Genomic DNA, 240,116 nt, shown 5'->3' with positions numbered 1-240,116 from the left:
ATTAACAGGAACAGTGGAAATAAACTATATCATTCGGATCATCTAAATTGGAAGGAACTACTTCCTCTTACGCCTTAGTCATTTGTGAAATACGGCTGGATAAATGTGTAGCAGCCTCTGGCATGCACACTCACAGCAATGGCTGAGCATAAACGGAGTCATGTGTGGATGTATTTTACCTCCACAAACAGCTAAGACGCGGTTTGCGATACATGTGGCAAGACAGTAAGGTGTTGTGACAGCACCATTAACCTCGTCAAACACCTGAGAGTAAATCATAGAATATGATGAGCTTATGTTGAGGCGAACTGAAGAGGAGTAGAGGGACAGACTCAAGCGCAGACCACAAACTCCTTTCGAACAAGAGTGAATTTATTTACAGTGATCTGCCACAGTGCAATATATATACAAAGGTGTTTGGGGGAAAGGGCCAGGGTTCCAGGGTCCAGGAGTGAAAGGGGCCAGAGTCCAGGGGAGGGGGTTTCCACACACAAACAGCTCCTCTTTTCTCCACCACTCTTCTTGCTCAGTCACAGTTGCACAGGGAACGGGTCCGGTGCCGATCTGCGATGCGTTTGTTGTTCTCTTTTGTGCGTAGTAGGGCCGCTTGAGTGGCCCGCCAAACTCGACAACACCTGTGTAAATTCATTTCTTTTGAATTAATCCCTTCTTCTGAAAAAGAACCTCTCCTGGTTTAAATGGCACTTTGGATTTCCTTACTTTCTGTTCCGCTCCCAACCCCAAATAGATGCTGACAAGCTGACACAGTAACATGGAAGAGGAAAAGAAGTTGGAAGGAAAAAAAAATAAACCTAATGCCTAACAATGAAAAATGTAAAATAAGATCAATAATAATAATAATGATAATAACGGTAAAAGATGAAGCAACAAGTTTTTAGTTTCTTGTTTATTCCAAATGATCATCCAGATGTATGTGACATGTGATGACAAACACCATGTTTGTCATCACATGCTTAAACTCATCATATATTTTTACATATGCTGAACAGGCAGTCAGACATGCTGTCACTGTGGGGTAGATAACTGCATGAACACCATACGGCAGGGGTCTCAAACTCCAGTCCTCGAGGGCCGCCGTCCTGCAACTTTTCCATGTGTCCCTGTTGCACAACCCGTTCTCACTCCCGACGCGTAACACACCTAGTAGGTCATTAGCAAGACTATAGAACTTGACTGCATGCTGAGTTGGAAATTCAGCCATTTGATTCATGTTACAGCAGCTCATGAGTGAATGAACATGGTGCAATAAAAGTATTTTTAGAAGTATATGTTTCCAAATACATGCATTTACTTACTCGATGTTACAATATTTCTGAGAGCTCGTTTTTAAGCCTCCCAGTTATCAGTTTTGTGATCACACTATTGCTTTAACATTATTGAGACTACACAACACATTCATCCCTGACCTCCTCATATCCAGCTGAACAGGATTACTATACTGTGTAGATTTACAAATTCTTTCGTGGAAATCTTTTTAACATATCTCCTGGATCATTACTAACTGTATGTTTGGTTTTACTTGTAGAGTTGTTGTAAGACCAGACAAGGAGCTCGAAAAATTTTATGGTTCCCAAAACAAAACAAGCCAAAAAAAAAAAAACAATGAAAATAATGACATAAACCTTTAAAAACAACTGTGTGGAAACGGTAAGAGTATGCAGATCATCCAGCAGAGGGCACCATTATATCAAAAAAATCGTTCAAATGTGACTTAAAGATTTATTAACCCTCTCAGGCTCAAATTAAGTTTTTGTTGCTAATGTACAAAAGAATACCTCCAGTGGTACTTCTGAGGGGAAAAAAAAAACTCATAAAATATGTATGTGGGGTAATCAGGTTGTTTAGCTTTTACTTGTTGCAAATCTGCAACGCCTGCCTTGACAGGGTTAAATTAAACACATCTATTAAAGTATAGTTACTACTTTTCAAAGGTGGTGGCTGTAAATGCTGCACTTGAAGCACAGTCCTTACCAGTTAGGGCTTTTTAAAGAGCTCGAGGTGAAATATTGAGGACATTTTTTTCCCCCAAAAATGTTACATGTGTCATTTATAGAAAAGAAATAACAGCTTTTGAAAAATTAAAAATCGATCTGAATTCTGAGAAACCTAAAAAAATAAAAATAAAAATCCAGCTGTAAAATGAACAGTGCAACAGATTTCACAGAAGCTGGTGAAACAAACAAACTAAATTCATTGTGGTTGGAATCTGTTTTAATCAAGATTTGCATGGATTCATGCACATTCTCCACTTCCTGGTATCAAACAACAAACATTTTACAGTTGTTACACCCCAGCCCAGGGAAAACTGGCGTGCAACAGAAGAAAAATAAAAATAAGGAGAAATGCCCCCACACTCCCTGCTCTCAAGGAAGACGAACCAACAAAAAACAGCTACCACGGATTTCACAACAGCCTGTCAATTTATCAAGTCCCAAAAGGTAGCAGGCGTCAGGGTGAGCATGGCCAAAACAACAAACAAAAACTCTAGAAATGAAATGCAGCTGGCTTACCTTCACAGAAAACCCCAAACGAAAATTACAGGTGTCTTACCTGCCTCCCTAACCAAAAACAGGAGAAAAGGTTCCCAAAGAAAAATGGCTTCTCACCCCTACAGCTACCAAGTAAGACAAAGTATCGACAACTATTTACAACAAACTATTTACAACACAGGGGGAGATCGCAACAATCCATCCATCCATTCGCTACCGCTTATCCTTTTCAGGGTCGCGGGGGGTGCTGGAGCCAATCCCAGCTGTCATAGGGCGAGAGGCAGGGTACACCCTGGACAGGTCGCCAGTCTGTCGCAGGGCTAACACACAAGGACAGACAACCATTCATACTCACATTCACACCTAGTGGCAATTTGGATTATCCGATTAACCTATCCCCACAAACTGCAAGTCTTTGGACGGTGGGAGGAAACCGGAGTACCCGGAGGGAACCCACGCAGACACAGGGAAAACATGCAAACTCCACACAGAAAGACCCGGCCTGATGGTGGAATTAAACTCAGGACCTTCTTGCTGTGCGGCAACAGTGCTAACCACCGTGCCACCGTGCTGCCCACAACAGCAACAATGACAAACTGAAATATAGGGCTTAAATACATAGAGGGAGCTATCAGGGAACGGACAACAGGAGGGAAACACAGCTGGGGCAAATCAGAACTGACGAGACAAGGAAGCGTAAACTGAACACACTGAGATAAGACAGACCTTCAAAGTAAAGCAGGAAACACATAACAGTCACGCCTAAACAAAACACTGACAACATTGGATTGTAACACAGTGCTCAGGATGACTTCATTTACATGCAACAATTTTGTTTTTTTCTTTTAAAGAAAAAAAAAAGGTTCAAATTCATATTCTGAATGATCACTTTCCCCCCTGTAAACCTCTCTGATATAAAAAGCATTTAGATATGGAAAAAAACAACTGAGTCACTGACTCAAAGCAAATAACTATAAAATATGATACAAAATAAGCAGCCCGAGCATCTTCAGGTCATGGTGTTGCTCACAGTCCCATCACAGAGGGAAGCACAGCAGCACCCGTGGATGGAAGGAGAGTGCATTCAGTCCACTCAGACGGACTATCTCATGTCCGAATCAGGGACTTTCCAGTTCAACTGGAAGCCTTTGTCGTAGACTTCGTAGAGCACCTTCGTCACGTAATGATTCCCTCCTTCCTGATACAGCTCCAGGTACTTCCTGTAAAGCTTCAGGGCCGTGCATGAGTCCTCCATGCTGTCGTGGGTTTCTCCCTGGATGTTGAGGCCTGTGGACATGAAAAAAAAGGTCAGGAATGATTAAAATGAAAGTGTTCAGCTTCAGATTACAGTGTGGATATGAGGAATTGACACGTACGCTTTAGTGCATGAACTCAAAAAAGCCTCTAAATACTTTGTTGTTCAGATTTAATTCCAAGATGAGTTTGATGACAACTAAAACTATACTGACTTAATACTGAATACTTAACTTAATACTGACAGTAATATGAGCGGATTATCCAGTTTACATATTTAAATCCTAATCCCTCTCACTGTAATAATGTGATTTAATTCGATTACAGACTCATATTTGGATTAGATTTTTGTTTTTTTTATTTCTACTAACTTACCAAGAAAATACCAAGCAAGGAATTTTGTGTCGATAACTTGATCTTTGGGAACCTTAAGAAACAGAAAATAAAAAACATTAAAATCAAAGCACATCTATAAAAAAACATCTCTAAACTATATGAACTAATTTGAAATATATAACAGATGAAATAACGTACCACTAAATTAATGACACGAAAGTCATTCTGCAGGCCGTGGCCGACGAAGCGAACTCCTGCATCGATGAGGAAGCGTAGCTTCAGGTAGGTCGACTTCAGCGTGGTCACGTGCTTAGAGGATACTGTGGCATCCAGGTCTCCAGGTTCGATTCCAGAGTATTTTGTCAAATAGTCGACCACCTGGAAGAAAAAAATTGACAAGTTAGCGGGTGGATCCTTGAAACATTATATATTCATTCTTTCAGGTCATCGTGGTCTTTTCTCTCTGCAGCTTCTCACCTGCTCCTGAGTGGAGATGTAGTCATCGATGAAGGGGACCCCCTCGTTGGGCCCCTGACCCCTCACACAGGTGATCCTGGCCACAGACATCTGACTGGGCGTGATGGTCGATTTGGTGCCGTCGCTATGCAGCACTGCTTCCTCCTGCAAACGCACACATTCAGGGGTCAAATTTGTTTTAAATACTTGAGTCAGATTAGCTGAACTACTGGAAATATGTACTAGGAATATTTAAAATTGTTTTTGATCCTATATTATAATTAATGATGGTATCATAGCCAGACTTACCTCACTGAGCTTTACAAACTCAGCGTCCAGCCCCACCAGGTCACCAGCCTGCGGCATCTCACTGACTGTGAGTGGGATGAAAGTGGCGTCTGTCTTGCTCTGCTTCTGAGTCCGATATAAGTCGGATTTGACTTCAGACTGATTGTGCTGACACTCACTGCGGAGGTCGTATTTGGTGTGGTAGTTTCTCTTGGCGTAACACAGGATGGCTGGCACTTTCCAGCTCACATCAAACTGTGCAGCCTCAGTCTGAAAACAAAAGGAGAACATTTTTAAATGACTGCACACATTAAAGTTAGCATGAATAAACAAGCAGGAATCTTATCTAGGATCCTTACCTGCTCAATCGGCTCAATGAGGAAGTCATTGAAGAGGTACCACTGCTGGCGAGAGACTCCCTGAAATAATAAAATCATTTTGAATGTTAAAAATGAAACTTTTTGTAGTCAGCAGATGTCAAATTTTCTTATCTAAGCGTCGCTCACCTCTTTTCTTTGATGGTAGGTCTCACCCACTTTGATGTGTGCGACCATATTACCACCCGCGCCAGCGTCCAGGATGTGCGGCACCGTGACCACCAAGTCATACAGAGAAGCTCCCTCCGCCTGTTCAGCAGCACTTAACTAGTAACAGAAAGTGCAAATAATTGTAAGATAAACTTTTTCATTTCACAAAAGTTGAGAAATTCATGTGTTACAGAAACAAAAACACTAAAACCAACCTATAGTTCAATATCTACAGATTAGTGTAATAATGTTTTAAAAATATTGCTCCTGGAAATATGGATTTAATTTTGAAGTGAAATTTTAACTCAGTAATGAAAAGTTACTCAGTTATTTCTTCAAGTGCAAAGATCAGCTGAAAATCTAAAGTCCTCACCTCCTCGCCCTCAGGCCAGCTGCTGATCTCCAGTCTCTGACTTTTGCTGAGGGACATCTTGAGAGTGGCGGGGATCCACACGTGACGCTGATCCTGATCTGTCTTCTGCATGGATTTGTTGAAGGTGTACTATAAAAACAGAAACATGTCTTTGAGTTCTTTTGGACATGTTTTCTTTCAATTTAGAATAAGAAAAAATATTTCTTAATCGCGACATTTTTGCTCCTTCATACCAACTCGAGTGTTTTTCCCCCCTTCTTCTTCGGTGCTTAACGGCAACTGGCATCCTTTTCGGCGCATTACTGCACTATCACTTTGAGGTCACTCAATACTGTCGCCCTTCCTGTGCCACTGACATTATGTACTCAAGCCAGCCGCCGTAATTTCCGCCACCTTTAGAGTTACCTCCCGTGTATGGCAATGGGAATGATTTATTCTTACAAACTTCTTACAGTATGTTTAAAAAGAACAAAGAAAACAAAATGAATGCATATGAAATATAAAATACTAAAACAAATATAATAAACGAGAGTATATATACTAAACCTGTAGGCATTAATTATTTCATGCGTGTAGTTATTCGTGACTGCGCTACACACTGAAAGCAAACTTCTGACAAGCGTCATAATTCGGTTACAAGAAACGTTAAAGTTTCATAACTGCATACCTGTGTCTAATAACAAATGCATAAATGTTGTTGTTTTTTCATAATCAGTCGCACGGAAGTAGCTGTCAACGTGCGTAATCTGGGCGCTGCAGCTTTATAAGCAACTTTCTGGCAGACAATCACTTTTTGGCACACCACCTGTTGAGGATCATGGCCTCAGATTTGGTGCTGATTCTCATTCCCACCGCTTCACACTCGGCTGCGAACCGTTCCAGTGCGAGCCGGAGGCCATCACTCGACGAAGCCAAAGAACCACATCAACTCCCCATCTCCAGCTGCCTCCCTCTTCCCGCTCCTCCACAACCACCCACACATGCAGGGCCTTGGAGTGGGGGTATGTCACCAGGGTGCAGAGGAGGCTACACCCCCCCCCCCCTGTCCCCTTCTGGCTGCCTCTGCCTCAATTTTATCCCACAACTTAGACATTCACATTAATCTTGGGGGTGGGCACAATCACGGAGTCCGAATTACCATCAGGGTGTATACCTCACCCCTGACGTCGTTGCCCACCTCTCAATTTTAAATACACTTAGTCATTGAGGGCTAGCAGGAGGGACTATGCGCTTACCTGCTGCTCCTTGGCAGGTAGCTCCATGCCCTCCTGGGTTTTAATTGCACCTTAGAACACATATGCATCAACACTACAATGAGCGGGTGGAGGGAGGTTTGGAGTCTTCTCCCACCCCCATTCTCTGCGGCCTGCTGGAGCGGGAGGGCTAGTAGGAGGAGTTGGCCGTCCGACTGCGGTCTGGGGTGTGGGGCCTCCCTGCTGCTGCGGAGTCGGGGTGGTCTGCCTCTCCCCACCGCAGGGAAAAGGGTAACACCACCTGGGTCTGGGTGCAATTCCCCCCTCCAGGGGCAAGGGTACCTAGACCCGGTTTGTAGAGTACGCTTGGGGAGTGTGATTGTGTGTACAGCGTCTCTTTATGTCTGTCTCCACGTTGGTTGAGTGTGGAGTGAGTGCATATGAGAACATGAGGGTGGGAATGGATGTTTGTGTCTGTGTGTGCCTGTATGTCTGTGTCTATATGTCAGGTTGGGTATCAGACGCCACCTCTCTGGGGACACCTCAGGCCCTCCAAGGTTTGGAGGCCTATCTCCACCCACCACCACTTCCCCTGCCGGTGGCGGACTCCCTCAGGTGTCGGTGTGTTGGTGGTTCTTTGTGTCTGGGGGTGGGTGTCCGGGTACACACCGGCTCACTCCTTGGCGGCCGCTTGTCGGGGCCTGGGGCCTGGGGCTCGCTCGGGCCCCTTTGGAGGTGGGGTGCCCCCGGCCTCTCGGCCTGGGGCTCGGTCACTCAGGCACAGCTGGGGGCCGGCGGAGCTCACGGGCGCGTCACTGCAACTCCCCCTGACTTCTGCTCCGCGGCTGCTGGGCGAGCCCTCATCTGGGACTCTCCTCAGCTCTTACTGGAACAGTGGCGCGGCTGCCCCTCTGTTGGTCTTCCATGGTCTCTTGTGTTCTGGGGGCCTCTGGATGTCTGGAGTTTTGATCTCCTCCATACCCGCTTCACACCCTGGAGGACGGGGCTGTGGCCCCCCCACACTCCCTAGCAGATCATTACATGGAGAAACCTTTGGAATGCAAGCATGCTGATCCACACAGGTATGCACACATGGGTATTCACAGACGCGGACTAAAGCTTTCTTGGCTGCTGCCTCAAAGCACACTGTGCGCTGTCTATCTTGCGTGCTGCACAATATCGTTTATTATTTAGTAAATATTGATATCTATGACTAGCTAGTTTATTGTGATGGTGCTTTGTTTTCTCTATTATTATGTTGCTCTTTGTTGTTTGCTGTCTCCTCTGTTTGTTTTTTTTGTTTGTTTTTTTTTTTTTTCTCCATACAGGTGACCCAGGAGTTCTTTTTTTTTTTCTCTCTATTCCCCCCCCTTCTCACCGTCTCTTCTCCCCTTTGGTTTTCTTTCTTTCTCTCCCCCTCTTTCTCTCATTCATTCCCCCTGTCCTATTTATTAAAAAAAAAACAAAAAACTGATGAACTGAAGCTCTGCCATCACGTAATGTCGCATACTGCTGTTTTCTGATGTCATTTAAAAAAAAAAAAAAAAAAAAAAAAAGCAGAGATGAGATTTTGAGACCACCCAAGTGAAAGTCTTCCGCCACTTGGCTACGCCCAGAAATTCTGTCCATAAAAATAATTACGAACAGAATAGGTGACAAACGGGCAGCCCTGCTTAATGATATACAGCAGGAGAATGCATGGAGCACCTGTAATAAATACTGTATCAATAACAAGGTTAATAAAGTGTATTTCTTAACCTTTCAGTTTGTGGGTAATGTCGCAGGTTTGTTGTACGGACCTGTTTACACTGTCTCTATCCGGTTGTTCAGTCTGACGTCACTAGCCGTGTCTGGGTCTAAACTCCGCTGCAGGTCCATATATCAAACGATCACTGTGGCATTACTGAGAGTTGAAAAACTGTCTAAAGTCTTTCATCTTTAATAAAATGATCAGCGTTCTGCTCTACCAGGTGTAACAATTGAGTTTAACATCCAGGCATCCATGAAAACGGAATTTATGACATTTAACGGAGTTAGAAGTTAGCAGGGAGTTAGCTCGCTAGCTTCTATCTAAATACAATATAGCATGTCCTGACTGCGGGGTTTTGGAAACAAATTAAAGCATACAGCTCTGCTATCACTTCCAGCATAAATGAAGACAGAAAACTAAACAGCAGTGACGCTTGTAGGGTTACTGAAGTTGGGCTAGCTGGTATATAATGATGTGCTTACGTGACTGCTAGCGACACAGCTATGTTAGCATAATATAAACAAGCTAACTTTTTTTCCACTCGATAAAAGTTAACGTGAGTGTTCTCGGTGGTCAGAAACAAATGTAATCGCATGGCAGGATGCTGTAAAAGGACCAAACTTCAGCCAGGAGAACAACTGAGATAATCCATCCACAATACGAGGTTAGTCATTCATATACTGTTGCATGGGCTGGGCTGTAGTTACATCCTAAGGTTTTAAAAACTGAGCTTAACCCTTGTATGGTGTTCGGGTCTGTGAGACCCGTGTTCAGTTTTTTTCAAAAGAAAAATTAAACAATTAATCATTTTTTCACGTGTAAATGTGTTGTGTCTTTCCACTCACTCCACTTGATTATAACTGATTTATTTATAACATTTTATATAAAAGAAAAACGAGAAGCACATTAATTCATAAATGTGATCTAACAAAGGTAAAGGGAAAAAATTAACCATGTTTGCTGTTCATATGTCTTGTAATTGGGATGAAGTAAACATCTGTTGAGTAATTTAACATAAAATTGTTTGATAGTGTTAATTTGGAAAGCCAAAACTCTAGCGCAGGGGTGCTCACACTTTTTCTGCATGTGAGCTACTTATAAAATGACCAAGTCAAAATGATCTACCCACTACAAAAATCCAAAACATATACTTATTTATAAATATATTGAGGATTCTTTATATCTACAATGTATATACATGCATAACCGCAATATCCAATATTTCACAACACAATTAACTATGTAAATTTTTTGTCATTACCTGAGTTTACTCTGATGACTTGCACTGAATTGAATCAGCCAGGGATGCATAGTCCGGACAGTAGCTGCTGACGGCCAGGTTTAAGAGAAAAAACCAAGAGCTAAAAATTGGAGTTAACTCGCTGACTAGCTTGTCAGTTTTACTACACTTCGCGCCGCTGTTTGCGCATGCGCAGCGACCTAAGCGTCAGAAAAAATCTGCTGTCATCTGACTGGCTTCCCTGTATCAATCAAGTGACGGGATGGATGATAGGCTGGCATCTATTTTTTTAATGCCATGCGATCTACCAATACTACCTTTGCGATCGACTCGTCGATCGCGATCGACGTATTGAGCACCCCTGCTCTAGCGGGTCCACCAGACCCATGAACACTGGCTGAGTAACAAAAATACGAACACCACACAAGGGTTAAATAAATGATTAGTGGTAATAAAAGCCGAGGGAGGTCAACAGGGATCACTGACTGTTTTAGGAGCTTTTTGAGATCAAATAGAAGAAAATACATAGCATTAAACATGTTAACAACACAAAAGCCATATTAAACGCAGACTATTTTAGACCCGGAAGTAGGATTCGTCGCGTCATCACTGAACAACCGGATAAGTTTTGTAAACCAAAAACAAACAAACAAAGGCGTCTGTTTAGTCTCTTGGCCACACAACAACAACTCACAGTAGAGCAGGAGTGGAGGGGGAGGGGCGCGGTTGGCCGGTTAGGCTGTGACTGGACAGCAGGCGGGAAAGTGATGTGACGGAAGTGAAAGGAGAGCAGAAGTAGATGGCGGGAGAGATGATGTAGAAGTGAAATAAGATAACGGGAAGAGGGATTTCAAGTGATCATAAAATCCAGAATGGCCGTCATTTGGTGAGTGGAACCAGATTCAGCAACAACACCAATAAATAAGCATGTTGGGAGATTAAGAGTGCTATCTGAGCCGGTTCTAGACAGGCATACATGAGGGGGCAGACAGAAATGTAAAGGGGGCACATGAGCTTATGGTGGTGAGCAAACCCTGACTGATGGATTTCTGGAAAAATTAAAACACACAGCTCTGCTATCACTTGTGACATAAATTAAGAGAGAAAACTAAATGGCAGTGATGTTTGTTGGGTTACTGAAGTTGGGCTAGCTGGTATATAATGATGTGCTACTTGGTGGCTAGCTGCACAGCTATGCTTAGCATAATATAAACACAGTGAAGCTGGAAGATGAATGCTAACTGTTTTCCACTTGGTGAAAGTTAACGTGAGGATTCCCGATGGTAAGGGATAAATGTAATCACATGGCAGGATGCTGTAAAAGGACCAAACTTCAGTTAGCAGAACAACAATAGGCTGGGCTGGAGTTACATCGTAAGGTTTTAAAAACGGAGCTTTAAAATGAATGGTGGCAATGAAACCGAGAGAGGCCGACAGAGATCACTGTCTGTTTTTAGGTGCTTGTTCAGATTAAAGTAGGGCTGCTCAATTAATCGAATTTTAATCACGATTACGATCTGGGCTTTCAACGATCATTAAAAATGACTGAGCCGATTATTAGCCCCTCCCTCATTTATCCGCGACACCTTAAAGGCCGGTCCGTGAAAATATTGTCGGGCATAAACCGGTCCGTGGCGCAAAAAAGGTTGGAGACCGCTGATTAAGAGGACCCGAGGGAAGCTCGGAAAGCTAAGCAGAAGTTATTTGGAGAGTGACTGCCGTTGGTTGAAAAGAGAGTTTAAAAAAAAAAACTTCAGTGGTGTTGCACACTATTTTATATTATTTTTTAAAGTCATTGTTAACCCTTTAAAGCCGGTCAGAGCAGCACGCTCCGTTTTGCGTAACTATTTTTAAATCCCTGTAGAACCTGGACCGTGTAAGCTATGGCGCAATAATTTGTTTTGCATATGAAACCGGAGGAGTTGTACTTACATCTTATGCCATCAGCTTGTCCTCGGTCACGGTTTCGTTCCACATATAGCTTTGCAAAAATTGCAGAAAAAGCGCTTGCAGGAACAAAAACATAATATTCCAGAAACACGCTTTGCCGTTCCTATCAGCTGTTCGTAACACTTCCCACAGTGAAATGATGCACATGCTGTTTTCTTTGCAAATTTGCATCATAGGATTGTTTTTTGTTTTTCCTGCAGTATATAAAAATTGGTGTATCTCCAAAATAAAACTATGAAGACACTCAAAATAAATTTCCTGTTGTTGTAAACTATTTTTTGCAACTTTATTGTATTTAAAGTTTTGAGGGATAAACCTCTTAAATTTCTCCAAGTAGAAATATATGTAAACAAAACAAAAGCGATTTTCAATTTTTTTTGTAGTTTATTGCACTTTTTTGCAATTTATGTAATTACTATGGACTTAATGCATACATATTATTAAAATATGGGCTATAACAGTTGTATTGATGTATAGCAACTTGAAATGCTCCCACAAATGGCACTACAGCATGTAAAAAAAATAAAATAATATAAGCTCTGGTGGACTTGGTTCTATAGTAGGTCTTAAAGGGTTAAATAAATATCGTCAAATAATCGTGATCTCAATTTCAGTGAAAATAATCGTGATTATCATTTTTGCCATAATCGAGCAGCCCTAGATTAAAGAAAACAAGATACAAAGGATTAAAACATGTTAAGCACACAACAGCCTTAATAAATGCAGAGTAGCTTATATCAAATATGACATTAACACAATGCCAATATTAACAAAACTAACAAGGTTAGGCCAAGTGTTACGACCCGGCTTGGGGCCATGGAAGGTAACATAAACGAGCCCATCACAAGGGAGGTCAATATAAGAAAAGGGTTTATTACAAACACAGAACTGAAAACTGTTAGTGTAGCTTACAGCGAATCACTAATTAAACAACACAAAAGAACTCTCACACATTCAAATACAAATGAAAACTAGCCACTCAGGCAGAAACACATCTCAAGGCTACTCATGCAGAACTCCCACGCTTAACCTGAGTTAGGCAAGCGGGGTCAAGGACAGAGGCAAGAGGGACAACTTGCCTGCTCAGTCCAAAAACATAGTCTTCCCCTGAGTGAAGGATCCTCAGGCTTTTGTTGCCACAATGAACACAGTTAGTCGCTTCATTGGTCCCTGGAGCACCACAAATCCCCAGGCAGTCAATGGTCTTGAGGACTGGCACATTAAAATCTACATGCAAGTGGGCAGGCACGGGTCCCCAGCCAGCCAATCGTCTGTGAGTCCTGGCACGCTTGGATTTCTTTACAGGATGGCCGGCCACTTCCTCCGAGACCAGGGGCCTTAACACCAAGTTTAAAAAAAAAAAAAAAAAAAAAAGGAAATTCAGCAAAGCTTAAAAAATAAAACTGAAAACTAGAATAAAAAATAAAATCAAATGTCCATCAAGATCTTTACAACCAACAACATAAAATTTATCTTGATTGGCTAGTCTAATTCAAATAAATAACCCCTAAAGCCCTGCCTAATGAGAAACCTGACGCAGGGTCATTTGCATACTAACAGTGATTGGATGTTTAGCTCGGGGGAGGGTGAGTGCAGTGTGAGCCTGCGCACAAACAGAGCACGGAGGGAAAGAGCGAACGAGAGGTGAAACCTATAATCTCATGTGTGCCTTTTCCAGTGGATTTTTCAACTACTGTAGTAAATCCTGTCCATGTTCAGTTTGTGGGTAATCTATTAATTTCTTTCTCAACTTCTAAAAGAAAACAGATTAACCTGATTTTTAGATACTAACAGTCTCTTCTCTGGGGATCAGAATGGGTTTCATAAAGAAAGGGATGATGGATAGTTTATTATGTTTGGAATCAGAAATCAGGAAAGCTCAAACAAATAAGGAAATGATGATAGCTGTCTTCTTTAATACAGGCATACAACGTGTTATGGAAAACATTAAACCCAGAAATCTAGGCGTAAATGGAAAATTGTAGTATTGAATTATAAGACTGATGAAAGAATATAATTGTCTTCCCTGCTATTCTCCTGTTCACACTCCAGTCCAGAAGGTGGGATAAATGCATCTGTAAGCTGATATGTCAAACGCCATCAACCCCCAAAGAAGAAGGGAGGAGGACAGCACTACTGTGGTAGTGGAGCAGTGTGTTTGCAGACATAGCTGCTGCTGAAGAAGCGGACTGAACCTAGAGAAGAGACAGAAGCTAAAGTATTGATCCCGTCAAGTTAGTGTGGATCTGATACCAATATTAACATCTGTGTCACTTCTATTGATGCTTGTATTGATCCGCCCAGTCTCAGTTGAAGCAGCAATGAGTTCAGTACAGTATCTGAGAGAGTTCATCAAGGAGAGACTAACTGCTGTTTATGAAGAAATCTTCTCAGAGGTTCAAAAAACCATCATCCAGTATGAGGAGGAGATCAACCGTCTACGCAGACAGGATATCAACCGGAAACCTGACAGAAACTCACACATCATAGGTATGGACATGTTTTTAACAATGTGCTGTTGAAGCTGAGATTCTTCAGTATGATTAGCTTTACTAGAATATGTTAAACTGGGTATCCTTTGCTCATCCCAATCGGTCGCAGCAGATGGCCCGGCCCCTCCCTGAGCCTGGTTCTGCCGGCGGTTTCTTCCTGTTAAAAGGGAGTTTTTCCTTCCTACTGTCGCCAAAGTGCTCACTCAAAGGGGGTCATATGATTGTTGGGTTTTTCTCTGTATTTGTTATTGTAGAATCCACTGTACAATATAAAGTGCCTTGAGGCGACTGTTGTTGTGATTTGGCGCTATATAAATAAATAAATTGAATTTATCAGTGCTGTAGTTCAATGTTCAGTGATGGACTATGTTGAACTGGTGCAGGTCGATGGTCACTGATAGGTTAGGTTTTAATACATTTTAATTCATTTATTTATTTAAATTTTTTCTCTAACAGATTCCAATGTTGAGTACATCAGGCATTAGTGTTTTAGATCATCTGTAAACACTGAGATTGTGCAGTAAAATATAGTTAGATGTCAGCGGAATACACATTTAACAAGTTGTTAACAGCCTTCTCTGAAGTTGAAGTGAAGTTTCATTTAAAAAAGGATTTTACACACTGTAACAGGGCAGCCCTTAGCGGCTGGAAACACAGTGAGACAGACCAAGGCAAGTGTAGTGGAACAAAGTATTTATTTGCTATATGGCTCTCCTTAAAACAATTAACTTGTCGAGCTTCTTCACAGCACAAAAAAAAAATCCACCCTCTAATGACAACTGGCAGCCTTAAATATGTTCAGCTGTCACAGACTTAACCATTATTCCACTCTCAGGTAAATTCTTAAATCCCAACCTTCCACCACAGTACACAATATATCAATAAGAATAAATAAATACATAAATACATTTTCACATTTACATATTAATAAATATTTCACACTTTAATGTTACCCCAACCCCAATATTATAAAAACCCAGAAACCCAAGCACAAAAAGATTCACCACACTCTCTTTACCAATGGTCTCTCCCGGAACCTTTAAATGGTGTCTGGACCCCAGGGGAAACATTTGCCCAAACACCTTGAAGAAGACACAGGCAAGAAAGGTGAGTAATCATTAACTTACAAACACTTATTTGCACCACTTTTATCCCTAGATTTCACACACACATTTGCATTAGTTTTCCTTATTGGTAAACCTTAATCACAATCTCAATCACCATTCTTCTCTCCTGACAGACAACCACCACATTCCTTGACGAGGAACAGCTGTGCAGGATCTGAAACAAGGCCACCAACTGACCCTAAAATTCCCAATAAATAGTCAACAAATATTTAAACTTCTTGTGTGCAAATCCATGCTTACCACATGTCCGTGGTACGGACATGTGGTACGGAGCGATGAGAACTCAGTGGTGAGAACAGCACTGCGGCTCAGCCCCCAAGGACGTCGACCTAGAGGCAGACCAAAGCGGAGATGGATGGACCGAATCAAGGACGACGTGAAGAAGATCGAAGCCGATCTGACCGACGCCCTTGACCGACCCAAGTGGAGACGACTTTGCAGAAAAGCGGACCCTGCAACCGAGCGGGAAAAACGCTAGGAGGAAGAAGTGTGCAAATCCATGCTTAAAGTGCAATGCTCATAAATTGCTTGATAAGGTGCTTTTAATAAAGTGAAAGGTGTGCTCTAAAGTGCTATACAGACAATACAATATAAATAAATGCAGTAAGGGAGTCCTCTTCCTTACACACACTGTTTTCATGGTGGTCACATTGCATTTTAGTTTGGTGAACTTTGTGTCTTTGCTCACAGTGAGGATCCTTGCTGTGAGTGTGCACAACTATTTCCCTGAGCGTGCGCGTGTGTGTGTGTGGGGCTCGTAATGGGTCATATGATAGGCTGATCACCATTTCTTGGGTTTTGATTCATGCTTTTAAAAATATTAGTTTTTATATCACTGTTATGTTCCCCTGAGGGGTCTAGGTGGTGAGGGGGAAGTAACAAAAAGTGTCTGGGTCAGGAAAAAGAGTTAAGGAGGCAAACGGGTTAAATTAAACAGTTTTATTAAAGTAGCTCAACTAAAAGAGCCGCTATCACCATTTAAGAAAAAAAACAAAACTCAGGCGTTGGTCAATAAAGTAAAACGTAAGCCAAAAAGAAAGAGCAGCTCACTAGCTGCAAACCACAATAACACAGCTCACTAGCGGCAAACACCACAAACTCTCAGCTCACTAGCTGTAACCACTCACATGGCACTCTGGCCCAGAGCTCACCTTTCCCTGGGGTTAAATACCTTTAATTACTGATGAGAGTCAGCTGTGTAAAAGGGAAAGGTGGCACCTCAAGCAGAAGCGATTGAAGGACACTCCCACACAGGCACCTTCAGGAGGAGGCCCTGCTAGGGCCGTAACAATCACTAAATATAAAAAATATATAGTTTTTGTATCACACAATAGTGATTATTGTTCTTGTGTTTCTTTATTCCTCAAGACCTCCCAAAACAACATGACTGTAAGGAAGAGGAGGCTCTGGATGAGCAGCAGGTCTGTAACCAGGAGAGGAACTCCAGTCTGGACCAAGAGGACCCAGAGACTCCGCAGATTAAAGAAGATTTGCTGACTTATCAACATTCAAAAAACACAAGAGAATTCACACAGGTGAGAAGCCGTATTCTTGTAGCACCTGTGAGAAAAGATTTGCTACCTCATCAACATTCAAAACACACATGAGAATTCACACAGGTGAAAAGCTGTATTTTTGTAACACCTGTGGGAAAAGATTTGTTGAGAGGAACAAATTAAAGAAGCACATGAGAATTCATACTGTTTAAAATGTGGGACCGCTGTGAGTCATCGCTGAACACCTGAGGGAAAAGATGGTCCATATTCAATCAGTATTTTTCTATCTAGAGCAGTAAAGAACTCTCAGCGTTGTTTTTTCAGTTTATTACGTTATTCTATTAATTGTTTCAGGGAAACTTACATCTTACATTTCACGAAAGTTAGAGTTCTTTATGAAAGCACAGACACTGCTGCTTCACCCTCCTATCTCCCCTACTCTGAAGATAACCGTATTGTGAAGAAGCAGCATAGCTTGAACTAAGTTGTCACATGCAACGTGGGGTTTTTTCTTTCCTTTTTTTTCTTTTTTTCTTTCCTGCTTCCTCTCTCGGCCACATTGTTTATGCTGCCGTTGACAGGACAACCAACTGCTGGACATCCAGGAGGATGTTAAAATTCAACATATCTCTCCTGACAGCTTGTAACGTTGCAGAAAGGAGACTTTGTGTTTTTGTGTGCTGTTTATCTTAAAGCTGTGTTGATGGGGGAAGCCTGGGGTGTGGTATGGTTTTACTTTATAATATAGACGATGATCTGTTACATTTAGCATTAAACACATGTAAATGTTTCTTTAATCTTCCTCAAATGTGTCGAGGCATCATTCCAGCACGTCACTCACACTTCTTTTTTTTTTTTACCTGCTCTAAACGATTTAGCTACAAATGTGGAAACGCTCTGTTAGTGTTTGCAGTAAGAAGCAGCGAGCCTGTTCAATGCCATCGCCTTCACCTCTCCCCCACCCACTAATTATGTCAGTGAGTTGCTAAGAAGCTGGAGAAAGAGACTGCTTCACTTCACAGAAGCAGATCCTCACAATTTGCGATGACATTTAAGTCTGAGCGTCCTGGTTTTCATAGAACGTGACGAGCAGCCATAATTTGTGCGTTTATTTAAGACGTAATTGTCAAACAAGCTGAGCAGACTCGTGTCAGGCATTTCTGATCTGGAGATGTCACATTTTGAGAACAGAACAATCGGCTTTGTGACTCAAATATGATAAAGGTGCAATGAGAGGCAGGAAATGACGCTCGTTCAGTCCCGCAGATTCTTCAGCGCCGCCTAAAGTGTTGATCGAAACTGGGTTTTCAGTGCCTCAAGAGGAGAGTGCGAATGCTTCTTACACTCAAGTCTTATTGAAGGAATGTGTCCATTTTTCACCCCAGTTTCAGACGCATGTTGTGTGAGAGGAACGTTAGCTCGCCACCGGGGTACAAGCAGGGACTCTTCAGGTGCTTATCCTATATGCAAGAACGGTTAAAACGCAGGCGCTTTTTGTTTTTATTTCTTTTTTCCATTTCAGACTTTGGTTTTATGGTTTTAAGTACTCTGAATAAAACGCCAAAGAATTCAGTTTGTCTGCAGTCAGTTCAAATCCAGCTAATCTGAACCTAGCTTGTGTTTATGTAAAGCAATATTAACCTACATTCCCCATGTCAGCCATACTTCCTGTAACATGACCGTCTGTCCAGTGTCTGGGTGAGATGGGGCAGGGCCTTGTGTGTGTTTTGTTTTTTCTTCTGTGTTCACATCATACCAGTCTTTATTGCTACTGATTGAGCCCTGACTATAAGCTGTTAGGAAATGTCTATATGAAGTTTTTCAGAGGTATATTTTTATGTATATTTCTCTATGGTGATAGTTTTAGGGTTTTACTTGTTTGTTAAAATCACAACCTTTGGTTTAAGGTTCACTAGGAAACTGAAGTTCCTGGTTTATTGGAAACCACAGTATATATTAACCACAACCAAGTACTTTATTGACAGACATGACAGTGAACAGTGAGAAAATATACATAACACTGTTTTGTTATATTTTTGCATGTATCAGAGACCTGATTAAATACTGTATAGGTCACTATCAGCATAAAGATTTCAATGTGTTGGTGACTGCATAAAACACAAGTTAAGAGAATAAAAGGATATGGTTTAGCTAGCAATCATTTTTGCAAGCTATAATTTTATAGTTAGCTAATTTAGTTGGCTAATTTACCAGCCACATAAGCCCTGGGAGTTTTTGTGTTTCAATAACATTAAAATCAAATGAAGGTTCCTCCATTATTCAAATTCCTACTGATGCTAAATAAAGTTGACCCTGATGGATAAATTCCATGGCTGTTCCCTTTCATGAGTGAGTGATATTGGTTTTTGGTGTCTTCTCCCTGTCGTATGATGAGGGTAGAGCTGTACATTTTAGTTAGAACATGGTTTATCATATTTAGGTTGAAACTAACTTGCTAAATTCATGTGAACTTCTAACTCCACTGAACTTGGTGAAGTCCTTATTGTAACACCTCTGAGAACAGCTGCACATTGAAAGACCGTTTTTAACTCTCAGAGGTGCCTCAGTTGCTTTGACTGTGGGGACTGAAGGAGCATCTGGATCTGGAAACTTCAAACAACATCAAACAAACAACTTCAGACAGGACAACAAATCTTTCAGCCAGGTATTGCCCCTTGGTAGCATAAGAAAGAATGCAGCTTTAAGACACTTCTGTGTCAGCTTCACTATTAAAAACCTAAAACACATCCATCTTTAATACGATCTATTATTGTTACCGATATAACGTCTGAAGCAAGAGAATCACTTACATTTTAAATGAAGCAAATGTGAAAATCAACCATAAATTAAATTATATAATAAAACAGTATCTAAAAAGAGCTTCTTGCATTATTTTAATAGTCAAGATCAGCGCCTCTTAAAACTTAGAAAGAAAAATCTAAGACCAAACCACATCAACACAGACAAATTCAGCGTTTATTCTGATCTCAGTGCAGCTCCTACAAGCAAATATAACGTTTTCAATCCAGCTGCTGATTAAACTGAATAAAACTTGTCATAATAAAACTTTTTGCAAAGCACTTGACAGCAGTCAGACACTTTTCTTTTTCCCTGCCATGTTTTCTTTACAGCCCAGGTTTTACTGCTCAGGAAAAACAACTCTAAGGGGAAGCCTTTGTTACTCAGTGAGAAGTCAAGACTAGGGTTATTTTTTAAGCTCATTTAAAATACCTGCTGTACAGGCTATAAAAAAATGTACATTTATGATCACTATATCAACAAACATGCACAGAAATACACAATAAAAACATAACACTCAATAAAACAGCTGAAACAGCTAAAGCTGAAAGCCAGTCCCCAGCCAACATGTATATATGGGCCCCACCTGGTTTTTGCTCGGGCTGGATGGGTACCATGTGGGCATGGGCTCAAACTGGGCTTTTTGTATGGGGCCTACTTGGGTTCTTCACATTAAACCCATATGGGCCATCCCAAGTGAGCACTTTTAGTAGGTCCTAGCTGGGTCAAACATGGGAAACACTTAACTTGGTCCAAAATGGGAAACACATGTAGGACCCACTTGGGTTTTCCACCTGGGATAGACATGGGCAAACACAGTCATTTAAGGATAGGCTGTTGTTGTGTGCCCCAGGTGGGGCAAAGTTAGGTAATCACCCCCCGTGACATCACGCTCCAAAGCCCTATACAGTTTTTGAATTTACACACTATAACGTACACGGCAGTTTTTTTTCTGTGCTTCTGCAACTGTTTCTTAAGTTTTCCTATAAGGTTTTTGTAATTAATTTAAAAAATGTATATTATTTTTTTTGGCTTTAGTGGATTCCTGCTCAGCTAACTCGGCCATTATGCACTACCCAGTAAACAAAATGGCTGAACAGTATCTTAAATGTCTGAACATGAGCTAGTCATACCATGTTACGTAATATTCATGTGCAGTGTAGCAAGGTGATTGTTTAAATTACAGGAGTAGATGCCTGCAGCTGAAACGGTTTTCTGATCTGAACGTGAACCTACTGGTCACGTTTACGGTAATGTTACCAGATATGCATTGTACTATAGGAAAACGGTGGTGGATCAGTGTGTAAAAAGCCCCCAAAAGAAACACACAGATTCTTTAGCTCAAACACTGTCTGATCTCTCTCTTAGATACTGTGCTGTTCCATCTAGTTTATTGGTTACTGAGAAATGTTAGGTCATTAATTAATTAAGAGAGTGCAGCTGTTCAGATCAGATGGTGAAGTAGGAAAATGCAGAACATGTTACTATAGCTGAATGCTGTGTAAAATACTAGTAATAAATCTAACTCCCATTTATGGCTTTAACTACTGTGGGGCTAAATAAAAAAATTACAGACATAATGAAATCTGCTACAATTACAAAGCTTAAGTTTAAAACAATTATTATATATTAAGCATTTTTTTTGCTCTTTTTTTTTAAAATTCTTTTTGCTAATAATGGACTCAATTTTATTATCAACTTCAAAGACCTATTAAACCTTTAAACCATTAAATCCAGGAAATTAGATGCCCGTAAATGTACGACACCCTCTTTATGGCTAGTATCCCCAAATATTTAATAATCCTTTCTAAAAGTACACAAATTTTGTTCTTTTCAATTAAATATTGCATGTTTAATGTATTCTTGAGCAGGTAAAAATTCCACTAAATTAGTTTTTGCATATTTTTAAGTATAATCAAATTTTTATAGTTTGCGAGTACTTTTAATTTGGAGATTTTGCCACTTGATTTGAAGTTTGGATAGTGCTTTATAGTAATTTGTAAATGTTTTGAACTCATCTGGCTTCTTAATAATTTAATAAAAAATTAACAAGCCATGTAATAATTTGAAAACCACTAGGGACCACTTATGAAAAAGTAATTCCTTTTTTACTTAAAGGAATTTAGGATTTATGTCTGTCAAGTCATTTGTTCTGGCATAAGTCACCATTTTGATATATCTTCCTGTGACTTTAAAGTCTGTCAGCTAGTTAGATACATTTTTGCACTGCTAGTGTTTGCTGCTTGAATTAGTCAGTTTATCATATAAACACATGCAGTGCCTTTCAAACTTTTAATTACACTGTTCATTTTGTGCATTAGTAAGAGAATCTTTTATATTGAATTATCCTGGGAAAAAACAAAAATGTTTGTATTTTCTCATGCACTTTCTTTCATTTCCTTATCACGTTTAGATTCTTCAAGATCACAAGCACCATCTTTGACATGTAAGTAACTTTCATATTATTTGTATTACTTATTATTATTATTATTTTTGAAAAGTGATGGTCTTTGGGGTATCCTTTTTTTTTTTTTTACTGGTATTCAGTACATATATTTATTTAGGCACAGGAGGCAATGATCTATTTTAAAATTTAACATTTATTTAAATTTCCATCTTTTATGCTAACAATAATGCCAACAGTGTTCTCTTCACTTGTCCCACAACTCTGACAGTTTTGGTCCTCTGCTCTCCTCACAATTGGCTGATTTCCATCTGAGCTGCTACTGTCAACTGCATTAAACTGATTTTACATTACCTTGTTATTCTAATCTTTATCTGCGTTTTGGACTCCAAACATTCACACCTGCTGTTAGTAACCAGAGCTCACAAGAGTGTAAGGCGTGTAGTTCAATAAAGTGATCAATGTGTTCACTAGCTGATTTCAATAAACCGGTAACTTATCAAATCCATATTTTATAGGAAGTACATTACTGATAAAAGTGGTAATAAACACGGTAACCAATAAAAATTTAAATTTCCTGTTATAAAAAAAATACTGCTGTGAGCTCGGTTTTCTAACACCAGGTGTGAACATCTACAGTCTTTAAGCGCTGGTAAAGATTTAAAAGTAAAAGCATTCAATAACATAACATTAAACACTAAATTAGTTTGATGGTGTTGACTGCAGCAGCTCAATGTTAATCAGCTGATGGTGATGGAAGCAGATGAGCGTTTTTCATCATGGTTGTTAGTGATGTGTTGGTCAAAACGAAACGGCTCTTAGAGCCGACTCTTTGAAGTGAACGACACAAGCGTGTTTTTTTTCTCTCTCTCACCCTCTCTCTCGCACTTTTTTCCCCGCTTCACTCTGCACCCGAGCCTTGTGCTTTGCGATGGGAAGAGGGGGGAGGGGCGGTTGTTACACATGCAGTAGCACAGTAACAGAGCAGGAGGGAGAGCGAGAGAAAGAGAGCCAGGGACAACAACGTCACATTAGAAAGGTATAGTAATCATCCACAACTATTTTCAATTGCAGATGATAAAGAATTCAGAAAGTTTATTCATGCAGGCCCATATGACAGAGAATGTGCATCTTCTTTTTGTTTTCATATTTTAATTTATATTTGTGTTGTGGTTTGCAGTGTTTTGTGTTGTTTCACTTTAAATTTGTTTAAAAGGAAAAAGCTAAAAATTTAAATAGTTAAAAGTTGAAATGTAAATAGTTGTTTTTTTGTATTATATGATTTATTTATTAAATTTTATGTGGAGAGAATAAATAAAAGTATATTTACGGTGCCCGCTAGAGACAAAGCACATACAAACCCCAAAACACGTAAAAACTCCATAGCACGTACAAACTCCAAAGCACGTACAAAACACAACAGAAGTGCTCCAGGATGCTAGGGCACAGTGTTGAGATTTTGTTACCTAGTGGCTACACAAGCCAGGAAGCACCAACGACCGGATTTGGTGTGTGGTAGTAACAGGTAAATGAACAGTTTTTGGAATTTTTTATGAATATATATGAGTGCTTGTGTATAAATACACAAACAATACACATATGATTTCAATTGTGTAAATTAAGTGATCTAGATAGCTCTGTTTTGGAAGTTCAGTTGACGCTAGAAATGGGTTTTGGAGTTTGTACATGCTTTGTCTCTAGGGGCCACCATATATATTTATATATAAACATATATAAATAAAACCACGTTTCTTTTTTTACATTAGTAATTCCTTTTGTTCATAATTTTATATTGTTGTTAATAATTAATTAATTAAAGCAGCAAAACAACCTGAAGAGCCGGTTGGGAGCCGAAAGAGCCGGCTTTCTAAAAAGAGACGAAAATCCCATCACTAGTTGTGCAATATGCTGGTATTGATATGATCAAAAATGAACTGAGTTGTTTCGAGTCTGCTGTGTAAAAGGGAAAGGTGGCACCTCAAGCAGAAGCGATTGAAGGACACTCCCACACAGGCACCTTCAGGAGGAGGCCCTGCTAGGGCCGTAACAATCACTAAATATAAAAAATATATAGTTTTTGTATCACACAATAGTGATTATTGTTCTTGTGTTTCTTTATTCCTCAAGACCTCCCAAAACAACATGACTGTAAGGAAGAGGAGGATCTGGATGAGCAGCAGGTCTGTAACCAGGAGAGGAACTCCAGTCTGGACCAAGAGGACCCAGAGACTCCGCAGATTAAAGAGGAAAAGGACGAACTTGGCAGCAGTCAGAAGGGAGAGCAGCTTGGGCTGAAGCAGGAGGCTGAAGGCATTATTGTCTGGACTGATAAAAAGCAGCTCAGACTGCTGGAGACCATCTGGAAACCTGTGATAAAGTTACACAGAATAGGTATGTAAAACTATGTTGATTTAATAAAAGTGAATATAACTCACAGACAGCTCAGTGGACCAGTGGTTAGCACTGTTGCCTCACAGCAACAAGGTCCTGAGTTTGACTCTACCAAGTAGCCAAGCCTTTCTGTGTGGAGTTTGCATGTTCTCCCCTTGTTCACTATCCAGAGACATACGAACAGCCGGGTTAGGTTAGTTGGTGATTTTAAATTGCTCATAGGTGTGAATATGAGTGTGAATAGTTGTCTGTGTTTCTGTGTTGACCCTCCGACAGACTGATGAACTGTCAGAGAATTGAAGGTCAAAAAGTAATAAGCAACATGAATGAATCTCTTCAGCCTGATTTTCTGTTCTTTATTTAAACACATTTCCACCATTAACCTGTGCAAAACGGTGAAAATTAGTACGTAAAAATTCACCAGAATGAAAGACGTGAAACATCTGGGTTTCAAATTTCCACTCACTGGTCAGACAAAATCTACACAGAGACACAAAGTCAACAACACAAGTTTCATTTTGTTCTGTTATCAGTTTAAGTTAAAGAATTATGTTTCCTCTGCAGCATGGAAATGGTAAATTTGAACAGTTTACAGGTCTGGGTAATATGAATAAATATTTCTATTCTGTTTTGGAAAATATGGAATTCAGAGTTTCTAAAGTTAAATTTGTTAGACAAGAAGAGTGTTTTCATGGCATTTCAAGCACAGCCAAAACGTTTACTACTGTGTAAGAGAGCTCTTCCCCAGCATGCCTTCTTGTAACTGCGGCCAATTCAGACATCCACATTCATTTAACAAAAAACAACATCTATTTATTTTATATATCAAAGACATAAGAAGCTGAACTTTGAAATTTGCTAATAAGAGTGTCAGAACTAAACATTTGCATCAGTGCCCAAATAATTTGTCACGTTTGTAGACTTTAATTTTAGTGGTATATGTGAGCAACAGGCTCACTATGTAGAGACCTGCTAATGGTTCAGACCAGTAAATATTTTCTCAAATGTTTGTTTTACTATCATCTTTTCCCCTTTGTGCATTCAGATGCCCTACAGCAGCATGCTTTTGAGGAAGAGGAGGTTCTTACAGACCAGCAGGTCTGTAACCAGGAGAGGAACTCCAGTCTGAACCAGGAGAAACCAGAGAATCCACAGATTAAAGAGGAAAAGGAGGAACTTGGCAGCAGTCAGAAGGGAGAGCAGCTTGGGCTGAAGCAGGAGGCTGATACCTTCATGGTGACACCCGCTTATGAGGAAAGTGCCTACAGTAAACCAGAACCAAACAGTGAGCAGCTCCTTTCTCACAGCTCTCCTGAAGCAGAGACCCGAGATAATGAAAAAAGTCAGCATGTGGTCTCAGGAACTACTAGAAATACAGAGCTGAATGAGAGACGTCACAGTCAAAGAGTAGACAACCTTCCTGTGTCATCGAGTAAAAGTAGAACGGACACAAAGAACAAGTCTGTACAATGTGAAGTGTGTGGAAAAACTTTACAGGATGAATACAATATGATTACACATCTAAGAGTTCACACAGGTGAAAAGCCGTATTCCTGTAGCACCTGTGGGAAAAGATTTGCTGACTTATCAACATTCAAAAAACACAAGAGAATTCACAAAGGTGAGAAGCCGTATTCTTGTGGCACCTGTGGGAAAACATTTGCTACTTCATTAGAAGTCAAAAAACACACGAAAAGTCACACAGGTGAGAAGCCGTACCCTTGTAGTACCTGTGGGAAAAGATTTGCTACCTTATCAAAGGTCAAAACACACACGAGAATTCACACAGGTGAGAAACCGTATTCTTGTAGCACCTGTGGGAAAAGTTTTGCTGACTTATCAACATTCAAAACACACATGAGAATTCACACAGGTGAGAAGCCATATTCTTGTAGCACCTGTGAGAAAAGATTTGCTTCCTCATCAACATTCAAAAGACACATGAGAATTCACACAGGTGAAAAGCCGTATTCTTGTAGCACCTGTGAGAAAAGATTTGCTACCTCATCAACATTCAAAACACACATGAGAATTCACACAGGTGAATTCTCCTATCTCCCCTTCTCTGAAGATAACCGTATTGTGAAGAAGCAGCATAGCTTGAACTAAGTTGTCACATGCAACGTGGGGTTTTTTCTTTCCTTTTTTTTTTTTTCTTTCCTGCTTCCTCTCTCGGCCACATTGTTTATGCTGCAGTTGACAGGACAACCAACTGCTGGACATCCAGGAGGATGTTAAAATTCAACATATCTCTCCTGACAGCTTGTAACGTTGCAGAAAGGAGACTTTTGTGTTTTTTCAATGTGTTGGTGACTGCATAAAACACAAGTTAAGAGAATAAAAGGATATGGTTTAGCTAGCAATCATTTTTGCAAGCTATAATTTTATAGTTAGCTAATTTAGTTGGCTAATTTACCAGCCACATAAGCCCTGGGAGTTTTTGTGTTTCAATAACATTAAAATCAAATGAAGGTTCCTCCATTATTCAAATTCCTACTGATGCTAAATAAAGTTGACCCTGATGGATAAATTCCATGGCTGTTCCCTTTCATGAGTGAGTGATATTGGTTTTTGGTGTCTTCTCCCTGTCGTATGATGAGGGTAGAGCTGTACATTTTAGTTAGAACATGGTTTATCATATTTAGGTTGAAACTAACTTGCTAAATTCATGTGAACTTCTAACTCCACTGAACTTGGTGAAGTCCTTATTGTAACACCTCTGAGAACAGCTGCACATTGAAAGACCGTTTTTAACTCTCAGAGGTGCCTCAGTTGCTTTGACTGTGGGGACTGAAGGAGCATCTGGATCTGGAAACTTCAAACAACATCAAACAAACAACTTCAGACAGGACAACAAATCTTTCAGCCAGGTATTGCCCCTTGGTAGCATAAGAAAGAATGCAGCTTTAAGACACTTCTGTGTCAGCTTCACTATTAAAAACCTAAAACACATCCATCTTTAATACGATCTATTATTGTTACCGATATAACGTCTGAAGCAAGAGAATCACTTACATTTTAAATGAAGCAAATGTGAAAATCAACCATAAATTAAATTATATAATAAAACAGTATCTAAAAAGAGCTTCTTGCATTATTTTAATAGTCAAGATCAGCGCCTCTTAAAACTTAGAAAGAAAAATCTAAGACCAAACCACATCAACACAGACAAATTCAGCGTTTATTCTGATCTCAGTGCAGCTCCTACAAGCAAATATAACGTTTTCAATCCAGCTGCTGATTAAACTGAATAAAACTTGTCATAATAAAACTTTTTGCAAAGCACTTGACAGCAGTCAGACACTTTTCTTTTTCCCTGCCATGTTTTCTTTACAGCCCAGGTTTTACTGCTCAGGAAAAACAACTCTAAGGGGAAGCCTTTGTTACTCAGTGAGAAGTCAAGACTAGGGTTATTTTTTAAGCTCATTTAAAATACCTGCTGTACAGGCTATAAAAAAATGTACATTTATGATCACTATATCAACAAACATGCACAGAAATACACAATAAAAACATAACACTCAATAAAACAGCTGAAACAGCTAAAGCTGAAAGCCAGTCAGAGTAAACTGATTTCTAACAGAGTCTTAAAATGATCAGACACCTGTTATGTTAATCGGGGAGGTTATCCTAAAGATTAGTGGCAGCCACCAAAAAGACTCTGCCACCATGTTCACGAGATACTAGACATATTTCTTTGGCTGAATGTGATTGTGCTGCTGATTTTTGCTGGATGTTTCACAGATGTGCTGAGCAGGCTCACTTTGACTTAAGCTACCACTGTACTGATTCTTTGGTAAGTGTTGTGTTTCCAGGTGCTGAATTGTACTATATGCTGTTTAGCCAACAGAAAGCTGAATTTCATTTAAAATACACTTAATGACAAAAGATACTTGACTGTTGATTTGGTTTACCATTAATAATCCTGGAAGTTAGACGACCTCTGGAAGGTGGACTAGCTTTAGATGAAAACCATACTCAGGTCTCTCCACTTATGCTTATTTTTAACAGTGGACGTCTTTCAGGATCTTTCTCCACCAACCAACATGGAATCTACTGCCTTCATCAGATGCTGCTCTCCGCATAGTTTCATTTGCCTTTCATGATAAAAGTGACCACTCCATGAGAACCATGAAATACTCTTCAGCGTGTGACACAAATTTCCCTCTTGAATTCACAATGTGTAGTTTCATAAGCATTATATGTCTAAATGATGCAACACAGATACTCATTTTTTCTTGAGCCACAAGCATGTCTGCAAGAAAAATGTCATCTTACCTTTCTCTCGTTGAGCAGGCATTTCAACTCTACTAAGTTAGGAAAATAAGTGAAAAAGACCAAACAATTGATCCAGGGCAGGCAAAGGCTCTTCCATGCTCACGAACAAGAGAGTGTAAGGTGAAGATAAGGGTTATTTGAAATCAGCAAAGCTTCCAGAAGAGCTTGTGGAAGATAGACTGAGAGAGAAAGAAAGGAGAATAATTTCTGATCATTCTTTTTCATGTACACAGGCCTCAACATCCAGGGAGAAACCCATGACAGCACGGAGGACTCATGCACGGCCCTGAAGCTTTACAGGAAGTTCCTGGAACTGTTTCAGGAAGGAGAGAATCATTACGGGACGAAGGTCTGACACAGTCTGACTTACACTTCAGCTGCCATCTTGTTTTTAAAAATGGCTGCCCTCCAGGAAAAGTAACATACCTGTATTTAGTCAAAGGAGCTTGCAAAGAAAAGCGTCTGGACTTCTTTAAGTTGCTTGAAGACGTTTCACCTCTCATCCGAGAAGCTTCTTCAGTTCTAAGGTCAAATGGTGGAGAGTCCCAGATATAAACCTAGTGGGACTAACCCCCCACAGAGGGACAAAAGGACCCCCTGATGATCCTCTAAATGCCTGAGCCAAGGTGTGAAACTGGGTGTGGGTCCCAATCAGCCAGAGTTTCGGGTGAGTTCATTGTGAAACCTGGCCCCACCTTATCATGCGAATTCCTGAGATCAGATGGCCCAGGATGTGAGTGGGTGTTGGATATTCACAGACGTGGACTACAGCTTTCTTGGCTGCTGCCTCAAAGCACATTGTGCGCTTTCTATCTTGCGTGCTGCACATTATCGTTTATTATTTAGTAAGTACTGATATCTACTGCTAGCTAGTTTATTGTGATGGTGCTTTTTTTTTTTTTATTATGTTGCTCTTTGTTGTTTGCTTTCTCTTCTGTTTTTTTTCTCCATACAGGTGACCCAGGTGTTTTTTTTTTTGTTTGTTTGGGGTTTTTTTTCTTTCTTCCCCCCGTCTCTTCTCCCCTTTGGTTTTCTTTCTCTCCCTCTCTTTCTTTCATTCTTTCTCCCTGTCCTATCCCCCAGTCATGTCTGTCCCTTTTGTAGCAACTGAAAATAAAATAAATTCATAATTATAATAAAGGTCAATCAAATGGACCAATATGGCAAGGCCATGATGATCCACTTGGTAAAATAAATCTGCTTGGCATCTTTCTTAAGGCCAATTAAGACAACAATTCTGATGGCTATAGATCCAAACGGGACAAAAAATAAATAAATAAATAAAAAAGGATGTGAGTGGGCGTTAACGCATCTGGGAAGGGATCTCAAAACTGGATTATAGATGGCAGAGAGTTGGTGTCGTAAACCCCCGCCTCTGTTCAAAGATGGTCGCTCACAGTGGACATAGATGGCTTTTTTTTTTTCTTTTTTTTTTTTTTAAATGACATCAGAAACAGCAGTATGCGACATTACGTGATGGCAGAGCTTCAGTTCATCCTTTGTCATTTTTTTTTTTTTTTTAATAAATAGGACAGGGGGAATGAATGAGAGAAAGAGGGGGAGAGAAAGAAAGAAAACCAAAGGGGAGAAGAGACGGTGAGAAGGGGGGGGAAGAGAGAGAGAAAAAAAAAAAAACTCCTGGGTCACCTGTATGGAGAAAAAAAACAAAAACAAACAAACAAACAAAAACAAACAGAGGAGACAGCAAACAACAAAGAGCAACATAATAATAGAGAAAACAAAGCACCATCACAATAAACTAGCTAGTCATAGATATCAATATTTACTAAATAATAAACGATATTGTGCAGCACGCAAGATAGACAGCGCACAGTGTGCTTGGAGGCAGCAGCCAAGAAAGCTTTAGTCCGCGTCTGTGAATACCCATGTGTGCATACCTGTGTGGATCAGCATGCTTGCATTCCAAAGGTTTCTCCATGTAATGATCTGCTAGGGAGTGTGGGGGGGCCACAGCCCCGTCCTCCAGGGTGTGAAGCAGGTATGGAGGAGATCAAAACTCCAGACATCCAGAGGCCCCCAGAACACAAGAGACCATGGAAGACCAACAGAGGGGCAGCCGCGCCACTGTTCCAGTAAGAGCTGAGGAGAGTCCCAGATGAGGGCTCGCCCAGCAGCCGCGGAGCAGAAGTCAGGGGGAGTTGCAGTGACGCGCCCGTGAGCTCCGCCGGCCCCCAGCTGTGCCTGAGTGACCGAGCCCCAGGCCGAGAGGCCGGGGGCACCCCACCTCCAAAGGGGCCCGAGCGAGCCCCAGGCCCCGACAAGCGGCCGCCAAGGAGTGAGCCGGTGTGTACCCGGACGCCCACCCCCAGACACAAAGAACCACCAACACACCGACACCTGAGGGAGTCCGCCACCGGCAGGGGAAGTGGTGGTGGGTGGAGATAGGCCTCCAAACCTTGGAGGGCCTGAGGTGTCCCCAGAGAGGTGGCGTCTGATACCCAACCTGACATATAGACACAGACATACAGGCACACACAGACACAAACATCCATTCCCACCCTCATGCTCTCATATGCACTCACTCCACACTCAACCAACGTGGAGACAGACATAAAGAGACGCTGTACACACAATCACACTCCCCAAGCGTACTCTACAAACCGGGTCTAGGTACCCTTGCCCCTGGAGGGGGGAATTGCACCCAGACCCATAGATGGCTTCTTTCACTCCTCTTTCAAACCATCTGTCCTCTCTGTCCAAACTGTGAACATTGGCATCCTCGAAAGAGTGTCCTTTATCCTTAAGATGCAGATGGACTGCTGAGTCTTGTCCTGTGGAGGTGGCTCTTCTATGTTGTGCCATGCGCTTGTGAAGTGGCTGTTTGGTCTCTCCAATGAAGAGGTCTCGGCATTCCTCGTTGCACTGTACAGCATACACCACATTGTACACTCATATGTTTTGGCGTTTTGTCTTTCGGGTGAACCAGTTTTTGTCTGAGCGTGTTGCTGGGTCTGAAATGCACCAGGATGTCATGCTTGGAGAAAACTCTCCTGAGTTTTTCTGATACACCGGCTACAACGTCTTTGTGATGGACCGAGCAGTGAAGGAAACTTAGGCACAGGTTAAAGTCCAAAAAATGATTTTTTATTTAACCCAAAAAACATAATTGGTTAACTCGTGCAAAAAGAATCAAAATCTTGGGCCCATAAAAGAGGTCAAACTAACAAAACTCTACTCAAAGTTAACAACACAACTCAAACAAACTGACCTAACTTAATGAGACAAAGGGGAAACTTAAATAGTGGCTGATCAGCCCACAAAAACAGGAAAAGGGGTAAAACACACAAAACCTAACTAAACCAAACATAATGAACTCCAATTCCCCCCCATGGTCCTGAGTTATGGCGTGAACCAATTTGTAGCCTTCCTTTAAAGCTCGCTCTGCCCCTTTTCCACCTCTTGGCTCCTTAATCAAGGGACTGGAACAGCTGCAACTAAGGTAACTCAGAAAACAAAAGATTAATCATACATAACAGTGTAAACTAAAATGTGTGCACTTATTTTAGAATGCAGCGTTATGTGGATATATTAATTAACTAAACCAAAACCAGTTATTTATTGTCCTGTAAATAAATTCCTATATTTAAAGAAAGAAATGTGAATGCAATGTTACTTATAAGCCTCTACACTAACATGGTGGGTATTACCACTGTGTGGCTGTAAGTGCAGCCATCACAGTCTTCAAGTAACTTAAAGAAGTCCAGACGCTTTTCTTTGCAAGCTCCTTTGACTATGATGACCTGGATGACTGAGAACCTTCACAGACATACCTGTATTTAGTTTGCACAACCAAAAAGCAAAAACTCAGAAGACCTTTAAGACCTTTAAATAATGCATATTTAGGACCTCTGAAATTCAACATCCTCTAGTGTCTCAAAAAATGTTTTCCTTGCTGCTTTAACACAGCCTCACCTGTGATCTGATAAATGTTAAGATTCAGTTCAACCTTTGTCCCATTTATCCACATTATATTTCATAGATATGCACAATAAAACAAATTGTTTTTATTAAACAGACAAATTTTATACATAGTACATATAATTTGCAAATTGACAGAAATCCATGAGAATTAATTGTCAAAGTTGCCATTAAAGTCAAGCATCAATCTTTGCTCATATTTTTGTTATTGTACTTTTATGTTTAGCTGTGACTAACTGAACACATTTGTGTCCTGCTTTGAATGAAAGGGTCCATTTCTCATTTTAATCATCTTTTCAGTCAGGTCCCAATTAGGCATTCTTTAATTGTTAATAGGTAAATATGAGGGTTGGGATCAAAATGTTGTGCTCCCTCTCTGTCTCTCCGTTTCTGCTCTTCAGAAATAATACTGATCTTTTATGGAACAGCAAAACTGAGATGAACTTTTCTTTTTTAATATCCTCACACAGATCGACCCATAATTGAAATTGGAGCGATTTTCGTCTACTTCGTTTTTTTTTCTTCTCTCAGTCAAAACATAACCACGATATTCAAATATCAAAATGCAGCTGTTAGTGTGACCTTGTCGGTGTCAGACTCCAGTAAGACACAGCCTCACACAGCCTGCAGAAAATAACGAGCAATTCGCGCAGTTACTTTGCTACACTGCTCTCGTGCTCTGGGGGGCTTGTAGATGTCTGGGGCCTTGATCTCCTCCATTCCTGCTTCATGTCCTGGGGGCAGGGCTCCCCACACCTACTATTAGACAGTTACACGGAGAACCCTTGTGAATATATGGATCTACACGCACACAGGTGTGTGTTGTCGGACTTGTGTGCTGCTCAGTAACATTCAATATTTATTATTTACTGTTACTTGTGGTTATGTTGGTTGTTGCTGTGGATGCGGATGTGCTCATGTGTAAGCCGCTGCTTTGCGCTGCATTTGGCTGGGAATTGTTGAAATTAAATGTTTACATCTTTGTATATGAATCACATGAATTAGCGCACTGTGCATCACCCAAAGAAATTTCTACTTACTAAATCTGGACCTGGATATCAGCTTCACACCAGCCATTCGTAGTGTTATAAGTCTACTTCACGATCTTCTGAAGAGTCCTGAGTGTTTGGTGACTTCTGACTGACTTTTAAGTTTAAACAATACTCTGGCACGGAAAAGGTTACGGCTTTCTTTGGACTTTTATACCCCTGAAAAAATGCTTCCTCTCTCTCACAGAATCTGTTGATTTCGGAGCCTTGAACTGGTTCAAAGGCCTTGACTGTCTTACTCGCCACATATTGACAAAAATATTCGTACTGATTTATTTTAGTATTATTATCGATATTACAATATTTCTGAGACTGTAATAGCTCGTTTTTAAGCCTCCCAGTTATCAGTATTGTGATCACACTATTGCTTTAATATTATTGAGACTACACAACACATTCATCCCTGACCTCCACATATCCAGCTGAACAGGATTACTATACTCTGTGTAGATTTACACATTCTTTCGTGGAACATTGAAATAACTGTGTTGTGTAGTTTTTTAACATATCTACTGGATCATTACTAACTGTATGTTTAGTTTTACTTGTAGAGTTGTTGGTAAGACCAGACAAGGAGTTCAAACAATTTCATTTTATGGTTCCCAAAACAAAACAAGCCAAAAAACAATGAAAATAATGACATAAACCTTTAAAAACAACTGTAAGAGTGAACGGTAAGAGTGTGCATATCATCCAGCAGAGGGCACCATTATATCAAAAAATCGTTCAAATGTGACTTAAAGCTTTATTAAATGAAGCACATCTATTAAAGTATAGTTACTACTTTTGGTGGTGGCTGTAAATGCTGCACTTGAAGCACAGTCCTTACCAGTTAGAGCATTTTAAAGATGTCGAGGTGAAATATTGAGGACAATTTTTTCAAACTTGCTAAATGTGTCATTTATAGAAGAGAAATAACAGCTTTTGAAAAATTGAACGTTGATCTGAATTCTGAGAAAGCTGCAAAAAGTTAGCTGGAAAATGAACAGTGCAACAGATTTCACAGAATCTGGTGAAAAAAAACAAACTAAATTCATTGTGGTTGGAATCTGTTTTAATCAAGATTTTCATGGATTCGTGCACATTCTCCACTTCCTGGTATCAAACAACAAACATTTTACAGTGCTCAGGATGACTTCATTTACATGCAACAATTTTGACTTTTTCCTTTTTTAAAAACAAAAACAAAATGCTTCAAATTCATATTTTGAATGATCACTTTCCCCCCTGTAAACCTCTCTGAAATAAAAAGCTTATATTTAGATATGATAAAAACAACTGAGTCACTGACTCAAAGCAAATAACTATAAAATATGATACAAAATAAGCAGCCCGAGCATCTTCAGGTCATGGTGTTGCTCACAGTCCCATCACAGAGGGAAGCACAGCAGCACCCGTGGATGGAAGGAGAGTGCATTCAGTCCACTCAGACGGACTATCTCATGTCCGAATCCGGGACTTTCCAGTTCAGCTGGAAGCCTTTGTCGTAGACTTCGTAGAGCACCTTCATCACGTAATGATTCCCTCCTTCCTGATACAGCTCCAGGTACTTCCTGTAAAGCTTCAGGGCTGTGCATGAGTCCTCCGTGCTGTCGTGGGTTTCTCCCTGGATGTTGAGGCCTGTGGACATGAAAAAAAGGTCAGGAATGATTAAAATGAAAGTGTTCAGCTTCAGATTACAGTGTGGATATGAGGAATTGACACGTACGCTTTAGTGCATGAACTCAAAAAAGCCTCTAAATACTTTGTTGTTCAGATTTAATTCCAAGATGAGTTTGATGACAACTAAAACATCATGAACTATACTGACTTCGGTAATATGAGCGGATTATCCAGTTTACATATTTGGATCCTAATCCCTCTCACTGTAATAATGTGATTTAATTCGATTAAAGACTCATATTTGGATTATTTGGATTTGATTTAGTTTTTTTTGTTTCTACTAACTTACCAAGAAAATACCAAGCAAGGAATTTCAGAGAAATCATCCTCTTGTAGGGCAATCGGAAGAGGTGCACGGTGTCGATAACTTGATCTTTGGGAACCTTAAGAAACAGAAAATAAAAAACATTAAAATCAAAGCACATCTATAAAAAAAATCACATCTTTAAACTATATGAACTAATTTGAAATTTAAAACAGATGAAATAACGTACCACTAAATTAATGACACGAAAGTCATTCTGCAGGCCGTGGCCGACGAAGCGAACTCCTGCATCGATGAGGAAGCGTAGCTTCAGGTAGGTCGACTTCAGCGTGGTCACGTGCTTAGAGGATACTGTGGCATCCAGGTCTCCAGGTTCGATTCCAGAGTATTTTGTCAAATAGTCGACCACCTGGAAGAACAAATTGACAAGTTAGCGGGTGGATCCTTGAAACATTATATATTCATTCTTTTAGGTCATCGTGGTCTTTTCTCTCTGCAGCTTCTCACCTGCTCCTGAGTGGAGATGTAGTCATCGATGAAGGGGACCCCCTCGTTGGGCCCCTGACCCCTCACACAGGTGATCCTGGCCACAGACATCTGACTGGGCGTGATGGTCGATTTGGTGCCGTGACTATGCAGCACTGCTTCCTCCTGCAAACGCACACATTCAGGGGTCAAATTTGTTTTAAATACTTGAGTCAGATTAGCTGAACTACTGGAAATATGTACTAGGAATATTTAAAATTGTTTTTGATCCTATATTATAATTAATGATGGTATCATAGCCAGACTTACCTCACTGAGTTTTACAAACTCAGCGTTCAGCCCCACCAGGTCACCAGCCTGCAGCATCTCACTGACTGTGAGTGGGATGAAAGTGGCGTCTGTCTTGCTCTGCTTCTGAGTCCGATATAAGTCGGATTTGACTTCAGACTGATTGTGCTGAAACTCACTGCGGAGGTCGTATTTGGTGTGGTAGTTTCTCTTGGCGTAACACAGGATGGCTGGCACTTTCCAGCTCACATCAAACTGTGCAGCCTCAGTCTGAAAACAAAAGGAGAACATTTTTAAATGACTGCACACATTAAAGTTAGCATGAATAAACAAGCAGGAATCTTATCTAGGATCCTTACCTGCTCAATCGGCTCAATGAGGAAGTCATTGAAGAGGTACCACTGCTGGCGAGAGACTCCCTGAAATAATAAAATCATTTTGAATGTTAAAAATGAAACTTTTTGTAGTCAGCAGATGTCAAATTTTCTTATCTAAGCGTCGCTCACCTCTTTTCTTTGATGGTAGGTCTCACCCACTTTGATGTGTGCGACCAGATTACCACCCGCGCCAGCGTCCAGGATGTGCGGCACCGTGACCACCAAGTCATACAGAGAAGCTCCCTCCGCCTGTTCAGCAGCACTTAACTAGTAACAGAAAGTGCAAATAATTGTAAGATAAACTTTTTTATTTCACAACAGTTGAGAAATTCATGTGTTACAGAAACAAAAACACTAAAACCAACCTATAGTTCAATATCTACAGATTAGTGTAATAATGTTTTAAAAATATTGCTCCTGGAAATATGGTTTTAATCTTGAAGTGAAATTTTAACTTGGTGATGAAAAGTTACTCAATTATTTCTTCAAGTGCAAAGATCAGCTGAAAATCTAAAGTCCTCACCTCCTCGCCCTCAGGCCAGCTGCTGATCTCCAGTCTCTGACTTTTGCTGAGGGACATCTTGAGAGTGGCGGGGATCCACACGTGACGCTGATCCTGATCTGTCTTCTGCATGGATTTGTTGAAGGCGTACTATAAAAACAGAAACATGGGCAATCATGTAAATAATGAACAGATAAATCATTACTTTCTTTTAACTGTATTTAAACACAGTGAATCAGTGGCTTACCTCGGCCTGAACCTTCCAGAATTCGGCCTCTTTGCTGCTGTTCACCTCACAGTTTATCACCAAAACATCTGGGAGACGTCGAATGTTGCGTGTCTGCACCTACAGTGTAACACAAAGAAATGATTACCCTGCACAACAGGTAACAACCAACCATAAATGAATTGTCATTATGAGTGAATGAAAGCTGTAACTCACTGTGGGCTGATACTTGTCACAGTTTCCACACCATGTGTGAGATCTCTGCTGCAGGCAGATGCTTTTCTTCAGGATCTCAGCAAAGTCGTGCTCCTTTATTCTTTCTCCTGAAGTGTCAAAGTACAATGAATATCAGTGTATACATCAAATCAAGCAGATATTTCCCTCTGCTCATTCAAAAACTAAATTCATTCAAACCATTATGTAATCATTAATAGTTCAAGTTTCAAAGACAGAGTAATTCACAGTCACAGATATCCATGCTCTCAGTGCTCTCAGACTCACCTTGAGAGTCAGGGTAATGCATGTTGAACAGCAACACGAGGGAGGAGTAGACTGTTTCTATGCCACAGAGACACGGGCTGCGGTTCTCAACTTCAGAACAAAACAGCTCTCTAATGACAGAGTCGCCAGGGGAGCCCAGAGAACTGCAACACAAACACAAATCACAGTTTCAGAAACCAGAAGGAAAACTCTGCATTTATAAACAAACATAATGATAAGACTGGGACAGTGTCCAGTAAGAATGCAGGTCAACAACGATGTGTTTTACCTGCTCCTGGTCGTCCTGTAGGCCCGTGGATCCTCCTGCTCCTGTGTCTCCTGGAAGAGCTGGTAGAGGATGAAGTGATTCCATCTCTGGATTAAGCGACCTAGCTTGACTGTTCCTGTCGTCTCCTCATAGTTTTTAACAAGTTTTTTCTAGTTTGATGTCTTTAGTGTGATGATGTTATTCTGATGTGAATAACTTTTTTATTTATGCTCTTTTATAAATTAATATTTTATGCGTATATACATGCCTTGTTAGTTTCTTACTTCATGATATACAAGAAAACATTGACAACTGTGATTAATAAAGAATTGTCTAGCAGACCAACCACTTATTAGATCAGAACTTTTAAACTTACTGACAACTGGGCTGAATTAACCACCCTGCTCGCATTTCTGTTGTTTTTAACAGAGGCAGCCCAGTTACTGTTTTTAAACTGTTCTTGTTTTTTTTCAATCCCTCCTTTACGTTCAGGCTGCCCAGACATCCACTGCATGTCTTCCTGTTGCAGGTGTTTGGAGCCTGACAGGAAGGGCATGGTTTGGTTTTTGGCTTTGTCATTTCTGCAAATGAAAATGGAACATGTAGGGATTATTTCAGGTCTGTTTTGGTGAAATGATTACAAAAATAATTTATGACCAAAGAAATAACTTATATTACGAGGCAGTATTACACCATATTTAGAAAAAAAAATCAATTACGAGATTAAAGTCGTTAATATTGAGTTAATTACGTGAATAGGGTTAAAAAAAACTGAATTGATTACAGAAAAGATACATTACTAAAATCGAGCAGCACTAACATTAGCTGGGTGGCCAAGCAAGTGTCTTACACATGAGAATACATCACCAAAAAAAATTAAATAAACTTTTGCAGAAGTAGTTCTCTTGGTACACAGACTGCTCTGTGAAAACATTTCAAGTTTAATATCAGTTTAACATGCAAATTACCCACAGTTTATTACAACTTACTTAGCTAGGATCTGCCTCGTGTCGAGTCGAAAGATTCGCAGCAGGACCGTGAGTTGAAAGATACATTTACTACGACTCCCAAGATGCATTGCAGTAAAAACCATCCAATCGCCTTGCTTAAGATCTGTTGACATGTCACTAAAGGCGCGCTGTAGATAAATATTGCAATTTGTAAAAAATAAAATAAAAAAATAAAAATTGCAATTTGTAATTACATAATTAAACACTGGGCCAGTTTATTTTCGTATTATCGCTGGTTATTATTTTAGAGTAAATAAAGGAATAACGGGTAGCACCAAGCTGTTGTTATCTTCATTTCCATAGCAACGGCGTTTGAGGATTATGGGTAGTGTGCAGTTACGGGATTAGTGCGCCGTCTGCATAAATTGGTCTGATTGGTTGGAGCCGAGCGCATCCAAAACTAACAGTGGTGGAGTGGTGGATGAATCTATAAATGTGTTTTACGTGTGAAATGAAAATAATAAACCTAACAAAGGATTATATACGTTAAATCTGCGCACTTTCAGCTCGTGAATCACTTTGGAAAACACTGTGTGATGGCCACAACATGAAGCGATTTTATTGTTGAATTATCAGTGATACTTTCATGTGTTTTTGTTGAGAAATGTTAACGATGTCATTAAAAGAAAGCATTCAATTGGGGGGGGGGGAAACCCTAAGCATTTATTAAACCTCATGTTTTCCTTTAAACGTTTTATTTTGCTTTATATTTTAGTGATACTCTGGTAGAGAGGCTCTTATACTGTTAATTCAGCATATACTAAAAAAAAATAAAAGCCTTTAAAAGCCTATTTCTGGACAATTATTATTTTATAATTATATAATTATATAATCAACTATTTTGCAATACTTCCAATCAACACACATCAAAAGAAAAGCTTGTGATGGCATCACATGAGATAACTTAAAGCTCAAAGGCTGTTCCATTGACATGTAACCAATCACTTCAAAGCACAAAACCTCTAATGTCATAGTCTTTTTGTGTGTGTGTGTGTGTGTGTGTGTGTGTGTGTGTGTGTGTCCTGTCTGGCACTGTAGCAATCAGAATTATTGTCTGAAGGCCAAGAAAAATGCCCAACAGATTTACTTTCCCAAGTGGGCCTTTTGCTATACTGGTCCACTTGATTGTCATAGTTTATTTGATCTTTATTACTTATTTTTATTCTAAGTTATTGTAATCAGGCCAGACTCGTGGACGGGAAAGAAAAACAAAAAGAAAAGTTCAGAAGAAAGTTAACAGAAGGAGAGGGAAAGAAAAAGGAGAAAAGAGATAGAGAGAAAAGACAATGAAAATCTGCTTCATCACCTTTGTCTTTGTGTCCTTTTTTTTCTCTTTTTCTTTTCCTGGATCACCTGTTGAGAAAGAAAAAAGAAAAGAAGCAGAAGAAGACTAGAGCAATAGAATAAACAACATCACGATGATCTATGGGAATATAACAGTAAATACTAAATGTTAAACATTACTGTGCAGCACGTAAGATCGACAGCGCACAGTGTGCTTTAAGGTAGGAGCCAAAAAGGGTGTAGTTTGTGTGTATGAGCACCCGTGTGTACACCTGTGAGCATGAGCGCGCTTGTATTTAAAAGGTTCCATGTAATGATCTGTTAGAGGGTGTGGGGGGGCCACAGCCCCGTCCACCAGGGCATGAAGCAGGTATGGAGGAGATCAAAACTCCAGACATCCAGAGGCCCTCAGAACACAAGAGACCAAGGAAGACTAAAAGAGGGGCTGCAGCACCACTATTCCAGAAAGAGCTGAGGAGAGTCCCAGATGAGGGGTCACTCAACAGCCGCGGAGCATAAGCTGTTGAGTGTTCATATAGATTTTAAATAACATACCAGTTGATACTGACATATTTTTGTTACATTTGCAGTGTTGTGGTGTTATATTCTCATGATTCTGTTCATTTTATGAGTATATCCTTCTGCCTTGCTTCACATATTTAATGCTGCTTGGCTAGTTTTAGTCGTGCTAGCATCAGTACAGGTAGAAACAGAGAAACATCAGAGAATCTGCCATGCATCGCCCCATCTAAATACAAATGGAAAGTACGAAAATAAAAATATAGATAACTTTATTAAAGCAATCAATGTTCCCAGTGTTCCCATGGTGAAAACACATTTTTTCATATTATGTTCAAGTCAGTTGTTATCCAATTTTAAAACTATAACATATAATAAAGTCTATTTTTAGTTTATTTTGTTAATAAATAGTTTTTTTTAGGATTTTCAGAAACACTAACGTTATACATAGCAAAATATCTGTAGCCGTATGACAGCCATGTCTAGTAGAAGTCCAAGATATTTCTACAACTCTAGCGTTAGGTTCTTCCAGTCAAACTTTTTCCCCTCACTGTAGATTTCTTGCAGTGTTTGTGTTTGTACAAAAGTGTTGCGTTTTTCAGCCCCCGCCCGCCCCCAAAATAATAATTAATAACAATAAAACCTTGCATACTTTGAGGATAAAAGTTATTTTATAAATGTAGAATGCAGAACTTTAATGAATAATAGTGAAGTTTGTTGAACTGAGTAAAAAGAAACCAACTGATAATTCAGAAGTCTTTTTGACAATCAAAAACAATAATTTTAAATTATAATATAATTAAAAAAATAATTAACACAAAGACGAAACTTAGCTTTAGCAAAGTTGCCATTTTTTTATTTAAAAAAAGTGAATTACTCTTGTTTAGAGGCTCTAGATGAACTTGGTCCTACACCCAGGCCATTTTACCCTTCTATATAGCTTCCGGAAAGTTTTCTCTGTCTTTGAGTTCTTTTGGACATGTTTTCTTTCAATTTAGAATAAGAAAAAATATTTCTTAATCGCGACATTTTTGCTCCTTCATACCAACTCGAGTGTTTTTCCCCCCTTCTTCTTCGGTGCTTAACGGCAACTGGCATCCTTTTCGGCGCATTACTGCACTATCACTTTGAGGTCACTCAATACTGTCGTACGGTGGCCCCTAGAGACAAAGCATGTATAAACTCCAAAACACTTACAAATTCCAAATAGCACGCACAAACTCCTCAACACATACAAAATCCAAAACACATGCAAACTCCAAAACACATGCAAAATCCAAGACACGTACAAGCTCCAAAACACATACAAAATCCAAAACACGTACAAAATACAAAACACGTGCAAAATCCAAAACACGTGCAAAATCCAAAACACGTGCAAACTTCAAAACACGTACAAAATTCAAAACACGTACAAAATTCAAAACACGTACAAAATCCAAAACACATGCAAAATCCAAAACACGTACAAAATCCAATCCAATCCGTGAGCTGAGGGCGGGCCCACATTACACCGGTTTTAGAATCGCTGCACTGGCTCCCCGTGTGTTTCAGGATCGATTTTAAAGTTCTTTTATTGGTTTTTAAATGTCTTAATGGTCTTGGGCCTTCTTATCTCTCAGATCTGCTTTTACCATACGAACCCTCGCGGACCCTGAGGTCCTCTGGTACTGGCCTTTTGATTGTCCCTAAAGTCAGGACACATACTCCCGGAGAGGCAGCGTTTCAGTGGTATGGTCCTCGTCTGTGGAACAGCCTGCCGGAGGAGCTCAGGGCCGCAGAGAACGTACATGTTTTTAAGAACAGGCTCAAGACCCACCTTTTTAATTTAGCTTTTACTTAGCGTTTATTTATTTTATGCTTATTTATTCTATCCTGTTATTCTATTATTAATTTAGGATTTACCTAATATTTGTTTGATTTTATTCTTATTCGTTTTTTAATCTTCTTATTCTATTTATATTTATATTGTATCCTGTTCTTATTTATTTTATCATTTTACCCTATATATATTGTATTGCGTCATATCTCCAGTGTTTCCTTGGAGGGCGCTCTCTGCACCGGGGCTGTTATTGACCGTGGCTGCTGGGTCTCTGGGGTCCTCTCAGCCTGGCTGGGGGGCTCCTTTGCCTCCCTCCTGCTGTGTGCCCAGCCTGGAGGCTGCGGTCTGTGACCGGCTCCCGGTGCAGACGGCTCCCTGTTATAGTGTTTCCTCACTTGGCTCATGCGAGCCCAGCCCAATTTTTACTCTTTAAGTGTGCGCGTGTGTGTATGTGTGTGTGGGTGGGGGGATATATGTGTATTGAGAGTGTGGGGAGTGAGTTGGAGGGTGGGGTGGGCTGCTTTTAACTATGTAAAGCACTTTGTGCTACATTTTCTCTGTATGAAAAGTGCTTTATAAATAAAGATTGATTGATTGATTGATTGAAAACACGTGCAAAATCCAAAACACGTACAAAATTCAAAACACGTGCAAACTCCAAAACACATGCAAAATCCAAAACACGTACAAAATTCAAAACACATGTAAACTCCAAAACACATACAAAATCCAAAACACGTGCAAAATCCAAAACACGTACAAAATTCAAAACACATACAAAATCCAAAACACGTGCAAAATCCAAAACACGTACAAAATTCAAAACACGTGCAAACTCCAAAACACATACAAAATCCAAAACACACGCAAACTCCAAAACACGTGCAAACTCCAAAACACATACAAAATCCAAAACACATGCAAAATCCAAAACACGGAAGAAAGGACTGGAACTCAATGTTCCTTTTTGGACTAAAGGCAAAAGAGCTGTGAAGACATTTATACTGAAAACACAAATACTTTTTGTCGAGGGCTATTCATCTTTGTTGATAATAGCGTGGTGTAATAGACAACAGCACTTTAATAGCTGTAGTTGAGGCTTGAGTGAAAAAAGGTCTCATACAGACTTCCACAACAGCTGGCTTCTACTTTATTTTACTTTCTCCTTTTAATTCAGAAGTCATTTTCACACACCACTGCACCCTGATCTTTTCTAGACATTCCCAACAAATGCGGGCCTGTGAAAATGCAAATACTGGGACGTTAATGGGCCTTTTTTAAACAACTTTTATGTGTAAACTCCATATAACAGCATGAGAATATGTCAGGTAGCTGTTCGCTTTATCCAGGTAAAACCCTAAACCAATCAGAGTATTTCCAGTAGTCAGATCACACCTAAGGTAAACAATTTCCTTGTATCTGCTACATATTAAGGGCAACTTTGGACAATATTGCAACTTAATTCTTCCGTCACTTTCTGGAGTATCTGTGCAAAAGCAGCTAAAGACATATAGCAGGTGCATTTTCTTACAGGGGTACGGTGAAGCTGGTTACACTTACATTCAATCATTTGAGCCACGTATTTACTTTTAGGTTGGTGGCTTCGATGGAAACAACTATCTGCGCACCGCTGAGGCTTACAACCCGCATACCAACACGTGGAACCTCGTGTTCTCTATGCTGACCCCCCGCAGCAACTTTGGCATTGAGGTAATTGATGATCGCCTCTTTGTCGTCGGGGGTTTCAACGGCTTCACCACCACTTCGGACGTCGAGTACTACACCGCTTTAACCAATGAGTGGTATGAGGCGTGCGACATGGATATTTTCCGCACAGACTTGAGCTGCTGTGTGATGTCCGGACTTTCCAACCTGACTGAGTACACCTTTCCTCGTGACTTCCTGCCACTTGAAAATGTTCTGAAATTAGCAATGGAGTCAGCAGAGTCCACGTAAAATCTTTAAAGTGCAGTACTGCCATGTGTCAACATCTGAGTCTCGAACATGAAGGACTGAAATAAATCTTTAGAGCATTAAACTGCTGGTGAACTGGACATTTTATGTATGTATCTCAAAAACTTTCAGTAGGAGAGCCTGCACTGTAGATACTGGGTTTTATTAAGAGAATGCAATTGCAACAATAACAAATTGAAAAGATTTTTTCATTCCCTGTAATGTATGGCTGCTGAGCAGCCATACCAGACATGCACACAGGGTGACCAGATCACAATAAGCCGCATGTCGGACTTTTCAACTCTTGCTAGGTAAACACCATAAGAATAAAGGGAAGTTTTCACTCTCCCTTGTTATTTCAGCTGCGGTTCTGTCTGGTAACAGTCTATAGGTTTGAGTAAGGATGTATCCAATATTTTACAGTTGTACTAGCCAATACCCAATAAAGCAATTCTTACTTTTATACCAAACTAGTCAGTCTCAGCTTAGTCAATTTACTCTTTCACAGTAGAGCCTATTTTCTGAATAGTCTTCTGTCTAAACTCAAGATTAAAAAAAAAAAAAATCTTAAAATTAACTAAAAGCGAGGCTGTCTCTGCACTGCACAAACCAAACACAAAATGTCGGCATGTTAGCCAATATTATCGTGCACCCTTAATTATAACACTGGGCTAACCTGGCCAAATTACAAACAAAAATCAATCACAACCAACATGGACTGTAGTAGCCGTGGAAGGAGAGAGGAAGTCCTTTCCTATAGTCCATCTGACCATATTGGCTTTACTGGCCAATAAAAGCAGTCCACTCAGCCATGCTCTTCTTGTAAGATGATGTGAGATCTCTCTCATGGATTTTGTCCAAGAGAACCTCCGTCTGTATGACGGAAAGCAGAGTGGCTACACACTTTGGGTATGTAAGGTGAAGGGTGTAATAGTAGGCCATAAGGTATAAAGCACCCTCGGTAACCAAGTCTTTTGGAAATGTGGTTATTGGCACATCTCCTACCGCTAGGATGCAGTTGGATGGACTCACAATCAGGACTGGGCAGGAGAGAGGACGTTTCATCAGATAGGTATTAGGGTCTTCTTGGTCCTTTAACACATAACACAGACATACTTTTGTAAGGATGATGCACTTTTGTTTCAAACACATAACTAAAGCTAAATTACAACAAAAGTTGAGGTTCTGAGAAAACACATCTGAAATTGCTACTTTTAATTATTCTCGATGGAATTACTGTTCACATCTGTCTAGCCTTCCTGAAAAACAGAAAACCAAGGCTACATTTAATTAGGTATCATTGAGGTGATAAAAATGTGCTACCACGTAATGCATCCATGTTTGTATTTACTGGTCACAGAGATCTAACCTGTGAGAACCCTCATTCCAAAAATGTGTTTTAGGTGCCTTTTGAAGGCTTAGAACATATAATATGTGAATATAAAATACTTTGGCACTCATCAGAAGCATTTTTTAATACTGTTGTCCCAAAAAGAACAAAAACAAAAAACAACTACTACATTTTACACAACTCACCTCAAGGACATGCACCAGAGCCTCACTCGCATCCCGTGCCCTCTTTGGAGGAGCAGAGGTAGATGGGAACAGTGATGGCAGCACATGTAGGATCTCAAGAGCCTGTTCAGCTATACAGAAAAAAGAATCATCATCTCATTACCACACTTAAACAAAATCCTCAAGCATGTCCAGCAAAATCGCTGGACATGCTCGTAGGCAAGAAGTGAAGCAGCACATGGCGGGGAGAAATGAGGGGTGAGAACAGACACAATTTTGCACCGGAGGTTTTCGGGAAGCTTTTATTTTGGTATTTCCGTTGATTCGTACAATAAATTTGCATATTAGCCTAAACATTTAGGTTTAACATTTAACATTTAGATTTAAATATAATATTTAGATTTAATATTTAACATTTAGATTTAATATTTAACATTTGATGAAAAGTTACAAATATTTTACTAAATGTTGTAAAAAATTACTCGAAAAAACATGTTTTTGTAAGGTTTTGAGCTAAATGTGGAAAAATGTTGCCGTTAATTTCAGCATGTTTCAGTTTACAAACGGCGCCCCATAATTATCAGACTATTTTTGCCGATTACTGCTCACAATTTCTTTGTATTTTGACTTCAAACAACATTTTTTTTTGCGATTAAGTGTCAACAGAGATACAGAAAAGTGGTTACACCTAAAAAGCAAGGTCACTGAAGGCAGCGGTGTGGTTGTACAATGGTGCTGTAACCTTGTCCTGTCACCAGGGGGCGACGTCAAAATATCTGCTGTTGTCTTGTTGGCCCTTGGCTTACGGTGCATTCCAGATTGAGTCGGAAGTCGGAATTCCTGAGCTCCCAGTAGTAATTTTCATCTGGAACTCCCCCTCAACTAGTATTTCCTTCTTGGAAAGTCAGAGCAGGCAGCCTCAACAATCCAAGATGGTGACAGAGAACATAAACATAATCTGCTCTGTCACTCACCTGTATTTGTGACTCATGATATAAGCCACATGCTAAGCACTTACCACATTCTATCAATGAACGTGCTGCAGCTAAAATAAATCCCATCTTACTTTGCTTTTCTGACTTTCCTGCTGGAATGCACAAACTCGGGAATGACGTCACTGCCAAAAAGGACCACAGACATCAGAACATTGACACAGCTGCCAGGTTGGAAAAGTGAAGCAACAAAACAAAAAAACTGTACTCCATTTACAGGCCACCAGGGGGCGACCCCTGCGTCTGTAAAAGACTTCTGGCCCTATAGAGGTCTCTGGGACCTCTGTGAACAGTTCCCTGATGTGTTCAAGGGTTCAGTTTCTCATTTCAGAACACAGCTGAAATGATCAAGACTCACTGAAGGGGTGTGAAATGTGTCTAAATCTAGGGAACAGAGGCCTGATCGACGATATGTTCTGCAGACTCGTGTCTTTGTTCATAAACAGAAAAATGAAGGTAAAACACAAAGGCTTCCTTCAGTTTGACCTCTCAAAGGTCAAGGTCAGTCCAGTCTAACATGTTTTACTTTAACATGAAACGCTGCTATGACCGAGTCTCAAACAACAGAAAATCCAGAGTCTGCTCATCAGCTAACGACTCTGTTTTATGCTGTCGGTGGGTTAAATATCATGAAACGCCTCATTCAGTCAGCTGCATGTTCTTTAGAACCAAACTGGCTGCTCGAACTGATGAATGATACCACACTGAGCTCTCTGCAAGGGAACGAATGAGCTCGATTCCCTAAAATATCAGCCAGCGAGTCCAAACACACTGATTTTTACTAACGGATAAAATGATGTTAACTTTTCTATCAACTTCTTTTGCTCGTTATCACCTTATTAACTGTTCGGGGGTGAGAATGAAGCCTTGTACAAACTCTGGGTAAAGTAGTGTTTAGAAACGAGAACACTGAACGGGAAGTTAAAACACGTCATAGACACCTCAGCTTCACTACTGGAACTTCAACATTATGCACTACACACTGTACAGTAATGCCACTGTTTTGCACATGTCTCAACTCTGTATATTTTTATATATTTTATTTTATTTTTACTCTATTTAATTTGTAAAAATGTGTATACACACACACACACACACACACACACAGAAAAACATTTAGTATACACATCCAGAAATGCATATACTATTATATATTGTACATATATTTATTAGTTTCAGATTAGCCATCCTTGTATTTTGCTTTGTTTACGTTATTGTATTTGCACAACTCTGTTGCTTGTGAAGCTCGCACACAAGAATTTCACTCACATGTACTGTACCAATGTACCTGCACATGTGATGTGACAATAAAAGTGATTTGATTTGATTTGATAAAAGAAAAAGGCGCAGCGGTGTTCCTTCTCCGAGTGGGGGGGCTTCTTCCGTCTCCAGGCGTCTTCAGGAGTTTTTAAGTTTCCTTGGTGTAGAGGCTAAGCCTACGCTTGAAGCCACTGAGGTGGTCGTTAACGGGGGTGACGCGATGTCACTGGTATGCATGAATGTTCACAGTCCAATAAATCCAGCAGTATGTATCTTGTCATTTTTGGTCTTTATTCCGTATCGACATAGCATAACAGCGCAACGGTCACAAACTGTTTGCCTTCTCAATGACACACCTGACGCCGATTACGTGCGTCTACCTTAAATACCTTTACATTACATAATCAAAACAGAAAAAGGTAACCTCTAGTGACCACATAAGGTATTAACCCAAGAATGGCTCCTACACCCCGGCCCCTAATTGAAATGGCTATCAGACATGGCAATTCTAATCACAAAGAAAATAAGGAGCCACTAATACAGTCTACTTTAGACCTATACATTCACATAAATAAACATAAGTAACACACTTTTAGATTACAGTCTCATGTAACAAGCAAAGTTTGGTTACAGGTCTTTCCAGAATATTAGTCTTTGTTTTTAAACGTGCAGATCGCACGAGTCCTTTTTTGTCACAAATGGCTTCCAGAACTCTTCCAAGTGGCCAGGAACCACGCGGTGCAGAAGAATCCATTATAATGACTATATCTCCAGGTTTTAGATTCTTCTTCTTTTGGTTCCATTTTTGTCTCTCCTGTAACAAAGGCAGGTATTCGCGTATCCATCGTTTCCAAAAAAGGTCTGAGATGTACTGAGCCTGTTTCCATCTTCTCTTCAGATACATATCCTGAGGGTCAAATAGTCCGGGTGGTAAAGATGGTTTTCCTTTCATCAGGAGGATGTGATTTGGTGTAAGTGGCTCTAGGTCTTTTGGATCATCAGAAAGCTTTGTGATGGGTCTGTCATTTAAAATTGCTTCAATTTCACATAGAACCGTATTTAAGCCATCGTCGTCCAACTGTTGTTGCTGAAGAACGGATCTCAGAATCTTTCTGATCATACGAATTATCCGTTCCCAAATTCCACCATGATGTGATGCTCCAGGCGGATTAAAACTCCATCTTATTCCAATGTGTCGCAAAGCATCCGCTATTTGGGTATGTTTCAGCGATTCAAGAGCCTCCCTTAACTCTCTGTCTGCTCCGACAAAGTTGGTTCCATTGTCCGATTGGATGTGAGCGACTTGACCTCTTCGACTCACAAAACGACGCAAAGCATTAATGCAGGCATCTGTGTTTAGAGAGCTAGCCACTTCCAAGTGCACTGCTCGGCTGGCTAAACAGGTGAAAATGACTCCATAGCGTTTAGCTGTACCTCGTCCTCTTTTCACTTCAATAGGTCCGAAGTAATCAACCCCGACATTGGTGAATGGTGGGTTATCTGGCAAGATTCTTTCCTTGAGTAAATCTGCCATCTTTTGCTCCAAGGCTTTTCCATGATATTTCCTGCAAAAATTACATTCTGCGATAACCTTCCTTACAGCTGAGTTGGCCTTTGTGATCCAGTATCTTCTCCTTAGTGTGGATAAGGTGTGGTTACGACCGCTATGACCAAGCTGTTGATGAATGTGCTTTAGGATGAGACTTGCTACATGTTGATCCTTTGCAAGAACAAAGGGATGCTTTATTTCTTCTGGTAAGGAGCCCTTTGTCAGTCGTCCCCCAACTCTTAAGAGGCCTTTATCGTCAAGATAAGGATCTAATCTATAAATTGAACTGTGCCTGCTCACAGAACCTTTCCCACTTGACAACGTAGCAACCTCCTCTCCAAATCGTTGTTGCTGGCAAAATCTAATAATGGCAAGCTCAGCTTCCAGAAGATCCTTTGAAGATAGTCTGTACAGTTGCGTTTTCTTTACTTTCTCCTTTGTAGTACCTTTACAAATTGGGTTATCTGAGTAAGGTTGCGGTCTTTTTTTCTTATTTCTCATTGAACGAAGGATTTCCTTCAGTCTAAGGAACCAAGCAACAGCAACCTTGAGCCTTCTCCAGTCTGAGAAGTACACCATCAATTGACATGTAGCATCTAGCAAGTCTTTTACCTGAGTAACATTTACTGTGGCCTCACCTTTGACTTCAGGGTCCTCTGGTTCTAAGGAGCATTCCATTAAATTGGTTGGCCAATCACTTTCCGGCTTCTGCAGAAAGCTTGGTCCTTCGATCCAGCGGCTGCTATGAACAACGTTCCCAGCCTTGAGCCCTCTTGTAGCATCATCTGCTGGGTTTTTCTTCGAGCTTACATATCTCCATTGTGATTGTTTAGTTGCAGTTGTAATGAATGAGACTCTGTTTGCCACAAAGGTAAGGAATCGTTTATCCTCATTCATTATATATTTTAATACAGATGTACTATCTGTCCAAAAATATAGATTGCTCGAGTTTCATTCTCAACTGAGCCCTTAACATGAGATCCACTCGGACGGCAACTACAGCAGCTGTTAGTTCCAGACGTGGAATAGTGACAGGTTTTAGAGGTGTTACTCTTGCCTTGCCCATCAAGAACGCGACGTGGATGGATTTCCTATTATCTTGCATGCGCAGATATGACACGGTTCCATATCCAGATTCACCAGCATCTGAAAAATGGTGTAGCTGTGCATGTGAGAGAGGTCCAAACTCTCTTGGTTGTATACACCTTTTAACCTTGAAATGGGAAAGCATTTGCAAATCACTGAGCCAACCTTTCCACTTTTGCAACATGGTTTGGGGTATTGGTTCATCCCATCCCAGTTTCCTTTTGCAAAGCTCCTGCTGCATTCCTTTGGCAGGCAGCAGGACTGGTGCAAGAAATCCCAATGGATCGTAAATGGAACTTGATATTGATAACATTCCACGCCTAGTACAGGATTTTTGAGGGATATCCATTTTGAAGTTGAATGTATCAGTTTCCACGCACCACTGCAAGCCCAGAGCTCTTTCTACCGGAAGTTTGTCTCTGTCAAGATTTAATTCTTTCAAGTCTTTAGCCCTTTGCTCCTCAGAGATACTTTGCAACAGGGTGCGATTGTTACTGACCCACTTGGTCAGTGTAAATCCTCCCCTTTGACTGTGCTGAAAGATCTTTGACCAAATCGACAGCATCTGAGGTGGAGGCCACACTCTTTAAACAGTCGTCCACATAGAAGTTCTCTTTCAGCGTTTCACATACCTTGTCTAGGAATTCAGTCTTATTGTCCTCAGCTGTTTTTCTCAAAGCGAAACTGGCGCAGCTAGGGGAAGATACTGCACCGAACAGATGAACAGTCATGCGAAACTCAATTATGTCCTTGCTCAGATCTCCATCTGGCCACCATAAAAAACGCAGAAAGTCTCTGTCTTCTTTGGCAACTTTAACTTGATAAAACATTGCCTTTATGTCACCCATAAATGCGACTGGATCCTGTCGAAATCTAAGCAAAACCCCAAGCAATGTGCTTGTGAGATTAGGACCTTGTAAGAGCTGCTTGTTTAATGATGTCCCCTGGAATGATGCCCCACAGTCAAATACAATTCTTATGGATCGTTTTCTGGGATGGTAAACTGCGTGATGAGGAATGTACCACTTCTTTCCATTTTCGCAAGACAGCTGCTGTGAAGGTATTTGCTTTGCATATCCATTACTTATCATCTCGTCCATAAAGTTTGGGACGTTGTTTGCTGGCCTGGAGCCGCAGATTCCCAACGCCTACTGTAACTGCATGATCCAGGTAAGAAGCTGAAGATTCACAATGTGTACATTTAATTTTTAATATGAGACAATTTGTCAAATGTTCCATGGGTCTTTTATGTTTGCATCTTAGGTGTTATACTTCCTGGAGCCAGTTCGCTGCCTTGTTCAGAATCATTTGTGCCACAAGGAGTTTTGTTTGGCTTGTGAACTCGGCTTCCTCTTCCACATGTTGGATTTGTCACAAGGAGATCCATGTCAGGTAAGTTTCTTTCTTTCTTTGTTTTCAATCTGTTGGGGATTGCAAGGCTCTTACTTTGAAATCTCATTTTGTTGTGACTGCCCAAAGTAACCTCTAATGTCTTCTTCCTTAATGTGACCCTGACCAAATGCTACAGCAGCTGGACCCACAACAACAACCTGAAAATGTCAACAGTGCTGCAGGAAAACGATCTCATGCAGCGGAGACGGAGAGCGTTAAATCCAAGGCCCGTTTCACTACACGGGGGAGATTTCCAGACAGCTTCAGCTGACAGAGCTGTGACGAGACGCCCATTAAGCCCGGAGGAAAAGTGAGGCCGAGCAAGACAATGCTGACCTTAACAACTCTGCATTAAAACTGTGCAGGACAGTGACGGACCAACACGGATGATCGGGCAGCAAAAAGGGCGTGCCAGAGACAGGAGGAGTAACTGAGGTCAGGAGGCACCTCGGAATGAACAAAAGCACCAGGAGAAAATAAGCTGAAGGCACAGGTGTCGGGGCTTGGCCAGGAGCTGACCTCTGAGAAGAGCCGAACAGCAGAGCTGTAGAAGGCCGTGGAGCAAAGCAAGGGAAACATCAATGGACTTCAATCTGACTTGTACGGAAAAGACTCTGAGGTTTCTGCCCTCAGTAAGAGCTCAAGGCATCAGAGCAGGAACTGAGCATGGCTCAGAAGGAGCTGGCTGATAATCGAACCCATCAGGCTTGGAGTCCCAGACACAGGACTTGAAATCAGGCCGGAGCTTGCTGGAGCAGGAGGTCGCAAAAACCTGACGAAAAAGCTCCAACAGCAGGAGCAAGCCCTGAAGGAGCTACAGAAGCAAAAGGGTCAAGTTAAGGAGGAGCGGAACAAGGAGAAGATGCAGGACACTGGAGAAAAGCACTGCCTCAATTGGGGCCAGAACCAGTATGGACAGAACTTTGAGCAGCAGCACCAACGGATGCAAACGGACTGAAAAGGAGGAGGGCAGGACCCCAGGGCACGCTTCAGGCCGTGGTTTACCCAGAACACCAGAACAGGAAAGTGATGAACACAAACACCCACACAAACACACACATCCACATGCACTGACTCAGAATGAAGTGAAACACACATATGCACTCGTTGATTGAGTGAGAAATGACACACACACACGTGCACAAATCGAAATGCTGATTCAATTCACTGAGAAATGACACACACATTCACAAGCTTGTGCAATGAAGAGTGATACACACACACACGCTGATGCAATGAACTGGACTTTGGTTTTGCACAACACTGGTCACTATATTCTTCATTTCCGGTTAATACTTGTACAGCTGCTGTTATTGTGTATATATTTATTTATATTTAGATTTCTTCATACATTCTTATATAGTTCTATATTGTGTATTTTGTTGTACAGTTATTTTATTTTCAACTTTAATTTATATATTTATCTTTATCTTATTCTTCCCAGTTAAATTTACCCTTCATTCTAATTTGTGTTGTACAGTTATTTCATTTTTAACCTTAATTTATATTTTATTCCTTCCTAGTTAAATTTACCCTTTTTAATTTTTCATATTTATTTCCTATCTTATTCATAGCCTTTTCCTTTTTTGTTCTCTTTAGGTCACGAGCAGTTGTCCAAGCATTTCACTACATATCGTACTGTGTATGACTGTGTACGTGACAAATAAAATTTGAATTTGAATTTGAATTTGAAGAATGCTTTCCTAACAAAAGCTGCACACAAACATCCAAATACGGAGTCGGTTACAACAACAAGAACCCATTGATTGTTTATTGGTTAAATGCATTTCATGCCACCCAGAGGGCATTTGTGTAGATTTAGGGGACAAGGTCTAAAGCAGTTGGGTTGTGAAAACAATGTCTGTGCGTGATGTCTGTTTATGGCTTAAGGCCTCCACTGAATTGTTTACTGTGCTTCACACAGCCTGATAAGGAGCAGTGGTACAGAGTGAAAATGATGAATTAACGGGGTGAGTTTTATTTTGGAGAGAATATGAAAAGGTTGTGTTGATTTGACTCAGTTGTTTACGTTTCTGCCAAAGCAAAGCATTTGTGTGCAACCAGTGTCCACTATTGAATTAAGTCAATCCAACATGTTTTTGTCAGTGCAAAAAGGAGTTACGGTACCTGTATGCTTACACAATATTGTCCCGGGAGGGAGAAAAACTTTCTGGTGAAGTTTTGGTTGATCTTTGGGTTTTGCTTGACACTAGGTTGATTCTATCAGTGAGGTTTGGATTGTTCTCTTTCTCTAAGAGAGAGAAGGATGGTTTTATGCTTGGACATGTTTGCAATGGGCCCCAGTATTTGTTACTATATGAGTATTTTATTGTTTACGTTTGTTTTTGCTTTTGTTACAGTGCACTGAGATAAGAACATCAGAGAGGTGTGATCCACCGGTGGTGATATTTTGGTATTTTGTGAGTTCCTGATTTAACAAATCAGCTCTTTAATCCAGGCCTGAGAGATTGAACTTTAAAGCGCTTACTGAAAACAGTCGCAAAGTATTTTTCTCCATGATTATAATGGGCTTGGGAGAAATTCACTTATATGGGACACTGATCGAATGAGAAGTCCTGAGCTTAAAAGGATTGCAGCGAGTCAATCCAGTCCAAAGAAGGAAAAAACAAACAAGGAACTGTTTCCTTTAAAATGATGACGTCATCTTGCTGGTGATGGAGCCTCGAATAGGTTGCGCGTGAGACTCCATTATCAGCAATATCTGGTATGAATGTGTGTGGATGTATGCATGTGACTGGACTGTGACGGACTGACGACTAAAAGTTTTAACTGACTTGGTACTGAGACAAAAACGGTACTGACTTTAGGATTAGTAGATGTCCACAGACAATTCACCCAGCCTGTAAAAGAAGGGTGGATGTTTTGTCTTGCTTTGTTTTGTTTTTGCAAGGACAGAGGGTTGACAGAGACTAAGGGGGCTAAGGCTGTAGCTTCACAGGAGTGTGAACTGCAGACTTAACCCTTTGGTTGCTAAAGTGAAGAAAAGGTTTGATTCCACTCATGACTGAGCATTCATAGATGGGAGTTTCAGCATTGGCAAGTCCAGTGTTTCCATCCTGCAGGTCTGTAGAAAATATGAACAATCAATTATTACCAACTTCCTGTAAACACTGCAGTTTGATGATATTTTATTAAAATAAGACAGATGATTTTTCACTGTAATTCAGAACAACATTTTAAAGTAGTTCATTTAAATTCACTCTCTTTATATTTTTCATTTGAACAAAATCACCCTGCTTCTTCCTGACATCGACACAAGCCATCTGCTGAAGAACAGCTCAGCTCAGAGTTAAAAGTTTAAAAATTGACCTTTTAGTTGTTTGAGATAAGAAATTGATCTGCTTTCAGGCTTTTGAAATACATGCGTAATATTCAGTTTTCAGTCTGTTAACATTTAAGCTGTGCTGTTCCTCTTGAACTTAGTAAAAAGGCACAAATAACGTTGTTGTCTTTTGCCAGTTATTGCCCACAGTTAGATTGCTGCAGTTTAGCTTTCACAGAAACGTGACTTACTGGCCAAGACCAGGACCTTTTATTCTTTACTGAAAGCCACAAGTTACCTGGAAAACTCGAAGTGGTGGGTATGTCCTCATTCAAACAAAGTATACTGTAATTCTGTTACTGCTGCATCAAATTCAACAGTATTATCCCACTGACTTGTGTGTAGTAAGGTATTTGAAAATCCACAGATAAAGAAATTAGATGATATTTTGTAGAATTTGCTGATGAAAAATTGAACTTGTTTTGACATAAAAAAAAAATTCAAAAGCTTCCTTATAGTCATGATGTTAGCCTGAATTATATAAAACACTGCATCAAATAGAACAACAAAGTAATTACAGATGTTTATCCCAAGAAAGCAAAATTAAACTGAACCAGCCTTTTAAACATTCTGATGTGTTCGGGAGTATAGATTGCTGAATTAACGAGGTGCACCTAAAGCCACCATGAATATCGAACCCATATTGTAGCGTACAAAACGCTGAAGGCGCACAAACTTTTTTTTTTAAGTGTGGATGTTGTGACCGCGGTTCAGTATCGAAGCATCCAGCTGTGGACATTCACTCACAGACAGCCTCTGCTTCTGCTTTCAGCACTCTTTCTGATGTAGTGCAAAACCTGCAAACATTTTTATAAATCAGAAATAATAAGAATTTACTTACAGAGGAAGATGGAGCAGAAGAAAATGTGACAGAGTTTCATCTCGAGGTTCTGACGGCTTAATGTTTAATGCTGCTTCTCTTACTTCTCTGTTTGGAAACAAGGAACTTCTAACTTCTCTTATCCTCGCAGTCCCTCCTTCAAATTCACACTCCTGCGCTTTGATGGGTTTTTTTCTACTGCAGAGTCAAAGATTAAGTGTCCATTTATTTATGGGTTTCTTTTAAATCGTCCTTCAGAAGTTGCAGAAGTTGATTCTTTTGGTTTCTGGAAGTCTGTCCTGCGTCTCACAAAGCAGACTTTTCAGACTTGATCAAATTCACTTTAATTTAGCTGTCTGGCTGTACTCCAGTTTCGTGTGAAACCAAAAACACTGCATCATCTAAAAGCAACTCGACTACTAAAAAAGTTTTGACACTGACAGAGAGGAAGCTTTGAGCCATCAAAATAGAAAATTTCAAACAAAAATGTATTCACTCACCTTATTACTCAATTGTACTGAGATTGGGTGATCGTGAAGATCATCTAAGTACAGTTAACTCACTTTCATCTTCAGTAAACAAGTTTGAAGTCATTTGAGTTTCGTGACACAGCACTTTATTTACTTGAAGGAACCATCAGATGGTAGGTACATTATGATCATAAAGCTGGACATGGTCAGCAAAAATAATCAGGTAGGTTCTCAGTTGGCCATATTGAATGTGAGTATTATAAGAATGTGCGTCTGACAGAAAATAAGAAAAAGCAGAACAGGTAAAAAAAATGTGGTGTTTCATCTTCTTATATGTGAGGGAATGAATTACAGAATACTTTGCGGCCATGACCTGTTGTAAAGTTTGAGTTTCAGGGTAGAAGCAGAAGTTGTATTTAAGATATAGAAAGTGAACGTGCATTAAGGAGAAGTGGGCTATGTAGCCTTATTTATAAATGGCTCGTACAACCCAGTTGATTTTAAAGTGTGCTGAGGAAACACATTGTAACTGATGTTGCTGGATGTTCACTGTCTGGATTCCTCCATCAGAGGTCAGAGATACAGAGGTCATACATACAAATAAGATAAGATAAGATAAGATAACCTTTATTAGTCCCACACGTGGGAAATTTGTTTTGTCACAGCAGGAAGTGGACAGTGCAAAAGTTATGAGGCAAAAATTAGAATACAATAAGAATAAATACAGTACACAACTGTACAGAATAGAATAAAATACTATATACAGTAGAATAAAATAAAATAAATATACAATAAGATAAAAATAGAATACAAATACAAATACTATATACAACTGAGTAAAAATACAACGATGACAGAAAGGATTATTGCACTTAGTATTATTGCATATGTATGGATGTGTGTGCTTGATCAGTTAAAGTCTTTATTATGGAGTCTGACAGCAGTGGGGAGGAAAGACCTGCGAAATCTCTCCGTCCCACACCGTGAAATGATGGCAGCTCATTAAAGGCTCTGTTAGAATGTTTCAGTGAAATCAAAGCCTGGATGGCGTTAATTTTAAACTTCAGTGACAGCAAAACTAATTCCACTTATCTGGGTCATGGGGGCAGTAGCCTAAGCAAGGAAGCCCAGACCTCCCCAGTTACCTCCAATACGGGGGAACACCAAGGCGTTCAGGCTGACAGATATAATCTCTCCAGCATGTCCTGGGTCTGCCCTGGGACCTCCTCCTGGTGGGATATGCCCAGAACACCTCACCCAGGAGGTTGTATATGTCTGAAATAAAGTTATAATATTAATAATAATAATAATAATAATCCTTGTCAGATGTCTGAATCACCTTAACTGGCTCCTTTTGATGTGGAGCAGTAGCGGCTCTACTCTGAGCCCCTCCCGATAGCCAAGCTCCTCACCCTATCTCTAAGGGGGAGGCCAGCCACTTTTCTGAGAAAGCTAATTTCTGCTGCTTGTATCTGCCATCTCTTTTTTTCAAACACTACCCAGAGCTCGTGACCATAGGTGAGGGTAGGGATGTAGATCAAGAACTTTGTATTTACACTCAGGTTTCTCTTCACCATGATGGACCAGTATGGCTGGCATCACTGCAGCCACAACACCAATCTGTCAGTGGATGTCCTGCTATCCTCTGTCTTCACTTGTGAACCAGACCTCAAGAACTCCTCCACTTGGGCCAATAACTTGTTTCTGACCCGGGGTGGACACTCCACCTACTTCTGACTGAGGTGTCCTAAGACTTGGAGGTGCTGATTCTCATTCACGCTGCTTCACACTCAGCCCCTCTCTTCACTAGAGTCCAGAACATACAGCTGCAGATCTGCTGATACAATTGTAAAATCACTGACCTTCTGGCCGAGGGTGGACACCCTTATGATCAAACATGGTCTTTGTTATTGATAAACTGTGGTTTGCACAGAAATTCAGTAACAGAACACACTGTTCCTCTCAATTGTGCCCCTCCAGGTTACATTGTTATTGCCTACATGAGCACTGAAGTCTCCCAAAACGATGGGAGTCACCAGGTGGAGCACCCCACCCTGGGACTCCAAGAAGCCCAGCCATTACCTGACCAGAGGTTTCAGGGAACCCTCTTGTCTACAGGGAGAAACACCAACGTATTGGTAGCAAGCCAAGGGGATACTGGGATATAGTCCAACCTCTTTCCAGGAGACTGGACTTATCCAAGGTTTTGAAACTCATCTACCTTCACTATCTCTGCTGTGATTAGATGGAAATTGTGTTGTTTAAACTAATTTTAATTTCCATTTATTATAAGAGAATTTGAAGCAACATGTGTTGGCTTACCGTCTGCTGCTAAATTGTTTTGCTACATTGTGCAACATCAGCTACAAGCGATAATCAAACACTTTTATAGAGATTGACAGACCACGTGACTTTCGCGCACTGCATGCCGGTAACTCGTGGCAAAACGATCCAAGCGCCGCATCAAATGCACGCATTTGCAGCACCGCAAGAAGTTCATTGTCGGTTCCAATACACTTTTGTGACTTTGTTGTGTGGACAACAGAAGCTTGTGTTATTACACGTGTGATGCCAGATGTAGACTTGTGGGCTAAAATGCTGCCTGTCGCTCAGGATTTCTTCTACAAAGTTGTGATGCCTGAGCTCTTGGCCAATCACTACACTGGTCCAGAACCCAGTGTTTCACAAGGGCCACATTCCATGGATGTTACCGTGACAAAAAAAAAAAACGAAAGAAAAAAGCTTGCATAGAAAACTAACCAGACAGTATTTCAATTACACCCGTTCAGAGACAACTCTCTTATATTGAAGGACTTTATTGTGATTTCATGTTTAGTGTCACTTTAAGGTGGACCCATCTTCCTGTACTCTGCACTCTATGGTTTGTGTTACCTGGTGTTCTGTCACTCACAGTGAATTATAAGATGTTTACATTGCTATAAATGTCTGTCACAACAGTCATACTTTGTTGTAAATATTTGCCGATTTGCACCACTGCACTTTACAGCTGTGCTGTAAATTATCTCTTTATGTCCAGAATGGGCCAACGCAATCTCTTTCTTTTCAGTTTGTACTAATATACAGTGTCAGAACCAATACAAATAAAGTAAGTGTTGCACAAGTCTTTCATCAGGACTGTCTTTATTTATAACTGACAACAGTGTTACATGTTACTATTGAAGCTGTCACGGACCCAGTTCCAGGGATTCGGGGTCTGTGAGCAGTGTGGACTATTATTATTATCGTGGTTATTGTGATTATTGTTATTATGGTTGTGTCCGCTGTCCTGCTTTCCGTGTTGGTGTACTGTCAGGTGTTTATGTGTGTGTGTGTGTGTGTGTGTGTGTGTGTGAGGGTGCGGTCGTGGCAGGCACTTTTAGGCCTGGTGGGTGTGGCCCTGCCAGCTGACCGGTCCCACCCAGGAATCCACACACCTGGCGCCGATCAAGCCTCGTCAGAGGAGCTTCAAAACAGTGTGGCTGAGAGCTCCTCGACGCTGGATCGTTGAGTGACTTCCCGAGGAATTGTGGCGACCAGGAGGCAGCACACGGAGAGTACACAGGGAACGGAGACAGAGCACGGAGCACGGGCTAAAGGAGAAGACACGGAACGGGAGTTGGGATCGCACGGGGGATTTATTGTTGTTTGGATTGTCACCACTGTAAATAAACACTGTTGCACTGTAGAGTCCTGCATTTTGGATCCTCCTTTCCCCACATCCCCACGGTCTGCCAGCGAGACCGTGACAGAACGATCCAGCCATTATGGGCCCAGCGGACTCAAGGACCGTCTCACAGGAGGAATTGCTCGCCCAGCTCTGGAAATACTGTCGGAGCATTATCCAGGCGGCAGATCCACATCAGAGACACTTACAGGTCGTATTTTTTGATTCCTTCTTATCATCAATCACCTCATCTGTGAGCTTTTTGGACATTAAGAGACTAATTTCGATTATAACCACGCTGAGGGAAAGTTCCTGTTTTGAGCTGTTTGGTTTGGGCTGTCCGGGCGAGGAGGATGTGGCAAACTCCCTGGGAGCCCTTGCTGCCTATTTCTTTTTTCATAGGCTGATAGCCTCCCCGCCGTCGCTTGCAGCTTGCTTGTTGGACCCTCCATTGCGGGGGAAACGTTTCACTCGCCCTCTGCACCTCACCCCATCTCCACTCACCTCTGCGGCACCTGCTGAGTCGGCGGACCAAGGACCGGCGGCTCAAAATCACACAGCTGCTCTCCTGTCCGGCCAGCTGGTGGACCCTCAGCCTGATACGCCGGCCCCGGCATCGTTAAAGAAGCGACGCTTGCGCCGCCGGCGTGCCTCACCGCAGCCAGACTCTAAAGCTTTCCTACAGCCAGCTGTGTTGGAGGCTGGTATGCCTGCTGGAACTACTCTGCCACCACATCCACCGCCTGCTGCTGCCATGTCACCATCGTCACCGCCAGGTGACCGGTTCAGTGTGCAGGGGGATCCCGCGCCGCGACCGGAGGAGCACAGCGAGCCGGAGGAGCTCAGCATGCCCGAGCGGGAGCTCAGCGAGCGGGAGGAGCCCGCGTCGCCAGCTGTGGAGCTCAGCGTGCCCGAGCGGGAGCTCGGCGAGCCGGAGGAGCTCAGCGTGCCCGAGCGGGAGCTCGGCGAGCCGGAGGAGCTCAGCGAGCTAACGCCGGAGGAGCACTGTGAGCCGGAGCAGCCCAGCGAGCCACCCACTGAGAAGCCCGCACTGCTGCTGACGGACCTCAACGAGCCGGAGGAACCGGCGTTGCCAGCAGAGGAGCTCAGCGAGCCTGGTGAGCCCGCGCTGCCACCGGAGGAGCTTGGAGGTCCGGAGGGATCCGCTGAGCCAGAGCTGGCGGTCTGCGTGCCGGAGGGGCCGCCACGTCCTGAAGCCCGGCCGCCACGTCCTGAAGCCCGGCCGCCACGTCCTGCAGCCCGGCCGGTACATTGGGTATCGTGCGTTGTGCGGAGGCGGAAGCAGCAACGCCGCCGCCACCGGACCCGTGGCAGGCCGCTGGAGCAGTCACACTGCCGCCACCGGACCCGTGGCAGGCCGCCGGAGCAGTCACACTGCCGCCACCGGACCCGTGGCCGCCCGCCGGAGCTGCAACGCCGTTGCCACCGGATCCGTGGCAGGCCGCCTGAAGCGTTCTGCTTCCATCACGGGGTTGGAGGTAGGCCGCCAGAACTGTTTTCCCACCATGGCAGTGATTGGACTGTTGAACTGGGGTTTTCCGGCCCTCCGTCCTGTTTTCCCCCCGCCGCCCGCCCTGGGTTGGTTTTCCTGTTTTTTGTTTGTTTTGTTTTGGGGTCGCCAGGAGTCGACCCTTAGAGGGGGGGTACTGTCACGGACCCAGTTCCAGGGATTCGGGGTCCGTGAGCAGTGTGGACTATTATTATTATCGTGGTTATTGTGATTATTGTTATTATGGTTGTGTCCGCTGTCCTGCTTTCCGTGTTGGTGTACTGTCAGGTGTTTATGTGCATGTGTGTGTGTGTGTGTGTGTGTGTGAGGGTGCGGTCGTGGCAGGCACTTTTAGGCCTGGTGGGTGTGGCCCTGCCAGCTGACCGGTCCCACCCAGGAATCCACACACCTGGCGCCGATCAAGCCTCGTCAGAGGAGCTTCAAAACAGTGTGGCTGAGAGCTCCTCGACGCTGGATCGTTGAGTGACTTCCCGAGTGGCGACCAGGAGGCAGCACACAGAGAGTACACAGGGAACGGAGACAGAGCACGGAGCACGGGCTAAAGGAGAAGACACGGAACGGGAGTTGGGATCGCACGGGGGATTTATTGTTGTTTGGATTGTCACCACTGTAAATAAACACTGTTGCACTGTAGAGTCCTGCATTTTGGGTCCTCCTTTCCCCACATCCCCACGGTCTGCCAGCGAGACCGTGACAGAAGCTTACAGGACAAAGGCAAAATAGTATACCGTTAGTATAACAAAACAATAACAACCACAACAAACAATTGATACAACAAATTGGAAAACAGTTATTCATCACTTGCATGCTTCACAACAACACTTGGGCACATATTTGTGAGCGCACATGACACAGCGATTATCTTATCCAGCAAAGTCATGTTCTCACCTTCACATGGCACCACAAAACCTAAACGGATGGTGTCATTTAGGATAGTGTACTTGGACCGTAGACAGCCTATAACGCGTTCAACATGGATCCTGACATGTGCCAGTTTTCGTGTGTCCTCCACATCTTTTGCTTGTAGCTGACTACGACCCCGTGTAAATGCTGGGATTTTTAAAGTGGCACCCATTAAGGCAACACTTTCCTTGATATCAAAACCCCGGTCAGCGAGCACTGTGTCCCCAGGTGACAGCTTCTGTAGAAAGCCAGATGTTTCAGCTATTCGTTTATCGCTGGTACGCCCTCCCCATCCTTTAGAAATGAAAGAGATGGTCCCTTGTGGTGTGATGCCAATGAGATATTTCATTGTGTGTCTACTTTTGTATGTGGAATACGTCTCCGCCATGGCGCATAAATTTTGTGCTCTCTCTATGAACAGTTCAAAACAGTCAATAACTGTCACCCGGTCACCAAACATCTCAACATACTGGTGTGGCATACTGGCCTGTATGCAATGTCTTCCCGGCCAGTGCACCAGTGGACTGAGGTGAGCGTATAGCACATTTACAGTAATGTTAAATACAGTGGATGTGGTTGTCCGGCTAATATCAAAGAGGTGTGCAATATGTGCAATTGGAAGGTTGAGTCTTAAACGCATGAGAGTCAACAAGAGCATCTGAAACTGGGAAATTTTCCTGTCAGTGTCTGGCAAGCTCGGGCTGATTTGTTGTAGCACCCCCATTAGTAAAGCAAAAGAAGGCAGCCCTGTGTAGAATTTAACTTTAGAGTTGTTATCTTTCAAGAATTCCATGTCTAATTTCCTTTTGGACAGTTCTTTTTGTAATATTAGGTTTTCTTCCTGCAGGTGTGCTATTTCTTGTAACCTTAGAGAACACATTTTACAGTCCTGCAGATCTTCATCCTCGTGCTGTGGAGTTATCTGCTGTGGTTGGATCTCAGCTGTAGTTTCCGTAGTGACAGGTGCTGAAAAACACACATGCATACAGACAAAGACAAGATCATTTTATGATCAAAGGAGCATAGCGCGATGATTTCTGTTCAGCGCCAAATAAGACGTATTAACTACTACAAAACACTTACCTTTGTGGAAATGCTTGGAGCAGACTAACATGTGAGGTGGAGTGTTTTCGAACGTTATATTAGGTCTTCGGATAGCGGCAATCCAGGCCATCCGTCGCCTCTTCTTGACTTCGGAGACATGGCTTGGAATATTTCTGCTCCACGCCGGAATCCGATAAAAACCAATCGCTTTACCCGTCGGCTTCACGCGGCTGTTGCTCGCCCGGCTTGTGCAGTTAATAATACAACAGCTTCTTGCCATTTTTGGTTTCTTTTTATCGCTGTGTAACTGATTTCAATTGAAAGCCTGTGTGCGCTAGTAGCTCTTGCCACGAGTTACCACAATCCTTTGCGGTTTTCCCCTTGAATGACGTCACATTTTCAATCTCTATTCTATGCCACTTCTGCATGAGAACTTATCTGACTCAACAGCACAACCTTGTGGGGTAAATTGTGCAGTGCACACCTTAAACTTTGCAGGTCAGGCCAGCGCAGGCAGGGTTAAACCGACAGTTTTCATTGTCAGTTTTTACATTTATGTTAGGCTACTTTTAATTAACTGCTTTAGCCCACTTACAATGAAAATTTAAAAAAATCTTGTTCATGACCTGTGTAGTATGTAGAACTTAAAATTTTAAATAACCTGGCACCTAGTTATCTGATTGACCTTCTTAATTTATATATCCCCACAAGGGCACTCAGATCCTCTAATCAGGGGCTCCTAATGCAACCAATGTCTCGACTAAAGACGAAAGGGGATCGTGCCTTTGCTTTTGCTGCACCAAAACTTTGGAACAGCTTGCCAGTTGATGTCCGTGCGTCGGAAACTATTCAATCTTTCAAGTCAAGGTTAAAAACCCATTTGTTTAAGCTCGCCTTTCAAACTACTTAGTATAATTTCCTCCCGGTTCGTGCTTGTAATAATATTACCATCCTATAACTGTATTTCTTTGTTGTTGACTGTTCTCTTTTGTTGTAAATCTGCAAATATGGCTCGTCTGTGAAGCACTTTGTTGTACCTGTGACTCTTAAATGTGCTATAGAAATAAAATTGAAATTGAAATTGAAATTGAAACTCCAATTTCGAAAACACAACTTTCTTTTCTTTCTTTTTTTTTTTTATAAAGCTCTGACTTGTATTATGAGTATGAGTCTGTGGTCTGGGAGAGAGTCCTGTAACTCTGTCTGCAAAATACAGTATATAATGACCAATGCTGGGCAGTTAATTATATAGTTATTTCTTCAAAAAAGTTACTGAGTTTGGCAAACAACAAAGTTTTTTTGCAGCTATTTTTTTTTAAATGCAGCCAAGGCATTTTTAAATAAACATTTCAAACTATTTACAGAACAATCAGCTGTTCTGCATCAAATCTGATGCCACACAAATTATTTGTGCCACTCCAAAAATAATTTCTGTCCACTATGAGATAAAGAAGAACAACAGCCTGATACCTGCAGGCCTGACAACAGGAGATGTGTCACTCCTGTCACTCCTGTAACATTCAGCAGTCGCCTCATTGTTCTGACACACACAATAAAACTATTGACTACACTACACACTAACTACACAAGATTTGCGCTAAACGTCTCAAATCTCTCACATCTCAAAGCACCGCCGTCACTCCTAAAACTTCCCCCCGTTTCTTAACAACTAGATGCCATGTTGCCATATCATTTTTCGATTGGTCGACATGGTACTTTTTTGGACGAATAGGAAAGGGACAGGGGGGTGGGGTTTGTTTTTGCTCACAGGTGGAGAGTGCTTTCAAGCCTTTTTTTTTTTTTTTTTAAATGCCGTTTTTACCGTTTCTTCCTGCAGTAAATATAAACAACGACAGTATTCAGGAAGAAAACCAAACATTGCATTTTTTTTTTATCATAACTCTGGTTTTACGTGGCCGATCAACAGAATTTAAAAACTGGTATAAAGTCCACACTTTTTCCGTCAATTTTTCCGTCTGTCCTGCTCACATCTCCAATGGTTGTACACGTTGTCATTAACGTGGCTTCACTCCACATCAGCCACACCGCTTTGCTCGCTAAAACACCGGTGTCGGCGCATAAGGACGCTGTCATAGCCTGTCAACGACCTTGATTGGCTGCATATATAGGCATCATTGGCTGGACTATGGGATAAGGTGGCATCGTTCTAATCCCATATGGGAGCAGCCAGTCACTCACTGACTAACACTGCAAAACAGAATTGTTAAAGTTTTAATTTTAATTTAAATTCAGGTTAGATTTTTTTTGTGCACAACGCAGAATTTATGTGCGCAGAGACCGTGCCAGCAGTGCGCAATTGCGCACGTGCGCAGCTTAGAGGGAACATTGCTTGCATGCCATACAAATGTGATAAACACACACACACACACGCACACACACGCACACACACGCACACACACACACGCACACACACACACACACACACACACACACACACTTGCGTTGTATTGTAGTTCCAACAGCTACATTGGAGAATAAATTGCCTTTCAATGCAGACACTGAAGAAATGTGTATCCAGACTTGGAGTATTTTTATTGAGAAAACACATGTTATGTACTTCTTTTGATCGTTCATTTCCTTGAAACACATCAAAATATTCTTACATTTTATTTATTTAAATAGTATAATCCTTCCAGTGAAATATTATTTTACAGCAACACTGTAAAAAATACATTAACATTGTTCAATAAAACATAAATCCATCCATCCATCCATCCATCAATTCGCTTCCGCTTATCCTTGTCAGGGTCGCGGGGGGCGCTGGAGCCTATCCCTGCTGTCATAGGGCGAGAGGAGGGGTACACCCTGGACAGGTCGCCAGTCACACAGGGGCAGACAACCATTCGCACTCACTTTCCCTCGCACATTCACACCTAGTGGCAATTTGGATTATCCAATTAACCTATCCCCACATATTAAAACATAAATATAAAACCAATTTTAAATAAGAAAACGTATGTGCAAATGCAATATCTCAGAAAAATAATAATGTAATATTATTAAGATTATATAGTAATACGTATTTAGTTACTCTTAGTATGAGTGAATGATATGTGAGCCTTATTTAGACTGATTGGGACCTGATGAATGGAAAATCAAAGAATTACCTGATTATTTTTTTTGTACCTGATTTTTGTTTCTGAGAATAATGAGATCCACATAAGAGGACATTTGTTTTAAATTTCGATAGAACAGCGGCAGTATAATGTCCTCGTAAGTGGATCTCTGGCCCTTGTAGAGCAAAATTGGGTATTTTGGTGTCGACAACCCAAAATGTATTTTCCACATATGTGGATGTCAGGTCCTTGGAGGTTAGAGAATGTATATGAAAGATGGATGTAGCCACCATGACAGCTTGTCAACCACCTGCTTGTAGCAGGTCACAGTTTATTTCTGCTGTGATTTTATACACAGGTAAAAGTTGTTTAGGACCAGGATGGCTTTGGTGAGAGTAAACTGGAATAATAACATAATATAATAACAATTTCTTTGCTTTTGTTTTGTTTTGCAGCTTCCTTAATTTGTTTCTTTTTAGTATCAGTTTTTTCAGGTCTGGTAAAAAACAAACAAACTACTATTTGATTAAAATAAATGCTTTTAAAATGATTAACCATGCACACCGTTAGCCAAAGTTATGGAGCATGAGTTGAGACAGAATGGTCTTGAGGTAAACCTCTATCCAGACTGTTAGCCACAGTAAAAAATACAATTAGGGATCTCTAATAATGCTGCATGATTACAGACACAGGCTTGGTTATAGGATTACTATCTGGAAATCCAACAGCTAAATGCAATGTACTACTCACAGGTCAGTTTGCAGAGCTTTATGCAACTGTTTCATTAAATCTGTCCTACAGAGTTTCTATGGAAATATTAATGGGAATAACAGGATTAGTTTTCTGTTAAGTTAAACTAAACTATCAACTACCATAAAGAAACATTTTTAACCTGAGATTAACTGATTGAAAGCACATTAATATTTGCAATAAACAGAAAAGAACATTCAGTTTTGTCTGAATTATAATCACTTGTTGATCTTTGTGAGAGGTAAAGTGCCATCAACAGCATTAATACTGTTTCTTAACTGCAGAGTACAGAGGAGGTGAAGCATCTGTGGTGAGGTTGGAAGGGCTGGTATGTACCAGAGGTGTGGAATAGACGACTTCATCCGTTTTACTACAGGATGTGTTGTTGGTGGCAGGAATGTTGGAAAAATCCACTTCAGCATAATTAACTTTATTCATGTTGTCTTCAGCCTGAAAGAAAAGTGAGATCAACCTTCAGACCCTTAAAAACGTGTTTGTAATTAAATAAAGGTTTATGGAGCTACAGCCTGAGACATCATTCTTTCTTGTACACATAAGTTGTACCCACATTTTGAGTGTGAAATCTTTAAAAACATAACCCTCAGCCATGTTTTCTGAATTGCTCTTTAAGTTATATCTAAACAAAAAGTAAACAAATGTCTCGTGAATAAAACGAAAGTGTTTGTACCTAATAAACTGGACCCAAATCCTGTGCATTGAATTTGGCCATTTCTAGTCATTGCTATTAGCTGGCAGAAAGAAATGCAACAGTATATCCACAGGGCATAATAATAGTATAATATCCATCCATGACTACTGATGAATTACTTCATTACTCAGACTGGTTTGTCCTGGATTTGGACATCAGAGTTTAAAATAAGAAACGAGTTGTATCTACTTTGTTCTGAGAACAGGTGGTGAGGTTGTAGAGGTCGATGTTTTCAGCTCCATCTGGTTGGGGGCCTTTTGCAGTGGTGTAAATTGAAGACACTTCCACCTTCCTCTGTGGGGCCCCCTCTCTTATTTCTTGCTTGGCCTGGAGAAGGAGAATAAACCAGATGGTGGATACAAATAAAGCGATAATGAAACTCAGGTGTCTCACAGTTCCTAAAACTCACCCGTGTAATGTTGGCATACTCTGTTTCCACAGGAGGTCCTGAAAATGCAGTTCATAAAACAAACATCATTTAACATAATTGATAGTCTGACCTGTTTAAAGCCAGGCTGGAAAACTACTGACTTTGTAAGATATCTCAGCTTTTTCGTTAAGACACAATAGAATTTAAACAAAATGTACATGAGTCAGTTTTTTTATTCTGTCAGCAGCAGAGATCAGTGGGTGTTAAGTTCATACCTGATGACTAGGTCTGCAGCATAAGTTTAGATTAACTGTAATGTCGGGTTAATCTCCAGGAAATTAATGTGTGATGTGCGCTGTAAAGATGAAACACTGCTGTGTGTTTATTGTAGGCTCACCTTTGGGTTTAATGGCCTTCCTGTTCTTGTAGAAAATCAGCAAAGTTGCTGATAAGACGATGATCACAAGAACCAGAGTCAGAATCATGTAAAGCATCTTATCTGCACCTCAGCAGAACAGAGTTTTAGTGTTACTCTCTTAATCAATAAAGGTTAACTGATGCAACTAAAGACACACAAACTGTTACACTGATACTTGTATAAATTCATGGAAAGAAATCTGAGAAACTGCTGAGTGATGGACCAACAACATCTTTGTCTGCCACTAAGAACTCATGTAGTGAAACTCTAATGAAGTCAGGCATGTTCTCACTCAGCTTTTAATGCCCGGTGGTTTAAACTTCTTGAGTTCTTCATTCAGATGTTGTGCCATACTGCACTACTTTTATTTGATAACTTTGATAACTATTTTGATAACGTCACTCAGAATCAACAGGTTCTTGCCCTTTTCTACAACTGCATGTTCTCGGAAAGAGCTGCGGTTTATCTTCTCTACATCTATTCTCTAAAAACAGGAAGTGATTTAGTAGCTGAATAAGTTCATCACAAAGTTATTAGGTGAAAAGTCACATAGACATGTAGATTGCTCAGTAAACAGAAAAAAGCACATTTCATGAAGCTGATCAAATTATATAAAAAAAATCAAAACTCTTGACACAAAGACAAGTAACACCCAGAAAGCACAAAATTACAAGATTACAGCGATAAAGCAGAACAAAAAGTGACAGGCTCTCATGTTAAGGTTCTGATGGTTTAATGCTGTTGTCTTCCTTCTTCACTTGTAAACCAGGAACCTTTCACTTCTCTTAATGATGAGACCCATTCGTCAGCTCTGCATTTCTACTTATTTATTTATATTATATCTCATGTTTTCTATACCCTGAAAAGATCTCACGTTGTTATCCTCATCCAAAATCACACATGTACCTGAGTGCTGAAAACTAGAAATTGACTGTATATGTACAGTACAGAGTACTGTACTCTGTACTGTACAGGGGGTTGGGAAGCGCATCTGTAACCGGAAGGTCGCCGGTTCGATCCCCGGGCTCTCTGTCCTGGTTGTTGTGTCCCTGGGCAAGACACTTTACCCTACCGCCTCCTGGTGATGGCCAGAGGGGCCGATGGCGCGATATGGCAGCCTCGCTTCTGTCAGTCTGCCCCAGGACAGCTGTGGCTACAACCGTAGCTTGTGATAATGTGAGAGAATGTGAGAGTGAATGAATAGTGGAATTGTAAAGCGCTTTGGGTGCCTTGAAAAGCGCTATATAAATCCAATCCATTATTATTATTATTATTACTGTTTTAACTATAATGATAATTATATCCATAGGAAACAAATGTCATCAGTGATATTTCAGAAAAATACAAACCCTTCATTTGTGTGCATTTTGTACTATTCAAAAATATCTCTGTTTCTGTATATTGAGGCCAATGCACAATGTTACGTCCCTTGGCTTTTTGCGTGAGCAGGCCATGATGTAATTATGCAACATGAAGCAACACTGATGTCGACACACCTGCTGCTTGGTCTGTGGCTTTTCGCCAGAGTCGGGGGACCACGGCATCATTTCTTGTAGCCATTTCCCTCAATGTCGGGTTTCAAAAATGGTGGTTTTGATTTTTGTGAACAAGGTGCTATCATAACTCATCGAGTGATGCCAAGTTCGGATCTCTTGGAAACCCGGCCGAGCAGGTACTGTTTTAATGCCTGGTACCCGAACCGTAACAAGTCTGTGCAGGTACTAATGGAAAAGGGTCTGAATAACCGAGATCATATCTACATCAGTATATTACATATTAAACATAAAATGTATAATGTACCTGAACTTGCAGGCGATCTCTGGGGCTGTTTTGAGGTTTCGGGGGACACTGATGAAACTCCAGCACTTTCTGAACTGAAGACTGAAGTCTCTGTTGTTGGTATTGCTTTTGTTGTTTTTGTTGTTTTTGTTGTTGATGTTGTTGTTGTTGCTGTTTCTGTTTTTGTTGTTGAGCCTGATGACAGAAATGTTAAAGTTGAAGTATACAAACAACATGAACAATGAAACAATGAGATTAAATCTTAAAAATTATGCTTAAAGCAGATTCAGTGTTTGCATGTAAGGTTTAGTTTGTGGTCATCAGTGGAACTTATAAAAACTAAATCTTAAGTTTATGTAAAGCAATGACATAAAAAAATATTTTTGCTGGAACTCACCTTCTGTGACAAGAATGTAAAACTCATGGCTCAGATCACCAAGCCAGGTTTTACTCAAACACATGTATGGTCCTGTGTCCGACTTTTTCAGCTGACCGATGCTCACATACAGAATATCAGATGACAGAACACCTTTTTCTACATACTGAATGCTGTATCTGTCATTTTTAGCTGCGTTCTCTGTTGTTTCAATTAGGATATTTCTTTTTTCACATTTTCCCTTACAGAAGAACTTCTTGGTTCCAGAGTAAGAAAATTTGCATTCAACTCTGATGTTTTCTCCTTCCATTCTTCTATAGGTGGGAATTCCTGTATTGACTTGACCAGCGTTTCCATCATGCAGTGCTGTAGAAATGATGAACAGTCAATAGTTAATATGTACCCTGTAATATGTTATGAATAATACATTTTTGTACATTTAATTTAATTGAATTTATTCACTTTTATTCACTTCATGTGAACGGTCATAAATGTTTAGTTGAATTCACTAAATTCTTACTTTACTTGCAAAGTAAAGTAATTTTACAAACAGCAAATGTCATGTTTTTTCCTAATATCTCCACAAATCATCAGCTGAAGAAGACTCAGAGTTGAAGTTTTGTGTAAAAGCTAGAATATCATCTTGAGTTTTACTTGCTTCAGAATCCATCTTCGTCCGCTTTTCTGACCTCCGCACGTAAAATGAAGATGTGTTGCTGAACATTCAGAGACTTCGGGATATCAACACTCACGCAGTGTTGTTCCTTTTATGTTTCATATTTAACAAGTATGAAAAAAATAACATTGCTGTTGCATCATCTTCGAACAAAGAATGGTTAAACATAATTTACCACCAAACTGATCCACCTTCGTGTTCCCTTGCCAAATGCTCCTCAATCAAAGATTTCCTCACAAACAGACCTCAGTCAGTCAGACTGCCTCCAACTCTTCGCCCAACTGTCACTCAGCATCAAGTCTCCGCAGGGCTGTATTCTCAACCCCCTAATTTACTCCATGTACACACATATTTGTGCATCAATCCAACCAATGAACATCATCTTCAAGTATGCTGATGACACCACCGTGAATAGGCTCCTCTCTAATGGAGATTAGACAGCATACAGGGTGGAGGTAGAGAATGATTCCTGCTGAGGCTCAGAAAATAACCTGAAGCTGAACATCCTTAAATCAAAAGAACTCATAATGGACTTCAGGAGGCACAGACAGATCCCCAACCCTTTGATTATAAATGTTGAACAGGGGGAAATCTGTCTCCCCCTTTCTGGAAACCCACATTTCCACTGATCTCACCTGGACCCACAACACCAGCGTTCAAGTGAAGAAGGCCCAACAGTGGCTGCACTTTCTTTGTGTCCACACCCACACACACTAACACACGCACACGCACACACACACACACGCACAGACTAGAATAACAAACAAACGTTAAGACCAGTTTCCCTTTTTCCTTCCTTTGTGTTGCAAAGCGGTGAGGTTGAAACAACAGTGTGTACTTGTCAACTATAAATACATCCTTAAAATAAAATAAATAAAAAACAAGTGTATGCAGATATTTGGCTGTATATTCAACAACAATACAAGAAAATCAGGATAATTTCTTAAAAAAACTGAAATTATTGAAAAACAAAATAAACTGAAGTCGTGTTTAAATAAAAATGGGGAAGTTAAGTTGTACTTTCAGAGGCACTTACACCTCTGAACATGTTTAACCACAAACACTCTGACAAAGAAACACTGTTAAACTTTACAATTGTTCATCAAAGGTGCAAAACAGCTCCAACAGTCCAAATGTTAAGCCCAGCTTTTTTAGTTTTCCCAGTGTGTTGCAAAACAGTGATACTGTAAACTGTCGGTTCCCCATAAAAAATCTCAACTATAACACTACTCCTTAAAAACAAGTATATACGTGGAAATTTTATTAAATATTGAAGTGCAATGCAAAAAAATCTGGAGAATCTTTGGAAAAAAAAAAAAAAGATAACCTTAGGTAATAAAAAATGGAGCCATGCTTAAAAAAGGTTCCTGCATTGTTTATATTTGGGGAAGTTACCTCATATTTTTAACAAACGTCATGTTCCAATAAACATATTTAACCACATAAAGCAATGATATGCAAGAAGGAGTAATAATACAAAAATTTACTCACTGAGAAAGATGAAACAGACCGCAGTGCCACATACTGTCTTCATATTGCTTGTCTTATAAACCAGGAACTTCTCACTTCTCTTAATGATGGACTCCCTCCCCCACACACATCATACAGCTCTACACTTCTCCCCTTTGCTTTAACTTCTTGAACTGCAGAGTGAAGGATTCTGTGTTGGTTTAGCTTTTGTGTCTCATCACTTTTAAAGCTGCATTAGGCTGGATTTACATCCTTGGAGTCTAAACAAAGCCGCAAGCCAGATGGCTAGCAAGCTCAACACAAGAACGTGACACACTGCTGTAGAAATAATGATGGATGGATATGAATAAACAAAAATAATCAAAAGAGAAAGTCACAAAGATTATGAATTCAACCTTTTTGCTCACTAAAGATAGTCATTTACAACGAATATTTAATAAAGAATACGTAAGAAAGAATTTATAGACGCAAAGGACAAAAATAATGAATTGAAATAGAAAGAAAGCCAGCAAAAATAAAGATTAAGTAAAGACTAGAAAATTGGAATACAATTGAGTATTTAGATATATTCATATTTAAAATAGTTTTATTTTTTTTCAGTTGCGGTGTCGGTGGTCTTCAACTGTCTGAGAGCAAGGATTAAAATAAAACAGAATTCAAAATGAAATGCAGAAGAACATGAGATGACAGGTGACTCAACCTTTAGCTGAGTCATCAGCTTCCTGTTTTAAAGAAGGACACCTCTCAATACATTCCTGAAGTTCACAAAAACAAAAAGTAAATAAATGCATAAAATTGTTTGTAACCAGTGGGGGGATTAAAATAAGCATAGTCATTAGGGAAAGAGGATATTTTAAAATGTGTACTGGTAAACTTACACTCATCTTTCAGCAACGGTGAAACCAACATCTGTTGAACTGACTGGTCGTTAGGGAATTATTTCATATCTGATCAGCTCTAGAAGAATACCTGCTCCAGGGCAGGTTAGGTTTAATACCAGTTACCATGGTGATATACCCTGGTAAACTTTAAGAAGTGAAACTTTGTAGTACAGGAAATCCTCTTTTGCACTAGAGGCCTTTAGTAGGAGGCAAAAGTTCAGGAACATAGTGTAACATTCATTAAAGTACTGTGTACTGTGCAAGGTTAAAAGAAGTAGCCACCAGAGGGACACAAAGGTCAACATCGATACTCTGTTATTAAAAATATTTATAACTCACCGCAGGTTTATAACAAAAATATTTTGATGACAATGACTGCATATTTTAGATTTAGATAATTTTTTACATAGTGAACATAATCAATCAGATAAACTGGCTTTTGAATTCAGCCCACTGTACAATATGTTTCCTATGAAATAAGAACAGTGAAATAAGAATACAGAACCAAACTGAAAGAAGACAGTATAGGTCGTTTTTCAAATAAAACTACTGTTAGTACAAAACAACATAAACAAACAGCTTTTACTGAGAACAAGCTTCGTTCCAAAAAACTAAACATCCAGTCGGATAAAATTTACTGCATACAAAGTGTAAATAAAACATAAATATTCTGTTCCATCATCACATCATGTGAAGTCTTTTGTTTCACACTGCATTCACCGTGGCTTCCAAGTTAAACTTTGAATCATTTGTGAAAAAACCCTTCTCAAACACTTTGTTACGCCCCTCTGCAACCTCTATTCTCTTTGCAGTGACAGTGCAAGACTCTTCAGGTGTTGCGCTTTTTTCAGTTTGTATTTTATTTCAGTTTTGGTTTTATAGAGTACAGAGGAGGTGAAGCATCTTTAACATGGTTCCTGGGGCTAGCATGTATCTGAGGTGTGGAGTAGACAACATCACCTGATTTTCCACAGAGGGTGCTGTTAGTTACAGAAATGTGGGAAAAATCCACTTCAGTGTAATCAACTTCATCTGTGTCATTTTCAGCCTGAAAAATAAGTGAGGTTAAACTTTAAATGTACTTAAAAAATAAACCCATCCAGCAGATAAAACAGGAGTGAAAAAAAACTTTTTTGCTTTACTAAACTTGTTTTACTGAAACTAAACAAATCACTACAACCTTCAACCTCAGCTACTGCATTAAATTATCACCTCACAGAAGCTGAAAATTATAACGTTTAGGAACAAAGGATTTGTCCTGGACTTAAAAAAAAACTAGCCACGCCTAATAACCCTGAACCAGAGCGTGTTCACTGAATTTGGACATTTTTTATTTTTTACTATTAGCTGGCAGAAAGAAAATATCCTATCGATGATTACTAATGACACTACTCAAACAGGTCTGTTCTGGTTTCTGACCAGTCAGACCGCAGTTCTACTTACTTTACTTTGAGAATAGGTGATGAGGCTGTAAAGTTCGAGGTTTTCAACTCCAGCTCGCTGGCAGGTTTTGGGAAAGGCATCAGCTGAAGACACTTCCGCAGGAGGTGAACCACCGTCTCTTATCTCTTCACACAATCGGTTATTCTGGAAAAAAGAGAACATACTGGCCAACTGATAAAAATCAGAAGGTAATGAAGACTGCGTGTCTCATAATTTCTAAAACTAACCTGTGTGATATTGGCGTATTCTGTTTCTACAGGAGGTCCTGAAAAATGCAGGTGAGAACACAAACTTAAACACCTTCCAGGAACTACAACCAACTACAAAAAAGGAACTAAACTTGGGAACAATATAAAGAATGAAAACTGAATATCTTTCAACTTAATCTTAAAGATGTATTCAGTGCCACAGCCAAGTCACACTTGACTTAATTCATGCCTATTGTAATCTGTTACATCTTGCATCTTTTTTTCCAGCTGTGCAGATGTTGTGCTTCTGAAATGTTCAGCTTTACCGGGACATCTGTCAGCTTTCATATATCCTAACATCTTAATAAGTCAACCCAGTGAGTATCAGTCTAGTACTTCTAGCTTCTAGTGTAGAAGCATCTGAGAGTCACAGACATGGATAGGTCTACTGAAGTTAAAACCTCTGTCACTACATCATTTTTCATTTTTCTTTTAATGAATTTGAATTTTCCTAAGTCAATGGTTTAGCAATGTATGAAAACTGGTCAATGTGACTCTGTGCTGAACACCTTTCAGTCAAACAATCAAATGTTGTCACAGCAGTTTTTTCCAGATCAGAAATCAGTTTAACAACAATTTTATTTTTCTATAAGCATTTAACCATCCTAAAACTCGACACCAACATTGTACTTTGTGACCTGAATCCAATTTGTAAACTGACTACGCCTGAATTTTCACTTGTTCCATTGGTTGATTTTTTTCACTTAATACAATAAAAAATAAAATAAAATTGTAAGAAATAAGTGAAAAAAAATCTGCAATTGGAACAAGTGAAAATTCTCCAGATCCAAGATGCACTGTCTAAAAACGAGTTCATATATCTCACTGAAATGTTACTGTGTAGCTGATTGTGTCTTATTTTAACTGCGATGAGATATTTTTGACTTGAAATTAGACAAATATACTTGGTAAGTTTTTGAATTTTTGCAGTGCAGCATAAGAACTTAATTAAGGTTAACCCTGAGGTTAATCTGCAGAGTTGCTCTGAAGTGGTAAAAAACAGAGGTTTCTCACTGTGCTACAGACTCACCTTTAGGTTTAATGGCCTTCATCTTCTTGTAGAAAATCAGCAAAGCGGCTGATAAGAGGGTGATCATAATGACCAGAATCAGAATCACATAAAGCGGCTTATCTGCACCTCAAGAGAACACATTTCTTTTTACTGTCACACTCGTAATATTTGGCGATGAATTATGCAACCAAAACACAGATACTCTGAGTTACATTTCATTTGTATGAAATTACTTTTGGTCCTCCTAATTTATTTTCAGATGAAGTTTCAGTTTCGACTGTTGCACTTGAATCCTCCATCACATGCAGTGCCAACTACTCAAATGAGGCTGTCCTGTGTGTGACTATCAAGTCTAACTTTTTACGTTAAGCTTGCATGCACATCATGAGAAATGTAACGTAATGTCAGGTCGACGTAGCCCACAGCTAATGTGATTGGCCAGTTCTGTGCAGTCTTTTCCCCACTGCATTTTTGTCTACTTTTTTGATGGCATAATAGTCATAGGATCACATATAGAACACTGAGATATGACCACACAGTAACAGGTAACGACACAGAAGTGGAAGTCTATAACATCTGTCATCTAGATCTCATGTCATGGTGCTTTAAGGAAGTCAAACGTGGTCTCACTCAGCTGTTCATGTGCAGTTCCTGAGTTCTTCATTTAACTCTTGCACTGTTTATGCACTGCATTTGTTTGAAAACTTTACTCATTTTGTACATTGTGCTTAAAATTTCAAAATCAAATAGCTGACAATGCATCATTAGTTAATGAATTAAAGTTTACACGTTAAGTTTACACTTTAGTAATATGACCGAGCGATGTTTCTACTGCTCTTGAATGTGGTTGAGGTTTTTGATAAATACACAGACGAACCCATACCTGGACCTGCAGGTGTCTCAGAAGGGTTCAGGATTTCAGTGGAGGAGGATGTAGATGTAGCGCTTTCTAAACTGAAGTTAAAACTTTGTGTTGTTGTTGCTGCTGTTGTTGCTGTTGTTGAGGTTGATAGGAGAAAGGTTGATGATGAAAAAGCCTTTGGAGTAGAGCCTGGTGTTGAAATTTTTACAGCTGTGAACAAAGAAACAATCAGTACAAAAACAATCCTGCAGTTTGTATGTCTGCATGCGAGTAATGTAGGTTAACAGGTGTTTTATGGCAACGCTAAGCTTATATTCAAAAAATGACTGAATGGAGATCAATTGAAAGAAATGTTGTTGCCAATGAGATGTGAATATGTTCACATCTTCAGAAATATGAATATAATTTTTGTAGAGACTTACCTTCAGTGACAATTATCTCAAAATAATCTGGGTTCAAAGTGCTGTCCAAAGTACACTTGTACCTTCCTGAGTCAGACTGTTTCAGCTGTGTGATGCTCACATACATAATATCATAACTAAATTTTTTTTTGAAATATTGAATGCTGTATCTGTCGCTCTGAAATGTGTCAGCAGTTGTATTAATCAGAATGTTTCCCTTTTCACATTCTTCCTTACAGAAGAGCCTCCTGCTTCCACTGATAAGGAACCTGCATTCAAGTGTGACGTCTTCTCCTTCCATTTTTCTGTGTCTGGGTGTTTCTGCATTGACAAGACCATCCTGCTGTGCTGCTGAAAAGATTAGCATTCAATAGTTACCATCATCCTATAAAGACAGATCATTATGTGCTTTAATTGTACAGTTAAATTCTTCATATTGTTATTTAAATATTTAAAAAATTTAAAAAAAAAACTTCCTGATTCTGACATCTACACAAACATCTGCTGACTGAGAGTTACTTGAGTGTCATTTGCTTCTAATGATGTATTCATCTCCATATTTTTTACAGTGTATTGAATAATAATTGTTTCTATCGTGGAAAATGTTTTGGGATTGTTGCTTAACATTAAAATTTTCATTTTTTGAACATGCATGCTGTGGTTTTTCTTGTGAGCCTAAAAAAACCTGACTGATGCCTCATTAGTTCAAAAAAGAGGAACCAGGTGCATGTGGGGTTTCGAAAATGCTCATAGAATTTAGTTGTGTCTAAATATACATTTCCTGCTAGATTGCTTGGATACATTTGTATTTGGCAAAACAGTGAGACTGTCTATACATGAAAAGACACCTGCAAGTTTTAGTATGGGCAACGTTCACAAAAAATACAACAAATAGCCATTTCTGCATATGAGATTAGGATGAACCTAACAAGAACTAAGGAGCAAAATGCAGCTTAAAGAATATTGTTTACGTGATTTTTTTTTTTTATTCTAAGGAGTTTGGAAAGAAAACCGTCTGGACTTCTTTAAGTTGCTTGAAGACGTTTCACCTCTCATCCGAGAATCTTCTTCAGTTCTAAGGTCAAATGGTGGGGAGTCCCAGATTTAAACCCAGTGGGAGTTTCCCCCCAAAGAGGGACAAAGGACCCCCTGATGATCCTCTACCTAATCACATGAGCCAAGGTGTGAAAACGAGTGTGGGTCACAATCAGCCAGGGTTTCAGGTGAGCTCATTGTGAAACCTGGCCCCACCCTATCATGTGATTTCCTGAGGTCAGATGGCCCAGGATGTGAGTGGGCGTTAAGGCGTCTGGGAAGCGATATCAAAACCAGATTAACTCCCACTGGGTTCAAATCTGGGACTGTCCACCATTTGACCTTAGAACTGAAGAAGCTTCTCGGATGAGAGGTGAAACGTCTTCAAGCAACTTAAAGAAGTCCAGACGCTTTTCTTTCCAAGCTCCTTAGACTACGATGACCTGGATGACTGAGAACCTTCACAGACATTTTTTTTATTGTTTTAAAACTTCTATTTTCAGTGACCTGCATGTTCAAGTTACATGTTTCCAGCTATAAACACCACAAAACAAACATGTAAGAGAAGAAAATTAAGAAAGACTGAAACAGTTTGTGGTTCAACAGAAATCAATGATTCAACATGAAAAACCAATAAACAAACAAACCTGGTGATTGATTTTTAATAAACAGAAAATAAAGATGCAAACAACAAAGAAAGAAAGAGAACACGGAAATTAAAATTTAGAATTCACTCATTAAGTATGATGAAGCAGACCAGAGTGTGACAGCCTTTCATCTTGAGGCTCTGATGGTTTAATGCTGTTTCTCTTCCTTCTTAACTCACAAAACAGGAACTTCACTCAATAATGAGGACACACACACACAAACACACACACACACTCCCCTTCTTCTAAATGTGTCATAGGCTAATTTTCATTTCCATCAACGTGTCTTTTAGACCCCATTCCTACAAAACTGCTCAAAGAAGTCCTGCCATTAATTAATTCTTCGATCTTAAATATGATCAACCTATCTCTAATGATCGGCTATGTACCACAGACCTTCAAGCTGGCTGTAGTTAAACCTTTACTCAAAAAGCATCTCTAGACCCAGCAGTCTTAGCTAATTATAGGCCAATCTCCAACCTTCCTTTCATATCAAAAATCCTTGAAAGAGTAGTTGTCAAACAGCTAACAGATCATCTGCAGAGGAATGGTTTATTTGAAGAGTTTCAGTCAGGTTTCAGAGCTCATCACAGCACAGAAACAGCTTTAGTGAAGGTTACAAATGATCTTCTTATGGCCTCTGACAGTGGACTCATCTGTGCTTGTCCTGCTAGACCTTAGTGCAGCATTCGATACTGTTGACCATAATATCCTATTAGAGCGATTAGAACATGCTGTAGGTATTACAGGTACTGCACTCCAGTGGTTTGTATCATATCTATCTAATAGACTCCAGTTTGTGCATGTAAATGGAGAGTCCTCTTCACACACTGAGGTTAATTATGGAGTTCCACAGGGTTCAGTGCTAGGACCAATTCTGTTTACATTATACATGCTTCCCTTAGGCAGCATCATTAGAATACATAGCATACATTTTCACTGCTATGCAGATGACACCCAGCTCTATCTGTCCATGAAGCCAGATAACACACACCAATTAGTTAAACTGCAGGAATGTCTTAAAGACATAAAGACCTGGATGGCCGCTAACTTTCTGCTTCTTAATTCAGATACAACTGAGGTTATTGTACTCGGCTCTGAAAAGCCTAGAAATATGGTATCTAACCAGATTCTTACTCTGGATGGCATTACCTTGGCCTCCAGTAACGCTGTGAGGAACCTTGGAGTCATTTTTGACCAGGACATGTCCTTCAATGCACATATTAAACAAATATGTAAGACTGCGTTCTTCCATTTGCGCAACATCTCTAAAATTAGAAATATCCTGTCTCAGAGTGACGCTGAAAAACTAGTTCATGCATTTATTACTTCCAGGCTGGACTACTGTAATTCATTATTATCAGGATGTCCAAAAAACTCACTGAAAAGCCTTCAGCTAATCCAAAATGCTGCAGCAAGAGTACTGACAGGGACTAGAAAGAGAGAGCATATTTCTCCTGTTTTGGCTTCCCTTCATTGGCTTCCTGTTAAATCCAGAATTGAATTCAAAATCCTGCTCCTCACATACAAGGTCTTAAATAATCAGGCCCCATCTTATCTGACCTTGTGGTACCATATCACCCTATTAGAGCACTTCGCTCTCGCTCTGCAGGCCTACTTGTTGTTCCTAGAGTATTTAAAAGTAGAATGGGAGGGAGAGCCTTCAGTTTTCAGGCCCCTCTTCTGTGGAACCAGCTTCCAGTTTGGATTCAGGAGACAGACACCATCTCTACTTTCAAGATTAGGTGTCACAATACGGCTGTGTGCAGGCAAGAGTAGGACCCAAACGCAAACTCACAGAGTCAAAAGGTAAACTCAAAAAACACAGCTTTATTGCTGGCGTGAAGTGGGACACAAAAAACAATACAAAATAAACTAAACTGGGAAAACTAAAGCACACGGCGCCACAAGGAAAAATCACACAGCTATGAGGGAGGACGCAACACTGATAAAGAGAAACATGGGGCTTAAATACACTGAGGGATAACGAGGGGGAATGAGCCACAGGAGGAGAGCACAGCTGAGAGTAATTAAGCAGGACGAGGCAAGGGAAGCAAAACTAGAAACATTAACATAGAACAGACTGTGAAAGTAAAACAGGAAACACACTGACGGAACTCAAGACATGTGAACTTAACAGACTGGGGGAGACAGAACATAGGTGTTAGGGAGTTAATAGGGACAATAGGGATCTGAAACATGGAACAGAAAGGCACAGTAGATCAACATGAACATAACAACGCCACAGGGGAAGAGTAAAACTGAACACGATGAACACAGAAACACCAGACCTCTTCACAATAAAACAGGAAACATAATGAGACGTAGACATGACAACCCGAACTTCACAATGTAAGACACAGACATGAAACGCATGAAGAGCAGGGGAGATTTACCATAGTTGGAAACACGAGGGGGAAATAATAAGAACTAGAAACACCTAGGCATGATAACAAATGAACTTAGGAACCTGAAGGGCTTACATAAACTAAAACATCAAAATGAACTAAAACTCAAAACACTGGGTCATAAGACCCAGGATCGTGACATTAGGCTTAAATCTTTCCTTTTTGCTAAAGCATATAGTTAGGGCTAGACCAGGTGACCCTGAATCCTCCCTTAGTTATGCTGCAATAGACGTAGGCTGCTGGGGGATTCCCATGATGCATTGAGTTTTTCCTTTCCAGTCACCTTTCTCGCTCACTATGTATTAACAGACCTCTCTGCATTGAATCATATCTGTTATTAACCTCTGTCTCTCTTCCACAGCATGTCTTTTATCCTGTCTTCCTTCTCTCACCCCAACCGGTCGCAGCAGATGGCCCCGCCCCTCCCTGAGCCTGGTTCTGCCGGAGGTTTCTTCCTGTTAAAAGGGAGTTTTTCCTTCCCACTGTTGCCAAAGTGCTTGCTCATAGGGGGTCATATGATTGTTGGGTTTTTCTCTGTATCTATGAAGCGCCTTGAGGCGACTTATGTTGTGATTTGGCGCTATATAAATAAAATTGAATTGAATTGAATTGAATTTCATTTTCTGCCTAAAAAGCATCTCATCTGTGTTGCTGTGTTTATGAAATTATGTTTATGCCAAAGTTTAAAGCAGACACTCTTGTGTACGCACTGGCTTCTCGCTGCATGTGGCTAATGAGTTTGATGCAGACAGGCTGTTGAATTGGCGTACAAGATATATAATTGTTTTTTTCTCATACAAAACTTTTGCCATAAAGCAGTAAAACAGATGTGATTGCAAACTGACACACAGTGGTTGGAGCACTTGCACGGCATGATGTATATAAGATTCACAAATGCATGAAAAATTCAATCCTTTCTTTTTTCTGAGTAATAAAGATGTTTCTCACAGAGAAAATAATGAATCCTGCAATCGAGGTTCTTCAGATTTTGTCAGCTGGAAATTTCTGTTTCACTGTATCTTTAAAGTGTTCTGGTGATTGAAGCTTAACAAAGTGTTAATGACACCAGTTTGAGATGACTTTTGCTTTGTTGAATGGTGCTTTATTCTCCTGGAAGTCACATTACAAGTTGGTAAACTGACGCACATCATCAGGAAAAAGTACTCAGAAAGGATGTGGCAATAAAACCTTGACTGCTTTGTTATCAAGGTACTTAAACAGTGACCACAGAAGACTCCTACCATGAGAGCATCAGCAGCAGAAGCATGGTGGCTTCAAACTTTGAGTTTGTTGTAGGCAGTGATTACAAAACAAGTAAAAGGGCATTCACACAGGAAGTGACTCACATTGTGCATCACTTTGCCGCTAACATTCAGCCCCTAGTGGAAATTACAGCTTCTGGTTGCCTAATCTATACTGTCATAGGTCAATCATCAATATTTTAATTTCTACTCTCATTGGTGGTTGCTTTAGTTGAAGTTTAACTCATGACCCACTCATTTTGCATCACCAGGAGGTATTTTGCTTGAAGTTACTGAATGTTATTGACGTTCTTTAAAAAGTCAAACGTTTTTTTCTCTAAAAATGATACCTTTACTATCATATTTGCGGTTGCAAAAATAATTGATTTTAACCTTAAACAACATATTTTGTTTTTTTCACTAAATATATAAACTTTGATTTACTGCTGCTGTGTAAATTGCTCAGTGAATCTCATTGTCTGAGGCTCAGTTATCAAGAATTGCCAAAGCTACAGGTGAACATGAAAAACTCCCTACATCGAGCATATTAAAAGGTCCAAAGGGGAACACTGACTTTAAAAAACTTAGCCAACATCTTTTAAACTGATAATGAGAAAAATCCTTCAAATATACTAGTAGGTTAAGTGTTTGTTTAGCTTTGTCTGACCAGAGGGGTACACTATGAACACAGACAGGCTTTCTTTGAATTACCTGGCTCGATGAAAACTAAAACCTCATTTGGAGATAACGGGTATCACATTATCAACTTCCTCTGTAAAAGCCAAGATTTCTGCTTCAGACTTTTTTTTTTTTGAAAATATTTTTATTGAAAAAAAGAAAACAACAGTACTTGCAGTTACCGAAATACAATCAACCTTTCTTCATTTTCCTAAGTAAACAAACATACATATATATATATGAAAAAAAAAAACACAACCCCCCCCATCCCCAGTCCCACACAAATCAACACAACCATCAAACATAGAGGAATATAACAGTAACAAAAGTAGATGTAAACAGGCAATACCTCTAGACTAGCAAAATAAGAGATAAAGGGTTAACACTTGTGAAAAAATTTGGCTGTGCAACCTTTCAACGTATATTTAATTTTTTCAAGTTTTAAAAAAAACATGACATCTTTAAGCCACCGGGAAACAGTAGGATACTTAACAGACTTCCAATGCAACAATATTAGACGTCTCGCTAATAGGGATGTGAAGGCTATAATATCCTTTTGTGTGGAATCAAGTGTAAGTGAGCGAACAGGAATCCCAAATACAGCAATCAGAGGACAAGGATGAAGAGTTACCCCAAGAACAGTTGACATAATAGCAAAATACCCTGTCCAAAACCTTGTAGCTCAGGACACAAAAAAAAACATGTGGCTAAGGTGACAAGGAGAACCGTGGCATTTATCACATTTATTTTCCACTTCTGGATACAATTCAGAAAGTCTAGACTTAGAGAAATGCACCCTGTGTATGACCTTAAATTGAATAAGTCCAAGACGAGCACAGGAGGTGGAAGATCGTACCCTCGCTATAGCCTGTTCCCAAGACTCCTCATGTATTCGAATTCCCAGTTCTCCTTCCCATGTACACTTAAGCTTAACATTAGTGGTTCAGACTTTTTGTGCACGCACATAAAAATAAGCATTTTCTGTGTCATATGAAATGATCTGAATGCTTTTCTGAAACTGTCTACTTTGAGTGCGTGAGACTGCAGTAGGTTTGGTCTTGGTCGCTGCTGGTGGGATCGAGGCTCTGGTAGATTGAATCGTCACATCTGGAGACTGGACAAAAATTTTCATAGAGGGCAATCTGGGGAAAAAAGAAAGCAAAAAAAAATATTTAATTAATATTCAAATGAAAAAAAAGAAAATATAAATAGAAAATAACACAGGTGGCTGTAGTTCAGGAGACAGAGCAGGTCTAACAATTGGAGGATTGGTGGTTCAATCCCTGGCTGCTCCAGTCTGCATGACACATATCCCTTGCCAAAGCTGATGGTTTGAGTGCTCCGGTAGAGTAGAAAAGCACTAAAAACTATAAAAAAATTATAACAGCTGTAAGGCCCCTTTTAAGAGATACTAAGGAATCGTGTGTCTGCGGTTGCACAAAAAAGATTAACGTTAATGGGCCAATGCTACCACCTACTGTCTCAAATGTCACCCTACATTGGCTAGGAATTGCAAAGGACTGTGGGTAATCTTCAGAGTAACAGGGGATTCACGCAGAGGTATGTGCTTGTGTGTCATGGACATAAATATGAATGCAATTAGAAGTTCATCTGGCTGTGTTAAATAATAGCTTTTGTGGATTTTTAATGCTTTTGTTCATTCCAGTCTCTCCATCACCATGGGTGAGACCAAAGAGCTGTCAAAGGATGTCAGGAATAACACGGCAGACCTGAACACAGCTGGAATGGCTACAAGACCATCAGCAAGAAGCTTGGTGAGAAGTTCACCACTGTTGGTGCAATTGGTGCACCGTTGGAAATGGAAGCAATATAAAATGACCATCAATCATTCTCAGTGCAACCATCCTCATGGGGTAAGGATAATAACTAGAAAGATAGTGTATCAGCCCAAAACTTCACAGGAGTTTGTTAATAAACTGAAGGCTATTGGGATCAACTGGGAGTGGGGCAAAATTCATCCTGATAAGTGTTTTTAATTTATGTGATTTTATGTAATTTGTAGGGTTTTTTTTTTTCTAGATTTTTGGTTGATCTTCAATAAACTGAAACTGCCATAAAATGACTTTAGAGACTGTTCATTTCTTTGGAAGTGAACAAACCTACAAATTTAACAGGGGATCAAATAATTTGCACTGTGGCTAGATAATTCTGATGTGATGCCATCTTTTCCCACAGAGATCACTCCATGCATTTAGAGACATAACCATCCATTCTTGACATAATGTAATTACAGGGGATTGTGAGTAATGGATGATTCATGTAGTGAGCTTACCCTCTGTCCTCGAGAGATAAAATTCTTTTTTGTTATCCTTTGTCATGTAGATGCTGAGGGGTGTTCCTCCAAACTTGACCTGCCTCTTATCATTCATTCATATGCCTCTGACAGATTGTTAATGTTCAAACTACACAAAGACATCTGATACATTCTTGGTATAAATCACCAATTAGGAAAGTGAATTTGAATGTTAATTGTGGAAAACCATTTGTTCCATTAGGTGAGAGAACATCTGTATTTACTAAATAAAAAGCAAAAGCCTGACTTTTTCTGACCTACAAATTCACACTGTGCTTTGTTTTGTTACAGAGTAATAGTAAAGCAAATACAGACGAGTCACCTCAGTCTGGTTGTGGTCTGAGTTTCTCCTTCTGTCCAAATCTAGAAAAAAGATATTGATATTTTACATCATTAGATTAAATTAAGTGTGAGTGAAGTTGGTGTCTATCCTGTTGGATAAAAGGTCTGAAGATAAATAATTTGAATAACTGTTAAAGGTGCAGATAGTGGTAGAAGTTTACTCACCAACAGAGGTCTTGGTCCTCCTTTTGTAGATCAACATCAGAACAGAGAACAGCATTAGTACTACCATGACCACAATTATAACAACCAAAAGCAGGGGGAAATCTGGGTGAGAGCCTGGATGAGAGAGGAAAAAAAGAAAGAAAGAAATAATCTAAACTGTGAACCAGTCTTTGTTTATATGACATGCATAATAATAATAGCATTAATACTTTAAATGTGAAATGTCTTCTTCCCAATGAACAATTACATACATTTCAGTAGTCGTGGTAAAAACTATTACTCAAATCCATAAATTGCCTACTGCCAAATCCACGAAGTGACAGCTAAGTCGATCCCCAGCTACATATTCAGGCTGCATCATTCATCTTCTGTTATATTGGTTTGCCGGCTTATAATAAGATAGTAATTCATTGAAATTTCAGTTAAGCAACAAAAAAGGACTTTAATGTGGTATATTTCTTATTTTCATTGTAATATCAGGAAACTGACCCTCTTAAATTTAAATACTCTTTGTGTATTTATAGTAAACACTATTTGCATATTGCTATAAGGTGTTAGGAGTTTATGCAATGGTCCTGTTAGCAGTATTCTCAGTTTATATTGATTTTCTGGGTGTACTTTAAGTTGCATAGTCTTGATTTTTCAATACATACTGTATTATGAGAAAAGAAAGCAAGGTCTCATCTACATCAGTATGAATACTTGGCCAATAGGCTACACTCATAACAGGCAGGGCTCCAACGATTCGTTGACATAATCAATGACGTTGACTATAAAAATTCATTGATGTTAAATTTTATTGTTGATGCGTCATATTTTAAAACCACCTAAATGTGTTTTTGTAACTGTAATACATTACAGGAAGCTACGGGGCAGTATCACCTCTCGTCTGCCAACACTGTACTCAATACTAATGAAGAAGAACGTAGCACGACCAGGAGGGCAGAAGAAATTGGAAAAAGACATTTAAAAAAATAAATGTTAAAGTGTTTCATAGAAAACAAAGTTAAATGCAGACTGTACAAAGTGGAGCTTTCCTTCCACGACGGCACTACTACAGTGCACGGCAGCACCTGTGACATCTACTCTGAATAGATCAGTTTTAGAGTGCGTTGCATTGATACCTTGTTTATGTTAATGTCTGTGCAGTAATGGTTTTCTTAATGTTTCTACAGTAAATTGTATGTTAATATTTGAGATGAGATGAGATGAGATAGCCTTTATTTGTCAGTTGCAGGTCTTTTGCCCACAACAGTAATGTTTATGTTAATGTTTGTACAGTAATGTTTATCTTAGCTTACCTGTTGGAAACATCTAATAGATGATACTTGCTGAGCAAACACAATTTCAGTTTTGTTAGCTAATGAGAGAAACGTGATAGTAAACCATTAAACAGGAGTAGCCACACTACCAGTCAACAGTTTGGACACACCTTATTTAGTGTTTTTTCACGTAACCATTTACATTGTAGATTCTCACTGAAGGCATTAAAACTATGAATGAACACATAGGGAATTATGTAGTAAATAAAAAGTGTCAAATAACTCAAGACATGTTTAATATTTTAGATTCTTCAAAATAGCCACCCTGTGCATTGATTACTGCTTTGCACACTTCTGACATTCTCTCCATGAGCTTCATTGAGTCTTGAAGGAGTTCCCAGAGATGCTGAGCACTTGTTGGTCCTTTTGCCTTCACTCTGCGGTCCATCTCATCCCAAACCATCTTGATTGGGTTTAGGTCAGGTGACTGGAGACCGGGCCATCTGGCGCAGCACTCCATCACTCTCCTCCTTTAAATAGTCCTTACACAGTCTGGAAGTGTGTTTGGGGTCATTGTCCTGCTGGAACTCTGTGTGGCATTTATCTGGGCTCTAAACTGAGATGCTGTTAACTTGTGATTTCTGAGGCTGGTGACTCAGATGACTATCATCCTTTCCTGGGGCGGTCCTCACGTGAGTCAGTTTTGTCATAGTGCTTGATGGTTTTTGAGACTGCACTTGTGGACACTTTTAAAGTTTTAGCAATTTTCCAGGCTGACTAACCTTCAGTACTGATGGACTGTCGTTTCTCTTTACTTGGCTGATTGGTTCTTGCCATAATATGAATTCTAACAGTTGTCAAATAGGGCTTCAGCTCTGTACCAACTTGACTTCTGCACAACACAACTGATGGGTTCAAACACATTAAGAAGGGAAGTAATTCCACCAAGGAACACCTGTGAAGTGAAACCCATTTCAGGTGACGACATCATGAAGCTCATTGAGAGAAGACCAAGAGAGAAACTATAATAATGGATCCTTTATTGATCCCCATGGGGAAATTACTTGTTTTTCTCTGCATTTGACCCATTCACTCAGTGAAGCAGTGGGCAGCCCACTAAGCAGGCGCCCGGGGAGCAGTGTGTAGGGACGGTACCTTGCTCAGGGGTACCTCAGGGTAGCCGTTAAGTGGATTCGAACCGCCGACCTTCCGATCATGGGGCGACCACTTTACCTACTGAGCTATCCCTGCCCCCTAATATACAACCAAATTTGTGATTAGTAATGGTCTTTTTCAAATTCTGTTTTGTTCCGTCTTACTAGGATTAAGCACATGCATATGAATGAATTTGTCCTGAAAAGAGACTCATGCACCTCTCAAATGGCTGAAGTCATTATAGAGAGCGTCTTTAGAGTGATTATTAGCTGCTGGGGACGTCATCTCAAAAGAGTCAAAAGATTAAAAATATAGACTTTATTTCTAATAATTCAGGATGAAAAGACAAAATATTTTATGTTAAAATCATGTGGTTATAATACCGTAAAATTCAAAAATATAATATTTCTATAATTGTTAGTGATTGCAAACCTCTCGACTAAACAGACCTCCAGCTGCACAAATTTACCTTCACAGATGACACCAGCATCCTCATGGTGGCTGCAGTTGTGGGATCCAAACCCTGAGTGATGGCACTCAGAGAGCTGTGTTTCGCTACCTGAACATGTGACATTGTCCAACCAGATGTGTCTTTTGCCCTGTTCAAATTCTGCATTTGTTGGTATGGAGAGGAGCCTGCCACAGCCCAATTGTCTACACACCACCTGCGCTTCCCCTAGGCTCCAGGCATCATCACACACTGCCCCCCACTGTCCACCATGGAAGATCTCCACTCTGCCAGAGCAGGAGTCATTACCTCCATTAACCAGGCGGACCTCCCCCTCAACTGCTGTGCTGTTATCCACTGCTGTTGTAACATTGATATGGACCTGATAGGGTGACGAGACCTTTGGTGTTGGAGCAGGTGTGGTGAAAGGAACTGCAGGATCTGTTATGTTCACCTCTGTTTACAATAAATAAAAAGATATTACTGCGTTAGTGTTGAAATCATTTTTGTTATAAACAGCAGAATTTAAGGACAAGGTAGAAAATTTTTTTTACAGTGCAATCTTATTTAAAGCAGAACAATACCTGCACAGTATGCAAGCTGGCATGTGGCTGGCTTCACAAGTTTGTAAACATAGTAGTTTCCATAGCAGTGTTTGACATGGATGATGTGTGACTCAAATTTGCAGCAGTTGCCTTCCCAAGAACTGCACACAGTGCGAGTTAGAATTTCACCCGACTGTGTGGGATGAGGTTGTGTTATCCACAGTGGAGCATGAGTTCCACACCTGTTGGGGTCTAGACACCTCTCTGGAATATGAGCACCAGATTCCCCCAGAAACAGGCGATACCAGCCTTGCCAGTCAATGTTTTTATCACAGTGTAGGACCTGAATATCTGTGTTATTCGTTGAACGCCAGTCATCATTCAGTACAGTGTAGTTATGACAGGGGTCAACACACTGGGAATTACTGCAGTCCATCCCTGAAAGACAAAAAAGACAAAGGCTTTTTACTGCAAGCCAAATTCACCCATATTCATACAGCACTTTATTCTGTGCTTCAAGCACTTTTCTAGCATACGCACGGGGGGCTGCACGGCATAAACATGTTAACGAGCTAATCGCGCCAACGCATTGATGGCGTGCAGCCCTCTCACAGGGCGATTCCCGTTAACTCCCTAACGAAGATTTGCTGCCTTAATGCAGTTATAGCGTTAACGTCATTTTAACGAGATTAACGCTGACAGCACTCATTTATATTAAATATCCTCCTATGCTTCTTAGTTTGTTTTTTTTCATTAGTTATCTTTAGATTTAATTCCTTTTAAGTTTTATTATTTATCGTATCTTCTATGTAAAATATCTTCTGGGTTCTGTTCTTGTATTTGTTTGACACTAGTCTCCTTAGTGTTTTCTTTTTATTGGATCCCTGTCTCTGTGTTATGGGTTTTTTTCAATGTATTTGTTTAGTTTGGTAGTCTTCTATCTCTTGTGCTCCATATTTACTTTTTCTTCCTTAGTCCCCTGTTCCCTGATAATTCCACTTGTGTTCCCACCTGCTTATTCTTTTCCCTCATTAGGCATTAATATACACTATATTCCCAAAAGTATTCACTCACCCATCCAAATCATTGAATTCAGGTGTTCCATTGCCACAGACATATAAAATTAAGCACCCAGGCAAACAGACTGCTGCTATAAACATTTGTGAAAGTAAGGGTCACTCTCAGGAGCTCAGTGAATTCCAGCATGGTATCGTGAAAGGATGCCACCTGTGCCACAAATCCAATCATGAAATTTCTTTACTACTAAATTTTCCACAGTCAGCTGTTAGTGTTAGTATAACAAACGGGAAGCTATCAGGAGCGACAGCAACTCAGGCACAAAGTGAAAGGCCAGGTAAAATCACAGAGTGGGATCAGCAGATGCTGAGGTGCATAGTGCCCGGAGCTTGCCAACTTTCTGTTCAGTCATTGGCTACAGACCGCCAAACTTCATGTGGCCTTCAGATTAGCTCAAGAACAGTGTGTACAGAGCTTCATGGAATGGGTTTTCCATGATCACCAAGCACAATGCACAGCGTCAGAGGACTCTAGAGCATTAACGTGATCTCCGGAGTGACAAATCACACTTTGTCATTTGGTAATCCAATGAGTCTTAAGAGACACACACGAGCATTCTCCTTCAAGGGATAACAAATCTGCATTCGCTTGTGATGTTTTCACTTACCTGTATGGATGGAACTTTCTGCGTTGGCGAGGCCAATGGTTCCATGCAGGCCTGTGAAAATGATAAATATTATACACTCACTATATTCCTGTAAAATACAGCACTATGTTTTATGTTCGTTAAATTCAAAAGAGATGAACTTGCTGATTCTTCCTGACATGTACACAAACCATCTGCTGAGGAAGATTTAATTAAGATCCGGCAAGAGAGAAAATGGATTTCATTTATTGGTCTGGGATGACATCTTAATTTCCTTTTAGTGCGTTTCTTTGTCAAATGACATTTTTTAAACTGTTGGCTAGCACTTCAAGTTCTAAGTTTAACACTTGAGCGATGTTATTCCTCTTGGTGTTGATAAATATGCATGCAAAAAAGATTGTTGCTTTGTAAACATTTTCTAAACGGAAGAAAAAGGAGGAGGAACCAACTTTCTGGGTAGTTTTGAAAATTATGGTATCATTTAACTGCTTATAAATATCTGAGCCGAGGTCTCTTTTAAGACTCTTTTCTCTGGTTTGTTATGAAGAAACGGTGCAGTTTAAGTGGTTGTACAAGTTAAACTGCACTTTTTGAAATAGTATGGAAGAAAAACATCTTCATATATTATAAAGATTATTTCTAGGGAGCAAAGTGGGAGGAAACTAACAAAAATAAGCTGCAAACCGTGGTTGTGCTAAATGATGCTTGTGTAAATTCCACACAGGTTTATATTAAGGAGTTAACGTGTTTTCAGTAAACTGCAGTGTAAGTGTATTTTTGAATCTGAACAACATGCTTAACCACAGGAGATAGATGGAAACTGTTCAACAATGAGCAAAATTTACCAATGAACTCCAAATAAAAAAAGAAAACAACTAACACAGAGAAAATCTGAGAAATAGGAAGATTTACTCACTGACGAAGATGAAGCAGCTCAAAGTGTGACCGACTTTCATATTTAATGCTCCCTCTTTACCGTCTTCACTTGCAAACCAGAAACTATCTTCTCTCAGCAATGTAGTTCTGCCTTCAAATGCGTCACTCTCTGTTCTGCACCCCCCCAATGCAAGAGCTGACCACAGGCTTGGAGGTCCTAGTAGTCAGGGACTGTTTAGGGTTTGGAACAGATTTTGTGTAATATTAACAATATGTAATTTATGACCTTGCAAGAATTGCACAAAATCCCAGTCTCATTACATACTCCGATGCAGGAGACAGAACCAACAGTATGGGTCCATTTTCAGAAGTGTCAAGGAGTTAAATTCCATAAAGAAATACACATTAAATAATCACAAACTATCACAGAGTTGAAAGACGATTTGCTTGATATTTTTTAACCCTTGTGTGGTGTTCGTATTTTTGTTACTCAGCCAGTGTTCATGGGTCTGGTGGACCCGCTAGAGTTTTGGCTTTCCAAATTAACACTATCAAACAATTTTATGTTAAATTACTCAACAGATGTTTACTTCATCCCAATTACAAGACATATGAACAGCAAACATGGTTAATTTTTTCCCTTTACCTTTGTTAGATCACATTTATGAATTAATGTGCTTCTCGTTTTTCTTTTATATAAAATGTTATAAATAAATCAGTTATAATCAAGTGGAGTGAGTGGAAAGACACAACACATTTACACGTGAAAAAATAATTAATTGTTTAATTTTTCTTTTGAAAAAAACTGAACACGGGTCTCACAGACCCGAACACCATACAAGGGTTAAGTCACAAATAGATGAAAAGTCAATCATTATTTCTTTTTCTTTAGCATCAAACAGGGTACAGACTGTGAGAGGAAATCATCAATACAGTGAATTCCTCCAGTACACACTGTAATCTGGTACACACATTGAAAAAGTGAAGCGTTAATAGACACAGACAAGAGACAGAATAAAATATAACGGAGAGAAAGAAAAATCTGCAACAGATAATCAGTAATGATGGGATTTCAGCAGCCAAACCCAACTTGCATAAAATGATTTGTTTGAAGGAAATAGACCGCATACTACTAAGGCTGGCCCCCAAATGGCCACCTCTTAACCACTCACCTCTTAGCCAAGTGGATTCACCTGCTGTGTGGATTGGTGAATGCAGCCAGCTGTGCAAAGCAACAGAAAATTTATTGGTTTTGCAAAAATTAATAGCATGCATAAAAGAAAAAAGCAGAAGCTTTAACATGTATTTACTGTATGATGACATACAGTAAATACACCCAGTAACAGTAAGTGAGCCTGGACGGAAACAGAAGTTGTGTGTTTAAAGTGTTTAAGATATGCTAATTATGTATAAAAAGGAAGTGAACCATGCATTTGTGGTGTGAGAAGTTTCGAGGGAAATCTTGTTTCCCTTTTCTCTGACAAAATAAGTTATAGAAACACTGGGAAATGTCTTTTAGCCAGTTTGCTGGTGTTTAAACAGCTATTCATTATCTTTGTATTGTACAATGTTTAGTTTTTACTCTACTAAATTAACTTTTACTGTTCAGGTTTTATTCAGATTGCGTTGAGTTGACAAATGCACAATAGACTGAACTTAAACAGTAACAACAAAGAGATAAAAACACTAAATGCTCTATCATCAGTTGTACAGAGGAACCAAAGGTGAAGATAACTGAAAACTGCCTTTACAACAATCCTAACACCCCCCCCCCCGACAAGTTACAGACACAAAAAAAGGAAAAAAACATGCTGACTTATAAAAAGGAAAAAGGAAAATTTTGTCCATGTACATGAACAAAAGGGATACTTTTTCTGCTTATTTCATGTTACGAGACAGGCAAAAGAAAAAAAGAAAAAAGAAAGAAAAGAAATTCTTTGATTATTGTTATTCCTGGGTTTGTTTATCTTGTCTTTAGCTTTTCCTGATCCCACGTTTCACATCTAGTCACCCTTGTTCCCTCTGTTACCGAGTCTGTTATGTTGTTGTGTGAAGCTCTGAGTGTCTGTGCGTATGTGTCGTATTTCCTGTTTTACTTTGACAGTGTTGTGTGCTATGTCAGTGTGTCTACTTTTGCTTCCCTTTGTCTCTCCAAAAGTTGAATCTGTTCATCTGGACGTAGCGTTTTGTGGGAGAAATGTTTCGTCACTCATCCAAGTGACTTCTTCAGTCTCAGCTGACTGCAGGTTTCAATCTTATTTAGTTACGACGTCGGGAGCAGTTAGGAGAACAAAATGATACAGAGACTGTTCAGGTTGCATTCCCAAAATCAACTCAAAGATTTATTCTTTTGTGCAGGGTTTTTGTAGGCGGAAGGGTTCGTGTGTCAACAAGTTTCAAGTTACAACCATATAAGGAAGTTCCCCCTAGCTCTGAAAGGGGCCTTCTATAATCTCAACATACCTTTGACAGGTCCGTTAAACACTAGACAGTTAGAATCCTTTAGTGATATAAGTTTGCACATGGTAGAATACTGCATGTAGTTATTTGCATTAGGAAATGTTTAACCATGTATACCTAGAGGCATATAATCAATTGTGTGTGATCTTTAGCAGGATGCAAGCTTGGTGTGCACTCCAGGAATGCACCTTGTCCTATTGTTCCACGGCAGGATCAACGCAGCTATGCCTGTTCCAGTTTAAGTGCCTTCTTTACATATAGATGAACTGTTGGATTTTCCAGACCAGCAGGCCAAGGGAAGTCGCCCATGGGGTCACACTCTGAACACACCCACACATACACACGCTCAATGGAGCACAAAATAAAGACCAGGGGCAGTGCTCAGCGCGAGTCTGAGAGACTGCCCTTGCTAGCAAGTTCTGTGTTTCTCTTCTCTGAGTCTTTACTGAAGAAGTGTTTTATAATATTTTCCCTAACATTGTCTAATATCATCAAAAAAGGTACCCAGTACATGCTCCCATAATACTAAAATATCTAACAGACATAGCTTACATATTACTGTAATATTCTTGTCTGCTTGTTTCAGAAAAGTGAAGAGACGGGTATATGTCCATTTCAAAAAACAGCCACTCGCTTCAGCCGAGTCCGACATCTTCCGCTTTAGAATACGACTATGTAGCAAACTGGCGCAAAATGACGTGCACCTGCACTGCAACGATGTTAAAGCGGCAGAGTTTACTTCTACGTTTAGAAGATAAATTGTTGAAATTAAATAATGATATTCAGCAAGTTTAATTATTTTACAATGTAACGCAAGTACATTGTAAGTAACTGTAATTAAAATACCTAAAAATGAACAGTAATTAGTTACTCTAATTTTTCAGTGGAAAAGTAATTTAATTACAGTAACGCGTTACTTAGTAACACATTGCACCCAACACTGGTCGGGGGACTCTATCCTTGGGGTGGACCAATTTTTGGCGCAGTGTGTTTTGGGGTTTAAAAGCCACAGAGACCCGGTGTTTAGAAAAAATGTCTCAACTGTTCCGATACTCCTGACACATATGGGATCACTGCAGGTTTTCGCTTGGGCAGCGGTTGTCCTTCTCTCCTGGATCGGCTGGAGCTTTCTTTAGGTGTCTTTCCAGCTTTGACAAAAGTCCAGGTGGGATAACCACATTTACTTAGGGCCTTCTTGATGTGCTGTTCTTCTGCATCCCTGGCCGCTGTGTCATTGGGGATGGTGTTTGCTCTGTGTTGTAGCTTTGAGCATGCAGCGTACTCAACCTCTGGGCGACCACTATGGTTGCAATGCAAGTCCACAAATCACCTGGGATGAGGCAACCGATCCTGGTGGTGCAGGTTTGCAGTTAATCACAATCTAATTTATAAACACAGACAGATTGCCATCATATCGTAATCACCTGGGATCAGTTTGCATGAAGAGCACAGCCCTATTGCTGCATCAAAAAGTGACACAAAACTGTGAGTTACCGTGAGGTTTGTGACAGGTAGTTTACTAAAAATATATAGTTGATATATAGTTACAATGACCATATCTCCGCTGTAGACTGCTCCACTATCTTCCTCTCCCTCAGGAACAGAAATCAGCTGAGGAGGAGTTCACAGGATAACAAAAAGCCTGTTTGATTTGTTTTCTTTCGACTCAACCTTTATGGATACAACTGGGGGAAAAAAACAATAATTTAACAGAAAGTATAAGACAAATAATGCCATGATTGTAACTCTAATGTAATGACTGAATTGGGTTGGTAACATGTTACATTAAATGTTACAAAACAGATGTTTTCAGCAGCACTGAATTATTATTATTAATAGTAATTAATAATAATAATTCAGTGTCCAACCTGTATGGCTAATTGGACCATGTACATTGATTTTGGCTTTTTTACATTTTCGAATATTAATGCAATTAATACAATATTTCTTATTTTACTTAGACAGATGTCTGCCCGGGATCCTAAAGTGGGAGCTCACAAAGAGCTAGTGTGTCCTCCTAATTGGCTGGATATGCCTGACATACACGAACACGAACAGTGCACAGGGCAGCCTGGCACTGATCCCTGCTTCAAGCCCTCAGTGGGAGTTATTCGTAGCCTTTGGCATGAACGCATGGTTGGGCTGGAGGATCACCCCTTTCCTGTCCGGCAACCACCTGCAGCAACGCCTGTGGACCTACGGAGCATGGAGTTCACTAATCTTTTTGGTAGATATTATACCCAGCAAGAAGGCAATTTCAGGGACAGACATTTCAGGTCAGTGTCCTCAAGCTGTTTGAAAGATGGCACTGAGGACAAGGTCCAGGTACCAAGGGGTAGCCAGGGCACAGGTATGTGAATTGTAAGTTGCTGGGCACCCCATCTATGTCAACCATCTTTCATGCCCGTCTCCTAGAGGCATAGAGAGGGATGTCATACGTTTATGAGACATTCGGGCTGCCGTACTCACACAGGGCAAAGACAGCCATAACATAGAAACCAGAAGACAACACACAAACACACTCACTGGGTTTCCCATGTCTCAACGGGTAAGACACGAAGCATCGCCACACCACTGCTCTTATTGTTTATCTTATGGTGTGAATGAAATGCTTGATGTTACATGTTATGAACTGGGAAGCCTGAGACTGAAACTTGCGAGAACAAGCTGGGTTCCTCTAGCAGGCCTCTAGCAGGCCAGAGAAGCTTTTGCTTGCTGAGCTAACGCGCTAGCCACAGCCAGGTCCTGCTGGCTATGTAAACCCGCAAAACCGTGGGCAATACGCCAGGGGATACGACCGGCTGTAGGACCCTAGGCGTGCAACAGTGCTACTGTGCAACCCTCAAGACCGTGAGACAAGGTGCCAGCAACTAGTCTCACTGTAGCTTATAAGCTTTTAACAATCTAATAATTTTTTTTTATAACAGAGACAGGCTCCCAACCACAAAGGTAAACAGACACACCCTGCCTCCTAAACCACACAGTGTGCCACACAAAGTACATGCATGCAACCAAGTGGAGATCAAACAATCACCAATTTGATCTCTCTCTAGAGAGCTAGTCTCGATATGATAACGAACACATTTTCTTTCACTCTACACTGAGCTCACCATCTTGGTAACAGCTCAGCCTCTTTGCTCTTCCTGGTGTGTAAACAGAATCCAGCTTCACAATAAAATGTGCCAGCGTCATCATTTCTGCTGCCAATGGTTTTTATGTTTAAAACTGAGGCTGCGTCTGCTTAATGTTGTCAGACTGTTTATTCATACGCTGCTCCTAAATACATTTGTATTGCAGGTCTGTGTTTCATAGCAAATGTGGGTGAAACACTTGCATTTACATAGTTTAACACATCGGTGCACCACAGAGCCGCGCATCACACAATGCATTGAAGAAAATACATTTTGTCAAGAATTTTTTTAAATGAAGTTATTTAATTGATGAGTCGTTGCAGCCATAGTTGAAAGTTATGTCCAATTTTTTGGGTGGTCTTTGGCATTCTTCAGTACATTCTGTGCAGTTTACCCAGAGCAAATCATATAAGATGCATGTTAGAGAATGTAACACCACAAATGTGTGAAGAAAAAGTAAAAGATTAAGTATCAATTTATTTCTAATGTTCTGTTTTCAGCACTCCATTCAGCATCTGCTGAAACTGTCACTAGAGATCAACTAATCCCGCCTATTATTTATTTATTGCCTGTAAGGACTGCAGTTCCATCATAAACATACAGCTTAAATTGTGCCCCAATCTGCATATTTACATTTTGCGAACTGAAATCGGCTGTTTTGCTTTGTAAAAACAGCTTACATAAAATGTGCAGGAGATGACATTGCTGCTTGTATGCAAATTCAATTCAATTCATCTCAATTTTAAGTAATAGCCCAAGAAAAAAAAATGGTGAACAAAATACAGAAATTCTCAAAGATTATGTAAAAAACGGGCTTTAATATAAACTTCACTGGAAATGTTATTTATAATTTTACTGTTTTTCTTATTATTTGATAATCATTAGTCATTGAATCATCAGTCAATCATCATTGTGTGAACTACTTTATTACCTTTGATCATTGATTATTGTTCGTGTATTTTTTTTCCTTTGCACTAAAACAGAACTTTTCTTCATGTGCAAAGTTGTGTGAAGTTAGTACCAACTACTTTTAAGTAGTTATCAACTACAGGCTAACTTTCTATAAACTCCTCAGCTAAATACAAAGGTGGACTATCCAATGGACTATGATCAGGTTGCTACAAATCAGTTATGCCTGTTGATCCACTATGAAATCCATTATTTCAGCAGTTGCTTGTTTCCCTGACTAATAAAAATCACAATGGCATGATTAATGGAAGAAAGTTTGTGTTACCAGTTGGTCTGAACAAACTACAACTATCATAGCAATAAGCCTGTAATAACATTACTACTGATGGTTTCCAACAGTAGAATACAGAGGAGGTGAGGCGTCTTTGGTGTGGTTGGCTGTGCTGAAATGTACATGAGGCGTGGAGTACAAAACATCTGCATGGCCACAGGGGGCGCTGTTGGTGGCAGCAAGCTTACTCAAGTTCTCTTCACTCTGGAAGATACAAATCAGTCTTTAGAAACTATTTTCTAAACAAATTAAATTGTACAGATGCACAAAGATTCAAATTTATATAGTACAAATTCACATTTCTTTTTTTCACAGTTTACATCATTTAAAAAAAGGGGGTTACACCCAGCTGTGCCTTGTTAGTAAAAAAAAAAAAAAAGGGAAAAAAAAAGAAAAAGGAAAAGAAGAAAAGAAAAAGAAAATAGGTAGAAATCACAGAAATAGATACTATAATGATGCAAAAACAAATTGCAGCAACACAAAGTGCTTCTTATGAAATCATCCTGAATCCTTGACTGTAAGAGGACCATGATCTTTATATGGATGATTCCACAGTTCCCACTACCTGATAAAATCCAAAAATACTCTGGCATGAAACCTGAAAAATCAAGTACTTACTTTGTTCTGAGGACAGATGACAAGGCTGTAGTCATCTGTGCTTTCAACTCTGTTTCCTTGGGGGCATTTGGCAGTGGTGTAAATTGAAAATACTCCTTCAGGAGGTAAATTGCTCAATCTGTCCTCCTCTCTGATCTCTTCATACAACTGACTGGCCTGGAGGACAAAAAAAAAGTTAATTGAAATCAAATGAAGCTAAAATCAAGTTCAGGTGTCTTGTAATTCCTAAAACTCACCGTTGTAATGTCAGGGGGCTCTGTTTCCACAGGAGGCCCTGAAGAACATGCAAACAGTAAACATCTGTCTTTAATATGCTGCTCCAACGCTGTTTAAAAAAACCTAAGGGAACACTTTAAAAACACATCAGATGTCAATTAATCTCATTTGGCAAATGTCAGTCAGGCTCCACGGTGCCAGGTAATGAACAGAGGGCCCACTAAAGTACATTGGCAACTCAGGCCACCCTCATGAAGTCTTTTTCTGATTATTTAGTCAGAGACCTTCACACTAGTACACCTTTTGGAGGTCATTTTGCACAAAGTAGCAAATACCAGCCCTGCTGATGTTGCTGAGTTGGACTATCTATGCAACCTGTGTAAGGTCCAGGTATCACCTCATTCTACCAGTAGTGACATTAGTCAAAAATACAGAAGACAAAAGATGGGGAAGGTAAAATTGTCAGTGGTCTCCAGTTGTAAAACGATTCCTGTTTGGGGGGGTTGCCTCATTGTTGTCATCAATTCATTAACACCAAAGGAGTTCAAAGATTATTATCCTGATTAAAATTTTTCACTCATTATTCTAATAAGAAACTGCAAAGATTACTGACTTCACAACTGTCAGGAGTTCAATAACTTGCTGTGACTAGTCACGGTTCTGAATCCTAAATGAACATCTGGTCGTGTGGTTAAAAATAGAGAGGCATAGATGGGTGTTAGAGTTGCATTCACTGCCACAGCAAAATCACAAGCCATGAAGCTGCCACATCTGGCTGCACCTCAGATGTTGTGTTTATGACTTTAACTTTAAACACTCATCAAATATCCAGTTTTTCGATCCCCTTTTACTGTAATAGTGATGATAAAACTTTGTGGTTTCTTTGGTCATTCAAAGCTATATATATATTTTTACTTTGACTCAATCTTAGATCTCTAAATGTTTGTTCAACAACATAGTGTATAACAGTATCATCATTAGGAGTCTAAGAATATAAGGTGTTAAACAGAAACTTTATGGTAAATATGGCAGAGCGATGATACTGTTATGCAACTTGCGACCCTTTTTTTAAAGTGAGAAAGTTGCCATAAGTCGCCCTCATAAGCCTCAAGCTTCGATTAGGGAGCTGGGGGAGGAATCAGGGTTCATGATGCAGAAGCACTTTTAAGAATTACCAGCTACATATATTAATACATTTTTGCAAGGCAGCTTGTTTAAGGTTGGCGATAGACATCAATACCGTGTTTTCTGAAGTGATGAAGACACTGTCTTATGTTCATGTTTACTTTAGGCTCACCTTTAGGTTTACTGGCCCTCCTCTTCTTGCAGAAAATCAGCAAAGCCACTGGTAAGACAGTGATCAGAATAAGAGCCACCACAGGCAGCGTACCTGCAGTAACTTACCACAAGATATTTGTTTTAGTCAAACAGTGTAAATATATGGCCTAAAGGCTTTACTCACTTTTCAGAAAAAACTGCATACACCCAGTGTCATATGGACTGGCATACTTACCACAAATATTGAAACATTCACCAGACAAACTGCTTATCAAGCATGACTGAAACTTTTACAGCTGCTCAGAGCAGTTTAGTGTAATATTTGCCTGATTTTACATGTTTTATTTACACTTATTGAACTTTTTACTTAAAAGAACAGATGCGTGTATACTATTCCAACCATTTACTCGTTTAAAGGACGTGCAGGTGGCTCAGTTATAAACACACTTGAAATTTAACAGGCCCGGAGGACATCCTAGTCCACACACACACACATATATATATATATATATATATATATATATAATATACCTAAATTTGGAAGAGGTGTCTGTGTCTGTTTGGAGGTTGAAGAGGAGGCTGGTGAAGGTGTGGTGCCTCCTGAAATGGAATTTAAACTCTGTGATGTTGGGGTCTTTGGTGATGTTGTCACCGTTGCTGTTGTCATGGGGGCTGATGAGAGAAATGTTGAAACTGGCGAAGGTTGCACAGTAGACTTTGGTTTTGAGGTCACTGAAGCTGTGAAGATGAAACATCCACAATCACAACAATACTACTCAAAGAAGTTTGTATGTGTTCATGCGAGAAACAGTTTGGGGTTGTTCTGTGTTTTACAGAAGAATTTATAAAACCAATTTTGTCAAAATATTATGAGTCACTTGAAAGAAAATAATTCTTCATGTCTTCACAAACATGACATTTAGTCAACTCACCGTCTGTGACAACAATCTCAAATTCTTCATTTGAATCAAATGGCAAAATTCTGTCCAAAGAGCATCTGTACATTCCAGAGTCAGATCTTCTCAGCTGTGTGATGCTCACATTCAGAACTGTCTTATGTAATGGATAAAATCCTTCTTTATATTTAATGCTGTATCTGCCATTCTGCGCTGAGTCATCAGTTGTGTCAATGAGAATGTTTCCTTCTTCACATTTTCCCGTACAGAAGAGTCTCCTTCTTCCAGTTAAAGAAAATGTGCATTTAACTGTGATGCTTCCACCCTCCATTTCTGTATAGATGGGAGTTTCTGCATTAACAAAACCAGAGTATCCTGCATCCTGCAGTCCTGCTGAAAATACAATAAATCACTAGTTACTTTCTTCTCGTAAAATTTTGCAGCCTAAGAAGATATATTAAAATGAAAGAAGACAAATCTTCACTTTAACACAACTTTTCAAGTTAAGTCAGCGTTTTCAGTATGTTTAACTTATGTTTTAGTTATTTGAATTTGCAAACCATGGACTTCCTGGTTTTTGTTGGCATCTACACAAACCTTTTGCTGAGGAAGACTCAGAGTCACAAATTTAATGATAAACAATTCTAATTAATCGAAACAGTGGGAACCGGTTCTTGTTGAGAGCCTCATTTACCTGGCAGGAAACATGGCGCCTAAGCGGCTCAAACGCTCAAAAGTTTGGTTACACTTTACGAGAACAGATGACAACAGGGCAACTTGCAAAGTAGATATTTCATTTAAGGGAGGAAGCACTACGAATATGCAAATTTACAAACTTGCAACAAATATAGACAAATGACTGTGAATTTCATTTATTTATGACGACATCTTAATCTGCTTTTTGGATGTTTACAGGTTAAAATTGTCTTTTTTGTTGCTTAACATCCAAAGCTTTCAGGTTGTCAACACTTGTTCTCTAATGTTTTGCTTCACAAAAGATGAGAATGGTACAGCAAACAAGGAACCAACTCTGAGTACCTTTTGAAAATGATGGTAACATTTAACTGCTTTACCTATCATTTCAAGGGTTTCTTGTCTTTGCTAAAGCAGTTTTTAGTTCTTCACAGGTTTAGTTGTACTTCCAGTGAACTGCATGTTTGACTGACTCTTTCCAACTCTGCGTTTAACCACAGAAACCAATAACATGTAAGAGGCAGAAGAAAATGAAAAAATGCTGAAACAGCTTATCGCTACAACTGCTCAACAAGAAGCTTAAACTTACTGATCAACTAGAAATAAAAAGGAAACAAAGACAAATAATACGGAGACTAACAAAATTAAAGAAATATTAATAAATTGACCCACCAAGAAAGATGAAACAGACCAAAGCACGGAAGACTTTCATACTGAGGTTCTGAGGCATACTGATATTCAGGTGGCTTCTCTTCTGTTTTCACTTTCAAACGAGGACGTTTTCACTTCTCTTTTATGATGTGGTCCCTTCTTCAAACAAACCTCACACACACACATGCATACACACACACGCACACACACATACACTTTTGGTAAAGTTGTTAGTGAACAGCTGCTTATTTACAGAGTCATAGACCCAATGGAATTACAACTGTGTGAACTCCAAGTAACTGGCTCTGGTAGGTTGAGTGTTGATGTTTAAAGAACAATTCATATGACAGTAGACTTCAAACCAAGTAGTTCTATGTGCATTTTTACTTGCCTTTCCTATTTGAAAATTGTCAGTTAAACTCTCAACATCACAAAAGTACCAGATGAATAATGAAGGCGTCATGGCCTTGAACACAGTTTAAGGTACAACTACATAACAATAAGGCAGAGGTCGGGAGAGTTGAAACAGAAATTTTCCATCATCGTATATTTATTTTGAATCATTCCATCAAGACCCTACCATAACACAGAGAAAACCCCTACAACCAGACGACGCACCTATGAGGAACCACTTGGCAATAGTGGGAAGGGAAAATTTCCGTTTTACCAGGTAGAAACCTCCACAAACAGAACCAGGCTCAAGCAAGGGCAGCCATCAGCCATGGCCCATTGGGAGTGAGGGGAGGAAGACAGGACAAGAGACACAATGTGGAAAAGAGCCAAAAATTAATAATAACAAATGAATAAATACAGAGTGGTGCATAAAAACAAAGAGTGAAAAAAAGATCAATGAAGAAGAAGAAAGATGCAGTTGTCATAGTTTAAAATGGAGCTGGTTTCTGTCTACACATAAATGACGAGGAGCAAAGAGGAGAGAGAAGCCATTACCAAAGAGTTGAGGTCAGCTGTCTGTGCGTGTGCATGTGTGTGTGTACACAAGGTAGCCCAGGAGATAGAGCTCCGGGCTCCAATCTGCATGCCTAAGTATCCTCGAGCAACATACTTAAACCCAAGGTGCATTCATTAGAGTGTGCAAATTTTAGATAGAAAGCATTTATTTGTAGGAAAAGGTGCATGTATGAATGGCTGAATGAGGCTTCTTACACAGAGCGCTTGAATGCTCAAGTAAAGAAGGAAAGTCCATCCATCCGCTTCCGCTTATCCTTTTCAGGGTCGCAGGAGCCTATCCCAGCTGTCATAGGGCGAGAGGCGGGGTACACCCTGGACAGGTCGCCAGTCTGTCGCAGGGTTAACACACAGGGACAGACAACCATTCGCACTCACTTTCATTCGCACATTCAGACCTAGTGGCAATTTGGATTATCCAATTAACCTATCCCCACAAGTTGCATGTCTTTGGACGGTGGGAGGAAGCCGGAGTACCCGGAGTGAACCCACGCAAACACGGGGAGAACATGCAAACTCCACACAGAAAGACCCCGGCCTGATGTTGGAATTGAACTCAGGACCTTCTTGCTGTGCGGCAACAGTGCTAACCACCGTGCCACCGTGCTGCCCAAAAACCAGTCCATTTACACACATAGACAGTCAAATCTGAACATGAATATGAAAAATACCATCTGCTTTGTGGAAGCAGCCATGTTCAAACCTGTAGAAAAGAAGAAAGTTGACAAATGTTTGTACACCACAATTTTTACTTAGTAATTCTGAAAACGTCATACTAACAAACATAGCTTACAAAAAAAAATTCCAATAGCCCAAATACAATACAGATTACTATCTAAGACCAGATAGATCTAAACAAAGGAGTGAGTACGGATGGGAATCGAAAACCGGTTCTTGTTGAGAACCGGTTCCCACTGTTTCAATTAATTGGAATTGTTTATCATATTTGCAAACGACTCCCTTATCGATTCCAGTCACCTCGACGTCACCACGTTGCAGAGCCTCATTTACCTGGCTGGAAACACGGCGCATAAGCGGCTCAAACGCTCAAAAGTTTGGTTACACTTTACGAGAACAGATGACAACCGGGCAACTTGCAAAGTAGATATTTCATTTAAGGGAGGAAACACTACGAATATGCAAAAGCATTTGCTCACAAAACACACGATGACCTTAAATGAATGTCGTGTTTTTAATTCCGCTCCTGACTCGTGAATCTCAACCCAGCAGCAGCAGTAACGTTTGCACGTCTTCTCCCGTTAATGCGGCAGGTAAATAATCAACTAACATTTCATATTACGTTAGCGCGATCTGTCTTATTAGAAAACCTGTCATTACTGTGCATTTAGGTGACCATGATGAGACAGACAGAGTCTGGCTGGCTCAGATGCTGGCAGTTCTCGCTGCAGTCTACCGTTATTCTCTCCTTTTAGTCCAGGATAGAAGAATGTCACCGAGCAGTGACTAAGTTTGTGTTCAAAGGCTTGCACCCATTTGCCACAGCCGATGCCCCGATTTTCAATAAGTGTTTAATTGTAGGCAGGGACATTACTGGATATTCTTGTGTAATTGCTACAGAATAATTTATGTTAAACTTTGTTATTGCTACAGAAGAATATTTATTTTATTAATATTTTACATTTCCAATTTTTTTTTCTGGGGACCCTGTGACACCCCATTGAAGAGCCGCAGGCTGTGGATCTCTTAAGATCTCACTGTTGGGTTTGTAAGGCCATGTTACTTCTAAATTTCTATCTTGTTCAAAGAGAAGATATAAAACAAAGTTCTAAGCTAATCGACCTTAGTGATCTCCTTTTTTAAAAAGAATCGATAAGAGAATTGATAAAGAATCGAATTGTTAAACAGAATCGAAAATGGAATCGGAATTGTGAAAATCTTATCAATTCCCATCTCTAGGAGTGAGGCAGGATCAAGAGTCTTGATTCAAGACAGTAGTGTATCCCAAATGTGTTCAGAGCAATTATGCTTTGGTTTTAGCTAATTGCTGTTTAACACTAGGGTGGCTCAGCTAAGTTTTACATGGATCAAAGCTACAGTTTATATTTTGTGTGCTGTTAACACCTTTGTTGTGCTTACCTAACATTTACACAACATGATGATGATTTTTTCTTTTGCACACAGGACAATATTGTTTCCTAGAAAATCTTTGTCATTCAGTGTACAAGGAATTATTTTTTGTTGCAGTTAAACAACAACATGAAAATATAAATACTATTGTGGCAGCACAGGGGTTTTAAAAAAAGAGTGATTCAGTACTTTGCCCTTTAAACTCACTGTTGTCACGATAGCTAGGGCAGCCAAAGGTTGCCAACAACACCACCTTTGGGATTCCATCCAAGGAAAGCAGTAGAAACACCATTTAGGTACACAGGTTTGTTCCACTAAAATGAGGCAGAAGACATGAGTTCACAATTCAAAATGTAAATTTATTTCACAAGGAAAAACATTATTTTAACACTCTACACATTCGATCATACCTCATGTCAATGCCACTGTTTACATGCAGCCGACCAAACAGGGAGCGACAACAGATGCCAGGAAATTCGACCATGAATAAGCATAGACAGGGAGGTGATAGAGCATCCTTATATATACAATACCCCTGCTGGCAATGACATATTAATTAAGACTAAGCTTAAACCATCCTGCTACACAATGTTAAAATATATTAGCAATGAAAAACTCTAAGTGTAATGGTATCCTCCTGAAAACCATCCTATTCATTTATGTCCTCCATAATGGACATTCGTTTTTTTGGTCTATATCTTTTGACTTATTTGAGCTACCCTGCGTAGTCCTGGTGTACTAAATAGAGCAAATCCTGGGCTTTCCATTTATATCTCATGTGTTTGGGTTGGCTCTTTTACCTCTAGAGAGGAAGGAAATAACAAAAAATGTTCTATGGGAAGGTTCCTTTTTCCTCTAAGAATATGGAAATATAAGATAAGATAAGATAAGATAAGATAAGATAAGATAAGATAAAACTTTATTAATCCCTCGGGTGGGTTCCTCTGGGAAATTCGGTTTCCAAAAGCACAGCACTGACAGAAGTTACAGTTACAGAATATTATATATATATATATATATATATACACACACACACACACACACACACACACACACACACACACACACACACACACACACACACATATATAAATACAGAGACATATATAAATAAAATATACGAAGGGGATAATTTGAATAAATAAGAATAAAAATAAAAATACAAGTGAATTGCACATTTCAAGTATTGAGGTCTATTGCACTGTTGACTATTAACAAAAGTATTGCACAAAAGTATTGCACAGTGAGGTGAAGAGGCACTACAGCTTAGTTGTTCCCCCTCCTTTGTCCTCCTGTTTCCCCTCCCTCTCCCCTTCAGAGAGGAGTTAAACAGTCTGATGGCGTGTGGAACAAAGGAGTTTTTAAGTCTGTTAGTTCTTGTCTTGGGGAGAAGCAACCTGTCACTGAACAGACTCTTCTGGTTGTTAATGGCCGTGTGCAGAGGATGCCCAGCATTGTTCATAATGTCCATCAGTTTCTTTAATGTCCTTTTCTCTGCCACTGTCACCAGAGTGTCCAGCTTCATGCCGACCACAGAGCCAGCCCTCCTGATCAGTTTCTCCAGCCTGGATGAGTCCTTCTTTGCTGTGCTGCTCCCCCAGCACACCACAGCATAGAAAAGTACTCCAGCAACCACCGACTGGTAAAACATCCTCAGGAGCTTCCTGCAGATGTTAAAAGACCTCAGCCTCCTGAGGAAGTACAGTCGGCTTTGGGCTTTTTTATACAGGTGCTCTGTGTTGCATGACCAGTCCAGTTTATTGTCCACCCACAGCTCGAGGTACTTGTACTTGTTGACCACCTCCACCTCCTCCCCCTCTATCTGAACCGGCAGTGGACCTTCTCTGGACCTCCCGAAGTCCACAACCAGTTCCTTAGTCTTTGAGGTGTTGAGTTGCAGGTGGTTTGTGTGACTCCATGCGACAAAGTTCCTCACCAGACTTCTGTACTCCTCTTCCTGATCATCCCAGATACACCCCACTTCTGAATGTGGCATAATTCAGAGTTGTAGCAGAAGTCAGAGGTGTACAGGGTGAAGAGAAGAGGGGACAGCACAGTTCCCTGGTATCCAGTATGAGCAGTAGAGCAGTCTGATGACCTGGAGTGAAAGGCTAGTGCACCTAATGCTACAGAACCTCTTTCCAGAGGCCAGCAGCCAGAAGAATACATGGTGGGGCTATGAGGAGTAACTGATGATGTTTCTTGCTCAAGACAAGGGTCGTGTCCAGATCCATGGGCTGCATCCTCCTGAGACCGATTACGTCACAGCGACGTGCCGAAGGCTGTCCAAATTCGTAGACTCCTCCGAATGCTGCCTATGCGTCCTCCTTTTCCCTGAATTTGAAGGATGAGTCGGGTGTGTCCTCCGTGGCCTACCATATCCCAGAATTCATAGCGTGGCCCAGCCAAACACCAGTTTCCAACAATGGCGGCTGCTACTAAGTTTTAAAATTACTCTTACTAAGCTTTCTGGGTCACAAAATAAACTTTTAACATATTTTCAGGCGAGAATTTGTTTTTTCTCAGTGTTTTATTTGCTCCTAAGTAAATCGGTTTGGCAGAGATTAATAGATTTGAATGTTCCCTTATTATTGTGGCATAATTACTTCTATCCACAATAAATAAATTAAACAAATAAGTCAAGCTGTCCTACCTTTATAGTTTTCACGCAGCTGAATAAACCTCAAACAGAAAACTGATTAAACAGAAGTGTGAGATGGTAGAGAATTTATTCAGTGTCCTGTTATATTTTAGGGAGAAATGAGCAGACGGCTGAGTTTATTAAACTCCACTGGTAATGCACATCTGAAGCCTAGACCATCCAAATTCACAGCCACTCACTTTCGGCCTACCCGGCCTTCGAAGGACTGCCCTATGTGGACTGAACAGGGTTTAGTCTCGACAACCTGTGAGAGATGCTTACGGAAGAAGACAATAAAAAAAAATCACATCACACATACCTTGTGTCAATCAATCAGATAGTAAGAAAGAAGAAAATAAAACATTTAAAGTACACAAACCTGAGCTGCCATCCAGGAGGGGCAAAACGGGCCTTTATGGCCTTACTATCATCTTCTCTATCTGCTTTCTTACTTATTTGTTCAATTTATTTAATTTTGAACATTACTTTCTCCATGTGTGGAGCTAAGCCAGAGCTGCAGCATGCAGATACCATGTGGACTAGCAAAAGAGGAGTCGGGTGGAGACCTAAACTGCAAACAACTGTACCGTCCATGGTTCACCACCAGATGGTGCAAAAAAGCAAGATCTGGACATACAGTTCACCAATGCATTAAATGCAAAAGATCGTTACATTGTCCTTCTGTTTGTACCCACTGTCTGTTTTTAACGACAGATTTAGATTTTTTACTTTAATACAGCCTCTGAGTGACCCCTATTTCCTTTTCCTCCGCCAATTTGTTACATTTGTCACAGTTGTTTTAATTTTAACAACACAGCTTTCCCACAGCATACCTGCACCGTCTCATTGAAAGACAAAAGGCAAGCAAGAAATATCCTTAGCCCACTTATTTTGAAATAGAAAAAATGTATTTACTGTATGTTCTACTACATTTTTGTATGCTTATACAGAATGCTGTGTGTTGGGTCTGTGTTTCCACAAGCCCCGCTAGTTTAGAGACTTATTCATCATGAAGAACACAAGACATAACAGCACATATTCAACCGGTTTTTCACTCGCTAACGAGGGAAGTTTTGGTCAAGAACCAGCTCTTGAAGCTCAAATCCTTCAAAGAGCAGCTTCCCCTTCAGCTATTTATTGACAAACTGTTACAGTACACATCACAGCACAAGCACCTCCCCTCATAAGACCCCTCTTGGTTACAAAGACAAGGCACTATGTGTGTGTGTGTGTGTGTGTGTGTGTGTGTGTGTGTGTGTGTGTGTGTGTGTGTGTGTGTGTGTAAAAGCAGGAAGCTTACAACACAAACGAATGTATCTGGCTGGAGAGGTGGTCAGGATCAAAGGAATGGCTTTGATCCTACTGCTTGAACCAAGACTGTACAAATTTAAGAAACACAATGACACATTCAACAATTAGACTTAACTGTTTTATCCTAGTGATTTATTCAATACATGAGGGGTTTTTTTTTTGGGGGGGGGGGGGGGAGTGGGGGGGTTGTTATTTTATATTTTCCAGTTTTTTCTTTAACAGGTCCATGTACTGACTAGCCATTAATAACTGAGATATAAAATTATACATTTGACACCCCTGCTCTAGGTTAGATTAGTTTGTAGACACATAATATCTCTTCAGAAACAAGGTTGTCAGTGGAGGATGAAAACTTTAAGGTCTTTAGCCCATTTTTTTTTCTATCGCTCAGGTGCTATAAGGTATCTTTGACATTTTAATGTGAATTGTGAACTCATCCTTCTTTCCTTGGCAGCTCTACAACAGATTATGAACTGTCAGTCTTGTTTTGTAATTGAAAAGCTTATCAGCCAGCTCATGAGGTGCTGTGTGCCTATAGGTTGGCTGTTTTGTATGTCATACAACTGTAGTCCATAGTTCAATGTCACTTGTTCAAGAGAACATGTCTGCTCTTTATGGTAAACACCACTGCTGTGTGATGGAATACTGAGTATTGTAAAGCTGGGTTTTTCTAAGCCAGTTTCGTCTTTGTCAGATGGTGTGTACTCTACAGTTTGGACATTGAATGAGGTGTCCTTCCCTTTTAGGAGCTAAACCACCTAACAATGTACGTGTAATGATCTCATCGTCTTTCCACTTGTACAACCCTCAGTCAAATAAACAGTAAAACGGAACTAATCTGGATTAACGCTTGTGTTTACAGATGACTTTGAGAGTTAGACAGAGGTGGAAATGCCAGAGAGAACTGGATTAACTCCTTGGCTGCAATTCTGACAGTGATGGTGAACAAGAGGGCATTGAAAATGATGATGACTGTGCACCTGTTTAACGGGCAAAGTAAGCAAAGTCCTCTTGGGGAGTATTTAAAAGACGAAATACAAACATCTCAAAGAATCGCAAAGAAAATGGTATGGTTTATAAAGGCCAGACTTACACTGTCAATATTAATACTCTGATTTGTGACGCGCCATCTGAAATGTTTTAAAGGTCATACTGTCACAGTCCTGGGTCATTTTGACCCAGCATTTTCAGTTCTTTTATTCCTTTGTATTATAGTTTGTATTCTGATCCTTTTGTCATGCCTTGTTTATTAGTATTCTATGTTTCAGTTATTCTTTGTGAGGGATTAGTTCTTAAGTTGTGTCTCTCGTTTAGTGTAAGTTCAGTTCAGTGTCAAGTCTGTGTCTGTTTCTTGTTTCCCGTTTTATCGTGAAAGGTTGTGCCTCATCTCAGTGTGTCTCGTTAGCCCAAACCCTCCCAGCTGTGTCTCCCTCCTGTTTTCCATTCCCTGATTACTCCCCTGTGTATATAAGCCCTGTGTTTTCCTGTGTTCCCTGTTGCGTCGTACCAGAACACACACTAGCTGTGCTAGTTGCGAGTGTTGCGAGTGTTGCGTCTCCTGCGTCTCCTGCTCCAGTTTAGTATTTCTTTTCCAGTGTTTCAGTCCTCGGTTCCTCTGTTCAGTTTGTTTGGCTTTTGGTGAGTTTAGTTAGTACGAGGTTTTTCCCAGCAATAAAGCTGTGCTTTAAGTTTCACTTCCGTGTCTGAGTTCTGCATTTTGGGTCCACCACTCCTGCTTGCTCGCCTGCCACACAGCCAACCATGACACATACTCCATATAAGAGTTGTGAAAGATAATCAATCAGAGGTGATCGTGTTGATGGAAGAATAGTTTTAAGGGAACAGGGATGCACTTCTCAAACAGATGAAGGTTTTTCATAGTGGAGTACAGTAACCAAGACACTGGTGTCAGCCCCTGGAATTCTTTGTGTTAGCTCATTTGTCTTAGATTATATGCACATAATAACCACAGGCTCTGTGGTCGGCATTAAGCTGGACACTCTGGTAACAGTGGCAGAGAAAAGGACATTAAAGAAACTGCTGGACATTATGGACAATGCTGGGCATCCTCTGCACACAATCATAAACAATCAGACGAGCCTATTAAGCGACAGGTCGCTTCTCCCAAAGTCAAAAACCAACAGACTTAAAAATTCCTTTGTCCCACACGCCATCAGACTGTTTAACTCCTCACTGGAGGGGACAGGGAGGGGAAAACGGGTCAAGGGAGGGCGTGAACAACTGAGCTGTAGTGCTTATTTACACTCAATATTTGTTTCTTATATTCAATTGTGCAATAATCACTGTGCAATATACTCACTCAAATGTTCAATCCTATTTATCCATATTATATGTTCTGTATTTATATATGTGTATATATGGTATATTTATGCTTACTCTCATTCCCCTTATTGTATCTGTAACATGCAACTTCTGTCGGTGCTGTGCTACTGGAAACTGAATTTCCCAGAGGAACCCACCCGAGGGATTAATAAAGTTTCATCTTGGGAATAGTTAGGCACCTGTTTATTTACTTAACTCGTGACCCAAAAGTCGTTGTTGTTTATCTATGAGGCAAAAAAAATTAATTTCTCATTAAGTAATTGCAGGAAGAGGGAAGATGCCAAATGAATTTGCTCAACAAATGAGGGTTTTACACGATATAAGTGGAAAGCCACTGAACTATGTCGTTTTTTGCTATACACAGGTCCTGTGGTATTGAAAACTGTTGTCCCCTAAAAGATGCAAACATTTCTTGTCCTTGACTGTATCCATGTCGATAATGCTAGAGTCAGATGAGTGGATTTGAAATGCTTATCGTCAAACTTTTTGTTATGTGCTGTGGTGACCTGGCAAGACCTTTCCTATAAACAGTGTACATGGAGTAATTCATCTCCATGAGGATGCCAGCCACTTGAACTGTTCCTTAAATGGCATTTCCTGTTTCCTATTTGAAAACTACCTGCAACAAATCAATAAACATGTGAGGAGTGTGAGAAACCCCTGGAACAAGTAACCAGGTGTTTGATACCCAAATACACCTGAAAGTGCTTGATTCTGTTAAAGAAAGGGACAGTTGTTTTCCTTTGAGCAAAACAGCTTTTGTTTTGCTCAACAGAAAAATGCAGACGGGCCTTTTGCTTGTAAAATTCTGTGCAAGCGTCACACTTCACCATTATTTCACCAACCATGTGGTTCTGGACATTTGAATAGAGTGTGCATAGGAAATGGTCATGTCAGGATGAAAAACTACTGTCAGGATGCACTACTGCTAGACAGGGATCTGTTCCATAGGGTGGCCTGCCTCCCACAAGAAGCTGGTGGTTTTGTCCTCCAGGGATCATCAACTGATCGTCTTTTCCATCTGTCTGTTTTCTGTATCTTTCATTGTGACTCCTGCATGTCCTTTCTCACTACATCCATAAACCTCCCAGGGCCTCTGTGTCTTTCCTCTTGCCACAATATCCTACCCCCAGTCTAACCCTCATCGCTCTTCTCTGCATGTCCAGACTCTCTCAACCTCTCCCCTTTTACTCGATCCATTAGCTAAACCTGTACTGCCTCTCTAATGTAGTTATTAGCCACTCAAGTCGCTTATTTATGTCTGTCACCTCCACCTCCGCATTGTCTCTTTTAACATGACAAACTGTGATTGTTGATTAGGGTTTGTGTCATTTTCTCTGCAATTGAACTATTTGCTTTGTATACGTCTGCTACATTGGTACTCAAAATGGGCTCCCTGTGCTATTGTAATGTATTCGGTTCTAAATTGGATGCTAACAGGTTTGTAACTGACAATGTAAAAATGGAAGGCATCGAAGGCGTTTGGAAAGGGAGGGGGGATGAGTGTGTATCAGTGTATGTGTATGTGGGTGTGTAGAGTGATCTTCGCCCTGCCAGGCTAAGTAAACAGTCTTCCAGCCTACCCAGGTGACATGCGTGCGTGCGTGTGTGTGTTTATCCCGTGTTCAGCTGAGAGAAAGCGTCACCACGCCCAGTTAAGCAAAGGTTCACAGTCTTCAGTGGACCCAGGAGGCCTTGAAGGAGGGACAAAGAGATCTGACAACAGTCCTGTTTTCATAGGAGAATTTTTGTTGTTCCAGTCAGCTTCGACCTTGGCAGGCCTTTAGCTGACGCCAGTGGGATAGCTGCATTAGTGATCATGGTAGTTGTTTTGGTTAGTGCGAACAAACTGCATCCAGTTTTACAGTTTTGTCTAATGTCCGTCACTGGTCACCAGGTGTCAATTCCCGTTCTTCTTCTCCAAGATCTTATCCATAATGCCATAATGGCACCGGTTCTGATATAAACAGTAGTAACCAGACCGAAAAGCAGCGCACATTTCGGTGCTTTATTTCGGTTCTTTTTTTTTTCCTGAGATGTCATACACTTCAGATTCTAGCTAATCATTTTACGTTTCCAAGGATAGTAGGCGGGCCCAGGTGCGTATGTTCTTTTAGAGCAGAGCTACAGATTAAAAATGCCCAAGTCCAAGCGGTCAAAAGTCTGGCTGTACTTCACAGCTGCATGTACTGCATGTACTTCACAGATGCAAACTCAGCAGCCTGCAACAAGTGCTTTAATGTGATACTGTGCAAAGGAGGTAACACCTCGAATCTGATAAAACACCTGGCGACGCATAGCGTCGCGATCGTGGCTCAAGAGTTGGGAGTTTGCCTTGTAATCGGAAGGTTGCCGGTTCGAGCCCCGGCTTGGACAGTCTCGGTCGTTGTGTCCTTGGGCAAGACACTTCACCCGTTGCCTACTGGTGGTGGTCAGAGGGCCCGGTGGCGCCAGTGTCCAGCAGCCTCGCCTCTGTCAGTGCGCCCCAGGGTGGCTGTGGCTACAATGTAGCTTGCCATCACCAGTGTGTGAATGTGTGTGTGAATGGGTGGATGACTGGATATGTAAAGCGCTTTGGGGTCTTTAGGGACTAGTAAAGCGCTATATAAATACAGGCCATTTACCATTTACCATAGCGGGTATAATTTAAAGGCAAGAAATGCACCAAACCTACTACAGGTGTGGTGCTTGTTATCGGTACCGGAGTTAGCAACATCCCCCAAGAACCCGAAGAGGAGAGTCCTGGCCCCTAGCCCTGCCAGTGTAGCACAATCGATGACGGATGATGATGGCAGCAGCAGCTTTTCTTCTCTGCGTGAGTAGCTTAATGTTGTTCGTGTGTAATTTACATTGAGTAGGCTAACCACGTTATTACATTAATGCATGCTACAGTTAAACTATTTACTAGTTAACACCCTTGTTTTCTTAACTAATATTTACTTAGTTGCATCCGGGTATGTCAATGTGTAATTCAATATTTAGTTTCTTTTTATTATAATAACAAATTCCTAACTTGCAGTTGGCGGATGATGTGAACACTCCCAAAAAGGTACTCATAAACGCTGCGTGTCCCAGATACTGGCTGTGCAGCTTTGCTGGATCGTTCTAACAAGGTAACGCTTAACTTCTTTGTTCGTATCACAGCATAAATAGAATAAATAATTTTCTACTATAATTTGTGTATAATAGTAGATGTTGTGTATAAATGCAATAATTATAGTGCGTGAATTTAAAAATATAGTTGAAACTGCATTTTGTGTGTCATAAAACTGAACATTGAATCATATTCCTTAATAATATTTACATTTAAAACTATTAATCTAATTTTACTTAAAAATTCTCAAAACTGTTACTGTTGTAAATTAGCTATGTGATTATTAGCATATGAGGTTTATTTGTAAAGTTTGTGTCAGGATTTAGTGTTCATCAGAAACAGCAGCTACATTATTTATATGTCGCTTCCCTTTGGTAATATCTGTAGAAAACAGTAAAAAAAAAAATCATATTAATGGTCTGATAAAACAATTATTTTAGATTATAAGATTAGTTCAACTACAGGCATGGGTTAAACACATGAAAGTGACTATGGATGCCCTAACTTCGGCTTCCAGTGAGAAATATGTAGAGCTGACTTCTTTCGTATACACATTACTGCTAAAATAAAAAACTTTGCGTCTTGGAGTGATGTTGAAAAACAAGTTGATACATCTGTTAAAAGCATGAAATTGTTTTTGGAAAACCTACCCGAAGTGCTTTCAAGTTCATCCAAAATACCACAATGAGAGTACTAACAGCAACCTATACATTTTTGCCAGTGTAAGTTTTCAGTCAGCTAAGCCACAGAAATCTAAGGAGCTTGGAAAGAAAAACGACTCGACTTGTTTGAGTTTCTTGAGTTTCTTCTCGACTCAAACAAATCCAGTCGCTTTTCTTTCCAAGCGCCTTAGATTATTCCTTTTCCTTCACGTTTTTATAGTTTTTGTTTTTTATGGTTCATATTTTAGTATGGTTACATGTAATCTTTCAATTATTACTTTTTAAAAAAATATTTGTGACGTCTGATAAAGCAAATATTTTCATTTTTGCATTGTGTGTTTGTCTTGCATGCACATAATATTTCTTAGCCAAGCAGTAGAAATACACAGGTTCCCTGTTTTATCTGCTCAGCTCTTCACTAACATCATGCTCTCTGGACTCAGCAGGATGTTCTGTGAGTACAACAGACTGATTATTTAAATATAGAGTTTTTCATAAAGTCAGAGGGAAAGATTAAGTGTCACTCTTCTTAAGCTTTTTATCTTTAAGAGGTACTTGAGATGAGGTGCTTTCTAATCTTCCTTTATAAAAGACTTCAAACTTTTCAAATCTAATTAAATGGGTTATTAATTATTTACAAGTTACTTGTAACAACTTTTAGGTTGGATTTTAAATCATTCAAACTCAAAAATAATATTTTTTCTTTTCTGATTTTCAGTTCTGGGAGTAACATGTTTACTCATGAGTTCAGGTAAATACACGTTTCAGTCACTTTTATCCTAATGTGCCAGTTTTTAACTTTATATTGCCACCTTGATCCGATCTAATAGATTTGCTGAACTTGTGCTTTCACTCTGATTACATGGGACCTTTTATTTACATCCTGTCTGTTAATTCTAAACCATGTAAGAAACCCTGAGTGTAAACACAAGCATCAAGCTGTTACGTGAAATTGCGCAGGAAGCTGCCTGTGTTAACTGTGACTATCACCAATAAACGTGGGCGTGTTTCCTGAATCAACAGCAGGCCTTACCTCCTTTGTCGCTGGATTCTGGATTCTGATACCAAGTACTAATACTGATAACGATTTGCAGCTGATGGATCCTGTCCTGATTTAAGACGTGAATCTGTCATCAGATTCACGTCTTTAATGTTTTTTAATTACAACCAAATGATGTGATTGGGTGTCAACTTGTATTCTGTGAAATGTGCCATACAAATAACTGACAGTAAATGACAGTTAACACAAGATGGTTATTATGCTCATGTCATACGCTGTGTGGCAGGCAGGATGTAGGACCCAAATGCAGGACTCGCAGACACGAAAGGATGAACTGAAAACGGCAGATGTATTGCAGTGTTGCAAAAACATACTAGAAACCAAAAGCGCTTTTCTACTGTAAAGCACTTTGGGTTTTCAGTTACTATATATAACATTTATTTACTATTGTGTAAGTAAATAGGTGGATTGTTTATTTGGATATTTATTTGCTTAAAAAAGGCAGGAACAACTAAACTATTAAATTGTGACTATAAAATTAGCAATACAGCACTTATAAATACAGCAAAGACTCATTATTTTAAATTTCAGGCTATACCAGAGCTGAGACCACCGTGTCCCCACAAAGAAAGCCCCCCTGTGACAGCCAGATCTGCCGCTTGAGCCACGGTAAGAAAAGCATACTCTGTATATGAAAGATGTACAGACCTCCTGGGTTAGAAAAGTGGAGCTAATATGGAAGTGCCTTAAGCCAGCAAAAGAAGTCCATGTTGCTTGAGTCTAAGCAGAGATGCTCAGACGTTGGGTCCAAATTTGTGCTCGTAAGTTCAAACACACACACAGCCAGGGAAGTTGAGTGCAGAGTTTTACAAACACAAATCTTTTTACACACACACAAATTCTCATCTATAGATACACAAACATAAAAATTTTCACATATTTTGGTTCACAAGGTTACAAAACCCAGTTCACAAGTACACATTTGATTTACAAGTACAAAATATTACTGACCAAAATTTGAGCCCATACCAGCAGAGTTCACACAACTGTAGACACTGCATTAATCCCTGTGTCAACTACTTCTCCCCTTTTCCCTCACTTGGAAACAAGACCCAGAGTTACTTAAACTCCTCCTACTAGGGGTCACCTGTCCCATTGAACCAATCAGCCAAAAAGCCAACGCCCATAATAATGGAAAATTTATGCTTTCATTAAGCGTTTAAACTGGTCTGTTAAAAAAAAAATTAACCTCACACATATAATTGTTTTAAAAAATTGTTATTTAAATAAACAGTAATAGAGACCAAAACAGTTTTACTTCTGCTGCCATGTAAAGGTGGACCTTTTATTATGGCAGTGACTCACTGCGGGAGACTCCGGTGGATGTTCAGGGAACTGCAGGTTTTAGGATTTTAGCACTGGCTTCAACTTTTAAGGTTAAACTTTCTTTTTTTGTTTTGTTTTGTTTTGTTTTGTTTTGTTTTGTTCATCACCTCTGTCCAAATAACAAAAAATAATAAATTTAATCTACTAATAAATACGGATTCGATATCAAAGACAGATGTTAGTCTGTGCCATTGAGCTCCACTGTTAGCACTGAACTCTTAAAATCACATTTGTAAGTGTTATGTCACTTCTTTTTTGTCAGAGAAATTCAAAAAATTGCTGAAAATTAAACAATTTATGTCTCTTCTTTTAGTCCAGAGTGTAACATGCGAAGGATTTCAGGCAAACCTGCAGTGTGGTGAGGGTTATTTTTTGTTGGTTTGTCTTTTTATTTTTGAATTAATTTGTTTGAAATGCAAACATGGTTATAGTTTAATGTCTCCCTCAGGTGAAGGGCAGGTTTTAGTCATCCACGGAGCTAATTATGGACGCCGTGACAAAACCACATGCTCTGCTGGACGTCCGGCCTCTCAGCTCCAAGTTGTCCAGTGCTCAAGTCAGACGAGCACCAGTGTTGTAGCTAAAAGGTACAGATTGACTGTCTTTGTTTAGTTTTACTTTTTCTTCTTTTACCAGGCTACACAATGTGCAGTGTGTTAAACCCTTTGCTGACTCACTTTCTATCTGCATTCAAAGCTGTAATGGGAAAAACAGCTGTACTATCTCAGCGAGCAACTCTGTGTTTGGAGACCCCTGTGTGGGCACCTACAAGTACCTGGAGGTGGATTATACTTGTCAGTGTAAGTACCTCAAACAGTAGTGCACATACAACTCCAAAAAAATGCTAGCAAACAATATATTCACAAGAACCATCAACTTTAATTTCATCCAGCGGAGTCAAACCTCTGTACCTTAAACAGTAACGTACACATGCTAGCGACCAAAGGACCATTCTTTTTGATTTCACTTAGTGCATAAATACACATTTCGATTTAATTTTTGGATTTCAAGATTGTGCTCCAGAATCAAACTCAACTTTATTCCACTTTTAAAAGCTAGAAGGTGAACAATCAAAAATTTAAAAATGTGAGGTGGAAAACACAAAATCAAATCCAAACCAAGAAGGAAAACGTTGCAAAACTCACAAATTAAATCTGTGATCATGAAATAATATTTAGTGTGAGAATAAAGAAATTATTTTACTGCTACAATGTAGCTTTCATCATTAATATTGCATTAAAATGTTTATTAAAGCTACTGGCATCATATTAACCTTTTTATTACAGGTGCAGCTATAATCATTGTATACACACATTTTATGTTGCGCTCATTAAAAGAGTTGATGTTCGGTTTATTTAAGGTCTTAAGCTTCGGTGGGCGCGATGTCCCAGCCGATCTATTATGTAAGTGACTTGGACCAATGGAAGGTTAAAACAGCATTCACGCTTACAGACATATATGATTTAAACATAGGCCAGGCCGAAGGCCAGGAATTCATTTAGCTTCTAACTGCATTTGAGCTTGCCTAGTAACAAGTGACAGAAGAAGAGTCAAGAAAGTGTAAATCCCCCGGGGAGTATTCGGAGAATGAGTTTAATTACCATGTATGGAAGAATGATTAGAAAGAGAAATGTCTCTGTCTATTTTAGCTATTTTTCTCCACATTAATTTTTAAAGTTTGTGATTTAATGAATGTGATTTACGCTTTTCTCTCAGTCCAGACTGTAACATGTGAAGAATCTGAGGCAAACCTTCAGTGTGGTGAGGTTTTCTTTTTTGTAACTTATTGAAAACATTTCATTGAAATGCAAACTTGTTTATAGTTTAACGCTGTGATCTCGTCCTCAGGGAAAGGGCAGATTTTAGTCATTCACAGAGCTGATTATGGACGCCATGACCAAACCACGTGCTCTAACTTACAACCTCACTGTAGGCTCAGAGATGTCCAGTGCTCAAGTCCAGAGAGCATTGAAGTAATAGCTGCAAGGTACAGATGGTTACTGTCTTTTTTCAACTTTTAATTTTCTCCCAGATATGCAGTATGTCAAACTTCTGCTGACTCACTTTTTATCTCCATTCAAAGCTGTAATGGGAAAAACAGCTGTAATATCTCAGCGAGCAACTCTGTGTTTGGAAACCCTTGTTTTGGCACCTCCAAGTACCTGGAGGTGGATTATACTTGTCAGTGTAAGTACCTTATTACAGAGGAAAACAAGTATAAAAAATCATACTACGTTTTTATTTTATTCAAAGACAGATTGCAGGATGCAGAAACGATGAAACAGGAGGAAAAGGATGCAAAAGAGTTCAACTTACGAATTAAATCATGAACTAATAATCAGTCTGCACATGAATTATTACACTTTCTAATGTGTTTTGTGTTTTTCTCTCAGTCCAGAGTGTAACATGTGAAGGATCTCAGGCAAACCTTCAGTGTGGTGAGGTTTTCTTTTTTGTAACTTTGTTGAATTTCATTTATTGAAATGTAAACATGGTTATTGTTTAATGCTATGATCTCTTCCTCAGAAAAAGGACAGGTTTTAGTTATCCACGGAGCTGATTATGGACGCCATGACAAAACCACATGCTCTGCTGGACGTCCGGCCTCTCAGCTCCAAGATGTCCAGTGCTCAAGTCAGACGAGCACCAGTGTTGTAGCTAAAAGGTACAGATTGACTGTCTTTGTTTAGTTTTACGTTTTTTCTTTTACCAGGCTACACAACGTGCAGTGTGTAAAACCCTTTGCTGACTCACTTTCTATCTGCATTCAAAGTTGTAATGGGAAAAACAGCTGTACTATCTCGTCGAGCAACTCTGTATTTGGAGACCCCTGTGTTGGCACCTACAAGTACCTGGAGGTGGTTTATACTTGTCAGTGTAAGTACCTTAAACCAGGGCTGTCCAGCTCCAAACCTCAAGGGCTGGTGTCCTGCAGGTTTTGGACATCACCCAGGGTCAACACACCCAGTGTAAGTGCCTTAAACAGTAATGCACATACAACTCCAAAATAATTCTGCTAGTGTCCAAATCAGTCTCAGGGACCATCCTCGTTGATTTCACTGAGTGGGGTCAAACCTCTGTGTCTGAGGCTTTATAATGGACATTCACATCACGATAACCAATAGGACAGATTCTTTCTTATACTTTTTTACTTTTGTACAAAGAGATTTTGGAGAATTTGCAGCTAATATATTTTGTTCTAAATATCAGTGTATTGTGTTGACAAGCTGAAGTTGAACTTTGGGCTAAGTTACCCTTTGTATACCAAGGCAGTGCTGCAAAATCAAACGAAACTTTATTTGAACTTTAAAAGTTTAAAGATGAACAAACAAGAAACAAAAAATGTGGAAATGCAAAAAAAAAAAAAGGCAATAAAAATATGGCATTGGACAGAAAAATAGATTTTAAACATGGATTCAAAGACTCAAATACAGATTACAGGACATGAAACAATTTAAAAAAAGATGAACTTCAATAGCTGATTTGAAGATTCACAAAAAAGTCGGGTTTTTTTTTTCCTTTAGTGGATAGAGACGGTGTTGATAGACGTGAAAGCAGGATGAGAAAGGAGAAGAGATGCAAACCTGGGCCTACTGCTCTCCAGCCATACGGAATACGGTTGCCTGCTCACCCACTGAGCTAAACCGGCACAAGGTTTTTTTTTTAATTAGTTGTTTTAATTTGCAAACAGAGGGTTAAGTGGGAATTAGACACCCCTGAGCAACAAGACATGGGTGCATGTAATTAACACAGCTGAGGACAACCAAACAGTAGCATATCAAAACCCAAATAAAGACATAACTAAAAAAGGCAATGAGCAACCAGTACTAAATCAAGGAGACATTGAAACATGAAAATAAATACTGAAAATGGACTTGAATGGAGAAATTAATGGAGAACAGAGTAAGGGAAGGTTATAAGAGTGTGGACAAAAAGCAGAGAGGAAGGCAGCAAAACTTGAACTTCAAGATATTAAAGAAAAGTTTACTTTAAAGTAGAGATGGACCGATCCGATATTACGTATCGGTATCGATATTACGTATCGGTATCTGATATTACGTATCTGATATTACGTATCGGTATCTGATATTACGTATCTGATATTACGTATCGGTATCTGATATTACGTATCGGTATCGGTCCGATGCTGACGTAAATTACTGGATATCGGAGAGAAATAAAAATGTAATCCGATCCATTAAATATCAAAAAAGCACCTCACAAAACTTGCGACACGGCATAACTCGGCTCATAACGTCGGAGCACGTTGGAGCAGCGTGCTCACCTGATAGAGCGGCTGTGTGTATTTGGAGCCTCGCTACCAAACCAGCATTTCATCTCCGAGGAAGTGATCCCAGAGAGAAGTAAAGCAAGTGTGTAAGTTCATCTCTGAATGTTTGTAAAGCATTCCCGCGTTAAGCTTAACAACCGATATAAGGAGCGAGTGCCTCTTCTCTCTCCCTCCCTCTCCTGTTGCTACTTCAAACGTGAAACTGATCAATGATCAACTGATCGCCTTTTCTGTCGCGAGTCAAACCTCTGTGACTGAGGCTTAATAATGGACATTTAGCCACTGAATCATGACATTTTACAGAACATCCTCTTTTTATTCTCGTTCTCTTTAAAAAACAAACAAACATCAATATAATGTGGAGCATTCGCAGCTAGGACTTAATCCGAAACATCTGTTTATTGTGTTGGCTTAAATACACCTTTGTTTTTAAGGAGGTTCTCCAAAATAAACTAGTTTTCTCTTTATTTTTGTAGGGTCTTTAAGGGTATGAAATGCCTTGACGTGACTGCTGATTTGGCAATATTTAAATAAAACTGAAATTAATTTTAAAAAGGTAAAAAATGAACCAAAAGGAAACAGGGGAACATGTGAGATGCAAAACATAAAATGACAGTAAAAATTCAAATGGACAGAGGAAAACAAAAATAATAAAATCATACTACGTTTCATATATATTATTCAAAGACAGATTGGAGGATGCAGAAAAGATGAAACAGAAGGAAAAGGTTGCAAAAGAGTTCAAGTTACGAATTAAATCATGAACTAATAATCAGTCTGCACATGAATTATGACACTTTCTAATGTGTTTTTCTCTCAGTCCCGAGTGCAACATGTGAAGGATCTGAGGCAAACCTTCAGTGTGGTGAGGTTTTCTTTTTTGTAACTTTGTTGAATTTCATTTATTGAAATGTAAACATGGTTATTGTTTAATGCTATGATCTCTTCCTCAGAAAAAGGACAGGTTTTAGTCATCCACGGAGCTAATTATGGACGCCGTGACAAAACCACATGCTCTGCTGGACGTCCGGCCTCTCAGCTCCAAGTTGTCCAGTGCTCAAGTCAGACGAGCACCAGTGTTGTAGCTGAAAGGTACAGATTGACTGTCTTTGTTTAGTTTTACTTTTTCTTCTTTTACCAGGCTACACAACGTGCAGTGTGTTAAACCCTTTGCTGACTCACTTTCTATCTGCATTCAAAGCTGTAATGGGAAAAACAGCTGTACTATCTCAGCGAGCAACTCTGTATTTGGAGACCCCTGTGTTGGCACCTACAAGTACCTGGAGGTGGATTATACTTGTCAGTGTAAGTACCTTAAACCAGGGGTGTCTAGCTCCAAACCTCAAGGGCTGGTGTCCTGCAGGTTTTGGACATCACCCAGGGTCAACACACCCAGTGTAAGTGCCTTAAACAGTAATGCACATACAACTCCAAAATAATTCTGCTAGCGTCCAAATCAGTCTCAGGGACCATCCTCGTTGATTTCACTGAGTAGGGTCAAACCTCTGTGTCTGAGGCTTTATAATGGACATTCACATCACGATAACCAATAGGACAGATTCTTTCTTATACTTTTTTACATTTTTACAAAGAGATTTTGGAGAATTCGCAGCTAGTACTTCTTGTTCAAAATGTCAGTGTATTGTGTTGAGAAGCTAAAGTTGAACTTCGGGCTAAGTTACCCTTTGTATACCAAGGTTTTGCTGCAAAATCAAACTAAACTTTATTTGAACTTTAAAAGTTTAAAGAAGAACAAAGAAAAAACAAAAAAATGTGGAAATGCAAAAGAAATGGCAATAAAATATGGCATTGGACAGAAAAATGGGTTAAGGTGGAATTAGACACCCCTGAGCAACAAGACATGGGTGCATGTAATTAACACAGCTGAGGACAACCAAACAGTAGCATATCAAAACCCAAATAAAGACATAACTAAAAAAGGCAATGAGCAACCAGTACTAAATCAAGGAGACATTGAAACATGAAAATAAATACTGAAAATGGACTTGAATGGAGAAATTAATGGAGAACAGAGTAAGGGAAGGTTATAAGAGTGTGGACAAAAAGCAGAGAGGAAGGCAGCAAAACTTGAACTTCAAGATATTAAAGAAAAGTTTACTTTAAAGTAGAGATGGACCGATCCGATATTACGTATCGGTATCCGATATTACGTATCGGTATCGGTCCGATGCTGACGTAAATTACTGGATATCGGAGAGAAATAAAAAATGTAATCCGATCCATTAAATATCAAAAAAGCACCTCACAAAACTTGCGACACGGCGTAACTCGGCTCATAACCGGAGCACGTCGGAGCAGTGTGCTCACGTGATAGAGCGGCTGTGTGTATTTGGAGCCTCGCTACCAAACCAGCATTTCATCTCCGAGGAAGTGATCCCAGAGAGAAGTAAAGCAAGTGTGTAAGTTCATCTCTGAATGTTTGTAAAGCATTCCCACGTTAAGCTTAACAACCGATATAAGGAGCGAGTGCCTCTTCTCTCTCCCTCCCTCTCCTGTTGCTACTTCAATCGTGAAACTGATCAATGATCAGCTGATCGCCTTTTCTGTCGCTAGTCAAACCTCTGTGACTGAGGCTTAATAATGGACATTTAGCCACTGAATCATGACATTTTACAGAACATCCTCTTTTTATTCTCGTTTTCTTTAAAAAACGAACAAACATCAATATAATGTGGAGCATTCGCAGCTAGGACTTAATCCGAAACATCTGTTTATTGTGTTGGCCTGCTGCCTGGGAGTGTGCTGTTGGAGAAATGGAGCCAGCCATACTAAGGAGAGCTTAAGTTTGACCAGTTCTTACCCTCCCCGACTAAATCGGTTTCAGTTATGTACTGAAACATAAGAATGGACATTAGGGGGTCTTTCAAAGAAAAAACTCAGGCTCCACCATCAGCCAGTAGGCCACAGCCAGGCTCCACCATCAGCCAGCAGGCCACAGCCAGCAGACCCAGCCAGGCTCCACCATCAGTCGGGAGTCGTAATTGATAACAAAATTTCATGGAAACCCCACGTCAGACACATAAAAACCAAAATTTCTAGAAGCCTCGCAGTTTTGAACAAAGTGAAACAATTCCTTGATAAAGATGCACTTCGTACTCTGTACTGTACCCTGGTTCTTCCATATCTTACATATTGTGTGGAAGTGTGGGGAAATACATATAAAAATACAACTAATCCATTAGTCACAGTACAGAAACGAGCACTGCGTATTATTCACAAGGCTGGTTATCTAGATCATACTCACAAATTCTTTCTTCAGGCAAAGTTACTTAAATTCCAGGATCTGGTTAATTACAATACATCCATAATTTTGTATAAAGCTTTTACTAAACTTTTACCGGCAAATTTACAAACTAGATTTGAAATTCGAGAAAAGGTTTATAATGTGAGAGGCTTTGGAGAATTCAAATTACCCAGAACTCGAACAACCCGTAAAGGCTTTTGTGTGTCTGTATGTGGTGTGAAAATCTGGAACAGTCTGAGTTTACAATTGAAACAATGCAAAAATATTCATAGATTTAAATTTCTCTACAAACAGTTGGTCTGGTCACAGTATACTCAATGATGGGTTTTAGTGTGCTCTGTAATGTCTGTCCTCTTACCATTGCTGGTATGGATTCCAAAATAAAAAATAAAAATAAAGTGTGCGTATGTATGTACATATATGTACTTGTGTGTGTAGATATATATGTATGTGTGTTTGTTACTTGTAGTTATTACTGCCTGTTACCTGTGGTAATGCAATTTATAATTTATATATTCTGTATTCAGTTATGAAGGCTCTAATTGTTGGTTGCGAGCTGCCGCTTAGATGCTTGTATGTGCCCGGGGCTGTTGATGGGTCTGTATGCAATGATGGGCGTAGCTGCGGGAAGTTTATTGTTTTTTTTGTTGATGAGTGAGTATAGGGGTGGGATTTAATAAGTTTTCTTCGTCCCACTCCTTTTTCAGGCAATTTTTGTTTTTTGTTTTGTGTATTTTATGTTCAATATAGGTATTTGTTGTGACTGAAAATGAATAAATAAATGAAATGAAAATGAAATGAAATACACCTTTGTTTTTAAGGAGGTTCTCCAAAATAAACTAGTTTTCTCTTTATTTTTGTAGGGTCTTTAAGGGTATGAAATGTCTTGAAGTGACTGCTGATTTGGCAATATTTAAATAAAACTGAAATTAATTTTAAAAAGGTAAAAAATGAACAAAAAGGAAACAGGGGAACATGTGAGATGCAAAACATAAGATGACAGTAAAAATTAAAATGGACAGAGGAAAACAAAAATAATAAAATCATACTACGTTTCATATATATTATTCAAAGACAGATTGCAGGATGCAGAAAAGATGAAACAGAAGGAAAAGGTTGCAAAAGAGTTCAAGTTGCGAATTAAATCATGAACTAATAATCAGTCTGCACATGAATTATGACACTTTCTAATGTGTTTTTCTCTCAGTCCCGAGTGCAACATGTGAAGGATGTGACAGACTGCCGGCCTTCTTTATGACATTTGACAATTGGAAGGACCGGGTCGCACTGCTGAAACAAGGACACAAACTGAAAGGCACGGACGTTTTCATTAATGAGCATCTGACACGAAAAAACGCAGACATCGTGAGGGAGGCAAGGCAAATGGAGAAGAACGGTAAAATACAACATACATGGGTAACAAACTGTAAGATTTTCATTAAGCTAAACGGGACACCAGAAGAGGCAAAAGTACTGATAGTGAGGAACATGGAGGATCTGGACAAGTATAACTCACACCAATGTATCAATTACACCAGGAAATGACATGGACACGTTGAAATTAGTTCTTCAACAGAAAGTAATTGATCTAGATTGTGAATATAAGGAGTATAATATAATAGATCCAGAAATAGATTCTGAAAGTAACTTTCTCTCTTCTTTTGTTAAAAATTGTAATTATTTAACTCAGGAACAATATGAAAAAGAAATTAACCTAGACGGGAAGCTCTCATTAATTCACTTTAACAGCACAAGTATGTACTCTAATTTTGATTTCATTAAGGACTATTTGCAACAATTTTCTCGCCCCTTTAGTGTTATAGCCATCACTGAAACTTGGTTCAATGTCGATAAAGGAATAGATTTTTGTTTGAATGGATATGATTTAAAATACATGAATAGATTAAATAAGGCGGGCGGCGGGGTTGCTATATATGTTCATAACTCTATAAAATATAATGTTGTAACAACTATGTCTATGGCTATTGATGGAATTTTGGAATGTTTGACTATTGAGATTATGAATGAAAAAAAGAGAAATGTTATAATAAGTTGTATATATCGGACACCCAGTTCAAGTATTGACACTTTTAATGAATGGATAGAAAAAACGTTTGCTTCGGTGAACCAAAAATTACTATTTATCTGTGGTGATTTTAACATTGATTTGCTAAATCCAACAAGGTTAAAAGCCATTGATGACTTTACTGACACAATGTACAGCTTATCACTATATCCAACAATAACAAAGCCAAGCAGAATAACATCACATAGCGCCACTATTATTGACAACATTTTTACTAATGTCATGGATTTCCAAACTAATAGTGGCCTGCTTGTCTGTGATATAACTGACCACTTACCAGTTTTTACTTTGTGTGACTGTGATTTAAAAAAAATAGATACCAAGATCATGATAGCAAAGCGAACAATAAATGAAGAAGCAATTCATGCCTTCAATTTCGATTTAGCACAACAAGATTGGAGTTCGGTGTATGAAGAGTCAGATGTGGACAAGGCTTATGATAATTTTCTAGATATTTTTACTATGTGGTACAATAAACATTGTCCTGTAAACGAACACATGACAAAGAAAAAAAAGATAAAAAGTCCTTGGCTCACAAAAGGAATTATTAATGCTTGCAAAAAGAAAAACAATCTGTATAAACAGTTTATCAAAGTAAAAACAAAAGAAGTGGAACAAAGATATAAAGCATATAGAAATAAATTGACTGATATTATAAGAACGAGCAAACAACTTTATTATAGAAGAAGATTATATGAAAATAAAAACAATATAAAAGGAACTTGGGATGTGTTAAACAACTTAATTAAACAAGGATCTTCTGGAACATCATATCCTGAATATTTTACTGATGCAAATGGTGAAAATCACAACATGAGTAATATTGTCGATGGGTTCAATAAATTCTTCATAAATGTTGGCCCTGAACTAGCAGCGGACATCCCGTGTCATAAAAATGAAAATATCAGTAATATAAAATCAAATCCCTTTTCACTGTTCCTCTCAGCTACAAATGAGCAAGAAGTAATAAATATCACATTAAAATGTAAAAGTAAGTCTTCAATGGATTATCATGACATAAATATGTCTGTAGTTAAACAGGTTATTCTGAATATTGCTTGTCCCTTAACATATATCTGTAATTTATCATTTCAGTCCAGTTGTTTTCCAAAATAAATGAAAATTGCGAAAGTAATACCACTATATAAAAGTAATGACAAACACAGTTTTACCAATTATAGGCCTATTTCTCTACTGCCTCAATTCTCAAAAATTCTAGAAAAACTTTTTAATTCAAGATTAGAAAAATTCCTTGAAAAACATCAAATAATAAATGTTGGTCAGTATGGTTTCAGAACACAAAGAACCACTTCAATGGCGATAATTGAGGCAGTAGAAGAAATTACTGATACACTGGATAAAAATAAATATGCAGTTGGTATTTTTGTTGATCTCAAAAAGGCCTTCGACACAATCAATCACTCAATTTTACTGGATAAATTGGAAAGACATGGTATTCGAGGGAAAGCTGGTAACTGGTTAAAAAGTTATCTAACGGTTCGGGAACAATATGTTAGCATAGGGCATTACCATTCAGAGAAACTTGGTATTACATGTGGTGTTCCCCAAGGGTCAGTGTTGGGACCAAAACTTTTCAATGTATACATAAATGATATTTTTGATGTTTCTCAAGTACTTAAACTCATACTGTTCGCAGATGACACCAACATATTTTTCAGTAGCGATGATTATACTGATCTTGTAATGACTGTAAACAGGGAGCTAAAATTAATAAAAAAATGGATGGACATAAATAAATTATCATTAAATATAAATAAAACTAAAGAAATGTTTTTTGGTAATTTAAAATATAATATAGAATTACCAATTATCATTGAAGGTGTACCAATTGATAATGTGAGTGAAAACACATTTTTGGGAGTCGTAATTGATAACAAAACCTCTGTGACTGAGGCTTAATAATGGACATTTAGCCACTGAATCATGACATTTTACAGAACATCCTCTTTTTATTCTCGTTTTCTTTAAAAAACGAACAAACATCAATATAATGTGGAGCATTCGCAGCTAGGACTTAATCCGAAACATCTGTTTATTGTGTTGGCCTAAATACATCTTTGTTTTTAAGGAGGTTCTCCAAAATAAACTAGTTTTCTCTTTATTTTTGTAGGGTCTTTAAGGGTATGAAATGCCTTGAAGTGACTGCTGATTTGGCAATATTTAAATAAAACTGAAATTAATTTTAAAAAGGTAAAAAATGAACAAAAAGGAAACAGGGGAACATGTGAGATGCAAAACATAAGATGACAGTAAAAATTAAAATGGACAGAGGAAAACAAAAATAATAAAATCATACTACGTTTCATATATATTATTCAAAGACAGATTGCAGGATGCAGAAAAGATGAAACAGAAGGAAAAGGTTGCAAAAGAGTTCAAGTTGCGAATTAAATCATGAACTAATAATCAGTCTGCACATGAATTATGACACTTTCTAATGTGTTTTGTGTTTTTCTCTCAGTCCAGAGTGTAACATGTGAAGGATCTGAGGCAAACCTTCAGTGTGGTGAGGTTTTCTTTTTTGTAACTTTGTTGAATTTCATTTATTGAAATGTAAACATGGTTATTGTTTAATGCTATGATCTCTTCCTCAGAAAAAGGACAGGTTTTAGTCATCCACGGAGCTAATTATGGACGCCGTGACAAAACCACATGCTCTGCTGGACGTCCGGCCTCTCAGCTCCAAGTTGTCCAGTGCTCAAGTCAGACGAGCACCAGTGTTGTAGCTAAAAGGTACAGATTGACTGTCTTTGTTTAGTTTTACTTTTTCTTCTTTTACCAGGCTACACAATGTGCAGTGTGTTAAACCCTTTGCTGACTCACTTTCTATCTGCATTCAAAGCTGTAATGGGAAAAACAGCTGTACTATCTCAGCGAGCAACTCTGTATTTGGAGACCCCTGTTTTGGCACCTACAAGTACCTGGAGGTGGATTATACTTGTCAGTGTAAGTACCTTAAACCAGGGGTGTCTAGCTCCAAACCTCAAGGGCCGGTGTCCTGCAGGTTTTGGACATCACCCAGGGTCAACACACCCAGTGTAAGTGCCTTAAACAGTAATGCACATACAACTCCAAAATAATTCTGCTAGCGTCCAAATCAGTCTCAGGGACCATCCTCGTTGATTTCACTGAGTGGGGTCAAACCTCTGTGTCTGAGGCTTTATAATGGACATTCACATCACGATAACCAATAGGACAGATTCTTTCTTATACTATTTTACTTTTTTACAAAGAGATTTTGGAGAATTCGCAGCTAGTACTTCTTGTTCAAAATGTCAGTGTATTGTGTTGAGAAGCTGAAGTTGAACTTCGGGCTAAGTTACCCTTTGTATACCAAGATTTTGCTGCAAAATCAAACTAAAATTTATTTGAACTGTAAAAGTTTAAAGAAGAACAAAGAAAAAACAAAAAAATGTGGAAATGCAAAAGAAATGGCAATAAAATATGGCATTGGACAGAAAAATGGGTTAAGTGGGAATTAGACACCCCTGAGCAACAAGACATGGGTGCATGTAATTAACACAGCTGAGGACAACCAAACAGTAGCATATCAAAACCCAAATAAAGACATAACTAAAAAAGGCAATGAGCAACCAGTACTAAATCAAGGAGACATTGAAACATGAAAATAAATACTGAAAATGGACTTGAATGGAGAAATTAATGGAGAACAGAGTAAGGGAAGGTTATAAGAGTGTGGACAAAAAGCAGAGAGGAAGGCAGCAAAACTTGAACTTCAAGATATTAAAGAAAAGTTTACTTTAAAGTAGAGATGGACCGATCCGATATTACGTATCGGTATCCGATATTACGTATCGGTATCGGTCCGATGCTGACGTAAATTACTGGATATCGGAGAGAAATAAAAAATGTAATCCGATCCATTAAATATCAAAAAAGCACCTCACAAAACTTGCAACACGGCGTAACTCGGCTCATAACCGTAGCACGTCGGAGCAGTGTGCTCACGTGATAGAGCGGCTGTGTGTATTTGGAGCCTCGCTACCAAACCAGCATTTCATCTCCGAGGAAGTGATCCCAGAGAGAAGTAAAGCAAGTGTGTAAGTTCATCTCTGAATGTTTGTAAAGCATTCCCACGTTAAGCTTAACAACCGATATAAGGAGCGAGTGCCTCTTCTCTCTCCCTCCCTCTCCTGTTGCTACTTCAATCGTGAAACTGATCAATGATCAGCTGATCGCCTTTTCTGTCGCTAGTCAAACCTCTGTGACTGAGGCTTAATAATGGACATTTAGCCACTGAATCATGACATTTTACAGAACATCCTCTTTTTATTCTCGTTTTCTTTAAAAAACGAACAAACATCAATATAATGTGGAGCATTCGCAGCTAGGACTTAATCCGAAACATCTGTTTATTGTGTTGGCCTAAATACACCTTTGTTTTTAAGGAGGTTCTCCAAAATAAACTAGTTTTCTCTTTATTTTTGTAGGGTCTTTAAGGGTATGAAATGCCTTGAAGTGACTGCTGATTTGGCAATATTTAAATAAAACTGAAATTAATTTTAAAAAGGTAAAAAATGAACAAAAAGGAAACAGGGGAACATGTGAGATGCAAAACATAAGATGACAGTAAAAATTAAAATGGACAGAGGAAAACAAAAATAATAAAATCATACTACGTTTCATATATATTATTCAAAGACAGATTGCAGGATGCAGAAAAGATGAAACAGAAGGAAAAGGTTGCAAAAGAGTTCAAGTTGCGAATTAAATCATGAACTAATAATCAGTCTGCACATGAATTATGACACTTTCTAATGTGTTTTGTGTTTTTCTCTCAGTCCAGAGTGCAACATGTGAAGGATCTCAGGCAAACCTTCAGTGTGGTGAGGTTTTCTTTTTTGTAACTTTGTTGAATTTCATTTATTGAAATGTAAACATGGTTATTGTTTAATGCTATGATCTCTTCCTCAGAAAAAGGACAGGTTTTAGTCATCCACGGAGCTAATTATGGACGCCGTGACAAAACCACATGCTCTGCTGGACGTCCGGCCTCTCAGCTCCAAGTTGTCCAGTGCTCAAGTCAGACGAGCACCAGTGTTGTAGCTGAAAGGTACAGATTGACTGTCTTTGTTTAGTTTTACTTTTTCTTCTTTTACCAGGCTACACAATGTGCAGTGTGTTAAACCCTTTGCTGACTCACTTTCTATCTGCATTCAAAGCTGTAATGGGAAAAACAGCTGTACTATCTCAGCGAGCAACTCTGTATTTGGAGACCCCTGTGGTGGCACCTACAAGTACCTGGAGGTGGATTATACTTGTCAGTGTAAGTACCTTAAACCAGGGGTGTCTAGCTCCAAACCTCAAGGGCCGGTGTCCTGCAGGTTTTGGACATCACCCAGGGTCAACACACCCAGTGTAAGTGCCTTAAACAGTAATGCACATACAACTCCAAAACAATTCTGCTAGCGTCCAAAGCAGTCTCAGGGACCATCCTCGTTGATTTCACTGAGTGGGGTCAAACCTCTGTGTCTGAGGCTTTATAATGGACATTCACATCACGATAACCAATAGGACAGATTCTTTCTTATACTTTTTTACTTTTTTACAAAGAGATTTTGGAGAATTCGCAGCTAGTACTTCTTGTTCAAAATGTCAGTGTATTGTGTTGAGAAGCTAAAGTTGAACTTCGGGCTAAGTTACCCTTTGTATACCAAGATTTTGCTGCAAAATCAAACTAAACTTTATTTGAACTTTAAAAGTTTAAAGAAGAACAAAGAAAAAACAAAAAAATGTGGAAATGCAAAAGAAATGGCAATAAAATATGGCATTGGACAGAAAAATGGGTTAAGTGGGAAATAGACACCCCTGAGCAACAAGACATGGGTGCATGTAATTAACACAGCTGAGGACAACCAAACAGTAGCATATCAAAACCCAAATAAAGACATAACTAAAAAAGGCAATGAGCAACCAGTACTAAATCAAGGAGACATTGAAACATGAAAATAAATACTGAAAATGGACTTGAATGGAGAAATTAATGGAGAACAGAGTAAGGGAAGGTTATAAGAGTGTGGACAAAAAGCAGAGAGGAAGGCAGCAAAACTTGAACTTCAAGATATTAAAGAAAAGTTTACTTTAAAGTAGAGATGGACCGATCCGATATTACGTATCGGTATCGATATTACGTATCGGTATCGGTCCGATGCTGACGTAAATTACTGGATATCGGAGAGAAATAAAAAATGTAATCCGATCCATTAAATATCAAAAAAGCACCTCACAAAACTTGCGACACGGCGTAACTCGGCTCATAACCGGAGCACGTCGGAGCAGTGTGCTCACGTGATAGAGCGGCTGTGTGTATTTGGAGCCTCGCTACCAAACCAGCATTTCATCTCCGAGGAAGTGATCCCAGAGAGAAGTAAAGCAAGTGTGTAAGTTCATCTCTGAATGTTTGTAAAGCATTCCCACGTTAAGCTTAACAACCGATATAAGGAGCGAGTGCCTCTTCTCTCTCCCTCCCTCTCCTGTTGCTACTTCAATCGTGAAACTGATCAATGATCAGCTGATCGCCTTTTCTGTCGCTAGTCAAACCTCTGTGACTGAGGCTTAATAATGGACATTTAGCCACTGAATCATGACATTTTACAGAACATCCTCTTTTTATTCTCGTTTTCTTTAAAAAACGAACAAACATCAATATAATGTGGAGCATTCGCAGCTAGGACTTAATCCGAAACATCTGTTTATTGTGTTGGCCTGCTGCCTGGGAGTGTGCTGTTGGAGAAATGGAGCCAGCCATACTAAGGAGAGCTTAAGTTTGACCAGTTCTTACCCTCCCCGACTAAATCGGTTTCAGTTATGTACTGAAACATAAGAATGGACATTAGGGGGTCTTTCAAAGAAAAAACTCAGGCTCCACCATCAGCCAGTAGGCCACAGCCAGGCTCCACCATCAGCCAGCAGGCCACAGCCAGCAGACCCAGCCAGGCTCCACCATCAGTCGGGAGTCGTAATTGATAACAAAATTTCATGGAAACCCCACGTCAGACACATAAAAACCAAAATTTCTAGAAGCCTCGCAGTTTTGAACAAAGTGAAACAATTCCTTGATAAAGATGCACTTCGTACTCTGTACTGTACCCTGGTTCTTCCATATCTTACATATTGTGTGGAAGTGTGGGGAAATACATATAAAAATACAACTAATCCATTAGTCACAGTACAGAAACGAGCACTGCGTATTATTCACAAGGCTGGTTATCTAGATCATACTCACAAATTCTTTCTTCAGGCAAAGTTACTTAAATTCCAGGATCTGGTTAATTACAATACATCCATAATTTTGTATAAAGCTTTTACTAAACTTTTACCGGCAAATTTACAAACTAGATTTGAAATTCGAGAAAAGGTTTATAATGTGAGAGGCTTTGGAGAATTCAAATTACCCAGAACTCGAACAACCCGTAAAGGCTTTTGTGTGTCTGTATGTGGTGTGAAAATCTGGAACAGTCTGAGTTTACAATTGAAACAATGCAAAAATATTCATAGATTTAAATTTCTCTACAAACAGTTGGTCTGGTCACAGTATACTCAATGATGGGTTTTAGTGTGCTCTGTAATGTCTGTCCTCTTACCATTGCTGGTATGGATTCCAAAATAAAAAATAAAAATAAAGTGTGCGTATGTATGTACATATATGTACTTGTGTGTGTAGATATATATGTATGTGTGTTTGTTACTTGTAGTTATTACTGCCTGTTACCTGTGGTAATGCAATTTATAATTTATATATTCTGTATTCAGTTATGAAGGCTCTAATTGTTGGTTGCGAGCTGCCGCTTAGATGCTTGTATGTGCCCGGGGCTGTTGATGGGTCTGTATGCAATGATGGGCGTAGCTGCGGGAAGTTTATTGTTTTTTTTGTTGATGAGTGAGTATAGGGGTGGGATTTAATAAGTTTTCTTCGTCCCACTCCTTTTTCAGGCAATTTTTGTTTTTTGTTTTGTGTATTTTATGTTCAATATAGGTATTTGTTGTCACTGAAAATGAATAAATAAATGAAATGAAAATGAAATGAAATACACCTTTGTTTTTAAGGAGGTTCTCCAAAATAAACTAGTTTTCTCTTTATTTTTGTAGGGTCTTTAAGGGTATGAAATGTCTTGAAGTGACTGCTGATTTGGCAATATTTAAATAAAACTGAAATTAATTTTAAAAGGGTAAAAAATGAACAAAAAGGAAACAGGGGAACATGTGAGATGCAAAACATAAGATGACAGTAAAAATTAAAATGGACAGAGGAAAACAAAAATAATAAAATCATACTACGTTTCATATATATTATTCAAAGACAGATTGCAGGATGCAGAAAAGATGAAACAGAAGGAAAAGGTTGCAAAAGAGTTCAAGTTGCGAATTAAATCATGAACTAATAATCAGTCTGCACATGAATTATGACACTTTCTAATGTGTTTTTCTCTCAGTCCCGAGTGCAACATGTGAAGGATGTGACAGACTGCCGGCCTTCTTTATGACATTTGACAATTGGAAGGACCGGGTCGCACTGCTGAAACAAGGACACAAACTGAAAGGCACGGACGTTTTCATTAATGAGCATCTGACACGAAAAAACGCATACATCGTGAGGGAGGCAAGGCAACTGAAGAAGAACGGTAAAATACAACATACATGGGTAACAAACTGTAAGATTTTCATTAAGCTAAACGGGACACCAGAAGAGGCAAAAGTACTGATAGTGAGGAACATGGAGGATCTGGACAAGTATAACTCACACCAATGTATCAATTACACCAGGAAATGACATGGACACGTTGAAATTAGTTCTTCAACAGAAAGTAATTGATCTAGATTGTGAATATAAGGAGTATAATATAATAGATCCAGAAATAGATTCTGAAAGTAACTTTCTCTCTTCTTTTGTTAAAAATTGTAATTATTTCACTCAGGAACAATATGAAAAAGAAATTAACCTAGACGGGAAGCTCTCATTAATTCACTTTAACAGCACAAGTATGTACTCTAATTTTGATTTCATTAAGGACTATTTGCAACAATTTTCTCGCCCCTTTAGTGTTATAGCCATCACTGAAACTTGGTTCAATGTCGATAAAGGAATAGATTTTTGTTTGAATGGATATGATTTAAAATACATGAATAGATTAAATAAGGCGGGCGGCAGGGTTGCTATATATGTTCATAACTCTATAAAATATAATGTTGTAACAACTATGTCTATGGCTATTGATGGAATTTTGGAATGTTTGACTATTGAGATTATGAATGAAAAAAAGAGAAATGTTATAATAAGTTGTATATATCGGACACCCAGTTCAAGTATTGACACTTTTAATGAATGGATAGAAAAAACGTTTGCTTCGGTGAACCAAAAATTACTATTTATCTGTGGTGATTTTAACATTGATTTGCTAAATCCAACAAGGTTAAAAGCCATTGATGACTTTACTGACACAATGTACAGCTTATCACTATATCCAACAATAACAAAGCCAAGCAGAATAACATCACATAGCGCCACTATTATTGACAACATTTTTACTAATGTCATGGATTTCCAAACTAATAGTGGCCTGCTTGTCTGTGATATAACTGACCACTTACCAGTTTTTACTTTGTGTGACTGTGATTTAAAAAAAATAGATACCAAGATCATGATAGCAAAGCGAACAATAAATGAAGAAGCAATTCATGCCTTCAATTTCGATTTAGCACAACAAGATTGGAGTTCGGTGTATGAAGAGTCAGATGTGGACAAGGCTTATGATAATTTTCTAGATATTTTTACTATGTGGTACAATAAACATTGTCCTGTAAACGAACACATGACAAAGAAAAAAAAGATAAAAAGTCCTTGGCTCACAAAAGGAATTATTAATGCTTGCAAAAAGAAAAACAATCTGTATAAACAGTTTATCAAAGTAAAAACAAAAGAAGTGGAACAAAGATATAAAGCATATAGAAATAAATTGACTGATATTATAAGAACGAGCAAACAACTTTATTATAGAAGAAGATTATATGAAAATAAAAACAATATAAAAGGAACTTGGGATGTGTTAAACAACTTAATTAAACAAGGATCTTCTGGAACATCATATCCTGAATATTTTACTGATGCAAATGGTGAAAATCACAACATGAGTAATATTGTCGATGGGTTCAATAAATTCTTCATAAATGTTGGCCCTGAACTAGCAGCGGACATCCCGTGTCATAAAAATGAAAATATCAGTAATATAAAATCAAATCCCTTTTCACTGTTCCTCTCAGCTACAAATGAGCAAGAAGTAATAAATATCACATTAAAATGTAAAAGTAAGTCTTCAATGGATTATCATGACATAAATATGTCTGTAGTTAAACAGGTTATTCTGAATATTGCTTGTCCCTTAACATATATCTGTAATTTATCATTTCAGTCCAGTTGTTTTCCAAAATAAATGAAAATTGCGAAAGTAATACCACTATATAAAAGTAATGACAAACACAGTTTTACCAATTATAGGCCTATTTCTCTACTGCCTCAATTCTCAAAAATTCTAGAAAAACTTTTTAATTCAAGATTAGAAAAATTCCTTGAAAAACATCAAATAATAAATGTTGGTCAGTATGGTTTCAGAACACAAAGAACCACTTCAATGGCGATAATTGAGGCAGTAGAAGAAATTACTGATACACTGGATAAAAATAAATATGCAGTTGGTATTTTTGTTGATCTCAAAAAGGCCTTCGACACAATCAATCACTCAATTTTACTGGATAAATTGGAAAGACATGGTATTCGAGGGAAAGCTGGTAACTGGTTAAAAAGTTATCTAACGGTTCGGGAACAATATGTTAGCATAGGGCATTACCATTCAGAGAAACTTGGTATTACATGTGGTGTTCCCCAAGGGTCAGTGTTGGGACCAAAACTTTTCAATGTATACATAAATGATATTTTTGATGTTTCTCAAGTACTTAAACTCATACTGTTCGCAGATGACACCAACATATTTTTCAGTAGCGATGATTATACTGATCTTGTAATGACTGTAAACAGGGAGCTAAAATTAATAAAAAAATGGATGGACATAAATAAATTATCATTAAATATAAATAAAACTAAAGCAATGTTTTTTGGTAATTTAAAATATAATATAGAATTACCAATTATCATTGAAGGTGTACCAATTGATAATGTGAGTGAAAACACATTTTTGGGAGTCGTAATTGATAACAAAACCTCTGTGACTGAGGCTTAATAATGGACATTTAGCCACTGAATCATGACATTTTACAGAACATCCTCTTTTTATTCTCGTTTTCTTTAAAAAACGAACAAACATCAATATAATGTGGAGCATTCGCAGCTAGGACTTAATCCGAAACATCTGTTTATTGTGTTGGCCTAAATACACCTTTGTTTTTAAGGAGGTTCTCCAAAATAAACTAGTTTTCTCTTTATTTTTGTAGGGTCTTTAAGGGTATAAAATGCCTTGAAGTGACTGCTGATTTGGCAATATTTAAATAAAACTGAAATTAATTTTAAAAAGGTAAAAAATGAACAAAAAGGAAACAGGGGAACATGTGAGATGCAAAACATAAGATGACAGTAAAAATTAAAATGGACAGAGGAAAACAAAAATAATAAAATCATACTACGTTTCATATATATTATTCAAAGACAGATTGCAGGATGCAGAAAAGATGAAACAGAAGGAAAAGGTTGCAAAAGAGTTCAAGTTACGAATTAAATCATGAACTAATAATCAGTCTGCACATGAATTATGACACTTTCTAATGTGTTTTGTGTTTTTCTCTCAGTCCCGAGTGCAACATGTGAAGGATCTGAGGCAAACCTTCAGTGTGGTGAGGTTTTCTTTTTTGTAACTTTGTTGAATTTCATTTATTGAAATGTAAACATGGTTATTGTTTAATGCTATGATCTCTTCCTCAGAAAAAGGACAGGTTTTAGTCATCCACGGAGCTAATTATGGACGCCGTGACAAAACCACATGCTCTGCTGGACGTCCGGCCTCTCAGCTCCAAGTTGTCCAGTGCTCAAGTCAGACGAGCACCAGTGTTGTAGCTAAAAGGTACAGATTGACTGTCTTTGTTTAGTTTTACTTTTTCTTCTTTTACCAGGCTACACAATGTGCAGTGTGTTAAACCCTTTGCTGACTCACTTTCTATCTGCATTCAAAGCTGTAATGGGAAAAACAGCTGTACTATCTCAGCGAGCAACTCTGTATTTGGAGACCCCTGTTTTGGCACCTACAAGTACCTGGAGGTGGATTATACTTGTCAGTGTAAGTACCTTAAACCAGGGGTGTCTAGCTCCAAACCTCAAGGGCCGGTGTCCTGCAGGTTTTGGACATCACCCAGGGTCAACACACCCAGTGTAAGTGCCTTAAACAGTAATGCACATACAACTCCAAAATAATTCTGCTAGCGTCCAAATCAGTCTCAGGGACCATCCTCGTTGATTTCACTGAGTGGGGTCAAACCTCTGTGTCTGAGGCTTTATAATGGACATTCACATCACGATAACCAATAGGACAGATTCTTTCTTATACTATTTTACTTTTTTACAAAGAGATTTTGGAGAATTCGCAGCTAGTACTTCTTGTTCAAAATGTCAGTGTATTGTGTTGAGAAGCTGAAGTTGAACTTCGGGCTAAGTTACCCTTTGTATACCAAGATTTTGCTGCAAAATCAAACTAAAATTTATTTGAACTGTAAAAGTTTAAAGAAGAACAAAGAAAAAACAAAAAAATGTGGAAATGCAAAAGAAATGGCAATAAAATATGGCATTGGACAGAAAAATGGGTTAAGTGGGAATTAGACACCCCTGAGCAACAAGACATGGGTGCATGTAATTAACACAGCTGAGGACAACCAAACAGTAGCATATCAAAACCCAAATAAAGACATAACTAAAAAAGGCAATGAGCAACCAGTACTAAATCAAGGAGACATTGAAACATGAAAATAAATACTGAAAATGGACTTGAATGGAGAAATTAATGGAGAACAGAGTAAGGGAAGGTTATAAGAGTGTGGACAAAAAGCAGAGAGGAAGGCAGCAAAACTTGAACTTCAAGATATTAAAGAAAAGTTTACTTTAAAGTAGAGATGGACCGATCCGATATTACGTATCGGTATCCGATATTACGTATCGGTATCGGTCCGATGCTGACGTAAATTACTGGATATCGGAGAGAAATAAAAAATGTAATCCGATCCATTAAATATCAAAAAAGCACCTCACAAAACTTGCAACACGGCGTAACTCGGCTCATAACCGTAGCACGTCGGAGCAGTGTGCTCACGTGATAGAGCGGCTGTGTGTATTTGGAGCCTCGCTACCAAACCAGCATTTCATCTCCGAGGAAGTGATCCCAGAGAGAAGTAAAGCAAGTGTGTAAGTTCATCTCTGAATGTTTGTAAAGCATTCCCACGTTAAGCTTAACAACCGATATAAGGAGCGAGTGCCTCTTCTCTCTCCCTCCCTCTCCTGTTGCTACTTCAATCGTGAAACTGATCAATGATCAGCTGATCGCCTTTTCTGTCGCTAGTCAAACCTCTGTGACTGAGGCTTAATAATGGACATTTAGCCACTGAATCATGACATTTTACAGAACATCCTCTTTTTATTCTCGTTTTCTTTAAAAAACGAACAAACATCAATATAATGTGGAGCATTCGCAGCTAGGACTTAATCCGAAACATCTGTTTATTGTGTTGGCCTAAATACACCTTTGTTTTTAAGGAGGTTCTCCAAAATAAACTAGTTTTCTCTTTATTTTTGTAGGGTCTTTAAGGGTATGAAATGCCTTGAAGTGACTGCTGATTTGGCAATATTTAAATAAAACTGAAATTAATTTTAAAAAGGTAAAAAATGAACAAAAAGGAAACAGGGGAACATGTGAGATGCAAAACATAAGATGACAGTAAAAATTAAAATGGACAGAGGAAAACAAAAATAATAAAATCATAATACGTTTCATATATATTATTCAAAGACAGATTGCAGGATGCAGAAAAGATGAAACAGAAGGAAAAGGTTGCAAAAGAGTTCAAGTTGCGAATTAAATCATGAACTAATAATCAGTCTGCACATGAATTATGACACTTTCTAATGTGTTTTGTGTTTTTCTCTCAGTCCAGAGTGCAACATGTGAAGGATCTCAGGCAAACCTTCAGTGTGGTGAGGTTTTCTTTTTTGTAACTTTGTTAAATTTCATTTATTGAAATGTAAACATGGTTATTGTTTAATGCTATGATCTCTTCCTCAGAAAAAGGACAGGTTTTAGTCATCCACGGAGCTAATTATGGACGCCGTGACAAAACCACATGCTCTGCTGGACGTCCGGCCTCTCAGCTCCAAGTTGTCCAGTGCTCAAGTCAGACGAGCACCAGTGTTGTAGCTAAAAGGTACAGATTGACTGTCTTTGTTTAGTTTTACGTTTTTTCTTTTACCAGGCTACACAACGTGCAGTGTGTTAAACCCTTTGCTGACTCACTTTCTATCTGCATTCAAAGCTGTAATGGGAAAAACAGCTGTACTATCTCAGCGAGCAACTCTGTATTTGGAGACCCCTGTTTTGGCACCTACAAGTACCTGGAGGTGGATTATACTTGTCAGTGTAAGTACCTTAAACCAGGGGTGTCTAGCTCCAAACCTCAAGGGCCGGTGTCCTGCAGGTTTTGGACATCACCCAGGGTCAACACACCCAGTGTAAGTGCCTTAAACAGTAATGCACATACAACTCCAAAATAATTCTGCTAGCGTCCAAATCAGTCTCAGGGACCATCCTCGTTGATTTCACTGAGTGGGGTCAAACCTCTGTGTCTGAGGCTTTATAATGGACATTCACATCACGATAACCAATAGGACAGATTCTTTCTTATACTATTTTACTTTTTTACAAAGAGATTTTGGAGAATTCGCAGCTAGTACTTCTTGTTCAAAATGTCAGTGTATTGTGTTGAGAAGCTGAAGTTGAACTTCGGGCTTAGTTACCCTTTGTATACCAAGGTTTTGCTGCAAAATCAAACTAAACTTTATTTGAACTTTAAAAGTGTAAAGATGAACATACAAGAAACAAAAAGTGTGGAAATGCAAAATAAAAAAATGGCAGTGTGTCACGTGATAGAGCGGCTGTGTGTATTTGTAGCCTCACTAACCAGCATTTTATCTCCGAGGAAGTGATCCCAGAAAGAAGTAAAGCAAGTGTGTAAGTTCATCTCTGAATGTTTGTAAAGCATTCCTGCGTTAAGCTTAACAACCGATATAAGGAGCGAGTGCCTCTTCTCTCTCCCTCCCTCTCCTGTTGCTACTTCAATCATGAAACTGCTTAATGATCAGCTCATCGGCTTTTCTGTCGCGAGTCTGTCTCTCTTGTTTTTTTTTGGCCCACTTCGCGCCAGAAAGAGGAAACCAGCGGCTGAACAACCGCAGCACGTTTAAGATTGATAAGCTGTTGTTAGAATTTATTTAATATTACTTTCTAGACCAGGATCTTTTTCTACGTAGCTGACAGCTGGTAACTGTGCAGGGGCAGATCTAGCAAAGTTTAGCCAGGGGGGCCGATAGGGCATTAACAGGGAAAAGGGGGCACAAAGACATACTTTTATTTCTTATTCTCATTTAAAATATCTAGCTTTTAATAAATAATTATCTGAATCTTACACCCAAAGTTTTAATCTTATGTAAAATATATAAAGTCCATTACTGTATATAGTAACTGTTAAGTCTAATATACCCTAGTAAGCTATAGTACTTTTTCCTTTGGGAAGATACCATCTGTGCAGTCTGCAATTCTGTAGAAGAAAGATGTTGAATCTATTTAATTATTCTTGAAAAATAATTTATTTCTGTGCATTTTTTTTTCACACTGCATCAAATTAAAGTTGATTATGTCGATTAAGCATCATGAGGTGGAGCGTGAGGGGTGGTTCTCTACTTTTTTTGCTGGGAGTTTGCAACCCTATTAGTTAGGTTGCTTAATATTTCTGCTAAGTACTCTTTAAAATACCAGAATAGGAAGGATTGAGTAGGTTTAAGTTTATTAGATTGATCAGTATTGCTGAACTATGAAATATTTTGGGTGCAGTGGGTGCAGTATTTTACATACAGGTATAACAGAATAGCTTTAGTGTTGTTGTTTATTTAAACTTGAGTATGAACTTATACAAAATGCAGCAATATATAAAAAAAAACGGTTTTATTGATTAAAAAACACTATATCGGATTCATATCGGTATCGGCAGATATCCAAATTTATGGTATCGGTATCGGACTTAAAAAAGTGGTATTGTGCCATCTCTACTTTAAAGTAGAGCAGGAGATATACAAAATACAACTGACAATGAGGCACAAACACTTGGATGAGACAGAAGGAACATTCAGGAGACATTCAGGGGGCTAGAAGAACTAAACATAAGTAAAATAAATGAGTTAAAGTTTAAGCTAAGGCTTCAAAATTAAAAAAAAAAAAAAAATACTCATCCATTGCATGTCAATCAAAACAAGAAGCAAAATGTAAAAAAAAGATATAAAGAACTGAAGCTTAATGAAAAAGAAAAAAATTCAAAAGCAACTTTAAATCTTTTGTTTCTTTTCTAGGAAAAGATTATATCATCAACACATCGTGTAACATCTGAATGTCACATCCCCTCTGTTGATGTCACTTCAACCAGCATGTCAAGCCTCGATGACATCACTGCTGGAATGTGTTAACAAATATGATTTTATTGGAAATAAACACAAATAAACACATATCCTGAGCATCAAACAGTCTCACCTGTTTGTTTGTTTTTCATTTTATTTTCACATTTTGTTTGATTTATTGATGAAGATAAGAAAATGCAGTAAAGTCACACATGTAGGTGCCAGTCACATTCAAAAACACTTGTACATCTAGACGGTATACACAATCAAAATACTGTCAGAATGACAAAGAAAAACAGAGAAACAGAGAAAGAACAGAGAAAAACTCAAAGGATATCACATGGATAACATACAGCTCCATTAGATTCCCTGTTTTTACTCCCATCAAATTTCTTACAGAATCGCTTGGATAGTGAAGGTACTGTTGTGTCTGTCTTGATGCCACAGTTCAGTCCACAGTTTCAATATCAGACTGCTTTTAAAGTACTCCGGTATTGTTTTGTTAGTTAAGCCACTTAGCACTGATCTATGTATTAGTCAAGCATAAAAATGCTCCTAATAGCACAGTCTGACAGACGTAAATAGTAATTTTGTACCAACGAGGTGATTCCTAAAGACCTATTAGCTGAAATATGCCAAGTGTCTTAAAAAAAACTATGCAAAATCACATGTTTCAACAAAAAAGAGGAGGCAGGGTGGAAGGGTGGCTGTCGAGAAGCCATTCCTAAGGAAGGGAAACTACTTGAAAAGGCTTGAAAAGACAGTTTACACAAAAAACAACAAAAAATGTTGTATGTATGGAGGAGGTCAGGAGAGAGGTACAACAGTGAGTGCTTACAGCCATCTGTAAAACACAGGAGAGGTAGAGATGAAGCCTACTTAAAGAGAAAGCCTGCTTATAAGGCTGTGCTGAAGAAAGCTTCATGTGTATGGAGGGTGAAGAACCTTTCTCTTTTTAGTATAGGCTTTAAGTTATCATTACTTTCACCACGACAGGTTAATTTTCTTTAATTATATTATTGTATGATTAGCATGAAGCATTTACAAGAATAAAGTATAATTAGTAAACTGTGTATTTTATCTCTTTTTGGCAAATGAATTATACTCACAATAAGAATGAAGGGTGGTAGAGAGAGAGTCTACCACTGACCTTTCTTATGTTCTTATGTTGAGGAGCAGGTATGCTGTATAAATCTGTGCTAAAATACAACTGTGTTGCAGTGTTGTATGGACTCAGGACAGTGCAGGGATTTTGATGGGTTGTTTCATATGCACATACTGGAGTTTATTCTATAGTATGGTGTTAGATGAGGCTACAGATCCAACAGATCCAATGTATGATAATTTGCTATTTAGTTTGTGTGACAGTAGAGTCCAGTAGGTTTGGTCCTGGTTCCTGCTGGCTGGATCAACGCTCTAGTTGGTCGAGACTTTACGTGTGGAGACTGTATTTTTCAGTAAGAGCAATCTGGGGAAAAAACAAACAAGCAAAAAAACAACAAAATTCAGAATTCTGAACTTTTTATGAACCAGTGAAATGTGTTCATTTCTTCACAGTGCAGCATAAAGAGCCTACAAATGACAGTGAAATTAAACAAATATAAATGAATCACCTCAGTTTGGCTTTGGGTTGAGTTTCTTCTATACCTAGAGAAACCTATAGAAAAGAGACAAAGACGTGTTATGTTATAGCTTTGCTCATTTTTGTGGTGTTAGGTCGGATCTTATCCTGTTGGAAAAGAAGTGGGGCAGGTTAGCAGTCAAACGATTCCACGAGAATACTTAATTAAAAAAAGAAATACTACTTTTGTCTGACCTCTTGTTCAGAAGGGGCCACAACAACAGGAAGCTGCACATGTTTAATTTGTCAGTTTTTACACTAGATGCCATTCCCGACACAATCCCAAGAATGATTTGTGACTCCGGCTGGAGTTGAAGTAGTAACCTTTCCCTTGCTGAACAATGGTGTAAACCACTACACTGTGGAGCCACATAAAATCCTTTTGATTAATAATTCTTTAAAAAAGCATATAAGGCTGGATCAGAACTCACCACGATAGCCCGTTGCCGTCTTTTTGTAGATGAGCAAAAGAACAAGAAGTAACAGAAGAACTGCCACTACCACAGATACAATAACCAAAAGCGGAGAGAAACCTGTATGAGAGACTGAAAAAAATGGGACAATTAAATAACGTCACTTATAAAAGTTATTGGTTAAAATTACATAGAAAAAACATCAATATAAATTTTGAAAATGGCAGAAAGATTTTGAATATGAGATGTTTTCTTATAAAGAGAAACTACATATTAAAATGTAGCATTTTAATTAATTACTGTTTTTAAGAAATCTACTCTGCAGACTAAACTCGCTTAGTGAGAAGAGAGCCATAACCTTAAATTCAGTAGTCTCATTAAAACTGATGTTGGGGATGGGGAGCTGATACGATTCAATGAAAAGTGAGCTGAAAATAACCTGAAAGGAGTAAATCGCAGCTGAGATGTAAATTTCATCTCAAGATTAATTTATATAAATAACAACAGTAAAAGAAGCAGGAACAAAAGGGCTGTGAAAGAAAAAACATTTAATGCAATAAAACTTGTAGATAAACCTTTAACCTCCTAGGACCTGGCGTCCACATATGCGAACATCACTTTTTGGGTTATTTAGACCAAAATACTAAATTTTGCTCTGCAAGGGCCATTTACATATCCACGAACAAGGACATTATACTGCTAGTATTCTATCAACATTTCAAACGAATATCCTCAGATATGGCTCTTACTTTTCTTAAAAACAAAAATAAGGTAAAAAAAATAATAAAAATCTGCTAATTCTTTATTTTTGCATTCATCGGGCCCCGATATGCCTAAATATCAAAGAGAAATTAAAAATGCATGCCGTGGAAGAGTTCAGGTCTTAGGAGGTTAATGTAGATCAAACATAATATTTCCATATTGGTAAAATAAACTCTCCAGCTGCTCAAATTTACCTTCACAGATGACACCAGCATCTTCTTTGTGGCTGCAGTCGTGAGATCCATACCCTGAGTGGTGGCACTCAGGCAAGTTGGCTTCTCTTCCCGTGCATGCTACATCATCCATCCAGATGGGCCCTGTGCCAGCACCAAATTGTGTATTAGTTGGCATGGAGAGGACCCTACCACAGCCCAGCTGCCTACATACCACCTGAGCATCTTCCAGGCCCCAAGAATCATCACACACTGTCCCCCACTGCCCACTGTGGAAGATCTCCACCCTGCCAGAGCAGGAGTCGTAACCCCTATTTACCAGGCGGACCTCCCCCTCAACTCCTGTGCTGTTGTCCACTGCTGTTGAACCAGTGACATTAACCAGAAAAGCTGGAGAGGTCTGTGTTCTTGAAGCAGGTGTGGAATAAGGAAATCCAGGGTCTGTTTGCAATTAAAAAAGAAATACAAGTAAATAATAATTGTAGAGCTGTGAAACAGTTTGAGAACAACATTTTAAAAATTAATTTGTTAGCGTGTATTCATACTTAAAATGTATCAATTCAGAGACAAATTTGACATTACACATTTGAGTTTTAACAGTTTTATGTGGTGTTTCAAAGTAAAGACATTTGCTGTACTGCTCAAATAAAAAGTCTCAAATAAAAAGTCTGTAGATGAAACGAATGAAAGATTATCTTGATTTCATTAAATGTTCTGCAGGATTTTCTTAATTGAAGAGACAATAATGGAAACATCAGTATAATATCAACTTAAATTAATAGGTGGACGTCCTGCCAAAGAAGTATTTTTTTTGTTTTTCAATAATAAATGATGCATCTACATTTCATGACTTTAACTAAAATGCAGTGATTGGGTTGTTTCAATGAAATATTTCAGGAGAACCAACAGAATCATGGAAGTTTCAACAGAGTTTTATGAATATTCCTTCTCCCTTAAAAATAGCTTCATGTTTCATGGTGAATTGTCTGCCACAAGAGGACATGATTATATGAAAACCCTTATTTTTTGCATTCAAATGAAATCAAGGTAATTTTTCTGACCACATTTGAGATGGATGTAGTCAGCTTCTGAGGAGGAGTATGCTAAAGTATATAACATGATATGTTCTCTTACATCTAGGTGGCGCTCTAACGATTGACAAATATTGATGTTTAATGACAAAATATTTAATATAACAAAACCTGTGGGTAGCACAGTTTGAAGTAAATAAAACATAATATTTCTATTATTGTATAATAAACTTTACAGCATAGACACAGAGTAAAAAAATGTAACCTCAGTGATGCCACCTTCTCAAATTTACCTTGACAGATGACACCGGCGTCTTCATTGTGGCCACAGTTGTGAGATCCTAACCCTGAGTGGCGACACCCGAATAGGTTGGATTCCCAGCCTGTGCATCCAACCTCATCCATCCAGATGGGCCCTGTGCCTTGTCCAAATTGCGCATTAGTTGGTGCAGAGAGGACCCTACCACAGCCCAGCTGCCTACATACCACCTGAGCATCCCTCAGGCCCCAAGAATCATCACACACTGTCCCCCACTGGCCACTGTGGAGGATCTCCACCCTGCCAGAGCAGGAGCCGTAATTGCCATTAACCAAGCGAACATTCCTTTGAGTTTCTGTGATAAAAGGGATTACATACAAAAAATAAAGAAATGCAAGAATACAATGATAATTTTAGAATGAGCCCCTATGAACTGCAGATTAACATTGCAAATTACCCAATTTAAACTCCACATTCCTTCAACTTTAAATGTTTAACAAAATTGAAGCATTCAATGTCAAAGAGCCTGTAGGTAAAATATTTTAGTATAAAGTGAATATAAATGTGTAATAGTTGGTCACTGAAAATCTCTCAGTTAAAATTTTATCAGGGACAAACAGTCAAACACGTACAAACTTGAGTCCATCCGCCTTCTCAAATTTACCTTCACAGATGACACCAGCGTCTTCATTGTGGCCGCAGTTGTGAGATCCAAACCTTGACTGGCGACACTCGAGTAGGTTGGATTCCCTCCCTGTGCATGACACCTCATCCATCCAGATGGGCCCTGTGCCTTGTCCAAATCGTGCTTTAGTTGGTGCTGAGATGACCCTACCACAGCCCAGCTGCCTACATACAACCTGAGCATCCTCCTGGCCCCAAGAATCATCACACACTGTCCCCCACTGGCCACTGTGGAAGATCTCCACCCTGCCAGAGCAGGAGCCATAAATCCTATTTACCAGGCGGACCTCCCCCTCAACTCCTGTGCTGTTGTCCACTGCTGTTGAACCAGTGACATTAACCCGAAAATCTGGAGAGGTCTGTGTTCTTGACGCAGGTGTGGAATAAGGAAATCCAGGGTCTGTTTGCAATTAAAAAAGAAATACACATAAATAATAATAACAGTGCAGCTGTGCTGAACCAATTTCGTTAAAAACAGTTTGAAAACTAGATTGGTTTTTAATTAATTTGTTAGCGTGTACTCATATTTAAAATGTATCAATTCAGAGACAAATTTGACATTACACTTTTGGGTTTTAACAGTTTCATGTGGTATTGCAAAGTAAAGACATTAGCTGTACTTTCACAGAGAAACCCTCCCAGCAAAAAAGCAAATATAAAGTCTGTAGATGAAACGAATGAAAGATTATCTTGATCTTTTTAAACGTTCTGCAGGAATTTGTTAATTGAAGAGACAATAATGGAAACATCAGTATAATATCAACTTAAATTAATAGGTGGACGTCCTGCTGGGCCGAGGTTATTGCCAAAGAAGTATTTTTTTTTGTTTTTCAATAATAAATGATGCATCTAAATTTCATGACTTTAACTAAAATGCAGTGATTGGGTTGTTTCAATGAAATATTTCAGGAGAACCAACAGAATCATGCAAGTTTACAAACAAGTTTTATGAATATTCAAGTTTTCCTTCTCCCTTAAAAATAGCTTCATGTTTCATGGTGAATTGTCTGTCACCAGAGGACATGATTATATGAAAACCCTTATTTTTTGCATTCAGAGGAAATCAAGGTAATTTTTCTGACCACATTTGAGATGGATGTAGTCAGCTTCTGAGGAGGAGTATGCTAAAGTATATAACATGATATGTTCTCTTACATCTAGGTGGCGCTCTAACGATTGACAAATATTGATGTTTAATGACAAAATATTTAATATAACAAAACCTGTGGGTAGCACAGTTTGAAGTAAACAAAACATAGTATTTCTATTATTGTATAATAAACTTTACAGCATAGACACAGAGTAAAAAAATGTAACCTCAGTGATGCCACCTTCTCAAATTTACCTTGACAGATGACACCAGCGTCTTCACTGTGGCTGCAGTCATGAGATCCTAACCCTGAGTGTCGACACTCAAACAGGTTGGATTCCCTGCCTGTGCATCCAACCTCATCCATCCAGATGGGCCCTGTGCCTTGCCCAAATCGTGCTTTAGTTGGTGCAGAGAGGACCCTACCACAGCCCAGCTGCCTACATACAACCTGAGCATCCTCCTGGCCCCAAGAATCATCACACACTGTCCCCCACTGGCCTCTGTGGAGGATCTCCACCCTGCCAGAGCAGGAGCCATGTCCTCCATTAACCAAGCGAACATTTACCTGAATTTCTGTGTTAAAAAGAAATACATACAAAAAATAAAGAAATGCAAGGACTCAATAACTATTTTGGGATGATTCACTGTAAACTGCAGATCAACATTGCAATTCACCCAGTTTAACCAACACTTTCCTTCATTTTTAAATGTTTAACAGAATGGAAGTATTTAATGTCAAAGAGCCTGTAGGTAACAAAATTTAGTGTCAACAAAACACTATTTTTTTTACAGTAATTGTTTGTGGCTTAAAACCTCTCAGTTAAAATTTTATCGGGGACCAAAGGTCCAACAGGTGGACACCTAAGTGAATCCTACTTCTCAAATTTACCTTGACAGATGACACCGGCGTCTTCATTGTGGCCACAGTTGTGAGATCCTAACCCTGAGTGTCGACACTCAAACAGGTTGGATTCCCAGCCTGTGCAATGCACATCATCCATCCAGATGGGCCCTGTGCCTGCACCAAATCGTGCATTAGTTGATGCAGAGAGGACCCTACCACAGCCCAGCTGCCTACATACCACCTGAGCATCTTCCTGGCCCCAAGAATCATCACACACTGTCCCCCACTGGCCTCTGTGGAGGATCTCCACCCTGCCAGAGCAGGAGCCATGAATGCTATTTACCAGGCGGACCTCCCCCTCAACTCCTGTGCTGTTGTCCACTGCTGTTGAACCAGTGACATTAACCCGAAAAGCTGGAGAGGTCTGTGTTCTTGATGCAGGTGTGGAATAAGGAAATCCAGGGTCTGTTTGCAATTAAAAAATACAAATAAGTAATAATAGTGCAGCTGTGCTGAAGGAATGTTGTTAAAAACAGTTTAAGAACAATATTTTTTAAAATTTATTTGTTAGTGTGTATTAAAATTTAAAATGAATCAATTTGAAGAAAACATTAAGATTACACATTTGAGTTTCAACAGTTTTGTGTGCTATGGTAAAACACAAGGACATTTGTTGTACTTTCACAGAGAAACCCCCACAACAATAACTCAAATAAAAAGTCTGTAGATAAAACGATTTAAAGATTATCTTAATCTTTTTAAATATTCAGCGGGAATTTGTTAATGAAAGAGGCAGTGATGGAACCACCAGTATAATATCAACTTAAATTAATAATGGCGTACATCCTCTTGGGTCTACGTTATTGTACAAATTTTTTTTTTCTTTTTCAATAATCAACGAGGCCTCTGAATTTCATGACTATAACTAAAATGCAGTGATTGGGTTGTTTCAATGAAATATTTCAGGAGAACCAACAGAATCATGGATGCTTCAACCAAGTTTTATGAATATTCAAGTTTTCCTTCTCTCTTAACAATAACTTCATGTTTTGTGGTGAATTGTCTGCCACTAGAGGACATCATTATATGAACACCCATAATTTTTGCATTCAGAAAAAAGCTTAAGATCATTTTTCTGACCACATTTGAGATGGATGTAGTCAGCTTCTGAGGAGTATGCTAAAGTATATAACATGATATGTTCTCTTACATCTAGGTGGCGCTCTAACGATTGACAAATATTGATGTTTAATGACAAAATATTTAATATAACAAAACCTGTGGGTAGCACAGTTTGAAGTAAACAAAACATAGTATTTCAATTATTGTATAATAAACTTTACAGCATAGACACAGAGTAAAAAAATGTAACCTCAGTGATGCCACCTTCTCAAATTTACCTTGACAGATGACACCGGCGTCTTCATTGTGGCCACAGTTGTGAGATCCTAACCCTGAGTGGCGACACCCGAATAGGTTGGATTCCCAGCCTGTGCATCCAACCTCATCCATCCAGATGGGCCCTGTGCCTTGTCCAAATTGTGCATTAGTTGGTGCAGAGAGGACCCTACCACAGCCCAGCTGCCTACATACCACCTGAGCATCCCTCAGGCCCCAAGAATCATCACACACTGTCCCCCACTGGCCTCTGTGGAAGATCTCCACCCTGCCAGAGCAGGAGCCATGAATGCTATTTACCAGGCGGACCTCCCCCTCAACTCCTGTGCTGTTGTCCACTGCTGTTGAACCGGTGACATTAACCTGAAAAGCTGGAGAGGTCTGTGTTCTTGACGCAGGTGTGGAATAAGGAAATCCAGGGTCTGTTTGCAATTAAAAAATACAAATAAGTAATAATAGTGCAGCTGTGCTGAAGGAATGTTGTTAAAAACAGTTTAAGGACAATATTTTTTAAAATTAATTTGTTAGTGTGTATTAAAATTTAAAATGAATCAATTTGAAGAAAACATTAAGATTACACATTTGAGTTTCAACAGTTTTGTGTGCTATGGTAAAACACAAGGACATTTGTTGTACTTTCACAGAGAAACCCCCACAACAATAACTCAAATAAAAAGTCTGTAGATGAAACGATTTAAAGATTATCTTAATCTTTTTAAATATTCAGCGGGAATTTGTTAATGAAAGAGGCAGTGATGGAACCACCAGTATAATATCAACTTAAATTAATAATGGCGTACATCCTCTTGGGTCTACGTTATTGTACAAAAAAGATTTTTTTTCTTTTTCAATAATCAATGAGGCCTCTGAATTTCATGACTATAACTAAAATGCAGTGATTGGGTTGTTTCAATGAAATATTTCAGGAGAACCAACAGAATCATGGACGCTTCAACCAAGTTTTATGAATATTCAAGTTTTCCTTCTCTCTTATCAATAACTTCATGTTTTGTGGTGAATTGTCTGCCACTAGAGGACATCATTATATAAACACCCATAATTTTTGCATTCAGAAAAAAGCTTAAGATCATTTTTCTGACCACATTTGAGATGGATGTAGTCAGCTTCTGAGGAGGAGTATGCTAAAGTATATAACATGATATGTTCTCTTACAGCTAGGTGGCGCTCTAACGATTGACAAATATTGATGTTTAATGAGAAAAAAAATTAATATAACAAAACCTGTGGGTAGCAGACTTTAATGTAAACAAAACATAATATTTCTATTATTGTATAATAAACCTGGCAGCATAGACACAGAGTAAAAAAATGTAACCTCAGTGATGCCACCTTCTCAAATTTACCTTGACAGATGACACCGGCGTCTTCATTGTGGCCACAGTTGTGAGATCCTAACCCTGAGTGTCGACACTCAAACAGGTTGGATTCCCAGCCTGTGCATCCAACCTCATCCATCCAGATGGGCCCTGTGCCTGCACCAAATCGTGCATTAGTTGATGCAGAGAGGACCCTACCACAGCCCAGCTGCCTACATACCACCTGAGCATCCTCCTGGCCCCAAGAATCATCACACACTGTCCCCCACTGGCCTCTGTGGAGGATCTCCACCCTGCCAGAGCAGGAGCCATAATTGCCATTAACCAAGCGAACATTCCCTTGAGTTTCTGTGATAAAAGGGATTACATACAAAAAATAAAGAAATGCAAGGACTCAATAATTATTTTGGGATGATTCACTGTAAACTGCAGATCAACATTGCAATTCACCCAGTTTAACTAACACTTTCCTTCATTTTTAAATGTTTAACAGAATGGAAGTATTTAATGTCAAAGAGCCTGTAGGTAACAAAATTTAGTGTCAACAAAACACTTTTTTTTTACAGTAATTGTTTGTGGCTTAAAACCTCTCAGTTAAAATTTTATCGGGGACCAAAGGTCCAACAGGTGGACACCTAAGTGAATCCTACTTCTCAAATTTACCTTCACAGATGACACCGGCGTCTTCATTGTGGCCACAGTTGTGAGATCCTAACCCTGAGTGTCGACACTCAAATAGGTTGGATTCCCAGCCTGTGCAATGCACATCATCCATCCATATGCGCCCTGTGCCTGCACCAAATCGTGCATTAGTTGATGCAGAGATGACCCTACCACAGCCCAGCTGCCTACATACCACCTGAGCATCCTCCTGGCCCCAAGAATCATCACACACTGTCCCCCACTGGCCTCTGTGGAGGATCTCCACCCTGCCAGAGCAGGAGCCATGAATGCTATTTACCAGGCGGACCTCCCCCTCAACTCCTGTGCTGTTGTCCACTGCTGTTGAACCGGTGACATTAACCCGAAAAGCTGGAGAGGTCTGTGTTCTTGACGCAGGTGTGGAATAAGGAAATCCAGGGTCTGTTTGCAATTAAAAAATACAAATAAGTAATAATAGTGCAGCTGTGCTGAAGGAATGTTGTTAAAAACAGTTTAAGGACAATATTTTTTAAAATTAATTTGTTAGTGTGTATTAAAATTTAAAATGAATCAATTTGAAGACAACATTGAGATTACACATTTGAGTTTCAACAGTTTTGTGTGCTATGGTAAAACACAAGGATTTGTGTTTGTTGTACTTTCACAGAGAAACCCCCACAACAATAACTCAAATAAAAAGTCTTTAGATGAAACGATTTAAAGATTATCTTAATCTTTTTAAATATTCAGCGGGAATTTGTTAATGAAAGAGGCAGTGATGGAACCACCAGTATAATATCAACTTAAATTAATAATGGCGTACATCCTCTTGGGTCTACGTCATTGTACAAAAAAATTTTTTTTTTCTTTTTCAATAATCAACGAGGCCTCTGAATTTCATGACTATAACTAAAATGCAGTGATTGGGTTGTTTCAATGAAATATTTCAGGAGAACCAACAGAATCATGGATGCTTCAACCAAGTTTTATGAATATTCAAGTTTTCCTTCTCTCTTAACAATAACTTCATGTTTTGTGGTGAATTGTCTGCCACTAGAGGACATCATTATATGAACACCCATAATTTTTGCATTCAGAAAAAAGCTTAAGATCATTTTTCTGACCACATTTGAGATGGATGTAGTCAGCTTCTGAGGAGTATGCTAAAGTATATAACATGATATGTTCTCTTACATCTAGGTGGCGCTCTAACGATTGACAAATATTGATGTTTAATGACAAAATATTTAATATAACAAAACCTGTGGGTAGCACAGTTTGAAGTAAATAAAACATAATATTTCTATTATTGTATAATAAACTTTACAGCATAGATACAGAGTAAAAAAACTGTAACCTCCGTGATGCCACCTTCTCAAATTTACCTTGACAGATGACACCAGCGTCTTCACTGTGGCTGCAGTCATGAGATCCTAACCCTGACTGTCGACACTCAAACAGGTTGGATTCCCAGCCTGTGCAATGCACATCATCCATCCAGATGGGCCCTGTGCCTTGTCCAAATCGTGCTTTAGTTGGTGCTGAGAGGACCCTACCACAGCCCAGCTGCCTACATACCACCTGAGCATCCTCCTGGCCCCAAGAATCATCACACACTGTCCCCCACTGGCCTCTGTGGAAGATCTCCACCCTGCCAGAGCAGGAGCCATAAATGCCATTTACCAGGCGGACCTCCCCCTCAACTGCTGTGCTGTTGTCCACTGCTGTTGAACCAGTGACATTAACAAAATTTAGTGTCAACAAAACACTTTTTTTTTTTTTACAGTAATTGTTTTTGGCTTAAAACCTCTCAGTTAAAATTTTATCGGGGACAAAAGGTCCAACAGGTGGACACCTAAGTGAATCCTACTTCTCAAATTTACCTTCACAGATGACACCGGCGTCTTCTTTGTGGCTGCAGTCATGAGATCCAAACCCTGAGTGATGACACTCGAATAGGTTGATTTCCCCTCCTGTGCATCCAACCTCATCCATCCAGATAGGCCCTGTGCCTTGTCCAAATCGTGTATTAGTTGGTGCAGAGAGGACCCTACCACAACCCAGCTGCCTACATATCACCTGAGCATCCTCCAGGCCCCAAGAATCATCACACACTGTCCCCCATTGCCCACTGTGGAAGATCTCCACCCTGCCAGAGCAGGAGCCGTTTCCTCCATTAACCAAGCGAACATTTTCTTGAATTTCTGTGTTAAAAAGAAATACATACAAAATATAAAATCTGGGACTCAATAATAATTTTTGTGATAAGGCACTGTATACTGTAAAACAACACTGCAAACTACCCAGTTTAAACTATACTTTCCTTCCACTTGAATGTTTAACAAAATGGTAGTATTCAATGTCAAAGAGCCTGTAGGTAAAATATTGTAGTGTAAAGTAAAAATAATTGTATAATAGTTGGTCACTGAAAACCAGTGACCAGTTGAAATTATATCAGGGACATACAGTCAAACAGGTGGAACCTCAGGCTTGCCACCTTCTCAAATTTACCTTGACAGATGACACCAGTATCTTCACTGTGGCGGCAGTTGTGAGATCCAAACCCTGAGTGGCGACACTCAGAAAGCTTGGATTCCCTCCCTGTGCATGACACCTCATCCATCCAGATGGTTCCTGTGCCTTGTCCAATTTGTGCATTAGTTGGTATGGACAGGACCCTACCACAGCCCAGCTGCCTACATACCACCCGAGCATCCTCCAGGCCCCAGGAATCATCACACACTGTCCCCCACTGCCCACTGTGGAAGATCTCGACCCTGCCAGAGCAGGAGCCGTAACCCCTATTTACCAAGCGGACCTCCCCCTCAACTCCTGTGCTGTTGTCCACTGCTGTTGAACCAGTGACATTAACCGGAACAGATGGAGAGGTCTGTGGTCTTGAAGTAGTTGTGGATAAACCAAAGCCCAGATCTGTTGAGTTCACTTCTGTTTGACATTAAAAAAGAAATACAAATAAATAATAGTAGTGCAGCAATGATGCTTGAACCATATTTTTTATAAACAGTTTATTTTATTTTGACCAGTATTACGCAGTAATAGACACTCTGGTCCATAGGGTTTATGTCATGCTTTGCCTCTTGCAAGCATGATATTGGTTGTATGAATTATCAAATTACGCACCGAATATCACCAAAATAGCAATTGCAGCAATTGCCTTTCCAAGGACTGCACATTTTGCAAAATACTGGAGCATAGGATCCACACCTGTTTGAGTTTATACATCTCACTTTTATTCTTTGCTTTAAGCACATTTCTGACTATCACGCACTTTCACATTATGATGGTGCATTGGTGGCAATTTGGAGTACAAGAGTGTGTGAAGCCTGGGACAGATTTAACAACATAGATTCCAAGGTTTTCTGGCAAAAAATAAATAAATAAATTAAAAATCGTAAGATGAACAATTTAAATTTTCCAAGGTGTTGAACTGACCGCAGATCATTTTATAAAATCTCAAGTAGAAATCTGTAAAAGTAAAGTACCAGAAAATTGCTAAAATTCAGCCAAATATCATAATAATAATAATAATAATAATAATAATAATGAACACAAACAAGAGGAAGTGAATTTTACCCATTCCCCCAAAAGCAGAAGATGCATAAAAGATATCAATAAAGAAAGGAATGGGCACTCAGGGAATGCTTGTATATTGGGCCCTGAGTTCTGTGCTACAGCCCAATATCCACCTGTGGTGTTTCGTCCATCCATTTCTGTATGGTTGGGAGTTTCTGGATTGGCAAGACAAGTGATTCCATCCTGAAGATCTGTTAAAAAGATAAGCAATCAGTAGTTACTGTCCTGTTAAATACACATTAAAATATAATATTTATACTTTAATTGAATATTTACTTTATTTTATTGTGATAAAGTTTTAAAATTAGTTGTTAAACTTGCTATATTTTCACTTAATTATTTGAATTTGCAAAAATCAAAACTTTGTGATCCTTCCCTACACAAACCATCTACTGATAATGATTATGTTAAAAGGTTGTGAAGAAGAAATTAGGATTTGAGTTTGTTTGTGATGACATCTTCTTCAGCTTTTTCTACACTTGTTAAATTAGGCTTTTGAACTTGTTTAAACATTTGAAATTGGGTATTTATTTATTTATTTTTGTTGTGTTGCAGCTGGATAGTGTAGTGGTAAGACTACATGCCTTTGGAATGGGAGTCGTGGGCTACTGTATCCTGTAAGCGTCCCTAGGCTAGACCCCCGCATGCTAACCAAGAATGAGCGAGAGACAGAGTAACCAGGACACACTGATGAGAAGTGGGCTACTAGAAGAAGATGGTATAAGTGCGCAAGAGATGAAAATTGGGCGCTGTTGGAATGCTACTGCGCAAGTAACCCCAGCAGAAGGGGTTACATGAATAGGACAAGGGACCTATGGAATCTTCGATACCCAGCATCCAGATTGATGATGAAACAACTAGTAGCTCAGTGTTCTAAAATTCGGAAGAAGGTACTGCTCTCATGGCTAGAGATTGATGAGGTACAACACAATGCTACGGCAAGCGGCACCAGGACGACAGGTCAGGGAGGAGATATCATCATCACCCCCACCCGAGTTTGGGTACCAAGCCCCAAGTGCGATGGAAGACGACGCATTGTGAGAGGAACTGACCTGAAAGATGGCATCATGGCAAAACTTGAAACCTGGACCCTCCGTAGCCTATTACCAAGGCTACGTGAAGTACCCCCTGAGGATCTACTAGATGATGTGAATGCAGCGCTGCCACAATTACCAAGACTAACCAGTTGACCAAAGCAGCAGTGATCAGTGAGTGATCAGCCACAAGGAGCAGTACCCTCCATGGAGAAGGAGACTAGACTGCAGAAAGGTAGAATGAAGAAGGTGCCTAACAAGTACAGCATGCTGTGAAACTGCCGAGCAAAGAGGTATACCAGAAAAACAGAAGGCAGGAGAATAAACCAGTTGTTCTCCACAGAACCATCCAAGGTGTAGTCGTAGTGGCACGGGAATATAAGAACAACACCACCAAGGCTAGAGACATAGCAATACTGGAGGTGCATATGTGATAAGCGCACAACACATAACTGCAAAGCTCATGAGCACTGCCATTACTGGACCCGAGCATGGTCCAGTAACCATCACATTGGCAGACATCCAAGAAAGTGTCTCCAGAATGAAGAATTGGACATCACCAGGCCCCGACATGATTCACAATTACTGGCTGAAGAATCTGCTTGCACTCCATGAGCGTCTCGCAGTACAAATGAACCAGCTGCTAGTTAATAAGAGACACCAAGAATGGCTAACTGAAGGCCTGACAGTCTTGATCCCCAAGGGTCCGCCAGAACCTGCCTCAGTACCAGATGGAAGCTCCTGTCAGGCATCACAGCGGCTAAGATGAACAGGCACATTCCTCAAAAAGACACATAAAGGAATTGGGAAGAATACCAGAGGAGCAAAGCACCAGCTACTGGTAGACAGAGCACCACCAGGATACACAGCAACGAAATTGGAATGCAATTCGGATTGGAGAAGTGTAGTTGTAAGGTAGTCAGAACTGAGGGGATTGTACTACTAGATGGTAACATTGGCAACATGTATCTAGGAATCCCCACAGGAAAATAGGAACCACAAAGAGGCCGCAGGTAAGCTGCAACCACCAAATACCTGCGGAGGGTCAGGCAAGTCCTGAGAAGTCAGCTGTAATAGAAAGAACAAGATTCGGGCAATCAATACCTATATCCTGCCCGTGACCACATACCCTGCTAGGATAACAATCTGGCCAAAGGAGGAGATAGAAGCCACTGACATCAAGATAAGAAAGGTTCTAGATCATGGATGGAGGGTTTCTGTCACAGTCTGGCAAGGGCAGACTGTATGAATTGAGAAAAGGACCCAAAACGCAGACTCCAAGGAACAGGGAACAGAACTTGAAATGTTAACAAAAGGCGAGCCGTTTAATATGGCTGGTAGAAAAGGTACAAACAAAGGGCAAGGCAAACTGAAGCAAAATTAACACAAACCTAAACTGGGGAATCTAAACAAACAATAAGAAAAACCTAGACAAGAAACTTGGAAGCATGGCATGGCATAGGAAACATGGCGTGGACAACAGACAACCTGACAATCACACACTGAAAACAGAGGACTTAAATACACAGCAGGTGATTAGGGGAAGTGGGAACACATGGAGGAACAGCTGACTGACATGAGCCTAATGACAGGACAAGGGAAGTGAAACTAAATACAATGAACAAAGAACACACGACTCCTTCAAAATAAAACAGGAAACATGAGACAGACATGATAATACAAACTTGATAACATAAGACACGCAGCATGAAACACGAAGGTTGAGGGGAAACTTAAATACAGGGGAAGAAAACACAAGGAGTCTAATAACCAAATGAACTTAGATAACCTAATGAACAAAATAAACTCAAACTTAAAACGCTGGGTCAAAAGACCCAGGATCATGACAGTTTCACCCCAAGACGGAAGGAAGGAGGCCAAGGACTGGTGAGTGTCAGAACCGCTGTTCAGGATAAGACAACAAATATCCACGAGAACATCAGGAAGATGGCCATAACCAACCTTGTGCTTAATGAATACCTCAGCAGTGTTGGGAAGGTTACTTTTAAAATGTATTCCACTACAGATTACAGAATACATGCCCCAAAATGTATTTTGTAACGTATTCCGTTACGTTACTCAATGAGAGTAACGTATTCTGAATACTTTGGATTAGTTCATATATTATCATGCTTTTTACAATTACACAAATGTATTATTGCAGGGTGATTTATTACTATTACTTAAGGTTATTCGCCATATCAATACTAACTAATGTCACGGTACTTTTGGGTCTCATCTTCACACTGGCGCACCCTGCCGTGACAACAAAATTTTTAAATCTTAATATAAAATGAGTAACAGTAGGGTGGACATTGGGTAAGGCTCCACTTTTTTGCAGCGATCTCGCATAGAAAACTATATAAAACAGGTTTGAGGCTCCGAACCGTAAAGCCGTAAAACCATAAAGGGACCTCTGGCTAATACGTCGAGTTCCGTGTCTGGTTCCGTGTCCAGCTCGTAGCTAGATTCTTTAGGGCTATGCCTGTAACGCTCTGCCTATTGCTTCATATTAAATCATTTTTGGAATAACTTTTTTAAATATTTCTTCACGTCATTATGCGGGCCGCAAGTAGGGGTGACATGGGCTGTCAGATTGAGACACAGGCCTTAGAGCCTCTTAATGCGTGTTTGGTTTGGGTTTCCAACGATGTGGAATTACCAAAAATAGAATGGGCATAGCCTAATATATGAAACAGGAAAAGACCGCCGTGTAATCCATTTATTACAACAAAGTAACTGTATTCTGAATACCACCCTTCTAAATGGTAACTGTAACAGAAGACAGTTACTCATATTTTGTATTTTAAATACGTAACGGCAGTACATGTATTCCGTTACTCCTCATACTGTAGAGAAGAGGCACAAGGAGAAGAACCATCATGAAAGGACAGACCCCTGCATGGTATGTAGCACCAGCAGATAGAAGAAGTCAAAGCAGCTTAAACTGATTAATATACCCCACTGCTACTTAACTAACCAGATTAATAAGCCAGAGCTTTAATTAACTTGATGCTATACTCGAATTAAAAGTTTTTTGAGCAGTGGAAATTGTTCTGAGTTTTTCTTTTTATACTGGAGGAAAAACACCAGCGATCTGAAAAATAATTTCTGGGGATGAAACAGGGATGAAAGAACACACCATAAGTAGCACATAGCAGTTGTGCTAAAAGAAATGATATGAACTTACTCCTGGCAGGTTTATATTTATTTATATTAAGTTATCTTTTACTTTTAATGTACTTGGAAGTGGTGTATGTCGTGGTTCACTGCTGACCTATTTTCAACGCCGAATAAATAAAATGAAGAAAGGCTGAATACATGAACTGCTGAAGCAGTTAGTGTTTAAAAATTAACAAAGTTTAAGGATTAATTCATGAGAAAAGAAAAGACAAGTAACACTGAATATTAGAGATGAGAATTTACTCACTTAGGAGGATGAAGCAGATCAAAATGTGATAGACTTTCATCTTGAGTCACTGATGGGTTAATGTTGCTTCTTTTCTTTTTTACTTGCAAACCAGGAACTTCTTACTTCTCTTGTTCTTATGTCCCCCTCCTCCTGACTCCTCCCCTCTGCTTAAGGGTTTACCAACAGTGAAAACACTTCCTGTCCATTTTCTGTCCAAAACAGCAGTGATTAAAAGATATACCAAGCTGTGGACAGGCACACAGAGAGAAGTTTTGCACCAATGTCGAATTCAAAGATTCAAAACTGAGGACATAAAGGGATGCACAGGATCAGGAAGAGCTCTCAGGCCGACTCATTAGTTATCAAATACCTAAAGTGTGCCAAGAAAACAAGCTGCGGCCACCTACTGACTTCAAATTATGAGTCTTAGAGACTGCTTCTGAACCAATGACCAAGTCAGTAAATCTGCTTTCAATATCTTGTCTCTGTGTTTGGTGTGCAACTATTAAACACTTTTCACTTCCGCTTTTTACTTTCATCTATGGAATAGATGTGAACTTTGACTACTGCTGTGTGTATTGCATGGTAAATTTAGCTGATCTGATTTTTTTATTGAATCAAAGTTGATAAGTGTGAACAGCAACAATAAAACTAATGAAATGAGATGAAAGATACTAAACATATTTTTATTCTCTCTCTTCTTCCTCTGTAATTCATTTTGCATAATATTATGTGTAAAGAAGCAGGTAGATATGTGCCTTGCTGTGGGAGAGGATGGGCTGAATGTGCATATTTAGCCCACTAGATCAAGGTACTTGCAAACTGTATTGTGCAATTTACTTAAATTTGTTTGTTTGTTTTTTGGAGGGGAGGGGATCCCACTGATGATGCTGAAGTCTGAAAAACTGACAAAAACACACGTATCAAATATGACACACTAGCGTCAGGGGTGTTCGGCTCCAGGCCTCAAGGGCCAGTCTCCTGCAGGTTTTAGATGTGTCTTTGATCCAAAACAGCTGATTTGAGTGGCTAAATTACATCCTCAATATGTCTTGAAGTTCTCCAGAAGCCTGTTAATGAACTAATCATTTGATTCAGGTGTGTTGACCCGTGGTGTGATCTAAAACCTGCAGGACACCGGCCCTTGAGGACTGGAGTTAGACACCCCTGCACTAGGTATTAAGGCTTTACACTTTTATGCACCAGTGAAAAAATTACTGGATTTCAAGCTGACCACAGCAGCCAGGCTCAGAGGAGCGCTGATTTACACAGAAACAGAGACACAATAGCATCATTAATGAATTTCTTATAACTTTTTTGTTTTTTTTGTCAGTATAAACAAGTACAGTATTTGTATCTGGCTCTTTGACTACTCAGTACTTGACTTTGAAATGTGTAGTGTGCTCTTTTATTATGATTTTTATTTATTTTTTTGTTATAACTGAAAAAATTTTGATGAAAGCATTGTGTGGGAAAAAAGTAAAAAGAACAAATGGAAATCTGAAAGGCACTAAAGCCTGCAAGGAACTTTAAGAGACAAAAAAGCCAGATGATAATTCGTATAATGATAATGTGATGATAGTTATTATTACAAGTGTTTCAGGGGAAGAAGAAACATTGGTATGGGCAGAAATCTGTGCCATCAGAAACTGAATTTGAATAAGTTAAATTTGAATTTGAATTGCTCAGACTGAATCTGAATTGTAACTTGAATAAATGCTTTTGAAAACCGAATTTGAATTAGTCTAATTTGAAATTGAATTTATGGTTTGAAAATGATCATCACTAAATTGAAATGGAATTTTATATTTTGAAAATGAATTGATTTGCTTTGAAACTGCATTTTATCCTTTAAAAATTCAGCTCTTGAATAATTTCAGTTTCACTTCTCACCATTCAATTTCAGTTCCAAAATTCAGTTTTTTGGAACTTACATCCGGTTCCGGTTCAAGCGCAGATTAATAGAACTACGTTTTACTAGCGGACCGAAAGTGTTACCGACGGGAATCTACAGCGTCTTTAGCTGAATTAAGACTTCAGTGTCACGGTCCGCTGTGACGGACCGAGTGGAGAATGCGTGTAATGGACCCAGGTGCGTACACAAGTGAACAGACGGGAGTGAGCTTTAACAGAAGGCGAGCCTTTAATATGGCTGAAAACAAGGTGTGCAAATACAGCAGGGATGGCGTGGCTAAACAAAAACCTAAACTGGAAACAAACTATGGTGAGGCTATGGCTTGGAAGACAACAGACCAGGCATGGAAACACGGAGGGTGGGAACACAGACGACGCGACACAGACTGTAAGAAACACAGAGACTAAATACACATGAGGGATGATCAGGGGAAGTGGCCACACATGGGAACGCAGCTGACACACATGAACTTAACGACAGGACAGGAGGAGTGAGCTGAATACACAGACAGTGAATGCAGGCCTTCAAAGTAAAACAGGAAACATGAGACATGAACCGGGGAGACGTAGTACAGGGGGAGGTGACATAACTGACAGCATGAACTTGACAGTACAAGACACACAGACATAAACACACGAAGGGCAAGGGAGACGTAATGCAAGGGTAACATAATTACAAAAAGGACTGGACTACCTTAAAGAACCTAAGCAAACAATAAACATCAAAATAGGTTAAGCATAACACACTGGGTCACACGACCCAGGACCATGACATTCAGAAGTCATTCGTCATGTCGAATGACCAGCGGATAAACTCTCAGGTTGGTAATAAATGTATTACATGTATAAGAACAAGCGTCATGTTAACAAATGATAGCCGTAAGGTAACTTTTATGCTTATTGTAGCTGCTAGCTAAAAACGCTAATTTAGCGTAATTTAGCGTAGTTTGCCCTGAATTCAGCTTTGACAAACAAATATGATCGACTGTTTCTAGTAGAATTCCAAAGTTGTCATCTTGTCCCCTCTCAGAGTACCCCCTCTGTATGCTTGCAGAGACCCCTACAGTAGGGAAACATGCAAAACGGTGTCCAAACCTTTTGTATTTTAGCTTTATTTATGTCTTACACAGCATCCCAACTCTTTAGCTAACTTAATAACTTTAGCTAACTTAATAACTTTAGCTAAAGTGAATAGTTAGTCTAATTCATTAGTGCAGCTACTGGATCACCTGTTTGAAGTGATATAATATGATATACAACTATCACTGTGTTTAACTACCATAATAATTCTACTTAATTAGATTTTTTTTTTTTTAAACATACTGCTCCATTAATATGTTTGATAGGCTGAAGTTGTCGGGTCACCTCTTAAATCGACCATCTTTTACAGGTGTTTTGTGCCAGAAATGGAGTGTCCACTGAAGACTGAAGATACTGAATCTCTACGCCTTGCCATCCATCCCTCTTGTGCCTTCATCTAGACAAGAGACAAACTTAACCACTCTCATATGCTCTGTACCTACATCACCTTCCCTGACAGTCGTAGCTTGGCTCATCTGAGGGTGAAATTATAAGAATGTGTTATTTTGCAAAGTGCTCTCTAGGGTTCCTAAATAAAATATGGCATTGAGGTCTTTTGAATTAATCCCTTCTTCTGAAATATAAGAACCTCTCCTGGTTTTAATGGCACTTTGGATTTCCTTACTTTCTGTTCCACTCCCAACCCCAAATAGATGCTGACAAGCTGCCACAGTAACATGGAAGAGGGAAAGAAGTTGGAAAGGACTACTACAAATAAACCTAATGCCTAACAATGAAAAGTGTAAAATAAGAACAATAATAAAGATAAGATGAAGTAACAAGTTTTTAGTTTTTTGTTTATTCCAAATGATCATCCAGATGTCTGTGACATGTGATGACAAACACCATAATGGAAGGCCTTAGTCATCACATGCTTAAACTCATATACTTTTGCATATGCTGAACAGGCAGTCAGACATGCTGTAACTGTGGGGTAGAAAACAGCATAAACACCATACGGCAGGGGTCTAAAACTCCAGTCCTCGAGGGCATGGAAAAGTTGCATGACACTGGCCCTTGAGGACTGGAGTTTGAGACCCCTGTCATATGGAATATGACAGGTGTGGTTGAACTGCATGAAGACTCTGAAGCTTCTCTTCTCTTCTGGCAGGACAGGAATGTGGCCTTGTCCTGTGAGCCACTGTAAGGATGTACTTAGAGTAGAACTGGACTGTCACCGGCCTCAGGCTCTTCACCCTTTTCAAAGACAAAGCAGTCATTTAGCTAAAATATTAGATATTGTTTTCCTGTAAATGCACAAAGTAAATTTAGAAATGTAATTATTGTTAAGAGTGAACAAGCACTGATAGTGTAATCTACAGCTGTGGCCAAACGTTTAGAGAATGAGAAGTGTTGTTTGCTTATTTACAAAGTTTGCTGTTTCAGTGATAGTTGTATATCATATTATATCACTTCAAACAGAGATGATCCAGTAATGCTGCACTAATGAATTAGACTAACTATTCACTTTAGCTAAAGTTATTAAGTTAGCTAAAGAGTTGGGATGCTGTGTAAGACATAAATAAAGCTAAAATACAAAGGTTTGGGCACCGTTTTGCATGTTTCCCTACTGTAGGGGTCTCTGCAAGCATACAGAGGGGGTACTCTGAGAGGGTACAAGATGACAACTAAATTAGCGTTTTTAGCTAACAGCTACAATAAGCATAACAGTTACTGTACGGCTATCATTTGTTAACATGACGCTTGTTCTTATACATGTAATACATTTATTACCAACCTGAGAGTTTATCCGCTGGTCATTCGACATGACGAATGACTTCTGAAGTCTTAATTCAGCTAAAGACGCTGTAGATTCCCGTCGGTAACACTTTCGGTCCGCTAGTAAAACGTAGTTCTATTAATCTGCGCTTGAACCGGAACCGGATGTAAGTTCCAAAAAACTGAATTTTGGAACTGAAATTGAATGGTGAGAAGTGAAACTGAAATTATTCAAGAGCTGAATTTTTAAAGGATAAAATGCAGTTTCAAAGCAAATCAATTCATTTTCAAAATATAAAATTCAATTTCAATTTAGTGATGATCATTTTCAAACCATAAATTCAATTTCAAATTAGACTAATTCAAATTCAGTTTTCAAAAGCATTTATTCAAGTTACAATTCAGATTCAGTCTGAGCAATTCAAATTCAAATTTAACTTATTCAAATTCAGTTTCTGATGGCACAGATTTCTGCCCATACATTGGCTACTCTGTTGGACAAGAGAAAATGAACAACCTGAATAGGGAAACTCGAAATCAATGCTATGATCGGATGATGTGGCTCAGCTTGGAGAAAAGAATCACAACTCAAATTAATTTGTAATGTGAACTCCCATAGATTTACTTTGTGTACAAAGTTTTTAACAACTGAATTCAACAAAATGTCAGCAGATGTTTTCACAGGTACCTGAGCTAAATTCCATTTCCTACACTAACAGTACAATATGTATTGTCTTTATAAAGATTGAACTCAGTGAATTGGCATCATCCGCTTACATGCAAATTCATCTCTGCTACACTTGATGTAACAAAACAGTGACCCTGAGCAGCACAGCCACTGTGCACCAGTCCAATACAATCCTCTTTTACTGTGAATTCACCACAGTACTGTAAGCTGCCCTCTTTACCCTGCACAAAATTAACATTTTCATGCAACTAAATATGTAACTAAATATGCAATTTATCAAGTCTCACTGAGCAGCACTTATTTAAATATAACCTCTCTTCTTCCACTCCTGCCTTTCTTGCATCTTTATCTCTGACTAAAGTTATCTGGTAATCAATTATCTCCCCTGTGAAATACAGTAGCTATACCTTAGCTAGCAATACACTGTGCAACAAATGCACACAAACAGTTTATGTGTTTGCTGATGTTTGTTGAGCTATGTTGTATTTGAAAATATCCAACAGTTAAAAAATATTACTTCCTTTATGCTCACTATTCTTCTGTAGCTGCATACAGAACTACAGCTGCTACAAGTTATGGAGATCTGCACTCGTTGCAGTGTTGTGCCAAACCTTCCCACTTTAACCCCCTGAGTATAAAAGCTATTAATGATACCATTGAACCTAAAGTAACAAGTCTGTTTGAAAATGTAAGGAGTAGAAAGTACAGAGTTTTCTTAACAATGTAAAGAGTTTAATGTTGTTAGAAAAATAAATACTTCACAAAAGATACCTGTTACTGTGGGAACTGATGAAGTATCTGTACTTTGTTACTTTTCACATGTATTGCTTTTTTATCATCGTGTCATATTTTCCCATGGGATCCAGCAGTAGTCAAAGTCATTCTAATAGCAAGTATTGCAACTTGGCCGCTGCAGGTGCATGAAAAAGAAAAACAGTTTAGACTTTTGAGAAGGTCTGAGTTTGTTCTTACGTTGGATTCCTCTTTTTAAATGGCTGAATTATTATTCATTGAGGTATTGGGTCAGGTATAATTTCTACATGCTAAAAAATATGTACTTTCAGGAAACGGGGATCAGTTTCTAGAATCAGGTACTTCACATGTGTCAGGTGAAGGCTCAGATCCTTCTGAACCATCTGTGGAGGCAACATAAGGCACTGTCAAGGCTCGGCTGTGTGGCAGGCAGGAGGAGGACCCAAACGCAAAACTCACAGACACGGGGATGAACTCAAAATCACAGCTTTAATGCTGGAATGGCAGAACATAGGAAATACAAAACTAAACTGGGAAAAGTAAACTAACATACGCAGAGAGACACAGGGAGATCCACACAACATGAGGGACGACGTCACACTGAACAGAGGGAGACGCAGACAGAAATACACAGAGGGTTAACGAGGGAAGTGGGAACACACGGGGAACACAGGTGACACTGATAATCATAACGAGACAGGGCGGGGTGAACTGAACACTGACGGGAGAGGTGAAACAGGAAGTACAGGAGGAGAGAGAGCACGAGTAGAACACCAACGTAACAGGCAGGGGAGACATGGAATAAACACGAAAGGGGACGAGGGCTCATAAATACATAGAGGGCACACAGGGGGAAGAGAGAGCACGGGGAGAACTTAGACATAATGGGCAGACACAATAACACCATGGACAGACAGAGGGAACACAGAGAAGTGGGAGCAGGCAGGCAAAGAACAGAAACCTAACAAATGGCAAAATCACAACAGAATACACACTCGGAATGAACAAAAGCATAAGGAAACACAAAACACTGAGTCCTCAGACTCAGGACCATGACAGTACCCCCCCCTCAAGGGCTGGCTCCAGACAGCCCAAACACAGAAAAACAAAACCAAACAGAAAACAACCCAGGGCGGGCGGCGGGGGCCCAGGACGGAGGGCCCGGAACAGAAAACAAAAGAGCACAGCAAACACCGGAGCCCAAGAAAATAACCCAAACACAGAGCAGTTCAGGGGGCCGACCGTGCGCAAGGCAACGGCGGCGACGCGGAAACAGTTCAGGAGGCCGGCCGTGCGCAAGGCAACGGCGGCGACGCGGAAACAGTTCAGGAGGCCGGCCGTGCGCAAGGCAACGGCGGCGACGCGGAAACAGTTCAGGAGGCCGGCCGTGCGCAAGGCAACGGCGGCGGTGAAGGAGACGACGGAGCAGTTCAGGAGGCCGACCGCGCGGGAGGCGGCGGCGACGATGACAGCGCTGGTCCGGGGGCCGACCGTGCGGAAGGCGACGGCGGCCACTCAGGCGAAGGCGGTCCGGGGGCCGGCCGTGCGGAAGGCGACGGCGGCCACTCAGGCGATGACGGCGCAGTTCAGGGGGCCGGCCGCGCGGAAGGCAGCGGCGGCCCTCCAGTCCCAGGCGTGCCGGCCATGGCCCGGTGGGCGCAGGGCCAGACGAGGCAGCTGATGAGGATGCTGGACCAGACGAGGCAGCTGATGAGGAGGCTGCGGCAGACGAGGGCTCTGAAGAGGAGGCTGCGGCAGACGAAGGCTCTGAAGAGGAGGCTGCGGCAGACGAAGGCTCTGAAGAGGAGGCTGCGGCAGACGAAGGCTCTGAAGAGGAGGCTGCGGCAGACGAAGGCTCTGAAGAGGAGGCTGCGGCAGACGAAGGCTCTGAAGAGGAGGCTGCGGCAGACGAAGACTCGGAGGCCGGGCCAGGCGAGGTTGCAGAGGCTGAGGCCGGGCCAGGCGAGGTTGCAGAGGCTGAGGCCGGGCCAGGCGAGGTTGCAGAGGCTGAGGCCGGGCCAGGCGATGACGAGGCGGTCGCAGATGGCGGCTGGACAGGCTCCTCGGGCCCTCCAGCTGATGCGGCGTGAGGCTGAACGGGCCCCTCGGACCCTCCAGCGGAGACAGGAGGCTGAACGGGCCCCTCGGACCCTCCAGCGGAGACAGGAGGCTGAACGGGCCCCTCGGACCCTCCAGCGGAGACAGGAGGCTGAACGGGCCCCTCGGACCCTCCAGCGGAGACAGGAGGCTGAACGGGCCTCTCGGACCCTCCAGCGGAGACAGGAGGCTGAACGGGCCTCTCGGACCCTCCAGCGGAGACAGGAGGCTGAACGGGCCCCTCGGACCCTCCAGCGGAGACAGGAGGCTGAACGGGCCCCTCGGACCCTCCAGCGGAGACAGGAGGCTGAACGGGCCTCTCGGACCCTCCAGCGGAGACAGGAGGCTGAACGGGCCTCTCGGACCCTCCAGCGGAGACAGGGAGGTGCTGGCCGGGCTCACTGGAACCCCCAGCGGACGAGGTAGATGGCGGCGTGGGAGCCGCGGAGTCCTGGATGAGCTCATCCGAGCTTCCAGCAGGAGCTGAAGTAGAGCCAGAGAGGATTGGGACCCCGGGCTCAATGTTAAGCTGGCTAGAAAACCGCACTGCTACGGGGAACTGGGCCAAAGGTTCAGGTGCGAGCTGAGCTGCTGGACACACGGGGACCTGAGCTGCTGGACACACGGGGACCTGAGCTGCTGGACACACGGGGACCTGAGCTGCTAACGGTGGAGAAGTAAATGACTGCACCGGGGACTGAACTGATGTCTGTAGTAACGGTGGTGGTGAGGGTGGAGTAGGTGGTGGAGTTAATGACTTCACAGGGGAATGAACTAGAGGTAGTGACGGTTGTGGTGCTGGTGGTTGAGTGGGTGACTGTGCTAAAGGAGGCTGCACTGGGGACACCGGAGACTGCACTGGGGACACCGGAGACTGCACTGGGGACACTGGAGACTGCACTGGGGACACTGGAGACTGCACTGGGGACACTGGAGACTGCACTGATGGTTGTAGTGGAGGTGTAACGGGTGAAGGAGTGGCTGAAGTGGCTGTGGGTCGGACGGCTAGTGGCTCAGCTACAGGGTATGGCAACGGCAGGGCTATGGGTTGAATGACTGGCTGAGTAGCAGCCTGAGTGGCTGGGTGTAGTGACGGTTGTGGTGGAAGAGAAACAGGTGGCAGTGTGGATGATGGAGCTAAGGGCGACTGAGTGGCAGACCGAACTGATGACTGAAGCGATGGTAGAGGTGAAAATGGAGCTTGTGGTGGAGTTAATGGCTGAGCTAACGGGGACACAGGAGACTGAACTGAGGGTGGCTGCGAGGGAGCTAACGGAGCTGTGAAGGACTGCGAGGGAGCTAACGGAGCTGTGAAGGACTGCGAGGGAGCTAACGGAGCTGTGAAGGGCTGCGAGGGAGCTAACGGAGCTGTGAAGGGCTGCGAGGGAGCTAACGGAGCTGTGAAGGGCTGCGAGGGAGCTAACGGAGCTGTGAAGGGCTGCGAGGGAGCTAACGGAGCTGTGAAGGGCTGCGAGGGAGCTGGCTGAGCTGGGACGGGCTGCGAGGGAGCTGGCTGAGCTGGGACGGGCTGCGAGGGAGCTGGCTGAGCTGGGACGGGCTGCGAGGGAGCTGGCTGAGCTGGGACGGGCTGCGAGGGAGCTAACTGAGCTGGGACGGGCTGCGAGGGAGCCGACTGAGCTTCTGGTAGCACAACAGGTGAATTAGAAGGCTGAATGTCCGGCTGTGGGGTGGCGCGTCGGCGGCGTGAATGCCGTTTCTTTTTCCCCGCAGATGGCTCCAAAGGGCCGGGAAAAACCACATCCGGCCGGTGAAACTGACGCGGCTGCTCCAGGGTGGCTGTTGTCTGTTGCTGCTGGGCCAAGTCTGATATTTCCCGAGTTCGCGCCGCCTCCCGGGCGTTATTCAAATTGGCCAATAAGTCCAAACATCCTCTAACCTGGCGGAGATGAGAATTTCCTTTGAGGATTGCTTCGATAGCATTTATCCCCACAATCTTTGCCCTTGTATTGGAAGTGTGGGTTATCCACTCGACTAGGCGTTGGACACGTATCAGATCGCTCTCCCCGGGTAAGTCTGCTGGGTCCATGTTGTGGTGACGTCGTACTGTCAAGGCTCGGCTGTGTGGCAGGCAGGAGGAGGACCCAAACGCAAAACTCACAGACACGGGGATGAACTCAAAATCACAGCTTTAATGCTGGAATGGCAGAACATAGGAAATACAAAACTAAACTGGGAAAAGTAAACTAACATACGCAGAGAGACACAGGGAGATCCACACAACATGAGGGACGACGTCACACTGAACAGAGGGAGACGCAGACAGAAATACACAGAGGGTTAACGAGGGAAGTGGGAACACACGGGGAACACAGGTGACACTGATAATCATAACGAGACAGGGCGGGGTGAACTGAACACTGACGGGAGAGGTGAAACAGGAAGTACAGGAGGAGAGAGAGCACGAGTAGAACACCAACGTAACAGGCAGGGGAGACATGGAATAAACACGAAAGGGGACGAGGGCTCATAAATACATAGAGGGCACACAGGGGGAAGAGAGAGCACGGGGAGAACTTAGACATAATGGGCAGACACAATAACACCATGGACAGACAGAGGGAACACAGAGAAGTGGGAGCAGGCAGGCAAAGAACAGAAACCTAACAAATGGCAAAATCACAACAGAATACACACTCGGAATGAACAAAAGCATAAGGAAACACAAAACACTGAGTCCTCAGACTCAGGACCATGACAGGCACTAAAAGATCTTTCACAGGTTTTAGTCAGGCAACCTGAATGATATTTTCAGTTATAGGAACATTAGAGTCCAGTAGGTTGTACATACTGAACGTGTCTTGAACAACACCAGACTCTCCCAGACAGTTCAGTTTCCACCAATCATCACTTAGTCTTCCTCTTTAAAGTCAGTGTGGTAATGCAGTGTTGACAAATGTGGCTCAGACAAGACGTGGCCTGATGCTTGACTGCATGTCTGAATTCCATTAACCAGTTCCTTTTTCACCAGAAAAACAACACTAAAGTTCATAGAAAATTCTCTGATTTAGAAGAACTACAGACCTCACTATTTATAGTTAAAGTTGACTAAGCAACTGTTACGACCAGAGATGGGGAGTAACGCGTTACTTGTAACGTGTTACTGTAATTCGATTACTTTTTTCAAGTAACAAGTAAAGTAAGGGGTTACTATTGCAAAAACGGTAATTAGATTACCGTTACTTTCCCGTAGGAACGCTGCGTTACTGCGTTACTAAAACCGTGATTTTTTTGCGAGAATGTCTTATGACAGTGATGTAAGCGAGTGCGACATTCGTGACAACAGCTGTGTGCAGATCAACAGTGGATAATATATCAAGTATGGAGAGAGTATGAGCATGCATACTCTCAGCGTTTAAAGCGTGGAAGTACTGACCTTACTTTCAGTTTGATTCCATAAAAAGTGACAAAAACATTAGCGTCCGTTGTGCGTGGGAAGAAAACTTCTTTTTACAGTAAAAAAAAAAACCCCTAAACTTCCAAGCAAGCACCGAGTGCGCTACGACGTAATGGGAAACTCACAGAGAAACTCACGGATTCTTCCACTGACACCTGCACCAGGGTAAACCACCGCCTACCCTACCCCTGCTTTACAGGTGAAAATAGAGCAAAAGGACTGCTAGTCTTTGACTTTATTTTCTGCTGTGTTTTACTTGCATCTATTTGAAAGAGTGAGTGTAAACACAAATATATATATATATATATATATATATATATTTAATACATATATATTTTTTTTTTTATATGCTGGAATGTGCAGAAAATAGGTTTAAATATTAAACAAATTTCTTCCAGTCAGTGAATGTTGCATATAATTAGATTTTGCTTGATGCATAAAGTTAAAAGATTAAAACTAATAAAACAAGTTTTAAAAAGAGACTTTTCCATTTGATTACATTTTGTATGATGGATTATGCAGAAAAAGTAGAATTGGGCTGACAGATCTATCGCTTTATCACCTATTCAGGTTGTAAATCGTGTTTTTAAAAAGTAATTAATTAACTCGGTAACTAAGTAATTAATTTGGAGTGGAGGGCCCACTCCTGAAGAAATTCTATGACTCTGTTGTGGCTTCTGCTATCTTTTATGGCGTGGTCTGCTGGGGCGGCAGCATCTCTGCTGGGGACAGGAAGAGACTGAACAGGGTGATCCGAAGGGCCAGCTCTGTTCTAGGATGCCCTCTGGACCCAGTGGAGGTGGTGAGTGACAGGAGAACGGCGGCTAAGCTGTCATCCCTGATGGACAACATCTCCCACCCCATGCAGCAGACTGTGACAGCACTGAGCAGCTCCTTCAGTGGGAGACTGCGGCACCCACGGTGTGGGACGGAGAGATTTCGCAGGTCTTTCCTCCCCACTGCTGTCAGACTCCATAATAAAGACTTTAACTGATCAAGCACACACATCCATACATATGCAATAATACTAAGTGCAATAATCCTTTCTGTCATCGTTGTATTTTTACTCAGTTGTATATAGTATTTGTATTTGTATTCTATTTTTATCTTATTGTATATTTATTTTATTTTATTCTACTGTATATAGTATTTTATTTTATTTTATTCTATTCTGTACAGTTGTGTACTGTATTTATTCTTATTGTATTCTAATTTTTGCCTCATAACTTTTGCACTGTCCACTTCCTGCTGTGACAAAACAAATTTCCCACGTGTGGGACTAATAAAGGTTAAAGGTTATCTTATCTTAATTGCTTTTGAAAATAAGTAATCAGTAAAGTAACGGGATTACTTTTTTTTTTTTGACACTGTAATTTTTATTGATAGTTTTGTCACAGTCTAAACATAGACATGTATTGCATTACAGGAGAAATAACCATGCAAGCACACAGTCAAAACAAACAGAACTAAAGCGAACAAAAGGTGTGGGTGCCAATTCTAATCAACTGCCATATGCATGCCTGCCTTTACTCCGCAGCATACATACTCCAGCTTATATACTTTTATACGGGCATGCATCATTAAACATACAGAGTTATAGACCTTAAATGTTTTGTTCTTTCTTTAATTTTCCTTGGTGCCATAAAATGTCCACTTCTCCCACTTAGCAACGAAAATATCTTCCTTTAATCTGAGAATGTAAGTCATTTTTTCCATTGCATAGATTTCTTCAACAATATTTAACCAGTCTTTTGAAGAAGGCGGATCCAGTTTGTACCAGTTTCTTGTTATAGCTTTCTTTGCAGCTATCAATAGGATTTTTGTCAAATACAAGTCATTGTACATAACATACTCTCTAATATTCCCAAGATATACAGTTTTAAAATTGTGTGGTAATTGATAGCCCAAGATATTGCCTATTACAAGAGTCACGTTCTTCCAAAAATTATGCAGTTTCAGGCAATCCCAAAACACGTGCGTATGGTGTGCTTCCATGTTACCACATCTTCTCCAGCATGGCAAACTGTCTTGAGTCTGTTTACTTTCGATTTTTGGTGTAATAAAGAATCGAGTAAGATGTTTCCATCCAAATTCTCTCCAGCATCTTGAGTTAGTCGTTGTGTTCTGGGTTTCACACATATCTAACCATTCCTCATTTGAGATATCAGTTTTTATTTCCTGCTCCCATTTCTTTTTTATGTGTTCAGTTGATGTTGCTGTGTTCTCCCTTAGATTTTTATATAGTACAGAAATTTCCTTGAATTGGAGGCCCCTGTATGATTTAATTACGCAATTCAGGATGCCATAAGACGTACGCGAACTTCGTACTTCCTTTGAAAAGTAGTCTCTGAGTTGCAGGTACCGGTAAAAATCAGTTTTCTCTAGACTATACCGATCTTTTAAATCTTGGAAACTCATCAAATGGCCATCTTTCATTACTGTACAAATCGCTGTTATTCCTTTTTGTTCCCACTTCCTGAATCCTGAGTCGTGAGCACTTGGTATAACATCAGCAACATAGGCAGCCCAGTTTAACATCTTAACCTCCCTTTCCAACTTACTTTGTTTAACTAGGCCAAACCATATCTCTAGAGTGTGTTATAGGATCAAGGAAATGCTGTAAGGTTTTCTTAAGTTGCTCATTTCCAAGAAATGTCTGGACTGGGACATCCTGTACTTTTATTTCAATATCTTTCCATTTAGCATTAAAGTTCTGATCACACCACTTTATTGCTGGTCTGGTTTGGGCCGCATGGTAGTAACGGGATTACTTTTTTGGGGAAGTAATCAGTAATTAGTTACTGATTACTTTTTTCAAGTAACTTGACCAACACTGGTTACGACCCCCTCTGCTAGGCGACAGGAGGGGAGAAACATACACAAGCCCTCTCACGAAATCTGAAGGGGTTTTATTACAAACATTAAACTAAAAACTGACGGGGCTGTTCAACAGACCACCGGGGAAACAATTACACAATGAAAAGAACAGGCAAGAGTAAAAGCTAAGGGTTAACTAAGGCAAGCCAGCATCACAAAACTAATGAAACTAAGTTCAGCTGTATACCAGGTTTAAACAAAGAGCAACACAGCAATCAGATTTAACAAACAAGCTTCACATGCAAAGCAGACAAGGAGGCCACTGCATGTTCACTTCAGCGCAGCCGTTCCCTATAGTGTGAAGGATCTTCAGCCTTTTATACTCCCAGGTGCAGACAATCAGCCAGTCAATTGGTCATGGAGTGGTCATGGGATCTCCAGGCAGCCAATCGTCCACGAGGTCTGGCACACTGTGATCTGCATAAAAGAAGGCTGGCACAGGACTCCCAGCAGCTAGTCATTCACGAGTCCTGGCATACTTAGATTTGCATAAACAAAAGGGTAGTCTCACTCTCTCCAAAGCCCAGGGCCGTAACAGCAACAAATAAATCCATCCAATACCTCAGTCTACAATGATCAAAAACTGATCCAGTTTTAGATCATTTGACAATGATCCAAAACACACAACAAGGCAACAAAAACTGGTGTGTGCAAAATGTGTGGCCAACTACAAGACATGTCAGTAGTCTCTGTGATTGCTAAAGGTCTTGACACCAAGTACTAAAGCACGTTTTGAAAAGGGATCAAATACTTATTTCATTCATGAAAATGCAATTTATAACTTTTTTGAAATACGTTTTTTTGTTATTGTTTGGTCTCTCACTCTTCAAATAAACCTACCATTGAAATTATACTGATCATTTCTTCGTTAGTGAGCAAACTTACAAAATCAACACAGGTTCAAATAACGACGTCGCATCGTCTGTGTAACTCAATATTAATCTGTGTACTTTGATCACCTCCACGTCTCTCTGCCCTGCTTTCTCCGTGCCTTTCCCGTGTGTCCTCCGGTGTCCTTATGTTTTCAGTTTTGTTTATTAGTTCTCCCAGTTTAGGTTTATGTTTAGTTCAGCCCTTGCTTTTGTTATGTTTTGTGCACTGTAAATGAACTCATTCACATCACCGCCGCTGTCTGCTACTTGGATCCTCCTTCCCATCTCCACATGACTGCTGCCCCAGCCGTGACAGTAACATTTTTGCAAATAGGCTTTATATTCTCAGCTAAGAAAATATTAAAAATGGTCACTAGCTAGTAGGAGTGCCAATATGAAGAATTACATATGACATGAAATTATTAATTAAATGTGTCATTAATTAATTAAACTTGGAAATTATCAAATATATAAATAATTTATTGTGTTTTAAATGAAATGAACTGAAAGAAGAAACCAGCGGATGTTGCGCTAAACAACAGCAACACGTTTAAGCTTGATCAGCTGTTGTTAGAATTTATTTAATATTAATTTCTAGTATCAGCTGATGCTTGCTGGAGCCAAAGCTGTAAAAGCTGCTGGTCATGATATCGATTTGGATATGTTTTGAGAGGGAAACATGAAGATGAAACCAGGAGATGTCCTTACTGAATCATCAGAGCTGAGCAGGTGATGGAGAAACAGGTTTACCTTTTAGGTGACATGAATGAGTTGAAGGGAAGTTATGAACTGTTTCTGAGAGACAAATAACAGCAATATCATTTTCTAAGCAGCTGACAGCTGGTAACTGTGCAGGGGCGGGTCTAGCAAAGTTTTGACAGGGGGCCAGGTAGGGCATTAACAGGGAAAGGGGGGCACAAAGAAATACTTTTCTTTCTTATTGTCATTTAAAATGTCTCGCTTTTAATAAATAATTATCTGAATCTCACAACCAAAGTTTTTATCTGACATAAAATGTATAGAAATCATACATATAACAACAAGACAGTGTACATCACTGTCACAACAACGTTTGTTTTCATTAGAAGGTTTTATGGCTTTTCCTATAATACCTGGCGGGCCGGCCTCTAGTCAAAATGGCCGGGCTGATTTTTTTGCCCCATTCCAGACACGCAGTGAATTAATCTGAGAAAGTGCATTAAAAAATAAATGGCCAGCTACCAGATTCAACTTGTAATTGGCTAAAAATAACTTAACCTACTGGCGAGAGGGACGTTGCAAGCTGGTAGTTTTTTCAAGCGATGCTGAAATTTCCACATTCCAACACTTCAAATGCCTCAGAGAGCTGTCTGTTCAGCGCAGCATCAGCACCACGGAAATACACGGATACATCCGTAGACTCGAGACAGAATTCACAATGCATTTTTGGGACTTTCAGACGTATGGACCAATTTTTTATTTTCTGATCAAACCAGAAAGCTTTAATGAGCAGCTGGATTTGTCTCGCATTAACTGGATAACATTGAAATGCAGCTGATTGAACTGAAAAGCTCGACTCTGTGGGGGTTTAAGTTTTTAGAACTGCGAACGCAGCTGGAATCCACAGCTGTGCGTGTTCATGGAGCTTGCATTTTCACCTGCTGGACATCACTACTTGAGAAGTTTAACTGTCTTCAGAACATTGCAGAGGCCTTATTGACAGTATTGGATATTCAAGTATTGGAGGAGCTGTCAGCTGAATATGGTGACCTGCTACTACATACGGAAATCCGATGGCTCAGCAGGGGACGGATTTTGCTTCGTTTTTTGTCACTTTTGGGTGAAATCAAGGAGTTCATGCAATCCAAAGGGGAAGACACATCTCTGCTGGAGGACACTGAGTGGACACTTGACCTTGCGTTTTTAACAGACATTACTGGGAAACTGAACCATTTGAACTGTGAGCTGCAAGGCAAAAGTAAGACTGTTGCTGACATGATAAGTGCTTTAAATGGATTTAAAGCCCAGATGAACATTTTCTCTGTGCATTTACAGAGAAAAAAGGTGCTGCACTTTCCCTCTGTGCAGATGGTGCTGAAAGACAATGCTTCTGCATCTGAGACTTTTGACAAAGTTGCAGAAAAGTACACTCAAGTCATAAACCGACTTGGTCAAGAGTTTGAGAACAGGTTTTGTGACCTTGATCAGCTTGAGCCATGTGTCTCATTTGTTTCCAATCCTTTCATGAATGTGGACACAACATGCATTGTGACATGCTGAGCAACTAAGTTCAATGTTCAGCTTGGATGCTGGACAGGTGGAAATCGAAATTGTAACATTGCAAAATGACGTCCACCTCAAAGCCTATCTGGGTGCACCAAACTTTTGGTGCCTTGTTGACACAGAAAAGTACAGTGGTGTGTGTACAGCAGCTATGAAGGTTGCCAGCCTGTTTGGTTCAACCTATCTTTGTGAATCAGCCTTTTCTGACATGAACTTCATCAAGAACAAACACAGAACACGCCTCTCCGATGCACATCTGCAAGACTCACTCAGAGTTGCAGTGTCAAGTTATACCCCAGATTACAACACACTGGTGAACAGCATGCAATGCCAGGTTTCCCACTAACAGACAAAGAAAGCCATATTAGATGTTCTCAGTGGCAACATTACAGTGTCATGTCAAAGTTGAATTTAATTATTGAAAAACAAATGTGTTTGTTAAGTGTAACATGTGACAATTTGCTTTAAAATGCTGCCAATTTGGTGAAAAGTTCTGTAAAATTTGAAAGTTGATTTTTTGTATGTTACATACATACAAAAATAATGTATGTAACAGTGCATGATTTGTTAAAATTTGTTAGTGGTAAGTGAAAATGTTGTAGAAGTGATCACTTCAAAATGTAAATACTTGCAGAGATATATAGAAATAAAGCGTTGCATATTGATATTTATGTTTCCTACCTTGTTTCCTACTTGCATTCTTTATAATTATGGTGAAAAATAATTAACATAATTAGTGTCCGTACATAGATGAATATCATTAATTATTAATGATAACACATAATTAAGTTAAACTGAGGAAATTTGTTATTTGAGAAGTGTGTGTCAAACTGGTAGCCCTTCACATTAATCGGTACCCAAGAAGTAGCTCTCACTTTCAAAAAGGTTGGTGACCCCTGCTATAGGACATCATTCATTGTCTCATTAAAAGCATGCCCTGACATACAGTTATGCGTACGAGCCGATGGGGGCCATAAAAACAATTTGTAATGCTGCAATGAATGGACTATGTGTCAAAAACCTGCCAATTTTTTTTGTTTTGCTTTTAATTTCTGAGTTTCATTTCCTTGAAATGGTGTGGCAACATTTTATTCCTAACACATTTCCCAATCCACGACAGTATAGATATTCAGCATTTTTCTTCCTGTTGAGCTCTGGTGTGTGTATGTTCCAGTAACGAACTACATTTCAGGAAATGAAAGAATTATGACTGGAGAAGAAAATGCTACTTTGGCAGGTTGTGGTTTGCAGCTCAGCTGCAGGACAGAGTGGAGCAGTGGGTTCCGGGTTTGGTGTCAGGGGAGGCTGACCCTGATCTGATGACTTAACTGTGTATGGCATGTAGCAGAGGCAGGCAGCTGAAAAGCTGCTGCAACTGTCAATAAAATATCAATAAAAAAAACAAACACTCAACATGCAGTGCTGTACTTTATTGTATACCAGGAACCTCAGCCCCATCAATAGCTATAACCAGTCAGTGCTCTGAGTCACAAACTAACATCTGGTGCTGTGGTTACAAATGGGGAAGCATAACCTGATCCTTACAGTTCATTGCAATGCAATGCAGTCCCACTTGACTTAATTCTTGAAATTTTATAGTCCAACTTCCACATCTGGGTGTATATTGTCTATTGCTAAATTTTACTAGAAAAACTTAAGCTAAGGGGGTTTAAAGTTGGGGATAATCTCTACGAAACAAAATTCAATGTAATGTCCTTTGAAGTGAATTAAAACACAAAAACATGGTGCATATTGACTTTCAGCTTACCTTTGGATTTCTCTGACCTCCTCTTCTTGCAGAGCCACCAGTAAGATGAATAAGATGGTGATCCTATCAACTGGAATCAGAACCAAATGAGGAGGCATCCCAGCTGGTGCTTAACAGAACAAATTTAAGTCCTCTATCCTAAAAGTTAACTCATATAACAGTAAAGTTGCACACAAATAATGCAATGTGCATGTGATGACTGAAAAATAAAAAATGCAATTAAATACAAAATGGTAATCACAAGTTAAAATCATTTAAATCATGTTAAAGTACTAGAATATAATCAGGGGTGCACATAAGTGGTCTGCAGGTGCGCATCTGCTGTCAAAATAAAAGACGCGCACCAGATAAGAAGTTGCAACGCGCGTTTGCGTACATAAGATTTTCTGGAGGAGGACAGACATTTGTTTAGAACTCTTAAAGATGTCGAAGAAGCAAGCTCCTTTAAGCAATTACTTTGGTGTTCCTCCACCATAAAATAAGTGGCTATTCCCGGAAAAGTGGTTGCTGTAGGTGAGCTGGCTTCAAACAAATGATGAACGCACAGAGATGTGGTGCAGTGCCGTGAAAATCCCACTCTAGTGGACAAAAACAGTGCCTTTTGTATGTACGCTTATGTAACACTTATTTCCATTTCTACTGTCTAGAAAACTTGTTCTAACGCTAAGGACAATAAAATGATTGATGATGTTAAATGATGATCATCAATAAATGATGATAAAATGATTCTCTGAAGACAACCTTTATTTTGCTAAAAAGCAATAAAACAACATCCAGGTAATGTTGAAAATGTTTCTCTCTCTCCGATGTTGTCATAACTTTCATTTCATCTTTTTTTGTAATGTCACTCCCCTTTGGAGCAGGCGGGTGGGGCTGTGAGCCTTGGGTCTCCCTGACACACCCACACAAACCACTAACTGACTCTATTGGACTCCACATATCACTGCCTTTGTAAATACAGATGCTGCTCTATGGACAATCCTACTCTCAGGAATCCTACTCATGATGGTTACTCTATTTAACACTGTAATCTGTAAAGCTGCTACATGGGTAATTTAAACCACTTCAAAGTCACTTTAAATGTCAATTTTTAAATTGTAAATTTTACTGTTATTAACCCTTTTTACCTCAAAGTGTATATATATTTATTCTTACTTATTTGTTGTTGTTCTTTTGCACTGAATCGAACTGGAGCCTCATTGTCTCGTCTCTCTATACACTGTACTGTATATAGCAGAGATGACAATAAAGTTTACTTTGACTTTGACTTCACACACGTGGAGCATCAGGCAGCTATTTAAGGAGCAGCATTGCAGACGTCCAGTGTTGGAGTATTTTCTCAGCCAAAAGTCGTAACGAGTCAGTCGTTCTTTGTGTGTAAATTCTGCAACAAAGTATTTATAGGATTCAATGCCAACTTGCTTCACAGTCAATCCAGCCGTCCACAGCCTAAAGACCTCTTCCATGCTCGCCATCTTCCCTTACCGTACTTCCTTCCTTGTCATTGACCCACACCACCCCAGCCTCAGCCACTAGCTCCACCCCGTCCGAGTCCTCAGTAAATGTGTGACAAGTAAGCTGTCCAATTTTATTCTTTATAGGTCTTCCTCTCATCGTTGCCCATTTATTATAACCTCTTCTCACTCTCCCTGCCCATAGAATGATCCAGTGTCTCTGTCAGCAGGCTCCCGCATCCCCGTACTGAATTTGTATTATTTCTCACTGTAAAAAAATATATTTTACTACTACCAAGTAGTGAAATTTTGATCATTTGTACTCACATAAGCTGAACACTAAGACCTTTTACCGTTTTTTAGCTACGATGTAGAGGCGGGGGGGGGGGGGGGGGGGCAGCAATCTCTTCCTCAATCTTCCCTAGGTCACAAAACAATGTACTGAGTTTTGCTTCTTCCACAATAAATGCAGCGTATTTACAAAAGTATTCACTCATCCATCCAGATGATTGAATTCAGGTGTATAAAATCAAGCATCTAGGCTTTCACACTGTTTCTACAATCCTTTGTAAAAGAATATGAGAGAAATTTGCTCAACACTAAATATTCCAGTCAACTGTATAAAGTTATAAAGTAACACATTACTGTAATCACATTACATTTTTCAGTTACACAGTAATGTAATACATTACTATTGTAAAAACAGTTTTAATTACTTTACAGTTATAACTATTTTATTACTTTCATTTAAATATAATTTTCCATTATCAGACCAGGCAGATAGAAAGGAAAAAAACATCAAACAATTTGTTTTGTTTTCTTCTTGCACACTTATGAAGCAATCAGCTGATTTAAGTCCATGTGCTGAGAGATGGGAAATGGTGAAGCAGTTTACAATTTTCCAGGAGCAGAAATATGAACACACTATTTCTGTCTTTCGTTCTTTCATTTTTTTTATTGCACAAAAGGACAAGAACACGATGATGAAATGGAAACTGTGTGCAGGACAGAAACAACTGAATTATACTACTAACATACCTTTGACTTTGCAAACATCTGCACTGACAGTTTGCTAACACAAAAGCCAGTGAAACCATTATCTTGGCCTCCTGTAACACTGTGAGGAATCATTGACAAGTAGGGAGTCATTTTTGACCAGGCGATGTCCTTCAGTGTGCATATTAAACAAATATGTTGGACTGTTGTTCTTGCATTTGTGCATTATAGCGATAATGCTAAAAAACAAGTTAATGCATTTATTATTTCTAGGCTGGATTATTTTCTATCACAGTAGATTTGTTTTCTTTGTGGACATGCTATAGTCAGCTGACCTGTGACCTGCTCTGTTCTGAGGTTTTACTGCTCTTTGTGGATTTAAGCCAATTAAAGTAATATAAAAAAGGGGGACACGGCTGGGACCCCAAAACACATAGATCTCGGCCAGAGGGGCAGAATAAATCCCCTGATCTATGCAACGGACCGAAGGGTAGTCGACCCCTGACGTTGAAGAAAGAAGAACAGCAGAGAATCACCCGACTGGAAGACACTGGTAGCTGCAGAAATAAAATAAAGGTCAAAAGCTCCTCGGACAGAGGTTCTAGTCTGAGTACATTTGAAGGCTTAAGGTAGCACCATGATGAGGGTGGGGGGAAACTAAAGCTGGGGGAGAACTGGCGAGTGATGGGAGTGTTATCTGTAACTACTGCCGTTGTTGTAACCATGTTGTAACCATTATTTTTCTGGCATTTGAATTGCCCAAACACAGCGGTCATCCCACATATGGTCGTCCCGTTAAAGGGGGACAGATGGCCTCAGGGGCAAGAAGAAATGGACCTTGCAACGCTGGATTGTAAGATGTAAGTGATCTCTTTATAAAGAGATCAAAGGGGGAATTGTGAGATTATTATAATATCTTATGCCACCTTATGCTTCTAATCAAATAATAGTTGAATCATTATACGTCTATAGGCCACATTATGCCTTGGATTAAAGATTGTGAAATCATTACACTGTTTTATTATTCATTATACTGCTGAGTTATAAGAAATGCTGTTTGTGTAGAATCATGGCCTTCCTTTTCTGATTAGAAAGAACAAAACATATCAAACAGGAAACCAAGGTTGTAACTTAGGCTCACTGAGAGAGAGAAAGAATGTGGATGTTTAGGTTTTATGACTTTGGAGGGGGGCTGAAGCTATAAGAATGTGAGAGACGGTTAGACACTTCCAGATTTTGCCAGACACCCTCCTGTAAAAATCTCCCTTCCTGACGTAATGCTCAAAGTGTTGTATGGAATAAAGAGATTGTTGATTGAGCATGAAACACAGAGCTTTGTTCTTCCTTCAGCCCAGAGATCAAAGAATTGGGATATTTAACAACACAAATAAAAACATATCCTGAGAATCAAACAGTTTCACCTGCTTTTTTTTTTTATTTCATTTTTATATTTTGTGTAATTTATTGTAGATAAAGATAAGAAAATGCAGTAAAGTCACATACGTATGTGCCAGTCACATTCAAAAACACATGTGCATCTAGACGGTATACACAATCAAAACACTGTCAGCATGACAAAAAAAAAAACAGACTCAAAGGACATTACATGGATAACATACAACTCTTGTTATATTCACTGTTTTTATTAAGCAAAGTAGTCAGATATTTGTGTTAGTTAAGCCACTTAGAACTCATCTATAAATTATTTAAGCATAAAAATGCTACTAAGTTAAGGGATGAACTGCTGTTGTGTCTCTACATAACGATTAACCTAGTGAAGAATCAATTTTAATATCATCTCTAGGCACTTTGTTACTAGCAGACAGTCACAAAACACATTTGTTCTCATTTATGTCTGTGAAGGTTCTCAGTAATCCAGGTCATTGTAGTCTAAGGAGCTTGGAAAGAAAAGTGTCTGAGAACAAAGAAAAGCATTTGTTCTCATTTAGTTTCAGACATGGACAAAATTGTTGGTACCCTTCAGTCAATGAAAGAAAAACTCACAATGGTAACAGAAATAACTTTAATCTGACAAAAGTAATAATAAATAAAAATTCTATAAATCTTACCCAGTGAAAGTCAGACAGTGCTTTTCAACCATGCTTCAACTGAATTATTTAAAAAATAAAATGCATGAAACAGGCCTGGACAAAAATGATGGTACCCACAACTTGTTGAGCATGGTACACACCATGTCACCAAACAACACAGTGACTACCTGGAGTCCTATATATAGGCCTACTGACTGATTACAAGATTGTAGACACCTGTGATGCTGATTAGTGGACACACCTTGGATTAACAAGTCTCTTTGGTCACATTATTTTCCTTCTTTTCTAGGGGTACCATCATTTTTGTCCAGGCCTGTTTCATGCATTTATTTTTTAAATAATTCAGTTGAAGCATGGTTGAAAAGCAATGTCTGACTTTCACTGAATTTTTATTTATTATTACTTTTGTCAGATTAAAGTTATTTCTGTGATCCTAAAAACCTATTAGCTGTAACATGCCACTTTTCTTAAAAAACTATGAAAAATTACATGTTTCAACAAAAAAAGGGGAGGCAGGGTGGAAGGATGGCTGTCGAGAAGCCATTCCTAAGGAAGGGAAACTACTTGGGAAGGCTTAGGTAGTTTACAGGTCAGGAAAGAGGTACAATAGTGAGTGCCTACAGCTATCTGTAAAACACAGTAGAGGTGGAGATTAAGCCTACTTAAAGAGAAAGCCTGGTTAAGAGGCTGTGCTGAAGAAATCTTCATGTGTATTGAGGGTGAAAAATCTTTTTTTAGGCTATAAGATATCATTGCTTTCAGCATGTCAGACTAATTTTCTTTAATGATATTATTGTATGATTAGCATTAAGCATTTACAAGAATAAAGTATAATCAGTAAGCTCTGTATTTTGTCTTTTTTTGGCAAATGAATTATACTCTCAATAAGAATGAAGGGTGATAGAGAGAGTCTACCACTGACCTTTCTTATGTTGTGTGTTGAGGAGCAGGTATGCCATATACAGTATAAATCTGTGCTAAAATCCAAAAAGCCTACACAGAACTGTGCTGCAGTGGACTCAGGACGGTGGAGGGATTTTAATGGGTTGTTTCGTATGCACATACTAGCGTTTATTCTAAAAGAAAGAAGAAGAAAAAACAACTGAACAATTTATTATTATTTTTCCAAAAATATGCTCTGCAGACTAAACTCAATTAATGAGAAGAGAGCCGTAACCTTAAATTCAGTAGTCCCGGTGTCATTAAAAACTGATGATGTGGATGGGGAACTAATACGATTCAATGAAAAGTGAGCAAGTGAGCAGGAAGTAACCTGAAATGAGCAAATCTCAGCTGAGATGTAAACTTCATCTCAAGATTAATTTATGTAAACAGCAACAGTAAAAGCAGCAGGTACAGAAGGGCTGTGAAAGAAAAACTATTTAATGCAATAACACTTGTAGGTAAAACTGTAACATAGTATTTCCATGTTGGTAAGATAAATTCTCCAGCTGCTAAAATTTACCTATACATATGACACCGGCGTCTTCTTTGTGGCTGCAGTCGTGAGATCCAAACCCTGGGTGGCGACACTCAAACAGGTTGGATTCCCAGCCTGTGCATGACACCTCATCCATCCAGATGGGCCCTGTGCCTGCACCAAATCGTGCAAAAGTTGATGCTGAGAGGACCCTACCACAGCCCAGCTGCCTACATACCACCTGAGCATCCCTCAGGCCCCAAGAATCATCACACACTGTCCCCCACTGGCCTCTGTGGAAGATCTCCACCCTGCCAGAGCAGGAGCCATGAATGCTATTTACCAGGCGAACCGCCCCCTTTACTCCTGTGTTGTTATCCACTGCTGTTGAACCAGTGACATCTATGGAGAGGTCTGTGGTAGTGTACTGCTCCTCGGCTCGGGAACTCTCTTCCTCCAGCCATAAGAAATGTAGACTGTCTTCCCGTATTCAAGTCACAGCTCAAAACAAATCTGTTCAAACTGGCTTATTCACTTTAGTGTTGATTTTATCTGTTGTCAAGTTCTGTTTTGCAATTTTAACTTATTTTATGTATTTTATCACTATTGCTCCTTTTATTAATTTTGTTCTTTTGTAAGGTGACCTTGGGTTTTTGAAAGGCGCCCTCAAATAAAATGTAAAATGTAGTAGTTAAATTAATAATAGTGGACAGCCTGCTGGGCCTAGGTTATTGCCCAAAGAAGCATTTTTTTGTTTTTCATTAATAACTGATGGCTCCAAATTTCATGACTGTAACTAAAATGCAGTGATTGGGTTGTTTCACTGAAATATTTCATGAGGGCCATCAAAACTCATGGATGATTCAACCAAGTTTTATGAATAGTCAAGTTTTCCTTCTCCCTTAACAATAACTTTGTATTTCGTGGTGAACTGTCTGCCACCAGAGGACATCATTATATAACCACACGGATAGTTTTTGCATTCGGGGGAAATCAACGTCATTTTTCTGACCACATTTGAGATGGATGTAGTCAGCTTCTGAGGAGGAGTGTGGCAAAGTATATAACATGGCCTTACATCTAGGTGGCGCTCTAACGATTGATAAATTTTGATGTTTAATGACAAAATATTTGATATAACAAAACCTGTGGCTAGCAGACTTTAATGTCAATCAAACATACAAGATTTCTATTATTGTATAATAAACCTTGAACCACGGACACAGATTAAAAAAATGTAACCTCAGTGATGCCACCTTCTGGAATTTACCTTCACATATGACACCGGCGTCTTCACTGTGGCCGCAGTTGTGAGATCCAAACCCTGAGTGGTAACACTCAAACAGGTTGGATTCCCAGCCTGTGCATGACACATCATCCATCCAGATGGGCCCTGTGCCTGCACCAAATCGTGCATTAGTTGATGCTGAGAGGACCCTACCACAGCCCAGCTGCCTACATATCACCTGAGCATCCCTCAGGCCCCAAGAATCATCACACACTGTCCCCCACTGGCCTCTGTGGAAGATCTCCACCCTGCCAGAGCAGGAGCCATGAATGCTATTTACCAGGCGAACCGCCCCCTTTACTCCTGTGTTGTTATCCACTGCTGTTGAACCAGTGACATCTACCGGGGTGGATGGAGAGGTCTGTGGTAGTGAAGCAGGTGTGGAATAAGGAGATCCAGATTCTGTTTATAATTGAAGAAGAAATACAAATCAATTATAATAGTGCGCTGATGCTGAAGGAATTTTGTCAAAAACAGTTTGAGAACAAGATTTAAAAATTAACCCGTTAGCGTGTACTCATATTTAAAATGTATCAATTCAGAGACAAATTTGAGATTACACATTTGAATTTTAACAGTTGAGTTTTAACAGTTTTATGTTCTATTGTGAATTAAAGACATTTGTCGTACTGCCACAGAGAAACTCTCCAAACACAAACTCAAAAAGTCTTTAGATGAAACGAATGAAAGATTATCTTGATCTTATTAAATATTCACTTTAGTGTTGATTTTATCTGTTGTCAAGTTCTGTTTTGCAATTTTAACTTATTTTATGTATTTTAATCACTATTGCTCCTTTTATTAATTGGCATAGTCCATTAACCATCACATTGGTAGACATCCAAGAAAGGTTCTGCAGCATAAAGAACTGGACATCACTAGGCCCCAACATGATTCACACCTACTGGCTGAAGAATCTGACTGCACTTCATGAGTGTCTGGAATGGCTAACTGAAGACTAGACAGTCTTGATCCCAAGGATCTGCCAGAACCTGCCTCAGAACCACATGGAAGCTCTGTTCAGGCATCATAGCGGCTAAGATGAACAGGTACATTGCTCAAAAAGACCTTGTGTTTCTGCTTCCTACCTGAGGCAGCAGAAACACAAGAACGAAGAGGCACAAGGAGAAGAACCATCATGAACACCAGCAGATAGAAGAAGTCAAAGCAGCTTAAACTGATTAATATACCCCGCTGCTGCTTAACTAACCAGATTAATAAGCCAGAGGTTTAATTAACTTGATGCTATACTCTAATTAAAAGTTTTTTAAGCAGTGTAGATTATTCTGAGTTTATCTTTTTAAACTGGAGGAAAAACAACAGCGATCTGAAAAATAATTTCTAAAACAGGGATGAAATGAACACACCATAACTAGCACATAGCAGTTGTGAAACTCATTTCTGACAGGTTTATATTAATTTATATTATGTTGTCTTGTACTTTTAATGTACTGTATGCTCATTGGAAGTGGTGTATGCTGTGGTTCACTGTTGACCTATTTTCAACTTTGAACAAATAAAATGAAAAAAGACTTAAGCAGTTAGTGGTTAAAAATGAACAAAGCTTAAGGATTAATTCCTAAGAAAAGAAAGACAAGTAACACTGAATATTAGAGATGAGAATTTACTCACTTAGGAGGATGAAGCAGATCAAAATGTGATAGCCTTTCATCTTGAGCCACTGATGGGTTAATGTTGCTTCTTTTCTTTTTTACTTGTAAACCAGGAACTTCTCACTTCTCGTTCTTATGTCCCCTCCTCCTGACTCCTCCCTCTCCTTAGGGTTTTACCAACTGCACAGTCAAAGAATAACTATGTAGAATTCATGGTTTTCTGTTCAAGTTAGTTATCAAAATTTAAATATTCTTTGGTTTTCTTCATTTAGTCTCTACTGAAAACAGGCTGTTTGGGTTTTTATTACATTACAAAATATTAATTTATCACCTGGCAGTACTGTAGTTTCAACTTATCAAACAGTGAAAACACTTCTTGTACATTTTCTGGCCAAAACAGCAGTGATTAATAGATATAACAAGCTGTAGACAGGTACAAAAAGAAATATGAAAATGAAAATGATATGAAAAGTGGCAGGTTAGCCTTCTTAGACTGTGAGATTTCCATCAGTAATAGAGGATATCTAAAAGCTGATGTGTACCGTAAACCTACGCATACAGATCAGTATTTAAGGTTTGACTCTCATCAACCACTGAAGCATAAACTGAGTGTCATCAGGACGCTACAACATAGAGCGAACACCATCCCCACAGACACAGCAGCCAGGGAAGCAGAAGAAAATCACATTGAGAAGGCCCTGAGTAAATGTGGTTATCCCAGCTGGGCTTTTGTCAAAGCTGGGAAGGCCCCAAAAGAAAGCTCCAGCCGATCCAGGAGAGAAGGACAACCGATGCCCAAGCGAAAACCTGTAGTGATCCCATATGTGTCAGGAGTATTGGAAAAGTTGAGACACACTTTTTTTTTTCTCGAAACGCTGTGTCTCTGTGGCTTTTAAACCCCAAAACACGCTGCGCCAAAAATTGGTCCACCCCAATGATCGGGTCCCCCAACACAGACAGAGTAACATAGTGTACACTGTTACGTGCCAGGAGGGTTGCCAGGATTTATACATCGGGGAAACCAAACAACCTCTGGCAAAGTGGATGGCACAACACAGAAGAGCTACCTCGTCAGGCCAGGACTCTGCAGTCTATTTACACCTAAAGGCCAGTGGACACTCTTTCAATGATAGACAGGGAGGAACGCTGGTTTGAGCGCGGAGTCAAGGAGGCCATGGAGGTCAGAGAAAGACCATCTCTGAATCGAGGAGGGGGCCTAAGGGTACATCTGTCACCATCTTACAGTGCTGTGATTGCAGCCATTCCCCAACTCTCTGTGAATGGTACTCATGGCGTTTGATCAATGAGCCTTGAACAGTGTTTGTTGATCATTGGTGATGAGAATTTGCATATTAATGATCAAGAAACTGACCTCCCAGTCCATTGTTCCTTCAGTAGTGCTAGTTTTAGTCATTATGGAAATTAACTGTTTATAAGATTGGGGAAACCTGCAGTCAGCTGAGACTGATGAAGTCACTTGGATAAATGACGAAATGTTTTTCCCACTGAAAACGCTACATCCAGATGAACAGAATCAACAGAATCATGAGTACCAACAGGGAGTTGGGGAATGGCTGCAATCACAGCATTGTAAGATGGTGCAAGACTTATTGCAGTTTACTTTTGTTTGTTTAATTGTTTACTAAATGTTTGAGGTGTGAAATAAACTGCAATGGAGTTTGAAAACAAACATAGGTGTGTGTGGTTGGAGGATGTGTTTGTGCCGGGGGGTTAGGTGGTGTTGGGCGCAAAGATTTTCTTGTAAAACAAACGGGGGCCTAGCAAAAAAAAAGTTTGGGAACCACTGCTGTAAATGTCGAATTGAAAGATGGTAAGCTGAGGCCAGAAAGGGATGTACAGGGTCAGGAAGAGCTCTCAGGCCGCAGCATTAAAACCTTGACTTATTAGTTATCAAATACCTAAAGTGTGCCAAGAAAACAAGCTGCAGCCACCTACTGACTTCAAATTATGAGTCTTAGAGACTGCTTACGAACTACTGATCTTTTATGAACACTTCAGAACAGAGGTTTAGCTGGGATTTGGTATTTGGGATATCTAAGTTTGTAACAGTGAATTAGTGAAACATGGAAAAAATGACTCAAGTCAATAAATCTGCTTTGAATCTCTTGTCTCCGTGTTTGGCATGTCCTCCCTCTCTTCCCGGTCTGTCATAACTCCATGTCTGTTTCCCTGCAGTCTCAGAGTCAAGCCCTGATGTCTTAATCTGAGTCTCAGTCTGTTACTTCCTGTTTTATTTTGATAGTCTTTCTTCCTGTGATCACTGTTTTCAGTTATGCTTCCTCTGTTTCTTTAGTGAGTAGTTAGTTAGGGTGACCAACTGTCCTCTTTTTTTACCCTTGTTGACTTGTAAAAGCCTGTATGACATTTTTTTTTTATTTCACCATTCATTAACCACACAGAGAAGGCATCGTTTAAATATGTTCAAGTTTTCTTTAAGCAAACTGTTTTATTAAAGTTCTTCATGACTGGGCCAAGTGTCCTCTTTTTTGCAAATCAAAATATGGTCACCCTAAGTTAGTTCCAACTGTGTTTCCACCTGTTGTCCTTCGTCTTATTATCCTGTGTGTATTCATATCATAATAAAACAGAAAATAACATAATGGGAAGGTTGAATATGAGACAAAGTCTAGAAAAAGAGACCCTAAGAGAAGTAGAAAACTATAATTAATAAAAACCTAAAGACTAAACTTAGCGCATCAAATCATCGCCTGTAACTGGGAAATAAATAGAAAGGAAATACATCAAGGTTAACACTAAACAGTACATAAACTAAGAATCAAATGGAATACAATTAAAGATAAAGAAAAACACAAAATGCTGGGTCAAAGACCCAGGACCATGACACATGTTATGTTAAAAATTTTAAATACTACATAATTTTTTAATGAATACAAGCTACTATAATCCCTATCGCAAGCAACTCTCACTTAAGTATTTTGAGTGAACAGCCCTATACTGGTCTAACCCATTCAGAGTGCTTAAGGACCTCGGTCAGAATGCTCTTCATAGACTATAGCTCTGCTTTCAATACAATCTTTCCTGACATCTGTAGGATGGCTGTCTTAGACTTCTACCCCTGGCACTTTTGCCCGGATAAAAGATTTAATTTCAAAATCTCCACAGACTTTGAAAATTGGTAACACCACTTATCTTCACACTCATGATCTTCTTCACTCTCATCTGCTTTCCATCTGGACAGACTGACTGCACCCCCACCAACTCAATCATAACATCTGCCAACGATACAACTTTTGTGGGTTTCAGACTTGACAAGATGAGAACCTAGAAGGCTGAGGTGCAAGAGTGGAGTGTAAGGAACAACTTGTTCCTCAACACAAAGAAAATCATGGAGGTCATCACAGACTTCAAGAGAAACAAAATTGCCGCCAATCATATTGAACTGCACATGATTATTTGAAGCTAGCAGGTTGTTAATGCTATCCATCAAGTCTAAAAACAGCATGTTAAGACGTGGAGATCCTGAAGGCTACTCCAAAAATGATCAAATTATCAGAAAATTCTCATTATCAGTTCTCTTCCAAACCCCAGCTGTCTATTGTAAGTTTTGATTTTGAAGTTTTTATTTACTAAAATAAAAATAAAAGCGTTCTAATATCTCACTTGTTGTGATCACATTGTAGAATGATCACACTGCATTCTCGGGAAGTCCAGACTCCCGTGTGAACTTACGAAGACCGGACTAGCGACAACGCTAGTATGGACTCGCGTACTTGAGTATTTAGAAACGGCCTATCAGTCTGCAGTCTATGATCTATCCTCAGCTAAAGCCAGCTAACAATGTTAGCTTGGTGGCGAGTAGCCTACATTAATAGTAATAAAAATCACACATCAATAGGTACATCGAAGATAGTGAAGTTTCGCCCACCCCATTCTTCTTATGAAGTGGTGTTGGAATTTCCAAGTAAGAAATGCATTCCTGCGCATGCACTACTGGCTCTGTTGTGCTGGCTCTGGGTCTATTGTGTAAATGACACCACCAACATTAACAGGACATTTATATTAGAGCCTCATATTGCGTGTTCTGTTTGGGTTTCCAGCAATCAGAATCAGAGAAACTGTATTAATCCCATTTGAAAAAAAACAAGGCCACAGGTCAGACTCAAACCCAGCCCAGCCACTCTCAGCCAGCGCAATATGCTGGGAGAGACATACCCTGTATTTGGCTCCATCCATCTTCCCATCAACTCTGACCAGCTTCCCTGTCCCTGCTGAAGAGAAGCACCCCCAGAGCTTGATGCTGCCACCACCATATTTGACAGTGGGGATGGTGTGTTCAGAGTGATGTGCAGTGTTATTTTTTCGCCACACATGGCGTTTTGCTTTGTGGCCAAAAAGTTCCATTTTGGTCTCATCTGACCAGAGCAGCTTCTTCCACATGTTTGCTGTGTCCCCCACATGGCTTGTGGCAAACTGCAAACTGGACTTCTTATGGTTTTCTGTTAACAATGGCTTTCTTCTTGCCACTCTTCCATAAAGGTCAACTTTGTTCAGTGCATGACTAATAGTTGTCCTATGTCACCATGGGCCTCTTGGCTGCATTTCTCATCAGCGCTCTCCTTGTTCAGCCTGTGAGTTTAGGTGGACGGCCTTGTCTTGGTAGGTTTACAGTTGTGCCATACTCCTTCCATTTCTGAATGATGGCTTGAACAGTGCTCCGTGGGATGTTCAAGGCTTGCGAAATCTTTTTGTAGCCTAAGCCTGCTTTTAATTTCTCAATAACTTTATCCCTGACCTGTCTGGTGTGTTCTTTGGACTTCATGGTGTTGTTGCTCCCAATTTTCTCTTAGACAACCTCTGAGGCCGTCACAGAGCAGCTGTATTTGTACTGACAGTAGATTACACACAGGTGCACTCTATTTAGTCATTAGCACTCATCAGGCAATGTCTATGGGCAACTGACTGCACTCAGACCAAAGGGGGCTGAATAATTACGCACACCCCACTTTTCAGTTATTTATTTGTAAAAAATGTTTGGAATCATGTATGATTTTCGTTCCACTTCTCACGTGTACACCGTACCTGGCAGTCATGAAAAAGATCATCTTCTCTGTCCCCGAGGTAGCTAATGAGGCAGCAGATAACGACATCCCTTTTGAAAAAAGTCAAATAACATACGTTATTCAATGTGTCCAGAAGAGGTCTCATCTTGGAACCAGCAGCTCCTCTTTTGGCACGCATTAGCTACAAAAGACCTGGTGTGTATTCATCTTTTCTTTTTCTTTTTTCTTTTTTTTTGCCGCTTGTCCCGTTTGGTTCTTGAACCATCAGAATTATTGTCTGAAGGCAAAGAGAGAAGCCCAACGGAATTACTTTACCAAGTGGACCATCCCTGCCTTGCCGCATTGGTCCATTTGATTGACCTTTGTTGTTATTATTTATTTATTTAATTTTATTTTCAGTTGTTACAGACAGGACCGACATGACCGGGGGAGGGAGGGCAACAAAGACAGCGGGGAAGAGGAATAGTGATGAAGGGCAAAGAAAGGGGAAAAGAAAAGTGGGGGGGGCAAAAAAAATACATATTTTCATATATATCACTTGGATCACCTGTTGAGAGAGGAAAAAAAGAGATAACAAGCAAACAAAAACAGCAATATAATAAACACAACACCATCGCGATACTCTATGTGTATATAGCAGTAAATATTAAATATTGAGCATGTAACATTTACAGCGCACAGTGTTCTTTGAGGTAGGAGTCAAAAAGGGTGTAGTTTGTGCTTGTGAGCACCCGTGTGTACACCTGTGAGCATGGACGCGCTTGTATTTAAAAGGTTCCTTCATGTAAAGATCTGCTAGAGAGTGTGGGGAGCCATAGCCCCGTCCTCCAGGGCATGAAGCAGGTATGGGGGAGATCCAGGCTCCAGACATCCAGAGGCCCCCAGAGCACAAGAGACCAAGGAAGACCAACTGTGCCACTATCCCGGAAAGAGCTGAGGAGAGCCCCAGATGAGGGGTCACTCAGGAGCCAAATAGCAGAAGCCAGAGGGGGTTGCAATGACGTGCCCGTGAGCTCCGCCGGCAGCCAGCTGTGCCAGAGTGACCGAGCCCCAGGCCGAGAGGCCGGGGGCACCTGTTGGGATTTAAATATATATTCTTAGTGCTTATTGTCTGATTATATTGTTTTATGTATGCCAGATCCAGACGAGAACTATGTTAAGGGTGACAGGTTGCCCTGGCAACAGACTTTAGAAAGAGGGAGTGCAAAGCTGCACCGGAAATTTGACACAAAGAAAAGAGGAACTTGTACCATAAAAGGAGTTGTTTGTATTGAAACTGGGTGTGACGTGCTGCAAAAAATATAGCGAGACCAGCTGCTGATGCCCCAGACTTGAGCTGGCGTTTCTGTGCTAGGTCTCCATTTTCCGGAAAATGTAAAATTAAAGATAATTTTTTGAGTTAAAACACTTTGAGCTGTGTCTTTCTTGGCCGTTAAAGAATACAAAGAACTGGATTTAATACACACCACCCCCCGAAGGGGCCCGAGCAAGCCCCAGGCTCCAGGCCCTGACAAGCAGCCACCAAGGAGTGAGCCGGTGTGTACCTGGACGCCCATCCCCAGACACAAAGAACCAACACACCGATGTCTGGGGGTGTCTGCCACTGGCAGGGGGAGTGGTGGGGGGAGATAGTCCTCCATAACTTGGAGGGCCTGAGATGTCCCTAGAGAGGTGGCGTCTGATACCCGACCTGACATATAGACACAGACAAACAGGCACACACAGATATAAACATCCATTCCCACCCTCATGCTCTCATATGCAATTACTCAGCACTCACCCAACGTGGAGACAGACATAAAGAGACACTGTACACACGATCACACTCCCCAAGCGTACTCTATACCCCAGTTCTAGGTACCCTTGCCCCTGGAGGGGGAAACTGCACCCAGACCCAGGTAGTGTTACCCTCTTCCCTGGGGTGGAGAGAAGCAGACTGCCCCAACTCTGCAGCAGCAGGGAGGCCCCACACTCCAGACCCCGATCGGACGGCGGAGAAAGAGCAGACTCTGCAGCGGAGCTCCTTGCAGGTAAACAGTGTGGTTTATTTACAAAGTGGTGAAAACAGTGAACAGCTGATCCAGGTACAATGAAAGGTGAGTAGGTGGTTTTCTCCTCTTCTTTTCATCCGTGCCCCAGTAGAGAATAAACACCCCGTGTTCTCCAATAACCCTTGTCCCAGGTGGTGATTAGCCCTCGAAATTCCTCTCCTCTCTCCTCGCGGTCCCTGGTGACAAACAAACAGAGCACAACGATGACGAGGCAGTTCCTGAAGGAGAGGCTTAATTCACACATCAGCAGCTACACTACCGAGCTTTGCTAATACTCCAGCGCTGACTGAAGGTCGATTGCTCTGTTAAATAGTCCAACTAAGATGGCGGATGATTAGCAGCAGGTGCGAAGGCTTCAGCACGGGGACGCTCCCAGGAGCGTGCACTCCCAACGGACGTAAACAAACACAGAGAGATGGGAGAGGAAGCGAGAACACAACATCACGGGCAGGCCAATCAGTGAGGACCGTCGGACCTTGACAGCTTCAGCCACTGAGAGGATCTGCTGATTGGTTGGGTAAGCAGTGTACGAAAAAAAAATTGCTTTTGCAAGGTCTTGCATTATTGCTGATTTAACACTGGCATCCATGAAAGGTCTTCCAGTGTCGTGATATGAGTTGTTTGCCTCAGCGAGGATTAGTTATATGTTTCGGGAATACTTCGGTACTTGAAATGGCAGTGGCCATGCAGCAGGGCAACATGAATCAGGGAGAATGTACAGCCATGTTTTCTCAAAGTGTTCAGAATTATCTCTTTAATGACGGGACCAGATGCAGATGCTGTAAAGAAATGAAGTACTCTACTCTACTAGTTTGTCAATGCATGAAATGGAGACATTGAAAATGCTCTCCATTTTCAGGAGGAGTAGCCCCACTTTCTTAGTAATAATTTTGTTTAAGTCCTCATCCTCCTCAAGGACTAAGCCACATTCGTTTTCATCGTCAACAATATCACATTCTTCGTCCGGGTTCTTTTGGTATTGATGAAGAACATTAGTCTTGAAATCTTCCATGGAATGTGGGTTGTCTTTTGTTGGAATGTTGTATATTTGTTAACCTTATAATCACAATCCTCAAAAACACATGGCACAGTTTCAAACTTTTTTAGATGGCTACCAAGATGTTCAAAAAACGGCCTTTCATTGTCAAAAGAGCATGAATTACAGACAATGCATGTGAACGAAAGGCTGGGATGACTGTGAATGATGTCTTGACAAATGCAAGTGCAAGGGCAATCTGCATGAAGGCAGGGTATGGAGTGGACTCGACCAAAATGCCCATGTATTATCCTGATGTATTATCCTGATGTGTTTCAGCAGGTCTAATCTTTTTGTGGTTGTGAAGTTGCACAACTTGCATTTCCAGTTCATTTTCCCATGAGGAAAAAAAACTGAGGACTTTGGTTAAGATTGACCACATTTTTAAGGTCAATGTGATTTATTTCATTTGGAAACATGCATACCTGTAAAGGATACGCCGGGGATGGGGACATGGGTGGGTGTGTCAGCCCTAGAACTGGTAACAGAGTCATCTATCAGTGAGTCTCTGCTTGTAAAGGACACACGTGAGGACCTGAAAAAGAGGGCAAATAGTGAGTGTCCACATACACAGATTCTTACTGCAACAAAAATAAGAAAAGACATTACACAAAAGAAATTATCAGACATGTACCTGGGAAAACAAATATATAAGGGTTAATGTCTAGTTTAGAGGTTGTTATCTTCATGTTAACCTCATGAACAACCTCATAAACAAGAGTTATGCTTTACAGGGCTCAGACTCGCGGTGCCACAGACACAAGAGCTGTGACACCGGGTCCAAGGTTCTGATCATGCAGGTTTAGTTTTAAACCCTGCTGTGGAATCGAGCCTCCACTCCCCCTGTGAGAACTAACAAGTTACAAGTTATTTATCTAACCTCAAAATTTCTCTGTTCTCTCTTTAATGAAGGTAGAAATTAAACATAAGGTGAATATTCTTATGCAGTTTTTCTTTGCTCCTCTTATCTGAGCAGTCTGTCTGTCTGTTATACTTAACAAGGGTCTGTTATGCAGAAATAACAGATTGTGTACTTACCTCACTAAAATAAAGGCATTGCAATTGCACAGATTGTCAGGGTCCTGGGACTGAGCGACCCAGGGTCCCTGAGCAGTTATGTATTATATTATTATTATTATTATGTATATTTGGTGTTGCTGTCTTTCTCCCTGTTTGCGTGTGTGTGTGTGTATGTGTTTCGGCGGGCGCCTTCAGGCCTGGTGGGTGTGGCCCTGCTGACGGTCTGGCCACACCCGAAGCCACACACCTGCTGCCGATCAGGCCTCGTCGGGGGAGCTATTTAGGAGAGTCTTGGAGCTCCCACCGACGCGGGATCATTCTGTCAGGATCTGGCTGGCAGACCGTGGGGATGTGTGGGGAAGGAGGACCCAGGCACGGTACTCTGTGTATAAACAGTGCGTTTATTTACAGTGATGGAAACAATAACAGTAAATCCCCGTGCTCTCCTGTGACTCCCGTGTCGTGTCTTCCCAAAAAGTCCGTGCTCCGTGTTCTCTACTGCCGTGTGTCCACACACACCCCGTGCCTGCTGCCCTCCGATGTTCCACGCTCCTCCTGAGGGGAAAATGACAGAGGCAGCCGTCAAGACACTTAATTCCAGTAGGCATACACTCAGACTTTAACTAAGCAGAAGACTAACGTGGAGTCTCATGGAATGATCCCGCGTCGGTGGGAGCTCCAAGACTCTCCTAAATAGCTCCCCCGACGAGGCCTGATCGGCAGCAGGTGTGTGGCTTCGGGTGTGGCCAGACCGTCAGCAGGGCCACACCCACCAGGCCTGAAGGCGCCCGCCGAAACACATACACACACACACACGCAAACAGGGAGAAAGACAGCAACACCAAATATACATAATAATAATAATAATATAATACATAACTGCTCAGGGACCCTGGGTCGCTCAGTCCCAGGACCCTGACACAGATTAATATTCATGGTTCATTGAATTAGCTTCATAGATCATATTCATAGATGTAATATGCTTCATAGAACATGCCGTATTTCCCCAAATTATATCCCAGGCATATAATATGCAAAATTAATTTGGACCCCAGGTGTTTAAAAGAACCAGGTGGCTATATGTGGCCTGCCGAATAATTGGGGAAGTTTGATTATGAAAGCAATTATTAAGCACTGACGTTCTAACACTATCCAACATAATATAAAATCAATTCAAAAATCTTTTTACTTGATCCCACAATTCCAAAAAAAAAAACTTAGGTGCAGCAGCAGTGGGTGTTTTCACACATACTAGTGGGATACAGTAGTACTCTGTTTTATTTTTTAACATCTGCCATTTCAATATTTTAGAAAAAGTTAGCATTGACTAGTTTTTAAACTTAAAACAAGCAGCCCCAAAGAACCATTTCTTGATGGGGTGCCTGCTGCGCGAGGACTACCTGCTGCCTGTAAGCGTTTTTGCATGGGCAAGCTGCCCACGGCAGCACCCCCTGCTTGTTGACAGTAAGAGCGATACGTGCTTTCACGCAACAAAGTCGTCATAAGTCTCCAATAACACCAGAAAAAGTCGCCAGATTTGTCGCTAGTCGCTTTTTGGGGAAAAAAGTCGCTAACGGGGTCTGAAAACTTGCTAAATATAGCGACGAAGTTGCTAAGACGGCAACACTGGTTCCCTGGATTAATCTGATGGGAGTTGCACGTTTCACAAGGTACTGAGTTAAGTTATTTTTTGCTCTTTGAGTGAAGAACTTCCAGTTTGGAGATCTTATTGGATTTTACGTTTCTCGAGCATCAATACAGGCCTGCAACGTAGGGTGTATTTCTGCCGGCTTAAGGTTTAGTTTTGGACAGTAATTCTTTCGGTAACTAATGGTTTACACTGTATGTGGAAATTCCTGGTATTGCTGGTAAATTGCTGTGTGTTTTGTTTGGGTTTGCCTGAATGTTTGAAACCGGCCATTTTATTATTTTAGTGTTTTAATTTTTTGGGTAAATTAAAGAAGGGTTACCATGGTCTACTTTACATTGTGTATGGCATGATTTACTGCACTGTTAGACACTGATGTTCATTTTAGCGTAAAGTGCTACTTTTAAGAGGTAAGCTTCATTGATTCCAAATGATAGAAATTAATTTAAGAATATAGTACGAAAGTACACTGTGAAAAGAACCCAGAGTCAACTTATTTAAGAGTATTGTGTAAATAAGGGCTACATGAAGTTAAATTTTTCACTGTAGAAAGACATTTTCTTCCCACGCAGAGCGTACAGCGGACGCTCATGTTTTTGTCACTCTTTACGGACTGAAAATTAAAGTCATGTGATTACGTACTCGCTTTAAACGCTGCATGGTCATACGCTCTCCCGCACTCCATATTATCAACACACGTCTGTTGCTGCCACGGGTATTGCAGGTGCTCACGTCATTGTCATGAGACACTCTCACAAACAAAATCAGGATGGTTTAATAAAGGAATAATGCAGCGTGCTTACGGGAAAGTAACAGTAATCTTATTACTTTTTTGCAATAGTAATCCCTTACATCACTCGTTGCTTGAAAAAAGTAATCAGATTACAGTAATGCGTTACTTGTAACGCTTTACTGCCCACCTCTGGTCATCAGGCTACTCAATACCCACAATACACTCTAAGTAGTCACATGCTGAACCTTGGTCCTTGTGCAATATATACCTTAAATGTAGATTAGATCATGGTCTCTGTGGCATTTAAATCAATCCTACATTTAAAGAGACTAAAGAGTTGTCATACAGGATTATCTGGGAAAACAAACTACCAGTGAGATGTTGTAAAAAGCTGATGACACAGTTGTCAGTAACAGAAGTTGAGTTTTGAAGTGATCGAAGTATAGAGAACATATATGCGTAAAAGGGAACTGTTTGGTTTTACAAGTATCTAGAGACATTTTGTTTGCCATTTCTCATAAGAAATTTGTCACATTTGAGCCCACTGATCACACTATAGAGGACACATACTGATACGGGTACTATCAGTATGTGTGCCTTGAGGCGACTTTTGTTGTGATTTGGCGCCATATAAATAAAAGTGAATTGAATTGAATTATTTCTGGCAATAATAATGATTAACATGAGGGGGGATCCCACTGGTGATGCAGAAGACTGAAAAACACACAAAAACACACGTATCAAATATAATACACTAGGCCGGGGGTGTCCAGCCCCAGGCCTCAAGGGCCGGCGTTCTGTAGGTTTTACATGTGTATTTGATCCAACACAGCTGATTTAAATGGTTAAATGACCTCCTCAACATGTCTTGAACTTCTCCAGAGGCCTGGTAATGAACTAATCATTTGATTCGGATGTGTTGACCCAGGGTGAGATCTAAAACCTGCAGGACACTGTCCCTTGAGGCCTGGAGTTGGACACCCCTGCACTAGGCATTAAGGCATTAAACTCTCCTCTTCTTTTACGCACCAGTGAAAAAAGTATTTTATATGAGATGAAATCGTCACTACTGGATTTCAAGCTGACCACAGCAGCCAGGTTCAGAGAAGCGCTGATTTACACAGAAACAGACAAACAATATCATCATTAATGCATTTCTTGTTCCTTTTTTTGTTTTTGCTTTCAGTTTAAACAACTACAGACAAGTATCTGGCTCTTTGACTACTCAGTACTTTACTTTGAAATGTGTGGTGTGCTCTTTTATTATGATTTTATTTATTTATTTGTTATAACTGAAAACAATGTTGATGAAAGCATTGTGAGGGGGAATATTTAAAAAAACAAATGGAAATCTTAAAGGCACTAAAGCCTGCAAGGAACTTAAAGGGACAAAAAAAAACCAGAAGATAATTCTTGTAATGATAATGTGATGATAGTTATTATTACAAGTGTTTCAGGAGAGGAAACATTGCCCACTCTGTTGGACAAGAGGAAATGAATAACCTGAATAGACAAACACCAAATGCTAACAAAGTGGAGTTGTGAAAGAATCAAAACTCAAAATAATTTAAGGTGTCGCGGATAAATACAACAAAATAAAACTAGTACCGGTACCGAAAAAAAGAAAATTTATTCATAACACAAGTGAAACGACCCAGGAAAACCGAGTAAACGATAAAAACGATAACAAAATAACGATAAAAACCCTGAAAACTATACATTTCACACCTGAGCCTCAACTCTCGCGGCCCTGTACCAAACGACTCATGGACCGGTACCGGTCCGAGGCCCGGGGGTTGGGGACCGCTGCTATAGGACATCATTCATTGTCTCATTAAAAGCATGCCCTGACATACAGTTATGCGTACGAGCCGATTTCTTGGTTTCATTTCCATGAAAAGGTGTGGCAACATTTTATTCCTAACACATTACCCAATTCACAACAGTATAGATATTCAGCATTTTTTTTTTCCCGTTGAGATCGGGTGTGTGTATGTTCCAGTAAAGAACTACATTTCAGGAAATGAAAGAATTATGACTGGAGAAGAAAATGCTACTTTGGCAGGTTGTGGTTTGCAGCTCAGCTGCAGGACAGAGGTGGAGCAGTGGGTTCCGGGTTTGGTGTCAGGGGAGGCTGACCCTGATCTGATGACTTAACTGTGTACGGCATGTAGCAGAGGCAGGCAGCTGAAAAGCTGCTGCAACTGTCAATAAAAATCAATTTAAAAAAAACAAACATTATAAAAAATACAATTAAATACAAAATGATAATCATAAGTTACAATCATTTAAATCACATATTTACTAGATTAAATCATGTTAAAGTCCTAGAATATAATGTATGTTTTTCTGATAGGTCCCTGATAATTCAGTACTTCTATTACTTACTATACTTTGACCTATTATGGATTTTACTTAAAAAGACATATTCATATATGTAGTTCTAGACCTTTCTTTCCCCTTATTCTTCTCTAAAAAATAAAAATCCTTCTTCAACAGATGTGCCATTCATGCCATTCATTCTGTGTTGTTGTTGTTGGTGGTAGCGATGTTGGTGTTGTTTATATTGTTGCTGGCGTTGCTGTTGTTGCTGGTGGTGTTGTCATGGTCATTTTTGTTGTGGAGGCCGATGAGAAAAATGTAAAAGCTGGCAAAGGTCGCACGGTGGATTTCAGTTTTGAACTCACTGAAGCTGCGAAGAATGACAGTCAGAGTCATAACACTACTACCAATAGTCATAACAATACTGTTCAAATCTGCATGTGACAAACAATTTGAGGTTTTGTGGTGTTTTGCTAAGAATGAAAGTTGTTTTGTTTTTTTTGTCTAAACCTAACAGGTAGTCTACTTAAAAGATTGTCAGTGAGAAGCAAAGATTTCTTCACAGATTTATAGACATGAATACAATTCTTAACCTTTTAGAGTTTTGCTCAACCAATTGGTAGAGTACATTTTCAGGCCCTATACAGTATGTAACTGAGGCTTTCACTGAAATTGTTTTAATGACTTACTGTCCAGTGTAATCATTTACCGTCATTCCTTACTGTGAAGCACTTTGGGGTACCCCCTGGTTTTAAACGTGCTGTATAAATTGTATTGTATCTACAACCATTTATTTGGTTACAAAAATCTACCACAAATTCCAATTCAGAATTCTTTCAGTGCCATGTCTTCCTTTTATAACGTCTCTTTCTGCTATCAGGACCTAACATGGCAGTGATTGTGGATATCGCAGTCTGTCATTCACCAGTACAACATAGCCCGCCTCTGCAAACCAGCCCAACTAGCACATATTGCATAATAAACTCTGAACATCATGACATTATTATCTTTTAATTTGTTTTCAAAGACATTTCTCAGTTTGAAAGAAACCTTAATATAAAGCATGTGTGGTCAAGTTGAAAAGAATCTAAATTAATTCAGAACAATACATTAAATTTCCAGAGCATCAAATGTCATTTGCTGAGCTTTTGTTACCTTTGACAATCTCTCATCTTCCCACCTGTGTGTCTTTTTTCTGATATATTTTGCCTTTAAGAGTAAAGTTATTACTTTTTTTGGACCTTTAGCTAGCACAAAGATGGTCTATGGTCCAAACCACACAGAAAGAAATTGTGTGTGGTGTTTGTTAACCTACTGGAAACATTGCATTTGAAATCACCTGGCATATCAAAGAAAAGTTAGTGAGCACCCTCTTGTGGTGCCATGCACACAAATAAATCATGATGACATTTGTTTCTTACTAAGTTTCTTCTGCCGGGAAGCATCTGGGTGCCTGCAGCTCAGGATGTAGAGCAATAATCAAATATCTAATAATTGGGAGTTTGGTGGTTCAATTCCCAGCTTCTTCAGTCATGCTGACTACATGCTGAAGTATCTTTGGGCAAGGTACTGAGCCTTAAGTTGCTCCTGATGCAGTCAGTGGAGTGTGAATGTTACATAGAGCACTAAGATGCAGACAAATGTGTTTTTAGTTACTTTTAGAATAAAACAAATTTTATTTCCTTTGTTGTTGACTTGTTTTAGTTACATATTTTTTATTTGGTCCTTCCTATATGTCCATAGATAAATTATAAGTTTATAATACAAGTTTATAAGTTCATTTCCTTTCCTTTGATTTTTTTGAACATCATAGTCTCAAATAATAATTATATTACTATACTTTACATTAGCTGGTTCATTCGTGAGTAGTTATCACAACAACTTAACCATTTTAACTCATATGTTTCCTTTTAGCTTTATTCCTTAGTATATCTTTCCTATCCATCTCATTCATCATGTCATTAGAGTTGTTTTAAAGCATGCATGAGCTGGCACACACAGACAATATGTAATTTAGATTTGATATCTCTGTGAGTGTAGCGTAGGTTTCGTTCCGGTCCCTGGATTGATGCTGTGGTACGTCAAATCTTCATTTGTGAACACGGCAGAGCACTTCGCTTAGAGAGCACCTAAGCAAAGAATACATATTTAAGAAGAAATGGCAGAATACATGAAACGCAGATCAGTAATGATAAGGTGAAGCAAAAGATGATGACATGGATCAGTCATTACACAACTGGATTCATTTCATTCCACTGGCTCATCAACAATTGCAAAAACAGTCCAATTACTGCTCTGATCAAAAGATAGCATTTATGAAAAAAAAATAGTTATGATTAGCTGTACCTAATAAACTGGATCCAGAGTGTGTGTACATTACCAGCAAATCTGAGTATCATAATTACCTGGGAGACAGAGATCCATCAGAAAAGCATAGCAACTAACAGAAAAGGGAAGGTTAAGTTGGTATCACTCTACTGTGTTTATATAGAAAGGTTTGAATAGCTTGATTCTTTTTATATATATATTAGTATCAACATATATGCTTAGTCCTGAACCGTCCAACATATTATTGACATAAAATCTGAACAATCTTTGAAATCCTTAATCCCATAAATTAAAAATAGTTTTTTTTAATATAAATTTGAATCCAAATTTATTGTAAAATACAAATTTAAAAGACTTTTCCCTCTCCAATACACTTTTCTCCTCAACAGGCAGCTCCACAATTCTTTCATAGGGGCAGCCATATGGGGGCCACCAAATAAAGAATTTCCAGTTGTATTATGCTGTTGTCAAATACAGGTTACTTGAAAAATATGGCAAAAATGAGTGAAAGAAAAGAATTATATAATAATAATGGATTGCATTTATATAGCGCTTTTCGGGACCCCTCAAAGCGCTTTACAATACCACTATTCATTCACTCTCACATTCATACACTGGTGGAGGCAGCTACAGTTGTAGCCACAGCTGCCCTGAGGCAGACTGACAGAGGCGAGGCTGCCATATCACGCCATCGGCCCCTCTGGCCATCACCAGCAGGCGGTAGGTGAAGTGTCTTGCCCAAGGACACAATGACCGAGACTGTCTGAGCCGGGGCTCAAACCGGCAACCTTCCAATTACAAGACGAACTGCCAACTCTTGAGCAACGATCGCTGTCAACTTAATTTCCTGCTATTAAAGTCGATATCACTGAAAATGGGTAAATATGAAAATCAAATAAGATTTTGAAATCTATAATAATTTGCTTTAAATAACGATTTAATGTTTCAACTCATTGTAGGGTGTTTTTGTCTCTCCTGTGCTCAAGTTTATTTAACTTATTACCATCACAGGACAGTTTTGGCAGGAAGGCCTGCAAATTTTGAGGTGGTGGCCGGTGCCACCTTGGTGCACCCTGTTTACAGTTAAAGAAGAAACGTTCATATCTTTATTTCACAACTTTCATCTTTGTGTCTGAGAACTGAAAAATGACTATTCCTATTTTTACCTGATTCACTATAAAGAACTGAACTGAAAGATCACGCCACTTACACCGTTTTAAGTTCTAAGTGGCGATGCTTTAGTCATCTGAGCTTTCAACTCCATCTGGCTGGGGGCGTGTGGCAGTGGTGTAAACTGTAGACATTTCCACAGGAGGTGGAAATGTCTCCTCTCTGATCTCTTCATACAGCTGGTTGTCCTGAAGGAGGAGAAGAAACCACCTGACTGATACAAACTTAGCAATAATGAAAGTCATGTCTCATACTTCCTAAAACTTACATCTATGATGCTGGAGTACACATTTTCTACTGGAGGTCCTGAAAACATAAAGTTCAGAAAATAAACATCTTGCATGAGGAAACCTTGCAATACGTAGAACCTGAGGAAGCAAACTCTGTAAAATATGAGGAACTAAATCTGAAGAACTAAAATAAGTTCAGGTCAGTGACATAAATATCTAAATGACTAGTAACTATTAACTAAATAGTAACTACAAGTAATTACTGCTGTAACCAGTCACTGTTCTTAGTTATAAATGAACATCTGGTGCTTTGGTTACATACAGGGAAGAGAGAGTGTGTGTGTGTGTGTGCGTGCGTGCGTGCGTGCGTGCGTGCGTGCGTGCGTGCGTGCGTGCGTGCGTGTGTGCGTGTGTGTGTGTGTGTGTGTGCATGCGTGCGTGCGTGTGTGTGCGTGCTATGGAAGACAAGTTTGACTTCTGTGTACACAATTTAAAAGAAAATTATAGCTTCATAGATGAATAGTATTTTTTAAAAAGTGTTCTTTAAAGTCTTACACTAAACACTTGGTACATACAAATCTGTCCCACTGAAAGTTATTTTTGCAAATAGTCTCCATAAAGTATATTTCTAGATCTTACTGCAAAAACTAGGTTGGGGATAGTCTCCAAAACAGGATAATGCATCAATAAAGTCCTTTAAAAATATTACAAAATGCTTTAAAATTCATTTTTTGTACGCTCACTTATGGGTTTAGTGGCTCTCCTCTTGCAGAAAATCAGCAAAGCTGCTGATAAGAAGGCGATCAGGACAATCACAAACAGACCCGTGTATAGCAGCAGATCTACAGGAGTTGAACAGAACAGACTTAGTTTATTTAGTTTAAATACAGCATGTGGCCGTGGGCCAGTTCATTTAGCCACAGTGTTATGTGAATTCATGTGCTTGCATGTTCACAGTAAGCAGGTATTTTCCTTATCCATTCAGCACCAACACATACAACAGCTCATTAGGTAGAGAGAAGTGTTCACTTAATATTACTTAAAGCATAGTTGCTCCTACATGTCCACCTTAAGATGAAAACTATAAAGAGAAGGTTTTTTTGGTTTTAGGCATGATTATCTACTGCTGTGCTTCCTCATTTTAATTAAAGTATTCATTAATACCTACAGTTCAAATGAGGCTTTTTGTGTGCTATAACTGCTGTACTCACAATTGTAAAAATAGAAAGATTAGAAGATTAGAAGTACTGCACTTTTTCTACTTGTATGTTATTTCAATTTAATGTATTCTTACTTCTAACACAATTATTCCTTTGTGGGTATGTGACACATTCTAATAAACTCATGCATAATTTAAATAGACCCATCTACATACATGCAAATATAAATGTACCTGAACTTGCAGGTTGGGTGGGAAAGTGTTGGAAAGCTTCAGTGGAGGATGATGTAGCAGTGGAGATTGAACTCTCTGGTGTCATCTTCATTGTTGGTGTGGAGGCTGATGTGACAAATGTTTATGTTGAAAAAGGTTTCAGAATTAAATTTAGCATTGAAACACTTGAAGCTATCAATAATGAATAATGCAGCTAGTTAACTGACAGGTTCACTGGAGGTTCATTAATATTCTTTTAGTGAAACACGTACAAGAAAGTAATAGTTTGGGCTTCACAGCAGAACTGATAAAACTGCATTTTTACAGTTGATATAATATACAAAGGTTATTTGAATAAGGTGTCAGTAAGTATTTGGACAGGTATGAACAAACATTTTCATGACATTCAGCAGAAACTCACCTTCTTTGACAGAGATCTGAAATTCATAGTTTGAATCAAAAAAATCTACACCCATTCTCCCCAAAGAGCACCTGTACACTCCCGAGTCAGACACTTCCAGCTTTGTGATGCTCGCATACATAATTGTCTTAGTTCCTAGAAAGCTTCCTTCTTTATATTTAATGCTGTATCTGCCTCGTTGAGCTGTGTCCTCTGTTGTTTCAATGAGAATTTTTCCTTGTTCACATTTTTCCTTACAGAAGAGCCTCAAGCTTCCAGACAAAGAAAATGAACAGCCAACTGTGATGTTTCCTCCCTCCCTTTCTGCATGGATGTGAATTTCAGCAGTAGCAAGATCAGCGTTTCCATCCTGAAGTGCTTCTGAAAATGCAAACAATCAGTAATTACGACATGCCCAAAATAATTTAAAACACCTTTATAAATTAAATTGAAGACCAAAAATTATTTAAGCAGATTGAACATTTTCAGTTTCAGTTAAATTCACTACATTTTTATTGATTTTGAATTTGCAAACACAGCTCCATGATTCTTCCTGACATCAACACAAACCATCGGCTGATGAAAACTCAGAACCTTATTTTAAAAAAGCTTGAAAGCTGGACTTTTTGTGTTTCTGATTAAATCTTCTTTTGCTTTCTTTGAATGTGAAATGGAGGTTGTGGATTTGTTGTTTAACATCTGAAGATTGCCGTTAACACGTTCATGTTGTGCTTTTTAAAACTGTCACGGTTCTGGGTCCGTTGGACCTAGTGTTTTGAGTTTATTATGTTTTGGTTTATTTTTGCATTATGGATTGTTTTCTGCTGTTCTGGTGCTTTGTTTATTATTATCATTATAGACCTGTTTCTGTTATTCTTGGTGAGGGATCAGTTCTTAGGTTTTGGGTTCTCATGTGTGTTGCAGTTTCTGTTCAGTGTCTAGTCTGTCTCTCAGTGTCATGTCTGCATCTGGTTTAGTAATTCTTGTTTCCTGTCTTATTGTGAAAGTCTTTGTCTTATGTTAGTGTGTGCAGCTTAGCTCCCCCGTCGCGTTAGCCCTGATCTCCCCCAGCTGTGTCTCCCTTCTGTTGCCCATTCCCTCATTACTACCCTGTGTATTTAAGCCCTGTGTTTTCCCATGCTCGGTGTCGTGTCCTACCGTCAGATCCTGCCTGTGTTTTCTAGTTCGTGTTTTCATGGTTGGTTTCTGTTTTGTTGGTGCCAGCAATAAAGCTGTGGTTTTCAGTTATCTTTCCATCTCAGAGTCCTGCACTTGGATCCACATCTCCACCTCCCCGCACACAGAGCGCTGACAAAAACAATGGAAACGACTCTCTAAGATTATTTTTTTTAATATCCTGTGTATTTGCTAAAGCAGTAAGTCTGACGCAACACCAGTCTGCACTTCTAACTCTTTATACCAGAAAAGGCAACGAAAAATTGATCTTTTAAAAAAAGAAAAACATTTGGGTAATTCAACAAAGATGAAACTATGATTAGAAGGCCAATGTCTAACGAGAGATCTATTGTGAAACTAAAAATATATCTATAAAAAAATATTTTTGTGCTAAGAACTTATTTTCTCCATACATTTATATTTTTAAGCAGTTAAATTGTGTTGTTGGTGAGCTATGTGTGGAAGTGACCTTTTCCCAACTCTTAACCACGTGTTTAACCACAGAAACCAATAACTTGTAAGCGAGAGGTGACAATAATGAGCAAAACAGAATAAACCATTTAAACTGTTCAGCAAGTTGCAAAATGAATTCGTTAATACCACATAGAAATAAAATAATAATAAAAGTGATAAAACAAGTTAAATAAGAAAATTTACTCACGAATGAAGATGAAACAGACCAAACTGTGACACAGTTTCATATCGAGGCTGTGATGAGTAACTGCTTCCTCTCTTCCTTCTTTACTTAGAAAAAAGGAACATTCGACTTCCTGTTTTGCAAGAATGATTTAGTCCAATTTTATGAAAAGGTTTCATTAACTACAGACAAAAATTTAATCCTTTGTTTTGAATGTAAAACAAACCAGAACTAGTGTAAGTAAAAGTGCATTTCAGTGCATGCTTCAGCTGTTGCAATGTTTGTTCATTGCCCCTCATTGGTTTTGTTTCAGTCCTGATTTTAGCTGATATTTGTGCAAAATTGTGAGGTTAACCACAAACAGTGATATTGTCTTTTGTAACAAAACCATGATAATTTACTACTCACACAGGGTTTTTACCGCTCAGAAATTTGACACCGGAAGAAACCTTAAGTTGAATCTAAAGGTTAACTATGTTGGCACATTAGAAAAAGTATGTGTAGGTTTGGTGGCAGAGAAAGTCAACGAGGTTACACACAGATGAACAAGGAAGGAGAGGTGGCAGTTTAAACTGTCACATGAGAGATGACCTACAATACTGAGACACAGAGACTAGAAGGATTTCAGAGTCTGCCAAGTTGTCCAGGTGAAGTTTAAGATGAGCATGTGCAGTTTCTAATGTCTCTAAACTAGGAACCATCTTAACAACTTCCCCAAACACTATTCAGCTGAATTACAGTCAAAATCTTGTCTTGTGTGTTCTTTTGCAAGAACATGAGATTGTACGCTGTGCTTAACACTCGCAGGTAAGTACTCATGACTGCATGTGCCTTTGTTCTGCAAGGAGATCTTACCTGTCATGAGCAAACCAGTCTTCCATACTTGCCTGTTTTTTTTTTTTTTAGCATGCTTTTCTTTTTGTACTTTCACTTTGTGTTGGACCATGTCCCGTGTTCCTGCACACTGCACAAAAACATATATTAGTGTCACACATTGTGAATACCCACAGTGGCATTGAAGTCAAGCACTTGTGGTTGCAACATGCCTTAGGTTGTCCCAAGGTTGTGCAGGTGGATCTTACCTGTGATGGTTTCACCAGCTTCCATATTTGCCTCTGAAAATGTAATAAGTGATTTATTCAGCTCTTTTGGTCTCAACTGTGCCAAACATGTTGCGTAGCAGGTTATGTTCCAGATTAGAAATCCACAGATATTAAATCGTCACGAACTGACTGATTGGATCATTGGAAAAAGCATCTCCATTCCTGGAAGATCCCTCAGGCCTCTGTGTGTGTACAGCAGGAGGGTGTAAAGTTTTCCGGTGGGAAAATATGGTTAGGAGTAAGGTGGACATCATAGACATTAATGTCTAATCAGGGAAATGTGCTGGACAATAGATGCTAGTAGACAATTGTGTCTATTTTCTACCACTTTCCCATGATTATCAGTAAGAAATATATAGCCTTCGAGGAAACTTTATTTTTTCCTGTTGGTTCCAAATATTTTGTTTGTTCTCTAAGCACAAATACATGACACTAAAACAGAGTACTTGTTTGTACTTGCTAAACTTACATCCAGTTTGCATGTAGACTAATTTTTAATTTTGTTATTTATTCTTTACTTACTCTCAAACTATTAAACACCACCGAGGATTCAGATGAGAGAATAAAGTAGTGCTACATTTATATCTAGTCTACATCTAGTAGATCTTCAGAGAGTACTTCAAGTAATCTTGGTAACCATGCAGTAGCTCGGTTTCAAGCTTCACCGTGATCCCATCTTGCAGGTCAGTTCCTCTCACACTCAAAGCTCCTTCTTCCATCACTCTTGGGGCTTGTTACCCGATTTTGGGTGGGGGTGGTTATATTGTTAATGGACTGATTCATATATAGCACTTTTTTACTCTCCTGGAGCGCTCAAAGCTCTTTATGCAACATGCCACATTCACCCATTCACACTCAGTCACACATGCACTTTTTTAAGTGCTCACTAACTGTTCTTCTAAAAAATGTAGCTTGATCTCTGATCCTTTAAAGAAAGTTCAATTCACCTTCATTATTAGCTTCAAGGGTCTCTAGACCCAAATACAATATTGTATTTTATATTTGATTTCAGTTAAATTTTAATGGTGTTTTAAAACTTTGAAGTCCTTAAACTTACTACTATGCAGTTTATTATGTTGCCAGAGTCGCTGAAGACCAGTGTTGGGCAAGTTACTTTGAAAAAGTAATTAATTATAGTTACTAGTTACTTCTTCAAAAAAGTAACTGAGTTAGTAACTGAGTTACAATATTCTAAAAGTAATTAATTACTTGAAAAGTAACTATTGCGTTACTTTAAAAAAATGTTTAAAATGTTTAAGCCTCTGGGGTCCAGGGGCCATTTTTAACTACTTTTGATTTTCCCTCCACATTTCACCTTTAAAAACAGTTTATTTGCCTTGTTTGGTATCATCCTTTTCAGCGCAACCTTGTGTGTCTGAATAAAGAGTTGTGTTTTCATTTTGACATACTGTATTAACACAACTGATCTAAAATCAGACAAAAAAAACATAAAATCAGAGTAGAAAAAGTTATATTTTTTATCGTAACAACCACAAACATGTTTATTGAATCATATTTCATAACTTTAAATGCAAATACAAATTGTCAATTTTAAAATCATATGCACAAGTTTTGCAAACAACAAAGTTATTCATTTACCTTTTACCCTTTTTTTAAATAACCATTTCAAACTATTTACAGAACAATCAGCTGTTCTGCATTCAATAAGACACACAAATTATTTGTGCCACTCCAAAAACACAATTTCTGTCCACTATAAAGGAGAATATCAAAGCCTGATACGTGCAGGTCTGACAGCAGCAGGTTTCTACCTGGAGACAGCAGTCGCCCCATTGTTCTGACACACAACACAAAACTATCCACAACACTACACACTAACTACACAAGACAACACATTAAGTACACTCAAAAAACAGATTCAGGTCCTCCTTTCAAAGAACACATGCAAATTATGTTAGTTGTTCACAAATGCAATTAAAAAATACCAAATTAATTTGATTTTCTTTGTGTAAACCTAAAATTATTCAAAACCAGCAGAGGCTGATTCTGAACACAAAATGAATGAGTTTGTTGGGGCACTGGGGGTAGGAGGAGTACATTTTTGCACTTAAGTATTTGTAAACTCAAAGAAATAAATTCAAGCCCCTCTTTAAGCTTAAACATTATTTTTAATCTCATTCAACGCAAATGTAGCACTCCAGCGTTACTGCAATTATTATTCGTGTGGTGAACCTAAATTATTTTCTCTCAAAGCAGTCTTTGTCACAAGAACACAAAGTTACTGAGTTACACAATGGTCCGCCTTCTTTGAAAATTTTGCGCTCTTTCAGGATCACCTAAATGAATGCAGCTGCTCTTGGCCTCTCTGTACTTTTTGGATAAAACTACATATATTTTTCATATATCCAATTGTGTATTTCTTTATCAGCTAAATCTATGGCAATGCTATTTATCATAGAAGTAACAGTTGTTTTTTGAACTTTTGGTGGTGCTACCATTCTCTTCTCTGCTTGAATACTATTTTTTTTGACAATATAGCCAGGTCTTTTCAAAAGTGCCTTGTTTTAGAGGAGAAATTGTGTAGCTGCCAACTTTTAAGTCGGAGCGTGTGCTAGCTTATTAGCAGCTAGCCATTGTGCTCAATGAAAGATGATGTCCTATAGCTAACTTCTTTCTTACTGTTTTCTTTTTATAATCTAAAAATATGGTATTCTGTGTTTATTATTATATGCCATTTTCTAGTAGAAAGTATCGTTTTGAGGTGTCTTTAAAAGCACTACATAGTTTACTGAGGGTGCTACCAAAAGCGAACCATGTGGCCGGAAGAGTAACTGCAGGCAGCACAATGCGCACTCCCATGACGTTCAAACCTATTTATTATTATAAAAGATTTCGGCTACGTCCACACTTACACAGGTATTTTTGAAAACGGAGATTTTCCGTTTTCGTTTTAAAAAATAATCCCGTCCACAGGTAAACGCAAAAATGAAGGAAAACGCTGCTAGGAACATGCCAAAGCAACAGGTGGCGATATATTCCTAAACTCAGCTAAAAACAGTTTAGGTCTTGACAAACTTCACTGATGGTTCAAATGTTTAGCAACTTTCAGTGTGTTGATTCAGCAGTCTGTATTTAAACTTCTAGTTTATTATATTTATGTATGTTTTATTTCCAGGTGCAGAGTTCCTGCAGATCACTACAAAACCCCTGCAGGCGAAGTTCTTGGCTCAGCTGGACAATTTAACAGACAAGCTGATGCAAATTTTTCAGGGGAGCAAAGGAGCAAAGGGCCAAAAGATCAAGGATATCATGGCGATCAGTAGTTTGGTTGGTACTAATGATAAACCCATCAATTAAATGCAATCAATCAATTCCATTTTTTTCACCCTTTTTTTCCACCCTTGCATTAGTATGATGACATCGACATAAAGAGGGAGCATACTCTTAAAAGCCTGGTGATCTACTTTAATGAAGATCCAGACCTACTGTTCAAGGAGTATCTGGTACGCTTATCACACTTTCTTTTCTAGATTCAATTTGAGTTAGGTTCATCGCACACAAAATCCTCATATATTCAAAAGAGACAATATAATTGTGAAATATGTATTATTCTTAATAGTCATTGTTGAAACTTGCACTGGAGAGCACTTTTTAAGGGGACAGTTTCAGCAAAAATTCAATTGTTCATTCTTTTGGTGCTGCCATGTAGGTATCTACTGCCTCTATAAACACAGTAAATGTGGACAAAACATTCATCCATTTTCTGTCAGTGTTTCAATTCAGTTTATTTATATAGCGGTATATCACAACAACAGTCATCTCAAGGCACTTCAGAAAGTAAACACTCCAATGGAGTTCAGTTTATTATGCCAATTAGTAAAAAGTCTTCATTATAAGGAACACAGCAGATTGCATCAAGACACTAACTAGTGTCACTGCCATTACAGCAATCTCCTGGTTTCAGGAATAATGTGCATAAAACAAGCTGTTTCAAAAGGTTCCCAATTGTGATGAAATAAGGGAAATTGACCCAGCCCACACACACACACACACACACACACTGATAGACACTGGAGGAGCTGCTGCTCTATATCAAGCCCCTCCCAAAGGGAGGTACATAATACCTGAACCCAAACTATTGATAGGAAACAGATTGACAGGTTTTATTTATGTTTGGAGTGTTTATAGAGGCGGTAGAGACCTATGTTTCAGCACAAAAGGATACAAAAGCTGAGTTTTGCATAATATGTCCCCTACCAAGTCACAGAGCCCTTAAACCTGAAACAACCTGTTTTTCAGACCTCCTCCACTGAGGATGAACGGTTGAGGTCCACTGCAGCAACTGTCATGGGCATTTACACCATCAGAAGAGAAGGGATTCAGGAGCCAGAGGATGTTGGAGTTGTCATTGAAGGTACTACAGTTATGAACAACCTCGGTAGTGTCATCATGGCATTCATCGTTAGGGTTGCCAACCGTCCCTTAAAATACGGAATCGTCCCGTATTTCGAAACAAAAGTACACGTCCCGTATTGAGCTAATAAGGGACGCACTTTGTCCCGTAATACAGTGAGAATCAAAAGTAGTCTATAACTTTTAATGGAATTAACGCTTTGTTTGAAAACATAATTCCCAGCCCCTCTCCTGCTTTGTGACCAATGAGCTGACAGCACACTTACGAGTATGACAATTCAGATTACCACTCATCTCATTGGTCGAGGAAAGGTCGCTTACGGAGAAAATACCGGAAGACAACAAATGACCACAACAAGAAGCATGGCCAACAGGGAAACAAACGCAGACACTGCGGTGCAAGTCTCGGACGACAGTAAACCTAAAGCTGGGCAGACACTGTGCGATTTTTTTCAGTCACGTTATTCAGCTCCTGCTCAAACTGCACGATTGACTCGCAGGGGTTAGAAGTTGGTAGGTCACGATGCAGGTCTCACACTATACCGCCCGATGCTCTGATGCGACCTGAGTGCTCACACTGTGCCTCCATAAAATGAAGGTTATAACAGAAAATCTGTCGCGCTCTCTCTCTCCGTCTTACACTCACACAGACACACACACCACCACCATCAACTTTGCTAAATTGCTAATGAAAAACATTGATCGGGCAGCTGTGACTGAGCAGCAATGTAAATCCAACTATTTTCACGGTTGTTGTGGTCGTGATAATTTTGTGATGCCACATCGAAAAGGCTCGGATGAGCTTTCCAAAGTTCTACAAGTTGTGCCTCCATCGCTTGTGTCCAGATCACACGCTGCACAGCCGTGCTGCTCCATCTTTTACACCAACGTTTATGTGTTTGCGCGCGAGCAGTGTGAGCGGCTGTGGTGAGACCCTCACGAGCGATTGATGATCGGGAGCTGGTCGTGAGGTGTTAATCACGTCTCTTTACCCCACGTATACTACACGATGCACGATGAAGGCCAAAATCGGTCCGATCACTCAAAAATCGGCTCAAAATGGGCCTAAAACTGCACAGTGTAAGCCCAGCATTAGAGCAGCAATGTTTGTTCCCCTCAGAGAAAGGGAAGAATGGGAAAAGGAAAACACCTGGCTGGAAAAAGTTAATATGGGCATGTGCAGTGAATATCAGCGCTATGTGGCCAGAAGTGTGATAATATAACTTATTTTGTGTAATAAACAACTGCAAGAATAGATGATTACAACAAATAGATGACTAATACATAAAAGTAATACATAGATGAATAATGATGATGAGTTAAGATGCGTAATCATGGGAGCAAGTGGGTTTACAAACAGGAGCAGCTGATTAGCATTAGAAAAGCTGAAATAATACCTCAACTGAAGCCAATTGTACTAAATGCACTAAATGTGCACTGTTACAAGAATATTTTTCTTTCTATTGTTTTCTATTATTTTAAGTTAAGCAGGACAGAGTTCTTTTAAAGAAAGATTTACTTATATTCTCAAAAGTTAAGCATGACAGGCTTCTGTTTAAGAAAGAGACCTGTTTTACTGTGTTAATGTTGTCATTTTGAGCTACAAAAAAATGGCTAAATGATCATTTGTTTCACATGTGTTCATATCACAAAGAATACACATCTACTTAAATCAAATTCAAGTCAAATGGTTAAAAAAATAATTTCACACACAAAAAAAGAGCTAGAAAATTCACCACACTGGGAAGGGTGAAGACAATTGGGTCGCCCGGCCCTGGCCACGAGGTGTCCCTTATTTATTTTTCAGGGAGTTGGCAACCCTATTCATCGTCCTCTTTGGACTGATTTCTGCACTTGATCTGAGCTATCCAAATGACTACAAGTACACTTTTGAGTTCTGTCAGAAGATTTTGATGAATCTGGATGGACAAAGGCTCAGTACAAAGATGCAGCAAATGAAAATGAAGATGTTTGCTTAGGCAAACAAGACCCAGCACAAAAGTTGATTCTGGCCTTTTTATATCTTTTGTTCAAACTGTGACCTTTTTTTCTTTCTTTTTTTTGGCCAAATGGAAGTTGTCTATTTTTGTCTGCTGTTCGGTTGTGAGTGATGTGACCTTTAATCTGTACTACTATAGATGGATGAAAGGACTGGGGATTTAGCTCAGAAAAAGTTTCATGGTTGTAACCACCATTTTCTTTTTGATTGATTTTGGGATTTGCAAAGGTAATAGAAAAATGTTGACAAGTTTTGTGTCTTCCAGTGTTTTAAAGTTGGTCTTCCCGTTCTTATAAGCTTGTAAATGTTTACATGTAAACATTGGAGAAGTAAAGTTGAAAGATTTTTTTTTTTATTAAAATACCTCCCCCTTGGTAACAGAAAAATGTTCGTCATGAAAACACACAAACACACACACACACACACACACACACACACACACACACACATATATATATATATATATATATATATATATATATATATATATATATATATATATATATATATATTAGGGGTGCAACGATATTCGTATCGATATTGAACCGTTCGATACAGTGCTTTCGGTTCGGTACGCATATGTATCGAACAATACAATTTTTTTCAATTTTTTTTTTTTTTTTTTTTTTTTGTGTCCCGTTTGGATCTATAGCCATCAGAATTGTTGTCTTGAGGCCTAGAAAGATGCCAAGAGGATTTATTTTAAGTGGATCATCATATTGGTCCATTTGATTGACCTTTATTATAATTATGAATTTATTTTATTTTCAGTTGCAAACGGGACAGACATGACTGTGGGATAGGACAGGGGGAAAGAATGAAAGAAAGAGGGGGAGAGAAAGAAAGAAAACCAAAGGGGAGAAAAAAAAAGAACAATACAAAATTTGTAATTTATTTTATCAACTTTCCTTCTGACGATGCTGTCTGTGTTGAGTGCTCAGTGAATCTGCATTTGACTACTCCGCCTAGGCTCGAGAGTGCAGCCTAGGCGGAGTAGTCGAACGCAGATTCACTGAGCACTCAACACAGACAGGATGGTCAGAAGGAAGAGCGCAGGGCAAGCTAGCGAGACAGAAGTGGACCTCCCCACCCTCATTCAGATCTGGCGTTTGGAATTATTTTGGTTTTCATGTGACATATGACCCTGAAGGTAAGCGAGTCATGGACTAAAGTAAAACAGTATGTTGGATGTGCCATGCAATGCTCAATTACATGGGTGGGAGCTAGTGTGTTAGCGCAGTTAGCTCGTTAACGTGTTGGCCGTCTAGCCCCTCTGTATAGGGTAGCTCGTTAACGGAGATTTGCCGTGTTGTGCCGTTAAGGTTATTTCAACGAGATTAACCTGAAAGCACTAGTGGGAACACAACAAATATGACTGCACATTTACACCGACATCATCCTAGTGCAAAGACAAAAACAAGCATGCATGCTACAAACTTTAGCCGAGTCATTTAGACAGCTGTTAGCACAGGATTCTCCTTATGGAGACCTGATATGTTTAATATGCTGCTGAGAATATAGCCCAGAAGAAACGGATAGTATAGCTTTTATTTTGGAAAGACCATTTCTCTGTAATAAACTCTCTTTTCCAAAGATGAGTGATTCCTCAATCAGATACAGGGCTCGCAATATCGCTAGCCCGACGTCCCGGGGCTATCTCTGCCCTGCCTGTCGGGCTATTGTAGGAAGGAAAAATATATGTCAATGCTTTTGCATTCTTTCAGAAATGTAGCTGGGTAATTATGTCATTGGGTGAGCCACTGTCAATATGTGACATATTGAAATCGTGTTTGAATTTGTGCTTGTTTTTTTGCTTTCACTTTGCAATCGCGCGAACTGTGTATAGAGAGCGACAGCACTGATCTGTGAGTGATGATAATTTGTGCACCAATTCCTCTGACATCGTCTTATTAATTGTTAGAGGTTGATCGCGCAGAGAATCGCTGAGCTTATGTGAGTGCGGCAGGATATATATTTCACTACGATGACCTGGATGATTGAGAACCTTCACAGACAGATATATATTTTAGTTCTGCTGAGCCAAATAAGACAGGTCAGGGTGAAGAAGTGACAGCCAAAGAAAAGCTTACCACAAAACGGAGAAGTTATGACAAATCAGACTATAAGGCAAAAAGAAAGTGCAGCTTTATGGTTTCATGGACAAAAGAATTTCTGTGGCTGCAATATGACGAGCTAAAAAACAACACGCACAAGGGTTAGGGTTAAATTTAAAAACTGTACTTTTGTGTTAAAATATATATTTATAATTTTAATAAATGACAAATTAAAAAGGCATGAACATTTTTTTTTGTATCGAAAAAATATCGAACCGTGACACCAAAGTATCGAACCGAACCGAACCGTGAATTTTGTGTATCGTTGCACCCCTAATATATATATATATATATATATATATATATATATATATATGTATATATGTGTGTATTTATGTATTGTTGGGTTGTTTCAAATCTTCAGTGACTGCCATACTATGGTGTGAATTGCAATGTTTAGTAGGTTATCATTGTGAATTTGCAAGTGTCACTATAAATATATACAATGATTCTGAAGTGAAATCTGATTTTACAGATTCCAGTTTGTTTTCAGTATTGCCTAGTAGTACAGAGGTGTGTGCTATTCAGATTTGACATTCATTACAAATGTACGTCAGCACTTTTTTGTGAGCACTTTGATTTTTGTTAAGGTTGATTTGACCATGTGACATGTATGTTTATTTACAAAATATTCTGTTTCTGCTTTTAATTCAAGTGAATAAACCTGAGTTGTAAAAACAAATTCATTTTGTCATTATTTTAATAATTAAATTAGTTTTCTGGTAATGAAAATTATGATTTAGTTGAACTCAAAATAATGATTTCAATGCAATGAAAATCTAGCTCAAGTGAATGACATTGTATTGAGTTGGACCAACCAAAACCTTTCACATCATTTTAATGTACTTTTTTTTCATTTTAGCAGTATTTACGAAATTGTGTTCTACTGACTCAATTTAATTGAATTGTCATGATGTATGTAGATTAGGTTGGACCAAAATAGATGTATTACGTGGAAAACCTGCCATCAGTCCAATTGAGTTCATCCAATGACTTATTTTTTTGAGTGTACACACTCCAAACACGCTAGACGTCACAAATCTCTCACATCTCAAAACTCCCTCTCTCTCTCTTTTTCTGCTCTCTCTCTCTCTCTCTCTCACTCCTAAAACTTCCCGGGTTTTTTTTGTTGTTTTTTTTTGGGGGGGGGGTTACTCATGAGCAGAGAGTGCTTGCTAGCGCTGTCCTTAGACAGTAAACATGACTAAACTATTCAGGAAAAAAATGCTGCCTATATATTGTTTATCATGACTCTGGTTTTACGTAGCCTATCAACACAATTTAAAAACTGGTATATATCACCTTGTTGCTTTGTCTTTAAGTGGTCATGTGATTGGCTTACCACCACTACTTTATTCTTCCTCAGTCAAACAGCAGCACTCATGCGATTGTTTTGACCCCTTAGCTCCAGGTGTCGTGCTAGAAAGTGATCGTGATTACTAGGGGTGCAACAATACTCGTATCGATATTGAACCATTCGATACAGTGCTTTCGGTTCGGTACGCATATGTATTGAGCAATACACAATTTTTAATTTATTTTATCAATTTTTCTTCTGTCTGTGTTGAGCGCTCACTGGATCTGCGTTCGACTACTCCGCCTAGGCTGCACTGTCGAGTGCAGATCCACTGAGCGGAGCACAAGCTAGCAAGACAGAAGTTAAGCTTCTTTTTAAAAAAAAAAAAAAAGAAGAAGAAGAAGTTAAGCTCGTTGCAACATGGCAACTGCCTCAACGATACCCGAAATTGAACCTCCCCCACCCTCATTCAGATCTGGGGTTTGGAACCATCTTGGTTTTCATGTGAAACATGACCCTGATGGTAAGCGCGTCATGGACAAAAGTAAAACAGTATGTCGGATGTGCCACACAATGCTCAATTGGTGGGAACTAGTGCGTTAGCGCAGTTAGCTCGTTAACGTGTTGACGCCCCACGCACGGAGTGATCCGAGGTAACTTGTTAACGGAGATTTTCCGCGTCATTTTAACAAGATTAACGCTGACAGCACTAGTGGGAACACAACGAATATGACTGCACATGTACGCCGACATCATCCTAGTGCAAAGACAAGTGGAAGCAGACAAAAACAACAAGCAAGCATGCTACAAACTTTACCCGAGTCATTTAGACAGCCGTTAGCACGTGATTCTCCTTATGGGGACCTGATATGTTTAATATGCTGCTGGGAATATATCCCAGAAGAAGCGTATAGTATAGCTTTTATTTTGGAAAGAGCCATTTCTCTGTAATAAACTCTCGTTCCCAAAGATGAGTGATTTCTTGATCAGAAAGATTTATTTATTTATTTTTATTATTTTGTTGTTTCAGCAACATTTAATTTAAAAACTGTACTTTTGAATTAAAATATATATTTATAATTTTAATAGATGACAAAATTAAAAGGCATGAACATTTTTTTGTATCGAAAAAATATTGAACTGTGACACCAAAGTATCGAACCATCACTGCTGAAGACAAACAAATTGCTGTTCATCAATACTTTGAAACATAAGAGTTCAGTTTGAAAGCATACAACACAATATTTGTGAGTACTGTTGCATCACCACCAGGTGGTGCTTTTAGGTTAACTGAGGATTTTGTACATTACAAGAAAAAAACAAAAGAAACTCACTGGCACATTCAAATCTTTATATTTTTTTTTCATTAAAGGAAAGAAAAAGGATGAGTTTGAAGTCACAATCCATAGTATGAGTTTTTGTTTCTCTGGTTGCAAAATCAACCTTTATGGTATAAAATCCATATTCAGATGTGGACAGTATCATTTGTGTTGTTATGTGTGAGTGAAGAGTAGATTTGATCCAGGTCCCTGCTGGCTGGATCAAGGCTCTGATAGATCGGATCGTCTGGCGTCGGGACTGGAGAACAATTCTCATAAAGTGTAACCTAGGGGAAAATATACAGATTTGATAAAACTGTGACACATTCAAACAGAAACTGATGACATGCCTTAGCTTTAAGTAATTGAGGAAAATAGCAGAATTCACCACCATCCTCCCAGACATTTTCACCAGCACAATGCATCCGGACCTCACCACCATCATCTGCATGTTGGTAAAATACTTAGCTAACTAGACATAGAGAGTTAGACTCCATCCCCAATTTTTTCCATGTCACTCTGCACCACTGCTCCTCGAAACCAAGCCCACTGCCTTACTTCCTGTAGAAACCAAACAGCGAGCCCATAAATGCACGGCACAACAAAGACAAGCCACCTCGACAGGACAAGACTCAGCTGTACATCTGCATCTAAAGACAAACGGTCAGATTTTCAAGGATGCAAGTGTTCACATTTTGGTCCAAGAAGACAAATGGTTTGAAAGAGCAGTGAAAGAGACCATTTATGTCCATCATCACTGATCACAGATGAACCATTATTAAACAGAGGGGGTGGCTTACGACATCAATTGTCAGTCTTGAGATCCCTTCCCAGGCACCTCAACCTCTACTCACATCTCGCATCACCTCAATAAATCCCATGATAAGCTGAGGCAATATCACACAGTGGTTTCACCCCAAACCTCTGGTGGTAATGACCCATGCTTTTTTTCACACAGGCAAAAAACACCCTACATGGCGACATCCGATCTGCTGCAAAGATCATTGGCTTATCACTACCCACAAAGGATGACATTACCACATCCCACTCCCTCAGTAGAGCCAGGAACATCATAAAGAATCCCTTACACCCTGGCCATAATCAGTCCTAGCTGCTGGCATCAGGCAGGCACAACAGGACTGCTAAAAAATCCGCATCCAGACTCAGAGATACTTTATTCTCAGTTCCAAAATCATAAACTCTTGTATGCAGTAACAGTCACTGAGTCACAGAGACAATACAATCAATCTTGATTTAAAAAGAAATGTGATTTGTGATTCCTTTCATCGATAACATATTGCCACTGTTGTGGTTTACAAAGAAGACCCGGATTTGTCTGTAACAAGTAGTGAAACCTGAAATATGTGTGATGCACACTGGAAACTGAGATCTTCACATTCAAAGCACAAGTTTCACCTTACAGCTACTCCCAGCATGTTTCAAAAGGCACATCAGCAAACAAACAAAAAGAAAAATGAAATTGTACTAAAAGATTCATAATTGTCAACACAGCACAAAGCTATTTGATACACCATTAATTAAAAGAAAATCTGATTATTGCAACTTTAATTAAAGGTGAAGTAGGGATTTGATACAAAATCAGAAATAAAGCTCTTCTAAAAACAAAAGAAGAAGAAGAAGAAATGAAGATGGCTCGCCTCAGTCTGGTTGTGGTCGGGGTTTCTCCGTCTGTTCTGACCTATAGAAAAAACATCAGTTAAATATAACTTCACAGTCATGAGGACAGTAGAAAGAGCATCACTTCCTTTGAGGTGACAGTGCTGACCACTGCACTACTGGGCCACCTGACTATTTGAATGAGTTACAGTATCTCACAAAAGTGAGTACAGCCCATACATTTTTGTAAATATTTTGTTATATCTTTTCATGGGACAACACTGAAGATATGACACTTTGATACAATGTAAAGTAGTCAGTGTACAGCTTGTATAACAGTGTCAATTTGATGTTACCTCAAAATAACTCAACATATGGCCATTATTGCTTAAAACCCTGGCAACAAAAGTGAGTACAGCCCTAAGGGAAAATGTCCAAATTGTGCCCAAATAGCCCTTTTCCTTCCCTAATGTCATGTGACTCATTAGCGTTACAAGGTCTCAGGTTTAAATGGGGAACAGGTGTGTTGAATTTGGTATTATTGCTCTCACACATTCTGATATCATCATGGCAAAGTATTCTCTAAGGATCTGAAAAAGAGAATTGCTACTCTACATAAAGATGGCCTAGGCCAGCGGTCCCTGACCTTTTTTGATAAATACAACAAAATAAAATGATACGACCAAGACAATAACTGTGGTGCTTTGTAAATATATATAAAAACATAAATTCACTGTGCAATTGTGTAACTTTATTAGCAGCGTCCTCCTGAAATGCGCCAACAACATAGTTATAGTTATAGTTTATTTATTTATATAGCACATTTAATTACAACAGGAGCGTTGACCAAAGTGCTGTACAAGAATACAACATACCTAAAATAAAATAACTTAGAGTATTGATGGCAAAACACCTAATATGAATTAACAAATAACTCTCATGCTGTATTAAAGGCCAGTAAATAAAAATGTGTTTTAAGATAAGATTTAAAAAGATTGACAGTACAAACCTCGCCATGGTCGAATATGGTCTGATGAGACCAAGATAAACCTATTTGGTTCAGATGGTGTATAGGATGTGTGGTGGTAACCAGGTGAGGAGTATAAAGCCAGATGTGTCTTGCCTCCAGTCAAGCATGGTGGCGGGATGTCATTGCTGCATGAGTGCTGCTGACACTGGGGAGCTACAGTTATCTGAGGGAACCATGAATGCCAGTATTTACTCTGACATACTGAAGCAGAGCATGATCCCCTCCCTTCAGAAACTGGGCCACAGGACAGTATTCCAACATGATAACGACCCCAAACACGCCTTCAAAAAGACCAGTGCTTTGCTAAATAAACCGAGGGTAAAGGTACTTGACTGGCCAAGCATGTCTCCAGACTATTGAGCACCTGTGGGACATCCTCAAATGGAAGGTGGTGGAGCGCAAGGTCTCTAACATCCACCTGCCCCATGATGTCATCATAGAGGAGTGGAAGAGCTCTAGTGAACTCTATACCCAACAGAGTTAAGACAGTGTTGGCAAATAGTGGTGGCCACACAAAATATTGAAACTTTGGGAACAGTTTGGACATTTTCCCTTGGGGCTGTACTCACTTTTGTTGCCAGCAGTTTAGAAATTAATGGCTGTATGTTGAGGTATTTTAAGGTGACATCAAATTTACACTGTTACACAAGCTCTACACTGACTACTTAACATTGTATCAAAGTGTCATGTCTTCAATGTTGTCCCATGAAAAGGTATAATAAAATATTTACAAAAATGTATGGGGTGTACTCACTTTTGTGAGATACTGTATTCTTAATCACACAGATAAGGTTGGAAGGTAACTTACGATCAGAGATGTCTGTCTTCTTTTTACAAACGAGAAACAGAAATACGGGCAACACCAAAACCCACAACGCCTCCTTTTTAAACTCAGGCAAATCTAATGGAAGACAATGAGAAAGCGAGACAGAACTTTAAAAGGCCAGAATAACATTATAGGAAGGAAAGAGACCCTTGAAGCTCAGACTACCATGTAGAATAATGAAGGTGAATTAAACTTTCTTTAAAGGATCAGAGAAATCAAGCTACATTTTTTTAGACAAAACTCACCTGTGACGACAATATGAAAATTACAGCACGACTCCAGATTCCCCGATTTGTTCAAAGTGCAGTTGTACATGCCTGAGTCTGAGTTTTTCAGCTGTGTGATGCTCAGATAAAGAAAATCTTCGTTGTGAATGCTGTATCTCTCCCTCTGAGCCGAGTCGTTAGTTGTTTGAAAGAGAATAATTGTGTCACCATTTTTCTTGCAGAACAGTTTCTTTTGTCCAGGAGAAGAACATTTGCACATGATTGTGATGGACCCTCCTTCTTTTGCCATATGATTGGGAAAACCAGTGTTTCCATCCTGCAGCGCTGTTGAAAAACCATTAGTTAAGATTTTCCTACAGGTTAAAGCAGCGCAAAGCTAATTCCTTCTTCATATTTACAGGTTTACAATTTGATTTGATTATTCAGATTCAGAAATTTATACAACATTATCTTCTGCTAATAAATGTATAAGACTTGTAAAAAGAAAAAATACCAGCAGCCTATAGAAAAAATATTGATGTGACCAAAGTTTATTGGTCTTCATCTGTGGATTGCATTTTGTGTAAGAAAAGGTCATGGATGTGGAAGAGTGCATCTACAAATGTTTTTATCAACAAGTTGTTTAGTGGTGAAATGCTGTTCTAAAAACTCTGTGAAGGTTTTCAGTCATCTAGGTCATCGTAGTCTAAGGAGCTTGGAAAGAAAAGCGTCTGGACTTATTTAGGTTGCTTGCAGACGTTTCATCTCTCATCCGAGAAGCTTTTTCAGTTCTAGGATTAAATGGTGGAGGGTCTCAGATTTAAAGGGAGTGTCCCCCCAACAGGGATAATGGGCCCCCTTATGATCCTCTAATTAGTCACACAAGCCAAGGTGTGAAAAGAGGTGTAGGTCACAATCAGCCAAGGTTTCGGGTGAACTCATTGTGAAACCTAGCCGTACCCTATCATGTGAGTGGGCGTTAGGTGTCTGGGAAGGGATCTCAAAACTGGATTATAGATGGCAGACAGTTGGTGTTGTAAACCACCGCCTGTGTTCAAAGACGGTCGTTCACAGTGGAACTAGATAGCCCCAGTGGGCATAGATGGAGTCACCACTCCCACCACCTTCTGGAACACAAACTTGGAGTAATCAAGACCCTACAACACTATCCAGGAAATGTTCCCTCTGAGCCTGATGGGAAAAAGAAGGAACGCACACATGTGAAAGAGGCTCTTAAAACATGTGGTTATCCTAATTGGGCCTTCATCAAGTCAACAAAGAGACTGAAAAAAAGATCAGACAACTGGGGAGGGGAGGATCAGAAAGAGAAACGCAATATTATTATCCTGTATGTAGCAGGTTTATCAGAAAACCTCAGGAGAGTCTACAAACACTACATCCCAGTGTACCTCAGACCCAGCAACAGACTCAGACAAAAACTGGTTCATCCCAAGAACAGAAATCCTAAACACAAACTTAACAACGTAGTATTTGCTGTACAGTGTAGCCAGTATTGGGGAGTAACGGAATACATATGAGTAACTGTATTCCGTTACAGTTACCGTTCAAAAAGGTGGTATTCAGAATACAGATACTTTGTAGAAATAAAAGGATTACACAGTGGTCTTCTCCTGTTTCATATGTTAGGCTATGCTCTCTCTATTTCTGGTAATTCCACAGCAGTGGGAACCCCCCCCCCCCCCCAAAAAAAACAAAACAAAACATGCATTAAGAGGCTCTAATGCCTGTGTCTCAATCTCGCGGCCCATGTCACCCCTAGTTGCGGCCCGCATTATGAAGTGAAGAAATATTTTAAAAAATTATTATTCAAAAACTTATTTAACATGAAGGCAATAGGCAGAGTGTTTGTACAGGCATCACCCTAAAGAATGTAGCTTCATGGGCAGCGTAGCCCATGCTGCACGGAGAATGGAGGGAAGGAGAAGGTCACTCCTTTGAGGACACCTATGTTCACATTTTGGACAGAGAAGACAGATGGTTTGAAAGATGTCATCTATGAACGACCATCTTTGAACAGAGGCGGTGGTTTACAACACCAACTGTCTTCCATCTATAATCCAGTTTAGAGATCCTTTCCAAGACGCCTTAATGCCCACTCACATCCTGGGCGTTTGACCTCAGGAAATCACATGATAGGGTATGGTTAGTTCTCACAGCGAATTCACCCGAAACCTTGGTTGATTGTGATCTACACCCGTTTTCACACCTTGGCTTGTGTGATTAGGTAGAGGATCATTAGGTGGTCTATTTTCCCTCTTGGGGGGACTCCCCACCATTTGACCTTAGAACTGAAGAAGCTTCTCGGATGAGAGGTGAAACATCTTAAAGCAACTTAAAGAAGTCCAGACGCTTTTTTTTCCAAGCTGTGCTAATAAAATAAAATAGCATGTTTTAGACCAGTGGTCCCCAACCCCCAGGCCAAGGACCGGTACCGGTCTGTGAGTCGTTTGGCACCAGCTGGGGTGTGAAATTTATGGCTTTTGGGGGTTTTAACTCGGTTTCTCTGGCTCTTTTCCTGTATTGTAGTTGTGTGTCTGATTTTGAAAGAAATATACATGTTACCATTGCGACCAGAAAGCATTAAGGGGCACAGAGAGGAGGATTTTACTCTCAATGTTGTCAATATTTTAAAGGCAGGTCAGTGAAAATATTGTCTGACATTAAAACGGTCTGTGGGCAAAAAAGGTTTGGGGACCGCTGTTTTAGAACATAAGGAAGCCTCTAAATTTAGTGAACTTGTCATTTGCAATGGGGTTTTCCTAGCTGCAGTCTAATAAAAGCAAAATCCACCCACTCTTGTTTTGGTTGAGTGAGCTTCCTGCTTTATCTGTTTTAGTATCTCAGCTAGAGCTAGGCAAAAGCAACATGAGTAAAACCTAAAAATGTGTTAAATCTTTTAAAAAAAAATATATTTTTACAACTTGGACAGTCTCTGTCGTTGTGTCCTTGGGCAAGACACAGTTGCCTACTGGTGGTGGTCAGAGGGCCCGGTGGCGCCAGTGTTCGGCAGCCTCGCCTCTGTCAATGCGCCCCAGGGTGGCTGTGGCTACAATGTAGCTTCCATCACCAGTGTGTGAATGTGTGCGTGAATGGGTGGATGACTGGATGTGTAAAGCGCTTTGGGGTCCTTAGGGACTAGGAAAGTGCTATACAAATACAGGCCATTTACCATTTACCATAGTTAGAAATATACTGTAGTATAATATATAATAAGCTCAAGTTATTTGTGTCCAGTTATTTCCAAATCAATACCCATTATCGATTATCCTAGTGCTACACAATGTTTGTGTAGTCAAAGTAAACAGCTGTCATGTGAATATATCAGATTTTTACAGCACTACAAACTCCTTAAAGTACATTTAAAAAGACCAAAGGAAACAAAATGAATATATATACAAAATATATTATATCATTTTCTTAAAGTAAATGGTGCCCAGAAAGTGAGCTCCCTTGGTTTGCTCTCACAGTGCTTCGTGTGTGTCTGTTCTTATCCTGAGTATAAATTGCTATCGAACTGTGCTTTAAAAAGTGCTAGACACTTATTATATAAGTTATTATTATTATTGCTGTTACTGTTATTATTATTAATATTGTTATTATTATATTATTATTATATTATTGTTATTATAATTGTTGCCTAAATTAAAATTGATAATTGATAATGTGCACAAACTTACTGGTCAACTCTAAATATGTTAGTATGTAAATAAAGAATAACATATTACAAAGATGTACTCACAGATGAAGACGAGGAAGATCAAAGTCTGGTATACAGTCATGTTGAGAATCTGGTTTCATCTGACGTCTCGTTTTTCGCTTGCGAACCAGGAACTTCTTACTTCGATTAGTAATGAAACTGTATTTTTCTTTGAAAGACAGCTTTTGTTTGATTTCTCAGCAAACCAGACTTCACATAATAATGAGCTACAACATGCTGAGAGAGCGAAAGATCATTCACCAAAATAACTGTGTAGAATTCATATGATAAGAAAAAGTCCAGTTTTCCCTTAAGAAATGTCTTCATGTATTTCAGGAGCTGATGCATTGGTCAAATCTTAATCACCTCTGCAGAAAACAGAAGGATCAACTTGTAGATTCATGAGAAGGCTACTTTAATGATTCGAGTCATTGTTATAGAAATAACTCCACAGGAAAAACATCATAGTGGTGTCATTTAATGTTTGAGACAATTTTAACTTTTCTAAGAACCATTTTCTTAAACTCCCTTAAATACTGCCACTTCCTTTTTTCAAACCTCTTTATGCAATTGTTCTTATATCTTATAAAGCGCAGATTAATTTTAAATACCTTCAAACTTAGGGGAAGTGAAAAAAGTTACTAGTAAGGCAAGAGTAAATAAACATGTTGTTGGTGAGTCATATTCTAAAAGCAAACAAACCAAAAGTCACTTCTGAAGTTCTTTATTGTTAGTAAAAGGAAAGTTAATCACAAAATCACCACTGAAAATGATCAATAATAACATTAGCCTAAACCACATATAACAAGTTAAACATTCTAAGTCAAAACAATTGCATTATAATGAACTTTAATGAGTTTCTTAGATCAGTGATTCCCAAAACGTAGGCCATGTCTCACAGGAGTATCATGAATGTAATGCTCATGAAAGCGAAAGGTCCTTTAAGGAAGTGTTTGCTCACAGGGGGTCGTTTGACGGTTGGGGTTTTCTCTGTACCACCTTAAAATATAAAGAGTTTCCGGGTGACTGCTGTTGTGATTTGGGGCTTTATAAATGAATTTCAATTGAATTTATTAACAATAAATATACACTAATAATCACGTGATTATGTCCACATTGCTAGGCTGGGCCCCATTTTACCTTAACTGTAATAATTTCAGTCCATATTGACGTGATAGCATCACACATTGCTGCAGATTTGTTGGCTTAACATCAACAATGCGACTCTGATTCCAAAACAAAAGTTGCTTTACTTCCTAATTAAGCTTCAAATTCAAAGTTGCATTTTCCTTGCACCGCTCCATCAAAGCTTGCTTTGTAAAAACACATGCTACCAATGATGCCTGAAGCAGTAACTGCTTCGGCCCTCTGTTTGAATCGCATGACTGGTCCAAATTAATGGAACTGCTAAGCAACGCAAAATGCTTCGTAACAGCTCATCAGTGCTGGAGAAAGAAAAACTGCAGAAAAGATGTTGTTTCTCAATTACAGTCTTTGAATTCCCATACCATAACTACACCCTGTCCTAGTTATACAAGCACAGCTTACCATCGCATCCCCTGTTTCTCCAAGCACATCGTCTTCCAGCTACTAAGTTACATAAGTTTACAGAATCAATTGGCTAGTCAAACTATCTTTACAAAATTGTATTTACATCATTCACACAATCCTTAGTTACACTCAGCACATGATTACTGAGATGTTGTTTTGGTGTCTCCTGTTTCGCCACTGTCACTTAAACAAAGCTTTGAATGAATGAACCAACTTTCAAAACAACTTATGAAGTGGTTCAATACTGATTGATTGCTTTATTTGCACATCACTACTAGCAAATAAGACAGAAGCAAAACAACCTCACAACTTCTCATCTAGTTTTGTCATGCATCATGGGGCTGAAGAATGACAACAGTTTTGGGTAGGAACAGACTGACAGGGGCTCAGAAAACAGAACAGCAGGAGAGGCAGACAATATACAGTGGCTTACAAAAGTATTCGGCCCCCTTGAACTTTTCCACATTTTGCCACATTACAGCCACAAACATGAATCATTTTTATTGGAATTCCACGTGAAAGACCAACACAAAGTGGTGCATACGTGAGAAATGGAACGAAAATCAGACATGATTCCAAACATTTTTTACAAATAAATAACTGCAAAGTGGGGTGTGCGTAATTATTCAGCCCCCTTTGTTCTGAGTGCAGTCAGTTGCCCATAGACATTGCCTGATGAGTGCTAATGACTACATAGAGTGCACCTGTGTGTAATCTACTGTCAGTACAAATACAGCTGCTCTGTGATGGCCTCAGAGGTTGTCTAAGAGAAAATTGGGAGCAACAACACCATGAAGTCCAAAGAACACACCAGACAGGTCAGGGATAAAGTTATTGAGAAATTTAAAGCAGGCTTAGGCTACAAAAAGATTTCCCAAGCCCTGAACATCCCACGGAGCACTGTTCAAGCCATCATTCAGAAATGGAAGGAGTATGGCACAACTGTAAACCTACCAAGACAAGGCCGTCCACCTAAACTCACAGGCCGAACAAGGAGAGCGCTGATCAGAAATGCAGCCAAGAGGCCCATGGTGACATAGGACAACTATTAGTCGTGCACTGAACAAAGTTGGCCTTTATGGAAGAGTGGCAAGAAGAAAGCCATTGTTAACAGAAAACCATAAGAAGTCCAGTTTGCAGTTTGCCACAAGCCATGTGGGGACACAGCAAACATGTGGAAGAAGCTGCTCTGGTCAGATGAGACCAAAATGGAACTTTTTGGCCAAAATGCAAAACGCTATGTGTGGCGGAAAACTAACACTGCACATCACTCTGAACACACCATCCCCACTGTCAAATATGGTGGTGGCAGCATCAAGCTCTGGGGGTGCTTCTCTTCAGCAGGGACAGGGAAGCTGGTCAGAGTTGATGGGAAGATGGATGGAGCCAAATACAGGGCAGTCTTGGAAGAAAACCTCTTGGAGTCTGCAAAAGACTTGAGGCTGGGGCGGAGGTTCACCTTCCAGCAGGACAGTGAACCTCACGTGTACACCACTTTGTGTTGGTCTTTCATGTGGAATTCCAATAAAAATTATTCATGTTTGTGGCTGTAATGTGGCAAAATGTGGAAAAGTTCAAGGGGGCCGAATACTTTTGCAAGCCACTGTATGTACAGGAGCAGATTAGGGCAGAGTGTACACACCCGAGAGCACAGCTGAACAGCATCAGACTCACTAGACAGGGGAAGCAAAACTGAACCTAACACAGGAACCAGAAATAAACAGACATGGAGACATGACTTACTGGGGGCACAAAAGGACGGAACACAGAGAGATGATAAAGAGATAAACACAGGGACCAGGAGATAGAGTGACCAGACAGACACAGGGGTATGACTGGGGAGACAGAAGGAATAACAAAACACAGAGACAAGACTGATTTCCACAGGGTCGCTGATGACAAGACAAGAGACGAGATTGGGACAGATAGGGAACTAACATAATTAAACAAGAACCAAGAACTAGAAATATCTCTAGAAGTAGAAGAAGTATCTCATAATATTTGCAAAGAAATAAATCATAAGAACAGAACAGGCTCAGTGATCCATCACCGTTGGCTTGTGTGTCAACATTAAACAACTCATTAAAAGTCAGGGTCCATCTGCAGATAGGATCGTGTGTGTTATTGTGCCTCCATGAGTGTGGAAAAGGTCCAGTCCTTGTCCTTCAGGTTGCACCAAGAGTAAGGTAAGTTCAGCCTTCACATTTGGAGGTTGGAGAAGTGTCATCATAAAGAACCATCTGAGGGGGGAAATAAATAAATAATTTAGCAGAAGCTGTCAACAGACAGCAGATTTTCACTTCAAGTTGTTTTGTTCATATTTTTTTTATCTATCTACTGTATATCTATATATAGTTTTATATTGTATATATATATATTGATTCCTTTTTCTGTGAAAGCTTTCAAAGTTTATGTAGGTTGTGTGGGTATTGTTGAGAGTCCATATCATAGCTGGTATGCTCTTTGCAGGGCCGATATTTAAACTGCCACAGATTTAAGTAGAAATATTTGATTTACAAAACCAGTGGTTCTTCATCATTGTCATTTTTATGTTTTTTTTTTAAATTTAGTTTGCCTTTCTATTTGAAATTCAATTTAGTTGTAATTTCCAGGTTGAGTCAGTTCAAGTGTGAATAAAAATTTGTTTTAGTTATACGTAACTGTGATTGCCAGTGACAACACTGTATACAGATATTCTAAAACATTATATTATGAAACAACTTCAGAAGAGCATTCAGCTTTTTAACAGGTTAATTCTTTTATTCAACAGAAAATCACTGACTGTGTCTGTCTGTGCATTGTACTGGGGGTTCACTGAGCTTTGCTCTTTTTTGTACTCAAAAGGCTTAACAAAAGCACAGACTCTAAACCAAAACAAACACCAACACCATGAACAATAAAACCAAAAGACTGCAATCACAGAACTGAACAATTATGAGGTGTAAAAATTCTGATATTACTGGTTTTAACATTACGTAAAGATATTTGATTGACTGTTAATATAATTGCAGATTAGCGAAATTTTCAGTGAAAAGAAAACTTTAAATAGAAACAGATGAATGATTGATCTTGGACTGAAATAATTTTCTCATGAACATTAACCACAAAGATGACCATGAAGTTAATCACTGCCCTTAAAACACGGCTCTGAATTGGTAGCATAATGATGATTTAACTTTATAGTCTTTGTGTTTTTGAATGTAAAATCCTTGACTGCAGTTTTAGTGGATTTAGCAAACTGTGAAATCACTCCTTGGTTCCTTCTTTTTATTAAGTAGTACTTAATACTAAAGTACTTAAACTTACAGAGAGAATAAACAAAGATAAGTCACCTCAGTCTGGTTGTGGTCTGAGCTTCTCCTGTTTAAATCTGTAGAAAACACATTGCCATTGTCTAATCAGTCATGGCACTGTTGAACCACCGAACTACTGTCCCACCTTTTAATAAATTTAATTTGAATAAATTGCTCTTAAGGGTGCAGAAAGAATCGTTTGGACTCACCATTAGAATGAACTGCCCTTTTTTTATAGATGAGCAGCAGAACAACAGGCAGGAGAAACACAGCCAATACCACTATTATAACCACAGGCAAGAGGATACCTGTAGGAAAGAAGATGCAATTAAAGAAGCCAGAATAACCTCCACTATATGCACTGCAGAGTAGTTAGGAAAGGAACTCTGTTCCTGTCCATTGGCTGAGAGAAAATCTTATAAAATGTAGAATAATGAACCTGAACTTGCAGGTGATGTTTTAGGCTGCTTGGTGCTTTCACTGAAGGCTGATAAAGGTAAGGTGCTTCCTGAAGTAAAACTCCATGTTAGTGGTCGTGGTGATGAAGGGAGATGTGCTGACGATGAAATAGGTTTCACATGGGATTTAGTCTTGAAAGTTGAAGCTGAGAACAAAGAAACAATCAGAACAACACTTACTGCTCAAAGCAGTCTCTAACCAAAGAAAGTTCACTAATATTCTAACAACACAGTTGTTCTCAATCTACGATAAACTAAATACACATATAATCCTCAGAGACATGAAGGTTTTCGTGACTTTCTGTAGAAACTCACCTTCTGTGACAACAACTTCAAAATCCCAGTTTAAAGATAAGTGATCTGAAGGTGTTCTGTCCAAAGAGCACCTGTACCGCCCTGAGTCAGACTTTTCCAGCTCAGTGATGCTCACATAGACAACTGTATGAATGAGAAAAAATCCTTCTATATATTTAATACTATATCTGCCACTCTGGGCTGAATCATCTGTTGTTTCAATGAGAATATTTCCTTTTTCACATTTTTCTTTACAGAAGAGCTTCCTGCTTCCAGACAGAGTAAATGAGCATCCAACTGTGATGGTTCCTCCTTCCATTCCAGTGCGGATGGGAATGACTGCACCGACAACACCAGTGTTTCCATCCTGC

The 240,116-nt window shown here is 39.7% G+C and overlaps 13 protein-coding genes and 1 long non-coding RNA gene across 22 annotated transcripts; 4 read left to right on the top strand and 10 right to left on the bottom strand.

Moving 5' to 3' along the window:
* Positions 1 to 3,612: 3,612 nt before the first annotated feature.
* LOC147305801 (PAN2-PAN3 deadenylation complex catalytic subunit PAN2-like) lies at positions 3,613 to 6,370 on the bottom strand. Its single transcript, XM_086278937.1, has 9 exons — positions 6,362 to 6,370; positions 5,745 to 5,873; positions 5,351 to 5,488; positions 5,204 to 5,263; positions 4,866 to 5,114; positions 4,578 to 4,721; positions 4,299 to 4,478; positions 4,140 to 4,191; positions 3,613 to 3,797 (listed from the first exon to the last, which is right to left on the bottom strand). The coding sequence occupies exons 1-9, from the start codon at positions 6,368 to 6,370 to the stop codon at positions 3,613 to 3,615; spliced, it is 1,146 nt and encodes a 381-aa protein (XP_086135063.1).
* A 4,337-nt stretch (positions 6,371 to 10,707) lies between these two features.
* On the top strand, positions 10,708 to 27,490 carry LOC147305800 (uncharacterized). 3 transcript variants are annotated; one of them, XM_086276732.1, is made up of 4 exons: positions 10,708 to 10,813; positions 13,930 to 14,367; positions 24,323 to 24,586; positions 25,632 to 27,480. In XM_086276732.1, the coding sequence occupies exons 2-4, from the start codon at positions 14,160 to 14,162 to the stop codon at positions 26,693 to 26,695; spliced, it is 1,536 nt and encodes a 511-aa protein (XP_086132858.1). In that variant the 5' UTR covers positions 10,708 to 10,813; positions 13,930 to 14,159; the 3' UTR covers positions 26,696 to 27,480. The 3 variants fall into 3 exon arrangements, with proteins under 3 accessions (XP_086132858.1, XP_086132860.1, XP_086132859.1); XM_086276734.1 differs by lacking the exons at positions 10,708 to 10,813; positions 24,323 to 24,586 and adding an exon at positions 16,865 to 16,917 and having other exon boundaries at positions 11,828 to 14,367; positions 25,685 to 27,490; XM_086276733.1 differs by lacking the exon at positions 10,708 to 10,813 and having other exon boundaries at positions 14,110 to 14,367; positions 25,632 to 27,481.
* Positions 27,491 to 35,080: 7,590 nt separating this feature from the next.
* Positions 35,081 to 39,434, bottom strand: LOC147305799 (PAN2-PAN3 deadenylation complex catalytic subunit PAN2-like). Its single transcript, XM_086278520.1, has 13 exons — positions 39,396 to 39,434; positions 38,432 to 38,987; positions 38,160 to 38,302; positions 37,875 to 37,981; positions 37,680 to 37,778; positions 37,454 to 37,582; positions 37,060 to 37,197; positions 36,913 to 36,972; positions 36,575 to 36,823; positions 36,287 to 36,430; positions 36,009 to 36,188; positions 35,804 to 35,897; positions 35,081 to 35,472 (listed from the first exon to the last, which is right to left on the bottom strand). The coding sequence occupies exons 2-13, from the start codon at positions 38,509 to 38,511 to the stop codon at positions 35,288 to 35,290; spliced, it is 1,608 nt and encodes a 535-aa protein (XP_086134646.1). The 5' UTR covers positions 38,512 to 38,987; positions 39,396 to 39,434; the 3' UTR covers positions 35,081 to 35,287.
* A 21,751-nt stretch (positions 39,435 to 61,185) lies between these two features.
* On the top strand, positions 61,186 to 63,078 carry LOC147305798 (uncharacterized). Its single transcript, XM_086278936.1, has 2 exons — positions 61,186 to 62,617; positions 62,975 to 63,078. Exons 1-2 carry the CDS (start codon positions 61,186 to 61,188, stop codon positions 63,076 to 63,078), a joined length of 1,536 nt encoding a protein of 511 aa, XP_086135062.1.
* A 328-nt stretch (positions 63,079 to 63,406) lies between these two features.
* LOC147305797 (uncharacterized) lies at positions 63,407 to 64,733 on the bottom strand. The gene is made up of 2 exons (XM_086278079.1): positions 64,603 to 64,733; positions 63,407 to 64,485 (listed from the first exon to the last, which is right to left on the bottom strand). The coding sequence occupies exons 1-2, from the start codon at positions 64,691 to 64,693 to the stop codon at positions 63,407 to 63,409; spliced, it is 1,170 nt and encodes a 389-aa protein (XP_086134205.1). The 5' UTR covers positions 64,694 to 64,733.
* Positions 64,734 to 67,112: 2,379 nt separating this feature from the next.
* On the bottom strand, positions 67,113 to 75,279 carry LOC147305796 (uncharacterized). 3 transcript variants are annotated; one of them, XM_086276504.1, is made up of 7 exons: positions 75,067 to 75,279; positions 72,064 to 72,408; positions 71,688 to 71,861; positions 69,867 to 69,968; positions 69,509 to 69,546; positions 69,289 to 69,426; positions 67,113 to 68,840 (listed from the first exon to the last, which is right to left on the bottom strand). In XM_086276504.1, the coding sequence occupies exons 1-7, from the start codon at positions 75,095 to 75,097 to the stop codon at positions 68,652 to 68,654; spliced, it is 1,017 nt and encodes a 338-aa protein (XP_086132630.1). In that variant the 5' UTR covers positions 75,098 to 75,279; the 3' UTR covers positions 67,113 to 68,651. The 3 variants fall into 3 exon arrangements, with proteins under 3 accessions (XP_086132630.1, XP_086132629.1, XP_086132631.1); XM_086276503.1 differs by lacking the exon at positions 75,067 to 75,279 and adding an exon at positions 74,210 to 74,272; XM_086276505.1 differs by lacking the exon at positions 75,067 to 75,279 and adding an exon at positions 74,210 to 74,272 and having other exon boundaries at positions 69,867 to 69,914.
* A 649-nt stretch (positions 75,280 to 75,928) lies between these two features.
* On the bottom strand, positions 75,929 to 80,848 carry LOC147305795 (uncharacterized). 2 transcript variants are annotated; one of them, XM_086276508.1, is made up of 7 exons: positions 80,809 to 80,848; positions 79,057 to 79,386; positions 78,656 to 78,844; positions 77,791 to 77,892; positions 76,740 to 76,777; positions 76,513 to 76,656; positions 75,929 to 76,117 (listed from the first exon to the last, which is right to left on the bottom strand). In XM_086276508.1, exons 1-7 carry the CDS (start codon positions 80,846 to 80,848, stop codon positions 75,929 to 75,931), a joined length of 1,032 nt encoding a protein of 343 aa, XP_086132634.1. The 2 variants fall into 2 exon arrangements, with proteins under 2 accessions (XP_086132634.1, XP_086132635.1); XM_086276509.1 differs by having other exon boundaries at positions 79,057 to 79,383.
* A 4,498-nt stretch (positions 80,849 to 85,346) lies between these two features.
* On the bottom strand, positions 85,347 to 96,338 carry LOC147305794 (uncharacterized). Its single transcript, XM_086278935.1, has 7 exons — positions 96,278 to 96,338; positions 92,960 to 93,010; positions 91,315 to 91,713; positions 90,752 to 91,186; positions 87,866 to 87,979; positions 87,681 to 87,721; positions 85,347 to 86,186 (listed from the first exon to the last, which is right to left on the bottom strand). Exons 1-7 carry the CDS (start codon positions 96,336 to 96,338, stop codon positions 86,067 to 86,069), a joined length of 1,221 nt encoding a protein of 406 aa, XP_086135061.1. The 3' UTR covers positions 85,347 to 86,066.
* A 3,995-nt stretch (positions 96,339 to 100,333) lies between these two features.
* On the bottom strand, positions 100,334 to 105,076 carry LOC147305793 (uncharacterized). Its single transcript, XM_086276507.1, has 7 exons — positions 105,019 to 105,076; positions 103,690 to 104,046; positions 103,289 to 103,495; positions 102,777 to 102,878; positions 101,500 to 101,537; positions 101,264 to 101,419; positions 100,334 to 100,849 (listed from the first exon to the last, which is right to left on the bottom strand). Exons 1-7 carry the CDS (start codon positions 105,074 to 105,076, stop codon positions 100,694 to 100,696), a joined length of 1,074 nt encoding a protein of 357 aa, XP_086132633.1. The 3' UTR covers positions 100,334 to 100,693.
* Positions 105,077 to 117,396: 12,320 nt separating this feature from the next.
* On the top strand, positions 117,397 to 146,941 carry LOC147305792 (uncharacterized). Of its 3 annotated transcripts, none has more exons than XM_086276501.1 (31): positions 117,397 to 117,459; positions 118,514 to 118,556; positions 118,821 to 118,853; positions 119,694 to 119,771; positions 120,802 to 120,846; positions 120,937 to 121,075; positions 121,185 to 121,288; positions 122,205 to 122,249; positions 122,337 to 122,475; positions 122,572 to 122,675; positions 122,882 to 122,926; positions 123,015 to 123,153; positions 123,262 to 123,365; positions 125,600 to 125,644; positions 125,733 to 125,871; positions 125,981 to 126,084; positions 129,252 to 129,440; positions 132,613 to 132,657; positions 132,746 to 132,884; positions 132,994 to 133,097; positions 134,954 to 134,998; positions 135,087 to 135,225; positions 135,335 to 135,438; positions 138,605 to 138,793; positions 141,966 to 142,010; positions 142,099 to 142,237; positions 142,347 to 142,450; positions 144,307 to 144,351; positions 144,440 to 144,578; positions 144,687 to 144,790; positions 146,773 to 146,941. In XM_086276501.1, coding segments are annotated over exons 2-31 (2,823 nt in total). In that variant the 5' UTR covers positions 117,397 to 117,459; positions 118,514 to 118,528; the 3' UTR covers positions 146,775 to 146,941. The 3 variants fall into 3 exon arrangements, with proteins under 3 accessions (XP_086132627.1, XP_086132626.1, XP_086132628.1); XM_086276500.1 differs by having other exon boundaries at positions 117,407 to 117,459; positions 118,471 to 118,556; XM_086276502.1 differs by lacking the exon at positions 129,252 to 129,440 and having other exon boundaries at positions 117,407 to 117,459; positions 118,471 to 118,556.
* Positions 146,227 to 165,248, bottom strand: LOC147305791 (scavenger receptor cysteine-rich domain-containing protein DMBT1-like). 2 transcript variants are annotated; one of them, XM_086276499.1, is made up of 16 exons: positions 165,133 to 165,248; positions 160,782 to 160,859; positions 159,586 to 160,020; positions 158,958 to 159,278; positions 158,460 to 158,798; positions 157,096 to 157,515; positions 156,460 to 156,780; positions 155,098 to 155,517; positions 153,743 to 154,162; positions 153,106 to 153,426; positions 151,741 to 152,160; positions 151,111 to 151,431; positions 149,808 to 150,227; positions 148,870 to 148,983; positions 148,431 to 148,474; positions 146,227 to 148,285 (listed from the first exon to the last, which is right to left on the bottom strand). In XM_086276499.1, the coding sequence occupies exons 1-16, from the start codon at positions 165,170 to 165,172 to the stop codon at positions 148,250 to 148,252; spliced, it is 4,470 nt and encodes a 1,489-aa protein (XP_086132625.1). In that variant the 5' UTR covers positions 165,173 to 165,248; the 3' UTR covers positions 146,227 to 148,249. The 2 variants fall into 2 exon arrangements, 1 of the variants encoding a protein (XP_086132625.1); XR_015126567.1 differs by lacking the exons at positions 146,227 to 148,285; positions 148,431 to 148,474 and having other exon boundaries at positions 148,876 to 148,983; positions 149,808 to 149,930; positions 150,106 to 150,227.
* A 45,529-nt stretch (positions 165,249 to 210,777) lies between these two features.
* On the bottom strand, positions 210,778 to 214,610 carry LOC147305790 (uncharacterized). Its single transcript, XM_086276510.1, has 7 exons — positions 214,571 to 214,610; positions 212,755 to 213,114; positions 212,355 to 212,459; positions 211,705 to 211,803; positions 211,000 to 211,037; positions 210,889 to 210,919; positions 210,778 to 210,857 (listed from the first exon to the last, which is right to left on the bottom strand). Exons 1-7 carry the CDS (start codon positions 214,608 to 214,610, stop codon positions 210,778 to 210,780), a joined length of 753 nt encoding a protein of 250 aa, XP_086132636.1.
* Positions 214,611 to 218,133: 3,523 nt separating this feature from the next.
* LOC147305789 (uncharacterized) lies at positions 218,134 to 222,002 on the top strand. The gene is made up of 5 exons (XM_086277365.1): positions 218,134 to 218,636; positions 218,784 to 218,937; positions 219,021 to 219,113; positions 219,910 to 220,071; positions 221,835 to 222,002. Exons 1-5 carry the CDS (start codon positions 218,596 to 218,598, stop codon positions 222,000 to 222,002), a joined length of 618 nt encoding a protein of 205 aa, XP_086133491.1. The 5' UTR covers positions 218,134 to 218,595.
* A 15,193-nt stretch (positions 222,003 to 237,195) lies between these two features.
* On the bottom strand, positions 237,196 to 239,575 carry LOC147305788 (uncharacterized). Its single transcript, XR_015126683.1, has 4 exons — positions 239,433 to 239,575; positions 239,203 to 239,301; positions 239,033 to 239,070; positions 237,196 to 237,940 (listed from the first exon to the last, which is right to left on the bottom strand). It is a non-coding gene; the product is annotated as an uncharacterized LOC147305788 (long non-coding RNA).
* Between the last annotated feature and the right edge of the window lie 541 nt (positions 239,576 to 240,116).

Source organism: Aulonocara sp. 'chitande type north' Nkhata Bay, linkage group LG20, assembly GCF_057382095.1.
Source record: "Aulonocara sp. 'chitande type north' Nkhata Bay isolate Kocher_YH1m ecotype deep benthic linkage group LG20, A_spYH_male_GT1.1, whole genome shotgun sequence".
NCBI classification, from domain to species: domain Eukaryota; kingdom Metazoa; phylum Chordata; class Actinopteri; order Cichliformes; family Cichlidae; genus Aulonocara; species Aulonocara sp. 'chitande type north' Nkhata Bay.
The sequence above is the reverse complement of the archived record's forward strand: the minus strand, read 5'-3'. Positions and strand labels throughout refer to the sequence as shown.

Excerpts from the sequence above, each read along its gene's own strand:
- LOC147305801 (XM_086278937.1), bottom strand. Across the intron at positions 5,489-5,744 it reads GCTGGCCTGAGGGCGAGGAG|TTAAGTGCTGCTGAACAGGC; the intron begins GTGAGGACTTTA and ends TTCTGTTACTAG. Across the intron at positions 3,798-4,139 it reads CCTTGCTTGGTATTTTCTTG|GCCTCAACATCCAGGGAGAA; the intron begins GTAAGTTAGTAG and ends TCATGTCCACAG.
- LOC147305800 (XM_086276733.1), top strand. The coding sequence starts at position 14,160 with ATGCTTGTATTGATCCGCCCAGTCTCAGTTGAAGCAGCAATGAGTTCA. Across the intron at positions 14,368-24,322 it reads CAGAAACTCACACATCATAG|ACCTCCCAAAACAACATGAC; the intron begins GTATGGACATGT and ends TTATTCCTCAAG. Across the intron at positions 24,587-25,631 it reads GATAAAGTTACACAGAATAG|ATGCCCTACAGCAGCATGCT; the intron begins GTATGTAAAACT and ends TTGTGCATTCAG.
- LOC147305799 (XM_086278520.1), bottom strand. The coding sequence starts at position 38,511 with ATGGAATCACTTCATCCTCTACCAGCTCTTCCAGGAGACACAGGAGCA. Across the intron at positions 38,303-38,431 it reads GGCCTACAGGACGACCAGGA|TTCTCTGGGCTCCCCTGGCG; the intron begins GCAGGTAAAACA and ends TTTGTGTTGCAG. Across the intron at positions 35,473-35,803 it reads CCTTGCTTGGTATTTTCTTG|GCCTCAACATCCAGGGAGAA; the intron begins GTAAGTTAGTAG and ends TCATGTCCACAG.
- LOC147305798 (XM_086278936.1), top strand. The coding sequence starts at position 61,186 with ATGGGCCCAGCGGACTCAAGGACCGTCTCACAGGAGGAATTGCTCGCC. Across the intron at positions 62,618-62,974 it reads ACTGTTTTCCCACCATGGCA|CTGACCGGTCCCACCCAGGA; the intron begins GTGATTGGACTG and ends TGGCCCTGCCAG.
- LOC147305797 (XM_086278079.1), bottom strand. The coding sequence starts at position 64,693 with ATGGCCTGGATTGCCGCTATCCGAAGACCTAATATAACGTTCGAAAAC. Across the intron at positions 64,486-64,602 it reads CTCCAAGCATTTCCACAAAG|CACCTGTCACTACGGAAACT; the intron begins GTAAGTGTTTTG and ends TGTGTTTTTCAG.
- LOC147305796 (XM_086276503.1), bottom strand. The coding sequence starts at position 74,252 with ATGAAGACAGTATGTGGCACTGCGGTCTGTTTCATCTTTCTCA. Across the intron at positions 69,969-71,687 it reads GAGATCGCCTGCAAGTTCAG|ATAAGATGCTTTACATGATT; the intron begins GTACATTATACA and ends GCTGAGGTGCAG. Across the intron at positions 68,841-69,288 it reads CCACCTGTTCTCAGAACAAA|GCTGAAGACAACATGAATAA; the intron begins GTAGATACAACT and ends CTTTTCTTTCAG.
- LOC147305795 (XM_086276508.1), bottom strand. The coding sequence starts at position 80,848 with ATGAAAGGCTGTCACACTCTGGTCTGCTTCATCATACTTA. Across the intron at positions 76,657-76,739 it reads AATACGCCAATATCACACAG|AATAACCGATTGTGTGAAGA; the intron begins GTTAGTTTTAGA and ends TCTTTTTTCCAG. Across the intron at positions 76,118-76,512 it reads TCACCTATTCTCAAAGTAAA|GCTGAAAATGACACAGATGA; the intron begins GTAAGTAGAACT and ends CTTATTTTTCAG.
- LOC147305794 (XM_086278935.1), bottom strand. The coding sequence starts at position 96,338 with ATGTGCAAACTTATATCACTAAAGGATTCTAACTGTCTAGTGTTTAAC. Across the intron at positions 91,714-92,959 it reads AGAAAGTTCCATCCATACAG|GGATGGACTGCAGTAATTCC; the intron begins GTAAGTGAAAAC and ends TTTGTCTTTCAG. Across the intron at positions 91,187-91,314 it reads CCAGCTTGCATACTGTGCAG|AGGTGAACATAACAGATCCT; the intron begins GTATTGTTCTGC and ends TATTGTAAACAG.
- LOC147305793 (XM_086276507.1), bottom strand. The coding sequence starts at position 105,076 with ATGCCTCAGAACCTCAGTATGAAAGTCTTCCGTGCTTTGGTCTGTTTC. Across the intron at positions 103,496-103,689 it reads TGAGATTGTTGTCACAGACG|CTTCAGTGACCTCAAAACCA; the intron begins GTGAGTTGACTA and ends TCATCTTCACAG. Across the intron at positions 101,538-102,776 it reads GAGGGCCAGTAAACCTAAAG|GGCCTCCTGTGGAAACAGAG; the intron begins GTGAGCCTAAAG and ends CATGTTCTTCAG.
- LOC147305792 (XM_086276501.1), top strand. The coding sequence starts at position 118,529 with ATGCTCTCTGGACTCAGCAGGATGTTCT. Across the intron at positions 129,441-132,612 it reads AAGGCAAATGGAGAAGAACG|TCCAGAGTGTAACATGTGAA; the intron begins GTAAAATACAAC and ends TTTTTCTCTCAG. Across the intron at positions 135,439-138,604 it reads GGTGGATTATACTTGTCAGT|TCCCGAGTGCAACATGTGAA; the intron begins GTAAGTACCTTA and ends TTTTTCTCTCAG.
- LOC147305791 (XM_086276499.1), bottom strand. The coding sequence starts at position 165,172 with ATGAAAGTCTATCACATTTTGATCTGCTTCATCCTCCTAA. Across the intron at positions 160,860-165,132 it reads GATCTGCTTCATCCTCCTAA|ATCTTCAGGATGGAATCACT; the intron begins GTGAGTAAATTC and ends TCTTTTTAACAG. Across the intron at positions 160,021-160,781 it reads GGATGGACGAAACACCACAG|AAGTGAACTCAACAGATCTG; the intron begins GTGGATATTGGG and ends AATGTCAAACAG.
- LOC147305790 (XM_086276510.1), bottom strand. The coding sequence starts at position 214,610 with ATGAAACTGTGTCACAGTTTGGTCTGTTTCATCTTCATTC. Across the intron at positions 213,115-214,570 it reads GGTCTGTTTCATCTTCATTC|AAGCACTTCAGGATGGAAAC; the intron begins GTGAGTAAATTT and ends TTGCATTTTCAG. Across the intron at positions 210,920-210,999 it reads TGTACTCCAGCATCATAGAT|GACAACCAGCTGTATGAAGA; the intron begins GTAAGTTTTAGG and ends CTCCTCCTTCAG.
- LOC147305789 (XM_086277365.1), top strand. The coding sequence starts at position 218,596 with ATGAAGGAAAACGCTGCTAGGAACATGCCAAAGCAACAGGT. Across the intron at positions 218,938-219,020 it reads TCATGGCGATCAGTAGTTTG|TATGATGACATCGACATAAA; the intron begins GTTGGTACTAAT and ends CCCTTGCATTAG. Across the intron at positions 219,114-219,909 it reads TACTGTTCAAGGAGTATCTG|ACCTCCTCCACTGAGGATGA; the intron begins GTACGCTTATCA and ends CCTGTTTTTCAG.